Below are 220,819 nucleotides of genomic sequence, written 5' to 3' on the forward strand. Positions count from 1 at the left end.
AGCATACATGTGATTCCTGGAAATAAATTTCGAATTTCAAATAGAATTAGGTTACAGTGGTTTGTTGTTTAAGTTTGCCCCACTCATACACAGCTTAATTATTGTGCGGTGTTGACCTATCTGGTTGTAAATATGCAAGTTGTCCGACCTGCGTATTGAATTTGTGGATTTGATAAAAATAAAAAACTCTTTTTTTTTTCAGTCGTAATAACAAAACTTTGAAGACAGAAACTTGAAACTTGCTGCATTTAAACTGATTTTTTGGTTATTTTAAAGTTACAGCTTTGCAGGAAAAAAAATTATGTTGAATAATTATTATGATGCGATGTTGAAATCACGTTTGTTTTACGCCAATTCTTTTCTGTGACGTCATAGCTTAAAAATGTTGGAATTGCGACACCAATCAGGACTGTGACTCTTACAATCGCAAGTTCTCGAACTCAAATAATTTGGAGTCACCTAAGCCTATAGATCCAACACTAACAGTGTGCTGCAGTTTGTCAGGATATACTGGAAAATTGGGATGGTTTAGTGATCGATAAATGGCTTTAGTTGTTAAGTAAGTCGAAAGATCACATCTTTATTGTCGATAATTTTACATGAACGCAATCTGTGAATCCGTGTACTACAAAATAATACCTAATATTTGTTTGTTCCTTGTTTTCAGCAAAGGAACCAATGCATTCACCACTGCGTGTGCGTGTGAAAGGGGGAGGGGGTGGACGGGGAGTGTGCGTCTATGTGACGATGTATGTTGTATACACTATAACTCGACAAGGACATAATGGATCATTGTTATGCTTGGGTGGGTGAGTTACTTTACTTACACATATATAGCGAGTACCGCAGCGGATGGACAAGTAATTAGCAAGTAACTGTACTATGCTTCTGCAGAGTAGATTACACTCATTATTAACGAGTATTGTTACTCACACTGATAAGCATTATATATTGAATGGGAATACTCATGTGTTGTAAGTCTACTTAATTATTTATTGTTCAGTGTAGTTCTATGGACCTATATCTATTCGTCACGGTCACTGCCCGGTCAATCTTGTGATACAGTATTTACTTCAATCGACCTTTATTTATTCGTAACGGTGACTGCTGAATTAATGTTTCATTGTCTAAGGTAAGTATTCTGGTTGGTATTGTATGGCTGATCAGTGACGAATACTATAATTCCTGCCATTTTGTAGGTGAAGGCTACACGTGTTATCGACACCAATATCGTCCCACATGATATGTGGGAGTAGCCAGTGAGAGCTGACCGGACTGAGAAAGGAAATATATCTCGGTGGATGATCTGTTTTCGTTTGGATAATCTTAGGAATTCTTAAATTATCTTTCTTCTGGCATATTCCAGTGAAGCCATTCGAAGCATCATACGCATGCATGTGTGGTGTGAGTTTTATCTCCATGGACACACAGTAAAATCTTTTGTAAGTACACCAACTCAATCTATTTCTGATCGAGAGAAGTGATTTTGGACTGAAATTCTGAGGAATTGTAAGTACACCAACTAAATCTGTTTCTGAACGAGAGAAGTGATTTTGGACATTCTGAGGAAACTCCAAAGCACTACATATACGCAGTGCATGATTTGCAAAAATTGTCAGCCTCTTTGTTTTGCTTATATGCAGAGATAGACATGATATAATTCAATATCAATTGTATTTTCTTTCCTGGGGGAGGCCTCTAGATAATCCAACATGAGAGTCGATCTCAACTTTGAACCTCTCAAGGCCCCTTCCATAAAGGTTCTTGCACTTCTTAAATCCATCTGGGTAAAATTTAGAATCTACCCCGTTTTTCTTCTTTTATGCAATTACAATAACATTTATAATGTAATTCTGATGATAAACGCCTATATCAAACTATTTTATCTTTACTTTTAGCAAAGATGTTGAAAATGGTTTCGTCAGACTTTTTCTTGTTTTGGCTATTACTCCTGACTACACAAATTGTTCAAATTGATGCCAGCCATTTTCGCGGAGGTCTGATATCATGGCGGCCACTGAATCCTCAACCTGGTGAAGGGGAAACCGTGACGGTAAGGAACTGTTAACGGATGACTTTAGCCACAAAATTGATATTGCTATTTTGTAGAACTTTTTGTCTAGACATCAGTGTTCTGCTAACTTCACATAGAAACAACAGAGCACCATTGGCTGACAATCATCAACACCGTTCGAAAGTGTTGATATTTTCAATGTAACACTTAACTCAATTATTCACTGCGGTAAATAATTTTTATAGCAAAAAGTTGCATTTTGATAACATTTCTAAAAGCAGAGAACATCGAGAGCTAAGCAATCATTTCGAAATGTTTCACATTTCAAGGAGAAATCAAAAATCACAGACCACCTATACACATGTGATCCACTCACTTCAGGAGGATCGAGGGTGTAGTGGAACCAGTAAAATAGATTACAAGAACTACCATGATGACATCTCAAAGCACCTATACTGTGATCCACTCCCTCAGGCGCGTAGCCAGGGGAGGGCGATGGGGCAGCCGCCCGCCCCCCCCCCCTTTAGCGTATTTTTTGTATGTTTTTATCATATCGCTTGTAATTTCAAAAGAGAAAAATGCTATAGGATGCAACTTACAAGGCCTGGGAAGTGCCATTTCCAGCGACCTGGCAGGCATTTTCAGGCCAAATTTTCTTGGACGCGTAGCGCCAGAAGGGGGCGCTATACGTACGCTTAGATAGTTTGCAATGCCGTTTCTTCGGCTCTGATAGTTTGCCTACAGTTTCGCCCCTCCCTTCGCAAATTCCTCGCTACGCCCCTGCACTCCCTGCAGAAGAACGTGGGTGTTGTGCAACTGGTCAAAAAGTGTTTACATACAATCAGCAATATCTCGCATTGTATAATTAAGGACAAGCTAGGAGGTTCAGTCAAGGTATGGTGTAGAACATTTACGATACGCGTTGCATTTACTGCCACCGGAATATCCGATTAACGATGCAATGGGAACATGATCTGCAATTTGTGGCATCTACCGTGCATATTATTTGTGGGCCAACTGCGCGCATTCCCCGCACAGGCAAACCCCGTTCAATAGAAAACTGTACAGACATGAGCTTTGGAGCGCTCGTGTGATGTTGTTCATAACTGACATTATTGAATACGTGGATTTTCACCCAAGTGTACACGCCTGATTAGAGGGAAAAACTAATTATGTAACAATTAAAGTTGTACATAAGGACCTGGATATGGATTTCCAGGTCATGTTTTTACTACAGTGAACGAAATGGTTGAGCTATGAACGCGAGTTGATCAAAACTGGCTGGATTGACATAATACATGACTGACACTTCCATTGAAACAAAGTGATATAGCGCCGCTGTGTAACGTATGTGGTAGCATACGCCCATTAAAAGCCCCATAAACTTACAAACTAAATCACAAAAGTAATGTGGTCTCTAAGTCTAGATAGATGTTCTCACTAGCTAAACGCTACCCATCACCGGATAGCTGACAAGTTGGCATTTCATGTCACCATCAATTTTCCGTATCGTGACCGCGCAGATTTGTTTTGCTATCAGAGTCTGAAGTTTTAGTCACTTGTAAACAAACCTCTTCAGTAAACAATTTTCGTACGCTGCTCCTGGGAGACCTAACATGGTATAACATTGCCTCAATTGACCCAATTTCTGCACCACATGTACTTCCATTCATGTTCTTCAACATGCAAGCCACAATAAAAAAAATAGATCATGATTTATAACAGGTCAAAAAAGATGTTCTCCTGGCTGCAGCTTTCTTGCACTTTTCCTGAGATAGGAGAACATTCGGTCGGATGGATATAGACTCTAATAGGAGCATGCCACCTTTAAACTGCATAAAATCTCTTACAGTTAATTGATGACTTTTTAGGCAAAATTTAGTTTTGGTATGTCAAAGTCCAAGATAAAAAAATATTTATAAATAAATAAATATATTGTAAGGCAAAGTGGAAACCCTTTTTTCCAATCCAAGGTTAAGAAGAAAAAAACTGCCTCAATGACAGGACAGACTGAAAGACGGACTTATGTAGTCATTTCATGCATAAAAGAGGAACCTTTCAACTGTTGTTTTTATTTTTTCGTTTTTAATTGTTTTTGTTTTTTCAGATTGAAATATCGTGGAGGGTATCATGGCGAAGATCTCAGTATGGTTGTACTGATGCTACCATTGCGAATAGTATCCTAAGTCCGGGTGAAGGAAGTCTTGTATGTAGCTGTCCAGAGCCTAATATACGATTGACATATTTTTGTACAGACTACAGCTCCTCAGAAGACTGGACGACAGGAATAAATACAGCAACGTTGACTGCAAGTGAAACGCTGTTTGCTCTCAGGTTAGTTACATCTACATATAATTTATAGAACAAATAATTGTATAAATTTCACTACAATCACTATAATCAATGTATTTCTCCCTTACGTGTGTCCTATACGTATATATTACTCCGATCTATCTATCTTACATTAATCAGTCACACTATTTTCACTTCACCTCAGCAACTAACCCATTCCGAAGTTTACTTTTCTCCCTCACCTGTCTCCTATACATCGATCAATCATAATATCATAATCATAATATTTTCGTTTACAACGTTGTATCGTCTAAGGTCAGTTGCACCTCGATCCTTTCAAGTTTGAAGAAGATCGTCTTTGCCGTATAGTAGGAATTTCACACAAATTTACCACAAAACTATGCATTTGATATTTAACGTTTGACCTCTGACCTTTCGTTTTGAGGGTCTACGAGTCTACAAGTTCCCATCATGGGCACCTGCCTAAGAAGTTTGAAGATATAAACTCCCTGGATTTATTGATTTATTTTCTCTCAAATCCAGATTTTCTGGGTATGCTTGGTTACCTTTGATTAATCGCCGCGGATCGGCCTGGCGCTTCATCGCTGTGGTAGATGTGGCCGTACGCGATGATACCGGTATGGTCAACAGTGCGCCGTTGACCGATATAGCCCCAGTGGTTCCGTTCAAAAACGGCTGTACCAACACCCTTATGATACCCGGTGAGAGAATAAGACCGAAACAGGAAAATAATTGCTGATGTTTCTAAAGATGACAGCACAATATGGTTGGTTTGATCAAAACAAAATAGATTCTAATATTTGTAGAACAACATGCACGCTGAGAGTGAAGGACCAGTATTACAGTCACATGAGAGCGTTTTATATTTGTGAACGTTCTCAAAAAGTACCCTTCTGAGTTTCTGACCCATCCTGGATACTAAAACATCTCAATTCCAGCGGGAGATATGCTCTGAAAGTGAATCCCTAATATATATATATATATATATATATATATATATATATATATATATATATATATATATATATATATATATATGTATGTATATATATATATATATATATATTATATAAAGGTAATCCACGTGTACTCCAAAAGAAAATAAGAAATAAGATATGACTCATAATTGTCAAATATGTAGTACTGTTTTAGAAAATATATATATTGGAAATTTTGGTCGGCGATATGAGACAAAATACGAAAGATGCGATTGATTTGTATTTGTTTACCTTCAGTTACGGAATTATAGTTAGAGGGTTATTAAAATACATATTAGGTTTTTGAAAGACTGTCTATGAAGATTGACATGTTTGGAAACGGGGAATCCTGCAAAACTATCACGAATTGAGCTGCTTTTGGATTACTAAAACGTCAGCGGAACCGAGAACCTGTCTCACCTACATAATTGCCGTATTTACCAAGAACACAGTAGAAGTCAGTGAAGTAGCCATTATAGACCATAGTCAACATTGGGAATTTTAACCACATTTCCCGGGGTTATCCTATTTTGCGTTTTATATTAAGAAATAATTGTTTCTCCCTTGATGGTAAATATTATCTCCAATCAAAAGCTATGGGCACGGAAATGAAACCATGCTACGCTGACATATTCATCTACAAATTGGTACAGGAAATGCTACCCACTTGCATTGTTATATCTATACTATGACGATAAATGTTTGTTTCTCTGGCGACATGGTGAAAAATCCCTCAAGTCTTTCTTTGAACATGTAATCCTCAAACTCGATTAATAATGAACTTTTGTCGACTGTACAAATCTGTTTGAATAAGACCGAAACAAAGGGAATACTTGCTGTTGTTTCTAATGTAAGGGCACATCTATGATTGGTTGAGTAAAAAAAAACATATTCTAAATTTGTAGAACAACACGCTGAAAGAGAGACATATATCATGTGATTATAGAGATCTCTACAAATTCACAATTTCTTTGTTCTGGTGGTGTTGTAATAGAAACGTATTTACAACATGAACATTTCAATCAAGTAAATAAATGTTTGAAGATGATACTCATCTCTTTTAGTTCGCGATGTTGACGGCGATGACGTCAGATGTTTTTGGGCGACTAATTGCGGAGCTATTTGTGGTCCAATATCGGGATTTACACTAGACTCCGTAAGTCGGGAAGATTTCTAATGTATATTCAATAGTTTCGCAAATATCTCCCTTATCGTATTATTATTATATTATATTGCGTTATTTTCCAAAATATATACATATAATTCTTTGAAATAATTTTCTTGAAATTACACTGAAGCAGTACTCTGTTGATGATATGACATATTAATGTGGCAATGTAACCTTTACTATAAAGAAGAAAACATGAATGAGTTCGGAAATGTTGTTTCTTTATTATATATTTTTTTATAAATTCAGGTCGTGGGTTAAATTTTAATTACTATTTGTTTTATAGGACAAGTGTGAGTTAGTGCTCCTGGACACATCAACCGTATTTTCAGGTCTTTACGGTATAGCGCTCGAAATTCGTGATTTTGCAAACGAAACATCAACAACGCCCCTTAGTCAGACGCCCATGCAGTTTATTTTGGACGTTAAATCGACCCCTGGAACGTGCAGCGAAATACCGATGTTTATTGCTCCAACTGCAGAATGTGGATCGTGTTTGTCAGTTCAAGCGGGTACCACATACAATGGACGACTCGTGGCACGATCACCAGGCCCAACAGTCTCGTATATATCTCACCATATTGTTGTAACAGAATTATGGTTCTTCATCTCCCCTTGAATATGTCATCTTTGTTATAAACTCTTGCTTATACCAGTTCTGCGAAAAACAATTGTCCATGCATTTCATTCTTGTTGAAGTAGTTCAATATAAACGTCTCCATCTTTACAACTGTTAAATTAATGATGTCTTAGAGAATATTATAAAAAATAAGAATTAGCCCCAAAATCTAATAATAGAGAGGGAATTAGCCATTAAAAATGACAAACTGTTACTGAGATGAACTAACAAGAAAAAAAATAACTTTCCGGGACATTCTGTGGCAATACTAGTATTTTTGGAAGAGAACGCATCAAATCGCCACCGAATCCATTGCATATTCATGGAGTACTTTGTTACATTATTGAGCTTATTGTGCTTCCGAAGTTAATGGGACAATCTCTATTTTTCTTTTTCAGTATTGCAAGAATAGAAACAATTTCACCATTTGGCTTTACAAAATCTGACATCATGCCTTACACAGAAGGACAGCCCACAGATTACTTCATTGATGTAACATGGGACCCTGATGACGTCGGAATTCTGGCAATGCTCTGCTTCATAGCTCGTGACAGTAATGGGTAGGTACATAATGTGTATATATATATATATATATATATATATATATATATATATATATATATATATATATATAAATATATATATATATATATATTCAATATACATATATAAATATATATATATATATATATATATATAAATATATATATATATATATATATATATATATATATATATATATATATATATATATTGATATATATGCATGTGTGTATGTGTAGGTGGACTTTCTTCACTGTTCTGGATTTTCCAATTCTACAATTTCAATTATATATATATTTATATATGTATATATATGTATATTATTTGTCACTTAATATTACACGTTTTTTTTATCTTCAGAAATGCCAGTCCATTATGCTGTGTGACGTTTAGTTCTTTCGGTGAGTTTTGCTCTTGTGGGGCATGCATTACAGAGTATATAACGATGTAGGCTCAATATGCACCAGTACAGTCATACGGTCAGGGGGCGGATGACCCCCCCCCCTTACGGACTAAAATGGACTGCTGGCGCCCTTTTCAGCTTCTTAACTTTTCAGCTTTTTAATTATTCGCGATTATTGACTTTTTAATTGTGCTCTCATCTTCCTATTGACATTTGTCACATTTTTTTGGTCGACGACACATATTTATTCTTCTTTTATCTGCAATTTAGTAAGCAAGGAAAGGGTCATTTCCGGCGATCTAGGGAGTATCTCTACTAAAAAATTACGGTACGCTCCGCGCCAATCGTGGTGGCGCTCCGCTTCGATAGCGCCCCTACAGACCATTCCCGCTCTATTCCACTCTATGAAAAAGAACCGTGGGTTATCCTTTTTGGTAGCACTTTTTTCAATGGTAAGAGAGCAGAGAAACCTGTCTGTTCAAAACAATCTGTTCCATGAGTGCATTTTACCCATCTTAATATAATATGTTGTATAAAACAAATAATGAATGGTTTCCGTTCGTGCAATAGTGCAAACATTTCATGAGTTGAAAGATGTAATGTTCCATTCAACGAGGCGCAGCCGAGTTGAATGGAACAATTTACATCTTTCAACTCATGAAATGTTTGCACTATTGCACGAATGGAAACCATTCATTATTTGTATACTATAATGTGGAGAGAAAAGGAGCGGGTTACCTTAGGGCAACACAATAACGTGGGATAGAGTAAGTTATGTTTATGTATATGTGTGTGAGAACAATAAAAGGGTCATGAACTCCTCCTTAGCCGTATCACCAATTGGCTTCAAAGTAGATGGGTGGTATGTATACACGATTAAGGGATGAACATTGGACTTCATGGACTGCGGCCTTCAATAGTTGTTTGAGGATTAGGCCCCATCCACCTCCTTTTTGAAGACTTCAAAAAGGCCAGACACGGTGATTTAATTTTCCCGGGGCCCGACCTGTCTCCAGAAGCTCCTGGCTAATGGCTGCTACATAATATTGTGCTTGGTTATATGGCTCATTGGTGTTCCTACCCATTATTTATTTTCGCTGTATAACTTTGGAGTGGTTTCCATTATTTGTGAGGTCTGAGCAATTTAGTCATTCAGTAACCCTTTGACAGTTAGACAATACGCAACGTCTTACCAACATCTATTGATTTTCTCAACCAACAGATTCTCCTCCCGAGGTGGTGTCGAACTCACTGACACCAGCAAGTGGGTCCACTGTCGCGGCAGGGAAATTAAAAATGCAGTTTCAATTTAATGACGAGGTAAGGAGAGAAATACAAACCACACGGGGTTGAGTTAATTTGTACAAGGGCGCAGTACAAGAACAATAGGACTTTATTTCCCAATGGACTATGACATGTCAAATCTAAAATCTCATAAAGTCACCCGCCCCCCCCCCTTATTGTTGGCAGTGATACTAATATCAGTAATAAACTTGGCACTCTTACACACAGATAAGTCGTCCGACAGTGTCTGCTTTTATATCAGTTTTTGACGACACCGACACAATGGTATTTCAAGTTGATGCAAGTGACGACACCCAAGTGGATTTCCTCGAGAATGGCGTCATTGCATTCATCATCTCTGCAGACGACTTCACTGAAGGATCATATTACGTAACCATCGATGCAGCTGTTGCCCTTTTGATTTCCACATGTGCCATTGAATCTGCCGCTGTTGCAGATCCGTCATTTTGGACCTTCACAATAAGTAAGTTATAGAAAAACTATACAATTTACCTGATTGTCACATCTGAAGAATCTTTCAAGAAGTTGAATGTGTTGGCATGCCAACCTCTGAAGCTCACATCTCTATGGCTACAAGATATGTTCTTTTTTTAGCGTGTTGCAATACAGTCAAAAGTTATAGTAACGTGGCGAGAATGGTCCGGCTTGCACGTCGATGATCAGATCGCGAACTAATTACCAGCTCACAATTATACCGTAATTATCTGCTCTGATTTCTCCAACTAGCGTGTACATGTAGTCTAGGTATATTTCCAACTGGCGTATACAATCCCTGCATGTTTTCCAACTAACAGGCACGTAGCCTAGCCTATATGTAGGCTATATGTTTTCTTTATCATATATGTGACCAAGGAATAAAACATGCATGTGCAGATATTGACACATTAACTTATTCATAAATATCTTTATTTATATATTATATTTTTATTCATTAATATTTCGTATACCATTTTTCATTCCCCCTCCCCGCCGGGCCCCATTAAAGTGTTACAGATTATTTTATTAATTTTACTTTGTTTGCTGAAAAGTGGCAGCCTGGGATTTTCATTGTTTCGTGACCCCTCCCGTTCGTAATCTTCGGTCGATGAAACCAGTTGAACTATTGGCTGTTGCCGGGGGAGGTCCCGATGCGTTCACTACGACATTCCGAGGACGGGACCACGGAGAGTTTTACAGTAATGGAATGTTCGTTAGTTACGAAGCGACACTGGTAAGCTATATTCCCTTTATATGAAAAAAAAAATGTTATTTTGATATCAAATTTAAAGCAACTGGTTGTGTTTGCAACGTCTTAACACCTCCCATCAGGGGATTACATCGGCTTGCATATATTATATACCTTTACTGTTTCTGGCAATTGCGTCAGAAATCAAAACGGAAATGGGATTAGGGAACAATACCAAATGAGTAATTAATCCAATCTGTCTACACTAAAATTGTACTGAACGTATGCGGATTCTTTTCTCTTTTCTCTCTGTTAAAAGAAAAATAGGGCTGAAAATTGTCCTAAGTTGAATATTGCCTCGATATCATCTCAATCAATCCCCCCCCCCCCAAAAAAAAATAATAGGGTAAGTTGAAATTCTTTTACATTTTGCATAGCCCAAATATCGGCGCATTATTCTTGTAGCCTATGTAATTCCACGCCATATACAGCTGGTAAACTAATCGCTTTATCGCTACCATTTAGGGGGCGTCATCAACAGATGGGGACACGCTCCGAATCTACAAATCGACTTTACTAGAACCAGAGAATGAAAGCAGCAAGGCTAAACGTTTTGGAGTACACTTTTGCGATTATTTTTCTACGATACAACGATTCAGCGCTCAAGTTTTAATACACAATCAAGAAGGTATGTTACTTAACTTCAATAGATTGTTAAAAGTACAGAAAATTACTCACATCTCAAACGTGTTGAGGTAAAAATGTACTTGTGATGTTACCAAAACTTCAAAACTTACGATGCACAATGGAGGACTATTTCGTGACGTGTCGGTCTATGTTTTAGCCATGCAGGGTTGGATTGGTGTTAGGCCTCCTTCATACCCGAAAATACTATATGAACTAAAGTCGTCGGAGCAACTAGTTCATATTATGATGTGCATACATCATGGCCTTCAAAAATCCCCCTCCCCTAAAATAACAAATAAATTAAAAATCAAAAATTTATCCATCGCCTCAACCCATACAACGGAACCTCTCCCCTCAAAAGCTCTCTGGAGCTATTGCACATTTATCGTGACTTTCCTTGTCGAAATAGGAAAATTTCATATGGAAGACCGATGGATAATCTAATCTTATTAAATGATAATTTGACAATGACAACATTCTTTCCTTTTCTTAGGAGAGAGGAAGAAATGCATTTTAAGAATCTCCTCTTTTAGCTGCGTCACTTCTTTCTTTGGGCTGCGTCACTTCCGGTTAGACAAAAGGGAGAGGCAAATCCATCAAGCTAGGGCAGACCGCTGGATATCTATGGAGAGTGTGAAGGCGGCGGTAGTTGAAGTACGATGAGGGGGAGGGGGAGGGGGCGGAGGAGAAAAGGAATCTGAAACATTTCCTGAAAGAGAGTGTAATTGAAGAGGTAACCTTAGTTCCTTTTGAAAAACATAAGGATGTTAAGTTCACCTACACTAGCCATTCATATCGTCATGGCAACAAGGTTATGTATAGAACTGAAGGGGTCAGATGATGTGGTCATTTGGCAATGGTGACGTCATACATGGGGTTTAATCTTTATCTTTAATGAATTTCTTTCTTGATTTCTTTCTTGATCCATCTCTGGGATTATGACGTATGTCTGTCTGCTTTGTATATCTTCCAGACCTAATTCCAAGGAACGCCATACGAACTGTAGTGGTTTCTACTGGTGAAACTCTTACATTGTGCATTAATCCAAATATTCCAAAGACTTGGAAAGGACCTATTGCATGGAGTTTTGATGGGCGTGACCCACTTTGGTTACGTCGTTGGACCGGTTCTACTTGCATCCATGTTAAACACATTAAAACATGTCAGGCAGGTGTGTACGAAGCTTATCGACGTATCTGTGGAAAGAGGGAAAAACAACATGCTTACTTTGATGTCCGTGTACGGGGTAAGAAAGTTATTTTCGTCAAAATGAACTTGGTCAGTGCGTTTATAACCCAACGTGTTCTTTTTTGTTCACCGGCGGATGAATATACCTGTAAGTTGCATTGCGTTTCGCTATATATGTCTGCTATCGCTCATTTTTAAACTTACGCTATGCAAGAACTGGCTCGAATAACGTAAGAAATAGACTAGTGACAAATTGATCGTCACGATTAGCTTGAAGTATACTTTGTTCTGAGACTTAAAATTGTCAAAAAATATCAGATGAGGTTTTTGATAGCTGCATATTAATGAATTAGCTTCGCTTTTCAGACGTTTCTACGGAGTAAGTTACAGCATAAACATCACAAAAGATGGTAATAAAATGTTAGATGTATTTAATATACACGCGGTTTCAAGGATTACAGTACACTTCAAAAGATGCTATTGCCTCTTGTCCTGGTTCACACATAATTCCGTCTGATCAAATACCTACTATTTTAGAGCCCTAAAACTATAAAAGTTAATGCTTTGCTAAAAATTGAACTTGGAATTGTTCACATAGCCTTCATGTCAACGACTCAACTTCCAGCACTAGCTATAGACAAACCTAGTACAGTATATATAGGAAGTATAAGTCCGTATGTGTGTGAAACACACGCTATGACCATTATGTCAATGCATTATATTGCTGTATGCAGACATGAAATGAACGCATCCGTTCATGTTGCTATTACAACTTGCATATTCATAGCAGGTGCCGTATGCGTCAGATCCTAGTAACGTAGTGTTGTTCATACATTACTTATCATGGTCATCCCTGTTATTTGATTTGCGTAGTTACATTGTTTTGAGACTGGTAACTATAATTAAATAAAAGAACCAGTTACGGGGTACCATTTCGAAACATTTGTTGGTTATTCTGCCCTACATTATCTTGCGATAACGGCACGGTAAACCGTTCATAAACTTATAATTAATGTATCAGCGTTGTAACATTCGTTCAATAGAATAAACAGTAAATACTCTCTTTGAAAGATTAAATTCTTCGATAGGAAGCAAATGTCTGCCACACTCTCAGAAGTACCTGAAGATGTAGCCAGGCCTCACGAGAGAATGACGTCAAGGGAGCTGTAGTCTTGGTCAAAACGTTCGTTCTAAATATAAATATCGTCGAATTATAATACTGAGGACGCCCTTCCACAAATCTGCCTGTCAGGGAATTATATTTTCGACAGAGAATTCGAGGGCGCACTCATAATTATTGTAACAGGCAAAGTAGTAACAGAATGCCAGGGTATTGAACAAGACTAAGGGAGCTGCAGCTGCAGCAGATGAAATGGGGTGCTCGGGGAAATGTGGGATGAAGAATACTGCGTTGCAATTTTTAGATATATACTTAAACAATAATTAGAGACTTCAAAATGGGGGGACCGGTGACGTTTAGTTGTCCCTGTAGCCCACGTGGCCCTTGACGTCCCTGGACGTTGTCTAGTTTGTGTGTATATTAATATATGAGATATTGGAGGAGGTCGAAATAGATGTGTCAAATTAGTTAATACAACTTGAATGATTTCTTTTCAACTTTCAATTTCTTTGCAGCATGTCCAGATGGTTTTCACACCCCTCCGACTTGTACCGGTACTTGCCCTGCTACTTGTGTGCTAGGGTATTGTGGTGACGATGGACAATGCTTGTGCAGGAATGGCCTTACTGGCGAAAATTGTGACACTGGTGAGATAACACTACTTCTTAACATTAAACTTAAAAGGTTTAAAACAAAACAAAATCACCCCTCCCCCAGCACATGCAGTAATGACCACCCAAATCCCTTTTCATCCCAGATCCAACTTGTCCATGCCTGTGTCAACAATAAATCTACCTAATGGTTCAAGTTTTCATTACAAAATATGCCCAACCCACTTTCTTCAGTTAGTCTCATGCCTGCAGATGGAACTAAATATCAACTCAAAACTATTGTGTTTCCATAGCAACCCGTGGACAGTTTGGTGTGATTGATGGCGACATTTCCTGTGCAACAGTAGGTCTGGACGCGGATTGTAAGGGTAGCTTGATGTGCAGTGACCATGCAGGGTGCTCATGCGCTCCCGGCTGGAAAGGAATGAACTGCGATGAAGGTAAATATATATTTATCTTGAAGGGGATGGAGAAAGATGGTGAGGGGGGGGGGGGGGCTGTGGGTGGGAGGGAGGGGTCTGACCACTACCATTCCCCATTAAAGGAAGGACATTTCTGACATATTTGGTATATATAGGATATGTTGCATATTGATATACACTTGGATATTATGAGGCAATCTTTATTGTTCCTTACACGCACACGCACACCCACACACACACGCACACGCACACGCACATAGCAAAAAACAAACACAAATAGGGTACCTCTTGAACAAACCAGTAGCACCATGGTTTAATATATAAGCTCGTTATGATTTCTACCGTTCAATCTCGCGTTATGACTTTACAAATATCTTTGCACAATTTTTAAAACAAATAAAAATAACAGAGAATATCTAAAATACGGTTCTTCAGTTTTCTTCTTCAATTAATCACTTCTTTTCTTCACATTTGTTTTCTTCAAAAGAGTGTGAAGCCCTGACATGGGGTCCTGATTGTGTTTTCTCCTGCAACGGAGGTACCTCTTGTGACCGCTTCACCGGAGTTTGATATGAATGTCATCTCCTTCTGTCTATGAATGGACAATGAACCAACGAGAGAGACGCTGTACATTCATGCTTTTAAATTAATACATAGACTGATTAGTTTACTTCGCATATGCAGACAATTTTACCATTTTAAGTTTTCCTATTCAGCAAGTCAAACCTATAGGAAGTCAACTACTCTTAGTCTCCTGTACTATTTCGATATTCCATCACTGTATCTATATTATTGTGATAATTCGAATATAAATATCGTCACAGAGTTGTTAATGTTTTTACATTATAATTCTAATTAACTTTCAGTGAATCCATGGTCGGACGGGGACATAAATTGCTACCGGTGCTGGGGCTTTTTTTTCCTTTTGTTTCTTTCCATTGGGGTTGCAAGTCAGAACCAATGGTGTATAATAGACAAAGGTTATCAGGGTTTTGTCGATGGGGAAAATTCCTATCGGAGATTAATTATTTTTGGTTTATTCCATTTCATCGTTAAACATCTAGTGATATGATTCCGGTGAATCAAGTTTTAGACATTGAAAAACAATTAAAGAATAAATATGTAATTTATTCCTATGATGAGCTGCGACTAGTCATATATTTCTTTGGTATTTATTTATCATTATATATATATGCTACAAAACAAACTATTAATATGTTAATAAAGAGTAAACAACAACTAGGAAGAAATTAAGAGAGAAAACAATAGGGCAATCCACGGAGTTGCAAATCTCTTCGCCAGTAAACCGTTTAGGAGTAGTTTTGTACCCAAAATTGAGCCAAAAAAATACATTTGACCTTTAACCACGTAACAAAATTCACATAATTTGACCTTTCCACCCGGGACATTAGGGGGGGGGGGGGTATCTTCCCACCAAGTTTGAAGAAACACGGCCCAGTCGTCTAGGAGATTTTGACATAAAAAGTTGGACAAACAAACACACACACACACGCACACACACATACTCTCCGCTTGCATGAATGCATAGGTGACGATTATCATCAAAATTAAAAATTGACAGTTAGACCGTTGGTGAGAACATTAGACTAGTTTTAGACCTCATTGATCTTTGTAATTCCAACAATATTTCAGGTACTCTTCTTTTTCTAGATTTTGAAAAGGCTTTTGATTGTTAATTTGGACTGGGAGTTTCTTTATCAAAGTTTTAAATTCTTCAATTTTGGTCCACATTGTGTTAGGTGGGTTAGAACTTATTATGGGAACGTTACATCTTGTGCTATTAACAATGGTCATCTCTCTAGTATTTTAGTATTTCTCGAGGTGTAAGACAGGGTTGTCCACTCAGTCCTTACCTCTTTATTTTATGTTCAGAATTGTTCACATTCATGGTTAAAATAGGATGTTGTATGAAGGGTATATCTATTAATAACTCTGAAATTAGAATTTCTCAATATGCCGATGATACTGTTTTATTTTTAGATGGTTCACGCGCTTCTCTTGTAGAGGTTGTAAACATTCTTAATAATTTTTCTGCCGCTTCGGGTTTAAAAGTTAATTTTAGCAAATCATTTATTCCATTGGGTGCTATGGTTTCAAGGGTTCCCTGGTATTTTCATGAGTATTGTTTTAATGTTAATCTTGGTCCCGTGAAATATCTTGGTGTCACATGTACTACAAAGAATGAAGATTTCTTTTCGCTGAATTATCTTCCCAAATTATCCAGGCTCAAACAGTTACTTGGGATGTGGACTAAACATGCACCATCTGGTAAAGTAACTGTAATGAAGAGTTTTGCAACTTGTTTTTCTCTTTAGTGTTCTACCAAATCCTCCTCTTAGTTTCATTAAAGAGGTTCATATAATTTTGTATAATTTTATTTGGAACAATAAACCTTATAAGATTAAACGAAGCACCCTTATTAATAAGAAAGTTAACGGCGGCTTTGATATGACAGATATTGAATCTTTCACTTAAAGTCTAAACTGGAGCTGGGTAAAACGGTATTTAGCCCCTCAGAGAGGAAACTGGAAAATATTTTTTGATTTGTACCTAAAACAGTTCGGTGGTGCTTTTCTTTTAAAATGTAATTTCAATAAGAAAGCAGTTTCTTGTATTTCTAATAATTTTTGCAGAGAAGTGTGTGAGGCTTGTGCTGAGTTTAATTTTTATCATCCAGACAGTAATTACGGTAATGAAATCATATATTGGTTAACGATAAAGTGATTTTCCACTATGATCTTTTAAATCACAGAACTATTCATTTAAAACATTTCATTAAAAATGATGGCTCGGTAATTCCATATAACACGTTTCAAGCGAAGATATATATTAGCAATTTTCCTTGTACTTCAAACTTTGTGATTATTCACGTCATTCCTAGTCATTGGAGGGGGTACCATGATTCTGATTTGCTCCCAATGAGTGAAAATAACTTTAATATGTGCATGCGCACACATCAATTAACCAAAAACGTTTATAATAAGCTAATTACCGGTCTAATTTCCAGTGAAAATAGATTGGAATAAGATTTTTAGGCTTCCTTATACGGCTGTGAATGACCCAAAGTATCATATTTACAATTGCGTTTTCTACATCGTATTTTAGGCATAAATAGCTTGCTTTATAAAATGAAAATGGTCAATTCTCCACTTTGTTCATTTTGCAAAGATGCCGATGAAACACTAATGCATTTGCTTTATAATTGTAGTCACGTTGAGCGATTCTGGGAGGCAGTGAATTCAAATTGCATTCACAATTAATTATACTTTTAATATGACCAATATTTGTTTTGGTGATTTTGGTGATATGGGTAATCCTGTGAACTTTTTAATTTTGCATGCTAAAAAGTATATATATTTATAGCCTACTTGTAGGTTGAATAACAAAATCCCAGATGTGCAAGAATTTTACTTTTACTTTCGACTTGACCTTCACTATTTCATTTCTAAGCAAAACAACAATTTGTGTAACCTTAACGACTTCTTCTTTATGTAAGTAAGCTTCTTAGGTAAGTCTTTTTGCTGATTCTTATGTATTATGTGTTACGGTATTTTAAATAAGTACAGTGGAAGAAAAACAACAGTTAGACCGTCGCTCCCAGGGGCCTTTCATTCTTCATTGCAGAAAGAGCAATAAAACATTCCTTTAAATATAAAGGTTCATCGCAAGAACTTGAATCATCTTGGTTCAACTGGAGGTAATCTAGTTCATTGAAGAAGCTAGAGGGAGCAATGGTTAGAAGTATATAATGTCTGATAAAAATCTTTAATATTGATTAGAATATCAGTACTCTCTGAATACATTTGGCCGTTTTCTCCAATGAGCTTACGAATTGTATTATTACCCCTATTACTTTTTTCTAGATTAAGAAAATACCTTGTATTTTCCCCCCTTCCTCTACCCATCTTGCACGAGATCTTATAATAGTTCTTTTCAACCAATAATCGTAGAAGATTAAAAGCTCGGTTTGAGTGGTTTTAGCTTAAAATGATAAATGGTAAAATGGTAAAATGATAAAAGGGTGAAATGATAAAATGGTTAAATGGTGAAATGATGCTATGGTAAAATGGTGAAATAGTAAAATGGTAAAATAATACAATGATAAAATGATAAAATGGTATGATAAAATGATAAAATGGTAAAATGGTAAAATTGTGAAATGGTAAAAAGGTAAAATGGTAAAGTGATAAAATGATGAAATGATAAAATGATAAAATGATAAAATGGTAAAATGGTGAAATGGTGAAATGGTAAAAGGGTAAAGTGATAAAATGATTAAATGATAAAATGGTGAATTGGTAAATGATAAAATGATAAAATGATAAATTTATAAAGCAATCAAATTATAAAATGGTAAAATGGTAAAATGGTAAAGTGATAAAATGATAAAATGGTAAAGTGATAAAATGATAAAATGATGAAATGGTAAAATGGTAAAATGGTAAATTGGTGAAATGGTGAAATGGTAATGGTGAAATGGTTAAATGGTGAAATGATCAAATGATCAAAATAATGATCAAATGATAAAATGGTCAAATGGTAAAATTGTGAAATGGTAAAAAGGTAAAATGGTAAAGTGATAAAATGATGAAATGATAAAATGATAAAATGATAAAATGATAAAATGATAAAATGATAAAATGGTAAAATGGTAAAATGGTAAATTGGTGAAATGGTGAAATGGTGAAATGGTGAAATGATCAAATGATCAAAATAATGATCAAATGATCAAATGGTCAAATGGTCAAATGGTCAAATGGTCAAATGGTCAAATGGTCAAATGGTCAAATGGTCAAATGGTCAAATGGTCAAATGGTCAAATGGTCAAATGGTCAAATGGTCAAATGGTCAAATGGTCAAATGGTCAAATGGTCAAATGGTCAAATGGTCAAATGGTCAAATGGTCAAATGGTCAAATGGTCAAATGGTCAAATGGTCAAATGGTCAAATGGTCAAATGGTCAAATGGTCCAAATGGTCAAATGGTCAAATGGTCAAATGGTCAAATGGTCAAATGGTCACATGTTCAAATGGTCATATGGTCAAATGGTCACATGATCACATGATCACATGATCAGATGATCAGATGATCAGATGATCAGATGATCAGATGATCAAATGGTCAAATGATCAGATGATCAGATGATCAGATGATCAGATGATCAGATGATCAAATGGTCAAATGGTCAAATGGTCAAATGGTCAAATGGTCAAATGCTCAAATGCTCAAATGCTCAAATGCTCAAATGCTCAAATGCTCAAATGCTCAAATGCTCAAATGCTCAAATGCTCAAATGCTCAAATGCTCAAATGCTCAAATGCTCAAATGCTCAAATGCTCAAATGCTCAAATGCTCAAATGCTCAAATGCTCAAATGCTCAAATGCTCAAATGCTCAAATGCTCAAATGCTCAAATGCTCAAATGCTCAAATGCTCAAATGCTCAAATGCTCAAATGCTCAAATAGTCAAATGATCAAATGATCAAATGGTAAAGTAATAAAATGATCAAATGATCAAATGGTTAAATGGTAAAGTGGTGAAATGGTGAAATGATGACATAATGAAATGATATGATGAAATGGTGAAATGGTAAAATTTTCAAATGGTAAAGTGACATTATGACATTGATGAGAGTATCGACAGTATCATTAGTGACATAACTTTTGAATATCTGTGGCTTATAATACTTACGAATAGTTAAACTTACTTATGAATATCTGTGGCTTACAATACTTACGAATAGTTAAACTTACTTATGAATATATGTTGCTTACAATAGTAACGAATAGTTAAATGCATTTATAAATATATGTGGCTTAAAATACTAAGGAATAGTTAAACTTACTTATGAATATTTGTGGCTTACAAAACTTACGAATAGTGAAACTTACGAATCAATATCTGTGGCTTACAATACTTACGAATAGTTAAACTTACTTATGTATATAGGTGGCTAACAATATACCTACGAACAGTTAAACTTACTTAGAAATATCTGTGGTTGACGTTACTTATGAATAGTTAAATTCACTTGTGAATATATGTGGCTTACAATAGTAAAAAATATTTAAATTCATTTATAAATATATGTGGCATAAAATACTTAGGAATAGTTAAACTTACTTATGAATATCTGTGGCTTACAATACTTCCGAATAGTCAAACTTCATAATGAATATATGTGGCTTACAATACTAACAAATAGTTAAACTTACTTAAGTATATATGTGGCTTAAAATACCTACGAAAAGTTAAACTAATTTTGGAAAATAGTTGGCGTAAAATACCTACGAATAGTTATACTTATATGAATATCTGTGGCTTGCAATACTTATGAATGGTTAAACTTATTTATGAATATCTGTCGCTTACAATACTTAGGAATAATTAAACTTTCTTAAGTATATATGTCGCTTACAATATACCTACGAATAATTAAATTTACTTAGGCATATATGTGGCTAACAATACTTATGAATAGTTAAACTAACATATATGTATACGTGGCTTACATTACTTACGAATAGTTAAACTTACTTATTAATATCTTTGACTTACAATACTTACGAATAGTTAAACTTAATTATGAATATAAGTTGCTTACAATAATTACGAATAGTTAAACTTACTTATGCATATCTGTCGCTTACAATAGTAACGAATAGTTAAGCTTGCTTATGCATGTCTGTGGCTTAAAATACCAACGAATAGTTAAACTTAATCATGAATATCCACGGCTTACAATAGTAACGAATAGTTAAATTCATTTATAAATATATGTGGCTTCTAATACTTACGAATAGTTAAACTAACTTATGAATATCTGTGGCTTACAATATACCTACGAATAGTCTAACATACTTATGCATTTATTTGGCTACCAATACTAATGAATGGTTAAACTTACTTAGGAATATCTGTGGATTACAATACTTACGAATAGTCAATGTTGATTATCAATATATTTGGCTTACAATACTTTGGAATAGTTAAACTATAGATACAAAGAGTTAAAATTACTTATGAATATCTGTGGCTTACAATCCTTAGGAATAGTTAAACTTACTAATGAAGATCTGTCGCCTACAATACTTAGGATGAGTTAAACTTACTTAAAATACCTACGAATAGTTAAACTTACTTATGAATATCTGTCGCTTACAATACTTAGGATGAGTTAAACTTAATTATGAATATATGGGGCTTAAAATACTAAAGGAATAGTTAAACTTACTTATGAATATCTGTCGCTTACATTACTTAGGAATAGTGAAACTTAATTATAAATAGAGGTTGCTTACAATACACCTACGAATAGTTAAACTTACTTATGAATATCTGTGGTTTACCTAACTTATGTATAGTAAAATTCACTTATAAATATATGTGGCTTAGAATACTTATAAATAGTTTAACTTACTGATGAATATCTGTGGCTTACAATACTTATGGATGGTTAAAGTTACTTAGGAATATCTGTGGCTTACAATACTTACGAATAGTTAAACTAACTAAGGAATATATGTGGCTTACAATCCTTAGGAATAGTTAAACTTAAATATGAATATCTGTCGCTTATAATACATAGGATGAGTTAAACTTAATTATGCATATCTGTGGCTTAAAATACCTACGAATAGTTAAACTTACTTATGAATATCTGTGGCTCACAATAGTAGCGAATAGCTAAACTTACTTATGAATTTCTGTGGCTTAAAATACCTACTTATGAATATCTGTGGCTTACAATACATAAGGAATAGTTAAACTTACATATGAATATAGGTGGCTTACACTATAACTACGAATAGTTAAACTTACTTATGAATATATGTGGCTTACAATACTAAAGGAATAGTTAAACTTACTTATGAATATATGTCGCTTACAGTACTTAGGAATAGTTAAACTTAATTATGAATAGAGGTGGCCCTACAATATACCTAGGAATAGTTAAACTTATGAATATCTGTGGTTGACCTTACTAATGTATAGTTAAATTCACTTATAAATATATGTGGCTTAAAATACTTATAAATAGTTAAACTTACTTATGAATATCTGTGGCTTACAATACTTATGAATGGATAAACTTACTTATGAATATATGTGGTTTACAATCCTTAGGAGAAGTTAAACTTACTTATGAATATCTGTGGCCTTCAATACTTACGAATAGTTAAACTTACTTAGGAATATCTGTGGCTTACAATACTTACGAATAGTTAAACTAACTAAGGAATATATGTGGCTTACAATCCTTAGGAATAGTTAAACTTACTTATGAATATCTGTCGCTTATAATACATAGGATGAGTTAAACTTAATTATGCATATCTGTGGCTTAAAATACCTACGAATAGTTAAACTTACTTATGAATATCTGTGGCTCACAATAGTAGCGAATAGCTAAACTTACTTATGAATTTCTGTGGCCTCAAATACCTAAACTTACTTATGAATATCTGTGGCCTCAAATACCTACTTATGAATATCTGTGGCTTACAATACTTACAAATAGTTTAACTTACTTATGAATATATGTGGCTTACAATACATAAGGAATAGTTAAACTTACATATGAATATAGGTGGCTTACACTATACCTACGAATAGTTAAACTTACTTATGAATATATGTGGCTTACAATACTAAAGGAATAGTTAAACTTACTTATGAATATCTGTGGTTGACCTTACTAATGTATAGTTAAATTCACTTATAAATATATGTGGCTTAAAATACTTATAAATAGTTAAACTTACTTATGAATATCTGTGGCTTACAATACTTATGAATGGTTAAACTTACTTATGAATATATGTGGCTTACAATCCTTAGGAGAAGTTAAACTAACTTATGAATATCTGTGGCTTACAATACTTAGAAATAGTTAAACTTACTTATGAAATCTGTGGCTCACATTCGTAACGAATAGAAATTCACTTATAAATATATATGGCTTTAAATACCCACGAATGGTTAAACTTACTTAGAAATTTCTGTGGCTTAAAATACTTACGAATAGTTAAACTTACTTATGAATAGAGGTGGCTTACAATATACCTAGGAGTAGTTAAACTTACTTATGAATATCTGTGGTTGACCTTACTAATGTATAGTTAAATTCACTTATAAATATATGTGGCTTAAAAAAACTTATGAATAGATAAACTTACTTATGCATATGTGGCTTACGATACTGACAAATAGATAATCTTACTTACGTATATATGTGGCTTACAATACCAACGAATAGTTAAACTTACTTATGCATATATGTGGCTTACATTACTTAGGAATATTTAAACTTACGTAATAATATGTGGCTAACAATACTTACAAAAAGTTAAACTTACTTATGAATATCTGTGGCTTACAATACTAAGGAATAGTTAAACTTACTTATGAATATCTGTCGCTTAAAATACTTAGGAATGGTTTAGCTTACTTATGTATATCTGTGGCTTAAAATACTTAAGAATGTTTAAACTTACTTATGAATATCTGTGTCTTATAAAAGTAACGAATAGTTAAACTTATTTATGAATATATGTGGCTTACAATACTTACGAAAAGTTAAACTTACTTATGTATATTTGTGGCTTAAAAAACATAAGAATATTTAAACTTACGTAAGAATATCTGTGGCTTAAAATACTTAGGAATAGTTAAAATTACTTAATATGAATACCTGTTGTATTGTCCCGTAGCATGATAGCATGGTAGCACGGTAGCTCGGTAGCATGGAAGCATGGTAGCATGGTAGCAATGTAGCAATGTAGCAAGGTTCCATGGTACTATGGTAGCAAGGCAGAATGGTAGCAATGTAGCAATGCAGCATGGTAGCATGGTAGCATGGTAGCAAGGTAGCATGGTAGCATGGTAGCATGTCAGGATACATATCTGTGACTTACAATACTTAGGAATGGTTAAACTTAATTAAGTATATCTGTGGCTTAAAATACCTAAGAATAGTTAAACTTACTTATGAATATCTGTGGCTTACAATAGTTACGAATAGTTAAACTTACTTATGAATATCTGTTGTTTACCTTACTTACGAAAAGTTAAATTCTCTTATAAATATATGTGGCTTACAATACTTACAAATAGTTAAACTTACTTATGAATACTTGTGGCTTAGAACACTCACGTATAGTTAATCTTACTTATGAATATCTATGGCTTACAATACTTAGAAATAGTTAAACTTACTTATATATATCTGTCGCTTAAAATACTTAGGAATGGTTTAGCTTACTTATGAATATCTGTGGCTTACAATGGTAACGAATAGTTAAAGTTACTTATGAATATCTGTTTTTTACCTTACTTACGAATAGTTAAATTCACTTATAAATATATGTGTCTTAAAATACTTAAGAATAGATAAACTTACTTATGCATATGTGGCTTACGATACTGACAAATAGTTAATCTTACTTATGTATATATGTGGCTTACAATACCAGCGAATAGTTAAACTTACTAATGCATATATGTGGCTTACATTACTTAGGAATATTTAAACTTACGTAAAAATATGTGACTAACAATACTTACAAATAGTTAAACTTACTTATGAATTCTTGTGGCTTAGAACACTCACGTATAGTTAAACTTACTTATAAATATCTGTGGCTTACAATACTAAGGAATAGTTAAACTTACGTATGAATATCTGTCGCTTAAAATACTTAGGAATGGTTTAGCTTACTTATGTATCTCTGTGGCTTAAAATACCAAAGAATGTTTAAACTTACTTATGAATATCTGTGGCTTATAATAGTAACGAATAGTTAAAGTTACTGATGAATATCTCTTTTTAACTTACTTACGAATAGTTAAATTCACTTATAAATATATGTGGCTTAAAATACTTAAGAATAGATAAACTTACTTATGCATATGTGGCTTACGATACTGACAAATAGTTAATCTTACTTACGTATATATGTGGCTTACAATACCAACGAATAGTTAAATTTAATTATGCATATATGTGGCTTACATTACTTAGGAATATTTAAACTTACGTAATAATATGTGGCTAACAATACTTACAAAAAGTGAAACTTACTTATGAATATCTGTGGCTTACAATACTAAGGAATAGTTAAACTTACTTATGAATATCTGTCGCTTAAAATACTAAGGAATGGTTTAGCTTACTTATGTATATCTGTGGCTTAAAATACCTAAGAATGTTTAAACTTACTTATGAATATCTGTGTCTTATAATAGTAACGAATAGTTAAAGTTACTTATGAATATCTCTTTTTAACTTACTTTCGAATAGTTAAATTCACTTATAAATATATGTGGCTTAAAATACTTAAGAATAGATAAACTTACTTATGCATATGTGGCTTACGATACTGACAAATAGTTAATCTTACTTACGTATATATGTGGCTTACAATATCAACGAATAGTTAAACTTAATTATGCATATATGTGGCTTACATTACTTAGGAATATTTAAACTTACGTAATAATATGTGGCTAACAATACTTACAAAAAGTTAAACTTACTTATGAATATCTGTGGCTTACAATACTAAGGAATAGTTAAACTTACTTATGAATATCTGTCGCTTAAAATACTTAGGAATGGTTTAGCTTACTTATGTATATCTGTGGCTTTAAATACCTAAGAATGTTTAAACTTACTTATGAATATCTGTGGCTTATAATAGTAACGAATAATTAAAGTTACTTATGAATATCTCTTTTTAACTTACTTACGAATAGTTAAATTCACTTATAAATATATGTGGCTTAAAATACTTAAGAATAGATAAACTTACTTATGCATATGTGGCTTACGATTCTGACAAATAGTTAAACTTACTAATGTATATATGGGGCATAAAATACCAACGAATAGTTAAACTTACTTATGAATATATGAGGCTTATAATAGTAACGAATAGTTAAAGTTACTAATGAATATCTCTTTTTAACTTACTTACGAATAGTTAAATTCACTTATAAATATATGTGGCATAAAATACTTAAGAATAGATAAACTTACTTATGCATATGTGGCTTACGATACTGACAAATAGTTAAACTTACTTATGTATATATGGATCATAAAATAGCAACGGATAGTTAAACTTACTTATGAATATATGGGGCTTACATTACTTAGGAATATTTAAACTTACGTAAGAATATATGTGGCTTACAATACTTACAAATAGTTCAACTTACTTATGAATATCTGTGGCTTAAAATACTTAGAAATGGTTACACTTACTTATGTATATATGAGGCATAAAATACTAACAAATAGTTAGACTTACTTATGAATATCTGTGGCTTACAATACTTCGGAACTGTTAAACTTACTTAATATGAATATCTGTCGCTTAAACTACTTCGGAATGGTTAAACTTACTTATGTATATCTGTGGCTTAAAATACCTAAGAATAGTAAAACTTACTTATGATAATCAGTGGCTTACAATAGTAACGAATAGTTAAACTAACTTATGAATATCTGTGGCTTACATAACTTACGAATAGTTAAACTTACGTAAGAATATCTGTAGCTTACAATACTCACAAATAGTTATATTTACTTATATATATATGAGGCATAAAATACCAAAGAATAGTTACACTTACTTATGCATATGTTTGGCTTACACTACTTAAAAATGGTTAAACTTACTTATGTATTTATGTGGCATAAAATACCACCGAATAGTTAAATTTAATTATGCATATATGTGGCTTACATTACTTAGGAATATTTAAACTTACGTAATAATATGTGGCTAACAATACTTACAAAAAGTTAAACTTACTTATGAATATCTGTGGCTTACGATACTGACAAATAGTTAAACTTACTTATGTATATATGGATCATAAAATACCAACGAATAGTTAAACTTACTTATGAATATATGGGGCTTACATTACTTAGGAATATTTAAACTTACGTAAGAATATATGTGGCTTACAATACTTACAAATAGTTCAACTTACTTATGAATATCTGTGGCTTAAAATACTTAGAAATGGTTACACTTACTTATGTATATATGAGGCATAAAATACTAACAAATAGTTAGACTTACTTATGAATATCTGTGGCTTACAATACTTCGGAACTGTTAAACTTACTTAATATGAATATCTGTCGCTTAAACTACTTCGGAATGGTTAAACTTACTTATGTATATCTGTGGCTTAAAATACCTAAGAATAGTAAAACTTACTTATGATAATCAGTGGCTTACAATAGTAACGAATAGTTAAACTAACTTATGAATATCTGTGGCTTACATAACTTACGAATAGTTAAACTTACGTAAGAATATCTGTAGCTTACAATACTCACAAATAGTTATATTTACTTATATATATATGAGGCATAAAATACCAAAGAATAGTTACACTTACTTATGCATATGTTTGGCTTACACTACTTAAAAATGGTTAAACTTACTTATGTATTTATGTGGCATAAAATACCACCGAATAGTTAAATTTAATTATGCATATATGTGGCTTACATTACTTAGGAATATTTAAACTTACGTAATAATATGTGGCTAACAATACTTACAAAAAGTTAAACTTACTTATGAATATCTGTGGCTTACAATACCAAAGAATAGTTACACTTACTTATGCATATGTTTGGCTTACACTACTTAAAAATGGTTAAACTTACTTATGTATTTATGTGGCATAAAATACCACCGAATAGCTAAACTTACTTATGAATGTATGTGGCTAACAATACTTACGAATAGTTAAACTTACGTAAGAATATCTGTGGTTTACAATACTAACGAATAGTTAAACTTACTTAATATGAATACCTGTTGCTTAAAATACTTAGGAATAGTTAAACTTAATTATGAATAGAGGTGGCTCACAATCGTAACGAATTATTAAATTCACTTATAAATATATGTGGCTTTAAATACCTACGAGTAGTTTAACTTACTTATAAATATATGTGGCTTAAAATACTTACAAATAGTTCAACTAACTTATGAATATCTGTGGCTTACAATACTTACGAATAGTTAAACTTACTTATGTATATAGGTGCCTTACAATATACCTACGAATAGTTTAACTTACTTATACATATATTTGGCTTACACTACTTAAGACTATGTAAACTTACTTAGGAATATCTGTGGCTAACAATACTTACGAATAGTTAAACTTACTTATAAATATATTTGGCGCACAATAGTTATGAATGGTTAAACTTACTTATGAATATCTGTGGCTAACAATAGTTACAAATAGTTAAATTCACTTATAAATATATGTGGCTTAAAATACTTAGGAATAGTAAAACTTACTTATGAATATCTGTGGCTTACAATACTTACGAATAGTTACACTTAATTATGAATATCTGTTGCTTACAATACCTATAAATAGGTAAACTTACTTATGAATATCTGTGGTTTACCTTACTTACGAATAGTTAAACTTACTTTATATCTGTGGCTTACAATACTTATAAATGGTTAAACTTACTTATGAATATCTGTCGATTACAATACTTAGGAGTAGTTAAACTTACTTATGTATATATGTCGCTTACAATATACCTACGAATAGTTAAACTTACTTATGCCTATATTTGGCTTACAATACTTATGAATGGTAAAACTTACTTAGGAATATCTATGGCTTAAAATACTAACGAATAGTTAATCTTACTTATGAATATCTGTGGAACTTTACTAACGAATAGTTAAATTCACTTATCAATATATATATGTGGCTTAAAATGCTTAAGAATAGGTAAACTTACTTAGGAATATCTGTGGCTTACAAAACTTACGAATAGTTAAACTTACTTATGAATATATGTGGCTTACAATCCTTAGGAATAGTTAAACTTACTTATAAATATCTGTCGCTTACAATACTTAGGATGAGTTAAACTTACTTATGAATATCTGTGGCTTACAATACTATAGGAATAGTTAAACTTATTTATGAATATATGTGGCTTGCAATACTAAAGGAATAGTTCAACTTACTTATGAATATCTGTCGCACACAATACTTAGGAATAGTTAAACTTAATTATGAATAGGGGTGGCTTACAACATACCTACGAATAGTTAAACTTACCTATGAATATCTGTGGTTTACCTTAATTATGTATAGTTAAATTCACATATAAATATATGTGGCTTAATATACTTATAAATAGTTAAATTCACTTATTATATATGTGGCTTACAATACTTAGGAATAGTTAAACTTACTTATAAATATATGTGCCTTAAAATACTTACAAATAGTTAAACTTACTTATGAATATGTGTGGCTTACAATACTTACGAATAGTTTAAATTACTTATGTTTATAGGTGGATTACAATATACCGACGAATAGTTTAACTTACTTATACATATATTTGGCTTACAATATTTATGAATGGTTAAACTGACTTAGAAATATCTGTGGTTTACCTTACTTACGAATAGTTAAATTCACTAATGAATATGTGTGGCTTGAAATAGTAACAAATAGTTAAATTCACTATAATATGTGGCTTAAAATACCTAGGAATAGTTGAACTCACTTATGAATATCTGTGGCTTTCAATACATACGAATAGTTAAATTTACCTATGAATATATGTGGCTTACAATACATACGAATAGTTAAACTTACTTATGCATATATTTGCGCACAATACCTATGAATGGTTAAACTTACTTATGAATATCTGTGGCATACAATACTAACGAATAGTTGAACTAACTTATGAATATATGTGGCTTACAATACATACGAATAGCTAAACTTACTTATAAATATATGTGGCTTAAAATACTTAGGAATAGTTAAACTTGCTTATGTATATGTGGCTTACAATATACCTTCGAATAGGTTAACTAACTTATGCATATATTTAGCGCATAATACTTGTGAATGGTTAAACTTACTAAGGAATATCTTTGGCTTACAAGACTTACGAATAGTTAACCTAACTATGAATATATGTGGTTTATATGTGGTTTACTTACGAATAGTTAAATTCACTTAAAAATATATGGGGCCTAAAATACTTACGAATAGTTAAACTTACTTATGAATGTCTGTTACCATACTGTCATAAATGTCATTTAATAAAGTAGAATAATAAATCGAAATAAAATGGTAGAATGGTAAAATGGTGAAATGGTAAAATGGTAAAATGGTAAAATGGTAAAATGGTAAAATGGTAAAATGGTAAAATGGTAAAATGGTAAAATGGTAAAATGGTAAAATGGTAAAATGGTAAAATGGTAAAATGGTAAAATGGTAAAATGGTAAAAATGGTAAAAATGGTAAAAATGGTAAAAATGGTAAAAATGGTAAAATGGTAAAATGGTAAAATGGTAAAATGGTAAAATGGTAAAATGGTAAAATGGTAAAATGGTAAAATGGTAAAATGGTAAAATGGTCAAATGGTCAAATGGTCAAATGGTCAAATGGTCAAATGGTCAAATGGTCAAATGGTAAAATGGTCAAATGGTAAAATGGTCAAATGGTAAAATGGTAAAATGGTAAAATGGTAAAATGGTAAAATGGTAAAATGGTAAAATGGTAAAATGGTAAAATGGTAAAATGGTAAAATGGTAAAATGGTAAAATGGTAAAATGGTAAAATGGTAAAATGGTAAAATGGTAAAATGGTAAAATGGTAAAATGGTAAAATGGTAAAATGGTAAAATGGTAAAATGGTAAAATGGTAAAATGGTAAAATGGTAAAATAATAAAATAATAAAATGGTAAAATGGTAAAATAATAAAATAATAAAATAATAAAATAATAAAATAATAAAATGGTAAAATGGTAAAATGGTAAAATGGTAAAATGGTAAAATGGTAAAATGGTAAAATGGTAAAATGGTAAAATGGTAAAATGGTAAAATGGTAAAATGGTAAAATGGTAAAATGGTAAAATGGTAAAATGGTAAAATGGTAAAATGGTAAAATGGTAAAATGGTAAAATGGTAAAATGGTAAAATGTTAAATTGTAAAATTGTAAAATTGTAAAATTGTAAAATTGTAAAATTGTAAAATTGTAAAATGGTAAAATGGTAAAATGGTAAAATGGTAAAATGGTAAAATGGTAAAAGGGTAAAAGGGTAAAAGGGTAAAAGGGTAAAAGGGTAAAAGGGTAAAAGGGTAAAAGGGTAAAAGGGTAAAAGGGTAAAAGGGTAAAAGGGTAATAGGGTAAAAGGGTAAAACGGTAAAAGGGTAAAAGGGCCAAGAGGTCAAGAGGTCAAGAGGTGAAATGGTGAAATGGTGAAATGGTGAAATGGTGAAATGGTGAAATGGTGAAATGGTGAAATGGTGAAATGGTGAAATGGTGAAATGGTGAAATGGTGAAATGGTGAAATGGTGAAATGGTGAAATGGTGAAATGGTGAAATGGTGAAATGGTGAAATGGTGAAATGGTGAAATGGTGAAATGGTGAAATGGTGAAATGGTGAAATGGTGAAATGGTGAAATGGTGAAATGGTGAAATGGTGAAATGGTGAAATGGTGAAATGGTGAAATGGTGAAATGGTGAAATGGTGAAATGGTGAAATGGTGAAATGGTGAAATGGTGAAATGGTGAAATGGTGAAATGGTGAAATGGTGAAATGGTGAAATGGTGAAATGGTGAAATGGTGAAATGGTGAAATGGTGAAATGGTGAAATGGTGAAATGGTGAAATGGTGAAATGGTGAAATGGTGAAATGGTGAAATGGTGAAATGGTGAAGTGGTGAAGTGGTGAAGTGGTGAAATGGTGAAGTGGTGAAGTGGTGAAATGGTGAAATGATCAAATGATCAGATGATCAGATGATCAGATGATCAGATGATCAGATGATCAGATGATCAGATGATCAGATGATCAGATGATCAGATGATCAAATGATCAGATGATCAAATGATCAAATGATCAAATGATCAAATGGTCAAATGATCAAATGGTCAAATGGTCAAATGGTCAAATGGTCAAATGGTCAAATGGTCAAATGGTCAAATGGTCAAATGGTCAAATGGTCAAATGATCAAATGGTCAAATAGTCAAATGGTCAAATGGTCAAATGGTCAAATGGTCAAATGGTCAAATGGTCAAATGGTCAAATGGTCAAATGGTCAAATGGTCAAATGGTCAAATGGTCAAATGGTCAAATGGTCAAATGGTCAAATGGTCAAATGGTCAAATGGTCAAATGGTCAAATGGTCAAATGCTCAGATGCTCAGATGCTCAGATGCTCAGATGCTCAGATGATCAGATGATCAGATGCTCAGATGCTCAAATGCTCAAATGATCAAATGCTCAAATGCTCAAATGCTCAAATGATCAAATGATCAAATGATCAAATGGTAAAGTAATAAAATGATAAAATGATCAAATGGTTAAATGGTAAAGTGGTGAAATGGTGAAATGATGACATGATGAAATGATGATATGATGAAATGATGAAATGGTAAAATGGTGAAATTTTCAAATGGTAAAGTGACATTATGACATTTATGAGAGTAGCGACAGTATTATTAGTGACATTACTTTTGAATATCTGTGGCTTATAATACTTACGAATAGTTAAACTTACTTATGAATATCTGTGGCTTGCAATACTTACGAATAGTTAAACTTACTTATGAATATCTGTTGCTTACAATAGTAACGAATAGTTAAATGCATTTATAAATATATGTGGCTTAAAATACTTAGGAATAGTTAAACTTACTTATAAATATCTGTGGCTTACAAAACTTACGAATAGTTAAACTTACGAATGAATATCTGTGGCTTACAATACTTACGAATAGTTAAACTTACTTATGTATATATATAGCTAACAATATACCTACGAATAGTTTAACTTACTTATGCATATAGGTGGCTAACAATATACCTACGAATGGTTAAACTTACTTAGAAATATCTGTGGTTGACCTTACTTATGAATAGTTAAATTCACTTGTGAATATATGTGGCTTACAATAGTAAAAAATATGTAAATTCACTTATAAATATATGTGGCTTAAAATACTTAGGAATAGTTAAACTTACTTATGAATATATGTGGCTAACAATACTTATGAATAGTTAAACTAACATATATGTATACGTGGCTTACAATACTTACGAATAGTTAAACTTAATTATGAATATCCACGGCTTACAATAGTAACGAATAGTTAAATTCACTTATAAATATTGGTGGCTTCAAATACTTACGAAAAGTTAAACTAACTTATGAATATCTGTGGCTTACAATATACCTACGAATAGTCAAACATACTTATGCATTTATTTGGCTACCAATACTAATAAATGGTTAAACCTACTTAGGAATATCTGTGGATTACAATACTTACGAATAGTCAGTGTTGATTATAGATATATTTGGCTTACAATACTTTGGAATAGTTAAACTATAAATACAAAGAGTTAAAATTACTTATGAATATCTGTGGCTTACAATCCTTAGGAATAGTTAAACTTTCTTAGGAAGATCTGTCGCCTACAATACTTAGGATGAGTTAAACTTACTTAAAATACCTACGAATAGTTAAATTTACTTATGAATGTCTGTGGCTTTCAATACTTACGAATAGTTTAACTTACGTATGAATATCTGTGGCTTACAATCCTTAGGAGAAGTTAAACTTACTTATGAATATCTGTCGCTTACAATACTAAGGATGAGTTAAACTTAATTATGAATATATGGGACTTAAAATACCTACGAATAGTTAAACTTACTTATGAATATCTGTCGCTTACAATACTAAAGGAATAGTTCAACTTACTTATGAATATCTGTCGCTTTCAATACTTAGGAATAGTGAAACTTAATTATAAATAGAGGTTGCTTACAATACACCTACGAATAGTTAAACTTACTTATGAATATATGTGGTTTACCTAACTTATGTATAGTAAAATTCACTTATAAATATATGTGGCTTAGAATACTTATAAATAGTTAAACTTACTGATGAAAATCTGTGGTTTACAATACTTATGAATGGTTAAACTTACTTAGGAATATATGTGGCTTACAATCCTTAGGAATAGTTAAACTTACTTATGAATATCTGTCGCTTATAATACATAGGATGAGTTAAACTTAATTATGCATATCTGTGGCTTAAAATACCTACGAATAGTTAAACTTACTTATGAATATCAGTGGCTCACAATAGTAGCGAATAGTTAAACTTACTTATGAATTTCTGTGGCTTAAAATACCTACTTATGAATATCTGTGGCTTACAATACTTACGAATAGTTTAACTTACTTATGAATATATGTGGCTTACAATACATAAGGAATAGTTAAACTTAATTATGAATATAGGTGGCTTACAATATACCTACGAATAGTTAAACTTACTTATGAATATATGTGGCTTACAATACAAAAGGAATAGTTAAACTTACTTATGAATATATGTCGCTTACAATATACCTAGGAATAGTTAAACTTACTTATGAATATCTGTGGTTGACCTTACTAATGTATAGTTAAATTCACTTATAAATATATGTGGCTTAAAATACTTATAAATAGTTAAACTTACTTATGAATATCTGTGGCTTACAATACTTATGAATGGTTAAACTTACTTATGAATATCTGTGGCTTACAATACTTAGAAATAGTTAAACTTACTTATGAAATCTGTTGCCTAAATTACCTACGAACAGTTAAACTTAGTTATGAATATCTGTGGCTCACATTCGTAACGAATAGAAATTCACGTATAAGTATATATGGCTTTAAAAACCTACGAATGGTTAAACTTACTTAGAAATTTCTGTGGCTTAAAATACTTACGAATAGTTAAACTAACTTATGAATATATGTGGCTTACAATACTTACGAATAGTTAACTTACTTATGAATATCTGTGGCTTACAATATACCTACGAATAGTTTAACTTACTTATGCATATATTTGACGCATAATACTTGTGAATGGTTAAACTTACTAAGGAATATCTTTAGCTTACAATACTTACGAATAGTTAAAATTACTTATGAATATATGTGGTTTACAATACTTTAGAATAGTTCAACTTACTTATGAATAGCTGTCGCTTACAATACTTTAGAATAGTTAAACTTACTTATGAATATCTGTGGCTTAGAATACCTACGAATAGGTAAACTTACTTATGAATATCTGTGGTTTACTTTACTTACGAATAGTTAACTTCACTTATAAATATATGAGGCTTAAAATACTTACGAATAGGTAAACTTACTTATGAATATCTGTGGTTTACTTTACTTACGAATAGTTAACTTCACTTATAAATATATGAGGCTTAAAATACTTACGAATAGTTAAACTTACTTATGAATATCTGTGGTTTACTTTACTTACGAATAGTTAACTTCACTTATAAATATATGAGGCTTAAAATACTTACGAATAGTTAAACTTACTTATGAATATCTTTGGCTTACAATACTTTCGAATAGTTAAACTTATTTATGAATATATGTGGCTTACAATACTTTCGAATAGTTAAACTTACTTATGTATATTTGTGGCTTAAAATACCTAAGAATATTTAAACTTACTTATGAATATCTTTGGCTTACAATACTTTCGAATAGTTAAACTTATTTATGAATATATGTGGCTTACAATACTTACGAATAGTTAAACTTACTTATGTATATTTGTGGCTTAAAATACCTAAGAATATTTAAACTTACGTAAGAATATCTGTGGCTTAAAATACTTAGGAATAGTTAAAATTACTTAATATGAATATCTGTTGTATTGTCCCGTAGCATGATAGCATGGTAGCACGGTAGCTCGGTAGCATGGAAGCATGGTAGCATGGTAGCAATGTAGCAATGTAGCAAGGTTCCATGGTACTATGGTAGCATGGCAGAATGGTAGCAATGTAGCAATGCAGCATGGTAGCATGGTAGCATGGTAGCAAGGTAGCATGGTAGCATGGTAGCATGTCAGGATACATATCTGTGACTTACAATACTTAGGAATGGTTAAACTTAATTAAGTATATCTGTGGCTTAAAATACCAAAGAATAGTTAAACTTACTTATGAATATCTGTGGCTTACAATATTTACGAATAGTTAAACTTACTTATGAATAACTGTTGTTTACCTTACTTACGAAAAGTTAAATTCTCTTATAAATATATGTGGCTTACAATACTTACAAATAGTTAAACTTACTTATGCATATGTGGCTTACGATACTGACAAATAGTTAATCTTACTTATGTATATATGTGGCTTACAATACCAACGAATAGTTAAACTTACTTACGCATATATGTGGCTTACATTACTTAGGAATATTTAAACTTACGTAAAACTATGTGGCTACCAATACTTACAAATAGTTAAACTTACGTATGAATTCTTGTGGCTTAGAACACTCACGTATAGTTAAACTTACTTATGAATATCTGTGGCTTACAATACTAAGGAATAGTTAAACTTACGTATGAATATCTGTCGCTTAAAATACTTAGGAATGGTTTAGCTTACTTATGTATCTCTGTGGCTTAAAATACCTAAGAATGTTTAAACTTACTTATGAATATCTGTGGCTTATAATAGTAACGAATAGTTAAAGTTACTTATGAATATCTCTTTTTAACTTACTTACGAAAAGTTAAATTCACTTATAAATATATGTGGCTTAAAATACCTAAGAATAGATAAACTTACTTATGCATATGTGGCTTACGATACTGACAAATAGTTAATCTTACTTACGTATATATGTGGCTTACAATACCAACGAATAGTTAAACTTAATTATGCATATATGTGGCTTACATTACTTAGGAATATTTAAACTTACGTAATAATATGTGGCTAACAATACTTACAAAAAGTGAAACTTACTTATGAATATCTGTGGCTTACAATACTAAGGAATAGTTAAACTTACTTATGAATATCTGTCGCTTAAAACACTTAGGAATGGTTTAACTTACTTATGTATATCTGTGGCTTAAAATACCTAAGAATGTTTAAACTTACTTATGAATATATGAGGCTTATAATAGTAACGAATAGTTAAAGTTACTAATGAATATCTCTTTTTAACTTACGAATAGTTAAATTCACTTATAAATATATGTGGCTTAAAATACTTAAGAATAGATAAACTTACTTATGCATATGTGGCTTACGATACTGACAAATAGTTAAACTTACTTATGTATATATGGATCATAAAATACCAACGAATAGTTAAACTTATGAATATCTGTCGCTTGCAATATTTATGAATAGTTAAACTTACTTATGAATATCTGTGGCTTAAACTACCTACGTATAGTTAAACTTAGTTATGAATATCTGTGGCTCACATTCGTAACGAATAGTTAAATTCACTTATAAATATATGAGGCTTAAAATACTTACGAATAGTTAAACTTACTTATGAATATCTGTGGCTTACAATACTTTCGAATAGTTAAACTTATTTATGAATATATGTGGCTTACAATACTTACGAATAGTTAAACTTACTTATGTATATTTGTGGCTTAAAATACCTAAGAATATTTAAACTTACGTAAGAATATCTGTGGCTTAAAATACTTAGGAATAGTTAAACTTACTTAATATGAATACCTATTGTATTGTCCCGTAGCATGATAGCATGGTAGCACGGTAGCTCGGTAGCATGGAAGCATGGTAGCATGGTAGCAATGTAGCAATGTAGCAAGGTTCCATGGTACTATGGTAGCATGGCAGAATGGTAGCAATGTAGCAATGCAGCATGGTAGCATGGTAGCATGGTAGCAAGGTAGCATGGTAGCATGGTAGCATGTCAGGATACATATCTGTGACTTACAATACTTAGGAATGGTTAAACTTAATTAAGTATATCTGTGTCTTAAAATACTTAAGAATAGCTAAACTTACTTATGCATATGTGGCTTACGATACTGACAAATAGTTAATCTTACTTATGTATATATGTGGCTTACAATACCAACGAAAAGTTAAACTTACTTATGCATATATGTGGCTTACATTACTTAGGAATATTTAAACTTACGTAATAATATGTGGCTAACAATACTTACAAAAAGTGAAACTTACTTATGAATATCTGTGGCTTACAATACTAAGGAATAGTTAAACTTACTTATGAATATCTGTCGCTTAAAATACTTAGGAATGGTTTAGCTTACTTATGTATATCTGTGGCTTAAAATACCTAAGAATGTTTAGACTTACTTATGAATATCTGTGGCTTATAATAGTAACGAATAGTTAAAGTTACTTATGAATATCTCTTTTTAACTTACTTACGAATAGTTAAATTCACTTATAAATATATGTGGCTTAAAATACTTAAGAATAGATAAACTTACTTATGCATATGTGGCTTACGATACTGACAAATAGTTAATCTTACTTACGTATATATGTGGCTTACAATACCAACGAATAGTTAAACTTAATTATACATATATGTGGCTTACATTACTTAGGAATATTTAAACTTACGTAATAATATGTGGCTAACAATACTTACAAAAAGTTAAACTTACTTATGAATATCTGTGGCTTACAATACTAAGGAATAGTTAAACTTACTTATGAATATCTGTCGCTTAAAATACTAAGGAATGGTTTAGCTTACTTATGTATATCTGTGGCTTAAAATACCTAAGAATGTTTAAACTTACTTATGAATATCTGTGGCTTATAATAGTAACGAATAGTTAAAGTTACTTATGAATATCTCTTTTTAACTTACTTTCGAATAGTTAAATTCACTTATAAATATATGTGGCTTAAAATACTTAAGAATAGATAAACTTACTTATGCATATGTGGCTTACGATACTGACAAATAGTTAATCTTACTTACGTATATATGTGGCTTACAATACCAACGAATAGTTAAACTTAATTATGCATATATGTGGCTTACATTACTTAGGAATATTTAAACTTACGTAAAAATATGTGGCTAACAATACTTACAAAAAGTTAAACTTAGTTATGAATATCTGTGGCTTACAATACTAAGGAATAGTTAAACTTACTTATGAATATCTGTCGCTTAAAATATTTAGGAATGGTTTAGCTTACTTATGTATATCTGTGGCTTAAAATACCTAAGAATGTTTAAACTTACTTATGAATATCTGTGGCTTATAATAGTAACGAATAGTTAAAGTTACTTATGAATATCTCTTTTTAACTTACCTACGAATAGTTAAATTCACTTATAAATATATGTGGCTTAAAATACTTAAGAATAGATACACTTACTTATGCATATGTGGCTTACGATACTGACAAATAGTTAAACTTACTAATGTATATATGTGGCATAAAATACCAACGAATAGTTAAACTTACTTATGAATTTATGAGGCTTATAATAGTAACGAATAGTTAAAGTTACTAATGAATATCTCTTTTTAACTTACTTACGAATAGTTAAATTCACTTATAAATATCTGTGGCTTAAAATACTTAGAAATGGTTACACTTACTTATGTATATATGAGGCATAAAATACTAACAAATAGTTAGACTTACTTATGAATATCTGTGGCTTACAATACTTAGGAACTGTTAAACTTACTTAATATGAATATCTGTCGCTTAAACTACTTCGGAATGGTTAAACTTACTTATGTATATCTGTGGCTTAAAATACCTAAGAATAGTAAAACTTACTTATGATAATCTGTGGCTTACAATAGTAACGAATAGTTAAACTAACTTATGAATATCTGTGGCTTACATAACTTACGAATAGTTAAACTTACGTAAGAATATCTGTAGCTTACAATACTCACAAATAGTTAAATTTACTTATATATATATGAGGCATAAAATACCAAAGAATAGTTACACTTACTTATGCATATGTTTGGCTTACAATACTTACAAATGGTTAAACTTACTTATGTATTTATGTGGCATAAAATACCACCGGATAGCTAAACTTACTTATGAATGTATGTGGCTAACAATACTTACGAATAGTTAAACTTACGTAAGAATATCTGTGGCTTACAATACTAACGAATAGTTAAACTTACTTAATATGAATACCTGTTGCTTAAAATACTTAGGAATAGTTAAACTTACTTATGAATAGAGGTGGCTCACAATCGTAACGAATTATAGAATTCACTTATAAATATATGTGGCTTTAAATACCTACGAGTAGTTTAACTTACTTATAAATATATGTTGCTTAAAATACTTACAAATAGTTCAACTAACTTATGAATATCTGTGGCTTACAATACTTACGAATAGTTAAACTTACTTATGAATATAGGTGCCTTACAATATACCTACGAATAGTTTAACTAACTTATACATATATTTGGCTTACACAACTTAAGACTATGTAAACTTACTTAGGTATATCTATGGCTAACAATACTTACGAATAGTTAAACTTACTTATAAATATATTTGGCGCACAATAGTTATGAATGGTTAAACTTACTTATGAATATCTGTGGTTAACAATAGTTACGAATAGTTAAATTCACTTATAAATATATGTGGCTTAAAATACTTAGGAATAGTAAAACTTACTTATGGATATCTGTGGCTTACAATACTTACGAATAGTTACACTTAATTATGAATATCTGTTGCTTACAATACCTACAAATAGGTAAACTTACTTATGAATATCTGTGGTTTACCTTACGAATAGTTAAACTTACTTTATATCTGTGGCTTACAATACTTACAAATGGTTAAACTTACTTATGAATATCACTCGATTACAATACTTAGGAGAAGTTATACTTACTTATGTATATAGGTCGCTTACAATATACCAACGAATAGTTAAACTTACTTATGCCTATATTTGGCTTACAATACTTATGAATGGTAAAACTTACTTAGGAATATCTATGGCTTAAAATACTAACGAATAGTTAATCTTACTTATGAATATCGTGGAACTTTACTAACGAATAGTTAAATTCACTTATCAATATATATATGTGGCTTAAAATGCTTAAGAATAGGTAAACTTACTTAGGAATATCTGTGGCTTACAAAACTTACGAATAGTTAAACTTACTTATGAATATATGTGGCTTACAATCCTAAGGAATAGTTAAACTTACTTATAAATATCTGTCGCTTACAATACTTAGGATGAGTTAACCTTAATTATTAATATCTGTGGCTTACAATACTATAGGAATAGTTAAACTTATTTATAAATATCTGTGGCTTACAATACCTACGAATAGTTAGACTTGCTTATAAATATATGTGGCTTACAATAATAAAGGAATAGTTCAACTTACTTATGAATATCTGTCGCACACAATACTTAGGAATAGTTAAACTTAATTATGAATAGGGGTGGCTTACAACATACCTACGAATAGTTAAACTTACTTATGAATATCTGTGGTTTACCTTACTTACGAATAGTTAAATTCACTTATGAATATCTGTGGCTTTCAATACATACGAATAGTTAAATTTGCCTATGTATATATGTGGCTTACAATATACCTACGAATAGTTAAACTTACTTATGCATATAGTTGGCGCATAATATCTATGAATGGTTAAACTTACTTATGAATATCTGTGGCATAAAATACTAACGAATAGTTGAAATAACTTATGAATATATGTGGCTTACAATACATACGAATAGTTAAACTTATTTATGCATATATGTGGCTTACAATACCTATGAATGGTTAAACTTACTTATGAATATCTGTGGCTTACAATACTAACGAATAGTTGAACTAACTTATGAATATATGTGGCTTACAATACTTAGAAATAGTTAACTTACTAATGAAAATCTGTCGCTTAAAATACCTAGGAATAGTTGAATTCACTTATGAATAACTGTGGCTTTCAATACATACGAATAGTTAAATTTACCTATGAATATATGTGGCTTACAATACATACGAATAGTTAAACTTACTTATGAATATCTGTGGCATACAATACTAACGAATAGTTGAACTAACTTATGAATATCTGTGGCTTACAATACTAACGAATAGTTGAACTAACTTATGAATACATGTGGCTTACAATACTTAGGAATAGTTAACTTACTTATGAAAATCTGTCGCATACAATACTTAGGAATAGTTAAACTTAATTATGATAATCTGTGGCTTAAAATACCTACGAATAGTTAAACTTACTTATTAATATCTGTGGCTTACAATAGTAACGAATAGTTAAATTCACCTATAGATATATGTGGCTTACAATACTGAGGAGTAGTTAAACTTACTTATGAATAGCTGTGGCTTAAAATACTTACGAATAGTTAAACTTACTTATAAATATATGTGGCTTAAAATACTTAGGAATAGTTAAACTTACTTATGTATATGTGGCTTACAATATACCTTCGAATAGGTTAACTTACTTATGCATATATTTGGCGCATAATACTTGTGAATGGTTAAACTTACTAAGGAATATCTGTGGCTTACAATACTTACGAATAGTTAAACTTACTTATGAATATATGTGGTTTACAATACTAAGGAATAGTTGAACTTACGTAAGAATAGCTGTCGCTTACAATACTTAAGAATAGTTAAACTTAATTATGAATATCTGTGGCTAAAAATACCTACGAATAGTTAAACTTACTTATGATTATCTGTGGTTTACTTTACTTACGAATAGTTTAATTCACTTAAAAATATATGGGGCTTAAAATACTTTCGAATAGTTAAACTTACTTATGAATGTATGTGGCTTAAAATACTTAGGAATAGTTAAACTTACTTATGTATATGTGGCTTACAATATACCTTCGAATAGGTTAACTTACTTATGCATATATGTGGTTTACAATACTAAGGAATAGTTGAACTTACGTAAGAATAGCTGTCGCTTACAATACTTAAGAATAGTTAAACTTAATTATGAATATCTGTGGCTAAAAATACCTACGAATAGTTAAACTTACTTATGATTATCTGTGGTTTACTTTACTTACGAATAGTTTAATTCACTTAAAAATATATGGGGCTTAAAATACTTTCGAATAGTTAAACTTACTTATGAATGTCTGTTACCATACTGTCATAAATGTCATTTAATAAAGTAGAATAATAAATAGAAATAAAATGGTAAAATGGTAAAATGGTAAAATGGTAAAATGGTAAAATGGTGAAATGGTGAAATGGTGAAATGGTGAAATGGTGAAATGGTGAAATGGTGAAATGGTGAAATGGTGAAATGGTGAAATGGTGAAATGGTGAAATGGTGAAATGGTGAAATGGTGAAATGGTGAAATGGTGAAATGGTGAAATGGTGAAATGGTGAAATGGTGAAATGGTGAAATGGTGAAATGGTGAAATGGTGAAATGGTGAAATGGTGAAATGGTGAAATGGTGAAATGGTGAAATGGTGAAATGGTGAAATGGTGAAATGGTCACATGATCACATGATCAAATGATCAAATGATCAAATGATCAAATGCTCAAATGCCCAAATGCCCAAATGATCAAATGATCAAATGATCAAATGATCAAATGATCAAATGATCAAATGATCAAATGATCAAATGATCAAATGATCAAATGATCAAATGATCAAATGATCAAATGATCAAATGATCAAATGATCAAATGATCAAATGATCAAATGATCAAATGATCAAATGATCAAATGATCAAATGATCAAATGATCAAATGATCAAATGATCAAATGATCAAATGATCAAATGATCAAATGATCAAATGATCAAATGATCAAATGATCAAATGATCAAATGATCAAATGATCAAATGATCAAATGATCAAATGATCAAATGATCAAATGATCAAATGGTCAAATGGTCAAATGATCAAATGGTAAAGTAATAAAATGATCAAATGATCAAATGATCAAATGGTTAAATGGTAAAGTGGTGAAATGGTGAAAGGATGACATGATGAAATGATGATATGATGAAATGGTAAAATGGTAAAATTTTCAAATGGTAAAGTGACATTATGACATTTATGAGAATATTGACAGTATCATTAGTGACATTACTTTTGAATATCTGTGGCTTATAATACTTACGAATAGTTAAACTTACTTATGAATATCTGTGGCTTGCAATACTTACGAATAGTTAAACTTACTTATGAATATCTGTTGCTTACAATAGTAACGAATAGTTAAATGCATTTATAAATATATGTGGCTTAAAATACTTCCGAATAGTTAAACTTACTTATGAATATCTGTGGCTTACAATACTTCCGAATAGCTAAACTTCATAATGAATATATGTGGCTTACAATACTAACCAATAGTTAAACTTACTTAAGTATATATGTGGCTTAAAATACCTACGAAAAGTTAAACTAATTTTGGAAAATAGTTGGCGTAAAATACCTACGAATAGTTATACTTATATGAATATCTGTGGCTTGCAATACTTATGAATGGTTAAACTTTTTTATGAATATCTGTCGCTTACAATACTTAGGAATAATTAAACTTTCTTAAGTATATATGTCGCTTACAATATACCTACGAATAATTAAATTTACTTAGGCATATATGTGGCTAACAATACTTATGAATAGTTAAACTAACATATATGTATACGTGGCTTACATTACTTACGAATAGTTAAACTTACTTTGGAATATCTTTGACTTACAATACTTACGAATAGTTAAACTTAATTATGAATATAAGTGGCTTACAATAATTACGAATAGTTAAACTTACTTATGCATATCTGTCGCTTACAATAGTAACGAATAGTTAAGCTTGCTTATGCATGTCTGTTGCTTAAAATACCAACGAATAGTTAAACTTAATCATGAATATCCACGGCTTACAATAGTAACGAATAGTTAAATTCATTTATAAATATATGTGGCTTCTAATACTTACGAATAGTTAAACTAACTTATGAATATCTGTGGCTTACAATATACCTACGAATAGTCTAACATACTTATGCATTTATTTGGCTACCAATACAAATGAATGGTTAAACTTACTTAGGAATATCTGTGGATTACAATACTTACGAATAGTCAATGTTGATTATCAATATATTTGGCCTACAATACTTTGGAATAGTTAAACTATAGATACAAAGAGTTAAAATTACTAATGAATATCTGTGGCTTACAATCCTTAGGAATAGTTAAACTTACTTATGAAGATCTGTCGCCTACAATACTTAGGATGAGTTAAACTTACTTAAAATACCTACGAATAGTTAAATTTACTTATGAATATCTGTGGCTTACAATACTTACGAATAGTTTAACTTACTTATGAATATCTGTGGCTTACAACCCTTAGGAGAAGTTAAACTTACTTATGAATATCTGTCGCTTACAATACTTAGGATGAGTTAAACTTAATTATGAATATATGGGGCTTAAAATACTAAAGGAATAGTTAAACTTACTTATGAATAGCTGTCGCTTACATTACTTAGGAATAGTGAAACTTAATTATAAATAGAGGTTGCTTACAATACACCTACGAATAGTTAAACTTACTTATGAATATCTGTGGTTTACCTAACTTATGTATAGTAAAATTCACTTATAAATATATGTGGCTTAGAATACTTATAAATAGTTTAACTTACTGATGAATATCTGTGGCTTACAATACTTATGAATGGTTAAACTTACTTAGGAATATCTGTGGCTTACAATACTTACGAATAGTTAAACTAACTAAGGAATATATGTGGCTTACAATCCGTAGGAATAGTTAAACTTACTTATGAATATCTGTCGCTTATAATACATAGGATGAGTTAAACTTAATTATGCATATCTGTGGCTTAAAATACCTACGAATAGTTAAACTTACTTATGAATATCTGTGGCTCACAATAGTAGCGAATAGCTAAACTTTCTTATGAATTTCTGTGGCTTAAAATACCTACTTATGAATATATGTGGCTTACAATACATAAGGAATAGTTAAACTTACATATGAATACAGGTGGCTTACACTATACCTATGAATAGTTAAACTTACTTATGAATATATGTGGCTTACAATACTAAAGGAATAGTTAAACTTACTTATGAATATATGTCGCTTACAGTACTTAGGAATAGTTCAACTTAATTATGAATATCTGTGGCTTACAATACTTATGAATGGTTAAACTTACTTATGAATATATGTGGCTTACAATCCTTAGGAGAAGTTAAACTAACTTATGAATATCTGTGGCCTTCAATACTTACGAATAGTTAAACTAACTTATAAATATCTGTGGCTTACAATACTTAGAAATAGTTAAACTTACTTATGAAATCTGTTGCTTAAATTACCTACGAACAGTTAAACATAGTTATGAATATCTGTGGCTCACATTCGTAACGAATAGAAATTCACTTATAAGTATATATGGCTTTAAATACCTACGAATGGTTAAACTTACTTAGAAATTTCTGTGGCTTAAAATACTTACGAATAGTTAAACTAACTTATGAATATATGTGGCTTACAATACTTACGAATAGTTAACTTACTTATGAATATCTGTGGCTTACAATATACCTACGAATAGTTTAACTTACTTATGCATATATTTGACGCATAATACTTGTGAATGGTTAAACTTACTAAGGAATATCTTTAGCTTACAATACTTACGAATAGTTAAAATTACTTATGAATATATGTGGTTTACAATACTTAAGGAATAGTTCAACTTACTTATGAATAGCTGTCGCTTACAATACTTTAGAATAGTTAAACTTAATTATGAATATCTGTGGCTTAGAATACCTACGAATAGGAAAACTTACTTATGAATATCTGTGGTTTACTTTACTTACGAATAATTAAATTCACTTATAAATATATGAGGTATAAAATACTTACGAATAGTTAAACTTACTTATGAATATCTGTGGCTTACAATACTTTCGAATAGTTATTTATTTATGAATATATGTGGCTTACAATACTTACGAATAGTTAAACTTACTTATGTATATTTCTGGCTTAAAATACCTAAGAATATTTAAACTTACGTAAGAATATCTGTGGCTTAAAATACTTAGGAATAGTTAAAATTACTTAATATGAATACCTGTTGTATTGTCCCGTAGCATGATAGCATGGTAGCACGGTAGCTCGGTAGCATGGAAGCATGGTAGCATGGTAGCAATGTAGCAATGTAGCAAGGTTCCATGGTACTATGGTAGCAAGGCAGAATGGTAGCAATGTAGCAATGCAGCATGGTAGCATGGTAGCATGGTAGCAAGGTAGCATGGTAGCATGGTAGCATGTCAGGATACATATCTGTGACTTACAATACTTAGGAATGGTTAAAGTTAATTAAGTATATCTGTGGCTTAAAATACCAAAGAATAGTTAAACTTACTTATGAATATCTGTGGCTTACAATAGTTACGAATAGTTAAACTTACTTATGAATATCTGTTGTTTACCTTACTTACGAAAAGTTAAATTCTCTTATAAATATATGTGGCTTACAATACTTACAAATAGTTAAACTTACTTATGAATACTTGTGGCTTAGAACACTCACGTATAGTTAATCTTACTTATGAATATCTATGGCTTACAATACTTAGGAATAGTTAAACTTACTTATATATATATCTGTCGCTTAAAATACTTAGGAATGGTTTAGCTTACTTATGTATCTCTGTGGCTTAAAATACCTAAGAATATTTAAACTTACTTATGAATATCTGTGGCTTACAATAGTAACGAATAGTTAAAGTTACTTATGAATATCTATTTTTTACCTTACTTAGGAATAATTAAATTCACTTATAAATATATGTGTCTTAAAATACTTAAGAATAGCTAAACTTACTTATGAATATGTGGCTTACGATACTAACGAATAGTTAAAGTTACTTATGAATATCTATTTTTTACCTTACTTACGAATAGTTAAATTCACTTATAAATATATGTGGCTTAAACTACTTAAGAATAGCTATGTGGCTTACGATACTGACAAATAGTTAAACTTACTTATGTATATATGTGGCATAATTTACCAACGAATAGTTAAACTTACTTATGAATATATGTGGCTTACATTACTTAGGAATATTTAAATTTACGTACGAATATATGTGGCTTACAATACTTACAAATAGTTTAACTAACTTATGAATATCTGTGGCTTAAAATAGTTAGAAATGGTTAAACTTACTTATGTATACATCAGGCATAAAATACTAACAAATAGTTAAACTTACTTATGAATATCTGTGGCTTATAATACTTAGGAACAGTTAAACTTAATTAATATGAATATCTGTCGCTTAAACTACTTCGGAATGGTTAAACTTACTTATGTATATCTGTGGCTTAAAATACCTAAGAATAGTAAAAGTTACTTATCATAATCTGTGGCTTACAATAGTAACGAATAGTTAAACTTACTTATGAATATCTGTGGCTTACATTACTTTCGAATAGTTAAACTTACGTAAGAATATCTGTAGCTTACAATACTCACAAATAATTAAATTTACTAATATATATGAGGCATGAAATACAAAAGAATAGTTACACTTACTTATGCATATTTGTGGCTTACAATACTTACAAATGATTAAACTTACTTATGTATTTATGTGGCATAAAATACCTAAGAATAGTTAAACTTACTTATGAATGTATGTGGCTTACAATACTTACGAATAGTTAAACTTACGTAATAATATCTGGGGCTTACAATACTAACGAACAGTTAAACTTACTTAATATGAATACCTATTGCTTAAAATACTTAGGAATAGTTAAACTAACCAAAGAATATATGTGGTTTACCTTACTTACGAATAGTTAAATTCACTTATGAATATGTGTGGCTTGAAATAGTAACAAATAGTTAAATTCACTATATCCAATATGTGGCTTAAAATACCTAGGAATAGTTGAACTCACTTATGAATATCTGTGGCATTCAATACATACGAATAGTTAAATTTACCTATGTATATATGTGGCTTACAATATACCTACGAATAGTTAAACTTACTTATGCATATATTTGGCGCCTAATACCTATTAATGGTTAAACTTGCTTATGAATATCTGTGGCATACAATACTAACGAATAGTTGAACTAACTTATGAATATATGTGGCTTACAATACATACGAATAGTTAAACTTATTTATGCATATATGTGGCTTACAATACCTATGAATGGTTAAACTTACTTATGAATATCTGTGGCTTACAATACTAACGAATAGTTGAACTAACTTATGAATATATGTGGCTTACAATACTTAGGAATAGTTAACTTACTAATGGAAATCTGTCGCTTAAAATACCTAGGAATAGTTGAACTCACTTACGAATATCTGTGGCTTTCAATACATACGAATAGTTAAATTTACCTATGAATATATGTGGCTTACAATACATACGAATAGTTAAACTTACTTATGCATATATTTGCGCACAATACCTATGAATGGTTAAACTTACTTATGATAATCTGTGGCTTAAAATACCTACGAATAGTTAAACTTACTTATGAATATCTGTGGCTTACAATAGTAACGAATAGTTAAATTCAATTATAGATATATGTGGCTTACAATACATAGGAGTAGTTATACTTACTAATGAATAACTGTGGCTTAAAATACTTACGAATAGTTAAACTTACTTATAAATATATTTGGCGCACAATAGTTATGAATGGTTAAACTTACTTATGAATATCTGTGGCTTACAATAGTAACGAATAGTTAAATTCAATTATAGATATATGTGGCTTACAATACATAGGAGTAGTTATACTTATTAATGAATACCTGTGGCTTAAAATACTTACGAATAGTTAAATTCACTTATAAATATATGTGGCTTAAAATACTTACGAATAGCTAAACTTACTTATGAATATATGTGGTTTACAATACTAAGGAATAGTTAAACTTACTTATGAATAGCTGTCGCTTACAATACTTAAGAATAGTTAAACTTAATTATGAATATCTGTAGCTTAAAATACCTACGATTAGTTAAACTTACTTATGAATATCTGTGGTTTACTTTACTTACGAATAGGTGAAATGATAAAATGGTACAATGGTAAAATGGTAAAATGGTAAAATGGTAAAATGATAAAATGATAAAATGGTAAAATGGTAAAATGATAAAATGGTAAAATGGTAAAATGGTTAAATGGTAAAATGGTGATAAAATGGTGATAAGATTGTGATAAAATGGTGATAAAATTAAATAAAAATAGTAATATAATGGCTTAAAATACCCAGGAATAGTTAAACTTACTTATGAATATTTATGGCTTACAATAGTAAAGAATAGTTCAATTCATTTATAAATATATTATGGCCTAAAATACTTAGGAATAGTTAAACTTACTTATGAATATCGGTTACCATACTGTTATCAATGTCATTTAATAAAGTAGAATAATAAATAGAAATAAAATGGTGAAATTATAAAATGGTAAAATGATAAAATGGTAAAATGGTGAAATGATAAAATGACAAAATGGTAAATGATAAAATGATAAAAAATATAAAATGGTCAAATGGTCAAATGGTAAAGTGATAAATTGATGAAATGGTGAAATGATAAAATGGTACAATGGTAAAATGGTAAAATGGTAAATGATAAAATGTACAATGGTAAAATGGTAAAATTTTAAATGGTAAAATGATAAAATGGTGATAAAATGGTGATTAAATGGTAATAAAATGGTGATAAAATGGTAATATTATGGCTTAAAATACCTACGAGTAGTTAAAAAATACTTATGAATATTTATGGCTTACAATAGTAAAGAATAGTTAAATTCATTTATAAATATATGTGGCTTAAAATACTTAGGAATAGTTAAACTTACTTATGAATATCTGTGGCTTACAATACTTACGAATAGTTAATCTTACTTATGAATATATATGGCTACAATACTTAGGAATAATTAAACTTACTTATGAATATATGTGGCTTACAATACTTAGGAATAGTTAACTTACTAATGGAAATCTGTCGCTTAAAATACCTAGGAATAGTTGAACTCACTTACGAATATCTGTGGCTTTCAATACATACGAATAGTTAAATTTACCTATGAATATATGTGGCTTACAATACATACGAATAGTTAAACTTACTTATGCATATATTTGCGCACAATACCTATGAATGGTTAAACTTACTTATGATAATCTGTGGCTTAAAATACCTACGAATAGTTAAACTTACTTATGAATATCTGTGGCTTACAGTAGTAACGAATAGTTAAATTCAATTATAGATATATGTGGCTTACAATACATAGGAGTAGTTATACTTACTAATGAATAACTGTGGCTTAAAATACTTACGAATAGTTAAACTTACTTATAAATATATTTGGCGCACAATAGTTATGAATGGTTAAACTTACTTATGAATATCTGTGGCTTACAATAGTAACGAATAGTTAAATTCAATTATAGATATATGTGGCTTACAATACATAGGAGTAGTTATACTTACTAATGAATACCTGTGGCTTAAAATACTTACGAATAGTTAAATTCACTTATAAATATATGTGGTTTACAATACTAAGGAATAGTTAAACTTAATTATGAATATCTGTAGCTTAAAATACCTACGATTAGTTAAACTTACTTATGAATATCTGTGGTTTACTTTACTTACGAATAGGTGAAATGATAAAATGGTACAATGGTAAAATGGTAAAATGGTAAAATGGTAAAATGATAAAATGATAAAATGGTAAAATGGTAAAATGATAAAATGGTAAAATGGTAAAATGGTTAAATGGTAAAATGGTGATAAAATGGTGATAAGATTGTGATAAAATGGTGATAAAATTAAATAAAAATAGTAATATAATGGCTTAAAATACCCAGGAATAGTTAAACTTACTTATGAATATTTATGGCTTACAATAGTAAAGAATAGTTCAATTCATTTATAAATATATTATGGCCTAAAATACTTAGGAATAGTTAAACTTACTTATGAATATCGGTTACCATACTGTTATCAATGTCATTTAATAAAGTAGAATAATAAATAGAAATAAAATGGTGAAATTATAAAATGGTAAAATGATAAAATGGTAAAATGGTGAAATGATAAAATGACAAAATGGTAAATGATAAAATGATAAAAAATATAAAATGGTCAAATGGTCAAATGGTAAAGTGATAAATTGATGAAATGGTGAAATGATAAAATGGTACAATGGTAAAATGGTAAAATGGTAAATGATAAAATGTACAATGGTAAAATGGTAAAATTTTAAATGGTAAAATGATAAAATGGTGATAAAATGGTGATTAAATGGTAATAAAATGGTGATAAAATGGTAATATTATGGCTTAAAATACCTACGAGTAGTTAAAAAATACTTATGAATATTTATGGCTTACAATAGTAAAGAATAGTTAAATTCATTTATAAATATATGTGGCTTAAAATACTTAGGAATAGTTAAACTTACTTATGAATATCTGTGGCTTACAATACTTACGAATAGTTAATCTTACTTATGAATATATATGGCTACAATACTTAGGAATAATTAAACTTACTTATGAATATATGTGGCTTACAATATTTAGGAATAGTTAAACTTACTGATGAATATCTGTTACCATACTGTTATCAATGTCATTTAATAAAGTAGAATAATAAATAGAAATAAAATGGTGAAATGATAAAATGGTAAAATGATAAAATGGTAAAATGGTAAAAATGGTAAAATTTTAAATGGTAAAAATGCTAAAATGGTAAAATGTAAAATGGTAAAATGGTGAATAATAAAATGGTTAAATGTCAAATGGTGATAAAATGGTGATAAAATGGTTATAAAATGGTGATAAAATCAAATGGTGATAAAATGGTGATAAAATCAAATCTTGATAAAATGGTGATAAAATAAAATGATGATAAAATGGTAATAAAATGATGATAAAATGGTAAAATGATAAAATGGTGATAAAATGGTGATGAAATGATGATGAAATGGTAATGAAATGGTGATGAAATGGTGATGAAATGGTGATGGAAATGGTGATGGAAATGGTGATGAAATGGTGATGAAATGGTGATGGAAATGATGATGAAATGGTAATAAAATGATGATAAAATGGTAAAATGATAAAATGGTGATAAAATGGTGATGAAATGGTGATGAAATGGTGATGAAATTGTGATGAAATTGTGATGAAATGGTGATGCAATGGTGATGAAATGATGATTAAATGGTAATAAAATGATGATAAAATGGTAAAATGATAAAATGATAAAATGGTGATAAAATGGTGATGAAATGGTGATGAAATGGTGATGAAATTGTGATGAAATTGTGATGAAATTGTGATGAAATGGTGATGAAATGGTGATGGAAATGATGATGGAAATGGTGATGAAATGGTGATGAAATGATGATTAAATGGTAATAAAATGGCGATAAAATGGTGATGAAATGGTGATGAAATGGTAATAAAATGGCGATAAAATGGTGATGAAATGGTGATTAAAAACATGGTAATGAAATGGTGATAAAATGGTGATGGAATGGTGATAAAGTTGTGATAAAATAATGAACAAATGGTGATAAAATCAAATGATGATAAAATGGTGATAAAATTAAATGATGATTAAATGGTTATAAAATTTTGATAAAATGTGATGAAATAAAAGGTTGATAAAATGGCGATGAAATGGTGACAAAATGATGATCAAAAAAATTGTGATGAAAAAATTGTGATGAAAAAATTGGTGATGAAAAAAATGGTGATAAAATGGTGATGGAAATGGTGATAAAATGGTGATAAAATTGGAATGGTATAAAATATAAAATAACCCAAAAATTGGTGATAAAAATAATGGTGATAAAAATAATGGTGATAAAAAAAATGGTGATAAAAAAATGGTGATGGAAATGGTGATAGAAATGGTGATGGAAATGGTGATGGAAATGGTGATGGAAATGGTGATGGAAATGGTGATAAAAATGGTTATGGAAATGGTTATGGAAATGGTGATGGAAATGGTGATGAAATGGTGATAAAAAAAAATGGTGATAAAAAAAATGGTCATTAAAAAAATGGTGATAAAAATAATGGTGATGGAAATGGTGATGAGAATGGTGATGGAAATGGTAATGGAAATGGTGATAAAAATTGTATTGGAAATGGTGATAAAAAGGTGATGAAATGGTGATAAAAAAAAATGGTGATAAAAAAAATGGTCATTAAAAAAATGGTGATAAAAATAATGGTGATGGAAATGGTGATGAGAATGGTGATGGAAATGGTAATGGAAATGGTGATAAAAAGGTGATGAAATGGTGATGAAAAAAATTGGTGATAAAAATATTGGTGATAAAAAAATTGGTGATAAAAAAATTGGTGGTGGAAATGGTGATAGAAATGGTGATGGAAATGGTGATGGAAATGGTGATGGAAATGGTGATGGAAATGGTGGTGGAAATGGTGATGGAAATGGAAATGGTGATGAAATGGTGATAAAATGGTGATGAAATGGTGATAAAATGGTGATAAAATTGTGATAAAAAGGTGATAAAAATAATGGTGATAAAAAAAATGGTGATGGAAATGGTGATGGAAATGGTGATAGAAATGGTGATGAAAATGGTGACGGAAATGGTGATGGAAATGATGATCGAAATGGTGATGAAAATGGTGATGGGAATGGTGATGAAATGGTGATAAAGAAAGGTTATACAAAAATGGTGATAAAAAAAATGGTGATAAAAAAAATGGTGATGGAAATGGTGATGAGAATAGTGATAAAGGAAGGTGATAAAAAAAATGGTGATAAAAAAAATGATGATGGAAATGGTGATGTAAATGGTCATGAACTGGTGATGAAATGGTGATGGAAATGGTGATGAAATGGCGATGAAATGGTGATGAAATGGTGATAAAAAAAGGTTATACAAAAATGGTGATACAAAAAATTGTGATAAAAAAAATGGTGATAAAAAAAAATGGTGATGGAAATGGTGATGAGAATGGTGATAAAGGAAGGTGATAACAAAATGGTGATAACAAAAATGGTGAAAAAAAAATGGTGATGGAAATGGAAATGGTGATGAAATGGTGATGAAATGGTGATGAAATGGCGATAAAATGGTGATAAAATTGTGATTAAAAGGTGATAAAATGGTGATAAAAAAAATGGTGATGGAAATGGTGGTGGAAATGGTGATGGAAATGGTGATGGAAATGGAAATGGTGATGAAATGGTGGTAAAATGGTGATGAAATGGTGGTGGAAATGGTGGTGGAAATGGTGATGGAAATGGTGATGGAAATGGTGATGGAAATGGTGATGGAAATGGTGATGGAAATGGTGATAAAAAGGTGATGAAATGGTGATGAAATTATGATAAAATGGTAATGAAATGGTGATGAAACGGTGATGAAATGGTGATAAAGAAAGGTGATAAAAAAAATGGTGATAACAAAAATTGGTGATAAAAAAAATTTTGATAAAAAAAATTTTGATAAAAAAATGTTGATGGAAATGGTGATTGAAATGGTGATGGAAATGGTGATGGAAATGGTGATGAACTGGTGATGAAATGAGAATGAAATGGTGATGAAATGGTGATGGAAATAGTGATGAAATTGTGATGAAATGGTGATGGAAATGGGGATGAAATGGGGATGCAATGGTGATGAAATGGTGATGAAATGGTGATGGAAATGATGATAAAGAAAGGTTATACAAAAATGGTGATAAAAAAATGGTGATATAAAAATGGTGATAAAAAAAGTGATGATGGAAATGGTGATGGAAATATTGATTGAAATGGTGATGAACTGGTGATGAAATGGTGATGGAAATGGTGATGAAATGGCGATGAAATGGTGATGAAATGGTGATAAAAAAAGGTTATACAAAAATGGAGATAAAAAATGGTGATAAAAAAAATGGTGATGGAAATGGTGATGAAATGGTGATGGAAATGGGGATGAAATGGGGATGCAATGGTGATGAAATGGTGATGAAATGGTGATGGAAATGATGATGGAAATGGTGATGGAAATGATGATGGAAATGGTGATGAAAATGGTGATAAAAATAATGGTGATAAAAAAAATGGTGATAAAAAAATGGTGATGGAAATGGTGATAGAAATGGTGATAGAAATGGTGATGGAAATGGTGATGGAAATGGTGATGGAAATGGTGATGGAAATGGTGATGGAAATGGTGATAAAAAGGTGATGAAATGGTGATGAAATTATGATAAAATGGTAATGAAATGGTGATGAAACGGTGATGAAATGGTGATAAAGAAAGGTGATAAAAAAATGGTGATAACAAAAATTGGTGATAAAAAAAATTTTGATAAAAAAAATTTTGATAAAAAAATGTTGATGGAAATGGTGATTGAAATGGTGATGGAAATGGTGATGGAAATGGTGATGAACTGGTGATGAAATGAGAATGAAATGGCGATGAAATGGTGATGAAATGGTGATAAAAAAAGGTTATACAAAAATGGTGATACAAAAAATGGTGATAAAAAAAATGGTGATAAAAAAAAATGGTGATGGAAATGGTGATGAGAATGGTGATAAAGGAAGGTGATAACAAAATGGTGATAACAAAAATGGTGAAAAAAAAATGGTGATGGAAATGGAAATGGTGATGAAATGGTGATAAAGTGGTGATGAAATGGCGATAAAATGGTGATAAAATTGTGATTAAAAGGTGATAAAATGGTGATAAAAAAAATGGTGATGGAAATGGTGGTGGAAATGGTGATGGAAATGGTGATGGAAATGGAAATGGTGATGAAATGGTGGTAAAATGGTGATGAAATGGTGGTGGAAATGGTGGTGGAAATGGTGATGGAAATGGTGATGGAAATGGTGATGGAAATGGTGATGGAAATGGTGATAAAAACGTGATGAAATGGTGATGAAATTATGATAAAATGGTAATGAAATGGTGATGAAACGGTGATGAAATGGTGATAAAGAAAGGTGATAAAAAAAATGGTGATAACAAAAATTGGTGATAAAAAAAATTTTGATAAAAAAAATGTTGATAAAAAAATGTTGATGGAAATGGTGATTGAAATGGTGATGGAAATGGTGATGGAAATGGTGATGAACTGGTGATGAAATGAGAATGAAATGGTGATGAAATGGTGATGGAAATAGTGATGAAATTGTGATGAAATGGTGATGAAAATGGTGATAAAAATAATGGTGATAAAAAAAATGGTGATAAAAAAATGGTGATGGAAATGGTGATAGAAATGGTGATGGAAATGGTGATGGAAATGGTGATGGAAATGGTGATGGAAATGGTGATGGAAATGGTGATAAAAAGGTGATGAAATGGTGATGAAATTATGATAAAATGGTAATGAAATGGTGATGAAACGGTGATGAAATGGTGATAAAGAAAGGTGATAAAAAAAATGGTGATAACAAAAATTGGTGATAAAAAAAATTTTGATAAAAAAAATTTTGATAAAAAAATGTTGATGGAAATGGTGATTGAAATGGTGATGGAAATGGTGATGGAAATGGTGATGAACTGGTGATGAAATGAGAATGAAATGGTGATGAAATGGCGATGAAATGGTGATGAAATGGTGATAAAAAAAGGTTATACAAAAATGGTGATACAAAAAATGGTGATAAAAAAAATGGTGATAAAAAAAAATGGTGATGGAAATGGTGATGAGAATGGTGATAAAGGAAGGTGATAACAAAATGGTGATAACAAAAATGGTGAAAAAAAAATGGTGATGGAAATGGAAATGGTGATGAAATGGTGATAAAGTGGTGATGAAATGGCGATAAAATGGTGATAAAATTGTGATTAAAAGGTGATAAAATGGTGATAAAAAAAATGGTGATGGAAATGGTGATGAAATGGTGGTAAAATGGTGATGAAATGGTGGTGGAAATGGTGGTGGAAATGGTGATGGAAATGGTGATGGAAATGGTGATGGAAATGGTGATGGAAATGGTGATAAAAACGTGATGAAATGGTGATGAAATTATGATAAAATGGTAATGAAATGGTGATGAAACGGTGATGAAATGGTGATAAAGAAAGGTGATAAAAAAAATGGTGATAACAAAAATTGGTGATAAAAAAAATTTTGATAAAAAAAATGTTGATAAAAAAATGTTGATGGAAATGGTGATTGAAATGGTGATGGAAATGGTGATGGAAATGGTGATGAACTGGTGATGAAATGAGAATGAAATGGTGATGAAATGGTGATGGAAATAGTGATGAAATTGTGATGAAATGGTGATGAAAATGGTGATAAAAATAATGGTGATAAAAAAAATGGTGATAAAAAAATGGTGATGGAAATGGTGATAGAAATGGTGATGGAATTGGTGATGGAAATGGTGATGGAAATGGTGATGGAAATGGTGATGGAAATGGTGATAAAAAGGTGATGAAATGGTGATGAAATTATGATAAAATGGTAATGAAATGGTGATGAAACGGTGATGAAATGGTGATAAAGAAAGGTGATAAAAAAAATGGTGATAACAAAAATTGGTGATAAAAAAAATTTTGATAAAAAAAATTTTGATAAAAAAATGTTGATGGAAATGGTGATTGAAATGGTGATGGAAATGGTGATGGAAATGGTGATGAACTGGTGATGAAATGAGAATGAAATGGTGATGAAATGGCGATGAAATGGTGATGAAATGGTGATAAAAAAAGGTTATACAAAAATGGTGATACAAAAAATGGTGATAAAAAAAATGGTGATAAAAAAAAATGGTGATGGAAATGGTGATGAGAATGGTGATAAAGGAAGGTGATAACAAAATGGTGATAACAAAAATGGTGAAAAAAAAAATGGTGATGGAAATGGAAATGGTGATGAAATGGTGATAAAGTGGTGATGAAATGGCGATAAAATGGTGATAAAATTGTGATTAAAAGGTGATAAAATGGTGATAAAAAAAATGGTGATGGAAATGGTGGTGGAAATGGTGATGGAAATGGTGATGGAAATGGAAATGGTGATGAAATGGTGGTAAAATGGTGATGAAATGGTGGTGGAAATGGTGGTGGAAATGGTGATGGAAATGGTGATGGAAATGGTGATGGAAATGGTGATGGAAATGGTGATAAAAAGGTGATGAAATGGTGATGAAATTATGATAAAATGGTAATGAAATGGTGATGAAACGGTGATGAAATGGTGATAAAGAAAGGTGATAAAAAAAATGGTGATAACAAAAATTGGTGATAAAAAAAATTTTGATAAAAAAAATTTTGATAAAAAAATGTTGATGGAAATGGTGATTGAAATGGTGATGGAAATGGTGATGGAAATGGTGATGAACTGGTGATGAAATGAGAATGAAATGGTGATGAAATGGTGATGGAAATAGTGATGAAATTGTGATGAAATGGTGATGGAAATGGGGATGAAATGGGGATGCAATGGTGATGAAATGGTGATGAAATGGTGATGGAAATGATGATAAAGAAAGGTTATACAAAAATGGTGATAAAAAAATGGTGATATAAAAATGGTGATAAAAAAAGTGATGATGGAAATGGTGATGGAAATATTGATTGAAATGGTGATGAACTGGTGATGAAATGGTGATGGAAATGGTGATGAAATGGCGATGAAATGGTGATGAAATGGTGATAAAAAAAGGTTATACAAAAATGGAGATAAAAAATGGTGATAAAAAAAATGGTGATGGAAATGGTGATGAAATGGTGATGGAAATGGGGATGAAATGGGGATGCAATGGTGATGAAATGGTGATGAAATGGTGATGGAAATGATGATGGAAATGGGATTGAAATGGTGATGGAAATGGTGATGGAAATGGTGATAAAAAGGTGATGAAATGGTGATAAAAAAATGGTAATAAAAAAAAATAGTGATAACAAAAATGGTGATGGAAATGGTGATGGAAAAGGGGATGGAAATGGTGATGAAATAGTGATGAAATGGTGATGGAAATGGTGATGAAATGGTGATGAATTGGTGATAAGAAAAAGGGTGATGCAAATGGTGAGGGAAATGGTGATGGAAATGGTGATGGAAAAGGGGATGGAATGGTGATAAAATGGTGATGAATTGGTGATAAAAAATGGTGATGGAAATGGTGAGGGAAATGGTGATGGAAATGGTGATGAAATGGTGAAGAAATTGGTATGCAATATGCAATATTTTATTCAAAACACTCTGTAAATTGAAATAAAAACATATTATAAATTCATTGCAATACAAACACATACTTTACTCTTTTGCTTGAGGCAAAAAGCTGGGGGCGGTAGCTGAATGCTGGTGGAATGTGGTTGGTGGTGGTATTTGTTAGTTGGTTGCTGGAGACGTCTGGAACATCTATAAATATATAAATATATAAACTAGAAAAGAACAATCAGGCATTTTATTTTAGTTTAAACACTCTTCAAATCGGCATAAAAAATATATATAGTAAAATCATTGCAATACCAACACACATACGTTATTACTCTTTTGCTCGTAGCAAAAGGCTGGGGCGGTAGCTGGTGGAAGGTGGTGGAAGGTGGTGGTATTTGTTAGTTGGTGGCTGGAGTGGTCTGGAACATCTATAAAATATAAACTAGAAAGAACAATCAGGCATTTCTTTAACAAATCTGCATAAATATATGTAATAACATCATTGCAATACAAATACACATACTTTATTACTGTTTTGCTTGTGGCAAAAGGGCTGCTGGCTGGTGGCATGTGGCTAGTGGATGATGGAAAACCTGTAACACCTGCAATATATAAACTAGAAATGAGCAATCAAAACTTGTTTTTCAATTGATACCAGTACTACACCATTTTTGGTTCTTCTTCTGTTTAGTTCATATCATGGTTCCTTTCGTTCTTCCATCGATCTGTCGTCTTGGTCCTCGTCCGCATTGTCATCATTCTAGAAGCAAACCAGTAGAGTTGTACATTAAGTTTCTCTTTAATTTTAGTTCGAGTATGTCCTAAATTTAAATTGCAATATTCGTAATAATGCTGGTTGCTAAATAAGGGAAATCCTTGCAGGTTTCCTGGTACCAGCAGACGTATCCAAGAAAGAAAGTCCCATCAAATAAGAAACGTTCTAGAACGTACCGTCAAAAATTTCATCTTCAAGTAAATATATTGACATTTTGCAGCAAAATAAGAAATATCTTAAGTGTAATTAGTGAGGAAATATACTTTGTGCTGCAAAACGCCAACTTTACTATTTATCAAATGTCACCCATTTCAACATTTGGGAACAAAAAGATAACTTATGCTCACATCATTACCACTGACAATTTGCAGCAAAAATTGATGACGTCATTTCAACATGTTCAACAAAAGGTTTGATTACGCTTCCATCAGAATGCTATCAGTTCAGCATTTTGCAGCAATAATCCAGAAAAGGATTTTAACATTTTGACGGCACCTTTACTTGTTCATAGGTTACTACAACTGGATTAATCGACAGTAACTGTTAAAATTTGGTTTCTTGTCATAACATTAATAGACGTATAGCCTACTTAACCGCATGAACAAGTATGGTAAAAGATAACATGTTTCTCGTCTTAAATATGAATGGTATCTAAGAACATCAGTTAGTAGTAGAGCATTTTAGCTAGAGTTTGTACTCCTCTTTTTAAAGGTGACAATAATCCTAAAATCATTCTTGGTTCATGTGATATATGCCATGCATGACTTCTCCAAACATCTAAGCAAAAATCTTATTCATTTGGGACATATGATATAGATTGAATGCTTCATTACACACAAGGCTGGATAACTAACCAAGTTTACATATATGACATCATAGAGCCAATTGTGATTCATTGTTCTTCTATTGTCCTTTGATAATTACATCTGTTATGTTTGCATAAATGATGGCTTTTGTGTAAAATTTGTTTTTGAACAAATGCTGAATGTCAAATATTGAACCTCTTTAACACGATCAACAGCTAGTTTACCTAGGGATTGTGTCGAAAGAAAACCAAAGAGAAAATATGAATGAAGAGAATCCAAGACAGAGATGGAACAAACACCATGGAAGTACAGGGATGTGCCCACACTGGGCGGCACTTGGTGGCCCCGCCCAGCTCTAAAAATTACCGCCCAGCACTGTCTTAAAAATCGTGAATCCCGCCTAGCACTATTTTCATCTAAAATCCCGACATTCCTAACATTATATTCAACATAAATTGGGCCTGGTCTATGCCAAAATCATACAGACTAATAATGCATCAGTTACGCATGCGAGAAACATTACTTACGGCTCTCAATCGGTCCCTTGTAAAATCTCTTTGAAACAAACTAGTAACTTTTACCAGGTACGTAATATATTTCACTAAAAAACAATTAAAAAAGGAAATTTTTAGCAAAACTAGTACTTGTGTATGTGCTTAAAAAGCTACACAAGTGCCAGCATTTGGCATCTGAGCACCTTCAAAAATCGGGGGGATTGGGACACACCCTCCCCCTTACACCCCTCCCCCAGGACGGCGATCAGTATACCCGGCACTCAGAAAATCCTGGGCAGTATATGCTCTACTGACATATTTCTCCCTTTGCATCTTTACAAACAGTAGATCAGGAATATGTGACTACACATTCCTGGATGTAAGCTGATCTTTACTGGCTATAGGCTAATACAGATCAGGCCTACTCTTAGCATTACCATTGAGTAAAGGCCAACAACGTTGCACTTAAATTATCTGACATCATTGCCTTCTGTTTACATGCATATGGTGTTATAATTATTTTACAGTTACGCACATTATTAACAATTTCTTTAAGATATGTTGCATTCCTCAGCCAAAACAAAGGAAAAGTAACTTAATTAAGATACTCTATTTACATTCCTCAACTCACCTTCTATGCCTTCACTGCAAAGCAGCCCGCATTCGTCTCTTCCGAAAGTCTAAGTTGAAGTTCCCGCCAAGCGCGTCTGTCGCGTGCCTTACCTCATGAATATGGATGTCTTTCATCGAAGTCAGTCAACCACACTTAAGCTGTTGGAAGCTAGACCAAGTATCCCCTGTGCGTTCTGCGTATCTTTGGTTGAGTGACTTCGTCAATGGGTATATTTGGGATAGTTTAGTTTAGTAGAAAAAAAGGATCAGGAGGGACACTTAAGTCCCCATCAAAGACCCTATAGAGAGAGGGAAAAAAACTGAAGACACAAACACTCAGACCCGATTACAATGCTTAAAGTACTTGTCCAAAGCATTCTTAAACCCGTTGACACTACTTGCAAGTACAACTTTCTCAGGCAAACCATTCCACTCATTCACAACCCTATTAGAAAAAAAGTTATGCCGAATATTAATCCTACTATGCGACTTTTGGAGTTTAAGACAATGATCTATTGTACAACTACTGTTAGCAAACATGAAAAAGTCGGTAAAGGATAAATTGTCGAAACCATACACAATCTTGAAAACCTGGATCAAGTCCCCATGTAACCTCCTAAGCTCCAGTGTGGATACATGCACTCCACGGCAGTGCTAGATCAAACAGCTGGATCATTTCTAGTAGCGGCAAATGATAATTTTCTCCGCTTCAGATAGTAACCAGTCCAAGTATATAACAATGTTATTAATAATAAGAATCAATTAAACACCTATGTTCAACATTTCTACGTTTTAGGTGAAATTTTGTCCTAAAAAGTCACAATTTCAATAAAGGCCGAATGAATAAAATATATTTACTGATAAAAAACCGAAATTTGGCATACAATTCAAAAAGCCTAAAGTTCAACACTTTATTAGAAAATTTGGCAAAAAAATGTAAAATATCAACAAATAGCTGAAATGAAATTGAATTGAATATTTCAAGATGAACAGTCGACGTTTCTAGATATAAAAAAGTCTCCAAATTTCGAGGAAGCCGAAATTTCAGAAACAAAATGTCAGCTAAATTTGAAGTAAAAGTGTCGCCCAATCCCCTCACATGATTAACTTCTAACCGTGCAAATAGATTACGTCATTGGAACCGGCACTCCTAATTGGTCCAAAGTAGTACCAGTAATTAGTATAGGACAGTATGATACATTGCCGAGATGAGACGAGACCATAAATATGGTTGCTAAAGGCCGATTATTCGTTCCAAATGAAACAAGGAAAGTTTTTGTGTTCAGGGTATTCAGAGATATAGTTGAAACCGGTAGGCATTAATTTTGGAGTTAATATTGGGTATGTTTAGAACTTCTCATAAAAAGATATCATACGGAGAGGCGGTTGACGGTTGTACATACGCGACTTCGGTCAGCCTACAGATAATAATAGTATTACTATCAAGATACTACACCTTGCTATATATGACGAGGCCCGTAGTATTTCGCCTAATTATTGCCTATACTATAGGCTTGGCCATAGTTTAAGTAACAATACATATTGAGGAAGGTAGGACTAGGCCTAACGTTAGGCCTTTACTTCTTGGGAACTTGTGAACTAGTACTAGTAGTGCATACTTGCGGTACGGATGTTTGCCTACACAACTAGTGAACTAGTAGTATAGCTACATACTTGGGGTAGGGGTGTTTAGGCATACAATTCCACACGCAACATTAGTGTTAACCGCCCTAGGCCTACCCATAATATTAATACTTAATATGCATATGGGACATACCCTGATGCTCTTATAACCGCTAAAAAAACAAATTTTCAAGAATGGAGACAATACTATTGCTGAGAATCAGTCTATCACCTGGATCTGGACTATGCCTATTTAGTTACTTATTTTTACTATTAATAATGGCGTATGATGAAATGCACCATTTTGTGGTATGACTCCCAGGACGGCAAGTCGAGAAACTCACATGCAGTCGCGGCAGATAGCTTCCTTCGCCTATAGTATGTCCGGGGACATTTTGGGACATTGTTCCTATAGGCCTATATCTGAGGCCCTGGGGTCATTCCTTGACCAACTTGGTGCAATATAATGGTGCCCATTTTCGAAGTAAATGTATTCACAGATAGTTAGTTGTCATCATTTTGAACAAATGAGGGGTATTCTATCTTGAAACATAGGGCAAAATAGGGCTAGGGCTTCCAGTTCGCCGCTTCATATTTGTCGACTTGCACTAGGTTCTAATGTTCAGGTCAATTGGAATCACTAATAACAGAAATATTCCACCACAAATTAAGGCCGCATGAACTTTATTTCAGATTTCCTGAGTGACGAATTTGTAATTTTCTCCCAAAATCACGCAACTTGATGGCTGCTATCCAGCCAGGCAAGTGCCATCTCCAGCGATCTGGCAGGTATTGAAATCTGAAATTTTCTTGGTACGCTGCTCGCCAACCGATGGTGGCGCTCCGCTTAGATAGCATTTTCGGCCGAAAACTCGAATCGATTATGTCACCCCACCCCCCCCCCCCCCCGCGTTTCAAATTGGATTGACGCCACTGCTTACAAGGCCTGGGAAGTGTCATTTCCGACGATCTAGGAGGCCTTGTTAGCTAAAAAATTTAGCTATATTTAGCAAAAATCAACTCAAGCCCTGCCCACTAATAAAGTAAAATAGCTAAATGTTCATAATATCACATTGAATATTCATTATCACGTACCCGCTATCTACCAACACCTTCACACAAAGTATGATTCAATTCTAAAATGTTTACATTTGACCCTATGACCTCGTTATTATGTATTAGATGAGCACCAAAATCAAAAGGGTTCTTCTACTCACTACGGCACATAAATGTTTCAAGTATGGCTTTAATCCAACATCTCATAGTCCAGTTACCGTGTTGCAAGCTATTTTAGTGAAAATCAACTTAAGCCCGCCCACTCATAAATATGCATAATATCAACTTGAACATACTGTATATCAAAATGTATGTATGTATATTAGATCCTCCTGCAAGCAGGAACTCGCGAAGAAGCCTAATTGGCTTATCAAAGCCGCAAGCTGACTGAAGTCAGTCTCTTACATTCATATTTAACGTCCATGATTATGAATTGTTAATTTTCAACAACTCTGTAACTGGACGACATACATTAATCTGGGAGTGACTCGAACCGGGGACCTTATGATTGAAAGGCACCGGCGTTAACCACTGAGCTAACACTCCACATGTACCTGCTATCTACCAACATATTAATACCAAGTATAAATAAATTCTGACATTCGGTTGGGGAGTTATTAGCATTTGAATATTTTGACGTTTGACCCCATTACCTGATTGTTATTCATGAAATGAGCATCAAAATCAATAGGGTTCTACTTAATATGGCCCATCTATGTACCAAGTTTGACTTCAATCCAACTTGCCATTCTTGAGTTTTCATGTTAATGAGCCAAGGGCGTCACTTACACAAACACGCACACGCACCCAATAGCACCTCTCACACACTCACACGTTTTGACCCCTCCCTTAGTCATGGACTTCCGTGGGGTACCCCGGCATTGGTCGTTTGACCAATAAAAGTCAATATTAAAAAATCTACAAAACTAAGGTAATCAGTATTGCTCTATATATATATATGCAATTAGTTGCTCATAATACGGTATTTGTTTTGTTTATATTACGGATTTATACATAACGCTAACCCCTAACACCCTAACCTCCTGATAACCAACTACAATCTCATAACCCTAACTCTAGACGATTAGGCCGTAGGTCAACTTAGATATTAGATAAGACACTAGTTTCTACTCGCTAGAATTGCAACTGACACTGAACTTTTTATGTTCCGTGTTCTCATGTGTATTCACTGTTTTTTTTTTTTGGGAGAAGGGGGTGTTCACTATTTTCGTATTAAGTCTGCTCAATTCGAGTAGTGAAATGGGATTGCTTTGAAGGTGGTCATTATTGAACTTTCAAGCACATTTTAGGCAATGCTTACAAAGCTGTCTACATGCATGTGGTCATATAGTTTGTAATGTATCAAGGAAAGTCTGGAAATGAGAGAGATGCGTTTTGCTTGCAGCCCTGGCAGTTTTTTGTTTTCATGCCAAGGGGAATAACAACAAATTACTTTACATTATGGACTATAATGTTGACATAAAGGTGTGATTAACGACGGTATTATATGATACCTATCTCATCATGTTGGAACTCAATTTTCAATTACAGGTAGACATACTTACTTCTTAAATTACATAACTAAAATTCAATAAAACTTAAACAAATTCATGATAGCGATTAAAAAGCACTTACTTCCAGTGCACTCTAAAAAACGTGTTTAGGAATTGGACATTTTCCGTGATTATAAACATGTCCTAAACCTAAACACTCCGTAAACCGTGTTTAATATGATTACACTTAGTGTATGATTCCTAAACACTTCAGTGTAAAAACACTTTTTAATAGAGAGCCTGATCATCCTAATTAGCATATCGATGCGGATTGGTTATTACCATCACGTGCCTAGAATCGTTCGTTCGTTCACCAAGGCCTAAAGCGTCACAATCACGATCGTTCGGAAAGAATTTTCTAAACAGTTTTCAAGGATGACAAGGATGTATCCCATCGACGTTGATGAACAGAATTTCCGTAAAAGGCTGACTGGGAAGGTGCATCCAGATGCCATCGACATTTTCATTGGTAAATAATGATTCTTCCTTAACATTGGCATTAGAAACAAATAATTCGAAGCAATCTCGACTTCGGTCCGAAGATCACATATAGCCTAGGCTAACTGTATGTTACAACTTACAGTGTTGAGCTGTGCTAGGCCCACGCACGAGTATAACGTGTTTCCTATGCACTATCACGTTAGGCTATCGCATTGGCTAGTGTCAGTGAACATCCTGACAATTCATCAAATTACTGGGCGAGTATAAATGACAAATGTGCTAGGCCCCTTCCAAGCACATACTTGGTGTCTACTTGTAGACCTTCATCTAATGCCCATATAAGGGCACATTGGAGTATCATCATGAACATGAACATATTTATTGTTAAGTTGAACTACAATTCAATCCCACATGCACAGATGCACAACTGAGACCTTTCTTTTAAAATGAACTGAAAACCTGACATTTTTCATGCACAGGCCAAATTTTCCATGCAAAGATCCAACATAACACCCTGTACATGTGCATCTGTGCACGTCAAACCCATCGATATCGAAGACATTAATTTGATGTATTTGAATGGTTCATATACTGTAGGCAATCGAAAAGAATTCGCTGTCTGTCATTCTGTTCCAATTTCTTATACTGGCAATAACAGCAATTTTTGACATCTTTTTTCAATTCATAACATTTCCACAAAATTACTTTTGTTAATGTTACCTGAATTTTCACTTGGCGAATGCAAACATCATTCTCATTGATCAGTGATCACCTACAAAAAAGTGTTTTGATCCCATTTCTCCATTTCTATGCATTTTATGTGACAAGGTTGCCCAGTATACAACCCCCCAAACAAACAAATCCATTTAAAAGATGATTCTCTACAGTTTGATGCCCATAGTTTCTGAATTGACAGAACAATATTGGGTATATACATCTTGAAGTGTTCCTTCCAGCTTAAAACCCTTTACCTTTTTTGCATGCAAATTGGACATGATTTTTCTGACCATTTTCACAAATTGGTAACTCCCAGACCCACCCCCCCCCCAGCCTTGAAAGTGGTCTCATTTGAAAGAGGAAAGTATAAGCTTTCATTTGATACTAAATTTAGGGGGGGGGTACAGTAGGCTGTAGTGGATGAAATTTCTGAAAAGTGTCCCCTTTTCCCTTGTGACCTAAAAATTTGACCTTTTGACCTCCAATTTGACCCCGGCATTCCCAAAATTATAATAGAGCCCCAAAGAAAGGGAACAGGTCCCAATTTTCTCAGGAACTCCTCCTGTCCTGTTCTTGCCATTGGCAAAGTGTCAGGAGCATCCCCCCTCTCATTTGTGAGAAAAGGGGAAAATTTGGTGAAAATTAGGTCAATTTCAAGTCAAATGAGGTAAAACAAGGGCGATCGGAAACGTCTCGGTAGCTGCAGGCAGATTCAGTGATTTGACCTTCAATGACCTCTGATGACCATGGAATGACCGTCAGCATTTTTGCCACGTTATGTTTAGTACATGTACAAAGTTTCATTTAGATACAACATTGCTGAGTTATTTGACCATGGAACTACTACTAATTTTGGTAATTCTAGGGTCTTTTGCCTAAAACTAGTTAAATTTACCAAAAATAGACCATTTTCCAGATATTTTAGACCATATCCTTACTTGGAGACCCATCCAAATTTATTTTGAGTATTTTTGATAAATCTTCGGAATTTCCTACCGAAAATTTCCATATTTCTTCAAATTTTCGGGGTCAGACTATAACTCAAATCAACTATTAAAAATCTATTTTGTGATCGGTGACCATTCATCCTATGAATCTGTGCTAAATTGACTCGAAACAACACGAAAGTTGGGGAAGCTACCATTTAGCGTTTTCTGGGGTTTTATTTTTGCAAATCTAGCGTTTTTTCTTCAACTGTCGCTGGTAACGCTGGTCAATGGTATTTCCGGTCGCCGTCAACATTTGTAAACAAACAAATACAAACATCAACAGCAAGAGAAATTGCCGATTTTTTCAGGTAATTTCTTCATTCCAGTAAGTAACACCCTCCCTGAAGGTATTCTAGCACTGTTTCGAGCTCTAAATATCAAAATGCCTAGCCAAATCGGAGCCATAATCGAGGTGGGTCGAATCTTGTTTTTTGTCCTTCCAGCCTAACTCTAGCATGTACAAAGTCTATAGAGGGGTCGAAGCCTAAGCTACATATAAGCCTAGCCGTAGTTCCATACGATCAAAGACTCATTTTGATTGGGAAAATTAGGGATTTTGGTGGTATAAAATGGGATAAACTGTATGCATGTGGTGAGGTTGGCTTCTTAGGACCCTCTACTATCACCAACTTGGGTGTCAAGTGCAATAATTAGAATAGATTCTATATGACATTACAACTTACGAGTGTGTTCAGTGTAAGTTGGTTATGCGGTAATGTCAGAATAAGCCAGTGACAGACAGAAACAAAATGATTTGTAGAAAAGATTACTGTAGCTTTATTGAGAAAATTAAACACACAAGAAACAGATGAAAAACGGGAAATTACGTTCATATTTTTCTCAAGTTGAATTTGGGGATCCGCGTACTGATTTCGGAACCGGGTACTGTCATCGTCGGGCAGGTAACCGTTGCAAACACTGCCTAGGTCACAATTTAGAAAAATTGTCACAATATCAGGTGCAATTGCAGAAAACTCTGCCCCTCCACTGCAACTCTTCACGTCTATACACGCCTATAGGCAGAGTAGCAGTCACCACCCCACCTCCACTAGAAAAGTGTAGGCGGAGACTTCGCCGCCACGCCTCCATCAAGAGAGACGAATCCCAGTCCGTAACTGCAACTCCATCTCTGCCCTTCTACCACAGAATGACAAACTCCATGTTAAATAATCGGGTAGTTAATACGGAACACGTGTGTATTGTTATTTTTCAAAACAGTGAAAAGTGAATATTTATCTCCTACCAACCTGCCTTCGCCTCCATCAGGTTTACAGGGGGTCACTCGGTGATCAAGCAGGGTATTCTGCAATTACTACCAAAATCGAATGCAATGCTTAGTAGTAGTAAGTTGAGTCTTTGGGGGGTATATAATTTTATCGTTTTTGACTGAATATCATATACTGTACGTACTGTACGTCATATATTAAAATGATGAAACACAATTTTTCTCAACGAGTAGGGGTGCACCGTACAGGAAGTTTGATTCGGGCCAGAACTGGACTTTATATGCAATACATCAGTGTACTGTACCATTAAGCTAGATGTGAATGCAATAGAGTGATAGGCAATGACCCAGGAGCTACAGTATGATAATGAACTGAAGCAGTAGCAGAGTGGAATCAAGGAAGCTGAATGAAGAATTTTTGTTTGAGTGGTGGACAAATCATCAGTCGACTAATAATATGATTGACTGCCGTGTACTCAGTAAATGCATCCTGGGTCAATATGGACCCAAATAATCATTGAATATAAAAAACAATAGTACTCAGCCATCTTACATGCTACAACATTCATTTAGGTATTGAAATTAAATTAGCTAAGACCATGCGTTTGTGTAGAAAACAAATATAAAGGGGGGTTACTGTGATTTTTATTTAGTGGGTGGGGCTCAAATGTCAAAGGTCAATCTGAAAATGACGTAATTTGGCTAAAAATTGCTGCTTGCATCAAAAAAATCGTGACAGAAAATAAAAGTTGAACAGACCCCCCCCCCCCCCCATTATATTTGGATAAAATGCTAACATGTTTTGAACATATTCTGAGCATTTCAGCAATATATCTATAGAGGGTTCTGAGAAAAATGCAAATGTCCTCAAAATTGCACAGGGCACATTTTCTGTGACGTTGTGGTCCGATCACACTGATGTCACACGGTATGCTTCGAAAACAGCTTCACGTAAACAATGCATCGGTTGAAGAACTTCCAGCATTTGGAAGTAGTGGTACATCTTGTACCGTTTCAGCTAGAGCCTTTAATTCCGGTATATTCATGGAAAGATATCGTTAAGTAGATTTTATCGACGCATCGCTACTCGGTATCCCCTCCGAAGCCACGTGGTGAGCGGACAGTAGAACCGTTCAGACTTCAGTTGCAGGCTATAAATACAGGGCTGGCATTATTGCGTAATGAGGATCGCATTTTACTGCGACTCACAACTTCAGAAGTCGGGATTGTGAGTAGGGCTGTTGAATAATGAATGACTCTGATGGAATAATTTTACATATTTTGGAGATCGGGTATCATGAAATTATGGAAATTGAAGCGTGATGTGAATCTCCCACTCAGTTTTTCTGTATTTTGAAAAGTTCAAGGTGAAGTTATGAACAATAATTTAACGCTTCCACTGGATGGTCAATTCTCAAACTGGGCGGCCAACTTTGAAACTGGGCAGGGAATGTGAAAATGAAATTCAAACCGGGCGCCAGGGCCAGAATACTGCCAAGTTAGTGAGCCTCATGAAATTTTTGAGGAGCGCAGTTCAGTTTGCTCTCCTGCAGAAATTAGGGAGTGTTGTTGAGGAGCACAATGAACTGCTCTCCCAGAGCCGTTTTAAGGAGCGCGTAGGAGCGTGATTGCACTGGTATTGAACATCATGGCAGGATGGAAGAAATGTTAATGTGATAATTATTGTGTTTTTGTCCAAAGGGAGCCAAGATGACAGTCTCGCAGAGATGAAGCAGAATTTGGTGGAGGAGATGGGGAAGAGAACCCGGAAAAGGCAAGACTGGCGTACCTGCAAAGGAAAACTTTTGACCTGGGAAGAAGGGAAGAGAATGGGGCACTGGCCTTTGAGACCTACCCCTTTCTGCTGGAAGAGTACTTTGTAAGTCACAAAGTTAATTCTGTAACAGTACACACGATCGCAGAAAAACAATCGGAACTATTTTGTTTTGAAGATGTTCATGAAATCATCAGTCCCAGTTGTTCATTATTTAATGTCATCCAAACTTTTGTGGTAAACTTTCTTTAATGAGAAAACTGGCTAGGTGGAAATCAGCCTCATTCATACTCTACTAGAGACATTGGCTCATCACTTGCAGTCGTGTTGAAATTGTTAAGTGAAGCAACAAGATCATCCGCAACTGGAAAAAAAGGCCGCTGATGGCGCTAATTATCCCGAAATTGGTTACAAAATGAGCCGTAAACCCCTGACTATCCACCTACCTACCCAACTCAATGCCACATCAACACCCAGGTATACAAATAATTCTCTGTTGATTGATCCTCTCTCCATTCCAAAATCTGTATAAATTAGTGAAAAGTTCATGTCACCATTGTTAAAGGTGGTAATTTAGGTTTATAACTTTATACTGTGGCATACTGTACACACCAAGCCATGCAACAAATGACTGAAGTATGACTTCTTTCAACAATTACATTTTATGCATGAGGGACTGTGGTCCAGAATAGGAAAAAATCATGATCGTAGAAGGAAGCAATAATCCCGGACTAATATCATGAACGGGAAAGGCTTATCTCACATGTGCTCATTGGTGGAGATGAATAACAAATCGCTGGAGAATTTGCCCAATTTATTTTCTGTTTGTCTCATTCATACATGATCAGTGTTGTGCATGATATTCAGCAAAGTCAACAAAAGTGCCCTGCCAATCCATTTGTTGAGTTTATGAAGAATGACCCAGTGATGGTGTGACAGACCTGGGCCAAGACATAATGCATTGCAATTGTGAAATTTGTTTCTTCCCAAATTCAGGAAAGATGAGTTTGTCAATGTACTTCAACAGAAGCATCGATCCCGAATACCAGGATTAGCATCTCTGGCACAGTTATGATCGTTCAAATTATGTTGTTTCCACAGATCATTTAAGAGTTCAACCTCCAAAGACCAGATATGGACCTGGGGCAGTACGAACAGAACTGGAACTCTTTGAAAGAAGGGCTCATGAGATGTGCTGAACAGGACGAACATGTTGTACGTATCTTTTTTTCAGTAGCGTGTTTAGAAAAGTGGGTAAAGGCTTAGAATGTCACTCACAACTGTTGAGTGAGTGAGTTGTGAGAATGTCACTCATAACTGTTTAGACTGAGTGGTTAGCTCAATCAGTAGAGCGTCCGCTTTCCACCCGAAAGGTCTGGGTTCAATTCCTGGCTGGGTCATACCAAAGACTTGAAAAATGGAACCTACTGCCTTGTGCTTGGTGCTCAGCATATAAATTAGGTCAAACAAGCCAGTGATCCGCAACTGGGAAACAGGCTGCGGACGTCGCTAATTAAAATGAGCCATGAAACTAACTAACTCACAACTGTTGAATTGACAATCCAGAGAACAAAATGGGATTGTAGAAACTAGAAAAATGCATTCCTGTGTCGTTATACTCGGAACGCTGTGCGGAGAAGAGAAAGTGAGCAATTTCCAGTGTGTGCATCCAGGATAACACTAAGCTTCCGCATCCTACAACGGTTTTACATGGCTGCCTGAAACCGCTGATAACTTTGAACAATGTTAGTTAGAAAGTTCTTGATTGTGGAGGCTAGTTGTTACCACCAATTTGACCCCTTCATCTGCAAAGCTCAGGAATGCTCCTGTGACATTTTGAGGTTTACAGTGAGCTATGTTTGATTGTTGTCACTGCGTATACCTCAAAATTATATTCTCCTTTCCACAGATCACTGATGATACGGACCTCCTGATCTATCTGGCTGCCAAGGTTGCTGTCGGCAAGGGGATCAAGAAACTGCATGCTGCAATCTCTGTGGCTGATGTGAGTAAATTCGATACTTGGGGGCCTATAATTATTGGGGTCCTACTTTATGAGGAAAGGGACAAAATTATCATTGAACTCTCAACGTAGAGTATAGTCATTTTACTACACTGTATAATACCACAACACATAAATAACTGTGTGTTAGTGCCTACACACCGTGTGGTGCACAATCTTCTTGTGATGAAAACTTGTGGTTATTGGTTTGCTGTTTCCGCGAGCGAACGGTGAGCTGGTGACAACTCGTCATTCGGTGCTGTTGTCATGTGGTGTTGTCGTCATGTGGTGATGTGTCATGCAGTGCTGTTGTCATAATAAAATAACAGGGGGTTAGGGGGTACGCCATCTAACGTACCGTACCGATTGGACCGGCGAGCGTGTTTATATTTTATAAGGGATTACCCATGATCTTTTTGGATCGTTAGGAAAATCCGAGCATTTTATAGTTTGTGGGTAATGGCTTTACTGCCGTTTAAACAATACAACACCACATGACAACAGCACCGCATGACGAGTTGTACCAGCTCACCGTTCACTCGCGGAAACGGCAAACCAATAACCAATAACCACAAGTTTTCATGACATAACGTCGCGGAAACGGCAAACCAATAACCACAAGTTTTCATGACATAACGTTGCCGTTTTCGCGTTCCATACATATGATGTTTGTGACCCTTGAGATATACATAGCTGGTAGCTACAATGTTATTGTACATGGCGATGCAACTGTTACGACATCGCTATGACTCACTATGAGTTTCCTGCCCACTGCTTGAACCTATTGCTTTCCGTTGCAGAGAGCACTAAATGGAAGGACTCTACTGAGGCCCGGAGGAGGGTGCGATAATTATCACTAGCGTATCCCTCCAAGTCACTGATGTTTTCTGCATATATTTTTATTGGGCACTTGGGCCATGGGGGTGTTTGAACACCCAAAACGCCCCCTTTGGCTACGCGCCTGGTATATATATATATATATATATATATATATAGATATATATATATATATAGATATAGATATAGGTAAAATGGCGGTCCGGGAGCAGGAGGGGATTGGTCACGCCCCTGCCCTGATTATATGAGCACTAGTCTTAGAAGAGCAGGCGAGTTGTCGCCGGTGTTCATCCAAGACCAACGCGGTCAGGGATCCTCGTATGAGTCCAAGTGGTTTCCTGAACCTCAGTCACTAAACTAAAACTAAAATAATATAGATTTCTAGGTTACTGGCCAGCATTCGCCACTATATTCACCACTGTTCCCAGTAAAAATTCCACCCCTTCACAAGATCTTGATCATTTTTCATATTTTTGTCTCCAGGTGACATTTATCCAGAAGAGCTCCGCCAAAGAGGCTCCACGTTTGGTGCTCATCCGTCATGAGTCATCAGAATACAGGAATGGCTTCCTACTCTTCAACAGCCTTACTATTGAACTGCATAAAGACAATCTAATGGAGCTTGTGTTGCTCCTTATTCAGTGCTACTACGCGTGGGACCTGACGTGTCCCATTCAATACCAAATACTGGGGTTCCTTCAGTTATATCTATTGAAGGACAGTGATTCAGATTTCAAGAAGTCTGCAAACTTTCTGAGATTTCATAAAAAAATATGATGACATAACTAATTAGGATTTGTACCATTACCATACCCCCTTGTGTTTACTTGCTTACTACCCCATGCCCAAAAAGAGGGTTTGCTAAGTTTGGCAGATGAACAACGACCTAATGGTGGTGCTCTACCACAAGAATTTTCCTCCATTGCTACTGGCTGCTACTTTCCTCGGATACTGCTAGAGACAAACAGTTGTTACCTGTCATCTTTGTCTCTCTGTCTCTCTCTCATTGGCTGTTAAACAGGGGCATACCCATAGGTTGATTTTGGGGGGTTGCACCCCCCCCATGACTTAGGGTTGAATTCTAAAAAACGCATTGAGAGGCCTTCAAAATACATTTTTTTTTCTGCCATGGGGGATGCCAGTGCTGTGAACCATCTCGGCTTTGGAAGTCGGAACCCCTAGTCTATTTTTGTATGCGCTCCCCCTTCCTTTTGATAAGAGGGGGGGTGAACAGTCGAAGAAACAAAACCACCATTATGACGATTTGTTACTGGAGCATGAGCACTTCAACAAGAATATACTAGTGCTTTGGGAGGGGAGGTCTGAGAGGATGGGGGTATGTTGTGCCCATCCATGCTTTACATTTTTATTGGGGGGGGGGTATACATATGTATAACACACATCTTCATGTTTCCTGACTAACATGTTTGAGCGCCCTCTCCAAGTGTTGAGAGGAACCCAAATAGATGTAAAGTGGAAAAATATTGAGAGCATTCTTTTGTGTACTTTATTCAAATCAATTGGCTGCTTATTGTCAATATGCAGTATTGTCACCTGTTGGGCACAGTAGGAGCTGTAGTCAACGGCGTCTGGAAATGTCTCTGGCATTCCAAAAGAAACAAATGCAGTGGAGGAGCAGTGGCTATAGTTGTGAATGAGGAAGTGGGTTATTTTCGGAGGAACATGGTAGCCTGGCGAGGAGGCTGTACTGCTTCTGATGACAGGTGAAGTCATGTGAAGCTTGCAGACATTACTGTCGTCTGCACTGCAATCAGGAGTGCGTTTCAGTGAACTGAGCTTCATGCAGAAAGGCACGGTGAATTGAGGTGTTTAATATCTAAACACTATTCCTCAATCTAAACATTTACAGATCTAAACATGTTTAGTCTATAAACAGAAAAATGTCTTATGTCTAAACATTTGAAGTGTTTAGGAATTAAATGCGTTTATAAAGTGGGGTCAGAAAAGTGTTTAGAAAAGTGTTTAGAACCTAAACACGTTTTTTAGAGTGTGACAAAGGTTATACAAATCTGTCAACTCACAGATCTGAAAAAAAAACTTAAGTAAATAATAAAGGTATAACCAGCAGAAATTATCAACAAGAAGATATCACAAATATGTATGTTTTTATGTGTGTTTGTTTCTATGTAAATGAAAAATGGTGCCACCCTAATAACGCGATGATCATCAAACGCCACTCTCGTTCAACCAACATTGACATTTTATATGTCAGTTTACGACCCTATCATCTGCCACGGGAGTTTCACATGTTATTGTTCACACCATATATGTGCCCAATCGCAACGTATAAAAACCGGCTGCATTGGAACTTTCTGATATCATTCATGAATATGAGGCCTCTGCCCCGGATGCTCTGACAATCATCAATGGAGACTTTAATTATCGTATAGCTTCAAGAAGAGCAGTGTGTATTACTACCAACATGTGAAGTGTGCAACCAGGAATACTGCAACCCTTGACTCACTTTACTCCAATGTTAAGGACGCATACCTCTCTATTCAGCTACCCAAACTTGGAAAAGCCGATCCTTTTTAACAAAAAGTCGCCCAGGAAAGAACCTGGGCACGAAAACCAAACTACCGAACGACAGATCCGCTCTAAACCCCAGTCCCTTTGCGTCGGGACTGTGACTGTGTGATCATTGTCGGGTGTGCATCACCATTCCCCTCGAAAGGGAACAGATACTACACATGATCTTAGCCAAAAGGCCGAGAAGCGATCATAACTTAGTTAACCTGGTGCCAAAGTATTGACCTATTGTACAAAGTCAAAAGCCCTCTATTATTGCAGTTCAGCAATGGAATGCTAATTCATTAGACCATCTACGAGCGGAAGTCGATAGTACGGATTGGGAAATGTTTGCTGAAGCTTGCAGTCGGTGACCAGTGGATGAACTAACAGAAACTGTTAGCCATTATATCAACTCTTCGGTCGAGTCAACCATCCCTACACAGCAGATTAAAATATACCCCAACAATAAACCCTGGATCTTAAAAAGGTTCAAAGATATTATCAACAAGAACAAAGGAACTTTTGGAGAAAAGAGATCGGGAGGGACTAAAACAAGTGCAGTTTGAACTTAAACGTGTGATCAAGGGAGAAGGCCGCTTATCGGGGGGAAAAAATGAAGGGCATTTTACGAACAATAATATGAAGCGTGTTTGGGAGGGTTTGCGTTTGACGAGTGGGTATACACTAATAAATCTAACTCTTGCCAATTACCTGCATGCCGCTACTGTTGATTATGCAAATGAATTGAATTATTTTTATAACCGTTTTGACAATAATGATTCTTCAACAGATCTTGACAACTTAGGTGTATTGCTTGCCGATTCTGATTGCGATTTAGTGGTAACGGAGGATGAGGTACGTCGTCAATCAGGCGCGTAGCCAAGGGGGGGGGGGGCGAAGGGGGCAGCCGCCCCCCCCCCTTGAGCATATATATATTTTTTTTAATGTTTTTATTATATCGCTAGTATTCTCAAAAGAGAAAATGCTAAGATGCAACTTACAAGGCCTGGGAAGTGCCATTTCCAGCGATCTGGGAGGCATTTTCAGCCAAAATTTTCTTGTACGCTTCGCGTCAACCATGGTGGCGCTACGCTTAGATAGTCTGCAATGCCGAATCTACAGTTTCGCCCCTCCCTTGGCAAATACCTGGCTACGCGCCTGTCGTCAAATTTCTAGGTTACACTCATCAAAAGCTGTCGGTCCAGATCATATATCATCACAGGATTTAAAACATTGTGCAATAGAACTGGCCGATATATTTACTCTCATTCATTATCGATCTTTTAAACTTGGTTACATTCCTTACACCTATGCCGAAGAAATCAGCAGAAATATCATGCATGAATGACTTGCGCCCGTTAGCACTTACGGCTGTTCCAATGAAATTATGTGAACGTTTATTTGTAAAGCATTTTAACTCGTTTCTAGCTCCATTTCTAGACCCACTACAGTTTGCATATCAATCTAGTCGTATACCTGTGAAGATGCCATCCTTTTAATTCTCCACAAGTTATACTCTCACTTAGAACACTCTAACACTTCTTCTGCGCGTGTCATGTTTTTCAATTTCTCCTCTGCCTAATACTATACAACCGCATAATTTAGTCACTAAGCCTCTTATAATGGACACTATTTCTAGATGATTTAATTAATTTGATCATGCAATATCTCACTAAGAGAACACAGTATGTTAAACTTAGTCCCACTTGTCGTTCAGATCAAATTATGTTTAATACAGGGGCCCCTCAAGGGACTGTCCGGTCCCCATTTCTCTTTACATTATATACTTCTGATTGCAGATCTCTGTCGGAGAGGTGCCCTCTCATCAAGTTTGCTGATGATACGGCCATGGCTGACCATATCCATGGTAGTGATGACAGGGAATACCTGCGCCAGCTTCAGTCATTCGTAGATTACTGTGACTATCAGGCGCGTAGCCAAGGGGGGGGAAGGGGGCCTGCCCCCCCCCCTTGAGCATATTTTTAATTTTTTTTTAAATGTTTTTATGATATCGCTAGTATTTTCAAAAGAAAAAATGCTAAGATGCAACTTACAAGGCCTGGGAAGTGCCATTTCCAGCGATCTGGGAGGCATTTTCAGCCAAAATTTTCTTGTACGCTTCGCGCCAACTGATGGTGGCGCTACGCTTAGGTAGTTTGCAATGCCGAATCTACAGTTTCGCCCTCCCTTGGCAAATTCCTGGCTACGCGCCTAGTGACTATTAAATAATTAAATGTCTCTAAGACAAAAGAAATGATTATTGATTTTAGACGTTATAATATTTTACAACAGCGAGTTATTATTAAAGGTAATGAAGTAGAACGTGTTTCATCATACACATATTTAGGAGTGGTGTTGAACACCGATACACATAGAGAACACAGTTACTACTGTAAATCTTAAAGTTTGGTACCACAGTTAAAACTGGATCGTTCTATTAATCGGTAGCATGTATTATTAGGATTACATAACTGAGCATATGTGTAATTCCAACAAATTCAATTGTTTGAGGTTTGTTGGAACTACAAAATGGACATACATAAGCATGTATTTATTGTATGTATGTGTGTATGTATATGTGCGTGTATGTATGTATGTATGTATATTAGATCCTCCTGCAAGCAGGAACTCGCGAAGAAGCCTCATTGGCTTATCAAAGCCGCAAGCTGACCGAAGTCAGTCTCTTAGATTCATATTTAACGTCCATGATTATGAATTGTTTAATTTTCAACAACTCTGTAACTGGACGACATACATTAATCTGGGAGTGACTCGAACCTGTGTTCGGGAGTGACTCGAATTGTTAATTCTAAATTTTCGGGGGGGGGGGGGGGGGGGGGGAGAAAACGACGGGAGATTTAATACTGTTAATTGAGTAATGAAACGCAATTCATGCATGTACTGCTTTTAGTGTTTCCTCAAACATCTACGTAATATCTCGGTTTCTTAATCCCGCGGCCTTTGAGGAAAAACCCCAGTTTATTACCGTCGTAACGGATCCAGGATATTAAGAAGGAAGGGTGGGAGAGAGAGAGAGAGGGGGGGGGGGAGGGGGCGAGGGGAGGTTGGCCCTGCGGTCGCTGAAGCCGATTATAAATGGGTGCATGCTGACACATATACATTACCGTATTGGTCTTTTAAGTGCTAATAAATTTCATTTTCATTTCATTTCATTTATTTGTTTCCACATTCAAAATTATAACATAATAATAGAAGAAAATGGATGTGACAAGTGGAGGAGGTCTGAGAAAGCCAATGCTCTTACGAAGCAGACCCCCCGTACAAAGACAATAAAAAAAGAAAAGAAAAAATAATGAACAATGCATGCAATAAAACAAAGGTTGCACACACACACAATTAAACCATGTAACTGTACTTACGTTACATAAGATAACATGATACAATTTAAAGAATTATCATATACGTAATGACAAAAAAAAGACAAAAATGAAAAACAAAAAACAAAGAAATATGTATTACCTTAGCCATCTTAAACTGTTCAGTAATTGGATAAAAGTAAATGCTTCCGATTTTTAGAAAAGATTGCAAGTGATGGGACATTTTTAACCGTGTTATCAAGATAATTCCAATTGATTGTGATAAGGAGGGTGGTACACCCCACGTGCACCTCCTATTTCCTACATGTTTGGACTGTATGACTCAACAAACAACCACCACTTCAGTACATATTCAATGTGGGAATTGCAATCAGACTTACAACGAGAAATACAATAAAAGGAAGCCTGGAGGAATCCTCATTGTTCGACAAGTTATAGGTAGTATAGACTTCTTTTTGAGAAAACCGCCAAATATGCAGTGAGAAAAGGTAACAACAGGCAACCTAATTCCCCGTGACAGTTTCGACCGGTCAGACACTTAAAGGAGCTAATTGGGAAATCAGGTTGTATTGTGTGATTCTACGATAGGGGATTACTTGATATAAAAGAAAGTCTTGAATGAAACATTTTGTGGTTTCTGTTAACGTCGCTTCTTCCAACTTGATTTTTTTTATCTTACCTTCTGTTCGGTTTTGCACACTATACCCTCTGACACACATCTGTATCGCCATTCTATCTATAGGATAGGCCCAGGTTTCTTTCTTGGGTGACTTGTTTTTGCTGAAATGTATCTAGGATAGGAATGTATATGGTTTGCGTCGATCCTATGTTTTGATATCTTTTACACGAGCAACAGATATAACCGCTTGACAGAATCAAAAATGTTATCATCCATTCGTGTGCCTCGTAAATACGTTTGATAGACGGCAACGTTTATTTATATTTGCCCGGCGAGGAGAGGAATGCTACGACTTTCTTGGTTCGACAACAATAACATGACGGTATTTAACACCATGAGGTGATCAACTTCTGAACTTCAACAACACGGCTCGACTTTTTTATACTGCGTGCAAGCTGGAAGAAAACTGTCATTCATTGAATTGCCATTTTTACAATCCGGTTTTTGAAACCCAGAGTTAGCCTGCACGATTGAAGCCGGAGATCTGATTTCATTCCTTGCTTCCCGTGTACACGCTTCACTATTTAGAAACATAGCTGATTTTTAAGACTAACTGCTCTGTATAGGGGAGCTGATTGCATCCGCTCAAACCGTCCCACTAGTAAAGTTGTTATTTACGTTTGCTGATCACATTGTTTGTTAACAAAGGAATCTGACAAGAAAATACCAATAAGAAAGAAAAATGATTGGTGAGAAGTATTGTTATAGCTACAGTCACGTATTATTATTACTAATTACGTTGATCGCCATAGCAACAGGCCAAATACTAGATGATAAACCAACTAGACACTTGGACCATCTGGCCCTGTTTCCGGAGAAGAAAACCTGGTGCGACGTCAAACAGATTCAGCAAGAAGTCGCTTTACCAGGATGCCATTCTAAGCTTATACCAAACACGGTAAGGTCTGAAACCACGATAAGTAATCATGTATTAGGTACAGCCCTATAGCTTCCGTAACACAAGAAAAGAGCAAACAGTCACGATAGTATAGATAGACGGCCTTTGTAGTCTTGTATTCCACGCTAGGGGTGCACGGAGAACGCATACAGTCGTTATATATGCTCATGGTGTGTGTGTGTGGGGGGGGGGGGGGGGCTGGCGGCTTCGGATCGGCCAGTGGCGTACCGGTTATACGCCGGTAAACCGGTAGGCTGATCCACCCCTGAATGTGGTGTAGAGATTATTAAGGTCATGCATAGTTGTCGGGCAGTGGGAATGGATAGATGACTGTCTAACAAACTCGCGTACACGTTGAACGATTTCACAACTGCACACTCTGCTCTTCGAAGTTACAATGCTGTCGACGTCATCATTATGAGACACGTGAGGCCTTTTTCACATGATTGAATACAGAGTGAGAAGCTTCCTTGTGTTTTCTCAGTCTTAGACCAGAAATATTTGACTGTTTTTACAACAACAACACCAAAAACAGTTTTCCGACTGTTTTTGACTTTATGTAACTGTACACCTTGGAGATACGTAATTTTTATATCTTTTTTTTGGATTAAGGTAATGCCTATGGTATTAATTACACTGCAGTTTCATATAAACCGTATATATATATATATACTGTGTGGTTCCTCTTCTCTTATGAGAATGATAGATGAATATGTTAAACTTTACATTTTGTTTTGTTTATATTGTGTTTTAATTAAGTTGCTTTGAATATTAAAACCATAAATGACGAACATTTCGAACCTAGCAGGATCGTCTTTAGAGCTTGTTATTTTTTTTTTTGCAGTTTTATAAGTAAATTGTTAACAGGTTTTTGTTTATGTTCTTGTTTTCTGATTTCTTTTGTTGTTTGTCAGGTTTGCTTTGGCCAGTGCTTTAGCTACAGTATTCCCCAATCAATGCCGGATAAAGCCGACCCACACCTACAATATTGCGAATGCTGTAAGCCAATCAGATTGTCACAAGTGAAGGTAAGTTTCAGATGGGGGTAAACTATCGACTGAGGGAGGGTATGTGGGGGAAGATATTGACCAGAATAATAGGGTGTTATATCTATATGGTAACTTGTAAAAGATTAATAAAGATGCATAGTAAGTGTAATAGTTGATACATAAGGCGACAATACTTTATATTAATAATAATGATATTTTAATTAAAAAAAATCCTCCATTAGAGGTATTTCCCCTCAAAACAAAGATTACAAAATAAAATAACTCAACTACGTATGTGTACTACTCATGTATATATATATATATATATATATATATATATATATACATATATATATATATATATATAATATATATATATATATATAATATATATATATGTACATATATATATATATACATATATATATATGTACATATATATATATACATATATAAATATATATATATAGAGAGTTGGTTGGTTGGCGTCTATCTTGGCGCAGAGTGCTCTATGTCCATTGGACAGAGCGGAATATATGTTGATACTAGTTGAGACGAGTGGAACACTATTAGTTGTAACTCGGAGTTTCACGCGTTATAGCGATCGTCAGACAACACTTATAGCGGAGTTGTCTGACGATCGCTAAAACGCGTGAAACTCCGAGTTACAACTACTAGTGTTCCACTAGTCTCAACTAGTATCAACATATATATATATATATATATATATATATATATATATATATATATATACATATATATATATGTATATACATATATGCATATATACATATATATATATATATATATATACACATATATATATATTCCATTTTAATATTATTGCCACCAAAGTACAAGTATGTGGTTGTCCCATCACCCCCATCCCCTTCCCCCACCCGTAGTAGATCGCTCACCAACTGTAACTGGGATCACTTCCTTCTGGAAGGGACCCGTGATATCTCACTTGGCGTAAAGACGTCTTCATCACACGGTATCAGTCTCAATGTATGTCAATAGTTCCATTATTACTGATGGGAGCCCCTTCATTTAAATACTTTTGAAAACAATACATCATTATTCAGGATAAGGATAAGATTCGATTGGCGTGCAAAGTTACAACCAACAGTAACTTGAGTGAAAGTTCAGTTAGATTTTAACTGAAACTTAAAAACCTTCTGATTTAAATCGCATAAATTAAGTCATATACGCAAAACACGGTTAAAGCAAAATAGTCTTTTCTTGTTATGTTTATATACGTAATCGAATAACAACAAACCGAATACAAAAATAAAACGATTAAAATATACAATAAAAAATATATAGCCTATACAAGTTTGTTTCATGTCAGAACAAATGCAACTTCATGTTGAAATCCTATTTCTAACATTAACCTAGATAGTTTTACGACCGACCTACTTTTCATGTTGATTGCATTAATGTTTAACAATGAAAAAAGTGGTGTGCCCATTTTAGCACATTCGACATCTTGTAACGTCATTTGAGAAATTCGCTAACTTGTCAATGGTAAAACCACTTCCGTGTTATCCAATTTAACAGTTGAATTTCACTTTTAAAACCAAGTCAAGGAATATACAAGACATTTATGTAGTCTGGCGTGAGACATTGCAACATTTGTAACTGGTTGAATGACGCTTTGAGTGATTTTTTTCGGCTAGAAATGAACAAGGTACTTGACTATAATAAATTGACCGAATTATTTGTAAACAGACGTTCTTGTTTAGTTTGACATCAGGAAAATGTCAAACTTTAATGTTCGCTCTGAAATTTTGGAAATGTTTTATAATGCTACAATTTGTGGGGTCTGGCGTTATTGTCTTATATGCTGGAGTGGAAATGTAGTTAATTCGGAAAGCGATCGTATCGATGGAATTAGAAAGAAAGCGGAGGAGGTGATCGGTACTTCCCAGCCTACGGTAGGCGAAGTTTATCAATGCTTACTCCAAAGTAAACTTGACACTGTGTGTGGGGGGGGGGGGGACAGTGCCCACCCACTCCATGACCATCTCCATGACAGTTGCATGAGTAGGGGCAGTGGGAGACTGAGACTCCCATGCTTGAAAACCAACAGACACCGCAATTCATTCATCCCATGTGCAATTCAACTTTTCAACAGCAATCTTCAACGTTAATTTCTTACCCCTCTTACCATATTATCTGTACAATCATATTTTTTTCTATCATTTGAGAATTTTTATAGTACGTGCGAGTACACGAATTTCCATATTGGATCAATAAAGTTTTACTTACTTACTTAATATGAACAAAACATGGCCATGTGAACATTTTCCCGAGAAGCTGTTTTACAAATTATTTAAAATGTACTTGTATACGTTTCATGTCATTAGTTTGTAAAGTGTGAATAATTCCAATACTGTATATTTATATGGTTGACTGTTAATATAGATCGAGTAATCATCGCGTGTATACATGTCAAGTTTGATGCAGCTGGTTAGACACTTCTGAAGAGTATCTCGCAATAATGTATGGAAAATAAAAATACAACTCGTAATTGAATGATGAAATAATAATATAGATTCCCACGAAAAAATAGTAGAAAATGTTAAAAAACAACAACAAACAAACAAGTAACAACTGAGGATGCATGTTATAGCATTTTGTGAACCCCCGACATTGTGGCATTAACCCCCCTCCCCACCCATTAAAAGAATAGCCCCAAAATACAGACTAATAAATCCAACCTATAAATCACAGTGAGTGCATCTTGCTCAGACGACTAAATTGTTCATCAGTTGTAGTAAGAAATGTATCACAGTGGGTGCAGGGTTTAAGTATTGTATGGGGAAGTTCTTCCAAATCGTGTACAAAGTGATTTATACATTGGTATATAGAATATTGATAGAAAAAAACAAATAGGCAAACAGTGTTCAAACAAAATATGTTGCAGAAGTCAACCTTACACATTGTTTTATCAATTACATCATGATAACGTATTAAACATATTTTTGTATTTTTTTGGGGGGGGGGGGTAGGATGGGGAGCGGAGGACAAAGGATGGAGGGGGACATTCATAACGTTGCCCATTACCATACATAATTGTAATTGCATGATGATATAAATTCATTTACTCAAGCTTTCAAGAAGTACAGATACATGACGTCACTTCACCCCCCCCCTTTGTTTTATTCAACAACAGGTAACGCTAACATGTCCTAGAAATGACGTTAAAGTCATGGACAAACTGGTAGAAGTCGTCGAGGCGTGTGACTGTCAGAAGTGTTTCGAGGACCCTCCTATCCAAGATGGCGCCATAATCGACGACTTCAGTTATTATTCCTATTACGAAGACGACATTTAACATAAACTACATATTATATATAAGACCGGTGGCCTCATGCTTTGATGGCTGGATTTCATTTTAATAAATATACATAACAATAAATTTCATTTCCTGGGACCAGCTTCTTGTCAATCAATGAACAAAGCAACGCAGTGTTGTGCATGGACGATTTATATGGTTTCGATTTATTCTAACGCAAAGAGGTGTAGTAAGCTGTAAGGTATAAATAACATCATGCTGACACATCACGTCGCAGTATAGTAGCAACCTCTGCAGCCCAGATGTTTATGTTAATTACATTATGATCATTAGAGAATCTAGCTATGAGCGTTGGACCTTGAAATGTCTTAGATGTCTCGTACTTATTTCTTCTCGAGGAATCGTATACGACAATTTTCATGTTAAATTTATTGCGAACGACAGGCGAGAATATGTAGCATTATATACGTAGATGGAATGTGCTCGGGTTGCTCAGCTGTTTTCTTGTATATGTTGCAGCAGTTTTCATCTGCCTGGTGAATAAAGAGGTTCATTTACATATCTGAATTCTAAAAAGAGATTCAATCGTTTGGTCAGAATGTGTGTATTTAGCTACGGAGCTGATTATGAGCGAATATAACAATGGCTGTTTCTTCGTCAAAATATAAAAAAGAACAGATTTTGTAAATACTTTTTGTAGATGTACAAGAAAAGCAAACGCGACTAAATTCTTTGTAATGTTCAATAAAGGATGTTTGAAGATTGAATCGTATGGTTTGTGAGTCATGTCAATGCACTATCGATATATATATATATATATATATATATATATATATATATATATATATATATATATAAATATATATATAAATATATATATATAAATATATATATATATATATATATATATATATATATATATATATTTCTGACAGCATATAGTGCTATATAGAGTTGACACGTTTTCCCTTTAGATCTGATTTTTTATTTTTATTTATGCTAAACAATGGGGGGTTAAATGATTAAGTGTCCTGAGTTAAAGCAACTACATTTGCAAATGCTGTCTGTATCACAGAATGTAAATAAACGAAAGAATGGGTAAAGTAACTCAATCACTAGTGGTGGTGCATGCTGTCACTTTTAAACTTGCTCAAGACGATTTCGTAAATGAAAGGTGATATCCCCCCTTGGAACACGAGTTGTGTCTATGTTTGGGGTGAGTTTTTCTTTTGTGATTGGCTTGCATATCCGTACTAACATTCGGCTTCGACATTTGAAGGGATCGACTGATTTATAATTATTTGATAAAATAAAATATTTGAGTTTGTCTTGAATAAATCAAAATGAAAATTTGAACGGCAGACAACTGGGAAAATGTTTACTGAGTTTTGTAAATATTGTAATTTTTTCAGCTCAAAATATCCAGCGTTTGAAATATTTTAACCAAGTGGTCACGATATCGACAATTTCTTCAAAATTTATTTCGAAATTTTAACCTTTTATCTCAAAATTCTCAATAAAAAAAGTCTCAAATAAACACTCGGATATATGACAAACTATGAGAGATATAAAACTACAAATTGATAACTTGATAGACTGTTTATTTTAATTTATTTATTTGTATAATTATTTTATGTGGGCTGATTATCCAGCCGAATTATCATCGTTGATGCTACGGAGTAAATCGCTAGTTAGAAAAGAGACGGGGCAGACACATGCTGTGCTCCCATCTTTCCAATGCAAGGGCGTAGGAACCGGGGGGCTGGGGGCGCCATCCTCCAGTGAAAAATATGGGGCGGAAGTATCATTAGGCCCCCACCCCCGCTTCGCAAGTCAGAAAACTCCATTTTCATTTCTCAATAAATGATAAAGTGTGCTATAGTGCACCAAATTGCATCTGAGGCCACCTGGAAATGCAAAAAAAAAAAATCCCCCTTCCTTAGACCCCTCCATCAGGCCGGCCATCAGTCTTCAGCCCCACCCCCACTCAAAAAGTACCTTCCTACGCCACTGTTCAAATGTGATGGAGAATCTTTTCTCATCTGACCTCTGTGCTATACGCCAATGCCAAAGTTAATATGGGCTCCTTTGAAATGTTCTATCTTTACAGAAAGCTTGTCTTAGAGAAGTTGAGTTTCTCTCTTCTTAGGTGGATGTTAATGCTAAATATTAAAGTACAACAAAACGTCTGACGTATAACAAAGTACCAGCGAAAGGAGAAGAAATTAGACAAGTTTGTTTATTATACGTTACATTTTATTTCATTTGTTTCTTCTATATAGCATTCTTAATTCAGAGTGCGATTAATCGCAAAAACAAAAATCAGTAAGATTGAAATGACATAAGCAGTTTTATATATTGCAAGTAAAATCGGACTGCATATTCAAAAAGGTCGTTTAACGTATATAATTCCTCACGTCCTCACGCATTAATCCCGTTACCAACAAAGCAGTAAAATAGAATAACTTCATGCGAGTTGCACTGCGAACGAATTGTGATAAGAGCATTAAATGAAATAACCAAACAAAAAATAGAGAGAAAAATGCTTTGTTCGATGACAGATTTAATGTAATCCTCTCAGAGGATATGGTATAACATCCAAACAAATGGATGTAACATTACTGACCTTTACTAAATAGTAATGTAGTGAGCAATTAAGATGAAATACATTTGCCCTGTTTCAGTGAAATGACGAACATACGAGCTAATATTGCATATAAACAAAGAAAGAACCACAATGAAAGAACCACAATGAAGAGAGAACCACAATTAAGAGAGAACCACAATGAAATTTATACACACACTTGAATAAACACTGTTTAGATGACAATACTGGAACATGGAACATATTGGACAAAATATCTTAATTTTATTTTTTAATATTTTGTATAATCTTCCATTGAAACTATAAATACATACAATTCGGCGTGAAGGTAAATTATAATACGTTGCGTAACCATTGGACTATAGTTAATGCTGTACACGGACCTGGTTGTATGGCTTCCATATACACTTAATTATCCATGAGGCGGTTGGGGTTGTTATGTACGGATAACTGTAAGAGACGTTACATTGTTTTCGAGTATGGACTCGAAACATTTTTCAGTAATGATACGCGATCATGCCAAATGCGGGAATGCTAGGGAACCCCTCCACTCCCGCCCCACCTACACCATGTAATTGCTCCTGGTACCTTCCACACTCAGTAACATGACACTCAAAAGTCATTTAAACTTAGAAAACAAGTTATATAAACATTTTATAAATATCATAATGTCATAACATTTACAATTTACTGAGTAATTCCTGTCCATCGAGATTTGAAGGCAGCAGTTTGTAAGGATTCAAAATACTTTTCCGATCGAGTAAGGTTTTCATCTTCTTCATCAAGTTTATAGCATTGATTGGTTTACTATAGTGTAAACTATCCCTTCTTTGAACGCCAATACCGACCTCTGAGGAAATACTGCCACCAACATCTTTCACACGACGAAATAAAAAGGACTCAATGAGCTTGCTAAATGATGGATGTGTACGGAAGGTGACCAGATTTACATGCAGGCCACCTTCTGCAAAATGGCCAAATCCAGCAATACATGATGACAGGTGGCTGAACTGGGTTTTTACTTCAGTTAATATTTGGACGTATTTATCATGAGGCACCGTGACGTCGTACTTATACGCAAATCCTGCTCGTTTCACTGCCACGCCTATATTTTCACGATAAGACCACAACATCTGTTGAAAACAATATTAAACCTTCACAGAGGCATTCGTACCCAAACTCAACTGAAACTTATATTACAGTAGCCCTCCCCAATATATATACGGTTCTGAGTTGAATAATAAAATAGCGCCACCGAATCCTTAAGACTACACAAAAGGTGGCGCAAGAATGTTTAGTTTAGTTTACTAGAAACAAGGATTTGGAAGGACACTAAAGTTCCTCTCAAGGACCCTATAGGAGAGAGAAAAAAACAGAATACCAAAAAAAAAAAAAAAAACAGACCCGAATACCATGTTTAAAGTACTTGTCCAAAGCATCAGTTTAAACCCATTCACACTACTTGCAAGTACAACTTTCTCAGGCAAACCGTTCCACTCATGCACAACCCTATCAGAAAAACAGTTATGACGAATATTTATCGGCCAGGTCGATAACGCGGAAACGCGGAAACCGCGGAAATCGATAAACCGGGTTCAATATCAACGGTTTCCGCGGTTTCCGCGTTATCGACCTTGCTATATAGTAAGGTCGAAAACGCGGAAACCGCGGAAACGAGAGGAATTTGTCAAGGGAGGGTGAAGAAGTCTTTTGGGCGCATTTCAGCCTATATTCGCCAAAAAGGGGTGCGGGTTTAAAGCTAGTAAATGTATAGGTCGAAAACGCGGAAATCGTACTTTACAATGGATGAGTTAGATTATTTTGTCAAGGGAGGGTAGTGTAGGTCGAAAACGCGGAAATGTTTTTTTTTTACAATGGCGAAACTAGATGATTTTGTCAAGAGAGGGTGAAAAAAATTTTGAGCGCATTTCAGCCAGTATGCGCCAGGAGGGGTGGGGATAGAAGATTTTGTTTCACTAAATGCCGGTCGAAAACGCGGAAATGTTTTTTTACACAATGAATGGCGAAACTAGAGAATTTGTCAAGGCGGAAGGTTAAGAGTTTTCGGCGCATTTCAGTCAATATGCGCCAGGAAGGTGAGGGGTTGTAGGCTGTTTTTTTTTACTAAATGGAGGTCGAAAACGCGGAAATGTTTTTAGCAAAGGCGGAACTAGAGGAGTTTGCTAAGGGAGGGAAAAGAAGGGTTTTGGCCGGCGCATTTCAGCCAAAATGCCAGGAAGGGGGTGAGGAAGGATGTTGAGGCTTTTTCACTTAATGCAGGTCGAAAACGCGGAAAAAGTGTTTGCCAATATGCGCAAGGATGGAGTGGGGGTATGAGACTTTTTTCAGTTAGTGTAGGTCGAAAACGCGGAAATTTTTTTTTTTCACAACATTTTTCACAACTAGATGATTTTGTTAAGACAGGGTGAAAAGGTGTTTTGGGCGCATTTTAGCAAATAGGCGCCAGAAAGGGGTGAGGTTGAAGTCTTTTCACTAAAGGCATGTCGAAAACGCGAATTTTTTTTTTAACAATGACGGAAATACTCTAAATGCATGCAGGAAATGTAAAGAAATGTTTTGGTCGCATTTCAGCCAACATGCGCCAAGAAGGGTTTGGGTTTGAAGCTTTTTCAGTAAATACAGGCAGAAAACTCAGTAATGTTTGTTAACGTCCATTTGGTATGCAGGGATGGTTCCAGGATTTCTCCGACACGGGAGCTAAGGTCCCCGGAAACAATTGTGTGCACGTTGTAATATTAATAAAAAAATAAAAAAATTATATATATATATATATGTATATACTTACACATACATATATATGTATATATATATATATATATATATATATAGATAGATAGATAGATATATTTACACATACAGATACATATCTATGTATATATAAATCTAATATTGCCGAAGCGCGCGGTAATTTGTAGTGTCTTTTTTGGTATATGAGAGAAGTTTGAAGCCCGTATGTCGGTGCGGCTGACACCTGTCGGGGACTGATTTTCCTACATTTATCTTTATCATAGAATGATCATTATGATGATAAGAAATACACAATAATATATTTTTTTCTTCATTGCTCCCTGACGAAATCATAATTTCCCCTACCAGGGGGCTAGACCTCCCCGACGAGGGGAAGGGGACTGTTACCCAGCTTCTCTCTCCCCCTCTGGGGCCACCCCGTCGGTATATATAAAGGTGCGTATGTACAATGGCGGAACTAGAGAATTTTCACAGCTAGGGGACGGCAAAGGAGCTTTTGATCGTTTATGAAAAGAAAACATAAAACCTATGTTTTGGGACGATTCGGAGGAAGTGTATGAACTTGAAGTTGCGAACTATTAGAAGTAAGACAGTCACATTTACAATTATTTCACCGATTGCGTTACAATAAAACTGGCAACCCTGCCATCTTCCCCAGTATTGGAATACCGGTGTGAAGTTAGATACTAATTCCTCGTTCGACGTTCGCGAATGAGTAACTGCTACCTATTCAGTTACTTATTCGACAATGGTACCGACGTAACACTTATGACAAGACGAATGCATTCTTACAAGATGTTCAACATTTGGTCGTGGAAAAGAGGTTTATCTGGGTCATTTGAACTCTAATGACAATGTAAATGGGTACCATAGTGCATCTTGCCCGGTCCAAAGAGTTCTTGACCAACTAAAATGACCACTACATCATCGGTTCTTAAATTAATGTAACGGAAACGGGACCTGACGAAAAATCACTTTAGGCCCTAATCAAGACTAGCACGCCTTGGACCACCTAACCAATGGGTCATATGAATTCTTAAGACAATGAAGAAGGATATCATAATGCGTCTTGCCCGGTCCAAAGAGTGCTTGACCAATTAAAATGACAATTAAATCATTACTTCTTTAACGAGTGTTACGGGACCTTGAAAAAGCTTAATGTTTTAGTTCTATACGTGTTTATATCAGAAAATTTCCATTGTACCTCCGTTTGTGTTTACTCTCTTTCTTTTAAGTTTGTTATTTGAGATATCGTTATGTAGAAAACACTTAGATTCGTCGGGTATGAAGTACTTATATCAAGCTCTACCCAATTATTAGCTTAAGAACCGGTATGCTGAGACTTATGCCATGGCGAAATACTTAAGCTCTGATATTAATAGCCCTACGTCACATTTTCTTTGATTAATGTCTGGAATAACCACCACAAAATCCTCTAGTTTCACCATTGTTAAAAAAACATTTCCGCGTTTTCGACCTGTATTTAGTGTAACAGCCTCAACCCACCTCCCCAGACCTTTGCTGGCGCATATTGGCTGACATGCGCCGGCCAAAACACTTCATTTCCCTCCCTTAGCGAACTCCCCTAGTTCACCCTTTGTTAAAAACATTTCCGCGTTTTCGACCTGCATTTAGTATTAAAAAAGGCTACACCCCTCCCGCACCCCCTCGTGGCGCATATTGGCTGAAATACGCTCAGAAAACATCTTCACCGTGCCTAGTTTCTCTTGTTTCGCCATTGTAAAAAACAATTCCGCGTTTTCGACCGGCTTTTAGTAAAATAAATTTTTTTACCCCACCCCTTCTTGGCGCATTACAGCTGAAATGCGCCAAAACACTTTTTCACCTTCCCTTTACAAACTCCCCTAGTTCCGCCTTTGTTAAAAACATTTCCGCGTTTTCGACCTGTATTTAGTGTAAAAGCCTCAAACCACATCCCCACACCTTTGCTGGCGCATATTGGCTGAAATGCGCCGGCCAAAAACACTTCATTTCCCTCCCTTGGCAAACTCCTCTAGTTCCGCCTTTGTTAAAAACATTTCCGTGTTTTCGACCTGCATTTAGGGGAAAAGCCTACAACTCCATCACCTTCCTGGCGCATATTGACTGAAATGCGCCGAAAACTCTTCACCCTCCGCCTTGACAAATCCTCTAGTTTCGCCATTCATTGTGTACAAAAACATTTCCGCGTTTGCGACCTGCATTTAGTATAAAAAAAAAACCTTAGCCCTTTCCCACCCCTCCTGGCGCATATTGGCTGTAATGCGCTCAAAAAACGTCTTTATCCTCCCTTGACAAAATAATCTAACTCGTCCATTGTAAAAGTACGATTTCCGCGTTTTCGACCTACATTTACTGAAATAGCTTTAAACCCGCACCCCTTTTTGGCGAATATAGGCTGAAATGCGCCCAAAAGACTTTGTCACCCTCTCTTGACAAATTCCTCTCGTTTCCGCGGTTTCCGCGTTTTCGACCTTGCTATATAGCAAGGTCGATAACGCGGAAACCGCGGAAACCGTTGATATCGAACCCGGTATCTCTATTACCGAACCCGGTTTATCGATTTCCGCGGTTTCCGCGTTTCCGCGTTATCGACCTGGCCAATATTAATCACACTTTGTGATTGTTAGAGTATAAGACAATGACCTCTGGTACAACTACTATTAGCAAACATGAACAAGTCAGTGAAGGATAAATTGTCAAAACCAAACACAACCATGAAAACCTGAATCAAGTCACCACGTAAACTTCTAAGCTCCAGTGTGGTGAGATTCAACAGCTGTAACCGCCTATATTAAGGAACAACCTTTAAGGAACTAATCATCCTAGTAGCCCTCCTCTGGACCTTCTCGAGTACTTCCTTATCCTTAGCAAAATATGGGTTCCAAGCCTACACAGCATACTCCAGATGAGGCCTAACCAACTGCATATAAAGCTTTAACAACTATGTCCTCTTACAGAAAATTGAAGTCCTCTTGATAATACCTAAAACCTTAGTATCTCTTTTAGCAGAGGTAATAGAGTGTAACTTCTACCGTGTAACTTCCTTTGTAACTTCCTCTTGGCTGGTAATACTTTTGAAATTCAACTTGAATTTCCTCTTAAATGAACGTTTTATGAATATGAATATCTCAGTCATTATTCTGTATCTGAACACTGTTACAGTTCTTTATATTCATATTAAACCTGAGTATCCATTTCAAATGACCAAAATATTAAAATAATCACCATTGAAAGTATTTATTTTTCTCAGGCATGGGCGAAGGAGCCAATTTTTTTTTTTTTTTTGTGGGGGGGGGGGTGGGGCTGTAACGACCTGCTCCAAAAATGTAACCAATATGGAAGGGCATACTGATGAGATCCACTCACCTCTGAAATTTGAATTTGTTATAAGGAATGCCAGCAGTGATACATATCATAACATCGTCTTGGACAGAGAAGGAAAGCATGGATTGCGAACTGTGTCAAAACTCCACAACAACGTCTGATTAGTTAGCACATAAGGTTGAGTTTTTACGTAACTAATGACTCTCATCAAACAAGATAATTGCAGGGTCAAGGCACAAAATATTCAGTAGTGATGCAACGATGACTGGAAAACCCTGTTGCATCATATTGGTTAAGAGTGTTAAGATATAGTTTACTGCTATGTTGCAATAATGTCAAAATACAGAAAAATAAAACAAAAAGAACGTAGGAATTCATTGGATATAATTCCTTCAAAAAATTAATGCCAGACGAAAAAATATTGAAGAAAGACCTTGATTTAAAGAAACACTGCATTTACCCTTAGGCCAAAAAAGTGTAAACCCTGTACTAAATATTGCAAAGATCAATATGCCCTTATAATAATACCATTACATATGCAACAGCACATGATATGAGTAAATATATCATTTCTAATATGAATATTAACATAGTGTTATCTTGACAGAAACAGTGTAATATCTTTTACTTATGTAAAGGTTTTGGCTAAAAAAAAGAAACCTTTTAATATTATTACCGGTATGCACGAAAGAATGTATAACATTTAAGCGAAAGATAAACAGTTTATGAATGTTGCAATAAAGCTTATAGAAATGAAATGATTTTTAATACTTAACAATTCATTCTAATGCTTATAGTGTAGTAATGTGAACATTTTACGTACATAGTTTAATGCTATTAGTGCTTCAGAATTAAAGCTTTTAAGTACATAGTTTAGTGCTTCAGAAATTGAGATGAAGATCTCACACATGCACTCCTTTTCTGAAATATGTAAATTATGTTTTGCAACAAATTTTAATACCGGTGACCAGCAGGGGCAGACTGACAATTACTCCCCACCCCTGCCCTCCCAATACTGGGCAAAGTACTCATTCCAACTGGGGCACAGCCAGCAATAAGAGGAGTGAAGGGTTCCAAGCTGACCACCCCCCTCATCAAAGGCAAAGTGTGGAGACTTACTGTGGATGAGGTCCACCATATTGGGACAAAATTTGTATGCAAGCAGTGGCGGAGCGTCCATACAGTCGGGGGGGGGGGGGTGGATTCCCCCCTTGACGGACTCAAATGGACTGCTGACGCCCTTTTCAGCTTTTTACTATTTTTTACTTATTCGCAATGATTGACAATTTTATTGCGCTCTCATCTACCTATTGACATTTGTCACATTATCTGCAAATTAGCAGGGTCATTTCTGGCGATCTAGGGAGTATCTTTACTCAGAAAATGTCTGTACGGCCCGTGCCAACCTGTGGTGGCGCCCCGCTTAGATAGTGTCGAAAGTGCCCCTAGAGATCATTCTCGCCCCCCCTGACTTATACCCCTAGCTCCGCCACTGTATGCAAGTGCACTAAATAGAGTCACATTTCCTGTGGGTCCTCTTGTACTGCCGGATTTCTTCACTGACCAGTCCCCCCCCCCCCCGGGTCATCGATATTTCTTTGAGACATAGACATGCTGGGCTGACATTGTTGCACAATGATTGCTTTTGAACCATTCAAAGTTACACCTAAGCATTGACAAATCATTGCATTATAGAACTGCATGACTGAATTGCACAATAGTGACCATTCTATGTGGCTTTCTAGCATTTTCTAACATTTACTCTGGTTTCTTTCTAGTAATGTTGAGAAACACTGATGTGCTATATTTATGTTAAATAAATGTTCATATTTAGCAATGAAAAAATGCAGTATTATTTATGTAGCATCTTAACCCACTTTCAGACAAGGCAATCTCATATTTGATTTCAGTTTCTTCTGATCCTACTGATAGTTATCTAATCCTATGATATTTATCTAATCCTACTAATCCTACTTTACAATCCTAGTTGTACACTTTATAACTTGGATAGGTTTCTCTGTGTAAGCTCACTGTCCATCCAAGATGGTAATACTTTGTAAGGATTTAAAATACCCTTTGGGTCAAAGGTCAATTTCACTTTCCTCATGACCTCAACCCCCTTGGGAGACTTGCTGTAGACAATCTCGTCCCTGCGTTGGATCCCGAGACCATGTTCCGAGCTTATACTTCCACGGAGGTTCTGGATCCAGGGATAGAGGAAGCCCTCGACTTTCTCCTGAATTTCTTTATCTAACTGTGGCATTATGACATTCAAGTGTATATCCCCCTCTGCCAAGTGACCGTAGCCCACCACGCATGGAGAGTTGGGATGCAAGACACCCCGCAGTTCTGTAATCACATCAAAAAATTTCTCATGCGGTAAGGTGATGTCATACTTGTAGCAGATTCCCTCTCGTTTCAGTGCGACGGCTATCCTCTCGCGATAGGACCATAGATGCTGTGTGAGATATATGCAGATGGGGAGGGAGCATGCATAGGATATATTTCAAAAGCAAATTACAAGTCCATAGCAATGTGCGTCTTTACACGAATAAAGTGACTTGATGATATTGCTAAATTTATAAAGCTTTTGTTACAAATGTTAGATATAAATATACTGTACTGTTGAGATATTACATTGAAGTGGCTGTGGTTTGACTTGAGTTCATGATGTCAAAGCCAATTTGTGTAAATATGAGTATGAGTATGAGTATGAATATAAAATATAGAGATATAGATAGATATAGATATAAATATAGATATAAATATAAATATAAATATATATATAAATATAAATATAAATATAAATATAAATATAAATATAAATATAAATATAAATATAAATATAAAATATAAAATATAAATATAAATATAAATATAAATATAAATATAAATATAAATATAAATATAAATATAAATATAAATATAAATATAAATATAAATATAAATATAAATATAAATATAAATATAAATATAAATATAAATATAAATATAAATATAAATATAAATATAAATATAAAATATAAATCATGCAGCATTGACAGCACAGGATCTCAGGATGGTCATTAATCTCTATAGCGATGGCAGCAGGGGTAAGATGTTTTAATTAAAGTCAAGCCAAGTTATAAAAGCTAAAACTGAAATCTAGTGTTTTACTTAAAGCATTAAACTACTACGCCAGGGTGTCGGCACCGTGAAACTGAGCTTGCATGAGGCCACGGTAACAGTTTCTAAACATCCAATCAGCTAGCTGCAATACTTAAGAATGGACCCATCATTTTCTAGACAACAAGATGGGCACCTTTTCTGTGGCCTATATTTTGAAAGCAGGACACATTTCTACAGCTGCATATGTGAAATAAGACTTCAGTATGTTGTGCATTTGCTTCAGCCTAGTATATAATAATAAAAGCAAAATCAGTCTGCCAGATATTCAGTGAGTCAAATTCCTTGTTTTCCAAATTTGCTATATTGTATGTAAAAGGCACAACGTGCAGATTATGATACAGTTTCTATGTGGATCCTGTGGCGCATTTCTCTCAGGCCTGACTTTGGCCACCTGTAATTTACACAGGACAGATAAAGATAGTTCCCTCCACGCTTCCACTTCGGGGTAAACTTGAATACTCACTATGCCCTTTTATAGCGATGTATCCTCGGAACCCATGAAATGAAATTACTCTCTCACTCAAAGAATGGACAAAACTCTGATGTAAGTCATATAATGTCAAATGCAAGAATTATGAAGACCGATTGATATAAATTTCCCTTTCAACCGATAACTTTCAGGTATAATTTTTACCAAAAATTTAGTAATGTTATCCATACTCCAAGCCAAATACCAGGTTGCCGGGGCAACTATGGCAGGAACCAGCATTAATAATTTGAGTCTATTTTTTTTTAAAGCCATGGGATGTTTAAGTCAGATCTATAACAATGTAATTAAGTAGCTTGATTAGGCAAGTTTTATGTATCAAAAAATGAGAAAAAGTAGGAAAATCTGGAAGTTTTCTCTTTATTTTGTGATTACTTCCGAATATTTGAAGAAGAAAAAAAGGTTTCTGGCAGCCAATAGTTTTGAATCAAATTTATTCCTCGATCACTCGCTGAGTAACATTCAATATCTTGGAAAGTGACTTACGAAAAAATTTGATTAATTGCTTAATGTCTCAATTTGAGTATTGCTTAGCTGGTTACAACAACGTCTGCTGCTGAAAGACGAAAATATGATATTTATTGCTTTTGAAATGTACTGACCTTCATTGCCTCAGCTCTACTCTCCTTGAATCCATTCTGTATGGCGCCCTCTTTCTCCAGCTGCGATAGGAAGGCATTCATCTTTTCATCATCGTGTCTGCGATTAGAGCCTGCAGTTGCTATGATCATGTAATAAGGTGACTCTCCCGAGAGAGGGTTGGGTAATTTCAAATTTTTGTTGATGAGCTGAGAAAAAAGAAATTGTATAGACAGACATTTTCTTTTTGTCAAAATATATTGTAACAGTAACTCACAAGACATGTTATTCCTCTTTAAAATTGAAAACCATAAGTAAATTTATGACCAATAGAAAACTGAACATGAAATTATATTTACAAAGTTTAACATGAAAGAAGCAGAGCAATGTTGGCATGAACAAGATTTGCGCCGGTGGCCTCAAGATTAAGAATCCAATATTCCACCGACTGGGTTATCCAGCCCTGCCTCGGTGCTGATCTCGGTGAAGTACCTAGAATAGTTGGCACCTAGGGTGGATCCTTCCTTTGTCCCCCATGCAAGGGATGCCATCTTGGGGGAAGAGTCTATGTGGTCACCTGTCCCCTTTAAGACATTTTGTTTTTTTGTAAGATGGCTTAGATGCAAAATTGTGCTATCTTTGGCAAAGCTTTGAACTGATTACACCAATGATTTACAAAAAATAGGGAATTTTTTTCTGGGGGGGGAGGGCTGTGGCATGGCACCCTGTGGTACCCATGGAACCTGGGGTGATCCCCACCCCTGCTTAGTACACCATTGCTGATCCCTAACTTGCTGTTTCACTGGGGGTGGGGGAGTGCCAATTGGATGCCACAGTACCCTGCAAACTGTGCAAGAAATCAGAGATGTTTTCTTGTTACAATGGCCCCTAGATCAGTGCTTCTTTGTGCAGTTTTTCAGACCTGTTTTGATTGCTTCTCCCTCCTCACACCCTTCCTTTTTTTTTAATTAACTTCATGTATCCAGGATTTGCATGACTTTCTCTCAAAACAGGGTTTATGTAACTTTCCATCAAACTTCCTGCCTGGCTTAATGCTATTCGTGGTAAGATAAATGTATCTGTATTCTCACACTGTACATGTAATGTTTTCTTTTACCACAATCTGATATCTGTTACATAAAACAAATATACTATATTTCTCATGATATTATTTACAATGCTTCCACCAGATTTGATTAAACTAATGATTTGACAAATGAAAACCCCAAATTTAATCATAATTAAACCATTTAAGATATGAAAGAAATGACCATTTATGAAAAAAGTGTTATTTTATATTAAAGTTTCCACTTACGGTTAACAAATGCCACATGAATATATCCCTGTAAAATTCCATATTGTAACAGTCATCAAACATTAAAGCTTTTAATAACTCTCTTAACCTAGGTGTATAAATGGGGACTTGCGAGGTAACTTGTAAATATAGTTGCGTGCACCGGTTTGTGGCTGCACCTTATGGGAAGTCCCCCAGGGGACAAGTGGTTGTGGTGCACTGTGGTGCCCCAGGAGAGATTGATTGAATTGTGCACACTTTGGTGTTTAGGTGTGACAAGTTTACCAATGACCAAGGCTAAGTTGTCGAAAGTGCTACCATCTCGATGTAGCAGCGCTATATAAGTGCCTAATATGTTTGTATGTATGTAAAAGAAAACTGAGATTTTCTGTTCTTTGAAGGGAGAGAAACAGAGAAAAAAAGGAATCCTACAGTGATACCTTCATAACGGTCTCGTCAAATACTTCGAAAGCAGAGAGAATTTCACCAAGGTCGTACTTTGCCTTCTTGAAAATTTTGAGGACATCTTGAAACGATGGTACGCCTGGAAAAGCAAAAAGGGCAAAAATGAATGAAAAAAAAAAGTGGTGAAAGGAGAAATGAAAACCCACACGGGGGTGTCTAGAGCTAGGTTGAGATAGTGGGTAACTAATGTCACTAGGCCCTCTTTCTGCACTGTTCATATAGCCCATATTTCCCTGGCCCCGTCCATACTTTCCCGGGCAACAGTTGATCCCAGTGCTAACCCTACTCCCCTACCCGACCCTATCGCTCCTATCACCAGTGAAAAAGCCCCCCCAAAAAATACAAACAGAAAGCCAAGTTTTGTGGGGTTCGTTTACATATTATACAGCACATTAGCTTTTGAACAATGTAAATTCCCAGATGAAATTAATCTGAAGTGCATTTTCACTCTGTGTAAAAAGAATTGTTTTAAACCTTGTTATTTATTAAAAAAAAAAAAGAAGTACATTCGACATTTGCGAGATGAAAATTTCCATTACAAGTCATGTTGTGCATTCATGTAATATATACTGCAGTAAACACCCTTAAGGCATAACACTACATAGATGGATAGGCCCCGAAAGAATGATCATGCAACAACCAATCTTGCAGGTACAGTACTGCTGTGGTTACCAGTAACTGTGCATCACTCAAGATTCTACGCTTACAAACTGTACCACTGTTTGCATGGTCTGGTGCCTGACTATCTATGCAGTTTAATCTCCATAAAATTTCCATTATATTATCAACTGCACATCATTCACCAAAGTTGTGTCTTCTGTTCTTACATTCCGGGATAGAACCAACCATTTTTTTTGGGGGGGGGAGGGGAGAGGGTGAGGGGAAGCTGAGATGTTGTCTCAACCAGCGGAGGGGTGGGTCTAAGGGCATGGAAAATTTTGGTTAAATGCAGGGTGTTTTAGATACATAAAAATTGGTGCAATATTTTGCAAATTTTGAAACAATGTAAAGGATTTTCAACAGTTTAGGTGGTACCTCATAAACATGTCGAATATTCATGTACTGTAGACTTTTATCGTAAACAAGAATACATGGTTTCACCCGAGCATGCATATATATCCACCAGTTCATAATCTAATCCATGACACTGTGGAATACTGATATATAATAGAAGTTAATATGTGGGTACACTTTAAAACCCAAAATATTTCACAACAACCGATAGCATGTGATAGAAGAGACTTCACTACACCACATATAAGAAATGAAAACACATGTATGTTAGTCCATATCTAGTGCTCCAACTTCTCTCCGAGATAACTGCATGCTGGTATGGTGATTTCAATGTGAACAATGCATAATGTAGCATAGACATTGCTCGTAGTACAAAGCCATCGATGACAAAAGCCGTCAGATGGAATAAGGAAAACAAACGACATCAGAGTCTTTGCTAGTTATGCTAGTAGTCGTTTTACATTTACATTACATAGGAGTGTTAGCTCAGTGGTTAACGCCGGTGCCCTTCCAATCATAAGGTCCCGGTTCGAGTCACTCCAAGATTAATGTATGTCGTCCAGTTACAGAGTTGTTGACAATTGACAATTCATAATCAAGGACATTAAATATGCAATTATGAATGTAAGAGACTGACTTCGGTCAGCTTGCGGCTTTGATAAGCCAATGAGGCTTCTTCGCGAGTTCCTGCTTGCAGGTAGATCTAACATACATTTACTGTTCTAACTAGGTGGCCAGACTTTGGCACTGTCCTCCATCTAGCTATACCTCTCGCTGAGCTCATGTATGTCCGGGAATCTAAATACGAGTATTTGAAGACAAACTTGAGGATTAACATTAAATACTTACAGAACCCTGCAGCTACACATTCTTAAAACTCTAAATTACCTATTAGCTTCAATGAATGTAAGCTCGCATTCATATCCTACCACGCTAAACAAGTACAGTTTCGTTGAAGTAAACATGACCCTACAGAATATACCTGTATTAATTAAAATTAGTTAATATATTGTGTACATTTAGATGTACTGCAAATTCTATGACAAAATGTGTAGAATGCAGGGGTACCCTCAACTTTTAAGTAAAGCAATTATAATTAACCGTATTATGATATAATTGATGCATATAAATATGCTGAAACTGTGGTTCTGCTGGATATCATTACCGAGAAGGCCATATCTGTGTTTTCAAAAACATATTTCCACTTTACGAAAGGCTTGTGCAGTTTTCCTACATGCTTTAAAAGTAAGGTAGAAATATTCGCTATGAGGAGTATGGTAGTTTTAGACTAAGTAATCATGCATGATTGCTTTTAATGTGTAAACAGACTCTCTCAAGAATTTGCCTTATTTATGCAACAAAACGTAGCAATATACAGTGTCTACTAATGCCGAGCAAACATTGACATGCTAGCTGCACTGAAGGAAGCCTCACCATTGTTGGGGCCGAACGTAATTTTGGTAAAATAAAACATACATGGCCAGAAATGGCATTTCCAGGATAAATAATATCTCTGAACTGGCTTGAACTCACGATGCAGTTTATATTCAATTGCAAGCAAACAAAATTTAATATAAACTGGTAAAAACCAAGCGTTTCTCTGCCCTACATTTAAATACTGGTAATTAAGCTTTTGTGTGTGTGTGCGTGACATGGATCTTTAAGCCATGATAAAGCCATAATGGCAAGGCTCATACATCTGTGTGTGACATGGATCTCTAAGCCATGATAAAGCATCGATGACAAGGCTCATAGAGCTGTGTGTGACATGGATCTCTAAGCCATGATAAAGCCATAATGGCAAGGCTCATACAGCTGAGTGTGACATGGATCTCTAAGCCATGATGAAGCCATAATGGCAAGGCTCATACAGCTGAGTGTGACATGGATCTCTAAGCCATGATGAAGCCATAATGGCAAGGCTCATACAGCTGAGTGTGACATGGATCTCTAAGCCATGATGAAGCCATAATGGCAAGGCTCATACAGCTGAGTGTGACATGGATCTCTAAGCCATGATAAAGCCATAATGGCAAGGCTCATACAGCTGAGTGTGACATGGATCTCTAAGCCATGATAAAGCCATAATGGCAAGGCTCATACAGCTGAGTGTGACATGGATCTCTAAGCCATGATGAAGCCATAATGGCAAGGCTCATACAGCTGAGTGTGACATGGATCTCTAAGCCATGATGAAGCCATAATGGCAAGGCTCATACAGCTGAGTGTGACATGGATCTCTAAGCCATGATAAAGCCATAATGGCAAGGCTCATACAGCTGTGTGGGACATGGATCTCTAAGCCATGATAAAGCCATAATGGCAAGGCTCATACAGCTGAGTGTGACATGGATCTCTAAGCCATGATAAAGCCATAATGGCAAGGCTCATACAGCTGAGTGTGACATGGATCTCTAAGCCATGATAAAGCCATAATGGCAAGGCTCATACAGCTGAGTGTGACATGGATCTCTAAGCCATGATAAAGCCATAATGGCAAGGCTCATACAGCTGAGTGTGACATGGATCTCTAAGCCACGATAAAGCCATAATGGCAAGGCTCATACAGCTGAGTGTGACATGGATCTCTAAGCCACGATAAAGCCATAATGGCAAGGCTCATACAGCTGTGATGTGACAGTTAATCAGTGATAGCTGCTATCAATCTAAATAGTGTCATTTCAACAATTATTGATGGCGAGAGAGCTGATATTGCCAAGAAACACTAACTGTACAAGCCCTTCTAGTTGGTGGGTTGTACTTTAGATTAGGACAGGAATATGTCTATTTAAATGCAGAATTCTTCTGCACACTGTAATTATCTTACCTATGAATAGCATATGTTGAGATGGTGACTTCACTGGGCACTCCAATGACACCTTAGTTATGATACCTAAGGTACCCTCTGCTCCGAGGAAGAGATGTTTTAGGTGGTACCCGGTATTGTCCTTCTTCATCGTCGTAACCAGATCCAGGATAGACCCATCTGCTAGCACCTTGTTTAATGAAAAATGCAAAAATATGACAAATTGTAGTGGAAGAGATATGAAATTAAAAAACTAAAAAATGCTGTTCTATCTAAGAATTAAGGTAACTTGCATAATCAGGAGGCAGCAAATGTTTGTCAAGTATTTTCATGTTACAGGTTAGCCACTGTCAATTCCACCCCCTATAGAATAAAAATTTAGATAAAAAAAAAAACAGAATAAGAAACAGACTAAAGGGACCTTTAAAGCCCAATCAATGATTCCATTATAAACATGAACTAACCGATTCCTCACTCTGCAATGGTTTTTAGTACCAGGGATGTGCCCACGCTGGGCATGGGCGGCCCCGCCCAGCACTAAAAATTACCGCCCAGCACTGTCATAAAAATCCTGAAACCCGCCCAGCACTATTATCATCTAAATCCCGACATTCGTAATATTATATTCAACATAAATTGGGCCACATGTATCCTTGTTTCCCCCATTTGTCAAATTCATGTAAACACAGGTGCGGAGATGTGGAGTATGCGTGGCTTTAATCTGCAGCATGCAGTATCACTCTACACTAGCTCTGTATACTACTTCAAAAATCGAAAAATGTCACTCCTCCCCTTAGACCCTCCCCCAGGACAGCGATCAGTATACCCAGCACTCAGGAAATCCTAGGCACATCCCTGAGTACTATTGTATAGTAAATAACCATACTATCATGATGATGCACTCTTTTTGCCAACTTTTTAACCCAATTCAAAATTCTAACAAGAGGTGTCTTGTTCTTTGTTATTGTTTTGGTCAAGATGAAAGGTTATGTCCAATTAATGTTTCCATCTCGACCAAAAACGATGTTACAAAGAACTTTGTTTTGGTTTGCATTTTTTTCATTTGCTCAATTTAAGTCTGGGAATATAGGCCAAAGTTGGGCCAAAAAGGTATATCATTGCGATTGTGTGATAATATTCACTCCACAGTAGTACTAAAAAAGGATTCATTATCGACCGTCGAGATTGAATGCATTATGAGGCTTTAAAGGGTGTGAAGACTCGCGCACAAAGAAACGTCTGACGGTAATCTGACCTTGTTTCGAATGAGGTGTAAAAGAAGTGTTAGACACCATCAGCGATCCCAGAAAATACACAAACAGCTTGCTACTGTCGTTAATAAGACACTCATGTACAGTCAGTACATATACAGCTACGGTCAATACCCACAACACAGTGTACATAGCAGCGATGGACATCGCAGGTCTAGATAAAAGATAACAAGGTATCACATTTCCTTACTGTCTGCATTTTGTAGCGACAAGAAGAAAACATCACTTGCAAGCAACAGAAAGTAATAACTTTTTCAGAGAGCGGCACGAGGTTTGGGGCGAGTCTTCAATGCCTTTAATGTATGTCACCGATAAGCTAGTATTCTAACAAATTACTGTATATGTCTTGAGTCTTGTCTTGTCTTGTTTCATATTACTGCAGCACAGACTCACAGGTCGTCTGTCACAACGTGTGACCACACTGTGACCATAAAGTCATTCTTACCCCAATTGTTGGTCCTTATGTCCAACAACAATATGAGCAAATCTAGTCAAATTGAAGGGGAATCCTCTCAGACTACCGGTCACATTGTGACCATAAAGTCATTCTTATCCCAATTTTTGGTCCTTTTGTCCAACAACAATATGAGCAAATCTAGTAAAATGAAGGGGATTTCTCCCTCGATGAAAAGTGTTTCCTGTTGTTTGCTTTAATAATACACAGTTAATTACTGTAGTTCTTTGACATTGTATTAAGAGCTGTCAGCTGGACTTTAATACATATCTCAGCAACTACTGACAATCACAATTAATGTTATGCTTTGTTAACAAGGCTGCTCTATTAAAGCTAATTTTGATGTCAATAAAGAAAAAACTACAAAATTTTATGTCGGCTAAAATGTTTAATTACCTCGCTTTGGGAATCAAAATCAAATTGCCAAAGGTTAAACTGTAAGTACCTTCAGCCGAGCATTAAATTTAGTCCTTGAAACAGATCTTACACGCAGTTACGACTAAAAGCTTACCACTTCTAGACCAAGAATCGCTGCATGTCTTGAACCGTACCTCACCACATGCATCCCCCCACAATTGGTAGACATGTTACCTCCAATCTGACAGGTGTCCTTCGGTCCAATCCTATACGGCATGGTGTATCCCTCTGCATCCAGAAAGTCCATCAGAGACTGGAGTGTACAGCCTGCTTCACATACTAACGCACCTGTAAGTCAAGTCAGATGTATAAATAGGCTTTAAAAAATAGCTATCATAGCACCAAAGATGATTTTAGGCAGAAAGTTAGCATAATAATAATAAGTTATATTTATTTAGCACATAATCAGCAAAGCTGCTCAAAGCACTTTACAATTGTAAAACCTAAAAACAAATAGTCACAAAAACCTAAATATATATAGAACCAATAAGGCATAGAATGTAAAAGCCTAAAGCAACAATATAAAAAACACCCGTACTAAACGATGATAAAAAAATACACATAAAAAAATATATATATACATATAAAAAAAAGTATTAAAAAATAAAAATAAAAAAAAAATAAAAAACTTGAGGATATACTGGTAAATTTATCTACAGCTATTGAGCTTGTCAAAGATATTCAACTTTTCATAAAAATGTTAAAATCTCTGGAAAATATGCTCTTTATAGGCTAATACTGGTTTAATTGTCTGTGATCCTTGGTGCAGGCCTAACTGATATTAATATTAATCCATCATTTCATCAATTCTAATCATACTTTCAGTAAGCATTTAAGCATGTAAACAACATGTAAAGCATATAAACAATAAACAACAGCATATAAACAACATATTAGCATATAAAGCATAATAGCATATAAACAGGCGCGTAGCCAAGGGGGGGCGAAGGGGGCAGCCGCCCCCCCCTTGAGCAAATTTTTTACAAACATTTTTAAGGTATTTATGATATCGCTAGTATTTTCAAAAGAGAAAATGCTACGATACAACTAACAAGGCATGGAAAGTGCCATTTCCGGCGATCTGGGAGGCATTTATAGCCAAAATTTTCTTGTACGCTTCGCGCCAACCATGGTGGCGCTACGCTTAGATAGTTTGCAATGCCGAATCTACAGTTTCGCCCCTCCCTTGGCAAATTCCTGGCTACGCGCCTGCATGTAAACAACAGGGTACCTCTTTATGACAACTAATATTTACCAATTGCCCTTGGCAAATTTGTAATGCATCGTAAACATGTCTTTTGAGCTCATAATTTTATTCTGTTTTCCCAGTGTCTTTTGTGTAGCACCTGGGGAACTGCCCTAATGGTCTGTTTGGGTTAGACAATTCAGCAATTTTGAGTAGATGAAAAGAATTTGTTTACCGATGAACAGGGGGGGGGGGGGTTGGGGGGGGGGTTGGGGGAGAGGGAGAAACTACAGGTTCTGGGGAGGTCACTCTCACTTCTAGCATAGACTATGCCTTCACTCTAGATGAAAAGTCAGTTCCTTTTCTTACAAAATCATTTTTTTGTCTTTGGTTTTAATTGGTGAAAGTAGACAGGACACTGTGACATAAACCACAAACTGTGGATCCTTTTTTGTCCCAGTAGACGGAGGATAAAAATAATCATATTTAATTCACATTTTCTTTCTGTAATCAATACTTTCTCTCTCTTTCCATGTCTCCTTACCTGATAAATTATTAAAAGAAATAATTTTATCCATCAACTTAAGTGAAATGATAACTTCGTCAAACATCGGTACACTCCCTCCAGCTAGACTGGTATTTCCACCTTGGGGGACCACGGCAAGATTCCTGTTATGACAATACCCCAGAATTTTGGAGACTTCCCAAGTACTCTTTGGCTTCAGTAACAGAGGGCTGGTACCTGAAAATGAAAATGAACCGACACAAACGGGTATTAGAGAATGAAAGAAAAGGTATTTTACACGGTTAACTCTTTGATGTTTTCACCTGTGTTATGCCTCACAGAAAATTACGAACATTTTATCGATGTTCAGAATTCATGATAGCTAGCATGGACTTGATGTCAAAGAAAAAGAAAAGACATTAAATTTAATTGATCTCCATTTGAGATCAGGAAACTGTATGAATTTCACAACCTCTGGGAGAAACCCCTGTGACCCACCGAAAACTGTTTGCACCCACTTCTGGATCACGTCCCATTCGTCTGAGGACGGTGGCTTTTAAGGTTAAAGTTTCTCATGAATACTGTATCTCAGGGTGTACACAAAATTATGTAAGGAAGAATACCATCCTTTGAAATGCAATACAAACATGTAACCTCAAGTTGCAACATTTCCAATATATGCTTCGCTACACAGTGTTGATGATTTGCAATTTTAGTTGTAAAGTGTATCAAGAGGGCATAAACTAAGTACTAGCATTCTGGTTTGTCACTGTCATTGAGTACTGTATGAAAATGCATAAAGGGTTTGTATAGATATTAGTGAATTCATAACTTACATGTGTGAAGGAAAATGCTAGTGTGGGTCTAGGAGGGAGTACTAGTGTGTATCTAGGGGTCATGTACACTACCTGTAAAACCAGTGTGGGTCTAGGAGGGAATATCACAGTACTAGTGTGTATCTAGGGGTCATGTTCACTACAGTACCTGTAAAACCAGTGTGGGTCTAGGAGGGAGTACAAGTGTGTATCTAGGGGTCATGTTCACTATAAACCATTAAAACCAGTGTGGGTCTAGGAGGGAACATCACAGTACTAAGTGGGTATCTGGGGTAGGAAGTACACTGCCTATAAAACCAGTGTGGGTCTAGGAGGGAACATCACAGTACTAAGTGGGTATCTAGGGTGGGAAGTACACTGCCTATAAAACCAGTGTGGGTCTAGGAGGGAATAACACAGTACTAGTGTGTATCTAGGGGTCATGTACACTACCTGTAAAACCAGTGTGGGTCTAGGAGGGAATATCACAGTACTAAGTGGGTATCTAGGGTGGGAAGTACACTGCCTATAAAACCAGTGTGGGTCTAGGAGGGAACATCACAGTACTTACTAAGATGGTATCTAGGGTGGGAGTACACTACCTGTTAAGCCAGTGTGGATTTAGGATGGAATATCACAGTGCTAGTGTGTATCGGGGGGGGGGGGGGGTACACTACCTTTAAAACCAGTGTGGGTCTAGGAGGGAATATCACAGTACTTAGTGGGTATCTAGGGGGAAGTACACTACCTGTAAAACCAGTGTGGGTCTTATAGAAGGGAATATCACAGTATATTAGTGTGTATCTAGGGGGAAATACTGTACACTTCCTTTAAAACCAGTTTGGGTCTAGGAGGAAATATCAAAGTGCTAGTGTGTATAAATCTACGTAAGGGGGAAGTGCACTAACTGTAAAACCAGTCTTCAGTTGTGGCATTTGTGTGCTGCATTGTTTGTTTACCTGTTCCCTAGTATGATTGTTAATCCTCATTGAGGCATTTAACTTTTGGTATACAAGTTTGTTTGGGACATGAGCCTAGGCTAAGGTGACCAGACGTCCCCGATTTTCGGGGACAGTCCCCGATTACAGTGTGCTTTCACCGATGAACAAGTGTCCCCGAAAATGTCCCAGATTCGTCAAAATGTTCAGGAATTTCGAAAATATCCCACATTAATTAGTAAAATAATTGTAAAAACAAAATTTAGTCAAGTGTGCAGTCGCAGAACGGAACTAACCAGTATATCAGGTGGGCCAGTATAAAGTGGAATATGGTAGATCAATCTAGCCTAGCACTCTTTCGTAAAGTAAGTAAATTTCATCTAAGAAAAAGCTACATTTTAGAAAATAATATTAATTAAAAAAGTGCTTCTAAGTATCACCATTTTACATCTAAGCACCTAAGGCACTTGAAAATTTTCCAAAGGGGAGACCCCTCCCCCATATCAGTCACGCAATAAATGTTCCTGATTCCAGTCAGGCAAATATGGTCACCTTAGCCTAGGCCTTAAAAGAATGTACATTGTTTACGTTGATAGGGGGCCATGTGATAAGACTTCAGGGAAGGAAAGCGTTGCATATATTATAACCTATTGTGTTGTGCATTAGTATTGTGGGGTATGTGTGTCAGGTTGTGTTGTACTTTTTTGTAAGGTTTATCCTCCATGTGCGTGAGAGCATATTTGTTATTGTGTTTATAATTAAGGTCATATCTTCTGATAAGTGAGTATCCGGGTTTCAAATGGTTTAGTGTTTATCTAGCTTAAAGTAGTATAGTGTATGTTTACAATTGTTGTTTATGTGGGTTGAATCTTGTATGACTGTAGTTGGCATTCTTAACATTAAAGGAATACTGTAGTTGTTGTATATACGTATATTATATCTATATATTAACCTGTACTTATGAACATTTTGTTGTGTCCTTTTACAGGTTGAACCATCATTACCATTATAACCAGTCTTTATGTATGTATGTATGCATATTAGATCCTCCTGCAAGCAGGAACTCACGAAGAAGCCTCACTGGCTTATCAAAGCCGCAAGCTGACCAAAGTCAGTCTCTTATAATTCATATTTAACGTCCATGATTATGAATTGTTAATTGTCAACAACTCTGTAAGTGGAGGACATACATTAATCTGGGAGTGACTCGAGCCGGGACCTTATGATTGAAAGGCACCAGCATTAATAGCGCTGATTACTGTCTTAGTTACTGTCATGGTGGTACAGTGTGTGTCAAATACAGAGTGGTCATCTTAAACCAGTGAAACCTATTCATTTTTCCTTGTCATTATTTCACTGGCCTGTCGGCGGAGGTGCCAGGGCTTTAACGAGAATGGTGACCATCCTTGATGAGAGCTGAGACATAGAATAGCTCTTCTAGAGGATTAAACCTAGCTTAAAGTGTGTGAAGATTCGCGCAACAAGGAACGTCTAATGCCAGTAATTTGACCTAGTTTCGAATGAGGTGTAACAGAAGTGTTAAACACCACCATCGATCCCAGATTATACACACACAGCTTACTACCGACGGTAATTAGACACTAGTGTACAGTCAGTACATACAGCTGCGGTCAATACCCACAGCACAGTATACAAACGATACAGCGGTGGACATCTCAGGTCCAGCTAAAGATAACAAGTTATCACGTTTCAATACTGTCTGCATTTTGTAGCGACACAAACAAAACGTGACTTGCAAGCAACAGGAAGTTAACTTTTTCAGATGGCCGTATGCGGTTTGGGGCGAGTCTTCAATGCCTTTAATTCTGAAACTCTTTCCGAAACCAGATCATCCCTACAGTATGTATTACATTAATATATATTATGGAATAATAAACAAAATGATACCTTATTTCTTCGTCAAATAATTTGAAGTGATATAGGCTAATCATGTGACGGTCATTTTTAACACTTTATTTTTCACAGTTTTTTCCAAAGCACCTATGTACCCACCCTTAAAGTATGTTAATGACTGTAAATATTATGTTATTTACATTGTACTTATTAGACATATATTCCATTTGATAATTCATCTTGTCATTGTGTACTATGTAGCAGTGGAAACAAGTCATGTGGGCATTTTTACCTAGACAGTTTACCTATAACTTTCCTTTTTACAACATCTTGGCTTCCTGCCAAACCTAGACTGATTATTACAGAGTTGATGATTATCAGCTCAGGTGACAGCTCCCATCAAAGGTTGTATATTGGTACAAGCATAAAAACAAAAAACCCACAAGGATTACATAAATATATGTTAGAGATAAGTACTCAGAAAAATGGAGGGAAAAAATGAGAAGAGAAATGAGAAGTACATACAGCTGCGGTCAATACCCACAGCACAGTATACAAACGATACAGCGGTGGACATCTCAGGTCCAGCTAAAGATAACAAGTTATCACGTTTCAATACTGTCTGCATTTTGTAGCGACACAAACAAAACGTGACTTGCAAGCAACAGAAAGTTAACTTTTTCAGTTAACCGCCGTATGCGGTTTGGGGCGAGTCTTCAATGCCTTTTATTCCGAAACTCTTTCCGAAACCAGATCATCCCTACAGTATGTATTACATTAATATATATTATGGAATAATAAACAAAATAATACCTTATTTCTTCGTCAAATAATTTGAAGTGATATAGGCTAATCATGTGACGGTCATTTTTAACACTTTATTTTTCACAGTTTTTTCCAAAGCACCTATGTACCCACCCTTAAAATATGTTAATGACTGTAAATATTATGTTATTTACATTGTACTTATTAGACATATATTCCATTTGATAATTCATCTTGTCATTGTGGACTATGTAGCAGTGGAAACAAGTCACGTGGGCATTTTTACCTAGGCAGTTTAACCTATAACTTTCCTTTTTACAACTTCTTGGCTTCCTGCCAAACCTAGACTGATTATTACACAGTTGATGATTATCAGCTCAGGTGACAGCTCCCATCAAAGGTTGCATATTGGTACAAGCATAAAAACAAAAAACCCACAAGGCTTGCATAGATAATACATTAGAGATAAGTACTCTGAAAAATGGAGGGAAAAAAATGATACACACCACCATAGATATGAATAGAGAGTATTAATATAAACCTACCATATCTTCACATGATGGAACCTGTGTGATAAAGGTCTTTCACATAAAGCAGTAAATTGCAATAGGATTTGATTACAAGTGGTAAAATCTCTGTTTACAATAAAAGCCAGCAACTATTTTCATTGGAAAGTGCAATCTTGCCAAAATAACTGTTCACACATTGTACAGTCACCTCACTGACGTAATGTGCTTGTTGTGGGGGAAAGTACACTTATCGTGTATACTGTATATCGCACCACAATTAGAGTAGTGCACCTCCTTCTGAATGGTTAAACCGTGGGCGAAATAGCCCTAATGTGACCTACTGTTTTGACTTTTTGGGGCATTTTCCAAGGCATCATCATTCTTTTTGACGTTTGGAAATGAAAGAGGACAAAATAAACTACTGATAAAGTATAACAAGAGCCCAAGGGCACTGTGGTTCCTTGCTTAGGGTATATGACAATACACATAATATTATCAAGCAAGATTGGGCTCAAATAGTCCAAGTAATTGTGGTCCTACATGTACGCATAAAGTAACCAACACTATAGCCAACACTTTTGTGATCACAAAATGTGATCGGATTTTTGATCAAAAGGCACTTTTGAGATCTAAATATGGCGTCGAAAATGTAAGAAGTATAAGGTCACCTACAAGCAGGTCAACAGATATGATAACATTAGTGACCACAGATGACATGACCTTTAAGTTTGAAAATGTTCCACCACCCCATTCACAACTTGTCCCAAATTATCAACCGTGTCACACCTTGGCATTGGGATTTAATTGCATTAAATGTCTAAAAATTAACTTTGAACTTGTATACATAACTTCACACACAAAGGTCACCCGTAGGTCAACCAATTGACATTTTTGATCGGTGAGACCTAAACGGAGCATCGAAACTGTAAAAATTCAAACATGTTTTCTTTGCCCATTTTCTCCCCCCAAAATACTAGTTTTTTAACATTAGCTGACCTTTGGTGACCTTGGATCACATGACCGCTAAGTTTGAAAATATTCCCCTATACCATTCGCAACTTGTTCAAAAAAATCAACCTTGTCACACCTTGGCACTGGGAGTTATTGCATGAAATGTCTGAAAATTAACTTTAACCTCCTATAACTTCACACACAAAGCTCATCCAGGGGTCAACCTATTGACATTTATGATCAGAAGGTACCTTTAACATCTGAAAATAGCATCGAAACTGTAAAAATCCCCAAAACACGTAAAGGTCACCAGAGGTCAAATTGAGGTCAAGGGTCACCCAGATGTGGGTGGACAATTGGATTACGTAGAAGCAACTCCCAACCCTAACTGACAATTCGTTCTCAAGTTATCGCAAAAATACTAGTTTTTTATCATTAATTGACCTTTGGTGACCTTGGAACACATGACCGTTAAGTTTGAAAATATTCCCCTATACCATTTGCAACTTGTCCCAAAATATCAACCGTGTAATACCTTGGAACTGGGAGTTATTACACTAAATGTCTGAAAATTAACTTTGACCTCATATAACTTAACATACAATGGTCACCTTGGGTCAACTTATTGACATTTTTGATCGGTGAGACCTAAATAGAGCATCAAACTATACAAATTCAAACATTTTTTTCTTTGCCCATTTTCTCCTCCCAAAATACTAGTTTTTTAACATTAATTGACCTTTGGTGACCTCGGATCACATGACCGTTAAGTTTGAAAATATTCCCCTATACCATTTGCAACTTGTCCTAAAATATCAACCACGTCACACCTTGGAACTGGGAGTTATTGCATTAAATGTCTGAAAATTAACTTTGACCTTGTATAACTTCGCACACGAAGGTCACACGGGTGTCAACCCATTGACATTTTTGATCGGAAGGTACCTTTGGTATCCAAATCTAGCATCAAAATCAAACATTTTCTTTTTTGCTTGTTTCCTCCCAAAATAAGCACATTTTTTCTAATGTGACCTTTGACCTTTTGACCTTGGTTTCAGATGTAGTTTAATCTCCTGATTCCAAAAAACAAAACGACAAGTCTGTACAACCATCCTAACTCCGACCGAAAAACTTTGACCCCATATAACTTCGCACATAAAGGTCACACGGGGTCAACCTATTGACATTTATGTTCAGAAGGTACCTTTGACATCTGAAAATAGCATCAAAACTGTAAAAATCCCCAAAAACATGTAAAGGTCACCAAAGGTCAAATTGAGGTCAAGGGTCATCCAGGTGCGGGTCGACAATTGGATTACATTGAAGCAACTCCCAACCCTAACGGACATTTCGTTCTCAAGTTATCGCAAAAATACTAGTTTTTTATCATTAATTGACCTTTGTTGACCTCGGATCACATGACCGTTAAGTTTGAAAATGCTCCCCTAACCAGTTCACAACTTGTCCCAAAATATCAATCTTGTCGCATATTGGCACTGGGAGTTATTGCAGTTTTAATATTTTCGGTTTTTGGACCATAACTGACCTTTGGTGACCTTTGTGGGCACCGGAAACAATAGGGCACACCTTCTCCATATGGTGGATCTATAGTCCAAGTTTGGCCTCAATCCAACATTCCCTTATTGAGATAGAGCGTACCCAAGCAAGTGTCACAGACACACACACACACACACACATACACACACACACACACACGCCAACCTGACTGCCTAGGTTCCTTTTGCTAAAGCAAGGAACCAAAAATCTGGAGGACTGAAGGTGATTTAACAGCATTTTAGAAAATTATAACAAGAAGAATCCGCAGTGAGAGTTGGCAGATGGGTTGGGGGGAGCACTATGCTAAACTTTGAACCCTTCTAGCTCAAAATCTAAACAGTCATGGTGGCAAAAGTGCTGTGATAGCACATGTATCCCTACAGCTATCATATGGTGGGTAGGACATGTCAGTTGAAAATGTCTATCTATGCTCTAACAGCCTTGGAAAGTGACGAGTTTAGTGTGTATGTCAATGGGAGCAATTAATTGTGGTGTGACACCTACAGTACATTGCAAAATGTTTCCTAAGTTGTGAGTTCTTGACTTCATTTCAATATTGAAATCCCATAGTATTGCAGTGTGTAATTAGCTTGACTACATTAGTCAAAGTGTAATTTGGAATGTCAGGAAAATTCAAGTCATTGAAGCATTCTGAGGTCGTCAAAGTTGCCATTTGGAATGTAATTAAATTATTATAAACTGACATAATACAAGAATTGTCTGGAAGACTGAATGAGCTACAAATCAGGTCAAAATTTAGTCATATCTCGCTCATTAAACGACACTTGATAGCAACATATCGTGAGTGTCTTAGTTTGATTAATCGTACAAAGTCTTGTTTTTTTGGTAATGCTTTACTAGTCAAGTATAGCAGTTGAAATAAGCTGCTGTTCAACAACCTATCATTTAGATATGTATCAGTTTCAGTTTACATAGGGACAGGAAATTGTTGACACATCTATTATTAAGTCAAAAACCCTTGAAGTGTTAGTAAATAAGATAATAAATCTCTGTCAATCTTACTGCTGGTAAATGGTAAATGAATTATAGAACAGCATGACTCAGCATGATTTTAGTTGAAATAATACATTCATATGGTTTTATATTGGACTGTTATAATAATACAGCTATTCAATTAAAGTCTATACAAACACTGTGCCTTCAGTACAGGTAACCGGTACTGGCCCAGATAGCATACACGCTTAAAAGTACCATGCAACCATGGTTTTCAGTCTATGTGCAATTGATAAGGAGTCCCATTTTCCCTATCGTCATCCTCTGCTCCCCCTCAGTTCTCACCTCCCCCACCCCCACCCCCCCACCCCCAGAAGTTCCTGCAGACTTTTCTAAACTGCGAATAATTTGGCGTTAACATTTTTGTGTAGCAGGTTTGAAGTCGCTGTAAATTTTGTGTCTTACACAAAATTCTATGTTACAGGTATACAGTTCCTGTTTACAGAAACTACTATCTTTAGACTTGACTGGAGGTTTGACCATGTTGCATTATACTGTAGCTAGCATCTTGCGATGTGATACTGGATAAATTATTCGCAGTAGTAATTCATTTATTTGTTTTATTGCCAATTGTGTACAATGGGATAGGAAGTCTCCTATAAAGTCTTAAAAAGACTTAACAAAGTAGGAGACTCCCTGGAAGAAAAGAAATAAAAAATGAACAAATAATGCAGTTTATACGTAAGGATTAAATATACAAAATAATTTACCTTATGATGCTGAGATGGATACGTGAAGAGATTATATAATACTACGAGTTAATAAATTCCTTTTTCAAATGTCTGGTGAATGTGGGTTTTTTTGATAGATCATTCCAAAGTTGTATTGCTCTATTACGAAGACCGAATTTCCCTATGTTGCTATGGTAAAAATTGCAATGAGCAATCGGCTTGTCTTGTGTGATGGTTATTTAAGACTCTGTTACTACATATAAAGTCATTAAAAGTGACTGGTTGTAATCCATTCCATGCTTTGTAAGCAAACGTAGCAACCTTGACTGTTATAATATCACCAAGTTTTAATCGATTTAGGGACTTAAATATTCCAGTAGTATGTTCAAGTGGTGGGGTATTAGCAATGTGACGTATTACTGTACCTCTATAGATCCTCAACCAATCAATGTTGGCGTCGGCCAGTTCTTTTCCAGACGTGCACGCTCTACCTTCTACAATCCTTGAGAGGACATCTTTGTCGGTCTGGGTTAGATGCGAGTACCGCCCTCTCTTGATGTGTGGATTCTGCTCTGATGTCAAAGGTGTCTCCCATTTCGTGGATAACTCTTCTGCCATCTTTGAAGTTAAGAATATGTTTAGCTACAGTACTGTAAGAAAACAAGAATAAAAAAACAAAACATAAAAGCTGATTTTCTCCACAACTCATTTCTTTGAACTTTTAACAGCAAAGAGAGAGAGAGAGATAGAGATAAAGAAAAACAAGTAAATCCCTGAAAATGCTTTCATCCAGTATTAGCCTAGTATGTCTACAAAAAGCCTATACTGTAGTAGTAGAAGTAAATCTAACGGTTTGGGTTTAAATTCTCTGATCTCATCAGGATCTTCTTCAACAGAGGAAGTGGATACCAATCTGCTAAGATCAAATGATTGGCACACCAAGATTTTACAGGTATAACTGTCGAACCTTAATTTATTAATTTTGAGGTTACTAAAATTTTGCCTTGCCCAAAAAGATGGCAAATTGTCTTCACCACTGTTTAGTGACATATTCTGCAGCTACGGTAGTTGACAAAGACTTCTGAAGCCGTGACGAATTTATTCCTGCACAATTATGTTTAACACAATTACTGTACAAACAAATCAAAGCACACTGATGTGGAGTTACACAAATGAGACTTTGGAACTGGCGAATGTTATTCATCATCAAATGAAGTCTGTAGGTGATTACACATTTAATTAGTCTTCTACACTGCATACATGTGTTTAGGCAGCAACTGGCAGGTTATTTTACTGTATATGACACAGTTGGGCACTTTCAATGTATAGTGCCTACACTGATAATACTGGGTACTATATATAATTAGCATATAAATCATGGCACAGTCTACAATACATAGCGGTTGGAAAAACAACACAAGAGAGTTTCAAGTGGGCAACCTCAGATAAGTTGAATAAAAAATAATGTCCTAAATTTCTGATTTGAGAGAAATAAACATATTCAGCTTGATGAAATTTACATAATTTATGAGAGGCTTCATATTAATTATCCAAGAGTGATAATTGTCACATTATTACAGATCTGATTCATTAAATGTTCAATGTCACATATAAACCATGACACAGCCTAAACCTTCTTTGGTCCATTATCAAATTAATATAGTACATAACACTTCAAATACAACCTTTGATGATCAATCCACCCTCCCCTCCCTCTCTGATCCCACTACCAAGGCTCCTCCCCTCCTTAAAAAGAAGAGTAATGGTAAAACAAAAGAGAAAACCAAAAGCAATATTTTCTATAGTTCTGTAGTTTTAAAGAGCTCATTCTAGTCCTCTCTATCTTGCAAAGCACTCTATCACAGCTGGACTTGCTTTAATTATTATTGTGAGTGTAGCCATGAAGTCTGTTAAAGGCATTGAAGACTCGCCCCAACCGTTTAATATTTCCGTTTCTTGCAAGTGAAGTTTTCCTCTTGTTGCTACAAATTGCAGACAGTAATGGAACATGATACAGTACCTTGTTATCTTTAATAGCTGGACGTGAGATGTCCATCCCTGTATGGTTTGTACACTGTGCTGTGGGTATTGACCTGACTGACTGTACACTTAGTGCCTTATTACCGACGGTATACGCAAGCTGTGTGTGTATTTTCTGGGATCGATGGTGGTGTCTAACACTTCTGTTACACCTCATTAAAAACTTGGTCAGATTACTGGCATTAGACGTTTCTTTTTGCGCAAGTCTTCACACCCTTTGACATTTCAATGCAGGGAGCACATGTGGCCCACAATAGTATTGACTAAGTTTACTCTGAATACTGTACCTACAGGCACATCCCTTCAGTCTCTGACCAAGGCTAAATCTCTTTATGTTTATACTCCTCAACCATGGCCCCAATGAAAAATCTGCCAATGTGACACCGAATCTGACCTTTCACCTTCACCATCCGTCGGTCTGTGCATATTATTTATACATGTGTTACATTCAGACAAGGTTTTTGTACATGTACACACTGCATGTAGATGCACATGAGGTAAAAAATTCTTTAAATTCCGCAATACTGTTACCATATTATAGTAGTTATCCATAATCTGTTGGTTGATGTTGAGCTATCTCAGCCAGAGAAATTCTCCAAGGGCATTAGGGACATAAGAAAATATCAAAAAATATGGACCAAGTCTCATCTTTCCCTAAGTACTCAGATTCTTCCATAGATAAAGTTAGGTACACGTGAAATGTTGTTTTTCCCTGATAATGATAAATTACATTACTTTACTGCAGTGATATAAAAATCTCATACTAACATTAATTCATTAATTTAAAGAATTAAGAGATGTCAAGTGTAGTTCTCAAATAATTAATAAAAATAATGAAAATAATATAATTTTTGTTTTCGTAACAACACAAAAACACCAAAATAAGTAAATGGAAGATCTGGCATGAAAAAGGTGGGGCTTGATCCATAAGAATGAAAGCATAACACTGGCTACCTATCGTCATATCATGAAAACACATTGTATTTCTAGCCAAGCAAAGAGATATTTTCACATGTATTGGGTCAACTGTGCATGCTATGCTAAGTAAGTATATAATAGCCAAGTCTACGGATTTACTGTAGGTTCCTAGCATTCAGCAAGTGGAATCGACTAGGAACACAGACCCCAAGATTTCACTAAAAATGTATTGGCCGAATCACGACAGTCTGTTTTTCTTGTATCCAAAATCGTTGGAACGTCTGTGTTATAAGGTTTAACATTACCATTATAAACTTAATACTTATTGATAGAACATGATCTAGGCTAGCAACATATTATAACCTATACTGTACTACCTAGACAAGGTCTAGCAAAATCTAAAGTCAGTCGCCATTCTCAAGAAAAAAGCGAGTACACACTTACGAAGCTTGTCTTACACGCTAAATTGCAACCCTCATGTTTCCTATTTCCTTTGCGTTTCTTATAATATTTAAGTAGTTGCTGATATCATAATCCATCATACAAAACTGGCAACGCAAATGTTATAATTTCCCGTTCCACAGTCCTAATGTCAATTATTTCCGGCATTGGTTCATTAGAAGAGTACAGCTGGCCGAATGCAAGGGTGAACAGGAATATATATTAAACCCGTCTGAACTTTGTGTAGAGGTTATTAACACCAAAGTGGCTATTGTTACGACTAGTTGTAAGAATAATTCCCGACTACGCATGCGCAGTTGCTATTTTCATTACCAGGAGTACTATTTTTATGACGAGGAGAAACAATAATTTCCGGCTAGGGTTAGGGTAAGGGTTAGGATTGAGGTTAAGGGTTATGTTTAGGGTTAGGGTTACCCCTACTACATGCGCAGTTGCTTTATTTACTTTACTGCGCTTGAATTTGCCTTTGTTGTAAGAATAGTTTATAAATAATTGTTACGACTCGTCATAAGAATAGCCACGGCCTATTAACACGACTGTGTAGAGTCGGACCACATTTATGATAACAAGATCCATATATACGAAGCCTTAGAAACGAGCAGGCCTACAAATAGACGGAGCAACAAGATACACTTTCATTTATTTTTATTTTTGCTGACTACGGGGAGCCATTTCCTATTGTATTTTATAACTGTCAACTTCCCGTCCTGGTTGGCTTCGTTTTATGTTATAAACACCGGAGTTAGGGTCAAATTAGGGCTTTCCCCGGAGGTATTGTATAGAAGCTAATCGGGGCGGAACCACATTGAGCAGTATTTGTTCAATCTGCCGTTGGCGTCCCGTGTAGGGTATTCACTCTCGTGATTCTTAAGAGCCGTGCTGCCTACGCCCTGGTACGTAGTTTATTTATGTTATTTATGTATGTTATTTAGTTAAATTGAATCTCTGCTCGTTGTTTACTTTTATTTGTGTACGGCAGAAAGACACTGCCTTATTTTTGTAAAGTGTATTTTAATGTCGGTAAATGAGACCCAGTTCTCTTAAACTTTATTCTTTTCTATATATTTTTGTGTATTGGTTCAAGCCCTGCTGGCATTAGTCTTCGCCGCCCCTCTCCCCTGCCCTGACATCATGTGGCCTCCAGCTGCCTGATAACACACGCTACCGGTACCGCTCGGCCGGGGTACAGGGGCGTTACAATAGTCTCCAAACAATCATATGTAAATGTTTGGTTGTAACGATTCTCAGTGACGTAATTTAGGCTATAGGCTGTTGGACATCCCTCTCAGAAGCTTGGAAAAATATACCTCTAGCTACAAGTAGCATACTTACATTATTATTAACCTTTGAAACCAACAATTAATAAGATTTTCCTCTCAAATTTGAAATACACGGTAGGCTTTAAGTGTTAGGTTTCATGTGGCTCGGAAAGTTGTAAAGATTACTCAATATGAACCAGGGGCGTAGCCAGTATGTAGCACTGTAGGCCCAGGCCTACAGGGTGTAGCCAGTATGTAGCACTGCAGGCCCGGGCCTACAATTTTTTTGGCCAAGTTATCTTTTTTTTTTAAAGCACCCATAATTCAAATCCATAAGCTTGCTGGACGAGTTTAAGAGTCTAGACAGGAAAAACTATTGAAATGAACGTAGCAAGAATATGGCTAAATTAGGTGACCTATTCTTCTGTCATCTAGGCTGTCATTTCTATCGCGTGCCGTTTCATACAACACTCTACCCGCCGAAAAAGACTAGGATCCGATCTTGTCAGTTTTTTAACATCTAGTTAAGACTAACCATGATTAACCATGCCAATAGCTTCGGCAACTGCTGAAAGGTCTTTCAGCGCAATGCACAGAATAAAAAACTACATGCATGCGTTCTACAATGAATGAAGAGAGACTCAGCGGTTTGGCACTCATGCACATCCACCAGTGGCGTAGCCAAGGGGGTGGGGGCGACATCCCCCATGAAAGCTTGTCGCCCCCAGTCGCCCTCCAACTGGGATTTTGGGTGTCGAAACAAAATTACATGTGCGAAAAATATATCATTGGTCTGAATGGTCTCGAATCTCCATGATGACCACTCATGAACGACCCTTCGACCGCAGTCGCACATGCAGTCGTGGCGGATAGCTTCCTTTGCCTATAGTAAGTCCGGGGACATTTCGTGGCATCGTACCTATTGGCCTATATCTGAGGCCCTGGGGTCATTCCTTGACCGACTTGGTGTTATATAATGTGCCCATTTCGAAGTAAATTTATTCACAGATTGTTAGTTGTCATGGGTTTGAACAAATGAGGGGTATTCTATCCTGAAACATAGGGCAAAATGGGGCTGGGGTTTCCAGTTCGCCGCATCATTTAACAACTTGCACTGGATTCTAATGTTGATGCCAATTGGAATCGCTAATAACAGAAATAATCCACCAAAAATTAAGGCCGCATGAACTTTATTGCAGATTTCCTGAGTGACGAATTTGTAATTTTCTCCCGAAATCACGCAACTAGATGGCTGCTATCCAGCCTGGCAAGTGCCATCTCCAGCGATCTGGCAGATATTGAAATCTGAAATTTTCTTGGTACGCTGCGCGCCAACCGTTGGTGGCGCTCCGCTTAGATAGTACTTGCGGCTGGAAAACTCGAATCGATTATGTCCCCCCCCCCCCCACGTTTCAAATCGGATTGACCACCCTGCTTACAAGGCTTGGGAAGTGTTATTTCCGACGATCTACGAGGCCTTTTAGCTAAAAATTTTAGGTACGCTGTGCACTAACCCATGGTGGCGCTCCGCTTAGATGGTAACAAGACGCCCATCCAGGAAATGGTCAAGCCCCCAGCGCCCCCCTCCCACTGAAAAAATCCTGGCTACGCTACTGACATCTACAGAGACTTTGCAATTGACGTTGATGCTGTGCTGAAGAAATTGCATCATATGGCTCTCGCCTTCGGATAGCTCTCGCCTTCTCTTATTAGGCTAACTTAAACATTTACTAGTTACAGTTGTATCAAAGACAATTACTGGCTATAGTTGTATCAAAGACATTTCTGGCCTATCTTTGTATCTACAAGTATCAGAAGTTGAAAAGTAAGACTACTCTGTACATGTCCCTTGCTAATTTTAAATACATTATGTAGTATTGCATTACGTACTATTTTAACTCGTTTGTTTTGGGGTTTAAAAGTGATATTGAATGAGGTGTCTCAAGTTTATCATGAGACCAGGGAACCAGAATGAACACCCGGGAAGGGCCGTTTCCGGCCATCTGGGGGGTTTGTAAAACCAAACATTTTCTTGTACGCTCCGCGCCAACTGATGGTGGCGCTTCGCTCAAATAGTCGTGCCTACAACTTTGAAAATCCTGGCTACGCCTCTGTGTACTTCCCCATGCTTCCGTTCGTCGAACCCAATGTTAGTCTAGAAGTTTTGGCTTAGAAAGCGTGGTTTTTAGGGTGGCTCTTTGTTCTCAACTGGACTCGGGTCCAGCTACTGCCGAGCGCATCAACCATATTTAAAGTAGTTTGTTAATGTTAAGTTCATGTGACTTGAGGGTGTGTGTATGTGAGGGGGGGGGGGGAGGTCATTGAGTTAGGTAAACAAAAGTCTTTATTCTACACAGTCCTAACCATGGAGGTACGGGTAACGGAGTATGGCCATACCTTATATATGAGATACAAGAGACAACATTTAACCCCAATTGCAAAACATTCTGAGAGCAATATAATTTTCTGACCCTAGAAACACAGTGTAACCAATGAAAAAGCCCCCCGCCCCCCCCCCCTTACCAATATAGAAATTATAGAACTAGAACAACAGAAATGTATACAGGCGTAAACAGGAAACTCACTATCGCTGAGCCTCAACATTATGCTAAGTTGAGGGTAGGGGTAATGAGTTCGGTACATGAAAGTCTTCATTTTACATAGTCCTAGCTGTGTATAATCAAACCCATAGGCGTATAGGAGCCCAATTTGATTTGGGGGCGGGGCGGGGGCTGTAACGACTTGCCCGAAAAATATAACCAACCTTTTTCGCGCGTTCAAAATCTTGGGCCTAATGTACATATCATATAGGCATGCATCGGTTATTACATCGTATGCCAATTACATACAATCGTTTTCCGTACTATTACCATTCCATATTGGTTAGAATTTTGTGGCAAGTCTTTACAATAATAATGATAATAATAATAATAGAAGTTTAACCATTGAAAAACACATTGCAATTTATTTTTCTTTCAGTAGGTGCCAGAAAAATTATCAACATATTGCCCGAATTTTCACAAAAATATTTGGCTGGGGTGCTTCAGCCCCCCCAGCCCCCCCCACCTCCTACGCCTATGATGATTATATGAGATACAAGAGACAACTTACATTTTGTTATGCTGGGCCTACAGTAGAAGTTCCATCAACTGCGGTTCAACAAGTAAACAAAATTTAAAACGCATAGATTACATTAATCTGGCCGGGTTGTACGTGTGAATGTCTGATTGAATTATGTAACGATAAGAAATTCAACTGAGACGTCTAATGCCTTAAGTGATACCAGAATAATATCTTTAATAACTTGCCGTACGTTTTGTCCTGTAAAGTTTTAGGCATATACCATAGCCCACAAAGATTGGTATTTACGTCAGCCGCTGAGTCAAATCCGCGAATTAATCGATACAATCATATGTGGGAGCAACCGATGAACTGACAGTCCTTTTCATTATATACCTATCACAGCCGTTTACGGCTCTGTTACCTATCAATTCACAGCGCCATCTATTTTATGCCGGTAGCCATTCGTACAGAACTAGATCTATAAATAGCTCTAGCTCTAATAATGTTTTGATTGCTCCTGTTAGATCTGGGAATGGTAAAAGATCGCTTCTCAGCCTTTTGGGTAAGATCATGTGTAGTATTTGTTCCCTTTCGAGGGGAATGGTGACGCACACCTGACGATGATCACACGATCAGTCAGGGGCGGCGATTTGTTTCAAATAATGGGGGGGGGGGGGACATTTGCCTGAGTGCAAGCGCGTAGCAACTACATCCCCAAAATTCTTCGTGATATTTTATATATATACCCAATTTCATTACGGATGCGGTCCGTCTAATGGGCGCAGATCAGTCTTGGATAATGGTGGGGACGCGTATCTGTTCTCTGATACTATCTAAGCGGAGCGCGACCATATAGGTTCGCGCGTAGCGTTCAAGAGTTTTTTTGGCAAATATACCTCCTGATCGCTGGAAATAACACTTCCCAGACCCAATAATGCTCCAAAACCTCCCTAAATTTGAGATCTCATGGCTTAGAAATTTAAGTTGGGGAAACACATGGGCGTCTGCAGAAAAAAATCAGGAGACAAATAATCCAAGTAGACTTTTGTATACGATGGTTCTGGGTCCTCTCCCAGAAAACATTATTATAGACTGCCGCAAATGCGATTTCCTTCCAAAATTTAACAACTGTGGATAAATGTAATAAAGTGAGAACTGCTGCATGTCATTTGCACAATGCTGGATCAAACTGCGCCAAGTTCAATACAGGGAAATTTGCAATGCAGCGTTTGGTCAAGACAAATTGGTGGGGACACGGTATATCATGTCCCCACAACTGAAAAAGTTGGTGGGGACGCGTCCCGCTGTCCCCGCCAGGATCTGCGCCCATGGTCCGTCTAGCTAATTCATTTCGAAAATAAGTAAAAACTACTCTCGGTGAAAGTCTGTGTCGTTTTTTTGGTGATATTTAGTAACAAATTGCAACACGGTTAGACATGCGCGTAGCGAGGAATTTGTCAAGGGAGGGGCGAAGCTTGTAGTCAAACTATCTAAGCGTGGCGCCACCATGTACTGGCGCGAAGCGTAAAAGCAAATTTCGGCCGAAAATGCCTCCCAGATCGCTGGAAATGGCACTTCCCAGGCATTGTAAGTTGCATCTAAGCATTTTCTATTTTGAAATTACTAGCGATATCATAAAAAATATGCTCTTATAGCCACAAAAAAAACCTATACCACCAAATATTGGGGGGAAATTAGATACTATATCCCCCCACCTAAAATATTGGGAGGGATATGTCCCCCGTCCCCCCCCCCCATGATCGCCGCCCATCGTCACAGTCCCGATGCAAGGGGACTGGGGTTGAGAGCGGATCAGTCGTTTGGTAGTTTAGTTTTCGTGCCCAGGTCTTTTCCTGACCGACTTTTCCTTAAAAAAAGTAAAAGGTCCTTTAAATTTTCTGGAGACAGGTCGTGGAACAGTCTTCCCCCAAATTTGAAAATGTTAATATTTTTAAGCGCAATATGAAAACTTATATATTTTGTTTATGTCTGATATTTGTTTGACTATCTTTTGGCCGTCCTTTTTGTCCCTTTAGATGATTACCGTTTTTCTACTGCATAATACTGTGTATGTATTTGCATTGGTGATGATGATGATGACGATGATGATGATGATGATGATGATGATGATGATGATGATGATGATGATGATGATGATGATGATGATGATGATGATGATGATGATGATGATGATGATGATGATGATGATGATGATGATGATGATGATGATGATGATGATCATGATGATGATCATGATCATGATCATGATGATGATGATGATCATGATCATGATCATGATCATGATCATGATCATGATCATGATCATGATGATCATGATGATCATGATGATCATGATGATCATGATGATCATGATGATGATCATGATGATCATGATGATCATGATGATCATGATGATCATGATGATCATGATCATGATCATTATTTTACTATTATTATTATAAATGTAAAATATGCCTTCAAGAGATTCAAAGAATTCCAAAAGTACAGATATTGTCATCTCTAACTTTGTATACGTCATACCCTCAGCTACCGTTTGCCACAGTATACATTCGTTTGCAGTGCTTAAGTTGTAGCTCAGTACACAATATAAATACTACATAGGTCTATACGTACTTAAATCAAATGAGGCGTAGAGAGAAATGAAAAGTATGACATGTACATGTAATGTCATGTACTGTTTTGTCTTCCTCAAAATGCTGGGCGGGCTTTTGCAAAATACGGAGACTTTGGTAGACCTGAAGTATTAAACGAATCGGCAGGTCGCATAATCATCGTTTACCTTGTTTTAGTCGTTCGCATATTAATTCTCATGTACTTTGAGACAAGTCAAGGGAGGGTATAGATCTTTGCAAATTTCATTGGAATTGTTAATCATTCGAAACGGTTATGTATCGGTTATGGGTAAACATTTCATCAAACCCATGCAGGGTATATGGTATTCCGTATATATCCGCCGATCTCCCCTACACTATGCATGGTACCCCATGGGCTTCTCGAAACAATGAATTTCTGTACATTTTATACCCCTAATTCCTCTGCAATTAGCCTAAGTTACCCCCCCCCCCACCCCCTCCCACCTCCCCCCCCCCCCACGTCTCGGCTCAGCCACACCTGATTCACCCTTCATTAGGTTAAGAGGGCCAAAAGTTCCGAAAATGTATGTAGCTTTATTTTGAGTTTATATAGTTTACATCGTTGGAAATGACGTACTTAGACGCGGATACGGAGTGGGAAAATTCCCGGCGGCATTACACTGGACGGGAAATGTGGGCGTACAACTCGTCTATTATATTTCATATCATTTCATTTATTTGTTTGTTTGATATAGGATCAGACAAAAGTGTTTATCCTCATGTACATTACTTTGTTAATTAGACTTAAACGGGATTCTAAATATGTGTGAATATTATACATGATGTCGGTATACAATTTACGTCTATAAGTTTAACAGCTTAATGCAATCTTAAGTGGTACGAAAGGTCAATCAAGATAGAAATATGGGTTCGAACGATATTACAGCAAAGTGACACCCACCCCCCAACCCACGCCTCCCCGTTTCATTGGAACAATACGGCCATGTGATAGTTGGTGATGAGTGTGTGTTTATATATATATATATATATATATATATATATATATATATATATATATTTCACAGAAAGAAACATAACAGCCCCTTGTCAAGCCGCCAAACGGCTGTCAAAGTGAACCAGACTTCGTCGTAACAGACTTAAGAATACGTCATGTTTTTTTTTTCATTTTTATTTGTTATTATTGTCATCTTTAATGAGGGTATAGTCCTGCTCAGTGCAGAATCACTGCTTTCCAGGGGAGCCCTGGGAGCCCTTTGGGTTTAAATGGTCCAAAATCCTTTCTTTACAGCATCAACATGCACTTCACGTGAATAACTATTTGGTTTATCTTTGATTCGAACCTTAACCTTTAATGTAAAACGAATTAGTAAGCCGGTTAGAGTGCATGATGGGCCAGCTGTTAGAGAACTCTATTTTCCCACGATAGTGCCGGGTCACACAGTAGGAGTAAAACGCTCATTGAAAAGAGATCAGCAGAGTATTAATTTAGTATACAGGCGCGTACGTAGTCAAGGGGGGGGGGGGGGCGAAGGGGGCAGCCCCCTTGAGCATATTTTTTTAATTGTTTTTAATGTTTTAATGATATCGCTAGTAATTTCAAAAGAGAAAATGCTAAGATGCAACTTACAAGGCCTGGGAAGTGCCATTTCCAGCGATCTGGGAGGCATTTTCAGCCAAAACTTTCTTGTTCGCTTCGCGCCAGTACATGGTGGCGCTACGCTTAGATAGTTTGCAATGCCGTATCTACGGCTCTGATAGTTTGCCTACATTTTCGCCCCTCCCTAGGCAAATTCCTGGCTACGCGCCTGGTAGTAAACGGTCGACTGTAGTCTACATATAGTTGTCAAACGTCTGATTGTCTTTGTTTTCCTTTTGTAGTACAGGTCTGTCGTCAACTATATTCACATATAACGATTTCATTTCTTTTGTTATTTCCTTTGTTCTTATCGCCCATTGTTCTATCGAACTTCAACTCATTCGTTTATTTATTTTAATTAACATATTATTTGTCCCCATGGTCCCATCCTCCTATTTAATTCAATAAATAAGTTACTATGTTTTCTCTTTATTCTGCCTCAGACAGAATATCCTGAAAACGTTCCTTCCATCTGTATAAAGCTTGTATCACCTACACAGGGCGTTTGGCAAGAAAACACTACAGTTTTTTAACCCTTTTTATAAACTGTATAATTTAGGTATATAATTTTATATAACACAAAGACGGAAATAAAATTTAAAAACAACAGATAGTCGATGTCATTCTCTTTAAGAAAAATAAACTGTCAAACAAGCGTTTGAAACGTGTGTTGCCTCCCACAACCAATAACCGGTATGATATAGCATGGATAGGATAGTATACTATTAGCTGTGATTTAAGTGATATACATAAACCTATACTAACAACAAATGATTGTATATTGACGTAATAAACGTTTCCTTTCGTGAAACAATGACACACATTCTACAGTTGGATAAACTTTCACTTTACTAACATTTCCATTTTGTAGGGGAAATGACCCTCTTGTTTTTCCCAAGTTATTTTGGCAGGTTCTCGTTGTGAACATTCGACGGTTCCGCGTTGTGGATTTATATTTCTTTAAAGCAGTATATTGAGTTATTTGTCGATAAACTGATTACCATAAAAATGTGAATAATCGATGGCATTCGAAATTGAAAACTCCTCCACACTTCATGGAGAGGGTATACAGGGCTCTAAAATTCAAGTGGGGATTGGCGTTGGTGAGTCCTCATAATCAGTACGTGACCTGGGTATCATTCTTAGCTCCACCTTAAACATGGAGAAACACGTTTCTACGGAGAGCCAAACGTTCCATAAATGTCGAAAAAGAAAGTGAAGTGTCCAAGTTAATATATATATGTCCAATTCGATATCAACATGTTACAATTCGATATCAACATGTTACAATTCCATATGAACATGTGGAAACAAAATACCAATTTGCCATTGCGTCTATCAACATGTTAAATTCAACATCAGCTTGTCGAAAACTTGTAACAGCATGCCACTACTACATTGGTCATGTCAGCATTGCTTGCTAGATACAATATTGACGTCGTGCTATAATTTTGGAACATCGGCGCGCGCCAACGTTTCGTTAATGCCCAAAACTGTATATATATGTCGAGATTTATATGAGAATGTCCAAAACTTGTGTCAGCATGTTGAGAGAAGGAAATAAAATATTCAAGCCACAGGGATCACGTTGATGCCTTAGTGCAATTTTTAGGCCCTTTGTCTATTTTCACATGATTAATTCCTGTGTGGGCAATTGGGCCTTTGAGGTTGCTGCATGAGCCCCGTTACAGTGCAAAATATGGTGGCGGAAGTATCATTCCGCCCCCCCCCCCCCGCTTCGCAAGTCAGAAAACCCCTTTTTCATTTCCAAATGAGAAAAAAATCTCATTTGGAGCACCAAATTGCATCTAAGGCCAAGTGAAAATGCAAAATTATTTACAAAATGGAGTGGGTGTTGAAGTGTACTATATTGCACCAAATTGCATCTGAGGCCACCTGGAAATGCAAAAAAAATCCAAAGGGGGAGGGGGATACCCCCTCCCCTTAGACCCCTCCCCTAGGCCGGCCATCAGTCTTCAGCCCCCCCCCCACTCAAAAGTACCTTCCTACGCCACTGGTGAAAACAACAAGATAGGGGACCGGATAGACCTAAATAATTTTACATTTTATCAACAGTGTATTCTGCTATATGAAAAAAACCTGAAAGTGTATTAATGATATTTTCGGGGTTGTTAAAGGAAGGACAAAATTAATGAGCAAAAGTAAGCCCGGAGAAAAGAGTTGACGTCTTTGCACTAAGTGTGCTATGAAGGAACATTCAACCCGGACATCCACAATGTGTTCAAGATGATGAAAAAAAATCTTTCAAACTATATTCCGTTATTTGAAAGATGCATGTTCTAGAAATCAGTTTGATCTCTTATATTTTGGCAACAGAATGATAATGCATACATCTTTCCTCTCTGCATGATATTTCGGCATTAAAATTGTAACGCCATAATTAATTTCAATCAACTTCAATTAATTTAACCAGTTTTTCTTTTCGTACTTAAAAAATATAAAGAAATGGAATTGTCTTTTAAATCTTCATAGGCCTGCAGGGGTTAGCCAATCTCGAATGAAGGGTAACAGAACATCTGTTGTTTATTTTATCAAGCAATCTTACTGCTCACCCTCCAAGCATTCTCTTATCACATGCATTCCACTATTATATTCACCCTATAGAAAAGGGAGGTTGCGTGTTTCTGTGTGCAGGCCTGAAGGCCTGAAGTCGTACTATCTCAATGGTAAGAAAAGCGGATCACTGACTTAAAAAATTCGTTACTCAACTTACCAAACCCATCTTGACTCAGAACCAATTTTTGAAGGATATTCACCTCTCTCAGCACCCAATAAGTGGAATTTCTTCTTCTTTTTTTTTATTCTTTTTTTTTTAAGCTCAGCTAAAGGCTTTCAGTTGAGGTAGAGCGATTGACGAAATTCTGTCACTTTTTGCCACAGTGTTTGATCAGGGAGTTTCCATAACAACTCCCTGCTTTGACATTTCGTCATTTTTCAATTGATCTGGCTGAATTTCCATCAGTGGTTTGTGTGAGTTCATACATGCGATCATAATTTATTAATTTAAGGTCATGTGAGCTCAAGAAGAGGTGATTTTCTAAAAACACTCCTACGCGAGGAGTAGCGTTTTTGCGTTTGTCCAAATCTGCTGAAAATGTTGCAGGATACATACGTTTGAATGGTCTTGAACCAAAGTTGTCCATGAAAACTATTTTCGTCGTCATGTGACGGCCCAAAACAGAGTTTTTCAGTTATGGTGAAATGTAGGCCACAGATCATATGCAATGATCATGAAAGTTGGCATTTTGGGATATAATTCCACCCGTGGGAGGCTTGATCAAGTCAAATAGTTATTTGTTAATCAGGCTTCCCATCTTAGCTCAGTTACCTGTATTGTACTCGGACTTGTGGATTTGCATACTCTTACTCGTATCTTAGCTAATTGGTGATCTGTATTGTAATCGGACTTGTGTATTTGTATATACTCTTACTCGTGTCTTAGCTCAATTATACCTGTCTTTTTACTCGGACTTGTGGATTTGCATACTCTTACTCTTATCTTAGATACCTGTATTGTACTCGGACTTGTGGATTTGTATATACTCTTACTCGTATCTTAGCTAATTAGTGATCTATATTGTACTCGGACTTGTGGATTTGTATATACTCTTACTCGTATCTTAGCTAATTAGTGATCTATATTGTACTCTGACTTGTGGATTTGTATATACCCTTACTCGTATGTTAGCTTAGTTACCTGTATTGTACTCGGACTTGTGTATTTGTATATACACTTACTCGTATGTTAGCTTAGTTACCTGTAGTGTACTCGGACTTGTGGATTTGCATCCTCTTACTCGTATCTTAGCTAATTAGTGATCTATATTGTACTCGGACTTGTGTATTTGTATATACACTTACTCGTATGTTAGCTTAGTTACCTGTAGTGTACTCGGACTTGTGGATTTGCATCCTCTTACTCGTATGTTAGCTTAGTTACCTGTAGTGTACTCGGACTTGTGGATTTGCATCCTCTTACTCGTATCTTAGGTTAGTTACCTGTATTGTACTCGGACTTATGGATTTGTATATACTCTTACTCGTATGTTAGCTTAGTTACCTGTATTGTACTCGGACTTGTGTATTTGTATATACTCTTACTCGTATGTTAGCTTAGTTACTTGTATTGTACTCGGACTTGTGGATTTGCATCCTCTTACTCGTATCTCAGATACCTGTATTGTACTCGGACTTGTGGATTTGCTATACTCTGACTCGTATCTTAGATACCTGTATTGTACTCGGACATGTGGATTTGCATCCTCTTACTCGTATCTTAGATACCTGTATTGTACTCGGACTTGTGGATTTGCTATACTCTGACTCGTATCTTAGATACCTGTATTGTACTCGGACATGTGGATTTGTATATACTCTTACTCGTATGTTAGCTTAGTTACCTGTATTGTAATATTTGTATATGTATATGTTAGCTTAGTATTTGTATATGTATATGTTAGCTTAGTTACCTGTAGTGTACTCGGACTTGTGGATTTGCATACTCTTACTCGTATCTTAGCTAATTAGTGATCTATATTGTACTCGGACTTGTGGATTTGTATATACTCTTACTCGTATGTTAGCTTAGTTACCTGTATTGTACTCGGACTTGTGGATTTGTATATACTCTTACTCGTATCTTAGCTAATTAGTGATCTATATTGTACTCGGACTTGTGTATTTGTATATACTCTTACTCGTATGTTAGCTTAGTTACTTGTATTGTACTCGGACCGATTTGCATCCTCTTACTCGTATCTTAGATACCTGTATTGTACTCGGACTTGTGGATTTGCTATACTCTGACTCGTATTTTAGATACCTGTATTGTACTCGGACTTGTGGATTTGTATATACTCTTACTCATATCTTAGCTGATTGATCTGTATAATTGTACTCGGATTTGTGAATATTTACTCTGTACTCAGGTTATTTCGAAAATCGAGTATAGATGCTAGTACAATATTAAATATTCCGAGTATTTTCACTCATATGAGCTTATTGTATTCAATGTACTCATTACATGAGGGAAGTGCTCTTGTACTCATATATGATGTTGTTGTACTTGAACCTCAACTTCAGTTTTTCCGGTCATCATTTAATTGTCGTAGCTAATGCATCACATATCGCAATCGTTGAAACATTATAAGGTCAAGAGGTCATCATACCTCCTACACCAAACCTCAACCCCATCCCCTGCTTCTTACGTTTGTCAAATAGAATAAAGTTATAGTCAATGGATTCATTCATTTCAACGCGAATCAGAACACAATGTGTAATGTGTAAGTATAAACAATGGCGTATATGACAATGTCAATAATTATCACCATACACAGGTACTTGATAAACACCAATTCTATGAGTTGTCTTTGCTAAATTCTGCTATGACAGCTAAAAAAAACCGCGCAACAGGTTAGCTTATATACGTCACCCTCTGAAGCACATGTGAAAGGAAAGTCAGATTCCTCGTCGCTTCGGTTCGTTGATTTATGTAAACAGTTTGAGGAACCAACCTGTGAAAGACAAATCACGTTGGTTTTGATTAAATTTTAGCTTTCGTGTGCTTGTTTCTACACACGTTCAATATTAGGCTTTACATATACAGACACTGAGTCTATATGATTGTAACGAAGCTGTGTCGATCTTTTCATACTCGATAGTATCGAGAAAAGTTAGCACTGCAGAACTTCCTCATCGCTAAGTTTCGAACGTACAGCCTTATATAGCCATTGTCTGCAGTCGTACGTATATACAGGATTACTCAAAAGCCGCCCTATTTTCCATGCAAACAGTGCATTGGCATTGGCATTTCGATTCTGTTAAGGAAATGGAATTCTAAAGAACAAACTGCTTCCTTTGGAATAAGTCAACAGATTTTGTAAATTTGAGTTGTATTCACAAGGTGTTATCATTAACGGTGAATAATTTAAAGTTAAACGTATTATATACTTATATATACGGAATACGGGCGCTGAAGGATCAAACTTGGAAGATATCATTGTATTTGGACACAATTTGGTTGAGCTTACCTTAAACGTGCGTGACGAGCTTGGTCATCGGGTGGAAAACTTGCTATATAGCAGTCTATTTCCTACACTCGAAGATATTATAGAAGCGAAACATTGGTTAATGATTAAACGCATCTTGTGAGCTTAAAGAGGTCCTCCAAATACAGTGCATTTCACTATTTCGTTATACTATAGTATCTTTACTGTTCGATGAAGGTATGACGATAGGTCATTTACAAGAAAGAAAGCTGTAACTATCGATACTAATGAAGATTTTATTGTGCTAATATATTGACCAGGGACGTGATTGTTTCACTAGCGGTGTTGATTAAAACGCGATCGACCTATCGATAAACCAATTTGGCCATTACAAATCCTAATTCAAATACTAAAATAGCAATAACCTGAAGCTAAGTAAAGAGAAACAAACTCAAATAAAAACATTCGGATCAAACCATGGCTGTCTCACTCGGAGTTCTCGTGTTTTTTGGAATTTTGCTGTTACTCATTTTTGTTGCTTTACTTTGTGTCGGGACCGGAGGACAGGCAATAGACGCAGTAGCCAAACTTCTTCGGTTGAATTCTGATGACAAGACTACTAACAACGAAGGGAGAGTTGTTGCCACATCGGACAATATTCAATTGTCAAGAAGGGAAGAGAAAGTTACGATTGAAGAAGATCAACCCGGGAAATACGATGTCAATCAATCATCCGATGGGGATCATTCCGGCAAAGATGAGGATCAGGAGGATTACGACTACCCTGCCACTAGTTCCTATCTTAAACCCGCAAAGGATCAAGTTGATGAGCATAAAGGTACTAACGGTGGGAATCAGAACGGTACCGATGATCCTTCAGCTGATTATTCAAAAAGTGTCACCGCTCACGTTTATCAGAATACAAAGGTCGGGAAAGTTACTCCCAAATCTACCCCAAGGAAGCCTGCACAGGTACCGAAACCGGCCGAAGCTGGAAATGATGACGTCGATGTCTACCAGAATGTTTCAATTGGAAAATCCTGAAGATAAATGTATCAAAGATAGAGGAAAGACAAGACATGAATATTCAATGAAATCATTTTTTTTTACAATAATGTGTGTCAAACTTGACATGAAAGCAACTTATTCTTACAACTATTTAGCATTAGCTATTAACATGGACTATCCGAAAGAAAAATGCATTTCCATGAACCATAGAATGCATTTTCTCAGATTATATGATTGTTTACAAACGAACATATTTTCCTAATGGATATTTGCGAGCGACGGTGTGGATAACTGGGTGGTGTATTGGGCAAACCAATACGTATTGTATCTGACATAATGCCAACGTTTGGTTATGTAACAACATTGTAAAAGCCACTCTCAATACATTGATGTTCTGTTTTAAGCAAGAAACACGAATGCCCTTGCAGTTGTATATGGTAATTTATTCGACCAATATGTCGATAAATATTTGACCCGGTTTTTTTATTTGTTATTTACAGCTTTCAGCCACGAAGAAAAAGGTTTTATTTTTCGTTATTATCTTTTTAATTTGCTATAACCATTCCCAAACGACAAAACTGCATGATGTATGCTGCAGTATGTATATATATATATGCCTATATATAGGAAAGAGTTTTACTACAACAAATGTGTAGTAACTGAGGCGTACTATAAGGGCAAACTTGAGGTGGCTGAGAGCTTCATCAGACCGTGGGAAATTAAAGTATTGTGGTCATTTATCTTGCTTTCCTTAGGTCAAAGTTGACTTTTAATAGCAAATAAATGGGGAAAAAAAGAACAGAAATCGACAGCAACAGTACGATATCAAATATTCTGCAATCTGCAGCAGATGGCATGTTTTAATTGCCAACATTTCTTCCTTTCAATTCTGTAAATTTTGAGTTTTATAAAATGTATATCTGGCAACAAAATATTAAGGGATATGTGGCAAGTAATCTTAAAATATCTGTTTTTTTTATATATTATTTACTCTATAATGTAACATCATTTGTCCCCTCCCCCTCCCCCCCCCCCCCCAAAAAAAATTGCATTTTGACAAGCTTTTGTTTGTCCTATTAACACCTAAGCGAGCATTCCAATTATATAACATTTTGGAATAACTTCTTAACGAGATTAAAAAGGGAACTTAATATATATACCATGATGATAATACCAACACCTATATTGACCAATCTCATGCCGTAATGGATTTTTTTCTTTTATGGGAAAGCATCTTAACTTTAAACAACCATATCTAGAATAAGGAAAAATGTCTTTCATGTGAGCTTCACATACGGTACCCTAGCATCGGGATATCCCTTTAACGTTGAACTCAAACTGTTACTGCTTCACTTCAACTAACTTAAGAAATTCCTTTCTGTATGTGATTAATACCAATGTGGAAAGTGTCTGGTCGACAACAATTTAGAAAATAGAATCAATATCATTGGAAACTTGTCCATTCTCATTTGGTGACAACATTTTAAGACGTAAGCCTTTGTTAATTTTACTATTTTATTTCAATAATTTATTTTTAGTCTGTACATGCTATTTTTAAAATGGCATCCCATATCATGTTGTGCACGGTTTACAATAAACAATCTCAATAAATAAAAAATCAATATTGCAGCGCACCATAATAGTATTGATAGCATACTAACACATCTTATATATTTAAGTGATATGGCCGGTGTGTATCGGTTTATAGCATAACGAGTGGTGGTTGTGGAATGAGAAAGTGCCCCTCTGATGGTGCCCCCCCCCCCACTTTTGGAAGCTTCCTACCCCCCTGGACGGAGTTGACAACTGCACCTGCAAACAGCCAGCATTCGGTCAAGTTAATAGCAAGTCTTAGACAAGCAAAACTTTTACAAAAACCTTCTCTACAGACAGAAAGTAAATATATCATAACAATTACAGAAAAGTCGTAATTCGAGCCACCCCCCTCCTCCCACCCCTTCCCTCACTCCCGCACACGTACACACCGTCATTATAGCACTTAACGGAGGTTTTTAACCTCTATTGATCTTTTATAATTATATACCCAACATTTGTTTTTGCACTTCTTATAAATCATGCGTTGACAGAGGATAAGGAAACAATGACCAACTACCCGAGATAAAAACGAAAATGCTTTTTTTTTTTGTTGCTCTTAAGACATGCATCAAATTGAGACAGATCGAAACTCAAATGTTACTTATTTTTATCGACACTTTAAAAAAAAAAAAAATATTAGCCTGGTAGTTTGGTGAAAGATAAATTAGTTAAAATATCCATTCTTTTTTATAGAGTAAATGAATGAAAGATTTTGTTTATATACTCTAGCTTTAGACTGAGGTATAGTAAGCTATCTATTTAAAAATGAAATATATACTGAGCTAACAATAATGAGTCATCCGTTTGTATCAAATAAACACCGTTATTGTAAATACGAGGAAATACACCCATCGATTCTAACTGTATGGCCATTCTGATCTTTTTTGGGTTTTCTTCTTCTTCTTTAGGGATGGTTGGATATGAAGCTGCGGCGCAGTTAATTTACTGTAGACTATATGTATTTACCATTATTGCCTAAGGTAGGGCGAGTTTTTTCTTTCATAGTTCATGGATGCGCGGGCGGGGTGGGGGGGGGGATAAAGAGCGGAATATTCCAGTGTCTAACGTATGCGAATAACTTATGCATCCGTATGCCTGTACGGGACCTCAAAAATGACTTTCTGCAAACGGAATTGGAAGATCATCATTTGTGTACACCCTACTCCATTTTACCTTATACCTCTCCCCTCACCCAAAAAATTAATCCCGACTACGAAGGTGCGTTTAAGTTTCTAATACAAAAGGAAATTGCGCAAGTAGGCCTACGGTATATGTATAGCGTCCAGTGTATACCATATAACCATTTGCGTTCCTATATACGATATGTAGTATTTAGTATAAGGATGTCTATTTAGCGCTATTCAACGATAAGTTAAACGAACAATATTAAACTTTTTCATGCATGTGTTACAGATTATTCGCCACAACCAGATATCTGGTAACTAACTATAGACCCTTCAAAATCCTGGTTGCTATAGTTACAGAATTTGTGAAAGATATACACCTATACAACTTAGACTGCAGGAGTGATAATATTCTATTGAAATTTTTCGTGTTTGCATTCAGAACACGCGATTAAAAAACCGTCAGCATAAATTTACCTGCATACATGCATGCATTTCAACAAAGAAGAAAGGCGGGTAATAGCCTTTGAATCTGAATTTGTCTCGAGAATTTTGTCATTGTGATTCATTGAGTGACGTAATTCAAATCTAAAAGGGAAAATTGTCCCAACCTGTTATACGACAGATTATTGCAGATATTGCAAATCAATTGTATGTGCGTGTGTGTATGTGTGTTAACTACACGGTAAATCATATGTAGTTGAACTTGAATTCAACTATACACATCTGTTGTACTGTACAATTAATGTTGAGATACTATACCATCGTTTCCTGTGTGACAGGGATGGAAATCGTTGTTTTCAGTTTCTAAAGATAATAGTCGGATTACAAAACAAAAAACAAAAAAACAAAAACACTAATTAAGACTATTTAAAGAATTAGGTGTTTTTTGTTCATAGTCACGTGATGTCTTTCGTCGTTGTAGTTCATTTTGATCATATAATATGACGACGTCCGTTTTACGGTGTTTTTTGCAACATGATATATATAGAATAACTATCCTGTATGGCTGTGGGTGTTATTTGTTGTATATATAGTAGTGTACATCCCCTAACTGATTAAGTCAAATACAGTGTCAGGGCAATACATTATGCATTATTAGTGGTTATATCAATATCTTGTTTCTAATATTAAGCGTCATCAACTACGCAATGTCATCTATTTATCCTGGTTGGCAACACCCTCTCGTTGTAAAATCATGAAAAAGGAACGCTGGTCAACAACATGTGTGGTCACGAACTGTGGAATCTATAGAGGCTACCGAATTTGAAAAAAAAAAATATAAAAAATAACGGCCATACTGTTAACGAATGGAAACTATAAATTTGCGTGGTTGGGATGTTTTCAGCATAAATGTCATGCATGTTGCACAATCACTATTGTATTTTTTTATAACTAATTTGTCTATGAAATATGATATTGGTAAAGTTTGCTGAGCATTAAAAGTAAATAAACTCCCTGGAGACAAACTTAAAAAGTTTTTTTTTCTTCCATGACGTCATGTTATATTTCCTCTTTGGGTCAGTGATCACGTGCAGGCAGGGTTAATCTTGAATCAGTTCAATTCTTATCATGTTAAGAAAATAAAGTAATAATAGTGATAACAATCTAATACAAAATAGATAAAATAATAACAAATATTATAATGTATTTTGTGACGTAGACAATTACCGGACAGCTTTATGTTGAGAAATAACACATAGCTTTGAAGCAGACTGCCTGCAAATTTGTTTTGTTATCTCAGTTTTATCCATATAGACAGACAGACAGATAGAAAGAAAACGGACATCATGAATTATCTACTACTATTCGGGCTGCTTTTGGCTGTCACCACAACTTTTGCCACGGTCCATCTTCGCCCTCTATATACTATCTATTTGCCTTATGACTACAGTGGATCTTCACCCCTCTACGGGATCGACATGGCTGCCGTTGAGCAGACGGCCTATGACGTAACTGATAGAATAGCCTACGCAGTTGGTTTGTCTATTCTTATACGCATACATGTTAAGAGTAGCGTCATCAAAAATATATGTCGCTGTTATATATCATTTTTATTTTTGGCACAAATGGCGACCGATACAGGTATAATTAGGTTCGATGGAACTCTTGTTATATACAGTATAGTGGTAATACCTCCAATCAATCCATTTGCTTCTTACCCTTCACCCTTTAATGTTGATTATTTCATGCTATATTCGTAACGCTCATTATTGATTGCAAATATAAACAGGCTATACCTAAAATGGAAATATGGCCATATTCACCATTACTATATATTCGGCTATGGAATATGGTTTCCCACAATATTGATCATGGAACCACAACAGTTATTCGCATATTTTGGCTTCCAATCAGGACGCGCATTAATTTCAAAATCATCGTCTATGTGTACTAGTGCTTATACTCTCTGGATCCAGGTTATCTGTTAGAACTCATTATTATTCCGGCAACATCAACTTACTCTACTCAATCCTTCATTGACAATCTCCTTCTCTATACTCCAAAGATACGAACAGTAACCGGTGGTCAAGCTTCCAGATAGCTACCATTGCACCACGCTAATGCAATGATCTCCCATGAAACATCAGGAAGCCAAATCCTTTCTAATCTCCAAGGCCCCATCTTGAAACTAACCCGTTTGGTTGATCATATGTTTTTATTTTTGTTCATATTATGTATGTATTTTTTTCTCCATGTCGTAGTGTATTGATATTCTTGTTTCTTTTTATTATGTATTTTTTTATTGATGTCTTGTTTCAGCGCTAGGGCACCTTAGAAATGCATTTTAATATTCGGTATTTGGTATTTGAAAATGAGAAGGCATGAGTATGAAAAATGCCATTTGTAGTTCATAATATGTTTGTATTTTTCTCGATGTCGTCTAGTGTAATGATGTTCTTGTTGTTGAATTGTGTATATTTTAGTATTGATGTCTTGTTTCAGCGCTGTGTTCACTGGTAGGGCGCTTTAGAAATGCATATTAATATTCGGTATTTGTTATTGGAAAATGAGAAGGCACGAGTTTTAAAAATGTCATGTCAACATTTCGAAGGACACGTGAAGATGTCGGCGTCGAAGTGTAATTTTTCGAGGTTGGTATATGGCGATAAGTGTGTCGAAGAAGGTTTAAACATGTAAAAACGTTAAAGATATATCTCTCAATCCATTCAGATATGAATAATGTAAATCTAGCGAATTAAGTGCACATGTTTTTGTTTTGGTGACATAAATTTCTCTTAAAACTGCAACGTTTCTGTACCTTGCCGGTTTTACTGTTAACAATAAAAGGAACGAACGAATTGTTGGTCTGTTTAAATCTTACAGGTGACAGGTACATCCACATTGTCGATTTTGGAGATATGCTCTGTCCGAAGATATTAGCAAGTGTACAACTTGATACTGTGGCAAACGACATCGAGATGTGTGGTGACTATGTAGCAGTAGCACAACAAGGGGAAAGGGCGACAGATATAGGAAAAGTCGTTGTCTTCGAAAAATATCACAGAGCTACGACATTGTTTAACAAAGTTTACGAAACGGAAGGTAAGAAAATTGTCTATGTATCGTCATGTTCTCTTGTTTTATTTTATGATAATTAGCTGATTGTATCGTTAAAACAATGATCATCTTTGTAATTGTTTTGCAATAAGATATAAAAGAACATTATGTTTTACACATATTTTTTAAATATATTTTTGGTACATTTTTTGGGTGCAAATTAATGTATCCGAAAAAAAAATATATTCTTCATCACAAAATAGTTATGATTTGATTAGAAAATTCCACTTTCCTAAAATATTCTCTATATTTTAGAGCTACCTTTTGGGGAAAGTCCAGTGACGTATACACAGTATTTTAAAGGTGGGAGGAGGGAATGGCGGGGGCGGGGATTACAAATTTCCGCTGACTGAGTTAGGTGGGGAATGGACCTTTCAGAAAGGGATGTAGGTGGAAACAAAATGTTACAAATGAAGTACGTGGGGTCATTAAAAAGTACTCCCATGAGGAGGGTGGGGGTCTGAGGTTTCCCCTCCCCAAAAAAGGTCAAAGTTTAAATATCAAATGGTGCATTCCGAGGAATACTTAAACTAAAAATCAGTTGTTAACGCAAGGCTCCGCTAATATATACTTGTGAATTAATTTCTGAAGGAAAAAAAACCGACTAAACGTTTCTCCCCCCATCCACCCCGCCCTCCCCGACCGACGATGGAGGTTGGGCACCATGGCCTCCCTCCTTTGTTAACACTACTGGTAAAGAGATGATCTCTTAGATAGAAATGAAATTCACTCTTCACCAGAGTGACACTTCCTGGATACTAGTGACTCTTTTCATTCTTTGGAATTAAACGTGCCATGTCATCGAGGAAAATCAGGTTGCTATGGTACCGTTCGATCATGTTTTGTTTAGTCATGATCGTCTGCTTGGCATTTGTGCTCGACGCTTTCTTTATAAATTCTGAAGTTCAAAGAGTGAGACTCCCCCTCCCCCCGCCCATAATGGCGATCAAGCCAAAGGTGGAAGTTCTGTTCCTAATAGCATGTTCATTATGCCAGTCAGATGTATACTAATAACAAGGGTCTTAAACTATAATGGTGCTTTTATTAAAAGTCACTCCGGGTTGCTATAATATAAATTTAAATCATGGCGCAATACGGGGTACGAAATGAAAGAGCTGAGGGAAAAGGTTTTCATTCTCCCTTGTTGGGTTAGCAGCTTCCTGGTTCCTACTTCAAAACGTCAAAAAACTGTCAAAAATAATGCATTTGTTTATACAGTTAGAAAACCACAAATAGACCGCAACCTATGGAGGAAATAAGATCTAATGCGTATCGTTTTAATGAAAGAAAGACATATAAAAAAACTAGCTTTCTTTGGACTTGAAAGTATCCAGTATTCAAAGTTAGGAATTTATATGAAATATATTACTCACACCGGATTCTGTTCACAATTGCACAATCTATAGTTTATTCACCTTTTAAAGTCATTTGGGTTGCGACATATTTGTCTATATTGTACTTTCCGGCCCGTACTGAAAGTATGAACAGTTCCTAACCTTTATCTGATTCTAATGCTTAATACCACTGTATACTGTCCCCTTATATCATGAATCAAAGCACACACACTGCCAGTGTGAACAGTTCCTAACCCGTATCTAAGTCTAATGCTGAATACCACTCTATACTGACTGCTCATATCATGCTTGAGCACTCGTTCTGTCAGTATAATAAGTATGAATATCCCGTTCTATCAGAAAAGTAAGGGACTTTTCATACTTTTTTGAAGTACGAGTGGTTTGAAGTATGATATGGGACTGCAATAAATATTGGTATTAACAGTAAAGAATTGTCCCTGACTGTTTGGAATTTTTGTTCTATGCTGTAGTGTCATGTCCCGCTTCAGAGCACTCGTATTGTCAGTACGAGCAGTATGAATATCATGTTTCTATCAGATAAGGTTAGGAACTGTTTGTACTGTCAATGCCAGTGCTTGAGAGCGTGATATTGGAGTACAGTTTAGAGAGGTATTAGCATTAGGAAATTGTCCCAAATGACTATTTGAAATCCTACATATTATGAATATATATTACCTGCAACAGAATTTGATTGGATAACTCAATGGTATCAGCCAAATGTTTTTATAATTATACTGTTAGCAGATATGTGTAGGTTATAGTTGGAATAGTAGAACGGTCTAATATTACGTTGGGCGGGGTAGGGGTTGGGTTAATGACAAGGTGTGGGGTGTGAATGTTGAGACTGCATTGAGGGCCTAATATCTGCAGTTTCATATGAATACTTGTAGGAATATTCTTTTAAGGAATTGTTTCCAATTAGCTTGTGTATTAAATGAATATAAAATAAAGCAAAAAAAAAAAAAAGGGAAACAGAAAATCAAAAAACAATTGCATTTGACTTTATGTGTAAAAAGTAGACGAATTTTCATTAACAAAAATGGTATATGTTTTCCAAAATTATCGTGCCTCCGGATGTCCTAAATGTTTAAGTTTACTTTTCGATCCAACTATGCATATGTACAGGCTGTCCTATGCACAATTAACTTCATATATATTTTGCTACAATTACGTTAACGACAGACGGCTCTTGTTTTATATTTAGTACGCTACATTATATGTGGTGGTGCTTTAGAAATATGTAATGAATTATGCATTTTAAGTATCCCCACAATTTGTAAATGAAGATGAATGGTTTCTTTGAGCCATAACGAAAATATTCATTAACCGCTATGAAACTATAGAACAATGTCAAGTTGTTAATTAAGTGGTAATTGATTAAGTGGTGGCCGAGACTTACCATGAATACTTAAACAGCAGCTGAAGGACAAATAGGTGATATTGTCATTGTATTATTAACTAATTTAATAGCCTAATTAGTAATATATTAATTAGTAATATATTAATTTTTAGATAAATTATTACTATATCTACGTGATGGGCGACATGATCAAACGACTGCGTTGGAAATAATTACTGGCCTTATTGTATCGATCTTCTCTCTCTGTTACACTAGAGATTTCAAATATGACTTTTCCTCTCAGGTATGACGAAAAATATTGTTTTGTATACTCAACATAATGCAACATAACATTATCTATATTAGATTCTATACTACACGCACACAAACAATTAGTCCTGTCGTCGTACCATTTTTCGACCCACCACCTTCAAACTTTGTGCAAAATTCTCGTTTGCATACACCCACAATGGAATGTGTAATCATCAATCGAATTCCAAATGTACCCCAACATCCCCACCTCTGTTCCCCCACTGCACACCTCCCCTCCTTCACCCCCTTCCGGTCGGGCGGTGACAGTAAATATGCAGTCCTACGTAGAAGTCGCGTACTTCTATAGCTTTCTCCATGTTGTTCGATTTTAAAATCCAATAATTAACCAATCTATAGCTTTGCTTAGTCAAGTTTCTATCCAAATAGTGAAGTTAAAAAAAGTCCCCCAAAAATAAACTTAGAAGTTCTCGAATATCTATGTAATACGCCATATAAACAGTTCCTGTTGAGGATCGACTCGAAATAATTAATAAATCGCTAATTAAGCTCCATTTGATGAAATCAAAACATCCACGATTTTTTTCGTTTGTTTGATGTATTGTGAGAAATCTATGAGCAAATGTCATTAAATGCATGCATGTCGTGTTCGGTCGGAAATGTCTCCAAACAATATGAGTAAGTTTTAAAAATAAGATTGCAATTCAACAAATTAAGGTATCGTTCTATATACATTCTTCTCACCAAATGCATGTCATTGAGTGAGTGAGTGATAAATTAATTTGGTACAATCTTCGACATGTTGTTGACCGGATGCTTTAAACACATGTTAATGCAAATAACACACTTCTTGAGCTTTGCTTAACTACTTTGAATGGAAATGACTAAGCAAAACTAATGAGATAGTTGTTATGGGATTCTACCTATGAACTAGTATTGCAATATTTATCAACTAAAACCTCAAAAACAGATTTAAAGTTAAGGTCATGACAATGATGCCTGGTATATTCCCTTTTTGATTCCTTGCTGGAAGCAAAGGAACATATGCAGTCAGGTTGGCGTGTTTGCGTGGGTGTAGGTGCGTGTGTGTGTCTGTGACAATTGCGTGGGTCCGTGATAACTCAACAACGGAGTAGTGGTTTTTTCTACTTGTTATGTAGATGTATTATAGTGACAAGGTGGCGCTGGCCTTATGAGTGTCAATAAGATTATTGGGTCAAACGTTAAAATTCTTTACATTGCAACACCTCTGCAACCGTAAGTCGGATTGTAGCCAAACTTGGTGTACAGTTGTTGATTTTTAGCTGGTACATGTAGGTCCGGAATCTCTGGGACCATCTGGGCCCAAAACAATTCCGGGCCAAATTTTGCGCCAGATGGACCTACATTTTGTTTCCACCTCAAATACATTTTGGGACACATTCTGTGGGCCCGAATTTGTGGGGCTCATAATTTTTGGGACCATTTGGGCCCACATTTTGGGGGTTCAGTTTTTTTTTGGGGGGCAATATATTTTTCAGCCCCTTTGTTTGGGCGCAAAATTTTATTGGCCCAATTTCTTGGGGAGGGCCAAAACTGTTAATTGGCAAAATCTGAATTTCCTTGTGCACGCATGTGTACCTCTATAGAGAAAGAGAGGCTGAGTAAGTGAGTGAGAGAGAGAGAGTGAGGTGGTGGTGTGGGGTAGTGGGGGGGGGGTGGATAGTGAGAAAAACACTGTATGCAAACAGATCATAATAACACCCATATAAAATTAAAGATTAATCGCCTTCAATTAAATTAATCAGAATCATGGAGAAAATGTGCCATGTCGAAAATTACTTTGCGATATGGTTTGTAGCTTTAACTATAGTAATTCACAATAATTCTCTTGCATTTAAGGGTAAATTATTTCTCGATCACTATATCATCTTCAAATCGATTTAACAAACTGAAAGGGTGAATATCCACACCCTTGACAATCGTATGATTCTGAAGTACTTTATTTCAGAACTTGATTATTCACATGAAATACTCACTTCAAATAGAAAACCTAGTTCGTGTAATCGTAGCTTTTGTTCTTGAAAATCCGTTGTATCATTTTAAAGAAACTCGATATATATATATATATATATATATATATATATATATATATATATATATATATATATATATATATATATATATATATATATATATATATATATATATATATATATACTCTAATGCAATGTGTTATGGTTTTTCTTTCACAAGTCAATACATATTTTACATACATACATACATACATATGTATATACATAATACATTACACACGCATATATATGTATGTATATATCACATGAATATTTAGTTTATCAACTATTTCTGTTTCAGTCGGCTATAAACCCGATATGTTACACTGGACTAATGATTGTTTGACTATCGTTGTCGCCAATGAAGGAGAAGCCGCAGAGAGTGCTGACGGTCAATCTTTCCTTAATCCAGAGGGATCTGTGTCAATCCTTCGAGCCACCGGACAGCCACTTATCCCCTTCACAGTAACTACTATAGGATTCGAATCATTTAACGCAGAGTACGTTTAACTTAAAGGCACCAATGAGGATCGTATTTCCATATTTATATGTACTGTTAATTAACTAAGCTTACCCGATATATTGGACAAGAAATATTAAATTCGATCGACGGAGTTCACCCATGTAGGTCTCTGATATTAGAACCAGCTTAAGTCGAACCATATAGATATAAGACATATTGAAACGAAAGTAACATAAAAAACAGATCTTGATTGAAGTAGAGTAATCTCACGAATCTTGCCTTTGTTATGCAAATGAATTCAATATGGGCAAACTCACATGCGTCCCCCCCCCCCCCCAATTATCATAATATACAACGTTGTCAGTTTGAGTAGAGTTGATTGTTCTTTGCTTAATTCCACAGATAGACATGATCAGTCTTCTTGTAAACACCATCATATATGACAGCTGTATGGATTATGAAATAATCCTATATATAATTATGCTGAATCCCAGCCCCCCCCCCCTTAACAACCGTTAATGCTATATCTGTATATCGCTTTTCGCTGAAACATTTGCGCTTCTTTGACCCCCTTCTCAATGTGTTTTAACATTTAGGAGGATTTGCAAAACATTTGATATCAATTTCATTCGGTAAATAATTCAATGGTGGTATTGTATCCGGAGCGCAATAAAGTTCCAATAAACAAGAAGGGAAAGTACCAAAAAGTAGCGGGAAAACGTCTTTTTTTTATATGATATCAATTAGGATCTGGTTTTGTGTGTCTTGGATGTTATAGAGCATGAATGGAAGCACACGTAGAGCAAACATTGTGTCAATTGAAATGATGGGTAACGTTTGGCTAGAGAGAACTTCTATCTAGACTTGAAGACCACTGACATTACTTTTACGATTTGGTGTGTAAGTCATTGAGGCTTTTATATGGGCGTACGCTAATACTATGCAAATTTCAACCCTTGAACTGTTGGAGAGATGAATACTATGCGTGATTACCATATGTATACTCTTTCTCTTTGGACAACAGTGGTGCCCTATATGAATCCATTGGTGTCCGCCAACCATACAAGGGACAATTGACTGGAGAATCTCAGACTATGGCACAGAATCTAGAGCCTGAATACGTCACGTTTAGCTCAGATGAAACCAAAGCCTACGTTGGACTGCAGGTATGTCAACAAAATCATTAATATTTGCAACAACAACAAAATCACAAGATTTAGATACAAATACAATAAGCTTTAAATTTGGAAGTGAAAGGATTAAGAAGACAATTTAGCCATTGTTAACATACCCCATTCACATATATATGCAATGTTCCAACATCGGAGGAAGCGAACAAAAAGAAACGCAATAACCCCCACAATAGCCAGCCCCTCCCTTCCCTTCCCTTTCCTACCCACCCCACCCACCCACCCCACCCACCCACCCACCCACCCCCACCCACCCTCACCCACCCCCGAAAAATAATGGAAAGGAAGAAAGGAAACAATAGTCAAGTTACAAAACGAATGAGCAAGATAGATCATAAAAGATAGTTATACTAATGTCATTTTTAACTAGCCGAATAAGTGTATTTTAACATTCCTATGTATTTTTGGTTTCTAATCTACTACACGATATTTAGAATCCAGGGTAAGTAAGACTTTAAATGAGAGAACTGTTTGAGCCATCTGTTTCTATAGTTGCTATATGGTTTGGTTCTTATTATGAAAGTATATCATGCAGTTAAACATGTAGCTTACATAGAAATGTCTCTACAGGAGAATATGCAATATTTATATTTATATTCGTTTGGGCTAATTCATTTGACCTATAAGTATCAGAGAAGCTCCTAATTTAAATCCTTTTCAACGTTTACTACAGCCTACATTTAATGTATGTCTATCTACTTTACATTATAATATTCTATATATTTGTTTCATTATTACATTTCATAATCCATACAGCTGTCATACGACGGTTTACTACAGCCTTATATTTAATGTATATTTATCTATACTTTAACATTATAATACCCTACATATTTGTTTAATCATTACATGTCATTCCTGTGCTCCTTTACATTTTACTATCTAACAGTTTTTTTTTTGTGTTTTCTGTTCTATTTTCTGTTTTCTTTTTACAGTTGTTTTATTTTTCCGCTTCTCTTATTGTCTGTATTTTTACCTGTTCTTTTTATACTCTTTCATTTGAATATTTTATTTTTGCATCTGCGCGTCTTAAATTTTCTTTTCTTGTTTGTTTGATTTTACTACAATTCTTGATATATATTTTTTTATTATTTTGTAAACCGAGGGCCTCGGGGAAAATAAGCTCTGGCCAACCGAGTCACGCCACAATTAAATAAATTTTGAAAAAATAAATAAATAAATAAAAATGGAAATTTATTTTACACGAAGACAGAGGGGGAGAGTGAGTGGGTGGGTGGGTGGGGAGGGAGCGGTCAGGGAACGCTTGGAGGGATAGATTGTGTGTCATATTTGTTAAAGTAAGATCTTTTGTCCATCGTTTAAACGGTCGCAAACCGTCGTTAACGTTCTAAATATTTATGATTGTACTGGGACCTAAGATTTGAAGTTTCTAGTCGACAAAGTCTTTCCCTTATTTTTAACCGTCGATAGGAAAACAACGCTGTTGCTGTGGTTAATCTCCTCACAGATACCATTGAAGAAATATACCCTCTTGGTAGCAAATCATGGAAATACTTGTTAATTGATGCCAGTGACAGAGATGCTGGTGAGTGTCCATCATTAGCATATTCATGAGAATATTTAATTTGCATATGACTTTAAGTTAACATGTTTACCTCCTACCTTGTATAATTGTTGTTATTGTTGTTATTTTTTTTATCGTTTCTTGAGAACACGATACTTTAAATATATCATCATTCTTTAATGGATTCATTTGATTACATCGGTGACACAAGAATGACGAAACTAACAGGGACTTTTCGCAATAACCATGTATGGAACTTCACACTGTACCAGTATAGAAACCGTACTACAACATCGGTAGTATATTTCAACATAGATAATTTTCCCGAGTCTAATAATAAATTAAGTCGTAGTGCGGCAAAATAAATGGAAACCATAATTAAAAACCATTGATACAAACTATCATAATATATAGGCAGACACAGACACACTACCACACATTTTAACGTATACACATACTGCAGGTTAAATTACGACATTCTCACGCGAATTCCGCTTTCACATATTCTAGAGACTATTTTAGTATAACTATAGATTACATATTGTAGGCTTCAGACCTTTGGGAAGTATTCCCTTAATTTCGCTTTCTATATGTTTATAAAAAAAGTAAAATTGAACTTGAGTAGATTGAGTTATTTTTGTATTGGAGGGCCACTTATTTCATGATAATTACTCAAACGTCACTATCACTAAGAGGTTGCGCTGGTACCGCGATTTTGCCCTCGTTGCGCAATATCCTTAATGGTTGCTAACTGTTGACGCAACGAACAGTTGTCTCATATTTTTAGAGGGCGCAGTGCAAAAATGTAATTAAGTTTTGTAAGCTAGGTTGAAGGGAGTGTGTATATATGTACATGAGATAGGTACGTATCGTGGTTCGTAAAAAACCCAAACCAGTAAATTTGGGGATTTACATTGTATATTTCTGAGTACGGTGGCGCTATTCAAATATTAACAAGAAGTGTATCGTTTTGGCTCGACTTGTAGTTTAGGCTAATTCGGTTGAGGTTCCTTTACAGATTACAGTGTACTACACTGACATATTTACAGTAAAACTATAATATTAGCCATATTGGTTTTTTAGCCATGCTTGTAATTTCCAAGAGACAAACTTCCTTTTGAAAGATTTTAGTTCAATACTTTAAATCTGAAGACTAGGTTAAATCACCCTTTCTTTAGTTGAATTTTAGAAATTTCATGAATATATTCGACACAGAAAACACCATATAAATTTAGCTCATTTTTAGTTAATTCTTAGTCAATTTCCATCCCAAAATAATGACGAGGTAATGATATAAAACGTTCCTGAACTCATTGCGTGTGATACTAGGAATGAGTCTGGGCTTCTGTAAAATATTTAGAATCAAGTCGAACTCTAATGACTCATCCGTTATCTGGTGGAACACTGTAGCTGATTGTCGTAATTAAAATAAATGTCAACATTACTAATACTAATTTCATTGTTGACCAAACTCAAAAATGCTTCCCTACAACTAGCTTGTTGCTGTTATTGTGAAGGTTGAAAGCTTTAAATTGCCAATTCAATGTCTAAATTATCTTTTGCTATTTGTGAAAACGAAAATCAAACATTTTCTAACACCATTATTACTTATTTTCATCGATGTAATATGTAAAGATATATCCCCCCGCCAGTTATCCCCGCCCAGAGTCAGCTGATGTGAGGGTGCTTTTTGAGAGCAGTTATACAGCTTTCCATCAATTTTGACGTGACGTAAATGCTAAGATCTGTTTATAAAACTGAAACATCAATTTTCCTTCTTTTTTTTTTCATTGACAGGAATTGATTTCAAGAATTTCGACATTAACAGTTTTTATCAGCCTGATTCTATTAAAACCATACATTATAACGACAAGGATTACATCATCACTGCAAACGAAGGAGATGTTTTTAAATACACACTAGGGTCGGACTCTTGGAAGGAACTTGACCGTGGAGAAGACATACGAGATGGTTAAGAAATTAAATGATTTCATTGGACGAAATTACTTTAGTTTCTAGTTGTTGTTGTTGTTTGCCTCAGTTTGTTGTAGTTGAGAGATTATTTAGAGAAAAAGATCATAAACGTAAATGGACCGACTAATTAATAAGGAACAATATTAAAGTGTCTTGGTCAAAATTTGCCTTGTGTTGTTAATTTTCCGGTTTGGAGATGTTTATTTAAGTTGTCACAGTTTGAATTGACAGTCAACTTAAAATCAAACAGGGCATGCATGTGATGTCACAGATGTACTCTGAAATTAATTTCTTTCTTTGTTTGTCGCATTTTACTGTAATACAGTTTTGACCGTATATGGGTTAGGATTCCAACTTGATGTATAGTTGGTGTGAAGTCTTTCACAACGTGAAATATACCACGCTGTGATCATTAACTATTCATATTTAAAATTCATCATTTATCTCTGAAATATTCTTTCTGCAATGGTTGCAACTGGAGAAATGGTAGGACAATATTCCATCTCAATATTGACCAAAGTTAGGTTTGCATTATATAAATAAGCGAAAATGTGGTACAAGATATCTTTATTTATGTGCTCGATTTCATTCATAACTTAAGGAAATGGAATATTTTTTTCCTAAAAATATATATATTCTAGATAGATTTATTTTCATCTAAAGAACAGCTGCTGTGAGAGAATATATCCCAGTGTATAATGTTTACTTTCATGTGAAGTTTTATACTGCTTTTTTCTCTCTATTAAAGGTGGGCTCTTGAGTAAATTTGTCTCCAAAACTTTAGAGGAACAACTCAATTCGGACCCAGACCTAGGTGAGATAAATATGTGGTTTCTTTCATTTTCCACAACCATATATCAAAGAGATTAAAACCAAGACATACATTTAACAATCGATTTGTTTGGTTTATTGTTGCGTAAAAGAACACTGCGTTGGACAAAACAGTATAATGTGGTGTTTGAACAACTACGATATTAATAAAGAAGTTACGTCTTTATCACCATGGGGCGGATTATTCATAGGCCTATCCCACAATGCCTTTGTTCTGTTAAGAATTAGATTTCCAATATTTGAGCCGCATTGCCAGATTATTTCAAATAAGTATATTGTCGTAATTCTTTCTTTCAGTTGTAATGAATTGATACATTCAGGTTGGCCACTTTCAAAGAGATTGCTTTTTTGCGGGGTGGAGGGCGTGGAGGGTATGGAGGGGGTGGATGGTTGGAGGGCGGGGGTGGGATGGAGAGGGGTGGTAACATGGGTGGGGGAGGGCTCTGCGTCCCTCGTTTTCATCGTAGCACAATAATTCTGAAAAGAAAGAAATCAAATGTGAAATGAGAAACGTCATATCATTACAGGACGTTTGAAATTCAGTTTAGTAGACGGGCTGAACATTGACGGAGAAATCGAGACGCTCTATTTTTACGGGAGTAGAGGTTTCTCTGTCTTTGACGCCGAAAACTTCCAGCTGGTGTTCGACAGTGGTGATGAGATTGAAAGGAAGATGAGCCTGCATTATCCATCGGTCTTCAACGGTAACACCAAACCAGACGACCCTGATCTTGAAAGACCTATTGATAGTTTTGATGATCGGTCCGACAACCACGTAAGTCTTATTTGATTGGTCAATTTATGAGGCATGCGCACTATGGCCTTCGTCTTTGTGTATAGATAAAAGCGCGAAACTGGTTTATCCAATTCATCGAGGCAAATATTCATGGGAAATGTTCTCATTTTTGAATGATACCGTATGTTCGCCGGGAGTGTGTGTGTTTTTTCTCTTTATTTAATGGAAATGCTTTATACCAGTTTCCCCATACAGATATATCTTATCTTGTTAGTACAGTGCTGACTTCAGGTTTTAATCTTTTCATTTTCATGCTTACAAGTTTTAATTTATACAGCATTCATGAAAACAGCCCACTTTTCAGTTTCAATTAAAAGTAAAAGAGTTCAGTATATGTTAAATATTGGAGGATATAGTGGGTCCCCTAGCGCCTTGGACCCTCGGGCAATGCCAAACTAGTCAGGCTGCCACCTGTTTCATAACATATGTGGATCCAATACGGGAAAAATACTTATAGTTTCTGTCATATTCTCTAGGGTCCGGAATGCGAATCTCTAGAAATCGGTGAGCTCAACGGTCGGACGATTCTATTTGTTCGTATCGATAGGGCTGCTGCCATCGCTATGTATAGCTTGGATTCGGGCACTGAGTTCCCCTCCTTCAGTTTCGAATCTATCTACCGAGATGGAGGAACCACTGATACCTTTAGTGATCTCCTGCAATCTCAGACTCTTGGAAACCTTGATCCAGAGGACTTGAAGTAAGTTTAAAGCCAATAACACAACTAACATTATGGAAATACGTACTTCCATGCTCATGAGATGCAATATATGTACAGAGATGTGTCCACGCTGAGCGGCACTGGGCGGCCCCGCCCAGCACTAAAAATTACCGCCCAGCACTGTCTTAAAAATCTTGAATACCGCCCAGCACTATTTTCATCTAAAATCCCGACATTTCTAACAATATGTTCAACATGAATTGGGCCTAGCCTATGCCAAAATCATACAGACTAATAATGCATCAGTTACGCATGCGAGAAACATTACTTACGGCTCTCAATTGGTCCCTTGTAAAATCTCTTTGGAACAAACTAATAACTTTCACCAGGTACGTAATATATTTCACTTAAAAAAATTTAAAAAATGTAAATTGTTAGCAAAACTAGTACTTGTGTATGTGCTTATAAAAGCTACACAAGTGCCAGCATTTGGCATCTGAGCACCTTCAAAAATCTTAGACCCCTCCCTCAGGACGACGATCAGTATACCCGGCACTCAGGAAATCCTGGGCACATCCCCTGTATGTATTCACGAGTTTTTGTCGTTTCAATAAGTATCATTCAAGGTTTGTAAGTATTGTCAATTTAGTAAGCATCGTTCGTCTAGTATATTACATGAATTACATGAATTGTGCAATCTCTCTGATACAGGTTCATTGAACCGGCTGATTCTCCCTTCGGTACCCCTCTGCTCATGGTAACGAGTGCTGTTAGTGGAACCATTGCTCTGTATGAGGTTCTGGACTCGTAAAATGATGGTAAGTTGGCCATTATTTTTATTATTGAACACAAGGATGACAACAAGCGTTTCTACGGAGAGCCAAACGTTCCATAAATGTCGAAAAAGAAAGTGAAGTGTCCAAGTTAATTTATACATGTCCAATTCGATATCAACATGTTTCAATTCCATATAAACATTTCCAAACAGAATACAAAATACGTTTGGCTTTCCGTATGTTCCATTCTTCAAAGAGGATGCGACACGCCATTTTCTAAGCAAGCAAGATGTGTCAACTATTAAGGCATTTGTATAGCCAAGAATGGTAAATCCAGCTTTGAACAGGGTTGTAGACACAGCAAGGTAAACTACATCATAACCGTTTACACAAGATGAGTTAGGATGGTTGGGACCTGATGTTTTTCAAATCAATTATTTTCGTCGTCTTGTTATATGCAATGGAGAAACCGACAGCCTAGCATACGCACAGATCCGTAGACACACCAACAGATGGACGGACAGATAGATAGACGGGTAACCGAGGAAGGAACGGACGAATAGACCAAGGAATTGACAGGTAGACTGACAAGCAGATGGACAGATTTAGAGATAGGTTTGCATATACAATCAAACCATCATATGAGGAAATACTAGATACAATATATCTCAATTTCTTTCTCTTTGTCCCGGTTTTTTATTCACAGTTGACAAGAAAGAACAAACATCGTTGATATTTGCAAGCAGCTGAATGGAGTTACTATACGATATTTTTTGAGCGAAAATTATAGACGAAAATACATTAACAAAATTTGAAGTTTGGCCCGTTTCTGACTAATTTTGTGATAGCTATTGCTAACGATTCACTATACTAAAATTCACTTGATGAAGTTATGACGAAACTGATGTCACATTGCTACTATGAAATATTTCTTTAAAGTCCGACGATTTTGCAATGATTTAAATTATAGCTCACACGGCGATATCATTTTACTTTAATGTACGATATTTTAATTCTGACCTCCATTAGTTAATTTAATTAATTTTGGTACAAAATAATTAGTTCCTATCATCATTATTTCCTTTCAAGGTATTAAAAATTTGTTCTGTAATAAACATTAAAAGTTAAAAAAAAAAAAAAGCTAAAAGCTAAAATCAACTGCGTTTTTTGTTCTTGTTTATTTTCTCACTTTCTTTTGTTATGATATTACTCTGACTTTAATTTCCTTCCTCATTTCTTTAGACAAACAATTAACTCAGGAAATATATATATATATATATATATATATATATATATATATATATATATATATAGGTCATCAGCCTCCATATTTGATAGCCTCGGCAGTTTTTTAAGTGATACATTCCTGCAGTAGATAATTGTGTGACACTAATTTGTGGAGGGGAAAACATATTTTACACATTTAGTTGAAAATATCGCAATACCTTGTTTAAACCTCTAGATATGATTGATTGTATTGTTTACAGTTAACCCGATATTAAGTTCTTCCTTACTCCAGGAAGAGGACCACAGTGGGCAGTCTGTAATGTCATCAGGGTATAGTTGTCCCCTTCAAAAGGTTTTACGGACTTAATTACAATGGTGAAATTATTTACTCTATACTGTTGCCAGATGCATTCTTATAAAATGTCATCAAATTTAAACATCTGTATCTCTGGGTTCAAAATAGTGTTAGAATGTAGTTTTGCCCTAAAGAAGAAAACATTCCAGCAGTTTGTTGTTTTGTTTTTGTTGTAAATAATGAACTTCAAAAGGGATATCCGTTTGACAGGTCTATCAGTAAATGCGCTTTCCTGTAGATTGACCAACCAACATTCTCTTAAACTTTGAGGGCTTTTGAGGACCTGTGTATAAAAAATTTTGTCCTTTCGTGAGAAACAAAAATTGCGTTAGTTGTGAAAGGAAGGGTATTATTCTTAATTATTAGCAGAAACGGTTTGAATGCGTGAATATTCACTGTCTGACTTCTCTAAGGTACTGAGGGGTGATACATGGTGACTTTAAAAACAAACGGCTCAGTTCAGTATGTCCCATGTGTATGGAAGCCTCCAGTTGCCGTCTTAATGTTAAATATCTTTTTGCTGCAATATTAAAGCAGCAATATTTATAAAAATCTTGAAAATGATGGCATTTTGATGTAAGCGGAATTGATAATTTGCTGCATATAATTAAACTGAATACATTTCATAAAATACTGATTTTGCTATTTGCAGCACAATTTTGAGTTCCTCACTTATTAGATTTAAAGAATCTGTCTCTTTTTTGTTGTTGAAAATTGCTACTAGATTTACCAACAAGTTCTTAAACATGTTTACGGTATACCTTAACGTTTCGATACATAGGATATATTTTCCTTATCTCCTCCAATCATGATATCTCCGCAAGAAGTGGTCATTTGCACTATTTTTGACTCATCAATACATTTACTGTTTAGATAGGTAGGAAAGGTGAAATGTATTTATAGCATAACACTAAATGTATTCAAGTATTGTGAAGCTATACATATGTCACCGACGGTGACTTAATCAACATTGATTAACTATTTCCGCCTGTCAGATATTTTTTTTCTCTAAGATGTGCGGTACCTTATAACCTCTATGTCGTTCCACGATTAATTACTCCATTGACTTACAGAATAGATCCGTCATTGTTCAAGATCATAAATTGTAAATAGAGGTTTTTAATTGACACATATATATGACATTTCCTATACCTATCAAATGGATTGTATTATCATTGCATATTCTAATTTTACCACGTGACATGATGGTTTAGATTTTCAGCTACTGTTACTCCTGAAACCATCCGTCAGGTCTCCCTGCGGAATCTTCCTGTTTCACCCAGAAATTTCGAATACGTCCGAAATAAAAAATTGCCTTCAGTCCTCCACAAGAAATGCCAAAGAAGTCACTTAAGTAGGTTCATATAGGACTATTTACAGCCGGTTCGCCCTTTCATGCACCCGATACACACAGAGAACACAGTTACATCTGTAAATCTTAAAGGTTTGTACCAAAGTAAAACCTGGATCGTGCTATAAATCGGTAGCATGTGCTATTAGGATGACAGTAAGAACTGAGGATATGTGTAAATTCCAACAAATCCAGTTGTTTGGGATTTGTTGGAATTACAAATATCCTCAGTTCTTTACTGTAAACCTAGTAGCTCATGCTACCGATTTATCAGATTAGTCAGCACGATCCATTATTTACTGTGGTACAAAACTTTAAGATTTACAGTAGTTACTGTATGCTCTGTGTGAATCGGCTGTTAAAATTTCAGATATCTCGAATTAAATTTTAGATATCTGAAATAGAATTCTAGATATCTAAAATAAGAAACAATTTAAGATATCTAAAATTACCGATTAAATGTTAAAATGGCTTTCCATACGTACACTGCTGAAGTTGTGACATGGTATCTAGTATATATCTTATCTATACAAAGCTTTGCTTATGCACGGTGCTTCTGAAACGACAGCCGGGTTGCCGACCATGTTGATATAAAAGGACATTTCGACAATTTCAAACTTTTGTTTTATCAAGATAGCTTGTTAGTATAATTACAAGTCAAAACATTTCTTGTTTTGACGTGTTCTCATGATAACTATTTAAAAACAGCCTTTCAAAAATTTGGCAAATTTTGTCACGGTTGCGCAAGTTGTCAACTTGTCATTTTGAAAATGATCATATTTTTATATTATTATTATTTTAGTGTAGTTCAGGAGAGCCGACAATTTGGTAAACTTCGCAATATTTTTTGTATTCTTTCTGAACATCATTAACTCGACAGCGATATGCAAATTTGTTGTGATGTCCCGTTATACTAGGACAGTAAGTCTACATTTTGCGTGTCCTTTCATTTCCACCGGGGTCATGGGGTTTTCTTCAATTAAATCTTCTTCTCCTGAACTAAAATGGTCATACCCTGGGACGATGGAGCGAGATGAACAACTTAGATTGAATGTTCAATCCTTCAATCAAAGATTGTGTTTAGAATTTAATATTCCTTCACCTACAAGGGTGAAGACTTGAACAAAGTCTCACGACTTGATTAAGTATAATTATGACATCATCAAACCGCATATATACCATTAAAAAAAAAAATCATTTATTACAATGTTTAATTTCTGTAACGGGGGATGGGGTGCGCAATCGCATAATTGTTATATAATAAAGTTTAATAGTTCTACCTAATGATGGCATTGGCAGCTGGTATATGATTCTACTGCGAAAATATGACAAAGAAGGGCGATGCCGGGAAAGCAAACAGTTTCAGAATCTGCAGTGGCAGAATGACATCATACATTTTGTCGGTCAACTGCAGTTACGCTTCGCTCTTCCAATCATGCGCATTTGCAATGACCTCCTGGTTCACGTACCCTCACTCGTTATGGCGATCGTGCCTTTTCTGTCGCTGCGCCTTCTCTTTGGAACAAACTCCCATTTCACGTTCGTGACTCTCCCTCCCTTTGTATTTTCAAGAGACAACTTAAAACATTTCTGTTTGATTCTTATAGTTTCTTTTTTCCCCTTGGTTTCCTTTGTCTCTTTCCTACTTTGTAAAGCGCTTTGAAACGCTGTATTAATTGCCATATAAATGTAATTTATTACTATTATTATTACTATTATTATAATTATTATTAAAATGACAATACCGTCAGACACGACTTTGAAACTGGAAAATCTCCCCAAAACGGACCAAAATTTTCTTAGCTGTCATATAGAAGTTACAAAATTAGTCCTCTGGGTTTAATGTGAGAGGTACCCAACTAAAGAGCTGTAACAAATCTGAATCAAATTGACATTTTTGACTAAAAATGACGCAACATTGCAATCCAACGCAATATACCCCTTCAGTAAAAGATTGCTATACGTTGCTCTGTGATGCACAAACGTCGAAGCCTTATGAATATACAGTGAAATTCATAATCGTCCAAAAATAAATTGATTTTGTTGATTGTTTGATAGATTAATGTAGGTCACAGAACGATGATACAATTGTCTACTTAAAATCCCTCAAGATTTACTTTAATAACCCAGTCTTCTTAATCTTTGATTTAAGGAACCGACTTGGCTTTCATATTGGTGATATTATTAATAATTTTTGGAAATAAGTCATTTTTGCATTTCTCGTTTCTTTTGTTCCCATCGGTCAACGGATGACACAATTTAGGCCTCAGAGAACTTCTGGCTCGATGCCAGAATAAAAGAAAACAGAAATGGACATTTCCTTTTAAGATTTGATTGAAGTAATTATTGTTGCCGGGGGAAAGGGGACATCTTTGACATATCCTTACCGGTGAAACATAGATCCCTTATATAACCTCAATTATTTTAATCTGTAAATAGCTAGAGACATCAGTACGATTACTCTTTATGGTTTATTGTCATATAATGATTGCGATGTTAATGCTCTATAAATAGTGATTAACATTGATATACAGAGCGATATTTTGTGAAGCTGAGCTTATTTAGTTTGGGTCAATAGAGGGGCTATATAGGAAAGAGTTAGCCTATTATTATTCTTTTGCTTAAATTCGAACATTTTAGTTTGGTTGAGATAAATGGGTGCTAAACAGAGGGGTTTGTTGAAGCTGTGTGTGTGTGAAGGGGGAGGGGATGTGAGAGGCGGGTGGGGTGGGGAGGGGAGGTGAAGGGAGGGGCGGGCAGGGATCAGGGTAATGAAAAAACGATTGAAGTTATACAAAGATGTTACAAGTAGGAAAAAAAATCCACGGAGCTATCAATAGGTCAGCATTTTAAGTTCATTTCAGTAAAGAGAGGCGATTCACTTCAGTTAAATCCCGTCTTTTTTCATTCATTACAATTTATAGTTTGTTTCATGATATCAAAACGATTTACAAGGTTACAAACCATTCCAGAAAATCATTCTTTTTCAAAGGAACAAATGGTGTTTTGAGAACTATTCCTTGACACCTTTCCTATCTTCCTTATGCTACTCTCCTCTCCCATCCACCCCACCACGTCCATCAACATTTACCCACTCCCCGCCCACACCCTCCCATATCCATCCACACTTACTCACTCCCATGCATCCACAGGGTATGATATATCGTGTCATGTATGCACACCCTTCTGCAGGTGGAATCTTTGTGAAACACTTATGTGGATGTTAATTGCGTACCGCAATGACGTCATGCCCACGATTTAACTCTGGCCACTTAAATAGTAAGTGCTATACACAACCACTGAACTGACGACCACCACATCCCTCCGTCCGTCCGTCCGTCCGTCCGTCCCCCACACCCACTCCCCTCGTCACACAGATTCTCAATACGAGTTGCATCCAATTAAAAATAAGAAATGGGTAAAGTGGGGGGGGGGGGGTTAGTGGAGACAAGTTGGACTTCTGTTATTTAGTGATTTCAAGTCAACTTGTTGAGGTGGTTATATGCAAATGTGTCTTAGGTGTTATTGCGAGGAATAAAAGGGTTTGGGTGGGGCTGGGGGAGGGGGGGGGTAGTTAACCTAACTAAACACACATACCCTCAAGTATGTTCGAAATTGGAACATAAATCTTATTTGAACTATACTGTGAGGATATCCTTAACGAACTCGTTCATTTTGTCAGTACAACGTCGACACGTATCAATAAACTGATGGTAATTTTTGGGTTGAAATAATTAACCTAACAGCTAGAATTGTCTCTTTTTACAGCTGTCCTTCCGATATGTGTCAAGTCATCTAATGTTAACAATAATTTCTGTCAACGTATATAGTCACCGTTTGAACTTTCTAAGGTTAAATCGCAGGGTTGACAGTGTCAACAAACCCCTATCCGTGTTCAATTTACATACAACGTGAAATGTACTGAGTAGGTATCTATATATACACATATATTATATACCGTTATATACGAGAAACTTGATGTATGAATTGAAGCCCGTATAATTAGGTGCTTCCCATCACACGAGCGATGACTCGACATGTGAGGGTAATGGGTGCATTTCCCCTGTATTTGATATAAGCTCCTGTGTAGGTAACACTTGTACACTATTTGTAGGACTGGCCATCGACGGGATTGAATTAAATCAGCCTGTAGCGCGGAGAAGGAAAGAACGTGATCAAATTTGTACTTTACAACGGTATGTATATATATGAATAGTTTTTGCATATGAATGCTTTAAACTATATTGTAGTCATACTATTGTTATCACTATTATTATTATAATTATTATTACCTACTCAATTATTATTATTATATTATAACTTATTATTACCTACTCAATTTATTTTTCGATATATCTCTTGGTTTTTTCAGGTCTTTTTTTTTTTTTTAAATCTACTTAAATTTTCCTTTTTTAAGAAACGTCACTCAAGTTAGATCCTTGTTACGACTAAACTGATCCACTTCTCTACCCCAGTCGCCTTACATCGATACTATAACCATAGTGACACTGAAGACTCGCCCAAACCGCGTGCCGCGCTCTGAAAAAGTTGAAAGTATGAAAAAGTTAACTTACCGTTGCTTGCAAGTGAAGTTTTCTTCTTGTCGCTGCAAAATGCAGACAGTAATGAAACGTGATACCTTGTTATCTTGCATCTAGACCTGCGATGTCCATCGCTGCTACGTACACTGTGTTGTGGGTATTGATCGTAGCTGTATGTATTGACTGTACACTAGTGTCTAATTACCGACGGTAGCAAGCTGTGTATGTATTTTCTGGGATCGATGGTGGTGTCTAACACTTCTATTACACCTCATTCGAAACTAGGTCAGATTACCGGCATTAGACTTTTTGCGCGAGTCTTCACATACTTTAAGCATGGTAATCGGGTCTGATTTTTTAGTCTTCTGTTTTATTCTCTCTCCTAAAGGGTCCTTGAGAGGAACTTCAGTGTCCTTCTAATCTTTTTTTTGAGACGTTTCTTTGTGCGCGAGTCTTCACACCCGTTAAGTGTCAATTGGAAAGGGAATAGATATGCTTCACATGATCTTAGCCAAATTAAATGGTAAGGATTGCATAAAGTTACGTTAGCATATAGTCATGAAATATATTTCTGAGAGAAAAGACAACGTCTGTACATAATTTAGCACAAACTTGCATGCAAGTATTGGTATGGAGGATTGCATTTTTCGTAAGTGAAAAATAGATTTTGTGATTAGTCTGGGTTCTTCGATATACTAAAATGTCTCACTGATTCAGGTCATTAGCTCGAGTAGCCAAAGCTTTGATTTCCAATAAAATAAATATATAAATAAAACGGCAAAATAATGATTTTTTTTTCAAAACGAAATTCTGTTCCACCCGTTTTGCATGTGAGTATATACGTCGCTATTGAATAACACTGTTCTTGGTTGCAATTAGTTTGGGTTGAAATTAGGAGCAATTGGTTTTGTTTGTACAATACAAGAGGGTATGCATGATTTATGTATAATTAAAATGAAATAGAAACCAACCATCACCCCTCCCCCGCCCGCGAATTTCTTTTTCCTGAACCTTTCGGGCAGTGTACGTGGAGTTTAGCCAATCAGAGCGAGGCTGTGTTGATGACGTACTACAGTTAAGATGGCGGCGTGCGTACCAAAAGTGGGAAAATCGCATTTGATAAGTCAACATAATTGTTGTACAACAGCAGAAAGTATTAAGGTATAAAGGCCTTGCAATAATAACATTATACTGAATCATTGTGCACAACTTACGTGACGTTTGCATCGGTTTCTTTGTTGAAATATGATCGCTGTCTGTTGTGCAAATTTACAATGTCTTCAGATGGACATGACACTGTACTCAGTACTGTAGTACTGGTACAGTAGTATGTTACGTACTTACAGTTTACACACATCTACACAGCAATATTTGTACACAATGACAGTAGGCCTGCAGCATTAGGAAATGTTATGATCTAGCTAGACTAGAGGCCACGGTAGCTATTACTAATAAAAATTGAACACCTAACGGAGGTCCGATTGCAATCGGACCTCGGTGCTATAGGAAAATAACTTTTCCTATAGCACCTCCTTGTGAGAGACGAGGTCCAGTAATGAACGGTTTATTGTGGAAACTGCCAAATATTTGTTGTTAACTGATGAGCGAATAATGTAAATAAGAGTGCAAGTACTGCCCTTGTTTTATTATGCAATAAATCCTCTCTTTTTAATTGTTCCAGAATGAATATCTGTTTCCCTTGTCTTTTATTCTAGCCAGTCCTCTGCCTTTTAATTAGGATAAACTGTCCTAAAACGGATGTACCACATTTTGGGGCTGAGATTTCCCTCTAATAAGATCTAGAAGGAAAATAAACAAATGAAACTATATATATATTCACCACACTATCTTCGGAGTTTCATATATAAGATGACCATGCACTAAAACCATGACATAACTTATAATATCGATATAATACTTGGACATAACTACTTGGACATGAGAAAAAGTGGGGGAAAAATCCACACGGGGGCTCGAACTCGCGGTCTTTCGTTTTCCACCTTATGTTATTGAAGCAACGCATTTACCCGACTGACCATCTTTACTGAGTAGTACGTCATCAACACAGCCTCGCTCTGATTGGCTAAACTCCACGTACACTGCCCGAAAGGTTCAGGAAAAAAAATTCGCCCCCCGCCCCATCCCTCCCTCTTGTATAAGAAAGTACTCGGTAGATATGTTCCTATAAAAGACAAAACAATACTTATCTAGATCAAATACGAGATTCCGGTGAATTTGCGAGATTCGTTTGATAAATTTCATCATATCGTTTCTAAGAAATACTTCCTTTCCGCATATCTGTCGCTATATTCAAAATGCATGCAACAAAATAGTATCGATATATGGAACTAGTTTCCTGCAGCTTTATCGTAAAACTGCGCAGTCGCTGTGTTTTAATGAGCCATGCGACGTTAAACAAAACCTATCATTTTATGTAGCAGCTATCTATACTAGACGTGAAAACCAAAAAAGGAATCAAAGCTTTCATCATCAAATCCGTTTAATTCTCTCTTTAGTTATAATGTGCACATGATAGTGAAATCGAAATCGTGGTTGAGATTAAATTGGAACCTCAGTGTTACAACGTTGATCCACAAAGTTCTTTTCTGAAGTTGTTTGATAGCTGTTTATCACATAAACAGTGGTATCATTTTTGTTAAATTGATTTAGGTTTGTGGATAAAACTCTGTCTGGTGTGCTGCAGTAAATCCCTATATTCTTTAGGATCTTGCTATACGATAAGATAGAGCCGCTGTTCTTCACTCCTAACCCCCCCCCCCCCCTCCCCACCTCCACCCCAACCCTTTGATAATACCTGTGGGAAAGAATACACAAAGGCATATTAGTGAGGTAGGTTTGGGAATACACAGGAATAATCCAAATTGACATAAACTTAAGCTTCGTCTCAAGAGTCTCTACAGAGAAACTTCAGAGTGAAAAACCTTACACAGATCAAACGACTAAAAACCATACAAAATGACCCTAAACACAAGGTTTTACTAATGCGGTTGAAATAGAGGGAGGGGGACCCCTAGTAGTATATAATCCAATTCTTCCCCGGCTGAATGCAAAATAACTCCGACTGAAGCATTTCCCCCGACTTGGACAAGGTGAGGGGTGCCCTCAGCACCCCCCCTCCTTGTGCACGCCACTGGTGGTCGTCGACATTTACCTGCTAATGGAAGACTTATAGCTTAAATGAATGTTTCATTCCATCCTTTTCTTTTGACAGTTTGCAATACTGAGACGTGCCCGGCATGAATTTCATACAGGTACTCGCCTTCCTGTGCGGTGTATGTGTACCGTTTGCGACAGCTACAATATCCCTCCGCCCGGTGTCAACCATATACATACCCTATCACTATCAGGGAGGCGGTGATGGGGTCGTGGAAATTAACTCTGGCGCGATACTACAGAGTACATTCGACATTGAGGAAAGAATGGCTTATACCGTTGGTAAGTACAGTTGTAATACAGTTAAGGTATACATTATATTATTATTCTTGTTATTATCATTATTGTTGTTATTATTATTGTTGTTATTATTATTGTTATTATTATTATTGTTATTATTATTATTGTAATTATCAATATTATAATAATACATACTGATGATGGTTATGACGTGTGAACGATATTACAAAGTTTATTTGCGTACAACGTATTTGAAGTAAACGTACAACGTGTAGCCGTTAAGACATTAGAACTGGAGGGCTGACATTTTGAAAAGGCAGTTACTTCGAATCTAAACCCGGTAGCAGTAGCAATGTATTGCAAGTATAACTTCTATGGTTGTGAGTTGGTTTCCTGTTCTATGACGGAATACCGCGTAGCCGGAGATTGTACACTTATATAGCTTATTCAGGTGCATGACCATGACGGGCTATATAGGTATACGGATTAGTTTCCCACCAATACGTGTGCAGCAAGCATCGCCCAATTTGAACTTCTGAAGACCCTTAGTTCTCGACTAATTCAGTCGCGAAACCTTGTACGAAACAAACCATGAAAAGAGAAACTGTTCTTGTGGGTTCCGCTTTATGAAATCTCTGTACAATGCACAATGCATGCTTGGTTAATAAAAGTTGTATTAGTTTAAAGTGATTTTTATTGGAAGAGCTGGGATGACAACGGTGCGGAGAGGGGGAGGGGAGGGGAGGCAGAGGGAAGGGGGACTATGCTTACAATAATCTGCAATCCAATCGCAGCTTCACATATCAATTCAACATCTGTACTTGCATCCTGTTAATGTTCTGAAGCCTTTTGCGTTTGTTCTGAAAGATGTTATTATAGAAGTTAATCATTATAATAAGAGGTTCACGAATCCGAATTAAGTTTCATTTCCATTTCAGGAAATAAAAGAATGGGGCATTTCCCATCGATGAACTATCAGTAGCGAATGTATGGGATCTTTAATTGAATCATTAATTAAATAATTAACCAAAGTATAAAAGACTGTCCCTAATATGATCAACTACAATACGTTATATTTAGTAACACTTATACCGTAATAGATTTGTAATAAACAAAAATATACAACTGACAGGCAAACGAAACTAAACCGCGATGAACCATTGTGACACAAGAGACATTTATATGCCATCCATAATCAACTAAATTTCCTTTGTTAATTTCGTGAAGGAAACATGTAGTTTATATGACAGATAATTGTCAGTGCGATGTATTTGAAGAAATGTCTAAAAGTTTTCTACGGAGCGCCATATGTTTCAAAAAGCATCCAAGCTGACTTAGTTATGTTCAAATTGACATCGACATTTCGAAAAACGGAAACCGACGTATTCAAAATGAAATCGGATGATTATCCAAAATTAAGTTCATTGTACTGAATATTGTTTTCGATAGTTCGATTTCGTTTTGGATATATCGATTTCATTTTCGTAACCGTGATCTAAATTTGGACATAACGATGTCAATTTGGCGAATATATAGTTTTGACACACATGGCGCACCACAATATGTGTCACAACATCAGACGCGACATTTGAGTTATCCAAACTGATATAAAAACTGATATCGATATATATAGTGAAACCACAACACGAGTACTGTTGTACTTTATCATGATTAAGTCATGAGGTCACCAACCAGGCGCGAAGCCAAGGGAGGGGGGGGGGCGAAGGAGGCAGCCGCCCCCCCCCCTTGAGCATAATATTTGTGTATGTTTTTATGATATCGCTAGTAATTTCAAAAGAGAAAATGCTAAGATGCAACTTACAAGGCCTTGGAAGTGCCATTTCCAGCGATCTGGGAGGCATTTTCAGCCAAAATGTTCTTGTACGATTCGCGCAAATTTACGGTGGCGCTACGCTTAGATAGTTTGCAATGCCGTAACTACGGTTCTGATAGTTTGCCTACAGTTTCGCTCATACCTTGGCAAATTCCTCGCTACGCGCATGTCACCAACAACCCTCCGTAATTCATGTACGTGCGTATACTGATGCATTAAGTCTGCCGTATCATTATTTTCAGTGATGGTCCTGGTCACAAACAGTTACTAGTTGATCAGTTGATCAGTCGATCAGTCGATCAGCTGAGGCAACGTCTATTAATCTGAAAAACATCTGATAAACTGAAGACATTTGGAATGGAAGAGAATGTCTCTCAAAGAATCTATTCCTACTCTAACGTATTCTAAGAAAGTGAAATCAATGCATGACTCCCGCACTCGAACTGAATTGGAGCGGGGTCTGTGTCAGGGCTGCACAGCTGTTATGTGATCTGTATTAAGCCACACGCATTTTAGTCTGCTATGTACAGTACGTAGGTACACGGGTGCTGCATGATTTAGACAACTTTGCGAGCCGAAGGCACATTGCCATGGAAACCGCACATGGCAGGCTATATATGATAACATTTACATGGAAGAGTATTATATGTGACTTTATTGTAGGTTTCAGAAAAACCAAAGGAAATAGATCTGAATATTAAACAGTTCAAGTGTGACTCCCGGTGCAGTTTAAACTAAACTTTAAAAGAGAAAAGAAAACACATTTCCTCTTTATGTATATACGGGATTTGAAGCAGGGAACATGCTCTGTACCAAAATAATAATAATAATAATAATAATAATAATAATAATATATAATATATATAATATATATAATATATATAATATATATATATAATATTTAGCTGTAAGTTGGTGTCTAACCCTAAAGGGGGTGCAATAGTTGAACGCTCACGGTACCTAACACACCATTTATATACACACAGTTCAATTTACGTTAAAACGGTTCATGAAAGTGAGAGAGAGAGAGCGAAACAATTTTTAGCTGTGACTAGATTCGATTAGATTATATACCGACAAGTCCTTAAGACATACTGATTAAGTTATAATCCAACTGTTAGTTGGTTAGTGCAGGTTATCCCTATATAGCAATTTCATTTGCTGGGAGGGGAGGGGGTATTCAGAGGCCATCTGTGACGGGCTAGGGGGAGGGGAGGGGGAGGGGCAGTCAGAGGCCACTGCAGTACGCTACTTTTCATACCATATGCTGATGAATTCCACAACAATGTGTTCATTGTTATTGGAACTGCTCATTTTATATTTTCTAGCCTTCTTTTTATTTTTTTTTTGTTTCTTTTTATTTTATTTTTTATATTTTTTAAAGGTCGTCACTTCATGCACGTAGTTGATTTTTCTGACGTCATCAGACCAAAGATTGCGAAATACCTTCCTCTTCAGACCCAAGCTAACGACATCGCGCTTTGCGGTGATTACGTCGGTATAGTTCAGAATGGAGCCACACCCAGCGAGAATGGCACCCTGGTAATCTATGATCGATACAGCAGGGTGTCTGGCAGATGGAACAAAATGTTCAACATCGCAGGTATATGGAAGTGTTATATGGGGTCCCTTATGAAACCTATTATCGTAAAATATTCAACATTGCAGGTATATGGAAGTGTTATATGGGTCCCTTATGAACCCTATTATCGTAACACCGATTTATCAGTCTTACAGAAATTGGTTGCGTTTCATTATAGTATGCGTTTTCCTATGTTATTTTTCTCCCCCGAAAGTGTGCATTTGGCTAGTGATTAGTTTCAATACTCAATTTTAAGCAGTGGTCTGTAACCAAACAGCTCACTGAAGATGTTGACAGCTTCAGTCGTGGGTGTTATATGCGTAAATGTCTACAGCAAAGGAGGGGAGGAGAGGAGGAGTGGAGGAAGAGAAGGGGGTGAGGAGAGGAGGGAGGGTGAGAAGGGGAGGATGAGAAGGGGAGGAGGGGAGGAGGTGGAGTGAAACCAATCCGCAATTGATATTCTCATAAAATGTCATTCCTTAGCCGACGGTCGAGGTATATGACATTAGTTACGCAAAATGTCAGTTATCTAAAGTAATATAATAGTAGTAATAAAGAAGGCAAAAAATCTCTAAAAATACCTAGGAGGCTACGGTTTATTCGGCACATTTTAGGTTCACTATATAGTGCTACATATAATAAACATCTAATATTGCTAACTATCTTCCATTCAGTTTGTGCTGAAACTTAATTTCCCTGGCATGTATTGATGAAGCCAGACCATAGAGGAGGGAGGGGGATTGTTGTGTTTATTTGAAGATAGTGTTCCCAGCTATTGTATGTGTATAGAAATAATATTAATATATATTGTATATATATTTATTCTCTTTGGTTTCCGGAAAACTATGGAGCCACTCTTACCGACCTTGCAAAATTGTGAAGGGACCGCAAGTCAGCAATGACTACAACGCTGATAGTAAAATCTGTAACTACTATTATGGTTAGATTCGTCCAAAGCGGCATCATATGTTGTAATCAAAGCCGAAGCCGAATTGAATTAATCAGGCCACACATCCAGAGTCTATGTATGCTAAGTTCTTCGATACCGCCCTCATCACCCTTTCTGGACACATTTCATAGTGTAGTTTTGATTTTTAATTTTTCAGTTGGAGCAACCCCAGGTATGCTTCGGTTTACTTCTGATTGTCGTACTATTGTAGTAACCAATGAAGGAGAGGCAAAGGAAAACGAGGCTCGTACTCACTTCATTAATCCGGAGGGATCTGTTTCGATTATCCGATTAACCGGTTCCATTTACAACCCATATACCGTCAATCATATTGACTTCACTCCGTTCAACCATAGGTAAGATTTTCAAATAACGTATGCCCTGCATGTTATAGGCAATGTGATTAACATTGGAAAGTTATTTTCGTTATATATATATATATATATATATATATATATATATATATATATATATATATATATATATATATATATATATATATATATATATATATATATATATATATATATATATATATATATATATATATATATATATATATATATATATATATATATATATATATATATATATATATATATATATATATATATATATATATATATATACGGTATATACGGTATATACGTAGTCTTTGCCTTTGTTACAAGGAAATGTTGTTATTGATTTTCGTTTCAGGGAGGCAGCTTACGAGACAGCTGGAGTAAGGTGGCCATACAAGGGACAACTAGATGGTTCCACACAGACTTTGTCCCAGAATATCGAGCCAGAATATGTTACCTTCAACAGGGAAAACACCAGGGCTTACATCACCTTACAGGTCGGATACATATTAAATTCATTATAAGTGATTATTAGATGCAAAAAAAAAAATCATTTAGTAACGATAGATTATTAGATGCAAGAATTAATTTCAAACGGTAATTGTAACAGTAAGGTTGTAAGCAACTTGTCATCAATTTATTCCTATAATTACATTTCTGACAAGATATTTATTCAACTTCAAGTTGAGTGACTGTATCTACTTTGTTGAAATTTTTATGAATTATGTTTAGAACTTCGAACATTATCTATAAAACCTGACATGTTCTTTCAAATAATTACTGATCAATTTCACAAGAAAACCGAATATTTGACTTCTCATCAATGCCCTTTAACATAACGTTAGCGTATCGCATCCACCGGAGTAAGCGGATGTTGAAAGTGGACACAGGTTAATGGGTAGATGATATATTTTATTTCTTCATGCTGCCCTCTATTTAAATTCCAACAAAATTAATGCACTCAACGGCGAATAAGTAAATGAAAATAGTATTTGCGACTCAGCAAAGTGCATTTAAAAGAACAAACATACAAAGAAGCATGAAACGAGATGAAAAATCATTTCTCATATGACTCTCTCAAACATCGTTATAACTTAAGCAAATACCTACGCATATTCGAAAGTATTATTTTTGCTTTTAAATTTTTTTTAATATTTTTTTTTAACATCGCAAACATGAATTCTATTTTACTTTAAACAGGAGAACAACGCCGTTGCTATTATTGATCTGGTACAAGAGGGCGTCCTAGAAATTGTCCCACTCGGATCAAAATCATGGAGAACGCTTATGTTGGATGTTAGCGATGAAGACTTAGGTAAGATCATATGTATTTATTTAGATATTTCCTTTCAAAGGGATACGTGTTATTATTGTGACATACCACATTCATGATCACACGGTAACAGCCTCGATAAGGGGTTGAGAGAGTGAATCAAGGTATTTGGTTTTCGTACTCAGGCTCTATCTTGGGGTGAGTTTTCATAATAGGTACATATGATACCCAACCTCAACCAGATCTGATGAGAGGGGAGGGGGGTGCAAGTGGTGGTGGGGGCAGGGGACAGGGGATACAGCATCGAGGATAATTAGGAGGAGATATGTGATAACGAATAATGCATTCTCATCTTCATAATAGCTCACTCTGAGGGAAGTGAAAAATTCATAAATGTGGTGGCCGAGTGACATGGTTGTCCTCGCTTCCCGGCGTCATCCTGGCTCTCCTGGAACATGTATGGAAAGAATATGTTTCATCACACTAAAGCTCGTACACAACATTGGATAAAATTAATGTTAGGTTACATCTGCTGCGGAGATAGCTTAAAAAAAAGCAATAAAAATGAAAAGTGAATTATTTTCCCTGCGTTACAAAGCTGTTGCGAACAAGAGTCGTTAGCCTCTAAGTGTACGATGACGTCATACAGACGTTTGCTCAGTTTGTCTCAAGATACACTTTATTAATACTATCAAGTCTATCGAGTCATATACGGACGATAATTTAATGACGTCATGTACGATGACGTCATCCAGACGTTGGTTCAGTTTGTCTCAAGATACACTTTATTAATACTATCTAGTCTATCGAGTCATATACGGACGATACTTTAATGACGTCATGTAAGATGACGTCATCCAGACGTTGGCTCAGTTTGTCTCAAGATACACTTTATTTATACTATCGAGTCATATACGGACGATACTTTAATGACGTCATGTACGATGACGTCATCCAGACGTTGGCTCAGCTTGTCTCATGATACACTTTATTAATACTATCTAGTCTATCGAGTCATATACGGACAATACTTTAAATGACGTCATGTACGATGACGTCATCCAGACGTTGGCTCAGCTTGTCTCATGATACACTTTACTTATACTATCAAGTTTATCGAGTCATATACGGACGATACTTTAATGACGTCATGTACGATGACGTCATCCAGACGTTGGCTCAGTTTGTCTCAAGATACACTGTATTTATACAATCAAGTCTATCGAGTCATACGAACGATACTTTAAATGACATCATGTACGATGACGTCATCCAGACGGAGTAATGTTGATTGATTTAATTTCATTTGAATAATTAAACACTTACACGTTAAATTACACATATGTCTTTCATTTACAGGTCCTAAATTTAGAAGCTTCGATCTATACGGTTTATACCAACCAAAGGCAATCGAGTTTATGGACGTTCAGGGAAGGGGTTTCTTAATCACAGCTAACCAAGGAGCGCCGATCCGGCATGGTTTAAATGGAGAATATTGGAAAGATCATGAACGCGGAGAAGAAACATTTGAGAGTAAGGAATTGATTCAGATGTTGGTGGCAAATTGTCAAATTCCTTTATCATGAGAAATAAAAAAGTACCGTAATTAATAATCAATCAATCAATCAATGTGACAAAATGTGTAAGGCCATGGACTTGCAACCCTAGGACTGCAGGTGTCAAATCCAGGTTGGATCATTAAATGTTGTCATTGCAACGTGCAAGGGTATTAATCTCCATGTCTATTCTTCACCCAAGTGAATATTATGAGCTAAATTAGTAAATATAGTTCGATACGCCGGCTTGCAAGTCCCTGCCCAGGGGACACAAAGATGTGGAAAAGGCTGCTTGAATTTGGCGCTATTGGGTTTGTTAGTGTGACAAGTGTCCAATGACCAGGAGTTAACTATAGTAAAATCGTGTTAAAAGGCTTTGGCTTTAATGCAAGACAGTACTATAAAACCTTCAATAATGCGATGCAAATAGCTTTGTCATTGATCTCGGCATGAGGACAATGCACGTTTATTCTGTACAATGGTCTGTTTCGGCTACCATAGTCATCATAACATGACGTTGGAACACAGAGTCACTTATTCTATATGGATAAGGGCTATCTATCGGTTACATCTCTATGTTCCGACGTATCTATGTTCCGACGTCAAAAAAAAAAGGGGGCCCAAAGTTTTCGGACCCAATAAAAATTGGGTCCGAAAACATGTTGGTCAAAAATTTGGGTAAAAAAAAAAAATTTTCGGACCCAAATTTTTTTGGACCAAAATATTTTTATGACCCAAATTTTTTTGGACCAAACATTTTTTTTACCAAAATTTTTTCTGACAAGCACTATTTGGGTCATAACAAACTTTGGGCCCCCTTTTTTTTGTTTTTTTGACGTGAAAAAAAGTTTGGTGCGTCCAAAAAAATTGAGTCCCCAAAAAAATTCGGTCAGAAAAAATTGGGTCCAAAAAAATTGAGTCCCCCCAAAAAATTGGATAAAATAAAATTAGAGTCCAAAAATTGTCGGAACATAGAGACGTCGGAACATAGAGACGTCGGAACATAGGGATGTCACCCTATCTATCTACAAATCATCACACAGTCTGCTCCAAGCTTTGTCTCCTGTTTATACCGCACTCGATGAACCTTAGATTACCAATTACATCACCCTATATGTTTGGCATTATGATTGGTATTTATGATTCTGTATGATTCTTATTTATGTATTTTGATACATATGATTTTTATTTTACATTTCGATAAATTAATATCTTTTAATTTACATTTCGATAAATTAATATCTTTTGACAGATGGCCTGATAAGCAACGTGATACCAGAGGAAATTCACACCATGATGTCAACAGAAGAACATCTCGGTAGGTTTGGAATGAAAAGTATTCTACAGGGGGTGGGGTGGGGTGGGCTGAGGGGGGGGTTGCGATAGTCACTTTAAAAGCAAAAAGATCATGGGCATACCTCAAGACTTAACACTGGACTGTTGGCGATACAAACTTTGTAACATGATTATAATTTTCATAAACATACTGACTAATATTCTATGTGTAAAGGACATTTTAAACAAAATAAAAAAATTCTACAATTGACAGCTAGTCACGTTGACCACTTTCCCTCCTTCCCCCAAATCCCCCAACCCCTACCCCGACCCCCTCCCCACCACCCCCAACAACAAATGTGGTAATAGATGTGATTTAACGGTCACAGGTGATGGTGAGATATCGCAATGATTTATACTGTCTTTCTTAATTAATAAAACAATGAAATAGAAACATTGATTTGATATGATTTTAAAATTAATTTTCGGATGCCTCTCGCCAAACTACATGGAATTGGGATGTAACTATATGTGTCCGCTTCCATGCCCATAGTTACGTGCTACGGTAATCAGTATATCGATACCGTAAACACATTGGTGACGTCAGATACAGTAAGCCAATGTTACGTAACACATTCCTTGAGTTTCTCAATCTGGGAATTTACCAGACGTAATACAAAGTACCTCTTTTAGTCTCGTACGTTGGTTTTTTCGAACTCTTGGTTCCAAGAAGGAAACATATCTAGTCGAGGACAACTAAATGTGATTGCTACATTGATGTTGCAATTCCAAGGATCACAGTTAGCTACAGGTAATTTCCAGGTGCTAAATTTACATTGACTTCTCTTAGAGGACGATCATGAAACCAAAACTTACATGAGTCAGACTTATTGCAGACATAAAATAGATTATGAAAGTGCGAGTTCTGCTCTATTAATAATGAGTGAGCGTGAGCAAATTACAAAATATCTTCATGGCCTGAAATGAATTCCTTCAACCGTGATATCAAACTTGAATGATATACAATACATTCATTAGTTTCGTGTAAACATGATATATCAATATTGATTGTTTGTGCGTGTTATTGTATAACTAATCAATACATCAATATGGAACATGAAACTGCAAAATAAAGTGTGTTTATACTTACACATTGCCGGCAAGATCCAAGGCTTCAAAAGATATATGTGTATATCGATCGAAAAGCAGACGAGATATCAATATTAAAGAAAACAAGATAAAATAATAAGATGTATATCTAATCGCCAGCAAAAGTACATTTAAATATATATTTGACCTTAGAATTACCATGGCAACTACAAATGATTTCGTGGACAGCCACACAGAAACAGGAAGCGCCGCAAAAAAAAAAAAAATGTTTCATATAAACATGATGTATCAATATTGATTTTTTGTGTGTGTGTTTTGTACAACTAATCAATACATCAATATACAACATGAAACTGCAATATAAAGTTTGTTCATACTTAAAAAAGATCCAAGACTTCAACAGATATGAGTATATTGATTGAATAGGAGACGATGATATCAATATTAAAGAAAACAAGATAAAATAATAAGATGTATATCTCATCGCCAGCAAAAGTACACTCAAAAAATATATTTGACCCTAGAATTACCATGGCAACTACAGAAGATTGCGTGGACATCCACACAGTAACAGGAAGCGCAGCAAAAATAAAAGTTCACGTTGCAACGATATATGCAGTAGTGTGTACAATATCCATACAATGTTGTCGTAGAAATCTCACAACCGAATTTCACTCTGGTTACTTGGGACTTACTAAAGTGCTAAAAAGACTTGATTGCAATATGCAATATATCTTACGTAATACGTTACATCATATCTTTCAGGTCGACTGCGGTTCAGTTTGGTTGATGACGTTGACAACCAAGGTAAAATTGAACGTCTTAACATTTTCGGTGGGCGTGGCATCTCTGTCTGGGATAGTAACACGTTTAAACAAGTGTATGACAGCGGTGATGAGATTGAGCGACAAGTTCACATATTGTATCCAGAGGTCTTCAACGCGAACTCGATTCCAGCTACTGCTGGACAGACCCCCGGTGAACTAATGGACCAGAGGTCAGATGATATGGTACGTTGTTAGACCAACCCACCCTTGCAACATGTGGTTTAAATGATACACATGTTCGCACAAAATAAATCCTGTACTCTTTTCACTCGTTCAACCCTTTGCATGCAGTTACAAATATCCAGTTTCATGTAAATCCTGTGCAGTTTTGTACTGAAATTATCAGCTTTATGCAGAGAACGTTGGGTCCACCCATTTTGATATTGCAAATGCTACTAGCGTCCATGCATCAATATCGTCTATTAGCCCATTTCAGCCATTGAAGTAGTTATACATTACATATAACAAGTTTATGAGCCTGGTGTCTTTGCTAGGACGTATAATGTATATTTGTTTAGCATTTACTTACACAGTTTCTGCAGTAGATGAACAATCCATGTTAACAATGTTTTATCTGTCGTCCTGAATATTAGACGCTTAATTATATACGTTAGTAGCTTCGTGACCCACATCTCACCATGATCACACAACCACATCTCGATGCAAGGGGACCATGGGGCTGAGAGTGAATGATCAGTTTAGTAGTTATTTGGTTTACGTGCGGTTCTTTCTTGGGTGACTTTTCTCAAAAAACCTGACGTTTAATATTTCGTAGTTTATTAAGGCAATAGTTGCTTTCACGTTGGTAATGTTGTAATGTTAGTAATGTTGCAATGTAAGGGTTGTAATGTTATCGACCCAACAGGGACCTGAATGTGTGTCGTTGGAGTTAGCTGAACTTAACGGCCGCCGTATCCTGTTTGTTGGAGTTAATCGAGTCTCGGCCATAGCGATGTTTTCATTCCCCATGGATTCAGAGGTGCCTAAATTTGAGTCCATCTTCAGAGGAGGGGGACTGAGACAGTCCTTCGGTGACTTGTTGCTCGCTGAACAGCTCGGTGACTTGGATCCTGAGGCTCTCAAGTAAGATTTGGTCCGAAAGTTTAACTAAAATTTAAAAATTTAGAATTGACTGATGTTAACATTTCTTCCAAATGTCCGGAGAAAACTTTGAACTGGCTAATTCTATTTAGACAGTACTGGTAACACCAACATATATCCTTTAAACAGTACTGTTAATATCAACATATATCCTTTAGGCAGTGCTGTTAACATCAATATACATCCTTTTAGACAGTGCATTGTTAACATCAACACATATCCTTTTAGACAGTGCTGTCAACGTCAACATATATCCTTTTAGACAGTGCATTGTTAACATCAATATATACATCCTTTTAGATAGTATATACTGTTAAACGTCAACATATAGCCAATAAACAGTACTGTTAATATCAACATATATCCTTTTAGACGGTGCTGTTAACATCAGCATATATTCTTTTAGACGGTACTGTTAACATCAACATATATTCTTTTAGACAGTACTGTTAACATCAACATATATCCTTTAAACAGTACTGTTAACATCAACATATATCCTATTAGACGGTGCTGTTAACATCAGCATATATTCTTTTAGACAGTACTGTTAACATCAACATATATCCTTTAAACAGTACTGTTAACATTAACATATATCCTTTAAACAGTACTGTTAACATCAACATAAATCATTTTAGACAGTGGTTGGTTATATGTAACTGTTGGCGCATGCTGTAAAACTATGTTTTGGTTTTGGGCAGTCAAGCATAGGTTAACAATAATATCATTGTGAAAATGTGGCATTAATGCAAGAGGATGCCTTTAACCCTTTCTCTACATTTTCAACTTAGGGTGACATATTCCAATACAATAATACAAAAAATGAAATTAAAAAAATAGAAAGCGTAATAGATTGTCTTCTATTCTTATACAGATTCATTCCCGGATACATGACCCCTAACGGTCAGCCAATGCTTGCTGTAACTGGTAAAACTAGCGGCACCATCGCCCTCTATGAAATTATCGATATCCCATATTGGCAATTACTGAAAGAGAAAGGTATGTATTTCTTTAGATCCTCCTGCAAGCAGGAACTCGCGAAGAAGCCTCATTGGCTTATCAAAGCCTCAAGCTGACCGAAGTCAGTCTCTTAGATTCATATTTAACGTCCATGATTATGAAATGTCAACTGTCAACAACTCTGTAAAATGGGCGACATACATTACTCTTGGAGTGACTCGAACTCGGGACCTTATGATTGAAAGGCACTATTAAGTATTATAGAGGTAACATTTTTCACGCGATTCGCATATACACTTAACGATCGTATATGACAAACAAAGTATGTCTATGTGTCTCGTTGAGAGTATTTGAGGTTGTGATATATATTTACATTAAAGCACCACGAATCAGTACTGTTTGGATAATTTGTGGTTTCGATAATAATCGTAACCTTTGTAGTCATTATGAGTGTATTCTACTGTGTACATTGCAAAGAGGGCAATTATGTAGGTGAAACAGGTTCCCGATTCCGCTTATGTTTCAATAATCAATCACATAATGAAATCCATTTCCTCTGTGCTTTGTTTCCTGCAGAAAAGATGCAATCTGAAATAGATGGTGAGACCGGCGACGCTACCGAAAAATTGGTTTCAGCAACACTTCTCACCTTGAGTCTTATCATTAGCAGATTTATTTAAATATATATACCGTAATATATGAAATTAAACTATTGCCATTTTTATTTATTGATTATTATGTATAATTTTGTCCTAGAAGTATAGATATTTTGCCATGTATTTGTTTTTCGAGTTTGAAGCTTTTGAGCTTAGGAAATATTTCAGAATATATTTTCCACTCAGGTATTGTTATATGTAGCATATTAATATCACATACATTATTCGGCATGAACAGCACATGAAGCGGAAGCTACCAACGCGTATATGGATCTGCATTGCAATATGTACAAGCGGAATGTGGGTTCAGTATAGCCTTAGTCCTTATCGATATCGATTTTTGTTCGCCACGTTTGAGGAAATATTCTAGAGACTAATTTGTAATATTAAAGAGAGAATATATTTATAACAGATAAATGCTGCTTGCCTTTTGTAATCATTTTTTTCTCACTAGTTTGATAACCCTCTATACTTTTCCGATCTATACGAGATGCGGTATGAAAACTTTTCATTTTATCGAGTTATAGGTGCTTCGTTATTCAACTCATAGTTCGAACAAACTTATTTAAATTATGTTGGGGGATTGGGTGGGAGATAAGTGGGGTTGTCTGGAGTGGGCGAGTTGGAAGTATAGGGTGGGTTGTTGTTTATACTTTCCAAAGGAGGTTGGTCTTAATCTACTCAATGACAAGTTATTTTCTCTCCTTTTTCATTTTTGCTTGCTGGTTTCACATATCTCCCAACCCCCGAAGTTGTGAAGGACCATTGTAAGGCTAACATAGCTGTTGACTTTTAATCTACAGTTTCTTTGAACACAGTAGCGTTATCTCTCTTCTTGTAGCCCAGTTAGCCCTTTTTCAAATACCCTGTTTCCCTTTGTATTGATAGGGTATATAGGGGTGCAACGTTTGTATGTTAATGTCAAATTATGCCACAGTTTGGACAAAAAATTAAAAAAAAACACGAATGGTTCTCAAAACTTTTCTGAAATTAGTTCTTGGCTGTATTAGAGGATAAATTGACAAATTCTGTGAAGGTTCTTTAAACAAAAATCCTGTGCCATTACTTCCCAACAAAACTAAGACATGGTTTGGGTATTAAAACGTCCAATGTTTAGTGTGTGACGTTACAAACTGACACAAAGAAATCAGAAAGAGAGTGACTAATTAGCAGGTTGTTTTTGGATGCATATTTATTGGGTAAATTTCCTGAAAGAGAATTACAAAATATTAATAGAAACAATCAACTTCGAAAGACAAACAATTACAATAATCAGGCATAACTATATCACGAATAACAATAGCAGATAATATATATCACTATAAACTTGCCTTTATACCAGTTACTACAACAAATATGTAACCACTTTCACTATTTTATTCACAAGGGAATACAAGTTGAGCCGAAAATACAATTAAACTATCAACTGTGTTGGAAAATCTGAATGATTGATTACAACAGATATGTTAATGGTCTTATGCAGCAGAGCAAGAAAGTTTTGCCAAAAGATTGCATTAACCTAATTCTATCCTCTAAAAACAAATATTCTAAGAGAGTTACAAATGCATGCCTACGCACAGTGTAAGGACATGGCATATAAAGCAAGCTAAATAGTAAGCACAATATTCAACTACTTTAAGATGGGGTACCATCTGTGACGTAGAGTAACTTCTTAGAAATAAATCAGAATGAATCAATATTAAAGACAAAACACATGGTGAACTAAATCATTGGTTCTCTATACCTCTAAAAGCCTAACAAGATACAGTTAAAGTAATAATCAAAAATACGTTCAGAGTCCAGAAACATGGAATTTTATACCAAGGAGAAACCTTGTATGAATTACTCTCTATCTGTCTTACAAGCAGTCTTCATCCTGTCAAGGAACTTTAGCTTATAGAACTAGATAGTTGATAACATGTTAACACAGAACTTTCTGGTGAACTTTCATTATAACCAACACAAAATGTATATCATACGAATGATGGATTATATGCAATGAAACAATAACAGATAAATTACAAGTAATCTTAATCGAACCAATTAAGGCAATACGACCCTTCCCCCCCCCCCCCTCCACCTCCAAAAATGACAAAGAAACCAAGACAAATTACCCTAGCCCTGTTTCTGGAAAGTTCATTAAGAGGGATTAAACTTAAAGTGGGTTGTCCTATCAAATGCCAACGTCACAAGTACCTCAACCGTCAAACCTGTATCACGGTAGCCTTTAAACAAAGAAGGTATTCCATGTTGTAGTTGCAGATCCCAAAATATTCCTAAACCCAGTATATATATATAGTATATTAATACGATTGTTTTCCACATGGGAATTGTCAGTTTGAAAACATGAGTTTATACGCACGAGTCAACAATAGAAATATGCAACACCATGACATACCAAGAATGATTGTTCTACCTCCATTTTTCATCCTACAAATTTGTATTTGGAAATAGACGAGACCTGCTATAGTACTATTTAAAGTTAAAACCCAAGATACTCATTGACTCATATGATCTGCTAGAATTAATCTGATAAGACACATTAAAGGTCATAGTAATCTGGTAGATAGATGGATACATTACTGATCTATTTAATTTTAATCATGTGGATAAAAGATAGTTTATAGTTAACTGCTAACAACTGGTCATATGATCTGCTAGGCTAATCTGATAAGACACATTAAAGGTCATAGTAATCTGGTAGATAGATGGATATATTACTGATGAAACAATACTGATCGATCGTATTACAGCTAATTTTAATCATGTGGATACAAGATAGTTTATAGTTAACTACTAACAACTGGTCATATGATCTGCTAGGCTCATCTGATAAGACACATTAAAGGTCATAGTAATCTGGTAGATTGATGGATACCTTACTGATGAAATAATACTGATCGATCTATTACAGATAATTTTAATCATGTGGATAAACTATAGTTCATAGTTAAGTTAACTGCTAACAACTGGTCATATGATCTGCTAGCCTAATCTGATAAGACACATTAAAGGTCATAGTAATCTGGTAGATGTTTTGGTTCCAACAAGAATCCATGGAAGTCGAACAGATCCTTGAACACTCGATATTGATCCCTATCGAAATAAATAGAAATACATATTTTGAATCCTCTTTTATGACGACAGAACATATTACAAGATGACGGTAACGTAAGGAAGACTATATGACACTTTGTTTTCTTGTGTGAAAATGTAGTAGTTACTCATGTTCTACCATGCAATACTGCAGGAATATAAATTACCACCATGGCAAGAGAGATCCTAAACAATGATACAACATTATAACAAGCAACATGAACGAAATTCCTTTTTATTTTCCCATCACCGTTGTCACGAGGTAGTAAACATTCGTATAGTGCAATCCAATACCCCATACATCCTATACATCTGTTGCTCATGCTAACGCATATCCGCTCTTAATAACACATCTCTACTTATAATAACACCTCCTTGCTCAAACTAACACATATCCTCTCTTAGTAACACATCTCCAATTAAACCAACACCTATGTTGCTCATACTAACAAATATCCCCTCATAATGACACATCCCGGCCACTTATACTAACACCTCCTTGCTCATACTAACACATATCCTCTCTTACAGTAACACACCTCCACTTAAACTAACACCTCAACACCTCTGTTGCTCATAGTAACAAATATCCCCTCATAATGACACACCCCCGTCCACCTATACTAACACATCCTTGCTCAGACTAACATATCCCCGTTCATATACTAACACGTCATTGTGCATACTAACTCATCCTTGTTCATACTAACATATCCCCGTTCATACTAACACATCCCGCTCATACTAACACATCTTTGCTCAAACTAGCACATCCCTGCTCGTACTAACACATCCCTGCTCAAAATTTGAATTCTACGTTATATTGTGTATCAATACAACAATGTTGATAACAGACTCGGTATAGAAAGTGTAAGAGAATTGTGACGTAAACTGCATGCAGAATATTTTGCAGTGACTTCGTACGAAGAAAAGCCCAAATATTTTACGAACCCAACAGTGGATTTGAGGTAGCTGTAACCAGATGTGGTACCTCCTGTACCAGCTTTGTCTCCGATTTGTCGGTGTACCATCTGCACGTGGTGATCTGAAATCGATGTCAGGAATACGTTAATAATTTCGTTATATCTTGACGTTGCTTTCCAAAGGTAAATTGAATTTGTCATACTTTCAGTATAGCCTACGCAGTGTATAGTATGATGTGCTGTTGTACTGTTGATGTGTTATATATATATATATATATATATATATATATATATATATATATACATATACATATATATATATATATATATATATATATATATATATATATATAAATATATATATATATATATATATATATATATGTGTATATGTGCGTGGGTGTGTGTGTGTATACGGGAAGTATGTGTGTCTCTTTAAAGACAAAACTGGAACAACTCCCATATCAGTTGACATTATTATACGAGAAAGTGTTATGAAGGTTAAATGTCAACCATGCATGCATGCAGTCACGTGCAATTCAATATATCATTTGATACCATTTGAAGGGTCGTAACATCTCATATGATTTCACAGAGAGCCATACATGTTATATTGATAGTGTTATGATCTATCTTGTATACAGCTATTTGGAGTTGCTTAATTATAGTATATTAGAATACGTAAATGGAACTTAAATGAACATCAAAACAAGTAATATTTGTTTATTTTTGGGCAGGTAAACAAACTGTTTTAGTATTGATTTGAAGAGTAGTGTACATTATTTGGAAGAGTAGTACTAGTAGGGTGGAGGAATGTGGGGAAGGGGAGGGGGGAGGGGGTTGACTTCAGTTTAGTGTAACACACTTACGCCTATATTGATTTGCAAACAAAATCGGTTGAGTTTTGGAAGAAACTCAATCTAAGTAGTTTTTAACAAATCGGTATAAAACGGAGAAGTTTAAGGAACATCTTACAGAAGGATACCCTCTTAAACTTACATCTCCACTTCATCAGTAAGTTGTCGGCATCTCTGACAAGGTTCAAGAAGTTGTGTGCTACTGCGTACTTCTCTTGTCGGTTTCTAAGATATGTTATCATGAGAGCTCCTCGCCATGCATCAAATGACATCTTTCTATGACCTAACAAAGAAACAAACAAAAAATAAAACAAAGGTTTAACGTCAAAACATTATTCTGTGTTTATTCTCAATTGTAAATATAACTTCAGTTCTGACTGCAAATTAGTCATCTGTATAATGTTGTCTTATAAGAGAAATGCATTCTGAAGATACCGGTAATTCTTTTCCCCGTTATAGGTATAATAATTGTCACTAGGATTTTCCATAACGTACAGTTCCATGACGTCATACGATGTACGTCGACAAAGTGCTGCGTCAGAACCATATAGGGTCATGGATGCTAAAACACACTATAACATATTCTGCACGACCATCTCCTTGAAGTATCGTCCTGATGATAACTGGGAAAATTTTCCCGACAAACGCCACCCCCCCCCCCCGACCACTCAGAGATGGCGCTAATTTCAACACTCACACACCCTACCCTCTCTTGTGTCATGATGCTATAGGTGGAATCGTATGCTCACTTGGTCAGTGCCCTTTTGATTCTTTGAGTATACAGTATATATTTATGAGATAAAATATTGACCCATTAAAACCATTATAATCATATATACATTAACCCATGCACGTGATGAAAGTTACACACCCATAACTATATAAACACGAGTTTTAACTTTCGTAAACAAAGAGTTAATGATAAGCTATGGGAATGGTTTACACCTGTAGTTTGATCGACAAGGTTTGAAATATGACTCAGAAGTTGTCAATCAACTCTTAATATATATATATATATATATATATATATATATATATATATATATATATTTATATATATATATATATATATATATATATATATATATATATATATATATATATATATATATATATATATATATATATATATATATATATATATATATAACGAAAATCCACGTTTACTCCAAAAGAAAATATTAATAGAGAAAACCAGAGAAATAAGATATGACTCATAATTGACAAATAAGGAGTAAAGTTTTAGAAAATATATTGGGATTTTCGGTCCCCCTGGGACCTTCGTCAGCAATACTTGGCAGTCGAATGAAAAGTACAAAAAGTAACACAATGAAAGTATGACGCAAGATAAGTGTAAGTTGCATTGATGGTATTAATTTTCACCATGCCCAACTATATGTGGGGAATAACAGGTTACATTAGACTACTTAGTAACAGTCATGCCCAATGCTACGTGATTCTGTCTGCAGATTTTATAATAACTTACCGTCTATGATTTTCTTGTCATGCAATTCCTTCTTGATGACACTCTGCCAAATAGCGACGGCTTTCTGTTCTTCTTCAGGACTCTTGTTCTATTCAGAATAAAACATAAAGAAGGAACGTATTGGCAGCACTGCTGGAATTTACCAGATAAACCCAAATAGCTTAAAGTCACTATAATTGTCTTTCCTTACGGCAATATATATATATATATATATATATATATATATATATATATATATATATATATATATATTTATATATATACAACATATGTCAAAATTTATAGACTTTACCTATGACATTGCTGCAAGATGATGTTTGTGTCTTCAAGGAGCAGATGATCCCTTAATTTGTTATTATATGCTGATTCACAAACTCCAAAGATAATAGGTATGCAACGTGTTTTTCTGCCGAGGTGTATATTAAAGTTATAAAGATATCAAATCTAGAATGTGCTTTGTAAGAGAAACAATAAGTACTATATACCTTTGATTTGATGTCCTCAATGGTCCCCTTGACACCCTTTTCGAACTTTTCCCAGAATACTTTCGACTGTGGTTCCTCCCTGAACACCTTCGCAAGCCAGCTCTGTGAAGAAAAAAAAAATGCATGTATATGCGTGATTTGCATACATTTTTAACACAACCCTTTGCGACAAATTTTACCCTAAAGCATCAATAATCGATTCGAAACAAAAGAACAGAAGAGAATACACCCCACACCCTGAAAGTTCAACAACAAGAAGAAACAAACAACCGAGAGCTTATGCGCATGCTCTTTTAGTATAGCCTATTGTATTATATTTAATTGTTTATACTTAACCTTTACTTTCATATTGTGACAGTTGGATAGAAATCACTAAGCAAACGCAGGTTGAAATTTCTACGTGGGTCTCAAAGCCAAGGAAGGAGTAAGCAAGAGTAGGAAGAGATATAGTTTATTGGCAGTAATTCATATGTCAATATTATCTTCATCTCACTTATGATTAGTTACTATACGAGTGCATTTATTTTGCCAAACTGACACAACTAAACACAAAATATAGGCGTAACATGTTGTCTGCTTGTTTATTCATGGATGTGTATAGAATCATATCCATGTTTTAACTCCGAACTAGCGTATTATTTACCTCAAGAACATCCACAAATGTCTTTTCTTCCTCCGAAGTATCAATCTGCTTTAAAATATCTTTAGGATGGTCTTGCTTGTAATGCTGGCGTCCAAACTCGCTGCGAGATTTCTGGAAAAGGAAGAAAATCAAATCATTTTTTTTTATGACTGGAAGTTATCATCTCGAAGAGAAAGATAATTCTTTTTTTAATTCATTAACTTAATCCATTAACTATTTTCTAAAGGTCACGTGCTTTTGTATTTTTTTACTATAACCTGTTTTACGTTCTGACTGCGAGTATGTTTTAGTTAACTTATTTCAATCATGTTAAATAGGTATCACATTGTTACCATCGGCATTTGGTTTCAAAGGATGACTTTATGGAGAATGCTAGCGTTGATATGTTATAGTCCAAGAAAAGTCAAAACGTTTGATTTGCAAGCAATACTCTCACAGCTATCTTCTGGTTTTCAAGATTGATTGATATTTTAAAAGTATTAAATTTCTGGATTGTTCCTTTAAGGCTAAGTTGATGAATCCGTCAACTTCTCAGGGCCGACCTTAAAGTTAATATTGATCCATTGGTTTATGAATACTGATAACTCTACCATTCCCCTTGTATGATATTCAACACGACTTGTCCTTGAAATAATTGTACTACATTGTAAACATTCATTGTCATTGAATGACAATGAAAAAGTCTGATGTTGTCCAACTGAGTTTTGTGTTGTAGTTGAGGAAATGACGTAATGGTCTGTGTGTTAGTTTATATAGTCTAGTCACTTGGATTGATAATCCTCATGCTGCACAAGGGGACATTTCTCAAAAATTAAAAAGTGTTATAGAAATATTAATAAGTAATAAATAATATTTATATAGCGCATAATCAGCACAGCTGCTCAAAGAGCTTTACAAATGTAAAACCTTAAAAACAAATAGTAAAAAATATAGAACCAATTAGGCAAAAAATGTAAAAGCCAAAAGCAACAATATAAAAAAAAACACCCGTACTAGACGATACTAAAAAAATATAAAAAAGCCCAAAACGCATATAGTCCAAAACAAATTCAGAAGTATATAAATAGTAAAATAGATTAAATCATAGTCAATGTTTAAATATAAATGAGTATGAGAAACTATAGTACAGTAAGACAATTATTGTACAAGCCTAAAATAGATAGTATTAAACACCCAATACTAAACGATATTAATAGAACCCTAAACGTAGTTAAAAAATGGAGAATTCAGTAAATAGTTCCAAACGTAGTATCTATGCATAATAAAAGTTAAAACACAGTCAATTACACAGTAAAAGCGAGTCTAAAATAATACGTTTTTCAAAGCAGTTTTAAGAGTGGTAAGAGAACTGCATACCACCCAAATACAACATGAAAACTGCATAGCAGTGGTATTTAACAGTCTACAAGATATACAAATTAATTTCAAGTGTCTACATTCATCCTTAAATTGTATTTTAGTGGCATTCCTTTATATATATATATATATATATATATATATATATATATATATATATATATGTATATATATATATATATATATATATATATATATATATATATATATATATATATATATATATATATATATATATGTATATATATATATATATATATTTGTAATGATCATAACGATATTGAGATTAGTGGAACTTCACCCCTCTCTTGCAGTATATGAAGTTTACGTTAATATTTTGATGTTCTATGAAAAACTCCATCTGGTAGACAGATATATATATATATAATATTTACACAATGTCTAAGTGGAAAATAACCCCATAGAAAAGCGATTGAGATAATATTAACAGTGGGAAAGGATCAGTAGTTCACGAGGTATGTCTAATATTTAAACAACGAAAGTAGTCGCACGTTTTACAAGTGAAGGGTCGCAAGCTAATATGGATCCAAACTAATTTCAGCGATTCTCAGACTGCAGAGAGACAACAATGGTTTGCATTGTTAAACTTAATTGATGAAAGAAACGACATTTCGATTTGCCAAAACCACATGCAATAGTGATTGAATCAATGTAGATAAAACATGCTTACTATTTTATAGAATGGTTCGCATCGTGAAACTGAATTATACATGTACTTACGTGCTTCAATCCGAATGTGTTCTCAAAAATTCGAAACTGGTAACTTTGGAATCCCGATGCAGGGAAGAGATAGCTTCGGAATCCCATAAACTCGGCTGGATTGAGGGTCTCCAGAGTATGCAATTGATCTACACAAATCTTATGATATAAAATAATTTAAAAAAAAAATGCAATCAAATTTACCTATATGTATATATAATGTACCAATATTGCGTATTGTTTCAAAATTGATTGTTTCTAATGTTTGATCATTTGTAAAATTACTTGACGCTGTCTCTTCATATAAGTTATATTGAATTTTTATTTCAAAACTGACTTTTTATCATTTTAAGTACACAAATACGATATGATCATGTCAGACACATATAGGACTAGGTGCAGAATGGAATGAGAGAGGGAGGAGAGAGGGGGGAGTGAGAGAGGGGGGGGGGGAGCCCGAGACAGGATATAATTAGGTTTCGTAATAGATTACAGTGGTGCATTTGTGATATTTCTTTTCCGGGTTAGAAGGCGAAGACCCTAAAGCTGCTTAGCGAACTTCTAAATGAAGTTCACACACGACAAAAAATCTCAAACAATGAAGTTTGAGCGAAACCTAACGGCAGCCGAGGGCTTAACAGCATCGGTAGTAACAAAACGTTTGCAAGCGATTGGGTGTATGAGTATGATTGGTTTGCTACCTTCATGATTGATGTCATCCGTGTCATCTTTTCGTTTACACGATTCAACTTGACAAGCTCCACGTTCTTGAGCGAATCCATCACTGACCGTAAATCGTGTATGTTGGATTTGAACCAAAGTTCATACACTGAAAACAAACAACAGCATATATATATGCAGCATTTTCCAGTTATTAAAATGTTACAAAAGGACATTTAGCCACTTGAAGGTAAAATGTCAATGACCGTAACATACATAACTTTGTTATATCAGTAAGTTTGCCAAGTGAAATACAATCAAGCATAGGCATAACTTGAAAATAATATCTAATAAAATCTAATGATTACACGCATACTTGTGAATCGTTACCTTGATGTACTGAATGTCTTATATACCTCGATATGGTCGCTCTAATGATTACATGCAAACTTGTGAATCGTTTACTGAATGCCTTATATACCTCGATATGGTCTCTCTATAATGATAATAGTTATATTTGTGAATTGTTACCTTGATGTACTGAATGTCTTATATACCTCGATATGGTCTCTCTAATGATTACACGCATACTTTTGAGTCGTTACCTTGATGTACTGAATGTCTTATATACCTCGATATGGTCTCTCTATAATGATAATAGTTATATTTGTGAATTGTTACCTTGATGTACTGAATGTCTTATATACCTCGATATGGTCTCTCTAATGATTACACGCATACTTTTGAGTCGTTACCTTGATGTACTGAATGTCTTATATACCTCGATATGGTCTCTCTATAATGATAATAGTTATATTTGTGAATTGTTACCTTGATGTACTGAATGTCTTATATACCTCGATATGGTCTCTCTAATGATTACACGCATACTTTTGAGTCGTTACCTTGATGTACTGAATGTCTTATATACCTCGATATGGTCTCTCTATAATGATAATAGTTATATTTGTGAATTGTTACCTTGATGTACTGAATGTCTTATATACCTCGATATGGTCTCTCTAATGATTACACGCATACTTTTGAGTCGTTACCTTGATGTACTGAATGTCTTATATACCTCGATATGGTCTCTCTATAATGATAATAGTTATATTTGTGAATTGTTACCTTGATGTACTGAATGTCTTATATACCTCGATATGGTCTCTCTAATGATTACACGCATACTTTTGAGTCGTTACCTTGATGTACTGAATGTCTTATATACCTCGATATGGTCTCTCTATAATGATAATAGTTATATTTGTGAATTGTTACCTTGATGTACTGAATGCCTTATATACCTCGATATGGTCTCTCTATAATGATAATAGTTATATTTGTGAATTGTTACCTTGATGTACTGAATGTCTTATATACCTCGATATGGTCTCTCTAATGATTACACGCATACTTTTGAGTCGTTACCTTGATGTACTGAATGCCTTATATACCTCGATATGGTCTCTCTATAATGATAATAGTTATATTTGTGAATTGTTACCTTGATGTACTGAATGTCTTATATACCTCGATATGGTCTCTCTATAATGATAATAGTTATACTTGTGAATTGTTACCTTGATGTACTGAATGTCTGATATACCTCGATATGGTCTCTCTATAATGATAATAGTTATACTTGTGAATTGTTACCTTGATGTACTGAATGTCTGATATACCTCGATATGGTCTCTCTAATGATTACACGCATACTTTTGAGTCGTTACCTTGATGTACTGAATGTCTGATATACCTCGATATGGTCTCTCTATAATGATAATAGTTATACTTGTGAATTGTTACCTTGATGTACTGAATGTCTGATATACCTCGATATGGTCTCTCTAATGATTACACGCATACTTTTGAGTCGTTACCTTGATGTACTGAATGTCTGATATACCTCGATATGGTCTCTCTAATGATTACACGCATACTTGTGAATCGTTACCTTGATGTACTGAATGTCTTATATACCTCGATATGGTCTCTCTATAATGATAATAGTTATATTTGTGAATTGTTACCTTGATGTAGTGAATGTCTTATATACCTCGATATGGTCTCTCTAAAGATTACACGCATACTTGTGAATCGTTACCTTGATGTACTGAATGTCTTATATACCTCGATATGGTCTCTCTATAATGATAATAGTTATATTTGTGAATTGTTACCTTGATGTACTGAATGTCTTATATACCTCGATATGGTCTCTCTAATGATTACACGCATACTTGTGAATCGTTACCTTGATGTACTGAATGTCTTATATACCTCGATATGGTCTCTCTATAATGATAATAGTTATATTTGTGAATTGTTACCTTGATGTAGTGAATGTCTTATATACCTCGATATGGTCTCTCTAAAGATTACACGCATACTTGTGAATCGTTACCTTGATGTACTGAATGTCTTATATACCTCGATATGGTCTCTCTAATGATTACACGCATACTTGTGAATCGTTACCTTGATGTACTGAATGTCTTATATACCTCGATATGGTCTCTCTAAAGATTACACGCATACTTGTGAATCGTTACCTTGATGTACTGAATGTCTTATATACCTCGATATGGTCTCTCTAATGATTACACGCATACTTGTGAATCGTTACCTTGATGTACTGAATGTCTGATATACCTCGATATGGTCTCTCTAAAGATTACACGCATACTTGTGAATCGTTACCTTGATGTACTGAATGTCTTATATACCTCGATATGGTCTCTCTAAAGATTACACGCATACTTGTGAATCGTTACCTTGATGTACTGAATGTCTTATATACCTCGATATGGTCTCTCTAAAGATTACACGCATACTTGTGAATCGTTACCTTGATGTACTGAATGTCTTATATACCTCGATATGGTCTCTCTAATGATTACACGTATACTTGTGAATCGTTACCTTGATGTACTATAATGAAGAACATCTCGTCGTGGTGAGGTGGATCCCCATCCCTTCCGCTTTCTCGATCCTGAGCATTCAAAATCTTGTTATCGAGTTGCAAATAATCTTTGTAAACCAATATCTTCTGCGGCTTAGCCTCCTTTACTTTGCTGTTAGAAGTGCATAAGTTGAGAAAAGGGTTTAAATTGGCTATACAATACAGTATAAATAAAACACGGGTCAACCCTAGGAGACTATAGGATGAAAGCTATGAATTTTAACAAAGTACATACTGTAAATAAAAAACGTAATATTAAGGGTGAAACTTAACGTAATATTACTGTGGCCGACCGTGTGTACAATACAACAGTTTTGTAAGGCTAAAATATTGGGACACGTTAATTAGCATGTGCATTTATCGTTAGTTATACATTTATTGCCCGTTCTGTAAAATAACAGCACGTTATTAACATAAAAGTATCCTGTAATTCGCTATTAATAATCAGTTGAACGCACTTTTTCACATTTTCATAACGTTCATTAAGAAAAAACTGTGTTTAATGGTATAGGTATAAAGACTTACCACCCATTAATTAACCTTTATGTGAAAGTACATTTACATTCCATTACCGATGTGCATCATTTTCTACGCAACGGAACAATGTCAGTTTGCACATTCGGATATCAGTTCTGAGTAAACTATATAGATCCAGATAAAGTATACGGGGGATAAGATCAGGACGATAATTTAACATATCTTTGCCGCTGTGATGGTTTGCTATTCTTAATGGGGATGGTATAACTCATTAGGCTTTATCTCTCATCTAAACCAACTTCCTGCTTTCAACTGATATCATGTGAAAAATACGTCCATGTTAAGTGTTAAACGCAAATCTTACGAGCCAAAGATATCCATTTCAACCCAAATCATAATTGCCATCTTTTATCAGTAACAAAAGTCCATAGTATCAGTTAAGATAAACAATTCATCATTACTAATGGTAATTAAACTCACTTATATACTCAAACAGCTGATGTTAATGACTTTAGAACAAAACGGTAGACGGTTAATATCATCATTAAAGCGTTAAAAATAAAGGAATATATTTACAATCTCTCAATTATTTAGTAACCTGTTATGTACAATTCAGCGAATAGGGTTTAGTTATTAATATGTCACAAGGTTTAACTTGTTTGCTTTGTAGGTCATTCCCTTCTGACTCAGGTTTATACCCTCTCATCCATCAAACTGGCTTTATATATTTAGCTTTCATTTTGGCAATATCATTTATCCAGATTGAAATGTCAAGAATCTCAAACTTGAAACTACTTAAGACCACTTTATTGTTATATTTGACACGCTATCCTAACATATTTTGTTGGTTGACACCTATTTATAGTGAATACTTTATTGACATTTACTAAATAATATTAATGAAACGTCATGGGAATGTAAACAGAAAAGTAATCTTAAGTGTCCCAATAGTTTTTTTTTTTTAAGGAAAGGTCGCCCAGGAAAGAACCTGGGCACGAGAACCAAACTACCGAACGACTGATCCGCTCTCAACCCCAGTCCCTTTGCATCGGGACTGTGACTGTGTAAATCTCGCCGGGTGTGCATCACCATTCCCCTCGAAGGGACCATATACTACACATGATCTTAGCCAAAAGGCCGAGAAGTGTCCCAATAGTTGAGAAGATTTGAGCAGCGATCAATTTTGAAATCTGAATATACCAGTTCGATGATGTTCGCAAATAAAGATGTTAAAGGTCACGTGGTGAACCTGTGATATAAACGAAGAGAGCAACATAGCAACGCACGCAATCAGTACGGTGGTGTTGGGACTATATTTTAAAAGCTTCACAATAATCAATGTGTTAAGATTGTTAATTGTGATTCCCTTCATTAACATGGATGTCAATGAACGTGGAGAAATGACGTAAGACTCATTTCTTACAGTCGATACGCCAGAGGTGATTCAGTTGCTGTTAAACTGAGGTCTTTACATGCCTCGATGTACCCCATATATCGGAAATGTCAGGCATTTTGTGTGATTCAGATCTGGTTTTTTATTTTCTTTCTATTACCATTCTTATTTTTTTCTCGTTTGAAGTAAAGGGGCGGGGGTGGGGCGGGATTAACCCTCCGCCCCTTGGGGTCCATGCACCCTTGGTGATTCGTTTGCTTTGGAATTAGTTTAGGCAGCTTATCGGGATCGGGATTTAGCTTGCCGAGATAATTCTTATGGTTTTTCAACATATATTTTTTTAGTTTAGAGACCCAGGGATCAGGAATCATTACAGTACCTTAATTTGTTATATCGTGGATGAACAACGGCTTATTTCAAGCCTACTCTTTTCGGAAAGTGTTCAGAGGCTCACGAGGCAGGGGTGTGATTTGGCTCCCATTCCTGCTCCCGGGCGGCCATTTAACGTCCCCATCCGACGGACGAAAGTGTATACCCCAGCATCTGACCACTTTCTCAATACTGAGGTATAGGCAAAGGCACCCATTCGACTACATTGCAGTACCATGACGAACAAAGTTGTTTCGAAACCAAGTTAAGAACGAAACAAACCCCTTTTCCCAAGTTCACAAACCAGAAGTACCAAATCCACGGATGACTCCGCACATCACCACTATACTGCAGCGATATTTGAATAGGTCAAGAGAATCATTTATCTTTAGTTAACGTTTATTGCCAGTTTTGTAAAGTAACAGCACGTTATTAACATAAAAGTATCCTGTAATTCGCTATTCGTTGCAGATTAACAGTTGAACGTACTTTTTCACATTTTCATAACGTTCATTAAGAAAAAACTGTGTTTAATGGTATAGGTATAAAGACTTACCACCCATTAATTAACCTTTATGTGAAAGTACATTTACATTCCATTACCGTTGTGCATCATTTACTACGCAACGGAACAATGTCAGTTTGCACATTCGGATATCGGTTCTGAGTAAACTATATAGATCCAGATAAAGTATACGGGGATAAGATAAGATAAGATAATTTAACATGTCTTTGCCGCGGTGATGGTTTGCTATTCCCTATGGGGATGGTATAACTCATTAGGCTTATCTCTCTTCTAAACCAACTTCCTGCTTTCAACTGATATCATGTGAAAAATACGTCCATGTTAAGTGTTAAACGCAATCTTACGAGCCAAAGATATCCATTTCAACCCAAATCATAATTGCCATCTTTTATCAGTAACAAAAGTCCATAGTATCAGTTAAGATAAACAATTCACCATTACTAATGGTAATTAAACTCACTTATATACTCAAACAGCTGATGTTAATGACTTTAGAACAAAACGGTAGACGGTTAATATCATCATTAAAGCGTTTAAAATAAAGGAATATATTTTTAATCTTTCAATTATTTAGTAACCTATCAAGTACAATAATTCAACTAATAGGTTTCAGTTATTAACATGTCGCAGAGTTTAATTTGTTTGCTTTGTAGGTCATTCACTTCTGACTCAGGTTTATACCCTCTCATCCATCAAACTGGCTCTATATATTTTGACATAGATAAATGAGCGAGGAACATAGCTTTCATTTTGGCAATATCATTCTTCCAGATTAAAATGTCAAGAATCTCAAACTTGAGACCACTATAAGGACCACTTTATCGTTATATTTGACACGCAACCCTAACATATTTTGTGAGTTGACGCCTATTTATAGTGAATACTATATTGACATTCAGTAAAAAATATTAATGAAACGTTAGGATAATGTAAACAGAAAATTAATCTAAATTGTCCCAAGATTTGAGAAGATATGAGCAGCGATCCCTTCAATTTTGAAATCTGAATATACCAGTTCGATGATGTTCGCAAATGAAGATGTTAAAGGTCACGTGGTGAACCTGGGATATAAACGAAGAGAGCCACATAGCAACGCACGCAATCAGTACGGTGGTGTTGCGACTACATTTTAAAAGCTTCCCAATAATCAATGCGTTGAGATTGTTAACTGTGGTTCCCTTCATTAACATGGATGTCAATGAACGTGGAGAAATGACGTAAGACTCATTTCTTACAGTCGATACGCCAGAGGTGATTCAGTTGCTGTTAAACTGAGGTCTTTACATGCCTCGATGTACCCCATATATCGGAAATGTCAGGCATTTTGTGTGATTCAGATCTGGTTTATTATTTTCTTTCTATTACCATTCTTATTTTTTCTCGTTTGAAGTAAAGGGGCGGGGGTGGGGCGGGATTAACCCTCCGCCCCTTGGGGTCCATGCACCCTTGGTGATTCGTTTGCTTTGGAATTAGTTTAGGCAGCTTTTCGGGATCGGGATGTAGCTTGCCGAGATAATTCTTATGGTTTTTCAACATATATTAGCTTAGTTTAGAGACCCAGGGATCAGGAATCATTACAGTACCTTAATTTGTTTTATCGTGGATGAACACCGGCTTATTTCAAGCCTACTCTTTTCGAAAAGTGTTCAGAGGATCACGAGGCAAGGGTGTGATTTGGCTCCCATTCCTGCTCCCGGGCCGCCATTTAACGTCCCCATCCGACGGACGAAAGTGTATACCCCAGCATCTGACCACTTTCTCAATACTGAGGTATAGGCAAAGGCACCCATTCGACTACATTGCAGTACCATGACGAACAAAGTTGTTTCGAAACCAAGTTAAGAACAGAAACAAACCCCTTTTCCCAAGTTCACACACCAGAAATACCAAATCCACGGAAGACTCCGCACATCACCACTGCACTGTAGCGATTTTCGAATAGGTCAAGAGTATTGACTCCTGGCGGAAGTTTGATCCGGGAACCTATTAATCCACCGGTGAGTTTAGCGTACATTCTCCACAGGTTAACGCTGACAACAACGGGCCAATCAGATCCGAGCATTTTTAACAAGTATTAATGCAAGGTAAATACATGTCAGACATTGCAGATTTGGTCTCTAATTTATCTATAAACATCAGTTGAGGGTCCCTTAACCTAGCAAACTGACCGTTCATCAACAATAAAGATACCCGTATCAGCCCAAAATCATTATGCCATCGTTTATCAGTAACAACAGTCCATATTATCAGTTAAGATAAACAATTCACCATTACTAATGGTAATTAACCTCACTTATATACTCAAACAGGTAATCTTAATGAGTCTAAAACAAGGCGATAGACGATTAATATTATCATTAAAGCGTTAAAAATAAAGGAATATATTTACAATCTCTCAGTTATTTAGTAGATTGTCATGTACAATTCAGCGAATAGGTTTTAGTTATTAATATGTCGCAAGGTTTAACTTGTTTGCTTTGTAGGTCATTCACGTCTGACTCAGGTTTATACCCTCTCATCCATCAAACTGGCTTTATATATTTAGCTTTCATTTTGGCAATATCATTTATCCAGATTGAAATTATTTCAAGAATCTCAAACTTGAGACTACTTCAGACGACTTTTATTGTTATATTTGACACGCAATCCTAACATATTTTATGAGTTGACGCCTATTTATACTATATTGAAATTCAATAACACATATTCACCAAAAGTATTTACTCAGTAAATAGTAGGTAGTTTAATTTGACAATATCATAAATTCATTTAAAATGTCAAGAATGGTTATCCTTCAATCTTCTAACTACATATTGGATCAATTTATTAAGTTTACAAACAAATGGAGATGTTTATTGGTTGCAGATATCTTATATACTCTATTTACTCAAACTTTAAGTTGCTTCTAACAGAGGTGTAAACTGCACCCATATAGAAATCAGTATTTTCAACTGACGTAAATTGCATGTTTATTAGGAGAAGAGTTTTTTATTTTTATAAAAAGAGTTTTTATTAAAAAAAAAAACAGCTATTTTAGTTTCTACACGTATTAATCTGTTAATTCAATGTAACTTTAAATATTCAAAACGAATCCTTTCAACTTGGCATGCTATATTAGAAAAGTATGTTATACATATCATTTTGGAGATCGATCCTTCGGGTCTGAAAGGGTCTTGAAAATTGTTTTTCTTAATCAGCTATATATATATATATATATATATATATATATATATATATATATATATATATATATATATATATATATATATATATATATATATATATAAGAAAGATGCTCATGGCACAACACTGGAATTCCTTAAATAAGAGCGAAACGAAACTGAAATACAAGTGAATAAGCATCATGTGAAGTATATACGGCGAGTAGCATGTAGAATTGCGTAATCCCCGGAATTACCAGTGAGACATCAAACAAGAAAAATCCCCACAATGTCGATGATGTACACATGCAGCGGTCTAATGAAGTTTTGTATACAATAGTGTATTCACAAGCGTGTATGTGTGTGGAAGAGGGTGGGCGTGAAGGTGGGTAGGGAGGGGGGGGTGGTGGGGGAAGGCGGGTTCCAAAGAGGAACCATGACTCAAAGTGATAATATTATCAGATACACAGAAACGTATTTCTGATAGGCCTGAATTTTGCGATTGGCTAGGAGTACAGAGGATAGAAGAGAGCAAAGGCCTTATAGACTCCCAGGCGGCAACGTCTTGAAAGATGGAGCATGTTTAGATACTTCGTATTGCAACCAAAAATAAATACATACTAGAAAGGAAGAAAAGAGAATACCTACTGTGGAGTATCTTTGCAATTTATCTAATTCTTTTTGCAGCACGTCTTAGGCGTGCGTGGGTGCTTAGTAGGCCTACTCAGCTTACACATTACCCTGTCTGGCTTTTTCGCACCCGTTTGTAACCTATGTATATATATATATATAAATGCAATGGAGGTAAACGACAAAGGCAAATGAATATATATATATAAATGAAAATCGTAATGAGTTGGAAAATCAAGAACAGTGAAAAAACTTTCAGCCTCCACCGGGATTCGAACCACGGGCCTCCCACTCTGTACGCGGACACCCTAACCAACTAGGCTATGGACGCTGATTGTATGTCCAGAGGTTCGAAACCGGTAAGGAAGATCGTAATTCCACTGTAGGCGTTTGTCAACTATATCGAACAATACTAGTTCTGTTTTTGGTGACATATATATATATATATTGTTAGTTGTGATAATCCAAACTGTTGCATATAAATTCAATATATTTATACATTCTTTTTCATGATATTCCAAAATATGACATCTAAGCAGCCTACAGTATAGTTCGCTATAATGCCAAACTTCGACTTTGGAAACGACTTTGTCCAGTCGAACAGTATCTAGTTGATCACCTGTTGCTACACAGTAAATCGCACACCCTGTAATGTTATGAGTAGTATACTTAGCAGCTCTCAGTTCGGGAGGGAAATGAAATCTGGGATGTACTTTCGCTTTAAATAACTTAAGATTATATCTACAATCTAGGGTTAGTGGACTCAATATATACAGTGTATACCCGGGTAATGCAAGATTCACACCTGCGCAGTAATGAAACTCATGTTGCTAAGGGAGAAAAGGAGCATGCCGTCAGTTGGTAAGTAAGAGTATGTATAAGACTAGGTCAAGGGTCATATGACGTCATACTTAATGAGGGTCAATATGGGTTAAATGAATAATCACGAGATGACTTCATCGCTTTAAAATTGTCGTCATACTTAATGAGGAAGGAGAATCATACATATGAGAAATATACATATTTATGAGCATTCTATCACAGAGCCCATACCGTCTAATCTATTAAGGACAGGATTAGAGGAAAGACAAGCATTTCGGGAGATTGACCTGAAGTCATTCATTTAATTGTACGGTGTTTCTATATTGTTCATGCTTAACATAAGGACAAGATTTATTTAGATAGAAAGTTTATTGTCCATTTCAGAAAACAGAAAACGGAAATTATTTCCCGTCGACAGTAAACATAATACAGTAGTGAATACAAACACAACCATACAATAAACACACTACTAGTGAACAACTACTTTCTGTATATTGTTCAGGCTAAACATAAGGACAAGATTAATTTAGATAGAAACTTTATTGTCCATTTCAGAAAACAGAAAACGGAAATTATTTCCCGTCGACAGTTAACATGAAACAGTAGTGAATACAAACACAACCATGCAATAAACAAACTATTAGTGAACAACTACGAGAATAAAACTAAATAAGCAGAACCAGATCAGTAACAGAGGCAGTGCAGGGGCCTAGCGAGCGGGGGGGGGGGGGTGGGGGGTGTCACACCCCCCAATAATTTGGTCGCTGTCGGCAAATTTTGGGTCTGTCGGCAAAAGGAGAAAAGGTGAAGAGAGCGGAAGGGGAAGAAAGAAGGAAAGCTGAATAGAAAAAGGAGAACGGGAGCTTCTTCATCGGTTATTTCGATTTTCCAGTTCTTCATCTGATAAACTCATTCCCAATCCAATCACCCGACGCCTGCAAGTTAAAAACCTCTCGGCAAATAACTGATAATGTCACGGCCGTCAGTATAGCTACTGTAGCCAGGCTCAGCTAGACGAGTGCCAGAATCGCCGGCAACTCAGTGAAAGAAATGGAATTAAAGGCTTCCGTATAGGCCACAGCCCACGAGTCGTGCTATCGTGTGACAACGTGTTGTTATTATCCTCTGTTCAGAATGACGTCATCGCAGATGTCATTCGTTCTCCGTGGAAAACTTAAGGACACGGCTCACGAATTGTACACAATTTTTAACGTTTCTGGCTTGTATATCAATGAATGTTGTTATTTCTACGGTGCCAAATTTGACTTAAAATATGCACCAGATTGCATCTAAGGACGTTTCAAAACTAAAATTTTCCAAAGAGGAGGGGGACACCCCCTCCCCTTAGACCCCTCCCCCATTTCAGTCACCACTTCCAGATCCGTCTGCAAATCAAATTCTCCACACCCTCCAACAAAAAAAAAACTTCGCTTCGCCCCTGAGAGGCAGCACAGAGGGCTGCAAGTGACAGATCACACACTGTGGCCAAATCGCTTTGCACGCGAGTTAAACAAGTGTATCGCCTCAGGTAAGAACACGTTCCAGCTCTGCCCTGTACTTCTTCGGCATACATTATCTATCTATTTATTCACTTTTAGTTAGTTATTAGTCATATTTACTTAAATTCACATTAGTTTTATTATTGTTAACATTGAGGTATACTTAATTTCCAGTGCAATACATTTTATCGTTCATTTTTTCCCGGCGATGACGTCATCTCATTAATATTCATTTGACCAATCTAGACCCTCCTCCCTCATTAAGTATGAATGCATTTTTCGACGATGACGTCATCTCATGAATATTCATGTGACCCATCTTGACCCTCAATAAGTATGGCGTCAAATGACCTTTGACCTAGTGTTGTATACACTTTCCTCATATGCTATGCTGTAGACTGCACGTAGAAGAACACGAAATAGTTGTTTCATTTATTTTTAGTATTGTAATCTTTAATGAGAAGCACTGCTTTCAAGAGGAGCCCTCAAACTCTTTGCTTGGAAAGCCTTCCGTATGAAGTGTTTAAACCTTTTACCCGCCTTATCCAACGTTAATGTAACACGTACTAACTTTATTGAGAGTGCAAGCTGAACAAAGCGTCATTTTTTTTGTAATGAGTACTTAGATCTTAATCATATTTAATGAACCCTCATAATTTCAAATGATAAGCTTAGATTCAGAGATCATCATGTTTGGTTCAAAATGTTTAATTTAATGTCTCCATTATTGTTTGCTTCCTTTCTTCATAACAGAAACTATATATAGAATACAGACAGGTTAATGAGCACGGTGAACACAATGAGATAGATAAAAGGGGATTATAAGTAGACAAGGGATGGTGAGTAGAAAGCAACGAATCAGCAGAGAGAGGCTCTGGATGCAACGCCTTCATACCATTCAACCTCATGGGCTGAACATTCAGGAAGGACATGACTAACTTTTCCTCTGTTCCCCACCCTTTCTCCCCTTTCTTCCTCCCCCCTCACTTATCTTCTCATAGCTCTCTTCCCCTCCTTTTTTCTCCACATCTTTCTGTCTTTGTCCATCTCCAGTTTATTCCCTACCCTGTGCCTTTAATCCTCTCTTTGTCCCTTCACTGTTTATCTCCTACCTCTCCTCTTCCCCCGTTTCTTTCTTCTCTCCATCCTTTGTCTACTAATCCCCTTACATCTATCTCATTGTGTTCACCGTGCTCATTAACTTGTCTGTATTCTGTGCGTGTTTTTGTCCCTTCTGTTACCGTAACTTGTCATTTAGCCTCTGAAGAGGATCCTGCTAGGATCGAAACGTCAGGCTAACTTACTTTTACACATTCTATTACACAGGCTCCTTAGTGGATAAGCAGTTTGCTAACAGTTTTATTTTATTTTGATTTTGATTTAGAAACTATATATACTCTGACAAAGTTTAGTCTGTCGATCACAAATATTGAGAAGGAAGAAAGTAAAAATTGTCTTTATACATGACTTAGCTTGTTCATTAATTCAGTATTAAGTCTTCTTGTATAGGTTGATATAACGCAAGTAGATAGGCTTATGTAGATACAGCTCTTCAATGCAACATGATATAATCCGTCATGTATCATATTGATTACAGGGAAAACTATTTTATGAGGATCAAAACCGTGTCATCTTTCAATTTCTATTCATTTTGCTTTTGACATTCGGATAGCACCTCCCTGATTGCAGAGAACAATTGATGTACAATGTATGTTTGACTAGGAACTGCTGAAGTTTTTTTTTTTTTTTTTTTTTTTTACGTAATGGCTGTATTCCAGTTCCTGGTATGTACTGTTTAGCTTTTGTACAGGAAACGCTTAAAGCTCATTTTATCAGCTGCGATTTGCTATACTTCTATGCTGTATAGTTTATACTGTATTCAACTCCCTAAATATTGGTAAAGCCTATTCGACGTGCAGCAAGAATCGGCACTTCGCTATAAAAAAAAAAAAAACATTTTGCATATATCACCATGCGAGCACGAATCAAACTGATCAACATGCCCAGAGCTGTGACTTCTCCTAACATTAGTCTATCTTAAAAAAAAAATACTTCAGAACTGTATCATTGAAAAGAACCTCTAAAGGAATTCGTAACCACTTATCTAGGTTAATTTATTATTTCGCTAAATTATTTAACACATCCGCATGCGGTTCAATGATGTTATGTAATCGTTCCCGACTCCATCCTCACATCACCAGGCTCCAACGTCCCACCTCTAGACAAAACCTAGATCATTACGACATTGTGTGTGAAATGAAGTCAATTTACATGGCATGATGGGATAAATACTCTCTGGTGTAAAAGTGTGGATCCTTATGAAGCTCAATAACCAGTATATTGGCAGGCGCCGTGCCTTTAATGATGTATCACAAGTCCCTCATCGTTGGTGTGTTATTATTATTATTATTTATCACTTCTGAAGTACTAATGTATCCTTTTTGGTTATTCTTCCTTCGTTCTGCAAGAACGCATGGACTTTAGACAAATTGTGTTACTGAGTGGTTATAATGACGAAGGAAGTATTCGTCAGTATGTGAAAACGAGAGTGGATGTTAGGTGGACATATATAAAATTGAAATCGTAGTGAGTTGGAAAATCAAGAACAGTGGAAAAACTTCCAGCCTCCACCGGGATACGAACTCGGGCCTCCCCGCTTTATATGCGGACACCCTAACCACTATATGCTATGGACGCTGAATCAGATATTCTAGACAAGAGACTATACAAAACATACGACACATTTTAGAGTGGACTGCTCGTTTCAAGATGAAATATTCTGTGTGTTGTGTATCACTTGTTTACCGTTTAGCAGAGCGGTACAACGACAAGTTACTCACAGCTGACGATAAATATATTACTTTTTTATGTACTTTTCATCTTTTCTACCTTACATTACTTTTTTATTTTTTTTTTGGGACAGAATTCTCATGTTCTAGAGACTATACCAATGATGCGATACATTTTTAGAGTGGACTGTTCTTTTCAAGATCAAATGTTCTGTTTGTTATTTATCATTTTGTTTACCTTTAAGCAGAGCAGTACAACGACATGTTGCTCATAGCTGACGGTAAATATGTTACTTTGTTCTCTTAATCATGATACTGTAGGAGTTCAACGAAGTTCCAAACACAAATTAAACTTTTGAACTTTAACGAAAGAAAGCCTAAAATAGTTCTTAAATATCTGTCACGAACACCTGATTTGTCGTCGAAATCATTCACTTGGAATGAAGAGAAGTCGGGATTCAATATATTCATGCCTCTAAAAAGTAGAACGAAATCTCAACACTTGGGTACTTTGTACATAAAAATCGAAAAAAAGATGTTGAAAATGAGCAGCCAGCAACTTAACGGCACAGAACATTAAGTGCTTACGTTTAAAGTAGTTTACAATATACAACTTCAGAAATATAGAAACATCATATTTTATTCCACCTGGTCACATATCCTTTAAAAACTCTTTCATCGAATGTTCGAATTTCGTACGGTACACATATAATTGACCCAATTGGACACTGTGCTTTGATAAAAAAAAAACTCACATTGAGGAAATTTAGACATAAACTCCAATGAGTTAAGGATAAATATTAAACTATTAGCAACACATTTATTCATTGACGAATATCTTGAATTGCCTTTAATTATATTATATTTTATCTTTGAGAATAAATTAAAATAATAAAGTACTGCTTGACGAAAAAGGAAACTCGCCAAAAATATTCGATAACATAATCAGACAGCCCTTTATCGAATGTGATCATACTTTGAATGTTACTGATAAATATGATAACATAAAAATATTCATTGCAACATACCTGTCAGCCATTTTGGAGTGATATCGGAGTAACAACACTTAAGAAGAAGTACGGTACATTAACAGCAAAAGGGATATGCAGACTATTAGCATCTCTTTGGAAACATAGCTTTTTAAAATATCTCCAGTAACAAGGTTTATTACACCTCTATCGTTCAATCAGAAAAAAAAATGTTTGCATGTGACTTATTATAATACGACTTGATGAATATGCATTACCATTACATCCCTTGGGTAACGGTGACTCTCATTGGTCATATTCGAACTTGGTGGATAAGAACCAATAGGAGCTTAACACATTCTGTTGTCACGGACTGAAAACAAACATGATATTTTAGTTTTCTCTTGTTGGATTAGATGACTCCTTTTCATGAATAATCATTTTCTTGTTTACCTACGTAAATAAAGGTGTAACGTAACAAAGGAAGGAAGCAGTGGCTGATGCAATACCAAAGTCTACATATTATATATATGGAAGCCTAACCGTTGGATTGAACCATACGGAACTGGCAAAAATCTACAGAGGCAAGTTCTTTTCAAGATCAAGCTGTCCACAATTTCTTACAAAGATTTCGGGAGTATAAAAAAGGTAAAGTAAACTGTTTAAGTAAGTAAGTTGCCTCGATCTTTTATCATAATTAATAACTGTATCCGTGTCTGTCTAGATTGATATCTCTCGTACATATATATGTATATTTAAGTTGGCCCTTTTGTTGGAAATATTGTTATTACGAAATGTGCTTTCCATTATTTTGTTAAAACGTTTGTAGAAGACTTAAATTGTTCTTGTTTTCACACGGAAAATGTTCCGTTTGATGGTGACTATGTTATGCTTTGAATATTTTATGACTGAATAACGTTGTATTTATGTTGTCAAACCTTAACACACAAAGGCTTGATAGAAACTTTGCCCCTCTCTCAACTTAGACCATGCATTTCTCCCGGTCGTTATTTATACTGATGATTGTATTTGCCAGGTGTAATCAAAACAAGAAGCACATCATGATAAATTGATATATACTAGTTACATTACCCCCTGCACTGTATTAATTCCCCTGACGACGAATTCGTTTGTATTTCGCACGTTGGTAAAATGACTGAATTGTTAAGAGCTACCCACAAAACAGTGTTTTTACACATTTAAATAACTCTGAAGATGTTGGGATTTGACTTACCTATCGAACGAAAAACTTTAAACTTTTTCTTCTTGTGAATGTCCATGATCTTCTTTCTGCATGGTTAAGGACGCAAAGGTTAGTATTTTATACATTAAGCAACCAACTTTTGTTCTGAAACGATCATGTTTGATTTTAACCCCCTCCCACCCCACCCCCCCCCCTCCAATAGGAAAAACATTCCTCTCTAACGTCTGTATAGTATGTTCTAAACATTCTTTATAAGAAATTGCTTTCGAGCACTTTCATTGTTAAGTCTGGCAAAGGTCTGTATCCACAATTCCATCTACAAAAATGCATTCGTATATATGCAACATTGTATTCTAGCATCCTTATAAAGTTTGTTTCCACTTGAATATGCAAAATGCTAATTGCTAAAAAAAAAAGTTTAATCCTGAAGAAGACACAGGTAGTCTTGTTAACTGTAAATCATACAAGTTGAACTCCCAAAAAGTCACCAAAGAATGAACAATAACACCTAACATTATACATTTCTAACTATGCCTTGGTGGAGAGCTAAACAATAAACTATATTTTTCAAACTCTTCATATATATATCCTGGAAAGATGGAACGGTTCAAATGTTCACTTTTTTCCATAACGACTGATGTTTAGTCTAGCCCAATAGCAATTCTACCTATGCAGTAGTAAACATTAACCTATGCATGGCAATGTACGTATTGCTATGAACACTTTGCTGTTGATAGGTCGATATCATTCATTAGACGACTAATGCGGTTGCATATCAAAGTTTAATCGACGGCAGTCTTACCGCAGCAGTTGATATAAGACCTTTAGACTAATTTACTCGGATTTCGTTGATGTTATTCATTGCTAAGTGGCGACGCAAACGTAAGTGTGTTATCGATATAGATTTAGTTTACTTTACTTTATGTCAAGCACAGGTAATGTATATTCAAACATATAGGATCATTCATACTTCATATTTTCTCGAACTCCTTCCTATGCATGCTTTTGGTCTCCTATACATTGCTATGATGCTTGACTTAGTCGCGTGTATTACCAGACTCCTTTGTAATGTTGGATTGATATACCTGTAGTCTATATAATAACACAATACATAACGGATATAAATATATATTTCCTATGTCATGCTGCTTGGTTTATGAGGGAAACTTAGTCACAGGCTACTAACGTTAGTGAACTGAAGGTCTGGTAACATTCGTTTTTCTAGATCAAAGAATGACAAGCGTAAAAAGCAAACCATCGGATGGAAAACCTGAGGAAGATGTTGTTGATCCATGGACGGTGAAAGCAGTGGATGACAAGGGTGTCGATTATGACAAATTGATAGGTAAGTGTTCTTAGCTTTAAGTACGCTTAATTATACCTTGGTGTGCTAGGTACATTGCATATAAGCATATTGATCATGATGTGGTTACTGTTAGATCTCTGATAAACGTTATATTCTCTCCAGGGGATAACCGCAAACATCTCCTAATGGAAGCACTAATGATAACAGTATCAGATCCATCGTCACAATATTATATCTTTGAAATGTCTCAATTTGGAAAGTTTCCAATATGTTATATTTCGGCAATATATTTTCACATAGAACACATAGAACGCAACCCATACATGTAATTTCATCTGTAAACACTTACCTTATGAGGAAGCTACCTTGTCCATGGTTAGTGAAACAACGTTTTCCCTGTATCTCTGATATTTTCTTAATAACGAAACTGAAATATTGATACAACATTGAAACGCGTCAACTATACATAAAAAGGTAAATATAGATTTGTACTATGTTATCATTCTTAGATTTTAGAAGTTCACAGACAGTCCAGTAATAAGCTAGATACATATATATACCGATTGAATCGGTATTTTTGGGACAATTCCCAAATAACTTTCTTGTTGCTGATATATTCTTCACTCAAGGTTTGGGTCGTCGGTTATTTAAGAATAACATAATTCCATGTAAGCATCAAAATATATACCTTTAGTTGCTTAGACCAATAATGAATTGCATATGAATGTCATTTGCTTCATTATGGCTGTACTGGTAGTTAATAAATATGTCTTTGATATTTATAATTATAATAATACTTTGATCGCCAATATTTCAATAATTCCTCTTTTTCAAAGAATACAGTATTTACACGAAGGACGATGTTTTTACATGTCATGCTGGTAAAAAAAACTTGTACATCAGAAATATAATTCGTACGTGGTTGTAGAACTATGTGTATGCATTATGATTAAGTTCGACGATGGCTATATATATACTTGATATGATACAGTCATTGCATTGACGATCCACAGTCGCAAAAGATTATCAGTGAAAGCTGATGTTGCCACGTATAGACATTCTAAACATAGGAGGTGATGTACCTAACATATAATCGTAACCTGGACGTCAGTTATTTCACGACGCTAAACAGTCATACTGGCACACTGACGATAGTGTAGACAGACAACGTTAGCCTTTTAATCGAGTACAATGGTTATCATTTTCGGTGATTTACCGCAATTTAAGGAACAGGATAAACACTTGTTTGAATATCCGCTTAGCTTCGCAGAATCACATATACACAAACGATGTGGTATCAACCAGGAACATTCTATGATAGAATGAAACCATAGCAGACAAATGCAAGTGAAAAAATCTTAAGAGGGTTTGTGTATTTTCCTAAACAATTTTCTCTGAAATAATAATAATAATAATAATGGTTAACATAGCTCACCAAATTCGAAGCAGATGACAGCTTCTGCACATTCTCATCAGGAATTTGATATATACCATTTTTGCCTACAGAGAAATTTGGTAGTAAACGCATCGACAAGGCTCTATTAAAGAGATTCGAAAAGGTGACCGGCCACAAGCCACATCATATGTTATCAAGAGGAATCTTCTTTTCTCAACGGTGAGCTGAAGACCACAGTGGAACATATTTCCACACGAGATATTCTCTTTTAATTTTTGGCTCCCAAAATTAATTCAGAATTACAACGTGATTTAGAAATGCTTGTTTTTAAATTATAAAAGTTATACCCTAGTCTGACTAGGGATGTGTTCCACCTCTTAGCTGTAACAGCTTAAGCTTATGTCAGATTTGTCCCCACTCCACCCCCCCACTTCCCCGCCCCCCCAAAAAACAACCTTTGGTTGTCTTAATAGAGTTTCTCTTACACTGAATCATTGTTAGGGCCAGGCATAGAAGAGACCCACATACACTCCACCGTTTTGATTTTGTTATTGAGGGTTGGATGATTAACCGGGTAATGAAACTCGCTTTAGTCATTAGTACTATATCATTACTTAAAATAATATAACGAAAGATGTCCATGTGATAGAGTTTAATAAACGGTACTATTACTTATCGAGAACAATATTACAGTCAAGGGAATTTCCACACATTACTTAATAGATATATGTATGTGCACCTAAACATATATGTCTGTTGGCTGCGGGCGAAAGCAACAGATAACAATTCCAAAGTTTAAAAAAAAAAACTATACTAAAAATGCGCAACTATTATACTTTCACTTCCGCAGTTATTGAAGATGTTTATAGAAATGATAAACGCTACTCTTACTTTATCGAGAAACTTATTACAGTCACGGGAATTTCCACACATTACTTAACAGATAAATCTATATAATACACCTATACCTATATGTCTGTTGCATGAGGGCAATGACAACAGATAACTATTCATTGCTATCTACCTAGTTAATACTGTAGGTTCTTGGAAATGAATTCAGAAACCGCAGAATATTTCACCTGATCAATAATACGACAGAAACAATAGTTACTATAACAATTCCTTTTCCAATGGTTGATCTAGAACAGCTAGCAAAAGTTTCAGACGGAAACAAATTGTGATAATAATCACTAAGATATCATAAAACCTGGCAAAAATAAAGTATAAAGTTAACAATTGAGCTACATATATAAGAGTGGTTAGGGTAATATCTAGTTAAGCACCACAGTAAGAATTTTCAATTAAAAGTGCTACCGCTTTTTTTTGTTTTTTGGTGGGTGGGGGGGGGGGGCCTAAATCGTGCATCACGGATCATTGTTGATAATTATGTCTAAAAGTGTCATATATGATTCTTTTCCTGTTTTTTTTTCAATCACAGGGATCTTGATTTCATCCTGGATTGCTATGAGTCAAAAAAGCCTTTCTTTCTGTATACTGGCCGAGGACCTTCTTCGGAGGCAATGCATATGGGCCACTTGATCCCGTTTATATTTACCAAGTGAGACTATCTAGGTTTCCTTTCTCGTTCAACTCAATGTTAGCTCTTCAATTTTGATAATTATGTCATCATTGTTCTAAAAGTTGCATTTTACAACAGACTGTTACACCGTGTTTTCATTTTTGGATACATTTGGCCTAGAGGCAATTGGAGTGGTTTGTCTTTGTTTGTGTTTGTTTTGCTCTTAATGAACTTTGTTAGAATAAGTATAGTCAAGCCACCTTTATTAATGAGAATCGGATGTTCAACGTGTCATCTCTCAAAAATCTGAGAGTTTATGATATTCTAAACAAATCCCAATTTGATAATCTTCTCTGACCGATTCCCAATAGATGGCTTCAAGATGTCTTTGACGTACCGTTGGTAGTCCAAATGACGGACGATGAAAAGTTCCTTTGGAGACTAGCAGATGCGGATGAGGCGTTGCGACTGACATACGAAAACGCCAAAGATATCATTGCTCTGGGATTCGATATCAACAAGACGTTCATCTTTTCGGACATGGAGTACATAGGGTAGGTGGCAACCAATATCTCTAGTGTATCTTAAAAGGTTGTGTTTGTGTGTATTTGGGAGGGAATGATTTATAGTTTCACAATAATAGACAATGTTCTTCGTGTAGACTAAATAACGGGGCAGTATGTTAGTTTGTCTGTTTAACCCATTGTTAACTTGTTCCGGGGATAACTACATGGAGACTATACAATGGCATCCTTTGTATTCAGAAGTGTTAAGAAGAACTAACCATAGTCACATGAATTCCAGATATATCACTTAAGATGAAGTACAGCTTGGGTTAATCTCATTTCTTTGCAAACATTTCTTATTTATGAATGTTGAAAGATACGTTTGTGAGGAAAGCCTCAAGAGGCTGGTTGGGTTGGACCCACCGAGTCACCTTCTTGCACTCCTCATTTTCTACAGCAAATGTTATAAAATTGAGAATTATCTATTCTCCATCTCATATCATTCGAGGGTGGTACCCTTCTCATTTGCCAGGTCCACTAATTGAAAGTGGTTGTTTGAGCTGCAACCTTCTGATGCACCCCAGCTCACATCAGGCCTGTTTCGGAGTAAATATCTGATGAACGAGTAAAGAAGACTTGCGGCATTCTCTGCATTTAAACTTACCGCTATAAATGTAGACTTAATTAATAAAATACTCCACTTGAAAACAAAATGTATCTGTAACTAGTAATGGCAATGAGTTTGAAGACGAGTGAAGTTGCATTTTGCCTTACATGCAACAGTAGTGAACCGTTTTATAAATGGCCCCTACTTTAAGAAGAATCTTTATTATTTCGTAGATCCCAACCTGCTTTCTATAAAAATATCATCAAGATCCAGAAATGTGTGACCTACAACCAAGTCAAAGCTATTTTTGGCTTCAATGACAGCGACAACATTGGTAAGTTGAAACAAAGACGATTTTTATTCTATATATTTTGTTTAACTAGTGTCATTCGAATGACCATGGTAAATTATGTGAATTTGGTAATTGCATCCTTTCAACAAGTGATAAATTGCTAGTATCTGAGAGTGTAACACTATGCATGAATAAATGACAACTTTCACATACCGAGAGTTTCAGTACTTCAGTAGAATAATTATTTATGTTTTCAGGCAAAATCAGCTTCCCTGCCATTCAAGCAGCACCGTCGTTCAGCAACTCCTTTCCTCAAATATTTGGAGAAGATGATGTAGGAAAAACCCCATGTTTGATCCCGTGCGCCATTGATCAAGTAAGTTCGTTGTTGGCTTCCAAGTACGATACTTTCAACAAACTGAAAATATATAAAGAAAAGAAGTAAATATTCCATGTTAAACCATGGCTCTTGAAAAAGTAACGTTTGATATACTTCTCATGTCAAATAAACTGATATAATTTATGCCTATATACTAGGAGATTATGATGTAATAGTGCAACACCGCGTTTGATACCGTCATGATGTAATTTCGACGATGGGCTTGCAACAACAATTGCTTTCAAGCAATTTAATTTCTCATATCTTTAGCCTATTTTGTGGATCGTATAATGGCGATAAAAAATAACATATCTATTTGTACAAATTACATTTTACTTGTCTCCTCAAGCTTAGAGAGGATGGTGCAGTAGCCTAGGGAGCATATGGGCAATTACTGAACCATAGTTCCTTCTTGGCTTCCTATGAATGGACATATTCTCATTGTCAAATGTAACTAATTTGGCGTGTCTCATTCAGTATCTTTGAATGTTGACTGCCTTTATGCACATGTAGAAACCGTATTCTCCCTTCGTAAGAACATAAATCTTAAACTGATATTTCGTACAAACTTTTCCACCTACTAACAGGATCCGTACTTCCGTATGACAAGAGATGTTGCACCGAGATTGAACTACCCAAAGCCTGCTCTTATCCATTCTGTCTTCTTCCCTGCTCTACAAGGAGCAAAGTCAAAGATGAGTGCCAGCGACCCAACCTCTTCAATATTCCTTACCGACACACCTGACGAGATCAAAGAAAAGGTACCCTTAACCATCGCAACATCGTTTACCTGCAGGAACGCTTATTAGGGTTATCAAACATGGCCTTACATGTGAAAACGAACCAATTTAATTCCATTTTGAAGTAGCATCTCTGTAATTAAAGTAACTTTAGAGAATCATCATGTTTGTGTCAGACAACTGTGGTACAAGTTCTATGTTTGCGATGTTGAAAGGGGGTAACATATACATGCTACATTATATCCAGGTAACGTTTGGTATAGTCATTAAAGCATGTTGAAATAACTATAATGTACCACTACAAGGTAAAACGTAATAAAAGCCCTTTTCAGTAAAGTAAACAAAATGTATGAATGTAATTAATGTAATGTAATGTAGTGAAAAGGACTGACATCAGAAATGATTACAAGAATGTTATATACAACGCCAACATTATAAGGAAAGGAAAAAAGAACAGCACCCTCCTGAAATCCTACAGCATAACAGTTTTAATAGTTTCCATCATACTCTGATCTATGTTTTATCACCACACCTATTCAGATAAACAAGTATGCATACTCTGGAGGTCAGGATACTGAGGAAAAACACCGCAAGAAAGGAGGAGACTGTGAAATCGACATAGCCTACCAGTACCTTACATTCTTCATGGAGGATGACGCTAGACTCGAACAAATCAAAAAGGTTAGTTCTTACATTTATGTGCATTGTCAGTAAGTATGACGTTAGGTACAAAAGTTTAATATCTTGTAGACTTTTCGAAAGCATTGCTAGCAGTCCAGGTTGCATTCTACACCACTTCTATACAAGTAACTTGAATACATCATCACAAACACAAAATCCATTAGGTCAGTTCTTCCGATGCAGCACGAAAGTCTACGGCAAGTTGGTCTAGGACAACTTGTGTCGAATGTCATCAGCGGATGTTCTGTGGTTCACGTGTTTTGGTTAAGTTATAACAGTGGAGTAACATGAACATCTAGGCCTACACCGAGGAGCCGACATACTCATCAATTTTTCGGAAATGATCTCTCCTGAGATAAAGCATATTTTTATGGGGGAAAAACTTGAACACCGGAGCAGCTATAGAAACATGATCAGCTCTTATTTTTTTTCTCGTGCTATGACATATCAATACTAAAATTAAGCCTCAAGTTATTTTTGAAGATCGACAACGAGCTCCTGTTATAGCAATTGCCCTGCAGCCGTTAATTAAGCTTCATCAGGAATTGTACAGTGGTAACTTCTTAAAATTACCTTCCGGCGTCATCCGCTGTTAGAATCTTACTGACGAATGATGTAGACGTGTACTAAATGGACAATGCGCCATCTGACTAGTATACAGACGTTGAATGTACTACCCATGTTTGAATTGTACACACTTGGGTGGGTGGGTATGACAAGTAACTTATGATCAGGTCCAAGCTGTTGTAAATTTCTTTGAGAACAGTGGCGTGCATAAGGGAAGAGTCAGACAGGCCGCGATCCCTCCCCTCCATCGTCAGTCGGGTTTCTACATTCAATCTACCCCTCTTCAACCTTTCAAAAAGTATTTACTAACACAACATTTAAGCTTAAACCTGTTTGAAGACCTAATTTAAAGTCGAAGTATGCATCAGGTTTCATAAATTTGCACCTTAACGTTCCCTTTTTATATCTAAGGGAGGGTTTCCACACCATTAACATGGGAGTTGGATTCAATGACCCTACGGCCACAGGCCCTCGTTTATAACATGCTTGATTATGTGTATAAATGTGATTATATTGTTTGTACGCGGCTTGGTTGTCAACTGGTGGAGCTATTTCTAAATTCATTGCGAGAAATGAATGAATTTTCTTGTGGTTCGTTTTCAATCATGTGTTAAAATGATGATGCCTTAACACTTTATAGTAATCAAACGAGACAATAACTAAACTTCTTTGTACAAACATTGACATGAAAGAATACCATCTGGTCCCTCGACATTTCCTTAGGCTAGAATTATGTTCCCTATAAAGATATTTGGAAGTTTTGGGAATGCATGTTCACACCCTTGGATATATTTTACTTTGCGTTACAGGATTACACTTCAGGAAAGATGTTGACCGGTGAATTGAAAAAGGAACTCATCATTATCTTGCAGAAACTTGTATCCGATCACCAAAAACAACGCAAAGCAGTAACGGAAAAGATGGTGAAGGATTACCTTACACCAAGGGCTCTACATTTCAAATCTAAATAAATGTAACCAAGCATGAACATTGTTTTATAAGTTTGCATCTTTTTACACCAGCCTAGATAATTATGAGACGTTAATTACGGACGTATGGTATGATCAAAGACTCTAGATAAGGGCAGATTGAACACTCGCTATATTTGTTTTGGGCAGGGGGCGGGGCTGGGTTGGGATGGGGGTCCATGCGAAAGTGAGCACTCATTCGGTGGGTAGGCAAACCATGCACAGTTTCTACAACGTACACACTATAGGCGAATATTCACATCGAGGCATGATTTCCCTTGAATAAAGGTAATAATAAGGACCAAAAAATGATGCTTAAGGATTAGAAGTATATATTTGGATTTGCCAAGCCGTTTCTTAATTGGCACAATTCGCCAGTAAAGAACCATTGAAGGTACTAGGCGTTTGTCATCCATTACCCGCCCTAGGATGATCACCGATTTAAAGTTCGAAACCTTTTTTAGTTACACGTAGATATACTGATATAAACTAAAGTTGATTTGATATTATAACTAAAAGGTCATTCATTCCTTATCATGCAGACATGTCTTCAGGTTCACACTTAAAGTATGTGACAGCTTAAAAGAAGGAAAGTATATCTTTTGTTTCACTTTAAAGAAGAATTATCTCAGGTCTTATGATTAGCAATACTCTGCCGATGCAAGGATGAGGGCAAGTTACCTTTTTATTAATCTGTCATTTGGTTATCTCTGGTTCACAGAGACCATATCCAATCTTGCCAACATTTTGGAATTACAAAACTTAAAAGTTAGATTACTGCAAATACATATTAAATGAAGGAGGAAAATTATCACAAAAATAGCGAAAACCAAACCTTAAAGAATGTGCTCTTGTTTGAGCAGCAAATTTTCATATTATTGTCTACAAATGTCGATTTTGTTAATACTGCCAGCATTGATTAACTTTACTTCAGAAAGTGAAAAAGGAGAAACATTGAGTACTGAAAGGGGAAGTTCACGATGAAACTAGACATGTATATATGATACGCAAAGCCTATGCCAAACTATAATTCACCCTTTGATATTGGATTTTACCAAAATGACTCACAAATATTTCAAGTCAAACACTCGTCAAGCTAATTTAAACTGAGCGGCCATATTATTATCCTGAGCTTCCCTTTTTTTAACACTGTGCAACATCGGAAACGACCGTACTTATACGGGAGTCTCTCTCTCTAGAAACTGGTACAAAAAAGTATGTGGTGTCTTGGTTAGAGACTGTCTTGGTAATTTAATGGAAAACATCTCATATTCTCTCCTGTACAATGAGCCATCGTTTACCTACCGGATGTGGGACGGAGTACTCTCCCAGAAGCATCCACTTCCGATTTCACTTTTGCAGCGGAGTGCCCTTGCTTCCCGTCTTGTGAATCTTTGACATGATGCAGTATGGGGTGGTTGGGTGGGTGGGGGATTGGTTGGGTAGGATGGGGGAAGGGGTTGGGTTATTCAATGATTCTTTTCCGTCATATTTTCAATTGCTTTCTTTTCTTTGTGATCTACTTGTCAAGCACACAACGGGTTTTGTATAGTTCCCTACCGTTCACTTTAAGACCTCGTTGTACTTTTCCAATACTGTGTTTGTTATTAAATATGTGAGAAACAACAATTGACAAACTAAACTGTTTGCGTCGGTATGAATCAGTATGAATAGGTATGAATCAGTATGAAAAGGTATGAATTAGTATGATTAAGTATGAATGCCAATATGTCATGACGAGACTTATTACGAGCAGTTAATTTACAACAACAACTGTAAACAATTAAAGGTTTTTGCTAATGAAGAATTTGAAATTATTCTTAATAAAGATGACGAATCAGAAATATATTTGAATCACAAAAGTTGTAACACGGAGTCTTTCATGGTTCAGTTTACCTCGTCCAAATGTTTTGTCAAAAGTTGGTGACGCTCTTTTACAATACATATGTCAGGCCCCAGTACACGTAAGACGAAACATGCACTGCGGTCTGTTTTTCTTCTGTCCTTTCCATGGTCTTTTGAACATAGTACCATTGGAATAAGAATTTGTCAACTTTGTATTTAGATGTTTAAAATATGAATATTACTAAAACATTGAATTTGGTTAGTTCAAAACTTAAAGATTAGTTATGATGAGAGAAACCGTGACAGGGTTGATTATTTTATCAATATACAGGACGCTATAATCCATTGACTGAATATTGAGCCTGGTCACAAATATGTGAACAAAACGAGTAGCCGATGCTAAGATTACTCAACGTTTTCAACAGTTCCTTTCCTGAAAGGTAACAATATTAGGTTTCATTGGGGAGAGTTCGATCAAACACGTTGAACAAACAAATTGCATTTAGTTAGTTAGAACGAATGACCAGCGCTGCACCCACGCTGACATGCATCAATAAGCAATCAGTCAGACCGACAGCCACCCATCAGAAATCGGACCGTTTCCCCCAACAGCCGTCGATTAATTGACACAACCTTAACTCTTAGTATACTTACTTAGATATTTCTACAACCGAATTATGTTGGAGGTTTAAAAACAGTGGGATCTACAGGTCATATTTATGGTGCAACCTTTATATTGATAAAAAATATTCACCCTTTATCTGGTTTTATGCCTATCGTTCGGTTTCGAGTATAATTCATAAATTGGGCTGATAACATAATTGTGAAAATATTTTCTTGCTACCCTACAGACGTATCGTTGATTGTTTTAGGGAATATTATCATAGCACAATAGACAACGTTTTGATTCTGATATGGAAGTAATTAAAAAATATATTCACTTTTCCTTTTCTAGTGTATCAACATTTAACATTTATAAATTTCTAAAGTAACTGTCATAACATTAGCTACAACGTATGATATTGAAAAATAAAATTTTGAAACATTTAAAAAAAACTACAGTCATCTTTTTTATACCAAATCAGCACTTAGCGTAATGAAAACGTTACAAATAGCGTTAAATTGGTGTCTTATGAACAATCAACAACTGTTCCGAAAACAAATATTCCGTATAAAATAAATCAATGTGCTGTCTAATTGATTTGTTATTTTCACATCACGTGGTTTGCGGCATGACAATTATCAAATATGTTGAAAGGTACATATGA

The 220,819-nt window shown here is 35.5% G+C and overlaps 7 protein-coding genes and 1 pseudogene across 13 annotated transcripts; 5 read left to right on the forward strand and 3 right to left on the reverse strand.

Annotated features, from left to right (window-relative positions):
- The first annotated feature begins 1,205 nt into the window (after positions 1–1,205).
- LOC139976504 (uncharacterized) lies at positions 1,206–15,809 on the forward strand. Its single transcript, XM_071985332.1, has 16 exons — positions 1,206–1,509; positions 1,899–2,053; positions 4,122–4,348; positions 4,850–5,028; positions 6,369–6,460; positions 6,759–7,036; positions 7,490–7,651; positions 7,995–8,035; positions 9,260–9,357; positions 9,550–9,805; positions 10,371–10,552; positions 11,033–11,195; positions 12,168–12,440; positions 14,018–14,149; positions 14,407–14,553; positions 15,023–15,809. Exons 2-16 carry the CDS (start codon positions 1,904–1,906, stop codon positions 15,103–15,105), a joined length of 2,463 nt encoding a protein of 820 aa, XP_071841433.1. The 5' UTR covers positions 1,206–1,509; positions 1,899–1,903; the 3' UTR covers positions 15,106–15,809.
- Positions 15,810–67,783: 51,974 nt separating this feature from the next.
- Positions 67,784–77,689, forward strand: LOC139976089 (uncharacterized). 3 transcript variants are annotated; one of them, XM_071984525.1, is made up of 5 exons: positions 67,784–68,160; positions 72,765–72,942; positions 73,939–74,052; positions 74,747–74,842; positions 76,160–77,689. In XM_071984525.1, the coding sequence occupies exons 3-5, from the start codon at positions 73,972–73,974 to the stop codon at positions 76,451–76,453; spliced, it is 471 nt and encodes a 156-aa protein (XP_071840626.1). In that variant the 5' UTR covers positions 67,784–68,160; positions 72,765–72,942; positions 73,939–73,971; the 3' UTR covers positions 76,454–77,689. The 3 variants fall into 3 exon arrangements, with proteins under 3 accessions (XP_071840626.1, XP_071840627.1, XP_071840628.1); XM_071984526.1 differs by lacking the exon at positions 67,784–68,160 and adding an exon at positions 70,009–70,146; XM_071984527.1 differs by lacking the exon at positions 67,784–68,160 and adding an exon at positions 70,092–70,250.
- Positions 77,690–78,340: 651 nt separating this feature from the next.
- Positions 78,341–78,417, reverse strand: LOC139976557 (U2 spliceosomal RNA; annotated as a pseudogene).
- Positions 78,418–82,200: 3,783 nt separating this feature from the next.
- Positions 82,201–87,777, forward strand: LOC139975634 (neuroblastoma suppressor of tumorigenicity 1-like). Its single transcript, XM_071983704.1, has 3 exons — positions 82,201–83,123; positions 84,038–84,151; positions 87,291–87,777. Exons 1-3 carry the CDS (start codon positions 82,908–82,910, stop codon positions 87,450–87,452), a joined length of 492 nt encoding a protein of 163 aa, XP_071839805.1. The 5' UTR covers positions 82,201–82,907; the 3' UTR covers positions 87,453–87,777.
- Positions 87,778–89,647: 1,870 nt separating this feature from the next.
- On the reverse strand, positions 89,648–126,973 carry LOC139975633 (D-2-hydroxyglutarate dehydrogenase, mitochondrial-like). Of its 4 annotated transcripts, none has more exons than XM_071983703.1 (8): positions 122,237–122,394; positions 119,260–119,484; positions 109,800–109,997; positions 108,164–108,357; positions 105,949–106,117; positions 102,083–102,186; positions 100,372–100,557; positions 89,648–91,151 (listed from the first exon to the last, which is right to left on the reverse strand). In XM_071983703.1, the coding sequence occupies exons 2-8, from the start codon at positions 119,450–119,452 to the stop codon at positions 90,699–90,701; spliced, it is 1,497 nt and encodes a 498-aa protein (XP_071839804.1). In that variant the 5' UTR covers positions 119,453–119,484; positions 122,237–122,394; the 3' UTR covers positions 89,648–90,698. The 4 variants fall into 4 exon arrangements, with proteins under 4 accessions (XP_071839804.1, XP_071839802.1, XP_071839803.1 ...); XM_071983701.1 differs by lacking the exons at positions 89,648–91,151; positions 122,237–122,394 and adding exons at positions 95,368–98,572; positions 126,827–126,973; XM_071983702.1 differs by lacking the exons at positions 89,648–91,151; positions 122,237–122,394 and adding exons at positions 95,368–98,572; positions 126,625–126,783.
- LOC139976410 (uncharacterized) lies at positions 122,569–182,212 on the forward strand. Its single transcript, XM_071985121.1, has 23 exons — positions 122,569–123,147; positions 142,308–142,763; positions 143,817–144,109; positions 149,444–149,642; positions 150,630–150,771; positions 152,227–152,341; positions 154,118–154,291; positions 155,043–155,108; positions 155,653–155,900; positions 156,398–156,621; positions 157,294–157,389; positions 165,221–165,279; positions 168,079–168,288; positions 171,465–171,683; positions 172,769–172,967; positions 173,311–173,452; positions 174,156–174,270; positions 175,588–175,761; positions 177,037–177,102; positions 178,935–179,179; positions 179,862–180,079; positions 180,975–181,099; positions 181,637–182,212. Exons 2-23 carry the CDS (start codon positions 142,354–142,356, stop codon positions 181,738–181,740), a joined length of 3,843 nt encoding a protein of 1,280 aa, XP_071841222.1. The 5' UTR covers positions 122,569–123,147; positions 142,308–142,353; the 3' UTR covers positions 181,741–182,212.
- A 2,105-nt stretch (positions 182,213–184,317) lies between these two features.
- On the reverse strand, positions 184,318–207,760 carry LOC139975778 (tryptophan 2,3-dioxygenase-like). The gene is made up of 10 exons (XM_071983944.1): positions 207,602–207,760; positions 194,868–195,019; positions 191,984–192,111; positions 191,304–191,441; positions 189,207–189,317; positions 188,564–188,665; positions 188,079–188,166; positions 186,735–186,875; positions 185,764–185,857; positions 184,318–184,812 (listed from the first exon to the last, which is right to left on the reverse strand). The coding sequence occupies exons 1-10, from the start codon at positions 207,610–207,612 to the stop codon at positions 184,725–184,727; spliced, it is 1,053 nt and encodes a 350-aa protein (XP_071840045.1). The 5' UTR covers positions 207,613–207,760; the 3' UTR covers positions 184,318–184,724.
- A 271-nt stretch (positions 207,761–208,031) lies between these two features.
- LOC139975777 (tryptophan--tRNA ligase, cytoplasmic-like) lies at positions 208,032–220,301 on the forward strand. 2 transcript variants are annotated; one of them, XM_071983942.1, is made up of 10 exons: positions 208,032–208,189; positions 209,971–210,090; positions 211,558–211,666; positions 212,886–213,005; positions 213,338–213,520; positions 214,313–214,413; positions 214,629–214,747; positions 215,338–215,511; positions 216,031–216,171; positions 217,548–220,301. In XM_071983942.1, exons 2-10 carry the CDS (start codon positions 209,979–209,981, stop codon positions 217,707–217,709), a joined length of 1,221 nt encoding a protein of 406 aa, XP_071840043.1. In that variant the 5' UTR covers positions 208,032–208,189; positions 209,971–209,978; the 3' UTR covers positions 217,710–220,301. The 2 variants fall into 2 exon arrangements, with proteins under 2 accessions (XP_071840043.1, XP_071840042.1); XM_071983941.1 differs by lacking the exon at positions 208,032–208,189 and adding an exon at positions 209,582–209,627.
- The last annotated feature ends 518 nt before the right edge of the window (positions 220,302–220,819 follow it).

Source organism: Apostichopus japonicus, chromosome 11 (assembly GCF_037975245.1).
Source record: "Apostichopus japonicus isolate 1M-3 chromosome 11, ASM3797524v1, whole genome shotgun sequence".
NCBI classification, from domain to species: Eukaryota; Metazoa; Echinodermata; class Holothuroidea; order Aspidochirotida; family Stichopodidae; genus Apostichopus; species Apostichopus japonicus.

Coding starts and splice junctions, on each gene's coding strand:
- LOC139976504 (XM_071985332.1), top strand. CDS start 1,904: ATGTTGAAAATGGTTTCGTCAGACTTTTTCTTGTTTTGGCTATTACTC. Junction 7,037..7,489: donor TCACCAGGCCCAACAGTCTC/GTATATATCTCA, acceptor TTTCTTTTTCAG/TATTGCAAGAATAGAAACAA. Junction 14,150..14,406: donor TGGCGAAAATTGTGACACTG/GTGAGATAACAC, acceptor GTGTTTCCATAG/CAACCCGTGGACAGTTTGGT.
- LOC139976089 (XM_071984525.1), top strand. CDS start 73,972: ATGGACCTGGGGCAGTACGAACAGAACTGGAACTCTTTGAAAGAAGGG. Junction 74,053..74,746: donor CTGAACAGGACGAACATGTT/GTACGTATCTTT, acceptor TCCTTTCCACAG/ATCACTGATGATACGGACCT. Junction 74,843..76,159: donor CTGCAATCTCTGTGGCTGAT/GTGAGTAAATTC, acceptor TTTTGTCTCCAG/GTGACATTTATCCAGAAGAG.
- LOC139975634 (XM_071983704.1), top strand. CDS start 82,908: ATGATTGGTGAGAAGTATTGTTATAGCTACAGTCACGTATTATTATTA. Junction 83,124..84,037: donor CTAAGCTTATACCAAACACG/GTAAGGTCTGAA, acceptor GTTGTTTGTCAG/GTTTGCTTTGGCCAGTGCTT. Junction 84,152..87,290: donor TCAGATTGTCACAAGTGAAG/GTAAGTTTCAGA, acceptor ATTCAACAACAG/GTAACGCTAACATGTCCTAG.
- LOC139975633 (XM_071983701.1), bottom strand. CDS start 119,452: ATGGCAGAAGAGTTATCCACGAAATGGGAGACACCTTTGACATCAGAG. Junction 100,558..102,082: donor TTGACGAGACCGTTATGAAG/GTATCACTGTAG, acceptor CTTTTTTCTCAG/CTCATCAACAAAAATTTGAA. Junction 98,573..100,371: donor GTAGAGCTGAGGCAATGAAG/GTCAGTACATTT, acceptor TATCTCACACAG/CATCTATGGTCCTATCGCGA.
- LOC139976410 (XM_071985121.1), top strand. CDS start 142,354: ATGAATTATCTACTACTATTCGGGCTGCTTTTGGCTGTCACCACAACT. Junction 171,684..172,768: donor CAAAATGTTCAACATCGCAG/GTATATGGAAGT, acceptor TTAATTTTTCAG/TTGGAGCAACCCCAGGTATG. Junction 172,968..173,310: donor TTCACTCCGTTCAACCATAG/GTAAGATTTTCA, acceptor TTTTCGTTTCAG/GGAGGCAGCTTACGAGACAG.
- LOC139975778 (XM_071983944.1), bottom strand. Junction 189,318..191,303: donor ACACATTCGGATTGAAGCAC/GTAAGTACATGT, acceptor TTCCTTTTCCAG/AAATCTCGCAGCGAGTTTGG. Junction 186,876..188,078: donor TGACAAGAAAATCATAGACG/GTAAGTTATTAT, acceptor TTTCTTTGTTAG/GTCATAGAAAGATGTCATTT.
- LOC139975777 (XM_071983941.1), top strand. CDS start 209,597: ATGTTATTCATTGCTAAGTGGCGACGCAAAC. Junction 209,628..209,970: donor TGCTAAGTGGCGACGCAAAC/GTAAGTGTGTTA, acceptor TCGTTTTTCTAG/ATCAAAGAATGACAAGCGTA. Junction 210,091..211,557: donor CGATTATGACAAATTGATAG/GTAAGTGTTCTT, acceptor TTTTGCCTACAG/AGAAATTTGGTAGTAAACGC.